At 41.9% G+C, this 241,213-nt stretch overlaps 6 protein-coding genes across 26 annotated transcripts; 3 read left to right on the top strand and 3 right to left on the bottom strand.

The window, feature by feature from the left end:
• Window positions 1-12,316: 12,316 nt before the first annotated feature.
• On the bottom strand, window positions 12,317-25,524 carry arsj (arylsulfatase family, member J). Its single transcript, XM_035148228.2, has 2 exons — window positions 24,703-25,524; window positions 12,317-14,321 (listed from the first exon to the last, which is right to left on the bottom strand). The coding sequence occupies exons 1-2, from the start codon at window positions 25,011-25,013 to the stop codon at window positions 12,926-12,928; spliced, it is 1,707 nt and encodes a 568-aa protein (XP_035004119.1). The 5' UTR covers window positions 25,014-25,524; the 3' UTR covers window positions 12,317-12,925.
• Window positions 25,525-53,147: 27,623 nt separating this feature from the next.
• On the top strand, window positions 53,148-55,832 carry mad2l1 (MAD2 mitotic arrest deficient-like 1 (yeast)). The gene is made up of 5 exons (XM_035148295.1): window positions 53,148-53,323; window positions 54,160-54,306; window positions 54,745-54,865; window positions 55,114-55,217; window positions 55,348-55,832. The coding sequence occupies exons 1-5, from the start codon at window positions 53,260-53,262 to the stop codon at window positions 55,518-55,520; spliced, it is 609 nt and encodes a 202-aa protein (XP_035004186.1). The 5' UTR covers window positions 53,148-53,259; the 3' UTR covers window positions 55,521-55,832.
• Window positions 55,833-55,956: 124 nt separating this feature from the next.
• Window positions 55,957-138,938, bottom strand: pde5ab (phosphodiesterase 5A, cGMP-specific, b). 3 transcript variants are annotated; one of them, XM_035148191.2, is made up of 22 exons: window positions 138,832-138,938; window positions 112,700-113,213; window positions 111,126-111,299; window positions 103,598-103,687; window positions 102,625-102,696; window positions 102,236-102,325; window positions 101,087-101,224; window positions 89,231-89,298; window positions 81,129-81,237; window positions 80,959-81,043; window positions 78,610-78,785; window positions 75,964-76,023; window positions 72,656-72,802; window positions 70,026-70,151; window positions 69,251-69,345; window positions 69,041-69,128; window positions 65,181-65,281; window positions 64,511-64,588; window positions 63,867-63,930; window positions 60,409-60,483; window positions 60,167-60,250; window positions 55,957-59,977 (listed from the first exon to the last, which is right to left on the bottom strand). In XM_035148191.2, exons 1-22 carry the CDS (start codon window positions 138,834-138,836, stop codon window positions 59,858-59,860), a joined length of 2,559 nt encoding a protein of 852 aa, XP_035004082.1. In that variant the 5' UTR covers window positions 138,837-138,938; the 3' UTR covers window positions 55,957-59,857. The 3 variants fall into 3 exon arrangements, with proteins under 3 accessions (XP_035004082.1, XP_035004080.1, XP_035004081.1); XM_035148189.2 differs by lacking the exon at window positions 138,832-138,938 and adding an exon at window positions 116,785-117,040; XM_035148190.2 differs by lacking the exon at window positions 138,832-138,938 and adding an exon at window positions 116,785-117,040 and having other exon boundaries at window positions 75,973-76,023.
• Window positions 138,939-147,725: 8,787 nt separating this feature from the next.
• zcchc4 (zinc finger, CCHC domain containing 4) lies at window positions 147,726-158,577 on the bottom strand. The gene is made up of 13 exons (XM_035148231.2): window positions 158,379-158,577; window positions 157,239-157,357; window positions 157,075-157,157; window positions 155,884-156,156; window positions 154,954-155,034; window positions 150,848-150,920; window positions 150,620-150,770; window positions 149,607-149,707; window positions 149,139-149,260; window positions 148,509-148,584; window positions 148,373-148,424; window positions 148,079-148,226; window positions 147,726-147,997 (listed from the first exon to the last, which is right to left on the bottom strand). Exons 1-13 carry the CDS (start codon window positions 158,476-158,478, stop codon window positions 147,862-147,864), a joined length of 1,515 nt encoding a protein of 504 aa, XP_035004122.1. The 5' UTR covers window positions 158,479-158,577; the 3' UTR covers window positions 147,726-147,861.
• On the top strand, window positions 151,079-155,850 carry si:dkey-219e21.4 (nuclear factor 7, brain). The gene is made up of 7 exons (XM_047338917.1): window positions 151,079-151,150; window positions 151,433-151,647; window positions 152,661-152,756; window positions 152,842-153,075; window positions 153,176-153,195; window positions 153,315-153,445; window positions 153,612-155,850. Exons 2-7 carry the CDS (start codon window positions 151,435-151,437, stop codon window positions 154,208-154,210), a joined length of 1,293 nt encoding a protein of 430 aa, XP_047194873.1. The 5' UTR covers window positions 151,079-151,150; window positions 151,433-151,434; the 3' UTR covers window positions 154,211-155,850.
• Window positions 158,578-160,792: 2,215 nt separating the features above from the next.
• Window positions 160,793-241,002, top strand: ablim2 (actin binding LIM protein family, member 2). 19 transcript variants are annotated; one of them, XM_035148199.2, is made up of 24 exons: window positions 160,793-161,107; window positions 189,386-189,550; window positions 200,612-200,795; window positions 203,610-203,722; window positions 204,022-204,148; window positions 204,922-205,015; window positions 212,467-212,554; window positions 213,291-213,349; window positions 214,284-214,325; window positions 215,633-215,710; window positions 215,904-216,047; window positions 217,342-217,374; window positions 218,268-218,385; window positions 218,900-219,187; window positions 219,824-219,895; window positions 223,300-223,407; window positions 225,748-225,801; window positions 229,306-229,343; window positions 229,554-229,662; window positions 229,743-229,801; window positions 232,072-232,132; window positions 233,898-233,905; window positions 234,025-234,105; window positions 238,910-241,002. In XM_035148199.2, exons 1-24 carry the CDS (start codon window positions 161,095-161,097, stop codon window positions 239,021-239,023), a joined length of 2,250 nt encoding a protein of 749 aa, XP_035004090.1. In that variant the 5' UTR covers window positions 160,793-161,094; the 3' UTR covers window positions 239,024-241,002. The 19 variants fall into 19 exon arrangements, with proteins under 19 accessions (XP_035004090.1, XP_035004091.1, XP_035004093.1 ...); XM_035148200.2 differs by lacking the exon at window positions 160,793-161,107 and adding an exon at window positions 177,805-178,078 and having other exon boundaries at window positions 214,287-214,325; XM_035148201.2 differs by lacking the exon at window positions 160,793-161,107 and adding an exon at window positions 177,806-178,078 and having other exon boundaries at window positions 214,290-214,325.
• Window positions 241,003-241,213: the final 211 nt, after the last annotated feature.

The following is a 241,213-nucleotide window of genomic DNA, read 5'->3' as shown; positions in this document are numbered from 1 at the left end:
TGCTCATAGATCCTATTAAGTCCTTCACACTGGACCTTTAATGAAGTCGAGGCAGAGCTCATGTTATACAGTACCATAGGTTTTAAACTGACTGTATATTTTACATTTAAAACCATGACCTGAAAAGTAACTAGTAACTGTTAGATAAATGTAGCAGAGTAAAAAGTACAATATTTCCCACAGAAATGTGGTGGAGTAGGAGTATAAAATAAAATATTGTGGTAACATACCGCATGTGCCTTAAAACTGGACTTAAGTAAAGTAATTGAGTAAATGCACTCAGTTATTTTATACCCTCTGGTGTCAGGAGTGAATGTTGTTGATCAGACGAACCAGTTTCTGGGAGCTAACCTTATTGTAATGTGCTGGGTCAGTCATTAGCAGGAAGCTCCAGGCTAATCAAAGTAATTAGGTCATGAAATCTTCACACATCTTTTTTTTTGGGACAAATACACTAACGACTCTCAACTGAGCAAATACACATCTAAGGAGAAAAAGTCATCACTCAATCCCATGTGTTCTGAGCACAGATAGAACCAGGTCATAACATCTTCCATGTGCAAGGTGATCAGATTCACCCTCCTCGCGAGCTGGATCTTCATTAATCCCCATTTAGCCTCCGATAATCTGATCTAATCCACCTGGGAGGAAGTGGTGTTGTGAAGCAAACCGCGTGCGTGTGTGTGTGTGTGTGTGCATGTTTGTGTGTGTGTGTGATGAACACCTAGACGGCTGTGTGTTGTTACATAATATAAACAAAGATGTCTGTATCTGTCTGCATCAGCACCATCACCATGACAACGAGCTATTTTTAGAGCCTGCTTCCCCTCTGCTGCCCTCTGGTGACCAGACATCATCACTGACACCCACTGGTCCTTTCCTCCTGACTGGTTATGGTGGGAAGGGGCTTTTCCTGTCAGATCAGGGGCCCTGGTTCAGTTCCAGGGCTTCACACATGAAAACGTTTATCCCATGTGTGACTTGGAGCTGAGCTGCAGAGCTGTTTAAACTGAGTGAGGCGAGATAGATGCTGTATGACTGATTCTCTTATCGCTCCAATGCTGTTTGTTGAATTCTCCACACGAGGCTGGATTAAAAAGCTGCCCATGGGCTTCAGGGGTCCCACAGGCCCCACATTCCTTATCTTTCAATAGGTTTGTGTTGATTAGATTAAAATCTCTTTTCTAAAATTGATAACACCCCTTAATATTGATCTCTGAATGAATATTGATTTGTTTTTCGTCATGAACAACCGTCCCCTCATGACCTGATCCGCTATGAATGATTATTTCACTCATAATATGTCTAACATCATATTTTTAAAAAACATCAAATACCCTTTGTCTTCAATTTGTAAATCAATGACTTGCTTTTCACTGCAAATATTTGTATATGTGATTCGTTTAGATTGATAAATCCCAAAGTGCATAATTTGAATTTATTACATTTTTAAAAAGCCACTGTCATTTCATCAATTCAACAATCTGGACAAACATTAACGTATTGAACTATTTTAGCAGAATATTTTTGTATTTAAGGTGAAAAAAGTTTTTGCAGGGACTTGATGCTCCTCCTTTAAATGATATTATATAAAAATATGACATTGACAATAATACTGGAGTTACTACTAAAGGTGAGTGTATGGTGAATCACATATGGACAGACCGTCATGAAAGTAGAATGGCCCACTGCTTAGTAAGGGAATGTCCTTTGTCCTTTCCTCTACTGTGTATTGTAGTGTTGGTGTACTTCTGGTGTCTGTACTTCTCTTTTTTGTTTCTTACCTGCCTAGGTAGAGCGGATGTAAATTAGCATTCTTGATGACTCCAGCATATTTGCATTTTGTATTCTATGCTAATCTTCATCATATAAACATACAAATAAACAATTCTTTTTAAAAATTGACAGTTTTGATTATTAAATTGCTTTCACAATGTGGAAGTTTACAGGATCTAACATTAATTGAAAAAGGGAAACAAATCTCAAAAATATGAGACAATGACACACATGTGCACATCCACTGAGCCCAGGTGTGTACTACATGTGACCTGAAATAATTGCTGCAAATATGCACCATGTGATCAAATGCCCACTTGATAATGACACTTCTACTGATTAAGTGGGAAGGTTAAAATAGTGATATATTCATTAAGATCAAGTCTAGAAATGTGCTGGTTTGTTTGTTTAATGATGCAAAGCAGGAAGGGGGCGCTGTTTCTCCAGGTCAGGTTCAGTACCTCTGTTCATGGCAGATGATCAATGCAGAGACATCCTGGTGGGAAAAAAGGTAATTCAAATATGGTAATTTTGCTTAGTCCAGGAAAAGCTAAATATTCCAAAAATGTGTTGAAATCAAGGTCAAGCATTCTTGGACCACTGAAGTGTCGAGTCAAATATTCCACAATCCAAACTTTGAGGACCAAAAAAATAGTTCCCTGAACGATTCACATAGAATGAACAGGTGGTCTCCGGTTGCACGGCGTCATTGAGCACACGGTGGAGACTGATATTTGAACATACAGAACACTGGCACATATTTTCCCTCTCGGTCTTGGCGAGAGCTGCAGACGACATGTGGAGTTCATATAAAGAGAGGATCCAGCGTTCCCATCTGGTGGTGGGAGCGGCATGGAGAGGAGGTCAATGTGAAGACCCTGGAGGCTGCCGGAAGAGAGAGAGCTGTTACTGCGCCAGTAAATGCTCTCTCTCTCACACACACTTTGTAGTCGTAAAAGACTCGGCTAAAGTTTGACACATATGAGTTTTTAAAGGGCCAATCGTGTGTGTGTGTGTGTGTGTGTGTGTGTGTGTGTGTGTGTGTGTGTGTGTGTGTGTGTCACTACAAATGTATGCATCTGTACCATAGACTGTATATAAAGATGGAGGACATGGCAGATCTTGAAAGTGAGGCCAACACATCTGGATCACCCCCTGGTGGCTGGCTCCAGTATAGGTCATAAACAACACCTCCTCCCTGTTAGCAGATGGGACATGGACCAAACTTATAAGTACACAGTCAATACATTTTTCTCGAAGGTGGCTCCTCTCGTTTCAGGTAGTTCTTGTCACGCTAATATTCAAATGTTCATGTTTCTGACAGGTTTTGTTTTAATTGGGTTTAACTACATCACCAGCACAATATGGCAGTGCATGTATCCAGGATATTTTGGCTTCATTTTGTACGATGGGAGGAAGAAGAGACGCGTCATCCATCTTTGTTTAAAAGTCTGTGATCACTAGTCACGATAATGTGCAAGCTGTGACAATTAAAAGCGCTTTACAGTATGAGCAACTCATTCATCACTTCACACAACCCATTCACACACTGCCGAGTTTTGCTTAAGACACTTCAACATGTGGACCAGATGAAGTGGGGATCAAACCACTGATGACCCGCTCTCCCTCTGGAGATACAGCCACATGTTTTCTGTTACACACGCAGGAGCGTAATTGGTTTTGAAAGATGCTCTGCGTATAATTCAGCTTCTGACAATCGACAGTTCACTCATTCCCTGTCAACTGTTTTTCATTCTCCTGAAATGCTTTGTCCATGTTAATTATACAACAGCTTAGAAATGGTTAAAACCATTTTATTGGAGGTAAAATATAACTTTTGATTTTGCTGTAATTTGAAAAAGGAAATTCAACTATGGATTGAGAACCAAATTCTCCAAAGCTGAGAGGCATGGTATCTGCAATCCAGATAAACAAGGAGGAACAGCTTAGAAAATAAAGTGTTGTTAGAAAAGTGACTTGCTACTGTTTCCTTTGAGCAATGGAACAATACATTAAACTTTATATTCAAGTATACATGTGGAGTAAACTTCGGTTCTTGGGATGGATGTATAGTGGAACACTAGAAACATGTCAGAACTACAAAAAAGTGGCAACTCCGTTTCTCATATTTGTGTGGAACCCGATGGTGTCATTCAAATACCATCATCAGAGAAGCAGGGATTAATTCAACAGTCACACGCTGAATCAAACAGCTTTGTGAAAGCAGTAATGGGCTCATCCTGACCGCACACACTCACTCACTCACAGACACACACACACCCACATTCCCCCAAGAGGAAATAGACGGAAAGGTTATCCTGACGCTTGAGTCATGATATCATGAAACTGTAGTCCAGCATTGTCCAACCTTCCATTGCCTCTGATTTCCTTCACACACCCTGGCATGTGACAGGAGGTTTAAAGTCTGGTAGCTGAAATGTATCCAGTCTTTTTTCTCCATTACTGGCAGAGAAGAAGAAAGAGAATAGCAAGGAGGAGGAGGAGGAGGAGGAGGACCTGAGTTCCTGCCAGTACAGTGAACAGCTGAGCGGGCCGCCGTGACGCCAGATGGGAAAAAATCAGGAGGAGATTCCTCTTTCCTTATCCTGCCTCGCACCTCCCTGCACTTACAGTGAGGATGTCTGGAGGGCGGCCATGTCCTTTTCCCACCCGATCATCATACTTCATACTGTCTGTTTAAAAAATACTTTTGTTCTATCTTTTTTCCTACTATTTTTAAGCTCGTTTTCCCTTGGCTTAAATTTGGTCAGACATGTTAAAGATTGTGCTTTTTGCTTCAAGCTTTACGATCAGCATTTTAATTAGGCACTAGCAATGAAATACATTCACATTGATTTTTGCATTTAACACAGACTGTGTCAATACATGCGTACAATAGCAGAGTACAAGCAGATTACAGTAATATTAACTAAGCAAGCAGCAAAAGAATGAAATGAATCAAGTTTGATTATTCATCATCTGTAAATGTAACGGTCTGATATTTTTCCCCGTTGCAGAATTTCTCAAACTCAAAAATGAAGATATTGAAAAATGTTATTGTACTTAGTGGTTAGTCTTTTTACCGACGTTAGTTTCCCCCCATAATGATGACCCATCATTGTGAGTCATAAAGGTGTCAGCACTACTTCTTCAGGGCAGACTGGACACAACAGTGATTCACTGGCAGAAGGTGATGAGACGGGTGGGCCAACTGGTCAGCATGCTAACCAGTAGGAGCAGAGACATGAGAGAAATAGAGGCAAAACAAAAGCTAACATTGAGATCGCTCTTGGTGAGTAAAGGTCAAGATGAAGTTTGGGGCTAAAATCGCAACATCTATGCTAAATTGGTGAATGAACAGCTATTAATGTTAATATTGGGTATGTAGTAATAGCAAATACATGGCCAGGAGCATTTCAAGGAACTTTGGGGGCCCCAGGCAAAGGGGACCTAGGGGACCCTACATTGAATCAGACCAAACAGATTCTAGTCTTCATGCAACCCTCAGAAATTGCGAAGGTTTTGGCAAAAAGCTAGTGGCATGAGGCCCTGTAAGGTTTTTTTTGTACCATTGGGTCTTTGCAGTCTACTTGTACATAGCTGATCCCAGAAACTAATGGGATTTTTGTCATTGTTGCGTAATCAGCTGACGTAATCAGCAATTGCCTTCTTTTCCTACCCTGTTCCAACGCCCCTGGATATAGTTGGAAACTTGCTTGTACATAAACAAAACTATAATAAAGTTGATATGATGAACATGGTAGCTAACACTTGCTGATTTAGAAGGAACTGTTTGTGGAGTTGCAACCTGACTAATGTCATAATTATTCACTTGCCATTTACTTGATTTGGTATCCACCAACGGAAATATTTAAATGCATTTGAATACTTGCAGTGCTCCACATGTTCACCAGCTGGCTGTTTGTCCCTGGATAGTGTGCAGAGGGTTTATTGGGGGCTTTCTCGCTGAAAACAGCCACTGCTGGAAACAGTTTTATGAGAGTTGTGAGAGCAAACTCATGAAGAACTGTAAAGATTTAGGCTGTAAAATATAAACAATAAGCAAAAAGAGGCTAAAACGCTCTGCAGAGTTGTGGGGAAATGTAGGGTTGGTTAAATTCCTCTGTAGGTTTTGATACAAATACATATACTTCAGATCTTTAATTAATAGAAAATAGAAAAAACATGCCTAATTCAGTTAAGATTTAAGACACAATCAGATGTTTGAATTTGAATTTATGAGTAGAAGGATGGATGCTAAGAATTAAAGCCCGTCCTCCCTCCCCCATGACTTCAGTGAGTCGGCCTGGGGGGGACTCGGAGGCCCGTGTGTCAGATCCAGTTGGAGTTGACATACCACAGCTGGACCTTCACCTCCTCTTCAACCTGGTTCACATCGTGGGCCGTGTCAGTGGAGCGTGATTGATCGATGCATAAACTGTAATGCTTTTTCGAGCCACACAAAAGCAATCAATGAATAACTCAGATAAAGTGAACCCATAGATGTGGATATCCATTACAATCTGGTAAAACTTAATTTATTGAGCAGGTTGTCTATAAATCAAACTTTGGGAGATGCTTTTTAGATGCATAGAGAAATGTGTTAAGTATGAAGCTTTAAGTAGAGGATATCAAAGACAAGAAAGACACATCACAAGAATGAATATGTTATGAAACTTTAGAGGTATCGGTAGGCATATTTCATAAATAATTAACTTTATGCTAAGCTACGGTAACAGCTTCTATATGAGTATGATCCTCCTATAACCAGTAGAAAAATGTGGGCATAAGACCCAAGTTGCGAAAAGCCAAATCTATTTTTATATCATTAAAAATAATAATTGGCTTTTATGCATAACTATGATTTAAAATGATATAGGCAGTCATACATATATAATCTGAAAGCCACAGCTGGCTCAAACACATCTGTGAGGCCTCCGGTTCAGGTGACCGATGGACAGTGAGCAGGCGAGGAACAGATCAATCTGCAAATCACAGAGAAAAAAACTGAGACAGTCATTTCAAACAACTGATGACATCAGCTCCTCATTAATGCCAGTCGTACTCAACACCTCGTTTGGAGCGCACCACTCATCAAATCCCAGAAACAAAGCAAAACCGCAAGTTTGGACATTCAATACAATGCAGTCCGCTCAGCTAGGTGGCGTGTGACCTCATGTTTCCGCCTTCATGCTCAGTGTATAAACACCAATCAAATAAAGATGGGATTGTGTGTGTTTGAATAATGGGGGAAGAGATGAGCCGAGCATTACATCAGTGGTCCATTAGGGAAGAAAACAGTGTTCCCTCAGCATGTGGGGAACTCATCTGGTTTCTGATACGACTGGTGTCCCTCGTTGTCATAGATGTTGCCGTAATCCTGATTGTATTAATGCAGGAGTGTAGGACATGCTCAGCCATTGTTTACACCCGGGACTCAAAAAGTCCAGTTAATCCAATAACCTAGTTATTGTTTCATGCTTTTTTGTTTTGACACAGAAAAACAGCACCTTAATCATATAATTTTATCTTTACAATATAAAGTCATATTTTTACATTAACATTGGATCAAATTACTAAGTCTAATGTGAAAGGAGTTGCTAGGTAGTGTCAAACAATCCGAGAATCATCACCAACTCTGCAGTTCCCCTCAGCTCTGAAGCCTTTGAGCACTTTTTAGTTCATTGTTTCGGGTTTCCTGCCCCGGTACCAAATTTTCTGTTTTGGATCATTCTCTACGGCGACCGAGACAACACACACAAGCACATTAATAGGAACACGAATGCAAAAGTCATAACACAACCGCGAAGGCCACAGCACAAGTGACAACACAAGCACAAAAGCCACAACACAACTACAAAAGTCTCACAACACAAACACAATCACAGTGGAAGTGGGCGACAATGGATGTTGACAATGAAACGAGCAGAGTTACTTTCTGTGGTCAAACCAGCTGCCAGCAGAGCTAATCTGAAGTGGTAGAAATACAGTATTTATTCTGTATTAAATTCAAGTACTGAATATATTATCATATTACTTTCCAGTTAAATCTCACACAAGAAAGACTCACTCTTTGGCTGCCGGACTTATCACGGAATGTGGGATATAGTGAGGGATTCATGTTCTTTGATGAGCCGCCTCTATCTGTTAGCGCTAGCTTTACAGGTCTCGCAGCTAAGCTGCTATCCTCTTCTATCAAGATTGTACTAAAAGCTTGAAAAACATGAAATAACAATAATAGCTAAATGATAAAATATTGGTTTAACTCATAGACTGTATTTAAGGTGGATGTTTTGATTCCTGGATAGAGTTGCTGCTATCTTGCACTATTTACGTTAATTGAAGCCAGATTCTGTGCAGCAAAGATCGGGGAGTGGTGGTTGTGGTATTGAGTTTTGGACGATACACGCACTTAATCAATCACATATCATAAAAACGAGCACTTGAACATCTTTGGAAAAAACTTATTTAATATGCACTTTGAATTTTTGGTTTGGCCCCTTGTCTCATCTGTTCACGTGGAAGAGGCTGAGTTTATGACCTATAATGCAGAAAGCCACAAGGGGGTGATCAAGAGATTTTGGCTTTACTTTTGGGAGCTGTCATGTCATCCATCTTTATACACAGTCTATGGTTTCACTTAACAGGCCACATTTAGTAGGATATATACATACAGCATTTATGTACATCACAAAGGTGGCTTACATAAATTACATTAAAATGTCAATATGCATGGCTTTAGTAACGTTTAACCCAAGAAAAGGCCACACTCCTGTTCCGAACTTGTCAGTGTCACAGAGTTACAATTTGGCTGCAGTACAGCACCAATTATTCCCTGCAGATCTGAGAGTGGGAGGAAAACTGTCTCGACACGCCTTGAGGGAGAGTTCAGGAGAAAGAGTGACGGATGGCAGATGAGTTTTTCGGAGGTGGAGGTGGCGGCAAGTGGACGGCAGGCCCGGGGGGCTGAATACCATGGAGAGATGGACAACACTGTGTTTGCATGAAAGATCCCGGCCTTCTTCACAACACAGCTGGTTCACCAACCAAACCCCACAGGTCCGGACTTGAGTAAACCATTGGAGGACCTTCGCCGAGCAAAGCAGGGGACAGAAGAGAGAGAGAAAGGATGAAAAGAGCATGAATAAAGCTGTATGAGAATGAGAGGGAAAAAAAGGAGAAACGCAAAAAGTCTGAATGGCTGCAATGGAAAGGAGAAAAGAGAACAAATAAAGGAAAATAAGTAACAAGATTAATGAGGATGAAGAAGAAATATTAAGATATAAAGGGAGTGGTCCCTGGGAAGAGCGGAATGGGGCCAAAAGTCATAAACTGGATAAAGAGGGAGTGTTAGACCTCTCCTGAAGGCCAGGAGAAGTTCCAGTTGTGCATGGATGAAATTGCTCATTACAGGAAATCCCCATTTCTGGAGAGAGACTATCAGCCAAGCTGTCCGTCAAGCTGCTCTGTCTTCTCTCAGACACCTCAAGTCTTCTCATAGATTTCACCAAGTGTCAAAGCTGCTTTAACTCACATAATCGGACCTGTAATCACAATAGAACACTCTGTATTTCCCTGCAGTGACTGGCAGCACTGTGTACGCGTGAATGCTTGTGATCCCTACAGGAAAAGGGACGCACCGCCTTTCTACTTTTGGCACGTTTTTGCAGACATTTTCAGACACTTCCTAGGCAGGACTTCCTATGATGTCATTAAAACATGACAGCAGCTGTTTCACATGCTTGTACATCATTCAAAAAAAAAAAAATCAAAATAAATCCCGACTACCTCTCACGAACGGAATGTCCCACTTCTGCCAAGTTGCTGGAGTGCACAGCCCTGCAGAGTGTAATCCTGTGAGGGGATGCATTGCAAGCGTTAAATGTGTTCTGGCATTTTGGGGCGGTGTTCACAGGATCATTTCACGGATTCTATATGATTTTTTTATTCTTTTGGACAACAGCTGCTTGATGTTTGTCTTGTTTTTCATCACTTGACTTTGGGGAGAGAAACTTTAGAGCTCGAGCCCAGTTGAGTCATGGTCTTTCAAACGGAACGCTTGGCAATGACGCGGTCGGCTCTTTCCAGTTGGCTACACATAATTGGGCTAATTTGCGCCTTGATCAAGCAAGTACATAAACTATACAATTCACATGGTGCCACAGCTGAAAGAAAACCTACAAAATTGTATTCGCACACTTCACATCGATCAAAGCTTTCTTGCTCTGCCATCTATCAGGTTTATTTTCTCCTATCATTCCCAATGAGCACTAATGGGTGTTCTTAACGTGAGGCGGCAGCATGAGGGAACTTGATGTATTGCCTTACAGCTCAGTTACAGAGAAAAAAAAATGCCTTTGGTTTTTCCCATAAGAGGGATGCTAATGCACATAACTGAAAGCAACTGTGGATTCCCAGAGAATCCAGGGGTTTAACTGTTCCTATGGTCCATGGGAGGGGAAATTCAGACCGACGCAATGAAATAAGAATCTGATCTTCTATAATTCTCAGCTGCAGCTCATAATACATGAAGCGCATCACTTGTGTTTTATTGTCAAGGGTAAAGCTGAGCTTAAAGTCTGGGTAAAATCTGGTTTGTACACACAAATCATGTGTGGGTGGGAGCTGAAGAAAACCAGTTTGATTAAACAACCAGACCTCACCTGTTTGGATTTACAGGGGCTAAGGATAGAAAGACCCATCGTCACATCAGCATAAACTGTGAACACAAAATCCAACCGTGAAAGTCAAGTCAATGCCTGAATGGACTGAGTTCATAACCTGGCTAAGTACAGTACTGAGGCAGGGGGGGGGGGGATTAAAGTTAATGTGGATGGGAGGGATGTGCAGCCTGGCACTCCTTCCATGGGAAAGCCCCCTCTCTCTGGAGCTCCTGTTGTTTCATGTGTTCGTAACAAATGTTTGAGCTTTCAGATTGTTTGGGAGCCACAGATTCACTTTGCTCTTAAAGGGGCGGCTTAGTTAGCCAATTAAAAATAGACAAATCGTCGAGCTGGAGAACAAAACAGAAAGTGTTCTATTTTTAGGCAACTATAAATGTTTTCCTCTACAGTACATTTAGAAGTGATTTAGTGTCATTAAAATATCTAATTGGCCTGTAAAGTAAAACAAACCTTTTACTAGCAAAATTCAAGTCAGTGAAAAGTCAGTGAGTTTGGGGGCAGTTTACACGGATGCCAAGCAACAGACACATGAAAAATAGTTTTAAAAAGGGGCGATTCCAGTGCAGAATGACTCTGCCAATCTGCCAAACACTGATTATCCCAAATATACACTTACAGCTATGAGTGGATCAAAGACTCACAACATCATACCAACCATACACATAATTTCATGTCCATCCATGGTAACAGAAAGGGTAGCCTATTATCGTGAAGCTTAAACGTTTCTTGTAACTGAATATTCAAAGCCAAAAAAGTGGTCGCAGTTTATTGCCAAATCAGTCATGACATTTACCTGGTTATAGGCAGCACTATAGGATTTCGGACATTTATGGTATATGTGCTCCGAATGTCTAATATCCTTATTTAGGCCGCGTATATTTTGAAACTACTGTAATTATCGTGATTTGTGAATAGCAACCGCAATATCAAATAGCATCATACAGGTCCTTAGCGTGGTCTCTCATTAACAGATTACAAATGGAAACAGATAACAGAAGAATAAGGCTGTAAGCAGCAGTAAATGAATACCCTAACCCAGCCACACTGTATAGATGAGTTTGAAGTTTATTTAGACACATCTGCACAGGACCCTTTATACCAAGGGGAGGTCGTCAGGCACTTTTTGATCTTGTGAGCCAAAGGGTTGGGACAGCTTGAGATGGAAAGGCTAATTTTGCCTGAAGTCTCTATGAGGACTTTGCTGCTTTGTTGCTGCTCCATGATCTGCCTTATTTGCAGAATTAGCAAACACAAGTAGAATGAAGTTGCGCAGCCGCAGCTCGAGGCACCCAAGCACAGCTGTACAAACAGACACGATACAGCAGACCTACGCAATTTCAATCGCCATAATTCCGTCATTCCACTTTGTGTCTGGGCCTTTTTTTTTTGCACTTAGCAAGAGTTCCCACTCACCACTCATAGTAAATGCCAAATCAAAATTCAACTAAAGATGCAAAATATGAAACTGAAGATAGAGTGCACGCTTTTGAACCCCTGTTGAACTTGACTCTGGTTTCACATATTGTAAGTCGCGTTCACTTAGTGTGAATAGTTCCATGTCTCTTTTGTGTGTCCCTTGACCACTAAATCTTGTACAGTACACCATGAGCCAGGCCCTTTTAAAGACTGCAAGAAGCAGTTAGGTCTTAATCCCAGGTCAGATTCCACTTTAGTGTATTTTCCATGACTAAAAGTTAGTGGCTGTATCTCAGCTTCTAAAGATGAGAAAAATGTTACATCTTTTCCAGTTACAAGAGTGCTCACTGTCACCAGAATAAAGGAAATCTGTCTGGAATAAAATGAGAACCAGACAAGAGTTTGAGAAAGAGCTTGAAAGATTGGAAAAGAAAACGAGCTTTGTGTCTGGGGCTTTTATTTTGGGAGTTTGTCTTACATTCAGGTTGGCCTGGTGCCAGACCAGACATCATCTAAATGGGGAACAAAATCTATTATTCTTAAGTTCAGACAGACTGTGCTTATAAAACCAACGTACAACAACTCACACATCACATAAATCCTACATTTGTTTCCACGATACTGTATCTCTGCAATCAACAACATAACAGAGCTACGTCTTTATTTCTCTGTCACCATGATTTATGGCAACTGTCTATGAAGAATTATTTTCTACTTTTAGTGAGACATGAATATACAAAGGAATTCAAAAGGTGACAACAGTTCAAGCATGCAACACAATCTAGAAAAATAAACATTCGTTCAATGCCCCTAACAATAACATGAGGTCTTAGCTGTGTCTGGGCATGACAGTAGTGTTTGAATGAGTGGAGCTTTTCCTAATTCTAATGAGGCATTTCAACAGGTCTATCTGCATTGTTTTCCATACAGTATAAACTGGAGTCAAGTTAAAACTAACCGGAGTTCGAGAGTCTGAAGAAGACAATCCTGAATCAGGAAGTGTCTATCCCTGAGAAAAGGCAACTGAAGTCTTTCACAAATGGGGCAAGCTATTCTTCTACCTTCCTTTTCAGCTTTCTGTTTGACTTCTTTTTCCACCTTCTTTTTCCAAGATGGTTGTTTAACAAATTATTGTTTCTCTCATCCTCCTCCTGCTTGTCCCTCTCTTCTTTGTACCAGGGTCCCCATACGCCCCCATTGTACTGAGGGTTAGAACGCAGGTCTTTAGATGGGTAGCGTACTGCTACTGCCGTCTTGTTGTAATGTGCTAATCGCATTAGCATCTTTTTCACTATGTGTGGGTAGCGCTGAGACAAGTCCACTCTCTCGTAAGGGTCGGCTGTGATGTTGAAAAGCCAGATGGATTTACCTCGGTCCCAACGGACGCGCTCATTGTGCCAGCGATTTGTTAGCCGCTGGTTGGAGAATGTTTGTGGGGGTACCCAGTCACTGTAACCCGGAACACCCGTGAGGAGCTTCCAGTGGCCCACCCGGAGCGCAGCCTGGACAGCGGTGTTCCATAAGCCATACCCAGCCTTCCACGAACCGTTCTTGGCTTTAATGTAGATTGGGTCGATGTTATGAAGAATGTCCTGTCGAGGCGACGGCCGGCCTTCACTTATTGCCTCCCAGACATCGTACCCATCCAGATTGAGATCTTCATCTATCGTTCCTTCACCCAAGGTCACCAGTGTGGGGAACCAGTCAGTGATGTGGACCAAAGATCGACATTTTGTCCCTTTGTTCACCAACAGGGGACTGTGAACAAAGCCCACTGCCCTGATGCCCCCCTCCCAGTACGTGGCCTTACTCCCTCTCAGGGGCCAGTTGCTTCCACCAGCTAATGGCTGGCCTCCATTATCTGAGGAGTATATTATAACTGTATTGTCATAATAACCGTAGCGTTTTAGTGCTAATGTGAGGTTATGGATGGCTTCGTCCAGGCAAGACACCATGGCGGCATATTTACGCCGATGCAAGTTTGGAATGCCCTTGTAGCGCTCGAGGTAGCGGGCAGGAACCTGCAGTGGGGAATGAACAGCTTGGAAGGCTAAGTAGAGAAACAACGGTTGACTGCGAGGGTTATGATTGGCTAAGATACTGATAGCCTTTCGAGCAAACATCACAGTAGAGTACATGCCACGGTCCTGCTCCCAAGCTGCCTCTTCCCCTTCGTACAAGTCATAACCACACATACCAGGCCCTTCACATTTATAGTGACTGTAGTAGTCCCCGCTGCCTAGCAGGGAGCCAAAGAAAGAGTCGAAGCCTCGCTGGGTGGGCAGGCAGCCACGCTTGTAGAAGCCCAGGTGCCACTTGCCCACCATGTGAGTGGAGTATCCTGCTTCCTTGAGCTTCTGGGGCAGGGTGACATTGTCCAGGGGCAGGCAGTTGGGCTGGGTAGCTCGGATGATCGAGTGTTGAAGGCCCGTGTGGATTTGATACCTACAAAATAAAAACAGATATGGGACATGATTATTTTTCAAGACAACTTTCATGTATGCAGGTCATCAATAATAAATGTCAAGAGAAAAAAATTACTCCAGGGACAGTTTCCATCGAAACCTATATGTCTCTCAACACTGAAAAAGCTACTGCACAAGAAATTAATAATTGTTGCTGCAATAAGCTCTTAAACATGATGATTCTTTCTGCTAAGACACAGCTGGTGGTATTGTGCCATTATTTTTCTTTCTTCCACAGAACGACATTTACAACTTGGCTACATTCCAGAAATGCTGAAAAGCCTTCTTCTGTGTTCTTTGCTCAAATTCTCATAAGTTTGAACCACCAGCTCAAAAACTGGTTCAGATAGGATCATAGGGCGCCATGAGTTTATTTATAAAATGCTCACATGCTACCGTATGACATTTCAACTAAAATAATCAAAACACTGAAAACACTGCTTAGGTAAGTTTATAAAACTGAAGACAACATTTTTCTTCCTGCAAGAGAGGATCTTTGTTTTGGAAATTACACACTGAAACTTTATTCAACCCAATTCTAATTACAATGGACCCCATCCAAAGCAAACATATCGGAGCTGACCGAAGAGTGCCTAAAGAGGATCGACACAAGCACAGAGTGTTCAGCTGACGACAGTGAGAGGTGGATGTCTCATGGTGGATGGAGGGGGGGAGGCCCAGAGCCAAAACAGAAAACCTGTCACTCAAGGCCAGACAGGAAGCAGACTTGTGACCTGGAGCTAATGATGCTGTGCCAGCCACCTTAGCAGCAAGCTAACACAGAACTGTTGATACAGTAAGTGAGGGATCAGCTCTACACTTTGTATCAAGGAACTTTTTGAAGAATTTTTGAAGTAAGTGCAAATGTAAACTTGTAAGTGCTTTTGGCAGCAAAGGAAGGATTAGGTCAGCTCACATTCTGGGGTAATTTAATTGACTTTAATTTACAATTAGCCCATAATGACAATAAATCAGCAAGCGTTTAATTGAATTGTTGATGAATTATGACTCCCCACCCATTGGATTCCCCTATTCCCAAACCAGCACATCATCAATTACTCAGCGATTGAGAATATAACCAATCACGAGGTTTGGAAGAAATTTCCCCAAATAATGTAAAATCTTCTTTGATAAGCCTGACAGAAGAAAATGTAAAACAATCCTGAGTACTATTTATTTTAAATTAGTACATAAGAAGTAGATATTTCTGCCAGATTGATACTTAAATTATGTCAAATTCCATCTGTCTCTGATTATTTTCTCAATGACCTCAATACCTTCAGTGCAATGACCAAAATGTAGTAATCACAATGTAAGTGTCAAGTATCAAGAGTTGGCTTTGAATGCTATTCCTGAATGAAAAAAAGATTCAAACAAGTTTACATTCTCTAGAATGAGCTATCAAAAAAGGTCAAGCCCGACATATTAATTGACTGGCTAACATATCGGCTGGAATCAGTATATTTAGGCCGATGAGCAGCAGGGAAATCAAACACTGTCAAAAAGAATTTGCAGTGATTTTGAAAATGATGCTACATGTTGTAGTTTGGTTTGACATTTTGGATTATTTGGTTTCTTCCCAACAGTTAGATAATATGATTGATACTCTCATTGCTGTGCCGAGTTTGGACCACAACGACTGCAGGTCTGAAATGACTATTTTTGGTTATGTGCTGAACTCATTGTTTGGTTGGTATTTTGTATTATATAATAATATTAAAGTAATACACAAATGTGACATCAATGTAATGCTAACAGGGGGATTTAGTTACTTTCAGACAGAGCTCTTTCACCCTGCTTTAAGTCTTTAGACACAGCTAAGCTAGCTATTGCCCAGGATGTTGAAGTATTTCTTTTAAGTCTGACAGGGTCTGGGTTTGGTTCTGTTCTATTGCTATGCTATGGGTTTCAGTCAGTATATTTAAATCCCAAGTAGGTCCAAGCTCTCAGCTCTGATGATGTGGTACATCAGAATCATCAGAGGCAAAGTGTGAACTGTGAAGGGCATGGGAAATTCTATTTGCAACCCTTTGTGAATGTGGATGGTACATAATTGGTGGTCTATAAACCTACTGCCAGAGTTGGTGTTCTACCGCATTTAGGATCAGATCTAATTATACCCAGGAATATTTGGATCAGGTCTGAGTCTCCCGCAATCAAAACTATGAGCTGAGGGATTAGTGGTCTGACTATAAAGCAGCGACTGTGACTAACTATGTTTTTGTTTCACAGTGAGGCAGCTCAGCTGGAACTTAAGAAGCAACTCTCAGTAGAGAAACACAATGAGCGGTGGATGTCGGGACTCCCCACGTCTGCTTTGAGTAAAAGAAAGACACCCAGGAGATATGGAGCTGATGCAACCAGATGCCTCTTCACCTTCTCTCCTCTTTTGCCGCTCCCTCTTTCTCTCCTGTGGTTAGTGGTGTGCAGTCAAGCTGTCACCGGGGAAAGGGAGTGAAAATAAGTGTCTGGTTTAGGTTTCCAGAGAGGAGGATTCATTTGGCAGAGAAGCACAAGGTTGGTCGGGTCTAGCGAGCCTCTACTCCCCACGGAGAATGCAAACGACCTTCAAGTTTTACACCACAATATAGCGTGTGCAGCAATAACTCACTCATTTAGTACTCAGGTCCTTCACTCAACAAAAACAATACACTGAGGACACTTGCCTATGATATCACAGACTGCGACTGCAAACAAACACACACTCCTTTGCATGTAGCACAGCTGGCCAGACCATCATCTTTTATTTGAGCTAATTTACTGGAGCTTCCGTTTCAGTTTGGAGAGGTTTACTTAACCTTAGCGTGATTTATGGAGATCTGTGATAAAATAATCACCAGCAATAAGTCAGAAAGCAAGTCTTCTGTCTTGTGTGTTGTCCAACTTAGCTCACAAACATTACATTTTTCATTTGACCTCCATAAGGTTAAACACATTTATTATTGTAACTATGACAAAGGTCCAACACTCATATGAATGGCATGGGGTATCTGAGCGAAGTGACAAACAACCCATATGGTCTGTGTAGACTACACTCCTATGAGAGCTTCCATTAAGAAATGTGATGCTGATAATGGTGGTTTAGCTATAGTTGTTTTGCAATTAAATACTTTGAATTGGTGCACGCCTATTTAATGATTGCACTTCATTCAACAAGTTATTAAAAAGCCAATGTACTGACTCTACAGATGTTTGTCTGTAGAGCTTGGTAGTTATTTAGTTTGTGGAGTGTTTCCGTGTGTGACACTACCACTGACCAATTTACCAGGGAAATCCCTGACCACTGACCCTCCTCGTCACCAGTGTGTTCGAATGACAGCTGCAGTTGGTAGAGGCTTTTTTGACAAACCTAGGGGCAGAGCTGTTTGTTCACTGGTGAGAAATAAAAAAAAAACCTGCACAATGCTTTACTGAAACAAAGACCATCTGGGTTTGATGCCTCCAAAACATTGGTTGGGAAATTGTGTTGTTTATCACAAAAGGGATTTGCATGGACTCAAATCTGGTTCCCAGGACCTTTAAAATGTTAAACTCCCCGGGATAATAACATGGCACAATTCTGAATTTGATACCTCTATTTGTTGCAAGTCTTTGAGGTCAGGTCAGTGAATACAAAATGAGACCACACTGGCCCTGGTGGGAGCCAAGAGAGAGTCTTGGTTTCATGTGGCAATGAGAAGAACTTCTTGTCACTTGGTGGTCTAGGCGGGCAGATCTGAAACTCAATTACAAACATGCACACTGGGGGGTGGAGGATGTACTGTTGGTCTGTTATAAGGCGATGAGAAAGGGATTGAGGGATTGGAATATAGAGAAGTAAAGCCAACTGTGTGGGTACGACAACAACAGCAACATCAAGAACTCAACCCAGCCTGTTACTGGAGGGTTGTTTCTGTAGAAAAAATATATATAGAAGTCTGTTTACTCCATTCTTTTGTTGAAGAAAGAAACTCCACACAAGACATAATTACCTCCAACAAGAGTAAGCACTTGTAAAACCTTGTTTCCCATCATCTCTCCAAAGTTCCCCATGCAAAGTACATAATAAATTTAGTGTTGTTACTTGCTCATAAATGTCTATAAAATGACTTTTGAATGTTGTGTTCTCCATTACCTTCAATCTCTGTGTCAATTCATTCTATCCACACACAGGATCATTTTTCCAATTCTGTCCTTCGACTTCTTTATTTATATTTGTCAAGCACTTTTGCATCGATGCCAGGACGGCAATAGGATGGAGAGAAAGAGGCAGTGTATGATTTAAAAGTGAAAAGAAAGAAGGAACATTTTTGAACAGATACCTGTGCAAATGTATTACGACGTGTCTGCATATTTCAGGTCTGACCTCTCATGAGCCCCAACCCCTGCTCTCACAGCTCCTGCAGGTTCGGTGGTGTTCACATACCGAAAGGTTACAGGCGTGTAATGAGAATGTCATGCTAAGAGCAGCCTGTGACTCCTCCACCAATCACTCAAACCAGCCAGAGGTTTTGACGGAGAATGGCACAAAGTGGAGTGCGAGGACTTTCAAAGTATCCCTGTGTTGTTACTCTTTCACGTTTGAGGGGGTGCAGAGGGAAACTAGCTCTTGACTTTACAGGTTTTGGGGCATGTGAGGGACAGTTATTAGGTAAGCCTCAGAATAATGACTGCAGTAAATACTGCCCCTAGATATCTTACATCCTTTAGTGCAGTCCCTCCACATTTTTATAGGTTCTTTTAAAGAACAAGCAGGGCATTAATGTGCAGCCCCAGGGGCCACCGATCTGGTGTCAGGCATTTCTGCATCATTTGTCCAACGTGGATTCAAAGCCCCACTACAGGCAGGGAAACACTTCGAACTAGATAGTGGCTCATTTCCATATCTCATCATGCCAAGGGTGCTGTTGCATTCCTCCAGTAAAAGAGTTATGGTCTTAAATACAACAGTTATCGCGCTATCTCTCTGGCTTATTTCCACAACCGCTGAGCCACAAGGCCAACAAATCACACACACCATAAAACTCAAAACGCAACGGCCACCGCTCCAGCCACTGAGGTTGTAGAGGTTCCGAAGCCGACCTGATGCCCATGCCGGAGCCTTCTCATGTATTTCTGCTCCACGTCTTCTTCACATATGGTTCAAATAAGCAGCCTCAACCCCAGCTCTCTGGATTTAATCGAAGACAGCCCAGGAGTCGTTCATCTTACTTAGCTCTTCCTTTCAACAAGCTCTTCGTATGCTTCTTTGCTATCTTTAAATATCTCCCTTCAGTTTGGCCCCTTTCTTGGCCTTTGTGCTCTTATTTTCTCAGTTTTACAGAATCTTAAAGATGATGAACAAATTGTCCCCTGTCAAGACTTCCATTTCCACGAATTCAAACAGAAACTTCTCCAAGAACTTTGCTTATTCATCACCTCTAGCACCCAGTTTGGTTTGTTATTGCACAACTCAATTCAGAGCTCCAAGACAAGCTAGTGTGGGGTGAAGGGGGAGAAGTGAACGAGTGACAGGTGATTGAAAGATCAAGAACAGGGCGACTGAGAGGCTGGGACACGTTTAAGATGAGTGTGGACAGTTGGGAAGAGTGTGAATGAGTAGGAGAAGGAGTCGTAGTGGCTGAGAAGCAGAGGGAAAGAGAGCTGCTTTAAGAAAACAAGCAACCCAACTCGCCTGGTGGTATAGACCAGACTCAGATCCAGAGGTCTGTGATATAAGAGTGCAGTGTTCAAGGATGGTGGAAGAGCTTTTTGGAACTCAGCCACTATACTTGCTAGAGATCTGCTCCTCATTGCCCTGGGACCCCAGGCTGCATTCTTCATCTTTTGTTTGTTGATGGATGGCGTTTCGTTCAGATGTAGAAGAACGATAATGAAATTTAACTTAATCATTTTTTGTCTTTGCTTAACAAGAGTGACTGTGAGTTGTAGCACATGAAAAAGATAAGTGGGGGATGACTAATGAAGACATTTGTTCATGCATATACCATTGTCCAATATGTAAATGAAAACAACAAAATTACTGAAGTTACCTAAAGTTACTGATTTTGGATTTGTTTATGATGTATCAAACTTTCCAGATAGTCCATCTGTAGTGTTTGTTCAGACTCACACGTTCTAAAAGATTAATCTTTGACACACCATAATCATGTTTAGTTAATAACATACTATCCCAAATGAGAGAAAAGGTTACAAGTATGTGTCTGCCATCTGCTGTCATGTGTGTCATGTGTCCTCAAATGTGTCTAACATTAAAAATGTTTAGGGGCTACCTGAGGAGCTACGTCTGCTATCCATCTCTCTTGATCAGGAGAGATCAGAAGGAAGGTCATGGGGCTGAAGACCACAGCAATTCTGTAGTTGAGGGAAAGCTCTGACTTTAAGCCTCTAATCTCATCAGTGCCGCCTAAAGAAAACCAGACAGGTTGAAATGTTTCTGATGCCACGAGCAAAAACCTGGAAATCTTTCTCAAGCTCCTGTTACTTGAAAATTAAGAGTTCTTTGTTACAGTTTTCAACAGCAGCTGTACAAAACTTCTGCCAGGGCTTTTTTATCATTACTCTCTTGTTTTTTGTGAGCACATCAACATGTGGAGGTCATATGTTTTCCAAAAACTAAAGAAACTCTAGCCATTTTGAACATGGACCTTTTCTACCCATGTGGTTTACTTCTGACCAAGATCTTGTCAACTCACTATGGGGTACATTCTGTACCAAGTCCTGCTGCAGTCACAGCTAGTGAACCCTTGGTGCCGCTCAGCTCCACCATGCTACTGTAAGAAAAAGTCAAAGTTAGAGTCTTTGTCATAGATCAGTTATAAATCCCTACCATACTAATGTCTTTCCTGCCAGGCAGCTAACACCCGTCAGCAGAACATTGAGCGTACACAGTTGCAAGTAGCACTGCCCTGCCTCGCATGGTCTGTTGCTGTGCATTTTGTTTCCACCATTGAGTGAACAGTATCTACTTCCATCACTGCTGGCTTAGTGGTTGGGCCTTTTTAAGGTTTTTTAAAAATGTATGATTCACACTAGCAACCCTGTTTTTTCCTGTATTTGTCCAAGGGCTGTAAAGCAGCTAAAGAGATGCAGTGAATCGCCTCAAAAACTGCAACTGAGGCATTGAGTCATTGACTTCCAGGGGACACCCCCCAACAAACGTCACTGCAAAACCTCAGTAGTGAGGCAAAATATTGTGTAATTATATCTCTGCCTGTGACTGACTGGTGATCTGCCTCGAAGCCAAGTCAGGGTTTTCCACAAGTGTCAACCAAAGTGGACCTCCTGCTGGGCCTAAGCTTTGGGGAATTTTGGCAGCGCGGGTGGAAACATAGATATAATGGTTGGAAACGTCACCACTTTTCTATGTTGGTTAAAATATGAATGTACTGTAAGAAACCAGCAGATCTGACATCATTGTTTTTTGCTGTCATTGTGCCGATAGTGACAATGCTTAAAAAACCCCAGCTAGCTATTTATGTCTTTAGTGATATTTAGTGGAAAAGATCAACGATGAAAATTAAACCTAAAGAACCTTAGACAGTACTTTTCAAACTGTCAAATAGTGGAAATGATGGCAATGAGGAGCATTCTGGGATAGAATGTATAGTTAATCTGTTGTATAGCCACTATAGTTCTGTGTGCCATTGATGGGTTGTATCAAACATACCATAATAGCAAGGTCAAACATCTCATGAAGAAAATCTGGATCTGGATAAATCCCGGTTGGCGACAGTCGAGAATAACACACAGTAAGTGGATCAGCAAGTTATAATGAAATCTGATGATATACAGGGAGCACGTAGCTACGTGGGTTCAGAGGCAGGTGGTTGCCATGGTAACCAGCATAAACAGCCTGTAAAAGCTTAATCAGGCTCTTATCAAGCGCTTATGTTTTGGACTCAGTCCTCCACCAAGTCTATATACAGTATGTGCCTTGACAAGTCTCTGCAAGTGTTCCAAAAAGACTCAAAGTCTGTTCTCAGAGCTTCTGTAAAGCCGTTTTCAGGCATGACAAAAAATCTGAAGAATTGGCTACAGAGTTTACCCGCAGTTTGTCTTTCACACATGCATAACGCAGCCGGATGTGCACAGAGACAACGGTGTCGGCTCTTATCGCCAGAAACTCCATTGACATCTTCGTCAGTGTGTTCTACTTGTATGACATCGCTATTTCAGGAAAGAAGGGGAGTTATTTTTGTATTTTTCATCTGTCTCGTGTTAGAAGCCAGGCAGATAAAGTCAGCAGATACTGTGGAGCCTCTCACTCTGCATTCACACATGGTTCCTCCTCCTCCGGGGGAAAATACGGAGGAACCGCGGCGTTCAGCGCATGTCTGAAAGCAGCTTAAGTGTCCAGATGACACTGACGGCTGACGATTTGATGTGAACACACGGATGGATGGTGCTCTTTCACTCAGTCAACCATACTCCTCTGCAACCATCCGCTCAGGAACACAAGCCTGGAAACATAATTGAATCTACACCTACGTTTTCATGTGGATGTTATCTGGGTTGGTTTCTGAGTCTGTCAGAGATCAGAGAAGCTCACGGAGGGAAGAGGAACGAGGAGGTGGCTGCACTTTTCTCATTATTTTCTCGGACGCCTGCCAAAAAAACGTCGGTGCCCAGCAAGCCTTCTCCTTTTTTTTTTTTGCTAAGGAGCAGAACAGATGGTGGAGGCAGCGGAGGAGAGAAGCCCTGCAGAGCTAAATGTACAAAGAGGGAAACTGCTGATGTGAAACATTCTATGAGCAAACTACAAAACCAGAGCACAACTGACCCCCCGTGATACTGTACACATACACTGTAAAGCCGCCTCGCCCTCGAATATCTCCTCACAGCTTCCTGCCGCCCACAAAAACACTAACTGGCTGCTAAGGTAACACTGCTGCTCCCTAATTTGGAAAGGCTTACAAATTTGTTTGAGAAAAACTCAAGGTTCACTTACAAACTTTTTCTGGAACAGGGGTATTCCAGAGTATGGCATTAGGGGGCCCTGCTCGGAGAGAAGCATCCCATAATCATGTATCCTATAATGAATTGTGCGTCACGGCCTCTGCTGCGGCTTCAGCTACTGATCGTGCTGGAGAACACGTTAAATCAACAACCAAACCACAATAACTGACGTCTGTTGTTTTAAGAACACCAGCAGGCACCTGTCTTTTTGTGTCACAGGTTATTCAGCTTCTGTTCACAGTGGGACATTAACATTGACATTTTCATCTTCCCCAGGACACGGGGTGTTAAGTGTCCTGAATACTGGTTTTGAGTGCTTTGTTTATCTTTGGTTAATACAGCTGCATGAGTGACTGGTCTGGAGCTTTTGATCACCTCACATGGTCATCATCAGCAGGTGGACTTGGAGCTGCTCAGTGGGATTGTAAAATGGGAAAACGTCTGTGTTGGCTTGAGAACTGAAGATCTGATCTGCTGGTGAAGACCAGGTGGATCTGGCGAAAGCTCCACGACAGCTGCTAAATGGACCTTGAGGTGAGACTGGTTCCACAGCTACTGTTACAAAGGGTTGAGACCGGACCTCTTTCAGGTTCAGACACTGTAAGTAAATGCAGTCTGCTGACAAACCCTCCTGTTAGGGGGTCATTTCACAGACACTGTTAAAGGATCACTGTAGTGCATAAAAACTGGGCTTTTATTTTGTTGGTTCTGGAGAACTATCGGTTTAACCTTGCTCTCTTGGGTTATGAAAATATTGTGTTCATCAAAGTTATTGCTACAAACATAATATAAAGAGCACCTTCACTACTGTCAAAAGGCTTTTAAAAAAGAGATAGCAGGTTTCACCTCTACTTACACGTTTTCTGGAGCAAACCTTGCTTTGATTTACGTTATCATAACCTTTAGAATCCATAGCCTGAGCTACCAAAATAAAATCCAGTGCATAATAAAATCACAACTTTCCTTTAACATTGTCTATGAAATGGAGCGCAGTGGCTGGAGCTGCTATCCATGCTCCGTAGAAAGGAGACATCTGCAACTTTGCTGTGCTCAATAAAAACTTATGTGCTCCTGATAACAGCTTTATTCGCCACAAGATGATTCCCCCTCAGTTTCAGTTTTTTGTTTGTTTTTAATTAAGCTTAGGGCCCCACAAAAGGCTAGAGCCGGCTCTGCACTATCAGTGAAGTGAAGCCTAAAGGTTTGAGTAGTTCAATTCCCAGTAACTGTTTTCATTGATTTGCATCCAGCTGATGAGCTCATCCTTCTGACACTGAACAGTTTTCAGCAACTTTACTCTTTGCAGAAATGACGATGAAGAGGATAAGAGGGTTTGACTCATCGTGATGATGAGCCGGCTCCATGGAGCTGTGGTGCGGGCAGGTGAGGGGGTGTGTGTGTGGGGGGGGCATGGTGCTCTGTACCTGCCGGTCATGAGTTGGCTCCTGGAGGGGCTGCACAGCGGCTGCACGTAGTAGTTCTCCAGCTTGACTCCCTCGGCGGCCAGTCGGTCCAGTGTCGGGGTTTTGATCTCGGAGCCGTGGTACCCAACATCCCGGAAGCCCTGGTCATCCACCAGGATGAACACGATGTGCGGCTGCGAGCTCGGCTTGTCGAACTCGTTCCCCCGGTTGCGCAGCTCGGAGTCCCAGTTCTCCCAGGACATCTGCACGCTCCACGTCTGGGAGATGATGAGGCCGAGGAACAAGCTCACCGGGACCCACAGGAGGAACATGGTTCGGGCGGATTCTGGAGCTCAGTGGCGGTCGGCGGCGCGGCGCACATGTTTTGGGGGAACAGCAACGCTTGGGAATCGGGTTCGCATCGTGTCCTACACAGTCCTCTGACACTGCAGGGAAATCGCGGGCGCCGACGGATCCACGTGGAGACAAAGCTCCGGAGCAGCTAAAACACGTTGTGTCCACAAACCCGCACGGAGGCTCTGGCTGTGCGCACTCGTCCAATCCGCTCCTTGGTCAAAAGACGCGCAGAAGCTCCGGAGTCCACACGCACGCTGGAGCAGCTGGAGCAGAGTGTCCGCAGCTGACGTCCTCCATCCCGTCAGGCTGTCTTGTCCGTCCGAGCCGAGAGCGCTGTGGACAAATACTGTCTGTCTCCTCCATGTGCACGTCCTCCTCTCCCCGCAGCTCCCAGCGCACTACACCGTGCCACTACTGCGCGTTCACGATCAGCTCCGGAGCTTTGGGTCGGCAGCGTGGAGGGAGGTGGGTGGGGAGGCGGCTCCCAGCTGTCAGTAGATCCCTGTGCAGTGTGTGGCTGCTCTTGATTAGCAGCTTTATTCTTTCTTTTTTAATTTACATCACAAGTTACATTTGTTTGTAATATATATCTGATGAGAAGGGGACATAACTTGTCTTTTTTAAATATTGTTTTACCACTGCCCTCTGTCTGTTACTTACAACAGAGCCTTGGGGCCCTTTTGAAGAAAAGAAAATTAAAGTTTACGAGAACAGTCATATTTTAGATTTCGTATCATTTTACGTGGGGAATATGAGACGATAAGTCTGGGTTTTGAGCTTCTTGTTAAGTTTTGCTTCACAAATACTTTGCAAATATTGTAATACCGGATTTTCTGACACATCAGCACCACGTTAGGCTTAAGATTCAGGACTTGTGTAAGAAAGTCCTGTGTCTTAAGCTTGTGTGGGGCAAGATTGTGCAAGAAAGACCCACGCAGACTTTGAGTAGAAGGGAATGAAGTGGACGCCTGCAAAGTTATGGTTGGTTATATCTCCACGATATTCAAAAGGGTTTCATAGTTTCACAATGGGTTTGAAGTGAAACTCTGTCAACGGGTTCTTCTTCTTATTTGTTCTACTTTACTCTGGCTAATATTACTAAGATTTACCTCAACGTGGCCGTAATGCTCTGCCGTAGCAACTGCATGATTTGGTGGAAGTGTTAAGGGGAAAAATAAAGTTCTGGCGGATGTCTAGCGTCTGTCTGTCCCCCCCCCCAAAAAAAAGTTTGCAAGTGGCGAAACTACCTGTCAAAATCAATATTACCACACACTGTAGCTCGAGCAACCGAGCGGAGCAGCACAGTCTGTGGAAATAGTAGCTTTTACATGTTGGTTTTGGTCCAGGTGAAGATTTCCCTCATCCAGACAGAGGACGAGACTGGATTACAGGTGAGAGTATAGATTCTTTTTTTATTTCCTTCAAGGTTCCACAGGCAGTGACATGAGCCGATGTATGTCAAGATTCCAAGTGAAATAACTGTCATAGACTGTTTGCACAATGTCCCCCCTCTCAGCACCCTGCAACTTTACCTCCTCCACAGCTGTTCACTTTTTCCTTGGAAGCGCAGTATTGTTTTGGCTGGAATTCATTCATTTATTCACTTTGAAGAATGTGGGATTTGTAACCATAGTGAGAGTGCAGCAGCACGATGAACACACGGGTGAAAAGTGGAGAGGTAGTCGTAAATTTGGAAATATTTGAAAGTCAAGAGTCCAGTTCGACCCCAACGCACCCCTCCCAGCTCTTTATTCTTAGAGTTCAGCTAATTTGCTCAATAAACATTGAGTAGAAAAAAGAGCGTAGCTGGAACGGCACTCAGCAGAGCACATGACTCCACCATGTCCCAACAGTTGACTTGAATTCCACACCGAATCCATCATGTTCAATTGGACATAGTTCTAAAGCTATTGAAGACACATAAGCTGTTGATTCCCTGCTAAATTTGCATTATCCCAGCTATACATTGGTGGTGGTTACAGGTTTGTAGCCCAATTTCTTATTATACTGCGGCTGAAAAAAACCTACCCCCCTATGAAACTACCATTAAATCTACACGATTCAGATTTTTATTTGGATCTGCACCAAATTGCACACGCTCATAGATTTGACACCTGATTGTTATTGTTTTTTTCAAGTAGAGCCATGAATTATTTCCCGGTGAAAACTGAAAAAGCCAACAATCTATATGATTGACGGTAAAGAAAGTGACAAAACATTCCTGGATCCGCCCCTTTGTCCAGATCCAAGCGAAAAATTGAATGGGTTTGTTTTGGCCTCTTTCCTATTCTGCCAAGTTTCTTGTAGTTTTGTCACATTCCTGCTTACAATCAAACAACCAACAAACGGACCAGGATGAAAACAACCTCTTTGTTGGAGGTAAAAATACTGTAATCAGGCCTCAAAGTATTTACTCTGCTGCCAATGTCCAAGAAAAGATATGGATTTTACAGAATTCCTTTATGCTATTTTTGATCCCTGCACCAAACTACAAGTTGCAGGTTGATGATGCTATACTCACAACTATTGCTGCTACATCCGGTCACAGAAAATCTCTAGATTATTAATGTGTAATCAAGATGTGCAGCAGCAGATCATTAGTCTGGTAATTCCTATGTCAATGATCAACGGTGTCAGTGCTCTTCCATCTTAAAAACTGGATGTGTCAGCAGTGATTACACTGAAACCCATGGCGGCCGTCTTGCCACAGAATTGATCTGTTTTCATTGTGGTTCCTCTGTGAGTAATACAATTTGTTTTTCTTATCTGGATTTACACTCCTGGAACCGGGCATCTGATTTATGCATTGACCCTGGAGAGAAGGTACATAAATTACAAAAACAGAGCTGGAGAGATACATTTCACATCCTCCTCGTTGAAATGTAAGTACATACAGTATAGGGGATGAGTGACACGTTAAGCTGGTTGCATGGAGAATCAAGATGTGTTCTTTGGTTGTTCATATACGAAAAGCTGTAGTTAACAGACATTTGAAAAAAACTAGTGTGTAGGATTTAGTGGAATCTAGTGGTGATGTTGCAGATTGCCACCAAATGAATACCCCTCACTTCAGCCTCCTCTACAAAGCATGCAGACCTTCATGTAACATCAAAGCACAATAGGTTTAATGTTCGGTTTATCTGTTCTGAGGATAGAGTCGATAGAGTCCCCAAAATCCTACACACTGGACCTTTGAGGGGAGTATGGGCTGGACTGTTTGCACACACGTAACAGGCTGCACGGTTCTGTCTTTGTGTGTCACGAACCGAAACCGTGGACGTTTGGACCGCGATTTCGGTTCGGGAATCGTTATAAGACATGCATAAGGAATACAGATGAAATTTGTTGCTTCCTAACATCAATCCGAGGAAGATGAGGTGGGTCAGGTATCCTGAGGAAGCCTTGCTGTGGAATATTCCAGGCATGTCCAACAGGGACACAACCCCTTTGACAAACCCAGAACAAGCTTGTGTTTACAGGTATGCAGGTATAATATGAATTTTTATGAAGGTAAATTCATGAACAGCCCTACAGTATGCACATAAATATTGTGTTGTTGACTCACAGTTGATGCAGCACCACTAGCTTCTACCTGGCGCTGCTCTCTAACCAACCGTAGAAGCATGATCCCATTGCTATATAAAGAGGCCTGCTGTGAGCCAATGAATTGGGCAGGAGGTGTTTGGGGGTGGGGGCCTGTACGGTGCGCCTGTGAAAGACCCTCACATGCTACAACTCCAAAAGGTCCTGGAATAGCATGCACGCACGATACGTGCACAAACACACCCAGAAACCCTGTGGTAGTGAAACATGAATATATTTTCTGGGTGAGAAGCAAAGTTGACAGGTCGGAGCGTCCAGAGCAAACACCGAGCAGGAGAGTGTCTCCAGCATGTCTACGCATGTTTTCCAGAATGAGCAAACGTGTGAATCATTACAGTGCATGCTAGAATGAAATGAATTCTGTCCTCCCGCTTGTGTGGGACAATAATTGAGTCTAATCCAATTCACAAAAAAAGAGCAGCATTTGTTGGGGAGGTAGAAGTCCTGAGTCATGCTCTTTACAAAGCGGCCGGATATGACTCTCAAACTCCTTGACATCCTTAAGGAGCCGTGTGACCTCATCCTAAGTCATTGCGCACCACCCCAGCCCACTGTTACAATGCACTGACACAGGATATGAAGATCTAAAACAGGGATTGTAAGCCACAGAGCATAAAAAACCCAAAGGCACTCACTCCCAATGCACGCCAGCCCCCACCCCCCTTTCCAGGAAAGTCTTTGTTTTTTTGGACGGTTGGGTAAAACAGCAGGGAAGCATGCCACACAGGTTGCTGCCAAACCCCCACTTCACCCGTCTACCCACGCTCAGCTCAGCACACATGAAAACAGGCAAGACACACGGTGAGAGGTAATAGTCTGGCCTCTGCATACCCGAGATCTGTATCCTCCACAGTAAACGCTTTGTTGTTGGAAAGTATGTAAGTTGATGAGCGGTGGCGGACACTCAGGCTGCGTATGGATAGCCAAATTAAATTCCACACAATTGCTTGAATGGAAACTTTTTAATGTAATTGAGAAACTGTCTTATACCTCATTTAAAAGGCTTTCGCAATCATAAGTCCTTTTTCAGACATGACCTGTGGATCCAGACTACCTTTCACACATGCACAACGCAGCGGTAGGTCCTCTGCACAGTCGCGTTCAGAGGTGGTTCAGCCGGGTGCAGCAGGCAGAGAGAGCAGGATGCGGAGATCACGTGATTCTCTTGACAACACACAGACGGCTCTTATCGCCACAAAATCTCTAGACATCTTGATCTGTGTCTTTTCCGCTTTTTCATCGGGAGATATTTGTTTTGTTTTTGTTTTTGTCATTTTTGCTTGCTGTGAATCCAGTGGGGGAACTCCTGCTGTGTTCTTTCTGCAGACTTTATTCTAGGGGGCCGAGTGGAGGAAGTCAGCAGATAATCCGAAGGGTCTCACTGTGACTTTTGTGTTCACACATGGAGAAAGTGTGGAGAATCTCCGGAGTTCAGTGCATGTCTGAAAGCAGCTGGATCGAATGAGTGAAGTACGGTAAATAAATGCAGTGGGGATGGATTGTAACCTGATTGACCAAACTGTCTTTATAGCTGGTCAGGGACGCTTTGACCACATTGAACAGAAGTGTTAATGCAAGTGCACTGTCAAGATGTATATACAACATGGGTGGAAAAACTAATCGCATGTGACTGTTACAAACCAATGAGCGAGTAGCAGCTAGGAAGCTAGCAGTCCTCTCCTAAGTCCTAATGTTGTTCAAGACACCTATGGAGGGAGTGAAGACAAGAAACCTGTAGCACAGCTTTCACAGATGGCCACCATTGTCTTCTATTCCCTGTTTTTTGGGGTCCACGCAAACATGAGAGGAGCTGTGAGGTCTCAAATCTAAAGATATCAAGTTTATTACCATATATTACAAAGGAAAGTAACTTATATTAAGAAGCTAGAATCAGGTACAATGTTTACTGGAAAATGGCTGACCTTGTATTTGTCGCAAGTTAAATCAGAGGGTATGTTTTCACCCAAATAATCGGAGGGAAGATGACGGCAAAAAATGCGCAGCTCTCATCTATAAGAGTAGGTGGTTTAAATTGTGCGTAATAGCCACATATGAAATTGTTGAAACAAAAGACCATAAGTCAGAAGATCATCACACAACTTAGAAACACCAACTCTCTGTCTTCAACCAACTGCTACCCTAGGAAACACTGGCCCTGAATCTAGACACTAGTGGTGTTAGCTACATCTACAAACAAATGTTTCACAATGTCAGAACAAGCTGACTTCACTGAAATACTGATGTCATGGACAGAATGTGTATTTATCAATTGCCTTCGGGATTTATAAGGTTATATTGTTAAAAGCTTACAGACAGAAACATGAACCTGCAACAGACTGAACAAACGGTGGGATTCATAACCGACACTTCTGCTAAACACCTTTTCCACAGATGGGTCCAAAAATGTTTTAATCCTCTTTTGGAAAATGGAAAAATTGTGCAAATTATCTATGTTTTAGTTCCATTTTAACATTGTATCGTGTTTCGTCTTTCGTCGAGACCTCCTTCTGTTTGTGTGCTGCAGCCCCGTGTGCCAAGCATGAGCTGTGGCAACATTTCCACTCGTACAAAAAAACTTCCTGCCAGTGTACAAGCTGTATGTCAACATTTCCATGCTCTCCTGGAGTCACAACCAAATGCAGTGGAATGACCCCAGAGTGGAAGAAGCGTCAGTGGTTTGAGTGTTGACATGGAGATTATAGATTACCCTCATGATGTGTAGCACTCGGCCGGGCTCTGTTATTGTGTCGAGCATTCCACAGTGAGTTAATGGTGGGGCAGGTGGAGCCTGTGTAGCTGCAGTACAGTACTCAGTCTCTCAGTGTAGATAACCCCTGATCAGCAGATAGAAAGGGAATGCTAGCTATGTTGAGATTTGATTGATGAGATGCATCCCCCACCCCCCATTTAATAATATGGTAGGCATTGTACCCTGTTAAAAAGATAAGATAGAAATGATTAAAAATACCAACGTTTCTTTTATCAGTCTCTCCAGGAATTTGTTATATGTGAGGTCTTTGTAGATTTTATTAATGATAATTTTTTGCATTAAATATAACATTTCAGAACCACATTTACGAGTTCAAGTCAAATACAAATCTCCCTACAAAAATGTACCAAGATTCAACCACCGCTAATCTAATACAGAAGAAATTTGGTTTGTGAAGGTAGCGCACAAACCAGGTAGCACAACACAGCATTAATCATTTAAGACTAGCACTGAACTCCGCAGTTCCTGTGAATTTTCTCTGGAGGTGTATGAGTGACTCCGTAGTTTCTGCGGAGTTTCTCCACCTGACTTCACTCTGCATCATAAACCGTGTATAAAAAGCTCTGCACACAACGTCCTGGACGCAAAATAAAAAGTGACAGTAGAACTGTTTTAAGAGGAGTAAATAATGAGAAGGAATAGTTATTAAGAGCTTTAACACAGGCAAGTTTAGAACGGGCGCTGCACTAGTTGTTTACAGTATAAACTATGTTCCTGAGAATGCTCAGTATTCTTCCTTATAGGCTCTCCTCGCTATCAGTCTGTAGATCTGTTTCTGGATAATGCAGTGTGGCTCCTTGATGTGTTTTTAACTATGGAGCTCTTCGAAACAGAGGAGTGAGCTGAATCTGGTTTTGGATACACACAATATACATTATAAGCAAGACTTGTTTGTTATGGTTTTTTAAAAACAATGATCAGATTATAAAACAATGCTGATCTTATCCCTTATCTGTAGCTAGAAATCTGTTTCCTTCTGCAAATGAACTCATACTGGGTGGCAATGATATCAAAAAACCACTGTGGTTCTTTCCCACAGCAATTAGAGAAAGACAGCAATGAATGCTGCCGAGTCCAGATTCCTCTGCATCAAAAACTGTGACGACAGATTCATCAGTTCCTGCTCCAGCAGAGCAACAGAATTATATTTTGTAACATTTAATGCATCTCAGTAAGACAAGATGGAATCAGTCATGACACAGTTAAGTCTTTGCATTTGTTTCTGTTTCTTCTTTGTTCTGTAACCAGTCGTCCTGAAGCACATCCAGTCGAGCTGAACATCTGGAAACGAGTCACTCGCCCCCATTATATTAATCTCGTGAGTCAGCTGGTCTCCCCAACTGGAGGCAGTGTGATCCTTTGACCTTCCAGCAGATCCACTCCAAATAAAATGTCTGCTGGGTGTTAAAAACGCCTAATGAGCAGCAGGCTCTCCCAGTGCGGCGAGATTAGGGAAAACAACAGCGGAGAGCTTCACAAAAAATTAGCAGTCAAGCTCCAGCTCCAGGTTTTATGGGCCTTACTGGGCAGAAACAAGCTGTTTCGCTAACATTTCATGTTTACCAGTCGTTTTGCTGCAATAATAACTCGCACACTTTCAGACAAAGGAAATCATTGTTGAGAGGATTACGTATCGCAGCAGGTCTTGGACAATATTTTTATGAACAGATCAGACACTGGCAAGACACTGAGAGGTAATCAGAGGCTGATGCTTGATGTGGACGCTTGTAACGTGATCTTTAAAATGATATTCGCGTTATCGTCTTCCATCGCTGGCCCGCAACCCTAACCGACGGCTTTGTCTACATGTCAGACAGGCCCCAGCGCAGAAACCTCGCCGGGCTGACAAAACAGGCCCTGTTTGTTCCTGCTCGGCTGAGTTCAAGCGCGCTATTCTCTCCAGATAGAATCACTGTCTGTTTGGCTTCGACTGTGCAGCTGAGGTGAACAGGAACAAGCATTCTCACCTGTCACCACATAGTTGGTGTTTAACAAAAAGGGGTTTGGACAGTTTCAGTGTGTGCAGACACGGTGCAAAGGCGTTTTTTTTTTCCACAGCAGACATTTTGTCATGTCAAAGCAGGAAAAGCACAGGTGTAACTAAAGGCATTTATGATGGCGGGGCTCCATTCAGTTGAGCCAGATTCACTCTTAAAGGGATAGTTCACCCAAAAAGGAAAATTCACTCATTATCTAGTCACCACTATGCCGATGGAGGGGTGGGTCAAGTGTTTGAGTCCACAAAACACTTGTGGAGTTCCAGGGGTAAACAGCGTTGCAGCCAAATCCACTACAATTGAAGTGACTGGCAACCACTACTTAAAAAAAAAAAAAAACTCATTGCGATACTCACAAGCTCTAGCGAGAACTGCAGCAGTAGCTATGGGGAGGATAACAGCAGATATTTTGGGTAAAAACATGGTGTAAATGACACCGTTTTCAAGTTTCTTTTCTGTTGTTTTTTTAACGTTTTTTTCACACTATATATCTGTTGCCTTGACAACCGTCACCCACACATTGAAAGCAGTGATGGGTTTAACACCCCAAGTGAGCGCAGAGGACGGGTCAACGAGGGCAAAGTGTTGAGAAAAGCAACAGTCCTCTGTTCGACCCGGTCGCCGCCTCAGGCAGCAAGTGCTGAAGCTAAGGTATTCGTGCTAAGTGGAGACCCTTGTTTCATCCTTGACTTGCCGATACACAACACAACCTGAAACACGGGCCACTGAGGCCAAAAGGCGGAGCAGACAAAACAGATTGCGAGGTAGATAGAGGGTAAAGAGGCAGAGCTGAGGTTCCTCCAAACATGGGACTCTACACGATCTGAGGGTTGGGTTCTGGGCTTCTTCCACATGTGAAAAGAAAAGGCTGCTATGGGTGCATGAGGTCTAAGAAGAGACAAATAAAGATGGAGGGTGTTTAAGATCTAGACTTCAGACTTTTTATTGACTTACGACCATGATAATTATAAAGTATTATAATTTTCCCAGGTACATTGAGCTGTTGTTGACTACCCGTGCATTCTTACATTCCAACTAAATCCGATGCTCGTCTTCTCGACAGTTATCATCAAAAAGACTGCAGAGCCTCTGGTTACTATCCAGGCTTTGATATCCTCATGTATAGGGATTCTATAATGTGTGTTTTTGAGATAATGTAGATAAACTCAACATAAAGAATACTGGTCAAACACGGGAACAGTTCATTTCAGAATATGTCGTCACTTTTTTGTGTGAGCCAGAGATAAGACTAAGACCGATATCTGCCCAACATGTACAATCATTGTATATAAACCGCAGATATACAAGTGAAGCAAATAGTCCTGAATTTGCACAAATGACTTCCATATGCAGTGATCCTGTATTGTTGTGTCACCTGTAGAGTTCTTGTTGTTAATATTGTATTTGTGATGGTTTGTATGCACGTTTTAATGCCTGGCTGTAATCCAATTTCTGTGGATGGGACAATACATTGGATTTGACTTGATTGTGGGTATCTGTCCCGCTCTATATTGTCATTTAACTTAGGGGTTAACTTAAAAAAGCATTAATGCCATAGCATCCCTCAATAATGAGCTATGCAGCTTGAACTGGTTTCGCCAACCTTTTATTTATAACGGATCGGATGACACAGGCTACTGGGCCATAGTCTACGCCAAAGCAATAAAACACAAGTAGTAACTCTGTGCTCTCTGTACCAACAGACTCTAAACTTCGACTCTACTCCCGCACTCAAGGAACAATAAAACAGATCTTTTCCTCTCCTTTAGCCCAATGCCGATTCTCTCTTTGACTCAGATCCCTCTCGTTGGTAGCTGACTGACGTGCTTCACAGTCTCCGCCCTTTTCTTAAACTAACTCTACATTCTAACACTGTGATCCTGGACACATCACAACAGTTAGCCCAGTCACTTACAATGCATTCATTCTGCATGGAGTTCTCACAGTGAGTGACACCTTTAATGTTATATAACCCCCGTATACACCTAACTTAAAGGGTTGTTATAATCCAACCCTGGCTCTGTATTTGGGAAACAAAGAAAGCTGAATAATGCAACGCAGTCAAAACCAATCAGCGAACAGTATATGCCAACGTTATGCTAATCCTCTTTCTTGGAGCAATTTAGAAATATGGGAAAATGTGGAAATCATCACTTGTTACACCTCAAGTGGGAGGGTGGAGCTTCTGAAGGACCATTGAAGGGAGGGGTGTGTTGTTTTGGTTTTCAGGTCAAATATCAACAGGCATTCCCCAGAAATTACCCCACCGTTTAAATAGGATAAATCATTAGAGAAGCTTTCAGACGTCCCAATAGTAGCTTTTCCATTACATCATCTCTTTCAAACATCTCTCAGTGTGTCAATCTCCGGAAAATGATCTTCCAGTAAATCAAATCATAACAAGTGCAATTGACAGCATCTTGTCTTTCCAGATACAGTGTCCTAATTACGGGATAATCCAAAGACCACACTGACAGTTTTTCCTTATTAAAAGGTAATGAAAACTCTTCACAGTGAGGTCGCTGGATTAACCAAGGGAAATGGGACCAATTGCCACCTAATTCTTTAAATTTCAGTTTTCTGCGCACACACACACACACACACACACACACCCTTTACCTCGGCAGAAAACTCAAAACCTGGACAGATTAAACCAAATTTAACTGTGTGCCTCGACATGGCGAGAAACGAGATATTCTAGAATTACGTGAGCTGACTGTCTGACATAAATGAGAGTAAATGCGTGATGAGCACAATAAGGACAGATATCAAGATGCAGAACCTTGTGAGGGACGCGTAAACAGGAGTCTGATTCTGGAACCCAACCTAAATCTGACCTTTGACCCTGATACGTCTGGCCAGCCGTGCACACAGAATAGTCCTCTTGTGTCAAAGAAAAACACAGGTGAGCCAACACTGGTACCAAGCACCTTTTCATGGCGACATTATGTCATAACCGAGCAGCTGCAACTCAACACCAGTCTGAACCAGTGACCGAGTAGGATTTCAACTAGGATGACTGGGTAATGAATAAGTTAGTGCCTCTGTCAGGTAAATCACTTCCACCGAGGCAATGTAATATCTATTAGTGTGCACTTCTCTTGTTATTCCGCTGTGGTTTCAGTCGGCCACGTGCACAGCTGGCCCCCAGTGCAGCCCCAGCTAGCGTAGCTGCTGCTTAATGTGTTATCCAGTTGGCTCAGGTGACTGTATCAACAAGACCTGTTTTCGCTTGGCGCACTTTCAGTAAGTGTGACCCCCACCACACCTCCCTCTTTCACCGAAGCAGGTCCCTCCAGCACACGGGAAAGTCATCGGAGTGGGTCCCAGAGTCAGGAGCCAAAGTGCACCCCTGTGAATAGCAGATGTCCTTGAGGCATTATAACGTCCACCTCCAGAATCGAACCGTGAACTGTCAGGCGAATTGTTCACTCATGAGGCCTAAGTGATGATTCTGGCATCAGGTCGGTGTTTTTCTTTGGCATAAAAGCCAGGTTTCTGATGGCCTCTTCATAACATCGTAAAACGTACTCTTTGTTTTTTATGCCCATCTCCCCGAAGGAATCCGCGAGAGAAAACACGAGACTAAATGGCCGCGAGGGGACAAAACAGAAGCAGGATACAGGTCCGAGTTTAACTACTACAGTTCTGTGTGTGTGCCTGTCTGAGAGAGTACATATGTTGTAAAAACTATCACTCAAAGAATAACTTTCTTTTGATTAAATTGCAATTCAGTTAAATTTGATTTGTGTAGCACATGTCAAGATGAAAAAGAGGCGACATACACGTAGAAGACACAGATGAAGACATCAACTTGGAAAGACCGGAGGATTTGAGAGCTTTTAACAAAAATGACCGATGTCAGTGCCCATGTGCTGTAAACAAATATACTATATGATCCCCATAGCGGAACTTATATGTTATGTCCTAGATTTTTCTGTCGTGAACGTATCTGACCGAGAAGAAAGAGAGAGAGAGAAGAAACCTCCAACAGAACCAGACTCAGTGTGGGCGGCCACACACTCACTGTCTGCTTCACTGCATTCACGTGGATTATATTTGAATGTCACTTCTGAGCTTTCACAGGGACATTTTGCGCACATGTCATCTGTGTGCACCAAAGTGAATCACTGGGTTTCTGCCCAATCTTTATTTACCTTCTATATGCTTCCATTAGGAAACATTATCAGGAAACACCAAGGCCAGAAGCGTCCCCACCAACACATTGATCTCATTTCCCGCATATGAGGCAGAAAGAAGTGTGTGTGGAGGGGATCCAAGGCCAGAACACAGAGTTTGGCGCTTCCTATCAGTCATTAAATCCATTACAGCACAAATGATCTGTATGATTTTCAGCTCCGTGTGTTGCGGTGCTGCCTGACCACAATGTAAACCATCCCTCATGCAGAACACACAGGGGAGAGGCTCTGCAAGCATTCAGCCGACAAACCAAATATCATCAGACATCAAACAAGCAACTGTGTAGTTCGGTATTTGAATTTGACATTTTCAAGATGTGTTTTGGCGTCATGAGCTAAATTACATTAAAAAGTGCATCAACTGATAATTTTTCAAACTATATGGGAGCTAAAATCGTTCCTTGGGGAACACCACAAGTTAATTTGGTATTTGGAAAAAATGATCACTTTCCATGACAAAGCAGTCTGATAGAAAGACAAAAAGGAAAACCAGCTAAACCCGGGTCCAAGGGGAGAGTGAGAATGGTGTGCAAATGTTGTTAAGTACATACAAAATAAAATACATACAAGGGAGCCAAGGAGAAACTAATGATTTATCATTTTGAATAACATTACTGTTATATTGATCATATCATTTATCATCATGCTACTCTACCTCCTCTGTTTGTTTGATTGTTAGCAGGATTATGCAATATTTAAATGACTGATTTTAATGAAACTTGACGAAAGGGTGGGGTATGAAAGCGGAAGGAACCCATCAACTATTGGAGAGGATTTGATTTAGAATTTTTTTTTTACTTTCTTTTATGTTGTGAGATTTTGTCAATTTCTGAAGGAGAAATGCAGAGATATAAATAAAATCAGGCATGTTTAGAGTGCTAATATTGATGAGCAGGTGAAAATGGGTGCGGATCTGAATAAGGATCTGAATGTATCTGATCTCAGGACATGTTTATGCAATGTGGTGATAAAGTGGCCAATCAGCCTTAGCGGAGGTGAGCACCCTTCTAGTTGTTTTGGCTTCTCTTGATGGAGAGGAAAAACGTCTAAAGTTCTATGACCCTTGAGTTTTTGCACAACCAATGAATACATTTTTGTCCCCAAGAAATGTTTGCACCCAACCTTGCAGAAACAGAGGTCCACTGCTGTTGGTTTGTGTAAACGCTGTTACCACATTATACATTTTGATCATTCCTGTGGCCCAGCATGAAGCTGCTAAGCTGTGCAGCCCCACTGTGTTGCATGGCTGCAAACGGTAATTTCAGGCTGTCATCAGATGTCACTCTGGTTGACAGTGTTGAGATGTGGGGCCTGTGTAGGAAAAAGTCTTCTTTTAGTTTTTTACACGCCTCCTTTTCCACCTTTTCTCTGAGATTTCGCCCAGTGCAGTTTCTTACTGAGTCCTTTGGGCAATCTAGCTGATGTTATAATGTCCGTTTAAAAAAAATTGTCTTCCTGTTTTTTGAGGCTCAATAACACAGATTGCCACATTTGAGTTGTATAGTTTCCACCACTCACTCCACATTGCCGACCTCTACCCACTTCCTGTCAGTGACCCGTGGTGCCCTATGCAGGTCAAAGGTTACGCCCCTGGACAGATGTCGATCAGTGAGCCTGTGGCACAAACGAATTCTTTCGGCACCAGGTTCCCCAGTGGTCACTGAGCCTAAACATAAACCTGCTCTGGGTCGCACAGCAGGGGACTGGATCAGGCTGCAGATGGTAAACAAGGGTGGAAGAAAGAAGTCAAAAGAGTCCATGCTACTGTTTGCTCGAACAAGAATACGGTCCTGGGATAATCACAGTATAGACATATACCCATACAGCAAAGCTCCTGTAGCTTAGCTTCCCTTCAGTATCATATTTTATCAACCACAATGTTGAATAAACCTCACACGCTGCTACTGTTGGGAAAATATTGCTTTACTTGCTCAATCTACTTGGAGCTAAAATATTTACCCATGAAAATACAGTTTGTCAACCACAGTTAGAACAACAGATTGCAGCATAAACATTGTGGGGGTTCACTCTGACATGTTCAAACTCTAAATATTGTTTTTGTTCATATGTCAGGTTATACAGTTACAAAACACTGCCGACCACAAGGTGAGCGAGAACCGGCGGCTATGAAATGCCTTTGGCTGAGTTGGTGAGACCTTTTGTGCTTGTGGATTCTATACACTAGTTTATTTTCTTATTCAGTTAACTGTGACAAGAAGAATGCACCAGCACAATGATTGAAAAGACTTATGTTGTACCATTACACTTGGACGTTAACTTTTGTATCACTAACAGTGTGTGTTTGGTTTGCCTGTTCCGGGTTACTGTGGCAACATGGCGGTGCAACATGGTGGATTCCAAGAAGAAGGACCTGCTCCTGATGCAGATTTGAAAAGCTCATTCCCACTAATTCCTACACTGGACCTTTAGAAATTACCAAAATTGGAACACATGACCAACCACCAATTTACAAGAAAGGTTTAATGACACAATTTGAATCTATTCTGTGAAGACCTACAGTGTTCAGGGCATATGTCCAACCAGTCTTACTGCCCCTAGAAGGAGCGGTTGTCTCAGTGACCATATAATACAATGCATCTCTTTGAAATAAAACTATGTCCTGCTTTGTGAAGTGTAAAGCATCTCCATTTTTTACATCAGCTGATTTGATATTAGAACTGTCTTCCCTGATGTGTATACCATGATTGATGCTGTTGTTTTTGCCAATGTAGGCTGAACCACACGGACATGTCATGTTACATCTAATCACAGCTTGGATTTAGGGTGCGGGAGTATTTGAATATCGTGTAGCGATGAGTGTTTATACAATTACACTATATTAAGCAATGAAACCACAGAGTAGGGAGAGTTCCATTCTTCCACTGTGTCTTTTTTTCACCCTGTATGAATCACTGTAATTATCCATTTACTTGAACAATATCTGTCTTTAGAGGCTCTAAAAAATGTAATACAGTCCAACCTAAAGAGAGGAACGACTGGCCAGTGGAGGACTGTGTAGGGAGCTCAAACGTTGGCCGGTCAGAGATTCTAAATATAAAATTCATAATTTTCTATAATTATTAAATCCTGAAAAAGTCCCGTTTCACAGCCTGACACAATGTGATGGTAACGCTTTCAGCACATTCATCAAAGTGAGGACATGAGGGACAGAATAATGACACGAGGAGAGGTGAAGAGGACGAGAGACAGGATATTAAAATGTGTTGACAAGAAAGGAGCGGAGAAAAGAAGAGGAAGGAGAAGAGAGCTGGGTGTCTGCAGCAGATGTAGGATAATAGCATATTAATCTATTTTACGTCTCAATTTTATATTTTCCTCCTTCAGTGGATGATATTTCTAGAGATAAAGTAAATGAGTGGAGCTGAGAGCGTGAGATAAGTTATGAAGGAGGAAAGGAGATCAGAGTGGAGAAGTAAATTCTAAAATCATAATGTATGTCCAGGTTGTTTACCCTATAGTGCTGTTCCCTAAAGAAATCTTATATAACTTCAGTAAATATTCTTCTGTTGATCTAATATTTGATTCAGAGTATTGAAGACCAGATTTACCGTGGCCTTGTTGGAAATCCTTGATTTACAAATAGAGCAGCCCAGACTATCATGGCATGGATCCAGATATTAGAAGGGCATGAGTCAGATGTTTATAATGGCATGAATCCAGATGTTATAACGGCATAGAACCGGGCTCATGGTTGAGCAGGCTTTGGTTGCACATGATTGTTAAAGGAACCGAAATGTCATCTGGCCCTAAAACCCTGGCAAAAAGTATATTTTAAATTATAGTTAAAATAAACTAGTCGTAGTGTAAACAGTGTACGGCGAACTGAAGACAAAGTTTGGGCCCGGACATCCACCGTCTATAACGGAAGACCCAAATTATTCGCCGTAGCCCCCAGAGGATTATTCGTTGTCAGACAAAAGCCAATGGGCTGCGAGATTGGAGAATAATTAGATACAACACAGGCTGGGAAACATCACTTTCTGTTATCTCGACTGGCTTCAAAAAATGGTGTGTATACTATAGTTGCTGTGAATGGAAAATGTCTCCCTGGGTCAGCATGCCCTCAGCCAATGTTTACGGCTGGCTCCACCTCTGATTACAGACACAGCACAAAGTCAAATTTCATTAAACTTTATTTATACAAATGTGACCACAGCAGTGTTTCTACAGAACGTGTTAATGAGCCGCAAACCGTCAGTGGATGAATTCTTCGAGCGTCACTGCAGATGAGGGTTAGGGGATAGGTCAGCGTGTGTGTGTGTGTGTGTGTGTGTGTGTGTGTGTGTGTGTGTGTGTGTGTGTGTGTGTGTGTGTTGTGTGTGTGTGTGTGTGCGCACAGAAAACTGAAATTTAACACAGCTCTCACTCAGCTCTTTCACTCTTTTTCCAAGCAAAGTGCAATGACTCAGAATATCTGCAATGCTTGACTTAGAGCTTGCAACTATTTCGTGCCAAAGCTTAAACATTCTGAGTCCAAATAGATGCTTCTTTGCCATGAGCAAATTTGCATGTGGGGTTTTTTTTCAGTTTCGAATTTCTGAATTCCTCGAAATGCTGAAAGGGTTATTTCTGCCTTGAAATTAAGACTTGGATCGTTTCTGTTATTTACAATATCTTAAATACCATAAATACCAAGACTGTTGCAGTTTGTGTAATCATGCAAATGACCATTTGCAACGATATTATCTCACTGAACTGCTCTGCCAACAGATTAGAGAGGTTTTAATGTTCGAGCTTATCGTGATCACGTGCACCCTGCAGCATGTGACGCAGAAAACTCTATCAAGCGCCTCATTCACTTCTGCCTGGTGAATCTCACCACTTGACATTAGAGATGGTGGTGTCCACAGCAGCAGCTCGGCCCCTTGGGAAGCATCCGTTTTCACCACCTCGGCTCAGACCCCGAGCTGCACAGAGACGCCGTTGTGTCGCACCAAAACAAGGCCTGCAGCTGCAGCTCCAGCCATGGAGAGAGGCGAGAGCAGAGACATATACAGAGAGCTGAATTTGGGTAAACAGATAACAGTAGAGATCAGTCTACTGTTAATGCAAATTAAATTCTGTGGCTTATTGAGGTTACCAAAACACAGCTTTACACACATACAGTATGTATGTAAAACTGACTTTATTACTCTTCTCCACTCCTTCTCTTACACTTCATTGAAAGGTTTCAAAGTTTTACGGCATGGAAATGGAAACTGTAAAAAGTCCTTACCATACACCGACCTTTTCTGCAGAGTCAACTGCAAAAAAAACGAGGGCACAAAAGCTAGACTTTGTCTCGACTCCGTATGTCCTCCTCAATCAATATGCTGTTACAACAATGATAGCATGTGTTCAGTCATAGTCTGTGGTGGAGGAAGTCCTCAAACATTTTACATAAAAGTACAAAGAAAAAGACAAAATGTAAAGTACTATAACTTTTCTAAAAGTCCGTAAGTACTTGCTTATTGATACACTTAAAGTAATACAAGTAGAAGTACTTGCAGAGTGTAGCCTATTCAGAGTCCATTTCATTCTGCCACCACAACGTGCTCACAGTGAGGGATCTGTGACGTCCACCCCAGTTTCTTTTTAGCCCCATAAGCTCTTTAAAAGACATTTAATGCGGAAATGTCAGTTTATAGAAGATGAGAGTTGGTCAAGGTGAAGCTCTATTGTATACTCACTGTACTTTATATCAATTGTTTTTGTAGAAATAAAAAAAAAAGAGGGTTTAGGGAATAAAATTGCACGTATGTGTCACACTTGAGACAGGGAAGGACCCAGATGTTGATGCACAGGAGGACTTTATCAAACAAAGTGCATCCATGAAAGAAAAGGGGACAAAATAAACAGAATAAAAACACAAGGAGCAAACAACAGAGATACAAATCTGATTGGCCCCTTACCAACAATACTAACAGTAGATATGGCATTGTGATAAGAATTGTTATTTTCTCATTTTTTGGAAGAATACAATGTGCTTGAACAAGGAACAATATAACAAATATATCCAATGATATGTGGCTTTGCTCAAAGCTATAGACTTAACGGTAAACAAGCAGTGACTTAAATGTACACCTAACTGAATCAGGAATTTATAAAATCCTAGATCCACCATTACAAGAACCCCAAAAAAGTCCATTACTGGAAATATCCAGAAGGATAAATCATAAATCTTTCAAAAGTCCATAACAATATGGACAGTATTTTCACACAGTGAAAAGAAGTGGGTCAGTAAAGCCCTGGTGGTGCAGCCCAGAGTCTGACTGACAGTTTGGGGGTGAGGGTGCAGGGCTGAGGGGTAATTACACCTCCCCTCTTTTTAATAACGTCCCTACTAACTACACAAAGGAAGCCCAGAGTGGAACCCCGAGCTATTTTTAGCCACCCCAACTCGTGCTGGTCCTAGTTGGAGGTGTGTGAGGTGGGCTTGGGGCTGCAGGCAGTGTGTGTGTGTGCGTGTGTATGTGTGTATGTGTCAGCCAGGTTGCTCTGACACAAATAAATGAGCAGTGTTTCTGTATGGCACACTGACTTTCTTTCACCATACATGAACTCTGTTGAAAAGAGCTTTTTCACTGCTGGGCTCTCGCTCTCATTGGATACACAACACCGCAATGATAACATGACTGTGTGTGTGTGTGTGTGTGTGTGTGTGTGTGTGTGTGTGTGTGTGTGTGTGTGTGTGTGTGTGTGTGTGTGTGTGTGTGTGTGTGTGTGTGTGTGTGTGTGTGTGTGTGTGTAGACAAACACATGGGGCATAAACACATGTTTTGGTTGGCATTCATTTTAGGTAAACTTAGGTAAGCCTGTACTTGATTTGGTCCAACATTAGGTTTGTTTAATGTCTATTTTAAAATGTTTAACGTCCTGAATTTCTGTGAAGAGGTTTAGCTACTTATAAACATGTTATTTGCTGAGAAGAAACTACTGAGAAAAACGTTCTCTGAATACAATGTCACTTTTGGCTGTTTGAATCTCTAAATTATTAATTTTTGGTTATCAGTTCCGTACAGATATCGTAGATCCTTTTTTTGTCTGTGAATTTTTGTAACATGCTGTCATATGTTGCGACATAGAAAGACATGTATTTGCACATTCTAGTACGAGCCAAATATCGCTGCCTTCAAACAGGGTTGTGTGTAGCATGTTCACAGGGAGAGTTCATATAATCTCCCTCCTCTTGAGATATTCACAAGTGTCTGAATTTTCTTAAAGTTCACAAATTTTGGGAAATAAAACATTATTAGAATTGTTATTGTAATTTAAGTTAGGGTTTTCAGAACTTTATGAAACCTCTGTGGTAAATGTTGGTATTTTTACTTCAGCCTCATCAACATCAGCCTTTTGCTTTTACATTTCCTGCATTATGTTACCAGATGTGAGCAGCAGCATTCTGCACTAGCTAAAGCAGACATACATACAGACAAAGTTATTTAACGTTACTTGCCAGTGGACCAATAATTGGTTATAGTTTGCCTGCTAGGTGGTCATGGCTAAAGATTAGTACCATTTTGTAATAGCCATGACACACTCTATTAAATTTCTCAGATGGCCGAACATTATCTGGTTTAAAAGTGCATTTCATCTGCATAACAGTGATAGGAGACTCCAACTGACTAATAATGTTTCCTTAAGGAACCTTATAAAGGGAAAACAAAGTTGGGCCCAGAACAGAACCCTGTAGTACCCCACACTAGAGTGGAGATCATGATGAAATATGATCACATTGATTTATTTTATTGAGAAGAATGTTATGATTGACCGCGCCAAAAGCCGCAGCAGTAACATAAATCAATAACAAGCGTAAACACTCGTCTGTTATTAAAGATTTTAGTTCACTATGAAACTGTGATGAGACAAATTAAACTATGGCGAGCTGCCACAGTCTAAGTTATTAATGGGAAACACTACTTACAGCATGTCTCGAGATTAACTTGGTGGTTTAAGCGTGTCAGCAGTCAAATCCTTTTTTTTTGGGCAGCTAATGGTAAAATTGTGTGTAGTAGTGGGACCAGATGTTTTACATTATGTCCTGTGATGTCGTGGTGAAAACTGGCAGAAGGTTTGTTTGTGATCATCTTTATCACACTGTCGAAACCTCAAATAACAAGCAAAATCTAACAAGCAATTCATTTCACTTACAATGTTGTTTTGTTTAAGTTTCATACTTTGTAAAAAAAAGATTATGGATTCATTGTTTGACTTTTACAAGCCTTGGAAAACAGCATCCAGCAAATGGCACACATTAAGCTATTAAAGAATTTTCTTCGGAGCATGATTTCCTTGGTTGCTGTTACTGGCCACTTTTGGCTGTTTGAAGCTCGGCCACATGAACATCCCTCCATGTTGCACCAAAGCTGCTATTAAATAATGGCAGCACAATGGGAGATCCAGTAATCCACATGCAGGCAGCGGAGCTAAACAGAGCCAGCTGACTGAGCTTTTCGTGAGTGTGTGTTTGTGTGCCCACACGATTGCATCAGCGCTGCAGGGACAGAAGAAGGGCAGATGTGCCAGAAGAGCTGAGAAACCCTGATTGTCCAAAGTCCCGAGCTCTGCCTCTTCACAAACCGCACCCCCTCCTCCCTTTCCATCCCTCTTTTTGCCCATGCATTCATCCTCTGCCTGTCCTTCCATGCTCTCAGTGCTCAACAGATGTGTATGTCCTTTGTCTGGGTCGTCAACAACCGAAAGGCTGCATGTATAAATCACTTATGTTAGCCCCCGGAAGCGCAGATATAAAAGTAGGAGCATGCATGGGAAATATGATTACCAGGGCTCGTGGAAAAGCCTTCAGTAACCAAGCTGTAGAACTGAGGAGCCCCATTCGGATAGGGAGAAAAAGAGGCGAGGAGAAGACAATATCCAAGCAGTTGCCTTTGCAAATTAAGACAAAATGGGAAAAAGATATTTGGGAGACGTTGTAAAAAAGAAAATAAGTGAAATATCTTCAGAGCAGTACTCCACACAGCCCTTGATAATACACCTTGGAAACTGGAGAGTATATAATTGCAGGTCTGTTGGCTCAAAGACAAATCATCTCAGTTGCAGAGGACACTACTGCACTGCCTGTTGTAGGAACATGCACACAAAGACTCACACTTTAATCCTGGTATATTTGCGGGAACAGTCGTTGACTTTGGCCTAACTACAACACTACAATTACTCTGCAATTACTTACACTGTGTGCCTGATTTGTTTCTGAGGATAAACACTAAACGTCTTGGACTTTCCTTTCCCGAAAAGGTACAAACACTTCTGCCTGCTACTTATAGACGTGGTCAGATGACATCAGCGCAAATAGTTTTTAAGCAACGTGGACCCCTAACCCCGAACCCTGACCCTTACTGCCAAATACCTAACCTTAACCTTTAACCCTTATCTAAATCTAATGCTGTTACTAATCGTAACTCAGAGAACTAAATATTTCCTTGTCATAGTAACATTATAGTTCTGTCTTTGTTTGGACACATCACAAGCTTTAAAATTGCAGAGAAGGATCCCAGAACCTGCTTTTTAAATCCTCCCTATTTTGGAGCTTCTCATTTTTCAACTCTTATGAGCACATTTAGTCCATATAATGAAGAGCACACACACGTTTGTACTTCTGTCAAAGTGAGGACACTCATTACCATTACTCATTAACCTTAACCATCACAACTAAATGCCTTACCCTAAACCTAACTCCAACCCTAAAACCGAGTCTCAACCCTCAAACAAGCCGAAATGTCCTCGCTTTCCAAAAATGTCCTCGTTCCGGAAGGTCTAGGCTCAAGATGGTCCCCACAAATATATAAGCACAACTACACACACACACTTTCGTTCATATAGAATGAAAGACAGCTGCTGCCTGATGGATCTGCATGAACTTGGCTTCCCCGTTGCCAAGAGGGAAGAGCGCAGGCGGACAGAAAAGGCGAGGTCAAGACACGACGTGGCTGAGGATGAGGCTGGCTGGAACCTTGCAGCAGAGGGATCATGTTGCAGAGGGGTTGAGACGGCTAAGCAGAACGTGGGGGGAGAAAGTGGGGATGGGTGGACAGAGAAGACTTTATGCATGTGTTGGATAAACGATTCGGAAAAAAAGCTGCATCCTACGCCGACAGTATGATCAAAATGCAGCCTCTTCGGATACCTACATTCCTTTTTTTCTTTCCACCTCATCAAACTCTCCATTTTCGGCGTCCAGCTCACTTCCTTACCTCTCCACACCTGCACCAGTGATTGTTCCAGAAATAACCAAACTACATAAATTTGTGCAAATCAAAAGAACATTTTTGGCCTGAGTGGCCCCTGCATGCACAGATTTGCTGAGCTCCCATGTTGAGGAATCTCTTATCAAATATTCTATCGCTTTTCTCCTCAGAGTAATGTAAAAAACCTTCAGGCACCAGCCTCTCATTTTTGACTTTAGCTTAAGCCAGTTAAAGACACAACTGTTGCCAGCAGCAGGTCACGTCTGCCGTTTCTAATTCATGTTCATTCGTTAACGTAACTTGATGATGTGTCAGAATTTAATTCAGCAGGCTTCAGGTATGTGTGCTCTCTCTCTGCTGAACCGAAGAGGATTTGTGGGGGCAGGACACTTCACTCTGTGACATACTAGTTGTTTCCAAATTCAGGGACTGCATCCTTCGAAAGGACGCGGCCTGTGTGGGCCAGGTGGACGCAGAAGGCTGAACCAAAATGAGACGATCTGTTCTACTGAGGATTTCCGTGATCTAACCAGCTCGTCGTGCCCTTATTATGTTACCTAGCAACAGAGCTGCAGTTGTACCATCAGCTGTTCAGTTGAGTTGAAGCCTGATACTCAAGCATTGGTCTTCTCGTCGCTTGTCGGCGCCATTATCTCTTTGAAAAACAGATGCATTTGGAGGAGCCTTCGAAACCATTTGCAATCGGTGAACAAATACAGCAGCCCCTGAATTGAGACACAGCTACTGTATAATCAAAACCAATCAAGTTCCCACACCAAGTGATATCTTCACTATAAAAGTGATCAAGCTGATCGCTGAGTCATGTCAGTTTCAGGAGGTGTGTTGTCCAAGTTGTCAGTTCTGAGTCTGGACCTCCAGTATTTGGAGAAAGGCTTTTGTTCAAATTAAAATGTCAAATGTCAATAAGGTACTTTTACTTCAAAAGTGCCAGATACACATAAAATCACTTGATATCTTGAAGATTTATTTTTACTATGTTTCTCAGTTGGCTGGACTCTGAGGCAGAAAGCCCAGACTCAAGACATGAACACGGTTTTAAAGTTCATTTTTTAAAGAAGTGATCAGTGAAGTTCAAACTGGCTGGAGAGCAGAGTCTGAAAGTGAGGGGAGCAGGCTGAGCTCTTTGTGTAGGAGACTGGATCAAGAAAAGACTTTTCCAAATTGTTCCTCCCAATGAGACAAAGACTCGGCTGGAACGTGGCAGGTTACCGTCTGGGAGAGGCAGTCATTCCTGAAGCCCGGGAAAACTGTTATAAAACAATGTGAACAGATGCACTGGAAAAACATCCAACCAGAGGTTAGGGTTAGAGCCTCACTAGTGATCGGGGACCGGCTGCAGCAGCTGCTGCTATAGTGCTGGCATGAAACTTTACTGTACTTTCTTTTCAGTTTGAAGTTATTACATTTTTTCTCTTAAGCACTTTTCAGCTTTTTTTCAGATTGCTATGAATTGCTTATGAAGATGAACTCGTCACAAGCAAGGCAAAGCAATGGAGCCACAATTCAGTATTGCTTTTGCATGACATCCGCCCACCCGTCACCTTATGTAGAGGTGTGGGCTGGTGCACAATCACAGTGTCATCTGTGGGCTGCTTGAACACAAAAAAGAATGCACACTGCAATCCAAGAGTTACAGGAAGAGTATTGTGGATGTCAGACATGTTTGGATGACACCAGCTAGATTATTTAAAGGGTACTAATGCATAGTGGAGCTTTAAGACTGCATCAGTGTCATTGTGGAAGGCAGTAAAACCCCCTCCCCTCCTCCCCAGCTGGTGCGTGTGCTGTTTGTTAATGTTCCGGCTCGCAGACATTTCTGGACTCCAACAGTTCCTCGGGGGAGATCTGTACATTTGCAGGGAGGAGCCGCTGTGTGTGGATGTGGTGCAGGTGGCTTGACAATGACTGAGTAACTGTAGGCACTCTCATCCCACCCACCATCAATTACACCTTGTTTACTCTGGAGGGCGATCCGTCCGAGGATGGGGCCTCCATGTTTGGATAGTGTCTAATGGGGCCGTGGGCCGTCATATAAACTCTGTGGCGAAAGGAAGAAACTTTATGTCTTTATAAGACAAACACAAGCCGGAACTTTACAAGGAAACACTTTTAAAAAGGTTTAAACTGGTGAACTGGGCCGTGGCCTCACTTCACTTAGTGAAAGACGTGTAAGGATTTGCTCATCATGATGACACAAAGGCTGCAGATGGACAAGAAACCCACTTACACACAGAGAAATGGATTTATCTTGAACAATAACATCCTCCATACAGTTTGTGTGTGTATACAATGTGCCCACATTTGGTTTGTGCGTCTGCAGGAATGTGTGTGTGTGTGTTTGCGTGTGAATGGGACATGAAAAGTAATTTGCAGAGCTCCAGCTGTTGCGTGCAGGGAGCCAAGGAACACGAGGCACGGCTCCAGCCAGCGGAGCGATGCACGCCCATCGCTGCAGTCAGTCAGCTCCAAGTGGGACAAACCCTTCACCTTCAGGACAGGAATGTGCAGCAAACACCTCATTACAATGCACAGGGACGGCACTTCATCATATTCTGTGCGGTCAGCATGTGATCATTGACGCCGCGGACACGCCCCCCCCTCCCAGCCTGTGCGTGAGGACTGAGAGTGTTTTGCACGTTCTAGTGTGAGTTGAGCCAAATAAGCACACGAGGCAAATGTCAGTCGGTGAAACTGCTGGAGCAGCTGACAAGTTTGAATGAATTAAACCCACTGGCATATTAACAAAGGCCAACCTCAGCCCAGTTTCACTGTTCTACTGTGAGAGGTGGAGGAGGACCTAAGGGAACAGCCGATCGTGTCAGAGCTTAAATATCAGACATGCTTGATATTTACGATAATTTGCTCAGATGTCTATATCTACCTCTTATCTTGTAATTAAAAAAATACTTAATTATATTGGATTCATCAGTGTGTATCTGATTTTGCCTCTTTATTTCTTTCATGTTATTTCATGGCTGTCATATTTTGTATTTCCCATGTGGTGATTCCTAAAGGAGAAAAACAGTTATCTCTGCTTATTTCTCCCCAAAGAGGGGGTGATGGATTCCATCTCCTGACAGTTACGAGTCTCTGTAACTATACACTAAAGTTGAAATTTCTTCCAGAAATTGTTTTTGTGCTTTGTGCGTGGGGATTTCCAAAGCATTCATTTCATCTGCATCCAAAAAGCAAATGCAGCGAGATCGGCCGTTGTTTTTCGTCTCACTGAAAATAAGAGAAGTACAAAGTGTCCGACTTGATGGATGTATTGTTTAGACTCTACCTTTAAACTCTAGCCCTGCAGCAGGCGGCAGATCAAGTCCTTCACCAACCCACCTACTGGCTCAGCAAATGTCACACACACAAAAGCACTCCCAACCGATAGGCCACCATTTAGTGTGAAGGTGAGCTCGTCTGAGGGTGTTGATGCACGGTGACACACACCTGAATCCATCAGTGGCTAACCCTCGCACTAAATCCAATCAGCATGAGTGAGGAGGTGAATCAAACCTCTGCTTCGACCCGTGATATTTGCTTCACCTTTGCGCGTGCTACAGTTAAAAGAAAGGTCGGTATCATTTGGTTTCTCTGCCACATTCTTCACCTCTCCTGTGCAGCATTGAGGTTTAAAAAAGAAACTTCACCGAATAATTTACAAGCAGAGCGTATATCACTTTCATGATGCCAGACAGATAGAGAGGCTTTTCTGTGAGCGGGGCCCGATGCCAGCGCCCACAGTCTCTGTTATGAAGCACGACTGTGGCGGTGCTGAGGTCTGTCGATATAAAGCGGAGTGGAGCTGCTAGTTCAGACCAGCAGAGACTTGTCAAAGTGACACTGGGATCAGAGTCAGTGTCGTAAACGCTCGGCTCTCCATCCCACAGCCAGGCCTGCGGTTGAGAGTGACCACAAACCAACCGACGACTCTTCCAGGGGTTTGACTTTGCACGACCCTCTGTTGAGTAAGTTGTGTTCGCCGCTGTGTGTTACCCGGCTTGTATGATTCAAAACACACTAACTTAAATCTCACGCATCGAAAGAATATGAACTGCGAAGTTTTCCCCAAAGCACGCGGAATGATGGGATTTAGATTTATTACTCATATTACAACGTTTATCTCTTTGAACAACCAAAGGTCTCCACCCAAATGCGGCAGATTGAAACCAGTTACTAAAACCTTGTCATGTAAACTGTATTTGTGTGTTTTGGAAGTAGACAGCACCTCCCCTGTTAATATAGAAGGGTGTTGGATGCTTTATAACTGAGGTTGTTTGAACGTCCTCGGCGTAACTCAGCTCTGTGCCTCCTGGAGTCCCACGTGGGGGGGCTTGGCCGTTTCCCTTTATGTTGGTGTTCATGGGGCTTTTTGAGGGGGCCAGTGATGAATGGCAGCGTGCCTGTGGTAAAGGAAAAATAAACTGTCAAAGAGCGAGAGGAAGGCTGTGAAAGATGTTCTGTACGATGACTTCACTGCACTGGGGTTTTACAGTCACCGCTTCCCTCAGCTGGTGGGGAGGCAGCGGGGTTTCCAGCTTTATAGCACACGCAGGTGACGGATACACGGACAAATGGGGATTTATGTGTGAGGCGGAACTAAAATATTATTCTAAGTGTTTTTAAAAGACAATTTTTCACATTTTTGGTGTGTGTCATTAATGGGAAATTGAAACCTTGTTTTTTTACTGTTATTGAGCAAAATGTATTTCTCTATCCAAAACAGATATGAAGGAGTGGTGTGTGTCTTCGTTGTTTGAAATAGATAGATAGATAGATAGATAGATAGATAGATAGATAGATAGATAGAAAAACAAGGACAACAATTTTGAGTATTTAAGGTGTTTCAAAGCACTACCTTCATTTAAAGATGCTCTAATGTCAGTATCGTGAGGTCAGGAAGGTCGTGCATCGCAGCACAGTCTTCATAGCTTTCATAGAGTTCTCTGAGTATTTGACCATATCCATATTCACTGAGGTGATTCTTAAACATAAGAAAAATGAAAGTGTTTTATTTTTGGATTTGGTGTCTAGCAAGTACAAAATAAAAGGTTAATTTTAAAGTACTTAAAAATCAACATACCATATAGAGAGATAGTAGATAGAACGACTAAAACAGTACATTAAAAGTACTTCCATTGCCAGCGTCTGCTAAATGTAATTGATGTGCACATGGCAATAAAGTCTTGAATCTTGAATCTTGAATCTTGAAGAAGAGGGTGGTATGACTTTGACTTATACTGCCCTCTAGTGCCAAATACTTGTAAGCGCAGCTAATTACGTCATCAACCATGCGCCGGAACCCTGTACGCATGCGCAGCGTCGGTCAGCTGACAGAATTCAAACTGGGCGGCGGGTAGTTGAAGGAGAGACTGGAAAAAAACACAGCAAGAGCTTCATTGTGCAGAGTTCCAGCAGAAGCGTGAGGAAACATGACGAGCACGTTGAAAGGCATCACTCTGAAGGGAAGCGCCGAGCTGGTGGCCGAGTTCTTCTGTGAGTATGCACGGGTTTGGTGTCTGGGATTTAAGCGACGGTTCGTGGTGAAGCCGCGGACACGCAGCCAGTCGGAGCTAATGCTACATGTAGCTTCAGGCGGAGCTCCACTGAACACCGAGGAGAAAACACGGAGCCTCCATCTTCTGCTACTCTCTTTATATTCATACTCTTTATATTCATACTCTGTATTTCCACACTCTGTATTTTCACTCTCTTTATTGCAGCTCACAACCAACCACAGTCGGTTTGCGTTAGTTCACATTTAAACTGTCACCGTCGTGTGCACCGCCCACCGGGGAGCTCACTCGTGAAGAATGAAACACCATTCCGAGTATCATTAACCAACATTAACGATTCACTGTCTCGTTCAGAAAAGCTAGAATGCTTCATGTGACATATAGTTAAACAAAATAATAAATAAGGATAAACTTCATTTGTATAGCACCTCTGAGAACACAGCTATACGGTGCTCTGCAAGACAACAATGCAAACATGAGGAAACATTAAAAGGAAACAATTTAAATGCAGTTTGAAGATCACACAGCAAATAAGCACAGATAGAGGAATAAAAGAAAAAGCTACACATGAGAAAAGAGTAGAAACGAGATCAAATAAATCCTCGTAAAATGATTAATTAGTCTGTAAGATAAGAACTAGGAGAAAACTCAACTCAAAAATGTGTCTTTAAAAGAGGATAAGGAGTTTGACACTTTAAATAAGGAGGCGAAGGGACGCCTCTTATCGACCACAATGACCCTTGCCCTATTTGTAACTGTCTCTGTTTATGTATTCCGTCATGTTAATCCCCCGTTGATTCGTTCTTTCCACCACAGCTTTCGGCATCAACAGCATCCTGTACCAGCGAGGCATCTATCCAGCCGAGACATTCACCAGAGTCACCCATTACGACATGAGCCTTCAGCTCACCACTGACCACAAACTGAAGGACTACCTGACCAACGTGGTGTCTCAGCTCAAAGGTAACGTCAGAGTCAGGGCTTTTCTTTTGGCTTGATTTTCAAAAGCCCCATTATTATTATTATTTATCAATTTTTCCCCAGAGGAATTTCATTGTAAGGGCCAAGAACAAAAACATGAGAGAAACTGAGTTCAGTCACTTTGAGTTGAAGTTAATTATGCTATGGGGGATCTTATGAAAGAGAATAAGGAGTTATACATAATTCCTATAGTGAAATCAAATGTGTAGTTACCCAATAAAGGTTGAAACTATGGCTTCATTTAACAATGTTTGAATAAAGTTTATTATTTAATATTAATCCCCTCTATAAGATGTCATAGTAGGGGGAAAAAGTAAACTTCGGAAACGAATGTGTATCTTTGACTGTTTTTATCTGGGACAGTTCTCCATTAGATGCCATTGAGAGTGTTCAGTGATTGTGTGTCTCTCTGTGTCGCAGACTGGCTGTTTGAGTGCACGGTGCAGAAGCTGGTGTTGGTGATCACGTGCCTGGAAACCAACGAGGTGCTGGAGAGATGGCAGTTTGACATCGAGTGCGACAAGTCAGCCAAGGAGAGCAGGTCAGCTCCTCTACGGTTTCAGGCGCTGTGGTTTAACTAACAGCCTCCTCTAAACGGATGGAACAGAATTTTAGTCTTCTCTTGAGTTTATATGACAAATAATCATAAATTAATATGGATTTGTAACATTTAAAAGCATAATTACTCTGAATTTCTTAATGAACACAGTCTGACAGGCCCATGTGTTCATGGTGGCCACAGTTCCTCAGATAATGTTTTTTAAACCGAGCTCCCCCTGTGTTTCCCAGTGCTCCCAGAGAGAAGTCCATTAAGACCATTCATGACGAGATCCGCTCCATCATCAGACAGATAACAGCCACCGTTTCTTTCTTGCCGCTGCTGGAGACGCCATGTGAGTAACCCTGTGGTTATCTACCAACAGATGTTTTCACCTTATTGATTCCTCTAATTTTAGATTGTGGGCATGTAAATATCAATGGACTAATCCTTTTCACCCTCTGGCCCTCGACCTCCTCTCCCAGGTGCGTTTGACCTCCTGGTCTACACGGACAAAGACCTGGTGGTGCCGGACATGTGGGAGGAGTCGGGACCTCACATAATCGACCAATCGGAGGAAGTGCGCTTACGTTCCTTCACCACCTCCATCCACAAAGTGAATAGCATGGTAGCTTACAAGAGGAGCGAGGCCGTTTAAACGTCCGCCATGAAGCTGCGTGAAGCACCAACCAGTGTCCTTTATAGAAAACAGTAGATTTTTTTTACATTGCCCTGTCCTATCTCACTGTCGTCTCCTGCTTCCTCTCTCGGAACTTCACCTCGTCTCCTTCGTGACAGGAACGTGTAGACGAGCTCCTCAGTCTTTTCTGATGTAAATATTACCCTAAAAAGTGGTTTGTCTGATTTCTCCAATGTTGTTTCCTCTTACTCTCAACTTGTCAAGCTCTATTTTAGAAGCTAGTGATTTCTATGTACAACTTTTATAAAATGTAATAAAAAATCCATATGATTTGGGTCTATCGTCCAGGTTCTTCATGGTATTATAGCTTTTGACCACAAGGTGGCAGTGCAACACAAACAGTCCGGAGTTGTGTCTTCGTAGTGTGCTGAGTTACACAACAATACACAGAGAATAAGCATTATTCTTTAATGGGACAAACCATTTACTTGGCTCACAGTGTTCAGTGGTGTCGACAGTTGCAGATGTGGAACACCTCCTTCATCACAGTACCATATCAGCATATTAGATTCTCTCACCTGCAGTAGACAACTCAAGTCTTTGTCTTTTATTTAAAAAAAACCTCTCTGGTGTAATGCCCTCTCGTGTACATGCAACAAAACAAGGAGGGAAGCAAACTTCTCTGAAACAAGCCAGAGACTGAAGCAGTGAGGAAATCTTCACGTACGAGCTCAGAGGTCAGGTGACAGGCACATGTACCCCACTCCTGCAGACTAAGTACAAAACAACCACAGATACAAACAAGCTTTCTGAGCATGTGCGTCTACAAAAGTGCTTTAGTGAAAACCAGGCTGTAGGGCCTGTTTGTTGCTGTTAGTAAAAATGCACATGGGTGGCACCTGTTGTGCGTACAGAGCAGTAAAGTGATGGACTGATGACAGACGTCTCCTCCATTATGAAACCTCATTCCCTTTCTATGCAGAACAAAAAATGGTAATGAAAAAAAAATTCAACTCAGGATCTACGTTTCAAAACAGAAGGTGAAATCCTGTGTTTGAGTGGTTAGAGCTCTGCTGACACGCTGTTATCCACTGGTACATATCCAGCAGAAACCCTGTGCTGCTTATCACCGAGCAGAAACACAGGGGGGGGGGGGCATTTTTGATGCAGGTTGTTCAGTGAAGTCCCTTCCAGATGGGCAGAACTCTGCTGCTTGCACTATTCTCCTTCTCTGTGTGGCAGTGGCTCCCAACCTTTTTCATCTGCGGCCCCTTCAAATGAAACAAGCTCACCACAGGTTGGTGAGTGTGGACTTCAGCAGATCCTAGAAACGCAACGTATCAAATGGTTTATGTCTCGTTGGAAAACTATTAAATACACAAAGTTGAAATTGAGTAGCTGATTAGTCTTGTTAAATTATAATTATAATGATTTAACGATTTGGATTTTTTCAACTGATACAGAACACCAATAATTCTCTGCTTCTCATGGGTGACACTGATAACCGATAGGAACTTTGGATTGATGGATAGATAGATGATATAACCGATTTTGTCGTGGACTGCTTTAGCCTTTCCACTGTCTCTAGTAAACCTCTTGCAGTTTTCAAATGCCTGTTGAATGGACAAATCCGTGGTCCGTTTCTTCTTTTACAGCTGCTTTGTGTTTCTTCCATACAGCTGAGCTGACATGACGACCTTTCAGGTGACATAAGATTTGTTGTATTAAAACTTGCAATCTTTTTTCCCTGACATAGAAACATCATTGGAATTATTTGCTTAAATCTTTCTCCCTCTATCAGCCCCGATAATATCATGCACCCCTAAATTATTCCCAATTTAAATATTTCTTCAAAGCTCTTAAATGCCACATATGAGAACTTTGGCTTCTTTTGTTACGATGAAAATGGGTTTGCTGAAAAACAGGTTTGTTTTTGTTTGTACCAAAAAGCTCTCAGTCCACGTGTGGACATTCAAGACAGCTGTTCCACCAAGGAGTGATTTTTTTTTCTTCTACAAATATGGGTGAATTTGAAGGATTTGTTGAAACACGTATTTCACACGACAAAGGCAAAAAATCGGAGAAAAATGTTCTGCTTTAGACAACAATTGTTTTTCTATTCCATCCATCTTTGCCCTCGTATTAATCGTGGGACCCCTGGGGGTGGGGTGGTGGTGGGAGGGTCCTGATCATTAGGTTGGGAACCACTGCACAGATCGGTAATATAGCAGAACCATCAGACAGCAGTGGTTTCTGCTGCACATGACCGAGTGGGATTTCTAGCGTGTCAGCATAAACTGTAGCCCCGATACATTCAGAAATATTCGATGTGCGTGAACGTCCTATCAAATTCAAGAGAAACCTTATGAGCCAGTCTGTTTAACCTTCAGTGAAACTCTTGTACCCTAATTGAATCAAATGAATTTAAAGATTAATAATGTAATAATGTCTTTGTAAATTGATGTCACTGTGTGTTTGCCGAACAGCGAGTCGGATTTTCTGCAAATAGGAATTATGACACCTCTGTGCTGTTTGTTGGTTTTTTTTAAAGTTCACTCAATGTTTCCCCGCTGGCTCAAATGCAAGTGTCATCAAAGTACTGAATTACAACTGTCCTCCATCTGAACGATGCTCCATCATTCAGTTATAAAAACAGGACGTAAAAAACATCCTTTTTTTTTTCAGGGAAAGGCATTAATGGAATCAGAGAGATGTGGACAAATAAAATATATATACTTTTTTTTTTGAAATTGTGAATTGGTCCTATTTTATCACAACAAGGCAGTGGAAGAATCTAGACCAATTTCCATTTGAAATTGCGGGCCTAGTCTTTGGCTATTTTACATTAAAAAAAAAAGAAGTAGAAATCAAATAACACAGTACAGTACATTTCAAAATGTCATCTGCAAAGAGTTGTTCCTAAGAAAGATCCTTCAAAAAAGCAGAGATGGGATTTTTAAGTATGAAAACTACATTTCTTATATAAAGAATCGTGTGCTCTTGACAAATGGATGACCTTACAATATAGAAACTCTAATAAATATATAAAACAAAAATAAATATGCAATAGTTAAGACAATGAGTGAAAAAAAAAAACGATACAAAAGACTCAAACCCTTGTAGTGTGTCTGCTGTGATTAAAGACATAATGGAACAAGCTTATCAGAATATTGTGACACTCTGTAAAGTATATAGTAAATATCTGTAGCCCACTGGAATGGTGCTGATCCCTGAGGATCTATGTCTCACCATTCAGTGCGCCGCTAAGGTTCACTACCCGTGAGAGATAGTGTGTGTGAGACTTCAAGATGAAAGCCACTCTGTGCAAAAATAAAAATGGCTATTGTAATAAATATAGCTTAGTGCTGACTCTGTTATTGTCTCTGGTGAGTGAATAGTGACGACAAGAAGAGGGGTCTCACAAAGCTTGAGGAAATGAAGCATGTCATTCTCACACACTCATTGTCGTGAGAGTTTAACAACTGCAGGAATTTGTTAGAGGTATTAAACAAGGGGTATTACAGCCTGGCTCTTATTTTCATAGGTCGGACCATTTCTTATATGCACTCAGTAAAGTTGAGATCTGGGAAGAAAACATGGGCCATCTGCAGTCAGGCTCTATGGACAACAATGTCTGTCTCCTCGTGTAGCAATACAGTAATTGATGTCTAAATGCTCGCAAAAATTTTGGGAATATGACCAAAATGTTCCCACACTTCTGATTTGAAAAAATGTGCGTGATGCTGTGTTGTGACGTCAAAGATCGGAAATGGAGGACAAACACGTTGTCGCCACGTGTACACCTGGAGTTGTGCGATTCAACTTCTATACAGACAGAACATAAAACAGAGATGTCTCGGAGAAGTGAGAAACGGTATCACTACCAGGTAAGTTCTGAATGTATATTGGTTCTATATTTCCTAATGAAGCAAGTTAGCACCAGTGCTAGCTGCCTTCCCCAGTTAGTATGTTGTATTCCCAGATCCGAATGAGGAACTTGGTGAGTGAAACCTCATTATTGCAAAATGGAAGGATGGACCTACCTATGAAAATAACTAAGTAGACAGAAAAAAGTCTTATCGAACCCTTCGACACAACTTGGGACCTGAAGCTGCTCCAAGATTTCGAAAGTTGAATGCAGGTGAATCTGCCCTTTCATTATCAAAATCTAGAGTTTTCTTTCCCCACAACATAATCTAAAAAATGTAATGGTCACTTTCCATTCACAAAGGATATTTGATCTTTCATGTGTATATATGTATATCATGCTAATTTCATGAAACTTTGTGAGACCAGGTTGAACAGGGAAAGCCCTGGAAATTAGTGTAGGTTGAAAAGCCAAACTGGCTTCGGGATCACACCAAGCCGTTGACCAGTTCCTTCTCGCAATCCTCAGCCAAATGCTTCCAGTGCTGCCGGTTCTTCTGGCATCCTTCCAACAAGGGGGAGCAACACTCGGACATGCCAGCCAAAGTCTGTGACAGTGACAAATACAATTCATTTGAAACAGGAAGATAAATGAGGGTTGTTTTTCAATACAATGGAATTAATTTAACTTCTCGATTCACATTTCTTCCCAATGAAAGACCTACTGACAGTGTCTTTCTAACTCGAGAATGATAAAAAGGTGAACGTCCACCATTTCTTTTTGCTTTTCCAATTACCTCATATAGTTGAGTGCAAATGGCATCAATGAAGGACACTTGCATGCTGGGTATCTTATCTCTCTTCTCACGATTCATCAGGTCCTAAAGTGAAGGGGTGGAAACAAAACACGTAAAGAGTTAAAGACAAGAGGACTCAAAACAGATCCCTGAGGCACACCACAGCATATGTTGTACTGTTTAGAAGAGATTCCGTCCCATATCACACAAAATACAGTATCTCCTGAAGTGACAATACTTACAATCGGTTCAATGTTTAGCTCTTGTCTCTCCTTATCCCCCTGTTCAAAGAACTCAGTGGCCACCAGCTCTGCAATCTGCATTACGGGGAAGAGAAAGACAAGTTATATAAAGAATCTTTAACCTAAAACAGATGTGTTCTTTCAGGTGGGGGGAAAAGATCATGACAAAAAGCAAAATACATGAATATACTTGTATAAAAAAATCCCTTTTGTTTCCAATCACATTTTAGTACAAGAAATTGGCAAGGATTTCTTTTTACATCTTTATGTGAGCCCAACTATTGATGTTAAACTATTGAGGTTAAACACAAAGTCTATCGAGGCTTTACTTTTCAAACCAAGCTTTCAGTTTTCTCTGTCATCGTCTGTATCAAATCCCCAGTTTGATTTGGATGTAAGTCCAAGACATTTTAGCTTTGCAAATCAAAGCTCTGCTCTGTCTTTGTACTTAACCTCAGAAACTCTGGCATATTTGTGGCAGTTTAAATTTCAGTGGATGTATTTTAATGAACTCCTCACAAGGCTGAGCTTGGGAATACAGTTGGGACATCACGCCATGGAGACAACAAAATACGTCTGCTGCTGCCAGAATCAACAGTGTCAACCTTTAATATTCTGAAATGTCTGGAAAAGACTAAACATATACTGTATTTTCAAAGGCAGGTAAGATTGAAAGGCAACAGATTGAGTAAACAAGCAAAAACAACAGGATGTAGGAAACAGCAAGAAAGGAGGACTGTAATTGAAGGTACAAGTCAGTATATTAAGCGTGAAGTACAAACCAAAGAGAAAGCGGGAGAGGTCTGGCAGTGGCAGCCCCACTAAGTTAATGCTCTCCGTGTGTGTGCAGAGAGGTAAATGAGGTCTGACTGCAGCCTCAGGCTCCAATCAGTATCACTTTGTGTGTACGTGTGTGTTGAAGCAATGTGCAGCTCATTGATTGAGACTGCAATCAAGGCTCAGCACTAAGGACGTGCAGGGGGCGGGGGGACTCAGGCAGAGAGCGAGCTTATTATAGCTGACTAAACCCATCACGAGGCAAACGTTAACAGGCGAGGCTAAGTAACTTTGTCTTTATTTACTTAACCTCATGTCATTCAAAATACCAACGTTTTTTATGTGCACATAGCGGAGTAGGTCAGCTCCGTGTGAAAATAACTTGGCCAGATATTGTTTGATAAGACTTCCAGCAACAGCCAGACAGACAAACTGGATTCCTGAACGTTTATCTGTTGATTTTGGATGGTGCCTGTTCATGATCAGTCTGGTCAAGCACTGTTTGGCTCATTGGTCATCGAAAGGAATCTAAATCAAGACAAGAATCTCGAGAGAATAGTCCAGTATTCCATTTCTCTTAAGAGCTATAAATTAGGATATATTTGCAGGAGGAATGATGCTTGTTGCCAGATCTACGACAACTACTTGGTGGGTAAAAAAATATACTCTAACTAATTAACTTTGAACTGAGACTATAGGTTTGGTGTGATATCAAAACGTGGAGTCAACATTTCCACAATTTCATCCATTTTTAAAGAAAAGGACAGAATTATATAAAATATACAAGTAAAATATAAAAGATATAAAGCCAATTACTAACATGTCATATGAAAGGGATTATAATTTGATGACATTGTACAAGTTACAATTTCAGAATATGATGACTATCTGCTAAAGAAACTAATAAGAAAACTGGGACAAAGCAATTAAAAAGATCGAAATTGAAAAAAATGGTTAACTTTAAAAGTTAGTATTTCTATGCATAACACATTGCTTATGTAATTTAGTCATTCATCAGCTATCCACATTAAAAAACAAATCCATGGCAGTTGCCACAGAAACAATGGAGTGTTTATGCAGCAGCTGATGCCTCCTCATTCTAATTCCTGAGAAGCAGACAAAGCTCCAGAAAGTGAAGGACTTGAGAGAGCACACGGATCCTTACACCGAGCCGTCTTATCTCAAGACCGAGTCAAATCCTATTCAAACTGAAAGTCAAACGAAGTATAGAAAAACCTTCGAAACAAGCACAACCATGGGATTTATTAACACAAGACACAAACTCAATGCACAATTAAAAAAAATGCCAGGTTGATTTCACAGAAAAACTTTCTCCTGATCCCGAGCTTTTAAAGGACCTCAACCCCCAGGCCAGGTGAACCACATTGACAGCGGATTGGTTCAATCAGGGCGGGGCTACAGGACAGTCAAAAGCTGTTTGCAGGATGTGCGCGATGAGGTAATGTATCTTTTTGTTGCTGTATGATTTGTATGTGTAATATGAGAATGTTATATCTTTGTTTGGTAAGGTTCCTACACTAACCCTAACCCTGTTGTAAATCGCTTCGTCCGACCCGACCACAGACATCAAAAATAGTTTTTAGAAAAAGTCAGTTTTCTACCCGATTGTCTCCTTCTGCTGTTGTAGGTCACAAAGACACAGCAATAATAAAATGAGACCGTCTCAAAACCAGTAAAAAAAATCCTTATAGTACGTTTAATGAGATCCAGATGAGATGCTTGTGTAAGTGTGTTTAAGTGAGGACCTATTTGCATGTGTGCGCACGTTTACAGCTGTGAATGTTTTTAGAGGTGTCATCTGAGGACGGCTCTCATTAATGAGCGCTCACTTGCCAATGAACACAACCGCACATACACACACATGTACAGCTGAAGCACTCTCCACCGTGCACGGGGCTCATAATGAGGTGCAGACTAACGAAGGTCACCCGGGAGATGAGGCGATGGGGACACAGCTCCACGACGGGTGAGGAGAACAATGAGTGTGTGTGTGTGTGTGAGCAAGCAGAGAGCTGTAATAGCAGGGAGTTAAGAAGTAAACTCAAATAGTACTCAGTAGAGTCCACACCTCTGCCAAGGCTCAACAGTCCCCTGAGGAAACCACAATCACTAGATACAGAGTCTTATTTAGATTTGCACCAAATCGCACACACCCAACTATTTTTCATAAAGATCCAAAAGTTATTCTCTGAGAAATCAAGGAAACTGTTGAAAAACGACATATTTCAGAATATTAAAGAAAGTGAAAAAAAAAATCCCTGGAGCTTGAATAAGTTTAACATCGCACATAACATTTAAAAAAAATGAATTTATGATGTATGTATAAATTATAACTCAAGTTGACAACAATAACTGATGTGACAATATGCAGCCCAGTCATAAAGAGAGAGCAGATGTATGAATGCCTCATACATGCGATGCTTTAAGGCCACTGATTATCTCATTGTTTTCTATTGTGTATGAGGAGGAACTGCATTGTATGACTTCTGATCAAGGAGAAAGAGAAGCTGTTAGAAAGTAGCTACAGAAATCAGAGGAAAACACAAAGAGAGAAAAATTGTAAATTGGCCAAAAAGCTGCAGGGAAAAGGCACAAACGCCCACATGCACGCACACGCACGCACACACACACAGTCTGTAAAGAGATCTGGTTTTCTTTACCCTCTTCTGCACCGGCCAGGGCTTGGTGATGGCCGAGATGTCACATGCAGTCATCAGCATTGACCTGAAGGGGGAGACACATTGACACATGCTGATCTTCACAGACCCACAACAAGGGGATCAGTTAACATGTTTGGCAGCTTTTAAAAGTCACCAACCGAGAACTTTTCAAACAATTCAAGGAGTCTACATGTGTGAATTTAGTCCAGCACCTAAAGACTATTCAACAACCCTCATAAAAAATATTTAGAAAGCTGCGGCAGATTAAGATGCATCTTGACAATAGCAAGTGGCTAATAAAGTAGTTACAGTCAGTTAAGTTTAGCTTGATTTATAGTTTAAAACAATATTTACATGCTGATTGTCATGTCAATAATATGCCAAAATTTGCTTCCGACGCAACCTAGCAACTTTTGGAGCAGGGTTTAGCTGCTTTCTGTAAATATTTGGCAACACTAGTTTCGTCTTGGAACTTTTTATGGAAGAACAACAGCCAAGTGCTGCTTCTCGACATACAGCTCCCACAGCTTATATGGAGCTTAGTTTATGAACTCCACGCGAAGCCATGCTGCGGATTAGCAGCGTACCAGGAAGTTATTGTTTTATTTGCATTTGCGTATGTGTGACCAGGTCCTCATACTCACCTCAGTAAATCTCTGTGATGTTCGTCCTCCCAAACAAACTGGCTGTTCTTGGTGAGCTCAAAGAACTCCCCTCGCCTCCTGACAACACACACATATACACACATATGAGACACAACACGTTCTTGAAAGGATAACGTAAACTCTGAAATTTGAAAAATAATCAAATTGCCGGCAGAATTAATTAATTAAATTAACTGTAATTTAGCAAATGTAATTTTTATTAAAGCCCACATTAAAAGTCTGAGGTAGACAATAAGCCTAAAATCTCTTTGGGATTTTACTAAGAGTTAGCTTAAAGTTTTGAAGATTTTGAAGTTACTGACAACATTGCAGTGTATGTTTTTGTTTAATTTCTCCCTTTCTTACTCCAAAAATACAGCCAACAAAATATCCACAAAATGACACCTGAATATAACCCATTAATTACTTTTTCCAGAATAGCAAAAACACTTGAAATCAGTCTAAGAGACATCAATGACTTTCAACGCCCTACAATGACAAGATGAGTCTGCTTTGCTTTACTTTTCTGAACTACCCCCTGTTGGAAATACTAGTCGATAACCTCCCTAATCTTCCCCTGCGCTGCCTAAATTGACTTTTCCTCTTCAACCCCCCCCTCTCCATCCCTCTCCAGTCAGATTTCCATCTGGGCTTGACATTTGGTACCTACTTCATGTACAGGGCCAAGTCGGTGGCCAGAATAGCCCTCTCGATCATCTTCAGAGTGGCCTTGTACTCGTCCAGGGAGAGACCGCTTAGGATCTGGTTTCCCTGGAGAGACAGAGAGAAAGAAGCAGAGAAAAATCTGTGAGCTCAGAAACGGCCCTGCGTGTTATTCAATGATTTACACTCATACAGAGTACACACGTGAAAGTTCCCCAGTGTTTGTGTAATAAAGTATGGAGAGTGAGATGGCTACCCTCTGAGGAGTAAATGCTATGCGCTTGACCGCAGTATGCACTGTGATAGACGACCATGGGTTGCTATGACAACGCCAGACAGAAGTTTCTCGCACGCCAAAATCAATCTAACAACCGAATCCAGTCCACATGTCTTGAGTGGTCATATGCATGCGTGTTGACACATCATTTCACGTACCGTCCATTTCAAGTGCTTTTCAGAGTGTGTGATTATCACCCTGCCTGCGACAAGGTCTGCGACAAGGTGTGTGTGTGTGTGTCTGTGTGTTAAAAGTGTCCAGCACCAGTGAGGTTAAGTGGTGCTGTGGAGTCGGGAGTGTGTGTAGTTTGTTTTGAGGCCATAAAGATCAGAGCAGGCTGTAAGTAACTGTGTTTTATTGGGCGACCAGAGTGTTCCGTGGTAGGCTCGGGCTAGCAGCTGGAAAATGAGCAGAAGGGGCATAATAAATCTGCAGCAAGCAGGCAACAGCATTAGGGCCCCGTCAACAGCCAATATCAAGCTATTGCTTTCCTGTGGAGAGAGCGCTGACTACCTGAGGTTGAACTGATTTGAACTGTGACCCACTTTGAAGATGTTGTTTCTGCCAGATTAGTTTTATGTGACACACACATCACAGATAACATTGTTTACGTAACGGCCTACACTGTAAATCCACTGTTGTACAGCACTTTCAAGATTAAAGCATTAGGTCTGTAAACCGGTAAATAAGCGGTAAATAACTGGACTATATACGTTTTTCTAGTTTATTCAAGAAATTCTATGCTATATCATAAAGTAAAGATAAACAACACGTCTTCGCTTCTTCCTATAAAATAAAAATCTCATTTTGCACTAGCAACGTAATTTGAACCCAGAGTCTATGCAGTAGTCTTGTGCTCCTGGAGTGGAACCACAGTATCGAGGTCCCGTAGATTCAACCAATCGCTAGTCACTGTCAGCTGTCAATCTTCACACTTGAACATACATCAGTGATAAGAACTACCTAAAATGACCAGAACCATTTTTTTGACAAATGTATCTTTTGTGCAATTTAACTTTTTAGTTTGACACTTGACATGTCCCATCAGCTAGCATGGAGGGGGCGGGGTTTATGACCTATCCTGCACCCAGCCACCAGGGGGGCGTTCCAGATGTTTTGTCTTCACTTTTGGGAGCCAACATGTCATCTATCTTCATACAGAGTCTACGGTATGAACTGACCCTTTTAGGCCCCACATACATGTTCAAAAGCTTTCAAGCTGTTTTGTTATTAATTCAAATGATATTAACACAATGACGTGTAGTTTAAGTTACTGTGTTACTTTTGTAAAATGTTATTTTAAATCTCTAAGTCAAAAGAAGTTTGTGAGGTGCTAAATCTAGTTGTGCGTAGATCTCCACTTAGTAGAGACTGAAGTTAACACAAACCAAAACGTTTGGTTCCACTGACAGCTGGGTTCAGTTCCCTGGCAGAAGGGCCTTGCAGCTTGGCCAGGCTTTGCGAGCCTCACTGTTGGCAGGTGGGAAGCCAGTGAGGGATGTAATTTGGAGACTTGATGACTTGGCACTGACAGGTTCCCGATGCATAAAAGGCTTCAGTGAGGATAAACATAATACTTATTAAATTACACGAAAGTTATTGCTTTAAATGCTCAACATTTTTATTGCATTAGAGGAAGGCTATTATATTACCAGTTTTGATTACTTTCCACATTACATTATAGGCAGTTATTAAATTATCAGTTTCTACAGTGGTATTTTGGAATTGGCAATGGATTGACTTCCGCATCAGAGAAACCATGACGGGCCTTAAACTCAAATCTTTACCATTAGGCTAGAACATGGACAATTGCTGGTGTAGGACGGTTGCAGATCTGAGACCTACAGTGTTGTGTGTCGTTCCTGAGGCTGGCTGGGAGTCAGTTAGGACACCATGAGGAGAGGGAGCCTCTTGAATGCGTCTGCCAGGAGCTCAGCTGCTACTCACTGAATCCGCTGCAGCTGTGAAAGCGCAACTCATGTCCTGCGTTGCATAACTGTGATGAGGAGCAACTCTTGAGTGTGAGGAGACAATCTGCCGGATGTTTTTTTGGGGTTTGTAGCTTCTGTCTTCCTGCCACTATGCTCACATCCACAATGATGGTGCCAACTCCTCCTTTGATGTGTAACTTTCTTAGGGGGGCAGCTGGTCAGTCAGGACAGAAGCACTACATGAGCACGTGCGGCACCTCTGATCATATTTGTGTTTATCAGATCGTTTTGCGGCAAACAGCTGCCGGTGGGGTTGACGAGTGCATCTCAGGCCGATACCGTAAATGGGCTATAAAGCCAAAACAATGCACAAGAGGAACGCTTAGCAGGGCTGCAGAGTCGGGTAATAATTGTCTATGATACAGTGATGATGACACTGCACCTTTCGCATTACAGAGTCACGTGGTTCAGTGTGGACATCCAAAAAACTGTCTAAATCAATGTTCCTATGTTAAAAATGAATCCAATGTAAAACTGTAGTCCCCCTCTCAGCTAAGCAGAGCCCTGTAGCATCTCTTAGCTCAATGCTTTGATTTGCTGAATCACAATTGTGCTGGTTTGCTTTTGTTACTGCTCTCATTGACCTCGTTCTCAGCCTCTGCAGGGAGCAATGCACTGATAAACCCACTGAACTCGGACAGATGACGTCGGAGCATTCAGCAGCTGAAGGGCCAGATATATATTTCTAAGGAGTTGGTGGAGACCATAAAGGAGCTAAAAGGAGAGTTGATATTGGGTTGTTTCACTGCCTTGAAGTTAAAGGTACAGTGTGTAGAATTTAGTGACATCTAGTGGAGAAGTTGCATGTTGCAGCTGAATACCCCTCACCTCACCCTCCCGTTCCAAACATGACAGAGAACCTTTGGAAACCTTCAGTTGTCATAAAAACCTCAAAAGGAGATTAGTTTGACCATTCTGGGCTACTGTAAAAAACATGGCGGCCTCCGTAGAGAGGACCTGCTCCCGATGTAAATATAAAGTATTTAAATATAAAAGGCCCATTCTAATTCTGCCAATAGATCCCTTTCACCTAAATCTTACACACTGAACCTTTAAGGCTGTGTGTTGACGAGACTGTAGCGATATGATAAATATAATGATACAGGGATTACAATTCAATACATTGCAATATATTGTGATACTGTAAACAATATAATGTAATTTTATTGTTTATCTAATTTTAGGAAAACTGTCATCGCATTCAGAATACAGCACCATGTGTATTAAAATACTTTAAGCGGGAGAGTCAAATGGCTTATGATGGATAACAACACTGCTATAGAAGGTTTAAACAACACAAAGTGAACCACAAATCCTTAAATGAAAGCTATATCAATATAGTGATTTGTACACATATATTGGGATACTCAAAAAATATATATATATATATATATATATATAAGGTGTAGAGGAACAACAATGAAATCCATTTCTGTTCATATCACAGTCATCATGAAGCACCTCATGAAATGTACAGCTTGTTAGAAAAAGTGAGAAACCATCTAGGTCTGATTTCGTCTAATTGGAGCATTGAGAAGAATGATGAGTGGACTGAAAGGCTTCCTACACCAGTGTGAGTGTGGGAGTGGGTGCACCTACAGGGCTGTTGAGGATCATGAGGCACTGGTCGAAGTGGTGGTGCTCCATGGTGGAGTGGCAGTAGAGCTGGGCCAGTGGGTGGTCGCTCCTGGACGCCACACACACAAACACACACACACACAGGAAGTAAGAAACCCACAGAGTGGTTACACTTGCCTCCCACACACGCATATCCATGTACTTATGACTTATATTTGACTCAAGCTGCACCTCTGTATGTAGGAGTTGTTGACTCCTCTGTGGTCCAGGTCGTGGCTGAGAGTCGCAATCATCAGAGCCAAGACCTCCAGATCACTCAGGTTATTCTGTCAGGAGGTGGATGAAGAGAGGGGAGCAAAACAGGAAGTATAGAACAGAGGTAAAAAAAAAAAACATTTAGCCAACCAATACAGGTCTTGTATCATTTACCTAATAAGCTGTTAATCATGTATATACAACATATTCCAAAACACACCATCAACTGGCATCATTTTTTTTTCTCGTTGTTTCACGATAGTACCATAGACTGTATACAAAGATGGACCTGCTCCCCCTATGCAGAGATAAAGCCAAAATATGCCATATTGCACATTTGGAGCCAGAGTCTGTGCAGTAGCATTCGGGGGATGCAGCCGCGGTATCAAGGTCCCACTCGTACATGTGGTCCACAAATTGTGACTCAGTTTAAGCTGTCAATCATTAGGTTTCAGCCCATTTTCATAAAATCAAATAACTAACCAAAGTTATTGGAAATTTTTGCACTTGAATGTACATCGGTATGATAAGGACTACCTTAAATGGCTTACTCCAGCCAGCCTCACTTTTGGGGAACCATCATGTTGTCCATCTTTATATTCTGTCAATGGGTCGTGCAGATGGAAGCAGCGCAAAGATAATAATGGAACAAATTGCCTGTCTGTCAGAATTCGATCCATTCGATTACCTTCTCCATTAAAAGAGAAGTTAGTGAATCAGCTCAGCCTAAGCCTCGAGTGGCTGCACTGACCTGTAGGCGTCCTGACTTGAGGAGGGCGAACATGCACTGGGCCGTGTTGAAGGCGTGCCTCCAGTTGTGATAGGCCACATTCTTCCTGTAGTTCTTCTTCACACTCAGGACCCACTGGCATATACTCTGCAGAGGAGACAACATGCACAAAGACCTATTTAACCATTGCAAGCCATTTTCATCTTCATCTCCCAGATAGAGAAACATTGTCATTCATTTGTGGTTGTTTTTGTGCACAACGATAAGGCCCATTTTCTTTCTCATTGAGCTCTGTTTTCTTCTCCAACAACTGCTAAAGAACTTAGCTGCTAAATACTCCACCATGTTCACCAGCTGGTCTCTAACTGTGTGTGTGTTTACTGTTGGAAATAAATACGACCTCAGATTGTGACAATCCTGTTTATACACCGACTCCGAAACTGTCTTCCATCATTAGAACAGGTTTCTCGATTTGTTTTGCGTCTTTCGCATCTGTCAAAGATATTCCAGAGAACTGTTTGGGCTCAATTGGATCACAGGTGTAAATCCAGAACAATGAGCTGAAAGAGGCTAAAAAGTTTTTACAGATTTGAGTTATGATTTTTTGATAAGTCAGTATATATTGAACTTGCACATTACACACGCAGTTAATTAATTTACCACAAACAAGCTAAACATACAGTGAACCTGGAAGGTCTGGAGCTCCGGCACAGTTACACCATTCCCTTACATCTCTGTATCTATTGATACATGCTGCATAAAGACAAATGAAAGTCATAAATAAGATGTGTTTATTGATTTCTGTTTAGCGGAGTGACATGTATTCCATACAAAGGAAAGGAAAAAGGAAACGTGATGAGCAAAGAGTCCGGAAGTTTGTCCCCTCTGAAAGTGAAGACTCAGCACACTCTCAGCAAATCAATGCTCTGTGCTTGGTTGGTCTGTGCTGCTACACACTACATGTTCAGTAAAGCTCCTCGAACAAACCATCGTTCAGCTAATCAAGCAAGCAATTCGTTTTCAGTTAATCTTCTCCACAGGGATGATTACACACTGACCTAAGATCATAATATGACGATACAACAATGAATAGGTGATGAAATAATTGGGATGTGATACTCCAGGGTGGTCGGCGTGTCAGTTCCCAGTGTGAGCGTCAAACTGACAGGCTGCGCTGCTGGAGGGAACCTAATCACCTCCAATCAAAGCCTCTCTTTATGAGGCCCCTCTCCGCAGGCACTCCGGAGGTCAGCCACCAACATACAAGGACCTCTTCACATGGAGAGTGCGCTGCGGACGTGAGCCAAAACCCACCAGCAAATTGGGCGGTGCTGGCGCCGAGCGGGACTCTGATGAGCAGAGCGGTGGGTCTGACAGACAGTGGTAATGGAGGGAAGAGTGTGTGTGTGTGTGTGTGTGTGTGTGTGTGTGTGTGTCAAATACACAGATGTTAACACAGTAGTAAATGCAGTCACATTCATATTACACACACTCACTCACAGTTGCGTGGTAATGGTCTAATGCTGCCGACAATGCGGAGCAGATTGTTTTCTGGCATCAATACGATGAGAATCTGCTCTTGCCTTTTTCCATGACGTACTAAGAACCACAACAAGTTCATGTCAGTGTGTTGAGCTGTTCTTGTCTGTTGTGATGTTGCCGTTATAAACCGTAATAACAAAGCCTTGAGGACTGTGGTATAATGTCATGCAGGTTTGGTAACGAGAATCAACCTGTGCTCATCTTTGGATTTCAGATTTTCATATTTAATGACCCTGATGCTTCTGTGTATGGTGATTTGGCAGATATACTTGTTTTTGTTAACATATGAAGTCATGTTGTCATTTGTTTCAAAGAAATGCTTTTACCACCACCACCAATAACAGTAATTAAATATTAAGAGTGGACACGTAGCTATAGATTGTTTTTCCCTTAAGCCCAGTTCGTATCTGAATGTATTTTCCTATTCATAAAACAAGCTATTTTACTATAATTTTTCTTCCCCCTTCTCTTGTGCTGATGCATGGCGATGTGCAAGATCCCCTCAAAGCCCCTATGTGAGCAATTTAGGCAACTTTGGCCATTCCAGTGTACACAAATACTATTGTAGACCAATTATTGTTATCATACTATTATTACCATTACAAATATGCCTACAACTTCAATAGTGTGGCCCCCAGTGGCTACAAAGTTGATTACACCCAACAGGGCCATTTCACTGGGTGGATAATCAACAAATTGATAATAATGCTCCTCTTACCCGCTGACAAACACTTGTTTGTAGTGCAGGCTGCTGTTAGAGAAAAGTCATTATATGAAGTGTTTATTCACTACGGAGAATGGATACACTCGGTCACTGTTACTGTAACCTGTTTATTAAACTATGACATATCAATTTCTAGTTTATCTCGTGCACAAGTGGAAATCTTGGCCCAGGGGAAGTGTCATGTCATATCCTCAAAACGTCCCACACATCCTCTGCAGAGAAATTCCATGAAAATATGTCCTGGTATTTTGTGATTTAATATATCATTCTGTGTCACTTAGTGTGGACGGATGAACAGAAACAATGTGAAGATGAGTTTTACTGTCAAGTGCTTCAGTAGGGTCAACTATAATCTACTTTACTATCACCCGAGGCCTGTTCTTACCGTGTACTTCATCTGGAAGTTCTGGACCAGGTTGAGGTCAACGAACATGCGGATGGTGCCCAACGTGGTTTCAGTGTCCGACAAGTCGAAGTCGCTGAAGCTGAAGTCCATGAGACGCAGCGACTGGGCAGACGGTATTGTGGCTACCTTTAAAACACACACAACACACATTTATGAAGTTTGGGAAATGCAGAGAGGCTGCAGATACAGTGACATACACACACATGAATATCAAAGTGTATCATCTGCATCAGTTTTCATCTTCATGGATGCGCAAAGAACACATGGCAAAAGACACACCATGATTTAGCGGGTGAAAAGCCAGTAAGGGTCCTTTATCACATCACCTGTTAGAATTTGTTTTTTTTACCCTGTTGTACGATGTAATCTTTTTAGAAAATAACAAAACCAACGAATGAATAAAGCAACAGGTAAGGTGTAATGTATTGACAAGATAAGATAATACACTGTCAATAACGAGAGACGTTGGGTCTCCACTTTCTCTCACTGTACAAAAATCAATCCAAAATATCTTGCTTATGGGCGTGGCCATCTTGCCCTGGTGATGTAATTTGGAGCCAGTCTGCACAGTGGTCGTGATCGTGGTGTGGAGCCTCATTGTCAAGGTCCAAGGCTGTCAATCATGACATTTCACCCTAACTAAAACCAAACTTAACAGAGACATGAAGACTTGAACAAACGTGTGATACGAACTAAAATAACAGACTATTTTTGGTCCGTGTCCTATCTGAGAACATGGATGAGGCAGGGTTCATGACCTATATTACAGCCAGCCACCAGGGGGCAATCAAGATATATTGGTCTGAGCATGACAAATCACCATCACTCATTCAGATTAAATACTAGTAATCACACGGTTATCATTTTCTAAATTCTGAATTTTCTATATTACAAAAGTGACATCTAATCCTTTAACTGCCAAATAAACAGGGTTTTTGGTCCACAGTGTATCACTCATACTGTACGTCGCGGTCTCTTGGGCAGAATATACCCCCCCCCAAAAAAAAAAATCAAGCCTGTGTCCTAGATACCAAGTGACGCGTCTTCCCAGTTGCACCCGAGGGAGGCCACTTAATCAGGTTAGGCTGTTAGTTCAGCCACTTCTCCACAGGAGGAGAACAGAGCACGACCTGTGGAGAGGGTCACATGGTGTCTTCTTGAGGAAGCTGGGCCGCTCCGATTGGCTCGTATTTGGAGAGCTGCCTCAGTGAGCAGTCAGCAAATCGGTGACATACATGCAAATGAGCGAATTAACTAAATCATCACCCAGACCGGCAGCGGGGAGGTACTTTAGTGTTTCGCATGTTTTTGTGTAGAAAGCCACTGGAGCCATATTCTACATGGGAGTTTCGTAAAAAAGGATCTGGGCTTTCCCATAAATATAACTAATGTCAAATAAAGCTCTATATATACATATATATATATATATATATACACACAAATATATATACACAAAAGCTGCATCTCACACACACACACACACAAGTGAGCGTGTGTGTTGATAATGATTCCATCATACCTCCTGCACATTATACCCAGGTGTCATCCTTCTCCGACACCAAAGAGAGGTGTGAACATGTCTCACATGTTCACTCTCCTGTCGTGAGCTGCATGTGTGAAATGGAAAATGTCCCAACCCTATTCTCTGGGCACTGTCCAGGGTTCATGTGTGAAAACTGATTAAAAGACAAACATTCTGGAGCCTCTACCTTCATCTCTGAACAATCCTTGTACAAGTAAATACAGCTGAAATCCCAGCGGCGCCATTGTCTTTAACTTATGTGTCTGGTGATTTTGTCAGACGAAGTCATGGCGGTAAAAAGAAGGTGTTATCAGAGCACAGCATCAGCGTGGAAATGGCTTTAAAGTGACTGCTCCAGAGCATGTCCTCTTAATGGACCACATTTCTGTCACTGTCTCATACTTGTTCCATTGTCCAACAACAGAAACAGAGAGTCATCTAACTCAGTGGTTCGATTTCCTGGCTCCTCTACTCTGCATGTTGAAGTGTCCTTGGGCCAGACATCGGCTCCGAAAAGGATCAAACACACTGAATCCTGACACTTTAGCGTCAGACGTCGCACTTCTCTAGTCTTGATGACTGAGTTTTTGTCATTCACACACATTCATACAGTGCATCTATGTGCAGCACTTTCTCTATGAGAGCGGCACAGTCTCCAGGGGCCATCTGGGGTTTAGAACTAAGGACCTATAGAGGACGACCCACTCTAACTTTAAGTGCGGAGGAGTCAAACCTGTAGAGATGTCTGAACAGCAATTATATGATGAATCATTCGAAGAGCTAAAATAAACCTACATTATTAACTATTTCTCTGCTCGGCAGCCGCAGCATCACGGGGCTACTGCCACTGTGTTATTATCACGATCTCTCCACGGTCATTCTGCTGCCGAGCCTCTGCCAGCTGCACCTCCTTCTATAACTACACAGCAAAGTGTTTTTGCCTGAAGAGGCTTTGAAAGTGAAACAAAACAACGCCTACGACAGGTGGCCTCTAAACCCGGAGCACAAATTCAGCATTGTCTGGTGTCTCTTTGAAACCCTGCACACATCATCGGTGAAATATGTCATGAGTGTCATTTTTATCTTCCACACAAACCGACACAGTGTTGCTTGATTTTTAAACTATGGCAACGGCAGCAAATTAAAATCTGGTCGCGCACTATCTTTGAAAAAAATCAACGTGACCTATGTCGGGTTTTCAGAAACACTTTTCTTTCTGAATTGTTACTGTGCTGTCTGACATTTCTTTTGTTTTGCTGCTTTATATTCTGAATATTTGTTAAAATCTGCATCTGCAAATCTGTTTTGTTATTTTGTTTCTGAAGTGTTGCACCACAAGTTTTTCACCTCTAATAGAATGTTCTAAAAGTTATTATGACAAGGACATATTTAAAAAAATCCAACATCTCACACTTTGTGGAATAATAAGTGACTCAACAACAAACATGGATAATTCAAGTCGACCACAGTCCATTGTAGAAGGTCATTATAGATTTTGACAGTGCATTATGTTCTATACAAGCTGACGATTTCCACTAAAAATGTGCTTGTCAAGGCCACAGACATATAGTGTTGCTATAATGATGCTGATTCAGCGGTGTGGTGTTCTGTTTCATGACTGCTTCCTCTGACCCTGAAGGACAACATCTGCCTGTGTGTGTGTGTGTGTGTGTGTGTGTGTGTGTGTGTGTGTGTGTGTGTGTGTGTGTGTGTCTTTATTCATGCACGTTGGTTTCTATTGTTTAATTAATGAATTTTTATTTACCGCTGTTACCTGCAGTTCCCGCGACTCTTCCTCTGTGGCGGAGGCGTGATACGACAGAACCTGCAACATAAACATATAAAAACAGATGAGGTCAGCAACTTACTGCAGACTTCTCTACAGATCAACTTTCGTCTTTGTGGTGACCTTCAGGTTGTACGACAGAGTACCACGGCCACTTAAATGGAAAAAAGTTGCAATATTACCAGAGTTAAGTCACAATAGTATGAGAATAAAGTCATTTATCTGTAAGTTAGCAGCATTGCACAATAACTACTGAATTCATTTCCATGAAATTGAATGGAAGGATGTTGTATGGACCGGAGAAGAACCCATAACATTTTGGTGCGGATCTGGATTCATTTTTTTTCACTTTCTTTAAAGGATCAGTGTGTAGAATTTAGTGACACCTAGTGGTGAAGTTGCATGTTGCAGCTGAATACCCCTCACCTCGCCCTCCCCTTCCAAACATGACAGGTGGATGCTGGGGGGGTGGAGGGGCAGCGTTACTGACACAGGGCAGCAGAGGCAATAACAAGCAAAGGGAGAGATGGGAAATCCTTGCAGCTTAAATAGTCCGCCAAATTGGTAGGGTGTGTATGATAGAGGATTGTGTTGTGACATGTGTGACACAACTACATCTATTCACTACGTCTACAACATATACAGTTAGAATTGTAAAATAATGTATCCTCAAAGGATATGCGGTATAGATAATGGGTGCATGGATGGATACAGTTTCTAAAACAACTTGTTGTGATGGGGAATGTTCTCCATTTCGCACACTAGTAGTAATGATGCATAAATACCCATATAGCATGATTTCTCACTGCCTGTCATTTAAATAGGCTTTCATAACTATCCACGCGGAGGCTGCTGTGTGATCAAAGACTCCCCACAGTGGCAGTGATCTCGGTTTCTCAGCTTTGGTCTAAAAAGCACATTTTGGCCCAGTTTCTTCAAAGCTACCTTTGTTGCTATTTTCGATGTCTTGTGACGAGAACGTATATTCTATGGTGGGTGTTTCTCTGATCATTTATTAGCTTCTCTTTGGAAGCGTGAGCAAAGTGATCATTAAAAGCTGTTTTTGAAGCACTGAAGCAATCCTCTGTATTTTAACTGGTAAGCACGGAGCTGCCGATTCAGATGCACTGTCCAACTGTTCATCTGTCCAGCTGTGTAGGCGACTTTCTCTCATTAAAGTCAGGATGAAGAGTTACAGTACAACGCCTCTGACCAGTGCGAGCGAATTGAACTGGGAAAAGCGGCGGAGGAGGCGGGTGTCAGCTGCAGCCGAGAGGAGACGTCCCCACCGACACCCTGAAGCTGACAGCTCCGACATGGAGACCACATACTGGGAACAGGGACAGTGTATGGTGTGTATGCATTTACATGACTGAGAGGGAGGGCGCATGCAAAATGGGCACAGGGGGTGCTAATAGTGGATGGTGATCTTGTGTGTGTGTGTGGGCTCGGTCATAATGAATTTGTGGCCGTCACACACAGTGAGACAAGGAAGTGTCAAGGAGCAGCTAAAAAAAAATCTGTCTGCCTCACCTCATCACTGTCACTCACACGCCCACAAATAGCTCCATCAGAGATACTAACACACACACACGCTATATTTTTCTATTCTTGTCAGGACCCTCATTACATCACTTGGGGACATCTACATGTCTAATCCCCCACTTTGCCTTAATTATAATACAACATGTATAATAACCCTGACCATGAAGCCCAGTCTGAAAAAGGTTCTCACTGTCGTGGTCTCAAATTCAAACTGGTTCCACACAAAGATAGAAATTCAACAACAGCATAAACATGAAATATTTTTGGATTCAGTCTCTCTAAGTTCATATTCAATTGCAAGACTACAACTATCTCAATACAGTATTTTATTACTTGTTATCTTTGACTTACTACCTTTCTGTCTACATTAGACTTCACTCATAAACAGACTCTGAGGAGACACTGTGCTTATGTAGGAACAATCAAATGAAAATCTATTTGATGTAAACTGCAAAATACAAGATACAAAATACTATGTGTTTTATTTATGGACAAAATGTTGCTGAGAACTGAACATTAAAACTTAATAAGATGAAAATGTGCTCATACTGAAAAATACAATACATTGCAGACTTTTTGTTCAATCATAGGAAACAAAATTTGAGGTTAGCTCTTTGTGGATTTGTCCAAGTCTTTCATAACATTTTGTTAAGTAAGTTGATTAACTTTCCATTCTGCTTACAGCTGATTTCAACTTGTCTGAACAAGGACAGTTTGGTTGGAGAAGAGGCTCCTTTCATCCAAATGCACCTCTCACCTCCTCAGACTGTAAAACTGTGATTACACAAGAAATCGGCAAATGCTTCCCTTAATAGGACATGACATGATATCATGAAATAGGATACGCTCTAATCCATTTATAAAACAAGGGTGATTTGAACCTCTGTAATAATGGCCTGTGTCCGGCCTGGCCTCAGTTGAGGTAAATAAAGACTCTCTAGTCTCTATTTGAGAATGGAGGATTTTAGTGAAACAACCTCAGCAAAGCCATATGTGCAGTTCACTGTATGATGATTTTTGGAAGTAATGTATAGTGTGTGTGTGTGTGTGTGTGTGCGCGCGCGCGAGAGTGATGCTGACCTCCAGTGTGACCTCCTGCTTTGCCATGGCTCTCTCCACGGTCTCGTACATCTGTGTGTTCTGGATGCCGAGACCACAGAAGATGGCGAATGCCTCCAGGAACTGCTCGTCGTTCCTGTTGAAGGCCTTCACGCTGCCCGACGCCTCATCCATCTTGTTCGCCAACTGACATACGCCTACACGGACACAGAAGAACATGCGTCAGTCCCTCTAGTTGACCTGTCTTGATCCACTATTCATAGGTTCCGTGGGACCGGAGATCCCAATAAAACCAATGGTATGTAAATCTGGAGCCATGTAGTATTTTTAGCTGTAAGCTGTACACATTGCCAAGAAGGTGGAAAGAGTCTTTCCATGACATGAATGGATGTAAATGTTTAAAAATGTGCCAGATTTGGGCAAACATCCAGAGCACTAGGAATCTGTTTCAGAGAGGCAGAGGCTGAGGGGAAATAAAAGCAATAATCTAAGTTTATGGTGAGTTCCGGGCTCTGTCTGGGGCTGCGCTAGACACAAACACACAGTACACGGCTGGCTAGCTTGCAGCTACGGTAAAGTTGGTACATTGCAGGATGTTCTAGGGGCAGAGTTAAAAAAAAAAGAAAAGAAACTAGTGATACCGCATTGTGGTTGTAGTTACCAGTGAATGTGTTTTCCATGACCTTCACCTTTCACCACTGAAATCTAATCAGTTCATCTTTGAGTCCAAGTGAATGTTTGTGCCAAATTTAAAAGAGTTCCTTTCAGGTGTTCCTGAGATATTACATTCAAAAGGCAAAACATGTGTGTAGAGCTCACAGTGAACTTGGCCTTTAAACAACAAATTGTGATCAGGTCATTGATGAGTCCAAGTGAATTGTGCCAGACGTAATGACATTTTCTCATGTTAGCACGAACAGCAGAACATTTAATTAGAACTTTGCATTCTATTAAAAGTGAAAACTTTTAACATTCAACAAACAGTTGAATAATGAGCTGCCTGAGCTGATGTGAGCTGAAGGTTTGCAGTTTCAATTAGATACAATTACCACTCTTTCTTTGACCTGGACTCAAACCTGCGCCAAATAAGGACATGGAAGAGAATATTGCCTCTCTAATGCAAGTAATGTATTCACAAAGCAAAACATTAGCGAATCTGAATTAATGTGTTGGGGGTGAAAGACCAGGGACATTTCATTGTAATAAAGATGTTTTGATCTTGCTCGTCAACTGGGACTCTTCAGGGCTGGAGGAGAGGCTACGAGGACCTGCTTTGTCTGATCACCGAGGGACATCCGCGGTCATTAGTCATCTTCGTAGCCAACTAATGGAGTTAATTATGCAGACGATAATTACTGTGATGGATGGAGTGGCAGGACCATTCATGAACAGATAATGAAAGTGGTAATGCCGTGTTGGCTTAAAGTGTTCGCAGGCCTAGGATTTAAGACGGTTAATAATCAATGCATTAAAAAGTAAATGCGGAACCACAAAGACAGTCTGAGGACACAGATCTGGGATCAGTGATTGACAGGGCTCAGTTCTCTCTGTTGGATACAGCTTGTGTTTTTAAGTGAGGCTGTATGTATTTTTACAATGTAAAAAATAATGTGATCTCATTTCATTGTCCTGGGTGTTGACCTTGTGGCTAACCGTAAGCTAAAAAGTACAAGTGTTCCTTTAGGACCAGGTGCAACATATGCATGTATGTCCCTTTAAGTCTGCGTGCAACAACATACGTGTGCTTCTTCCTTTAGAGCTGCATGTGACGATGTTATATGATGTTGTCCAGGCACATGACCAATAAGATGCATTGCGATTTGCTCAAATTCATGTGGGGAAGGTGAAACAAATGAGTTCAGACAACAGCTGACGACCTGAGTGAGGGGAACGACACTGGGGCAAAGTTGGAGCAGCTAATCGGATAAAATGATCATGCCAGCGTAGCCCACACGCTAAATCCATGTCTGCGTTTCAAGGATGAAGAAGAAGATTTCTGCGATGAAGGGCCTCTACAGGGTCACTAAATCCATCATTTCTCAGCCTCTGAAGCAGATAGAAACGTGGAATATAAACCGTCTGACAGATGAAACCTTTGGCTTTTATTGTAAACCACCTCATTCTTAGTGGTTGAGAAATCAAGGTTATAGTGAATGTTTTTTTCAGAAAACCCTCAGTTTTTTAATGAGTGGTTAGGTTTTGGATTGCTTTCAGTCTTCGTTAATTTATCTTGAGGACCAAGCTAAGCTACTGTCATGGACGGATACAAATATATGTGAGTGAAGCCCAGGTTTAGCATTTTGAAAGGTGCTCCACTAGAGAGCGAGAGAGAGAGAGAGAGAGCGAGAGAGAGAGAGAAATATCTCGTACCTATGACTTTGTCCTTCTTGGCATTCCTGATGGGAGTGCAGAGCAAACTCTTTATCTGGTTGCTGTTGTGATCTGGATTTTCACTCTGTCAGAGGACAAGAGGGATAATTACGCACCGTGGGAAAAGAAGAAACAAAGAAATGAAATGTAAAAAAGGAGAGAGTACTGACTGTCCAGGGGAAGCGTTGGTCCTTGGTGACGTCTACGATGTTGAGTGGCTGCATTGTGTTTTTGACGTACTGGGCGTACATGTAGTTGATCTGACTGACATCACAGTCCCTGAGGAGAAACACATAGAACACAAACAGCTTCTCTCACTAACCATGAATAATGAAGAGAAAACACCATGGTCACCTGGATTCATCTCTTCAACCCTGCAGGACACATGTTGGCTCCTCATGTTTCGACATCCCACTCAGAACCAAAGCTGCTGATCAAGAATAAAACTCAGGACGACCCACTCTACCCCCTAAATTCCTGTTATATCTAGTCTCATTCTAAATGATGAAATTATACATGATCTGATTAAATTCTTAAGTGTAAAATTGGTATAAGTGCCAGTGATTCTAAACGATTTACTTAGAGACACTTGGAAGATTGATGTTGACTATTCCTTAATAAAACTTTACCCAGCTGCTCTTTGGCTTCAATGTCTCAACCCTAGAACAGCTTTTTCCTTCAGCTCCGGACAAACAAAAATCTGCTGGTAAATGAGAGAACTGCAGCCTGCAAGGCGTAGCCGTGTCCCCCCCCTCAGGTCTGAAAGCTGCAGCCGTCAGTCAAGTCTGTCAGCGCTTAATAAGCCTGTTTATTATCTTTAGCTGCTCCAAGTGCAGCCACAGAGTCGGCTGTAATACTGCATGATAAACGATAGAAAATGGATATGTAAACATCATATGAGGTTATGGCAAACGCCAGTGGATTTTGGCTGGAGCGCTGCGGTGGGAAGGGGCGTGTGAGTGTGTGTGGGTGTGTGTGTGAGAGAGGGAGAGAGAAGGAGGGAATATGGGTGTGTTAATAGATAACAGAAAGAATGATAGATAGGAAACATGTGTTAAAGGGGGGGAGTATCAGTAACCTAATACTTGAGTATTGTTACTAAATACATGTAATCTCTGCATTGATCTGCCAGCTGTAGTTCCATATGAGGAACTTACAATCTGATGCAGTGTGTCATTATATTAAGTAACAGCACAATGACCAAATACCACATTAAGATGGCAGATGATACTGCTGTACTTTTACATTTTCAGTGCAGGACTTTTACTTACGTCTGCTTTTACTTTTACTTATGTCTGCTTTTACTTTCTTTGCTCCTATTTACTTTTTCAACTTCCAGCCTGTGAGCAGGAGTTTCATTTTGGATGACTTTAGGGCTTCAGGCTAATTATAACAATGTGTTCTGTCCAGACTTGCCTCCACTTACGCACACGCACACGCACACACACGTGTTTCAGATGGAAACGCTGCACAGTTTGTGCACTTGTGCTCGAGCTTAATCACCCAAACACACTAAACTCCACATTTCCTCTCCCGCTCTCTGTGATTGACCTAAATTAGGCCACAGAGCAGCTGCCGGCATCGCCACGACATCATCACGACAGCTCTACGCTAGCTTTCAATTCACTACAATCAAACTCGGAATCCATAAAAAACATAATTGCCCCACTTTGTTAGGGTTAAAAAAAAAAAAACCTGTCTGCTCCTGCGAGCCGGATCCACATCGGTTCAGCTCGACTGAATTTCCTGCTTCGGTGAAACAGACGCTGTGTCGTTGGGAATCCGCAGCCTCGGGTTAATGTCACTATAAAAAGCCTCCTGCGGTTCCAGCCGGGTCAAAGCTAACATCCTGCAGGGCCCCTCCCCTCTTGTGTTGGCCCAGTTGGAGCTGCCTGGTTTTACAGTATCACAGCCCTCCCAGAGCAGATCCAGCACATACACACACACACACAGTGGTATTTAAAGAGTTATTAGATCTAAACAGGGGAGACGCAGCCATGAGAGAAGGCTGTAAAAAATTACACACTATAGAGGACGAGACAAGATAGGACATCTGGGTTGTGTCACCCCTGACAGTGCTGGGATTTTCACAACTGCCTATTTTCCCTTTTTCTTGGTCCCTTGGTCCCACACACACACACACACACACACACACACACACACACACACACACACACACACACACACACACACACACACACACACACACACACACACACACACACACACACACCTAACAGCTTTAATGTGGAGAAAATCCACTCACTGTGTTTCAATACTGTTTAGTCCTTGGAAAACTCTGTCGAGTCTCCTTTTCAAAGCAGAAACCTCACGAGATCTGACAGCTCCATCTGTTTCTCCAGTAAAAAGAGGGTCACAAACTGGGCTTTCTATCAGCCGCTATTGACTTTATGTCTCTTAGCTGTATCTCTGCCCGGAGAAGGTATTAGTGAAAAAAAGAGCCAATAAAAGCTGATAGAAAGCATGGTTTGTGACCCTCTCCTCTGTACAGTGTGTAAGACAGAGAAAAGATCAGTATTCCCTGTGAGTTTTTCTGGCTTTAAAGGCCTGACAGACTTTTCCCTTTTTGACTTTAAAGGATTAGTTCCTTACTATCAACAACTTCCATGAATGTGTAAATGTGCCTCTCAAGACTTTTGGGTTTGCCCACCTTGTCTGTGGCTCTCAATCAGGCTGAGTTGTTCCGAGTAAAGATGTCAATCTCTAATGGTTCACACGTTTATTGTCTCATCTACAACAGCTACGCACAGTAGCTTTTAACATGTGTTCGCTTTAACACACTGGACCAACAGTAGCTTTCCATCCACAGACCTCTCTGCCAGTACTCATGAAGAAATGTGGGTTTGTTTTAACAGCAGCTTCTCTACTCTACTCAAACAAACATGTGTCCATCACAACAACACACACACTTCCTGATCTCTGATCTGTTTTTTTTTTTATTTTAAGAAAAGTACAGCATGAAACACAACTCGTCTTTACTTTCTGTTTCTCGTTGTTGTGCTTCCTTGAATTTAAGAGTTTGAGCCCAGGACCTCCTGCTGCGTTCTTCACGTGTGAAAGACGATCACCAGAGAAAGTCCAGTCCCAAGTCTTCTTCTCCTTCTTTATTCGGTTTATTGGCAGGTGACAACCAACGTCAAGGTGCATTACCGCCCTCTACTGTGTGTGTCAATATCCTACTTCCTCTTCTTCCCCATTCGGTAGCGTATCTCTTATTACCCTTGATATTTGATAGCTTCTCCTTCGTTCAGTTGAGTGGCGGGTGACAACCTCCTGTGTTGGAGTGTATATCAGAGTTATCTAGCTCATATTAAATCAGTTTGTCCAATCCTGTCTCCCTCAGCTAATGGAACATACTCCCTATTCCAAAGGTAACTACTATTTCCAAGCTTAGTTCTTCCTCTCTGCTTTGCACTTTTCCTCTTGAGCTTTTCTCGTTCTCGATCACACTTATTAAAGTGAAGCATTACATGCTCCACTGACTCTTCTATAAAATATTTTGTGCGGGGGGGTTCAACACACAGTGGAAGGCGGTAATGCACCTTGACGTTGGTTGCTACCCGCCAATAAACCAAACAGAGAAGAAGAAGAGGCTCGGACATCCTCCGCAATTCATGACTGAAAACGCCCTTAAAATAACAATGTCTTTGAACAAGAGGCCGGGCTTTCTATTAGAGTCACAATCTTTTTGTGGCTTTGATCTTCAACATTATTTGAGATCTTTAAAATTGTCTTTGGTTCTTTATCATGTCTTTGATGTGTCTATATGACTTATGGAAGAAGATACCCTTCATGTTCCATATCAAGGGCTTTGTTTTGTACTACCTTGGTCAGCAGCGCTAAGTGGAAAGAAACGGATCAAATAGACCTAAACCTAGATATGGAGGAGACTGCAATACAGACATTCACCATGGATACATCTAATGCATTGGAGCTTCCCAGCATGACAGTTGAAACTATTCGCATGCAGATTGAGGATCTTTATACCAAGTTGACTACGGAGCAGTGGGAACTGTTAAAATCAGAAACACCAGACAACGTCACAAGGTTTCTGTTGGCAGAACTTCTTCTGAACATGACTTTGTCTGTGTCCTCAGACCTGATCACAGCACATGGACACAACGACTTTCCCTTTACTGCGGAGAGTATCCAGTCCAGTCTGGGAGACGCTCTCCGTCAGAGTTTAGCACCGGGCAGCTTAAAAAAGTCTGTGAGTTTGGATCAACTCACTGAGTTGGTTGCAGAGGAGATGACAGAGAGGGTCAATTCCCGCCGGTCTGAGCGCTCCACCAGCGGATGCTCCACCAGCGGATGCTCCACCAGCGGATGCTCCACCAGCGGATGCTCCACCAGCGGATGCTCCACCAGACTGCCACAGTGTCACCAGACCACAGCCAACAAACTTGAGAAAATGGTCAATTGTGTTTGCAAAGTGTTGAAGAAATCTGCCGGCGACATCGAGGGCTCGTTCAAGCCGAAACTACGCAGTCAAAAGACATTTGAGCTGATAAACGAGTTCCCTAGGGGGAAACCAACCTCTTCACGCACTGACTCTTCATCACGCAGTTCTCGCTCTGACAGACGAACATCCTCAGAATCATCAGTCCGCAGCAGTGACTATAGGACAAGTGAGGCCGTCCAGGAAATCATCGGGAAGGAGGTGAGCGACATCATCGAGCCCCTTTTGGACGAAATGTCAGAATCTGACCTGAGTGGGCTGATATCTGAATCTTCTCTGGAGTTTAAAGCTGCTGCAGATGAAATCTATCAGATAATTAGTGAAGAGGAGAGCGTCAGATCATCTGATTCGAGTAGAGGCTCCAAATCCTCAAAGAGCCACAAGAAGCTTTGGAACGGAGTGGGGAAGAGGATCAAGAAGCTTTTTGCAAAGTTTTTGGTGACAGCATCGATGCTCAAGATGGGGACACAAGTCAGGAAGAAGTTCCGTAAGGAGACCCAAGTCCCAAGCAGTGAGTCAGTCAAGTCTCTGATGGATAGTGTGGAGTCTCTGCTTCTGACAGAGACCAAGGACAGAGTTTCACCTGCAAACGCCCCCGTCCTTACCGATGTCCTCTATACGTACATCGCAACTGACATTTTAGTGGCGAGTCCAGCTGAAGTGACGAAAGTGTCTGTTCCTAAGTCCCACAGAAAGATGTACGCGGACATAAAGGAGAGAGTGACCAATTTCCTGCCATTGATGAACTGGTGGTTCTCAAAGGAGGCCGGTGACTACACCAAGAGGGTGACCTCCGCTTTAATGGAGATTGAGCCCATCGTAGGATCTCCGGTCTCAGAGATCAACAGTGCACGGGCAGGCAGAGCCCCGCAAAAGATGTATGTCAATCTCGTCATTGACCAGTTCGTCACTCGAGTGTATGCAAAGTCCAAAGTGAACTTGTGTGACGAATCAATACACCTCACTCAATACCTGTTTGAAAAAACATGGGCCGAAGTCCAAGACATTGACTTAGACATGTCCCCAGATATAATCAATGTCCTCCACAAGGCCGTGTTCAAGGACCTGTGTAAGATGTGGGACTGTCCAGAAACGCTGCTGCTTTCCATTTATCGTAAAGAACCAGAGGTCGAGAAAAGAATCGCCGCCTCTATGGAAAGCCACATGTCCAAAAAACCCGGCAGAATGTCCAGATTCTTCTCCTCTTTGAGCAGATTCTTTAAGTGGTAGAAATGCTATCGCTCTAAATGAGGACGTGCATATACGTGTCTTCTACTGAAGGGGTGTGGATTCACTCTGGGAGCTCCAGTTTACCACATCCAAACCAAAAAAAAAGTCTGCATGAAATGTTTTCTGTAACCATTTTCTGTCACAACTGTTAAAAAATAATAAAAAAGAAGAAGATGAGTCGCAGAGGTTGTCCTCTTGGTGTGAAAGCAGCCAGTGTGTGAGGAGGACCATGCAGGAAAGAGGGGGGGAGAAGGGGGAGCACAGGGGGGGGGAGGTGGGGTCTGCTTCATTAGAACCGAGCTTTGGTCCCATGAGCTCTTTTCACATCTCATAGCATGAAGTCGTGTGTGTGTGTGTGTGTGTGTGTGAGTGCATGTGGCAAGCACACCCTCTGCCCAGTGGTCGTAGCTGTTACCTTTAAATTCCTGAACCTTGATTTCAGAGTGCAGATACAAACTGAAAGTGTTTTGACGTGGAGCCTGAATACTGAACTTTCACATACACAACAACCAGGAGTAGATGGTGCAATCCTTGGAACTACATGCATTTTCATTAATACATGTTTGGTGCACTAGTGACTGTTCATGGTCAGTGTCTGTGCTGCTAAGTGTCACGAATACGTCATTATAAAATGTTATTTTTACAGTATAAGAAAAGTGAGCATTACAGTATAATATATATATTTTCTACATTTTTTCCCCGTTAATAGGTATTTTTTTGGTAGTTGATTTTTTTTATCTCGCAGGGTTAAGGACAGAGGATGTTGCACCTTGTTGAGCCCTATGAGACAAATTGTGATTGTGAATATGGGCTATACAAATAAAATTTGATTGATTTATTGATAATCGATAACTCTTCAATAACTGTGTTATCTGTTCAAATCTGTTCAGGTGGACCACAGTAAAAATATGTAGTTTCCATGTAAGGATAGGTTCATACGAGCACAAATACAGTATGTGGCAAACACACAAATAGAAATGCACACTGTCACACACAAACACGTGTACACACACACACACACACACACCAATGATCCAATTCTGTTGCTTGGGTTGAGATTGAATTTTAGTGGCCGCATAGCAACTGGGGAGGCAAGCCCACCCGTCTCTAGGGTGGGGAGGGTGGGGATTTCTATCTCATTGCGTCTTAAATCAGATTACTGCTTATTCACTACTCCTGGCTGGAGCATGGGTTGATGTCAGGAAGCTGTAGCCTCCCCCCCGATCCTTTTCTCTCATCCAGACATTCTACTCATCCAGCCTGTAAATCCTCAAGTCACTCAGTTTCCTCTGCCACTTGATCTTCACCTCTCCTCGGTTTCTTAATGTCAGCTCTCTCCTCTCCAAACAACTATATCATATCTATATCATGTCGGGAGAAATTCAAATGACCCACAGCTTCTTGTGCTCCATTTCCCCAGTAAATTCAGTTTGATGAACCGAGCACTCGCATCCGCTAGCCTCAGCAGCATTAGCAGACAGTTTGGAACTTCCTCACTAACATGCCAGTCATCTTCTGTTTTTGAACTGGAACCACGGTTTGACTGTTGCCTGCAAGTCGGAGGGAGCAAGCGGAAAAAGCTTTTGGAGGACATCTCAGTCTAGAGGGTGACAGATGTTTAGCTGAGTGCTGTAATCTGTCTTCAAGGTAGCCGGCAGCCAAAGGAAAAGTGCAATGGGGTATTATAGAGGATGAATAGTACCTCCTGACTGAACGTTGAGTGCAAAGATCTTTGTAAGGCTGAGGTGGAGCCACATAGTGAAGCCCATTAGAGGGCCTGGCAAATAAAAAAACTGAAAAGACAACACATACAAAGACAGGTAATATGAAACAGACTTTCTAGTTTTAACAGACTGGACATCTCAATTCGGTGTAGTAAAAATGTTTCACCACAGGCAAATTATACAGCTGTCACAATGCAATAAGTGTGCATGTTGACCTCTAACCTACTTTGTATGCCTGAGGGACAATTGTTAGACCATCTTGGAAAGGTCCTGGACCGCCTCAAAGATAATAAAAGGCCCCACTTCATCGTGATAAATAGATTGTGATAAAGGAGCTGTCAAATTGACCCAAAATGTGGCTTGTATCAAGCCTAAAGTGTCCAGCTAATGAAAACAAGAGCTCGGATCTGAAAGCCAGGATCAAATGTCTGGGAATTTGGCAGGTGAATGAGGCGGATTACCTCAAAAAGATCCTGAAGGGCTGCAAATCAGCTCAGCAAACATATGAGCATTGGACTGAGCTGCTCAGTCTTGTCTTTTTTCTTTCAATTCAAAGTGACTGAATGGGTCCAATAAGACTTCCATTGCTGCCACAACATTGCCTTACATCTCTTTTTTTTCCTGTTTCTCCTTCTATGTGATGATAATGAATCCTTGTGCGAGTGCCCATTTCACAAACGTCATCTGAGGGGCTCTGGGGGAGAGGAAAAGGGTAGTCTGCATATTCAAGGAAACATTAGCACTAATAGCCGGTGGAAATAGTTGGGAGTACGCCTCAAGTTAAACCTACAGGACTTTTAATTCAATAACGGGGTTCAGTTGAGGGGGATCACCTTACCTTTTGGGAGCATCTAGGACTTCGCCCAGCTCCTCGTACTCCATGTGAAAGACCCTAGAGAAGGAGTTCTGCAAAAAGAATAAAAGTACGTTTTTTTTATGTTTGCCTACGATATTACAGACACAGATGTGGGTAGAACTTGATGGGGGTGCTTACTAATTGTCATTTGGAACATGAATACATCAAGACATAGTGTCCAGACTTCTGTCTAGTTTTGTCTCCGGGAAAGTTCTTCCATGCTTTACTTTAGGCCCACCCTGTGTGTCTCCTGGTTATATCAACGTCCCCCATTCCCTTCAATTAAGCTGTTACAACTTAATACAACATTCATGTATCCTAGGTTAAGCAGTGATACTGTGCACAATGCCTAAAATACATCTCCCTGCATGAAAAAAGGGATGCTGATCTATTACTGATCAAGCCTTCCCAGAAGGAGAGTTTATTTCGACATTCCAATGCTCCTTTCGCCTTTTCCCCCCTTATAGGGATTTGTTTTCTCTCAACCTGCACTTCCAAGCCCTCACAAAGGATCCTTTTTCCATTTTTAAGAGGTGGGGACAGGATGTTAAAGATAGACAAGGCTTTTTCGTTTTGGAAAAATTTGCCCCCCCTACCCTTTGCGTTCACATACACACTGTCATTCTGTGGCATCAGTTCACCCTGATCTATCTAGGTGGGGGTAATAAAGCTGTTTTAAACAGAAAAAGGACCCGGCAATGTTATGACATTTATTGGGGTCTCTGGCGACGTGGAAGGTTTATAACAGGATGACACGGGATAATGGATTTTTTTTTTCCTGTCTGAAGGAATATTGAAATAAACCAAACCTGACTTCTTAAATTCTTTGGACGGATCAGTCAAAGCTTTACTTCCTTTCACTGGGTTTTGATGTCCAGTTATCAGAGACCACCCCTTCTACTGTCTGCTCGTGTTATGGTGGGATTTATGTGTTGAATGGTGAAATGGTAAATGCTCCGTATTTGTATAGCGCTTTTAGAGCCTTGACGACCACTCAAAGCACTTTGCAGTAGGCCTCCATTCAAATACATTCATACAGTGCATCTATGTGCAGCACTTTCTCTAATACACCTCATTCATACAGTGCCGGCACAGCTCTCAGGGGCAATTTGGGGTTCAGTATCTTGCCCAAAGCCACTGCCAAACCTTCTGGTGAGACAGAAGACAACCCGCACTACCTCTGAGCATTGGACAAAGAAAACAAAAACGCAAGAAATCTCAGAAAACTGTATTTTTTGTTCAAATGCTTTTACCTCAAAGTGACTTCTTACAGTCATATTGGTAAGTGCAGTAAGTAGCATGACATTGTTACACCATTACAGATAGATTTTAACCATGACAGCAATCTTTTCTTAATGTTGACCAAGTAGTTTCAAGGGAAGATATGAGGTTGTAAGGATTACAATGTTGGCAAGTTGCTCAGTAGGTCCACTATTTTGCTCCAGTCTAAAATACCTCAGCAAATATTTGATTGACCCGCTTGGGACATCCTCTGGCGACCATGAAGTTCATCAAAGGATGGGGAACTGGCATAAAATTGAGACATCCAGAAACTAAATCATGCTAACTTTGATGGTGCCTTGACTAGTGTTACTAAAAGGGTGACATTTGTGGTTTGGAGCGAAATGTCTCGACATATGGGTTCACACAAAATTTGGTACAGAGTCATGTTTCCAGAAGGATGAGTTGTACTCTACAATAATCATTAGGTCAAAATTTATATTTGTCCAGGAATTTGGTTTACGACCAAATACTTGAGGAAGTGGCCAAGTGGAAATAAGTTGGTCTCACAATAAAGTTGTTCTCGTTCATACACGTCGCTGGAGTTTTGACTCTGTGAAGCATCTGAACATTCATATTTTGTGGTAAGCATGTAATATGCTAAAATTAGCTTCTATCTCAAAGCAAACTATAACCTCATAGAGTTGCTAGCATTTTAGCGTTTTAACCATGACCTGTTTTTTTGTATCTTCCCCCTAAACCTACCCAACCTTTCAGTTTTCTGAATGTAACCAAACAGATGTGGCAGATTAGGCAAGGAAACCAGAAACATCAGATCAGTCATATGGGTGGTTTTGGAAGGCAGTGAAAAAGTGCCTGTGTTGTAGTTTAGGCAGGATGACTTGTGGGAAAGACAGGAAGAAATAAAAGGGAGAATTGAAAACTGCAGGTAGTTTAAAATCTGTAGAGATTGGTACAACATGCACACACACTCAAACACACTCTCATACACACACAGCCTAATATGTTTCAGGAGACCTGTAGCCAAGTCCAGATTTATTTCTGCTGGGGTGAGTTAAACAACACAGAAGAACAAAACACTCCTAGCGGGGCCAGATGTCAGACCCCATCACATATCATTCACACACATAAACACACATTGCCATGCACGCACACCGTACAAATGCAAATGCTACCACAGTCAAACATAGTGTATTATGCACATATGCAAACACAATGTGTTCACACAAGCATTCATAAAGAATATGCTAATAACATCACACAGAAATGCAAGTGTGCTACACACACACCATACACATGATTGCACAAGCAAAACACACACATGCACCACACTATGTCTAAACAGATGCCACACACTGCAGTAAAATGAAGTGAGCCAGCGCAGGCCAACATCTTAAAAACTCCTGTGTTATTGTTGGTACAGACGATGCTAAAGACAAGCACGGCCATTTACTACATTTCCTACAGGAAAGCTGCTTTCCCAGAGGAAAGGTTACTTTCAAATCCACAGACCTGTGGGTCTGACTTGAGAAGCTACAGACATTTAATACTGACACTTGTATACAAAGGACCGTCTTGTAGATAAGACCAGTAAAAGTCCTAAATCTCAGAGTAAATGTTTAGTAAGGACAGAGAGAGAGAAAGAGAGTGTGGCATAAAAGAACGGGAGACAGCTTGTCTCCTAACAAAAGTCATAAGTGGGACACAAATACACACACTTGTTACGTATGACTTATGTATAAAGTGGGTTGCAGCTTATAACATGCATAGAATACAGCATTTTCATTCATAACAGAGTCAAAGTATTTTCTCACTGCAGCGCAGCAACGCAGTTTATAAATTCTACTTGTTTTGATGAATCCAAATCTGTCACAATTCTGCCTCTGTCATATTGTGAAGGGGGTGAATTAAGTTGAATTGAAATTAATTTCAGGAGTCACAGTGTTGAGAAATTACAGTTTGAGGTTGAAAACAATCCTGGATCTGCCATAGCTATACACCAAAAAGTAATGTTTGTTTTCTTTAGTTATTAACATGCTAATACTAATCATCACTCACACAAAGTATATTCCACAATAGAACCCCAAATATCAAAATCACTGTGGTGCTTAAGTGAGGGAATCACCACAGTCAGTGGGATTCATCCGCTGGGAACGTTTGTCTGAACCAATTTCATTTCAGTCCTTTCAAGGCAATCATCCAATAGCTGTTGAGATACCGTATTTCAGTCTGGACCAAGTCAGTGGACCGATCAATTGATAAAAAGGCTAACATTACAATCCCAAGAGCCGCTACCATGGCAACAATTATAGGTACTAAAAGCTTGATTTTGACACAAGGAGCCTCTATAAGACATGGGGCTAGTTAGTAACCCTAACCCTAACTCCTCGAGGGCATCTGTCTCCTTTGCCTACTTGGTAATCCAGTTTTCTGTAGACAGTTTTTCAATGTAAACTCTTCTCAGTCAAGTCTGTGGATTATTAAGACTAATCTGAAAAGAGTTTCTGGAAAGGAACATTGCTGATCCAACGTTTGTCTCCATTGTATTTGGGAATGAGGCTAAAATGTGCAACTCAAAACATGGACGTCTGAAACCAAAGCCATCTGTGTGGGCATTTGAGTATCGTCTCAGTTGTTAAAACCTTGTTGTGTAACTTTTATGAAGGCTGTTTTCATAGCCTGGACAATGTTTACAGCAAGAGCCTACATCTCAATTGGGCTAACCCACTAATAATACAAAACAGGGGAAGTCAAAGCCCACTGTTTTGTAACCTAAAACAAACCACTTCAATGGCATTGCACTCCACCATCCAGTTACCCCAGACCATAATACAAATACTGAAAGGTATATTTGCCAAGCAGTTGATACTTTGCGAAACCAATATTTACAATAACGTGTAATCAGCGCAGTGGAATGAATTCTAAAACCGAGCTCTTGTTGGAATTGGTGGCCAGGCTGGAAATGCCAAAGCCAAGTTCAATGTAGGTAAGTGCAGATAAATTTGATCCTGTTTATCGGAAAATATAACTTGTGCCAGAGAGGAAAAGAAATGCTGCATGTTTGGTTCTCTGCTGAAGAAAGGCCTCTATCAAAAAAGAGTTTGTCCCTGAACATTAAACCAGTCTGACCACAAATCAGTGGCTGCCCAGCACCCACACATCAGCTGCTAAATGGGCAATAATGTGCAATGTGGTTGTCATTTTATGGCATCAGTGCTGATAATAACATACCATTGACTACCAGTGTTTATAATGACTTGACAGCAAGAACACCAGAGAAGTCAGATGCATCATGTTTTTGTTGAAAGGTTAATGGTTGCGGGTAATAAATGTGCTGAAGTGTTAGTGAAACTTTTGCAAAGAATGGCTTGCTGTTATGTTCAAACATGGTGTGTGTGTGCGCGTGCGTGCGTTCGTGCGTGCGTGCGTGCAGAACCTGGTACACTCAGAGAAACAAAGGCTCTTCAGAGGTTCTTTGGTTGGATCACTGGTTCTTTGTACATTCACCATGTTTTCCCATTCATTCTCATAGCTTAACATTGTTATTTGACAAAAGAGCATATAGAATATTGATCACACTAGTGCTTCAGTATTCCATGCGAGTTTTCTCTGACTTTTACCAACAACTGACAACTGTCTGCATGAATAAAAAACTATTTCACAGACAAATGGTAAATGGTCTATAATGAAATAGCACCTTTCTATTCTTTATGGCCTCTCAAAGCGCTTTACAGTTCAGTATAAGCTTTTATGCCATGTACACACACATTCACACAGTGCATCTATGGGCAGCACTTTTTGTATGTCAGGGAAATTTGGGGTTCAGTATCTTGCTCGAGGGTGCTTCGGCATGGAGAATGTGGTAAACTGCGATCTAACTGCAGACCTCGTGATTAGTGGACACTCCGCTCTACTCCTGAGCCACAGCCGCCCCGACAATATTTCTGTTTTCCTACATTAATACATGAAACCTGGGCCTACACAAGGCGATGCTGGGCATTACCCTGTACATTTCACCAGTCACTTCAAAGCTACTCAGTTAAATGAGAGGTGTACCTGTGGGGGGTTAGGGTTAGGGTTAACCGAATCTAATCACTTCATCTTTGAGTCCAAGTCACAATTGGAAATTCCCTAAAGGTTGTGTTGAGATATCATGTTCAAGAGGCCAATAACAGGTTTTGTGAGGCCACTGTGACCTTGAACTTTGACCTCCAAATGCTAATCAGGTCATCCTTGAGTTCAGATGTAACGAGATTCCCTATGGATGTTTCTGATATATTCATAAGTACATGAGGTCAATGTGACCTTGACCTTTGGCCACAAATTGAATCACTTCATCTTTGAGTCCAAGTGAACATTTGTACCAAATTTGAGGTATTCCTGTTGATATCGATTCACAAGAATAGGACAGACAACCCGAAAGCTGTCATAAGCACGGAGGCATAATTGCCAGCAAATTTTTATAGATTTAGAGTCATTACATTTCATCAATGACTTTCATGTTTCAATTACTCCCATGCAAATCTAAACCATATAAAACCTATTAGGATAATACAGCGGTTTGAGTGAAATACTCAATTAGACTTCTCCTTTGCCACGCAAGTATATTTTGTTTTGATTATAATTCATTAAATCAGAACCTTATTATACCATCTGTAAAATGTTTGTGTTAATACGCTCCTAAGGCGCTCAGTGACGTTGTTAAACCTTAATGGGTTTCTTTTTTCTTAATTAACCAGATGTCGGGTTCATTGAGCAGCTGCTTCTTCTTTGTTCGGGCGTTTTTTCTCTTCGGGAGGTGAAACATTTCTGACGCACACATCTCTGGCCTCATCATAACTGAGACCAACTGAGAAGAAGTAAACAACCGAGACAGTTTCCCCTGAAGCGACTGTGCAAAGACCAGGGGCTGCACGGCCAAGAAAAGTCAAAGAGAATGTAACAAAAAAAAGTGTCGGCTATGGTTGTCTACAACAAAGTCAGGGGGTTCTTTGATTACCCGCTCTAACCACGAACACCTAGTGGAACCCTCTGTTCTCTGGGAGGACAGTCTCGTTGCATGTGCTGCATTAGCGCTGTCATTTTCTCCACCCCCAAAATTGCCCCTGAATCACCACCTTCCTTCTAAAGAGCTGCTGTTTGTGGTCCAAAATTACGGCACAGCTCTTAACTTGCTGCCGTCATCCTGACCGCCATGCACTCCCACTCCACTCGCTCCACAAATACAGCAAGCACCGGCAAAGGATGGGCAGGGAGAGGCTTTCCTCCCTTCCGACCCACGCTTTGATAAAGTGGGACTCTTGTTTGATTTTAATCACTAAAATAATGTTAAAATGTATCAATTTAAAACACATTTTTATGTCAGTATTACATTTTACAAGTCTGGGACAATAAAAACCATTACTAATAACAAAAGAATCCTAATTCACTTGCATTTACCACTTTCCCAAGCAATTAAGCCGACCATAATTTCATTGGTGAGTTGACATCATCCACTGATAAAGTCTGTTGGATGTAGATTAAATAAATATAGTCCATTTACTGGTTATTAACATGGACCACTTGGACAACTGAGCCGATTCAAGGTCAGTCAGGTCGCCATCATTTGTTGATGAAATCTGAGAGAGGTGTTTGAAAGCTCTTGAGAAAAGAGAGAGCGTAGATCAGTAGTATTGTCAGACTACTGTTGCCAAGCTCTAATAAAAGCATGTTCTCAAAGAGCTTGGCGATGGTTTTTATTTCCTTTTTTGAAATTTGACTTAAATAAGGCCTAGCATAAGCTGTCGAGTTGTCGTCCAAACTCTTCCACAGACTAACATCAAGTCCAATATACCTTTTTCCATTTCTTTCCATTACTCACTTACTTTGTTAACATTGACATCAATATTCTGATATTAACCCAATGAAGCCAATAGTTTGAATAACACGCTGCCACGTAAACAGTGTTGTCTGGTTATCTTAATTACTGTCATACTCTGAATAAGCAATAATCAAATAAAGACCTCTGGAATATTCTGTGCCTAGTGCCATTATGTCGACATATATACTAATTAATCCCAATTTAATGGCCTAGAGGGAGATTTCACAGCATTCTGCAACATCAACATACAGCAGTTACCAACTGCTTGATGACACATGCCCTGGGTGAACAAGATGGAAAAATAAAAAGGAGTAGAATCTCTTTTGCAAAATTAGAAAGAAAAATGTAATATACAGGTGTAATATTCCGATCTTAGCTGCATTATGTACACAGGCATAGATCCTAATTGAAGGGGAATGTGAATGGAATATTCTATTAGCAGCTATGGTACACACCAATTAAAATAATGTCTAGTTCAGAATAAGGTCAATAGACGGAATGTTGCTGTCCATGTAAACACTGTTGTTGCATTATCCATTAATCATACAAGACACTGGTATACAGACCGGAACATAGAGGGCGTCCACCGAGACAGAACCGAACAGCTGGAGGCACAAATGGTCAAATGACCCAACACAGACTTCCAGGAAAGGGAGGGAGGAGTTCCTGGATGCTAAAACTTGCAAGCTTCCCTTAAATTACTGTACAAACATAATTTAGGACAAAATCTAAATGCACCACCTATACTCACTCATGTGGAAAAGCACAGAGCACTGTAACGCAGAAGAAGCCCTTTCATTCATTCCCTGATGTTTACAACGTGTAGATAAAAATAATGGTAAAGCGAGCTTCACAATGAGTTTCTGTGCAGCTGGGAGTTGATATTTAGATGCCTCACACCTCCAGAGAACGTGGGAGTACGATAACCATGCTCGTATATCAATCTCCCTCAGTGTGTGACAGTTAATTTGCTCCATTCTTCCAGTGTGCTTGTTTTCTGTGCATGCGAGTGTGATGTGTCAGTGTGCGTTTTTCAGCCAATGGATGCCCCTGAGGAGGACAAGCCAAAACAAATGTCAATGCCCAAAGAGGACGAATGCTGTGTGTGTGTGTCAGAAGTATAAACTGCATTTACAGTCAGCGACGGTTCCCTCTGCTTTGTTTATAAGACTTCTTGATTTCCAGAAGAGAAACTCTGCATTTCCACTCGTCCTCACAAGTGTCAGACGTCCCTCTGAGATAACTCATCGTGTTGGCAGAAGCTGCTTTTCATTTCCTGCCGTTGAACTTTTCACCCAGTGAAACAAAACAGCTGCACGTTGTCATACTCGTCTGCAGCGAAGATATTTGAACAGCTGTTATTTTGAATCAGCTGTTCTTTAGCCCCCTTAATGACTCATCAAATGATCAGCTGCAAAATACAGCGGAGTCTGGTACAAAATATTTGGGCTGTTCTCAACTCATTTTGACAATTTGTCATTATATTGTGAAAATCTTTGTTGCATTACTTTTCTTGCAAACTGACTTTAAGATTAAATGTGTCACTTTTCTACATTCAAATGTCTAAAAAGCTGCGTGCTTCCCAACTGTTTCCAATCATTTTCAAACTTAGAGTAAAACTTCATTTTAATCTCGGTAACTAAATCATTTCATTTGGTCACCGGCATATGCTGAAGATGATCAATGACTATATATAAAAAAATATATAAATATAATACAGATGGACAACAAGTCTCCACTTCCTCACAGTGTACAAAAATGAAGCAAAAATAAATCCCTAATACAGGTGCTGCAATCTTGCGTTTTTTAGTTTTATTTTCATTTGGAGCGAGAGTCCGCGCAGAAGTGATTGTGGTGTGGAGCCGCAGTATCTAGGTCCCACCAGGCACACACTCGACCAATCACGAGTCAATCTCAGCTGTCAATCACAACACTTTACCCAAATCTATAGCATCAAATAGCTAATTAAATCTAAACTTACAGGAAACGTTACAGTGAAAGCACTAGGACATACATCAGCCCTTTACATCAGTCAGCCACAAGGGGGTACTCCAGACATTTTGGCTTCACTTTCAGGAGCCGTCATGTCGTCCATCTTTATATACAGACTATGGTAGGGATGTATTGACCTGCACTCATATACACATACACATCTTTTTAATGTGGAAAAGTATCACAGAGGTTACCGTCGTTATTGGCCCTTTAAAAACCCATATGTGTCAAACTCGAGCTTAGTCTTATATAACTACAGTATGAGAGAGGGAGAAAGAGAGAGAGAGAGAGAGAGAGAGAAAGAGAGACTGCTGCAGTAAAAGCTCACTCCCCCTTCAGCCTCCAGGGTCTTCACCTGTCAGTGGCTGTTTTTAATTCAGCTTTAAGCCACATTTTTCTATTATATTTTCATTTGAAACAGATGAAGGATTTGAGTCATCAGACATCTGGATCCGAAGTGATCACAGAAACAAGCTGAGCAAACATTCGCGGCAGCCAGCTCCCAGCCCCTCAGAGACGCCCTGTGTCAGTCACACAGCGTCAGAGTCAGCGTGTTTGTAACGTGATGCACCTTTAATGAGTGTTTTCACTGGGTTTAATCAGCATGTCTGCTTGGTTTGGAGAGGAGAAGATACAAACTTCCTGAATGATGAATGCTGCGGGGACAACAACCCCAATGATCCCACGCTACCTCAAAACCTCCCTAATCTCTGTCTTTTGGTATTGTTTTGATTGAGAGACCCCTAGCAGCAGAAAAGTACAGACTTTGCCTTTAAATAGGCTTGTTGAAATGTTTTCATCTTCATTTCCAAAGTATGGGAGAATATTTTTTTTACACAATGTGTCAAATATTGTTGTCCACTAACCAGAGGTGGTTTGATACCAACTCCTGCATTGTGAAGTGACCTTGGGCAAGATACTGAACCCCCTGATGGCTGTGATGGCATTGTATGAGTGATGTATGATAGAGAAACTGCTGCACATAGATGCACTGTATTAATGTGTGTGTGTGTGTGTGTGTGTGTGTGTGAGAGAGAATGGGACAGAACTGTAAGCTATTTATACATAAGCTATTTTGGTGACAGATGAGAAAACGTTGTCGACACCAATGGTGGCGTCATTTCTACGTGACTTGACACGGGAGGACGCACGCACAAGAAAGTGAAATGTGTATTTTCCAGTCAAGCAGCCAGTGGACCCTGAGCCTTTAAAGACCATCTGTAAATGACTGATATACAGTTTATTGATCTACAGTGACAAATTGTATGATAGTGTACCCACAATGTATGCAAATTCCTACACAAGCAAACAAAGACACACCCTGTGTAGTAAAAACCCGATGGGACTGTTTTGTTTACGTTCCTTCACATCATCATCATTCACTTCCTTCACACGCTCTCATTTCAAGTCACACCAGTCAGTGCATTTGTCATTTTTCCATTTTGGTCTTGACAACTGATTCTCTCGTGGCTCTGGGCAGAGTGTACGCACACGAGGAGTGTTCATCACTTTGTCTTAGTTCCTGCTACTGAATCATCAATTATTCAACATTTTATATAAACATACGGGCTTATAATCAGTTCATATTTTCTCTAAAATCCTGTCCTGCTTATTATATAGTTCACTACCATACATTTGGCCTCCACCAGGGTCCAGATACAGAAAGATCAGTTTGTCTTTTGCCCTCAGACAATAAAAACGTCAATAGCGCACTCATGACCTTTTTTTATTTTAACAATAGCCATTCATCTTGATTGCATTCTCAAACTGCCTCATTGCACAGTAGTTTACTACTACAGGCCTGTAAAAAAAACTCCCACACAGTCAAGATGTGTTTACTGCCCCCGCTGGTCAAAACATATATCCTCTGTATTTGTGACATACTTGCAGTTACCAGCAGCAACCACAAATGTCACAAATGAACTTGGCCTACATATATAATTAAGGGTCTGTTTAAAGGAATTGAGTTTTCATTCTGTGGCTGGACTAAATCGATGAGGCCAGTACATAATCTGCAGTATCTGTAGGCGAGGGATAAGATTTGGGGGCTGAAAGATTCTGGTTTCACTTCCTAGTTTGACCAATCACGTTTGAGCAGATTTTGGTTGCCCACAGGTAAACAGTCTGTGTGCTGTTAGTATTGTTATTAAGTGAGTTTTTTGTTTTTAAAGACTACTGAAAGGACAGAGGCACTTCAGGGGGCAATCACATTTCAGCTGGGGCCAGTGCCCCCCCTGGCTCTGGATCCACCCCTGTTCTAAGGATGATTTAATGAAGATGTTGAACATGGGTAATTATTGACAGCTCTACAATCACTTGAATCATTTGAACCGGATCATCCAGACGACAGGAGCTCAAGCACTGTTGAGCATGTCCACGGTCACAGGTTGTTGTCACATAAGCCATCACATAACATCTAATAGATACCAGAAATAAACTCCACTGTTTGCTCCTGTGACAATCATTAACACAAGCTATGTATAAGAAGTGGATGTCATATGATTATAAACTCAGCATTGACCGGGAGCACTGTTTGCAAGTCATCCATCAAATGTTGAATTCAAACTCATGAACTCAGGTATCATGGAACCACTTGTGTTTGCATTTATGCGTTAAAAACAAATCAACATAATAAAAGCACAGAATTTATCATTTGGATATTGGTATTATATCTGTGTGTGCGTGTGTTTGCATGTGCGTGCATGTGGGTGCATGTGAGTGAGTGTGTGGGTGTGTGTACTGACCATCGAGTCTTCGTCCGCAGTGAAGACGGTACAGGCATGTGCCTGCATGAAGGACAGGATGGTTCCTGCGATCTTCTTCAGTAAGACCTCAAGACACTGCTGCTCCTCAAAGATCAGACTGGCCAACTCCAACAGCACCTGTACGAATACATCATGTAGATATTTGTGTCCGTGCATACACATGTCTTCAGAAATAGGGCTGTGCGATACAAGTTGGGAAACTTTAAAATGGAAAAAATAGCCACATGGCTCAGGAACAGGAAGGAGATTTAAATAAGGGCAACAAAGAGAGAATGTGGGAAGAGAGGGACACTAAGCCAGCAAAGACAAAACAAGGAGCTAGTATCTAAGAACGGCTACTACTGTCACATGTACATGGTTTGGGAATGAAAAGTCTACTATGGACCAGAAAGCCTTACTTATGCCACAGGACTGTCCCTGATAAAGTCGAGTGTTCAAAACCAACGTCACAGTCGGACATGTCATGAGGCTTTAGGGCACGGTCACACATACTTGAATGTAGAAGAGGTGAACCCGCAGTTGTGTCTCAATTCAGGGGCTGCGTCCTTCGGAGGATGTGGTCTTCCCGGCCCACAAAGACCGCCTTGGGTAGACCACCAAGGCAGACCGGAAATAAGACGGCTTTCCGTCATCTGAGTCACCAGCTCGTCCCGCCCCTTATTGCTGTTAGCTGTTCGGTTGAGGTGAAGCCTGATCCTTTTCGGGGATTGAAGGAGTCTAGTCGCACTGCTGTGACACAATAGGTCTCCAAAGGATGCATCCCCTGAATTGTGACACAGCTTTCGCCTCCTGTTCACTTCCAGTCTGTGCAATGACATATTTGCTTCCTGTGGCAAATCATCAGCCGGCGTCATGTGGAGTTCAACTTTGAACTTTGACCCACAACATTCGTCTGCATTTGTGTACATGTGACCGTGCCCTGAGCCTGCAGCACAACACGGCCAATTGAAAGTTTGACTACAGTTTTTAAGTAAAGGGAAAAATCTCAAGTACCTTTTTGTATTTGTTGAGTATATAATTCAAATTATAATTAAAGACAAGCTTTTTCTTCATGTTCTGTAAACCTTTATTGAATGTGCAGAAAACTGTGCTACATACAGTTACCTGGAGATAAACCATCACACCCACCTGATTGCGTCGGTTTTCCAGCTGCGACGTCTCGTAGAGCTGAGCGTTGTGCAGGACGATGCCTGAAAAGGCCAAATAGGCTGAGAAGTCCTGTGAGGGAGGAAGAGAACAACGTGTGAGCACCATGTAGAAAGACGGGGAGAAGAGTGCACTACAGGGAGAAAACGAAGAGGAGAGGAAAGAGGGAAGAAGTGAGGACGGAGAAATGGCAGATAATATAAGGAACAAGGAAGATAGACAGTTTTCTCTGTATGTACGAATAGAGTACTATTACAGTACTAATACAGTATTAATACAGTACTGTCCCAACACATACTGTATCTCCCCTGGAGACTTTTATACATGAACCAAACGTCGTCCTTGTGAGTGAAACGCTGAGTTTTACCAACCTTTTCATCCTGTTCAGTGAAGGCACCATCCTCCCCACTCTTCTTATTGATAGCCTGAGCCACGCCGACGACCTGCGATCAAAGGGACAATTTGTTTCTCTACACAGATCTGATATGGAAAAAAAGGAGCTGGAGCACAGTCCACGCTGCTTCACAAGTCTGTGTGCCAAAAGCACGGCTTGACATCAGCCTGGGAAAAGTGGGCAAACACCCTGAGTACTGCAGAAAACAAGGGGCCTTACAAGATTCTGGGTCTCAGTGCATCTTACTGATGTTGTAAGTCTCAACACATTATGACATCACTGGACATTGTAGTGATAATGTGTAGTGTATGTGCTCCAGTATGCTTTTAATAATGTGCTTGTCAGATCATTTAACAGTATCACGATAACAGTATAATCCCCCCCCCCTTCGTCAAGAAAGCCATAGTCTTTCACATCATTATTTGTGAGACCTATGTTGAAGTATAACTTAACAAGATGCTCCATATCACTCATTTTCATGCAGGTGACAGGCTTTATTCTTTTATTCTTGTAATATAATGACATTATTCTCATAAACTTCTGACTTTATTCTTGTAAATTTACAACTTTATTCTTGTAAATTTACAACTTTATACTTGTAAATTTACAACATTATGCCCATAAATGTATTACTTCTCGTACATATATACATTTTCTCATAATACGTTGTATTATGACTTTATTCTAGTAATATAATGACTTTATTGTCAAAATCCCAGATTTCTTTCCTTTTTAGTGACCCTAATACTCAAAACAATACATTACGATGAAATATATTTGAGAAAATGACAATTTAATTACTGACATGAGCCTTCACTTTCCTACACGACATTTAAAGCACAAATATTCTTGCGTTCTTTTTATTCAGGATTCAACAAGTGAAACCCTCGTGCTCGCAGTTGAGGGTAACACCTGTAACTGCCTGACAGGATGAAGCTGTGTTGTCTCACCTCGGCTCTGTGGTTCTTGATGGGCAGACACAGGATACTGTGGGTTTTGTAACCTGTGATCAGGTCGACCTCAGCGTTGAACCTCGGGTCCTGGGGAAATAAAACACAGACACACACATTTCAGGTTTGGACTGTTCTCATCATGCCTGGTGCTCATTGCCATTCACCACTGAAAGGGACCAAACATTTGAACAAAGTACGAGCCACTGGCAGCTTCAGCCCTCATCCGTATTCAGACGCTCATGCATGCAAACAACCTCCTCCTCCACCACCTACACTCAGGACAACCGCAGGTCCGATTTACATAATAAAAACTGTTGCTCTGTAGTAGCGGCACACATGCAGCTGTTAGCATTATGCAACCAATTCTGCTCTTCTCCAAAAAACCACAGCCTCACACCTACGTACTGTAGTTTTGATGGCACTCGTAATGAGTCACAAGGAGGCGAGCGTCTTCTCTGGTGTGTGAATGTTGAGTTTAAAAGGGAGAGGGGGCTTCTGACGACATGATAAGGACCCGCCGATGGAGAGATGTTTTGCTCAGGCGGGTTGTTTCTCCTGCTGCTGCCACCCACCGGCTGACCTTTAAAACACTGGTTTCCTCTCTGTCCATTCCCATTATCTGCTGGACTCAAGGGGAGCTGTTTGTGTGTATAAAACCACGATGAGAAGAGGAACAAGACAAACCACACTCCAAACAAAACTGGTTGGATGTGGTGAGATAACTCGGCTCCTCAGGTTTGTATCACAGCAGTGTTTTTGTGCGTCTCACAGGGTTCTCAGTGTGACCATGTCCGCCCTGGCCCAGGAGTACGGGATTGTGCATCACCAGTGTGAGCTGGGTCCTTTTTGTTTCTTTGGCTGATGTCGGTCCAGCTTCTGGTTCACCCCCTGACCCGTGTAGGAGGGGCCGGCCCATTGTGGGTTGATCCCTCCAGACTTGAAAAATCATGACACAACCACTGTTCCCCAAGGGCACAGCTCCTGCACCAGGACATGGACAGGTGTAGAACCACCTGCAGCTCCATGCTGGGTTTGGGATTGGTCATTATCGGCAGTTGCTGATTGAAGTTGTTGACCCAATTTCAACAAATCAACAAGAAGGATAAAAATAGCTTCAGAAACAAACTTTATTACTTAACAAGACCTCAAAAGTATCAAAGATTATCAACAACCCACATGATGTCCTCCATCAATACTTAACCTGTTACCAACAAGAAAGTCTGGTTTTATTCCAGACCTCAACCTCCACAGTACAAAAGGAGGTCAGTTTACATTGTGTATTGACTTTTGTTTCAGCTTTTTAGTGTTTGGACATTGGACACCAACAATGTATCCCTGTATTGCTTTTATGGCTGAGGATGAAGTGTCTGAGAGATTTTGTTTGCAGAGAGTCTTCTCTCAAATTGCCCTGTGTGTGTGTGTGTGTGTGTGTGTGTGTGTGTGTGTGTGTGTGTGTGTGTGTGTGTGTGTGTGTGTGTGTGTGTGTGTGTGTGTGTGTGTGTGTGTGTGTGTGTGTGTGTGTGTGTGTGTTTTGACCTATTGTCACCCCTATACAGCTCTGCACCTGAACATGCTCAGACACGACCGACATGTCTGAAATGTCAACTGACGCGCATTAATTGAAGCAATGCTCAGTTACGCTGCCATTGTGAGTTGCCCTCATGTGATATTTGGAACAACATATCCTTGATGTCTGACTGTGGAGGACAAAGAAATAAACATCTTGAAATTTTAAACTTTCTTTTTATGGGTGTGATTCTCCTCTCCAGGGTTTTCAGGAGCCGATGTTCCACGGTGACTCACTGTGACACAAGCCACAGCATCTGTTCACCACCAGAAAGCTTTCCAAGTTTACACACACACGCACACATGCAAACACACACATTCATTTTTCAAAAATCCAAGAAATATGGGATCAAGTGAAATCAAAACCAAACTCAGCGAATGATACGATAAATCCTGCAAGATTATTTTTCACCCCCCCTCAAGATTGCATTTTGGAAGCAGCACAGTGAAGGCATTGATAAGAACACCCCGGCCAGCAGAGGGCTGTAGCAATGTAAACAGGCCGAGGGGGGGGTGGTTTCACTACGCTGCTGAAATCAATGTAATCCTGAGCAGACTAATGGAAAGCTAAAGATACAATCAGAGAGCCTGGGAGTCCCTCAGATGACGCAGATGGACTTCCTGGAAGCAGTATCAGGTTCCGCCGTAGTACGCGCACACACACACACACACACACACACACACACATACACACACACACAAACACTTGCACAAATGCACTCTGCAGCATACACACTAAGATTATTGTGCATTATTTGAGTCAGTTAGTGCACAGCATGATGCACACGCCCTAATATTGATTTACACTCGCATTGTTTTATGTGCATTTTATGACTGTGTACAACACTGATTGTATATGCACACAAATGTATGCACACACACACACACACACACAAACACACACAAACAACACACTATAAACCTGTGTCTCATCTGAAAAATCGAACATCATAAACACATGGAGACACACACTTGCCATTTCATTTTGTATATTCATAAACTTATACAAGCAATAATTACAAACAAGTTGGCACAGAAAATTGTCTTACTTTGCTTGTGAGGACGCTTCTCGTCATTATGCATTCCTTAGCTCCTCACCCTCACCATGACAACTGAATGCCTAACCCTAACTCCTAACCCTAACCCTAAACTAAACTAACCTCACCTAATTCTAACCTGAACCCTAAAACCAGGTCATAACCGTCAAACTGAAGTTGTGAGGACCTCACAATGACAGTTTTGAGCCAAAATGTGTCCACACATCCACAGATATATACACACCAGCAACCACACGCACTCAAACACACATGAGTGCACTCAGTTGCTACGGAGTTTCAAGAGTTTCTCGTCATAAATGCTGATGCTGGTGTGGATGTGCTGTAAAAGACAAAAACATGTGATTTCCACAGCAGAATGTATAAGTCATGTCCTGCCTCCTGCATGCTCAACCAACGTGCCGCCCCTCACCTGAACGCAAGAGATGTTCCTGTTGCAAACGCATCATATGTTAAACGCAAGGTAATGTCCAGATCCAGAAATGTCATGGCTTTAGAAGATGAGTGCACACACACACATCATCCCATCAGCCACTCTTGTTCTCTTTGTTTTTCTTTGTCTATCTCTCTCTCCCTCTTTCTCAGTCACATCATCACCATTGTCTTGTGTTCAGCAGGAAACCTGATGAGAGAGCTAACACACACACACACACACACACACACACACACACACACACACACACACACACACACACACACACACACACACACACACACACACACACACACACACACACACACACACGATTCTGCCGGTTTGTGGTCCCTGAAGTATAAAAGCACAGTTTCATAACCAGCCTTGAATCTTGAATGGAAGATATTTCCATGGAAGCAGTGAAGCAGGAACTACAACCTTGTTTCAAACAATAGGTCTGATTTCAGTGAAATGTCGCACATAGAAGCACAGTCAAGAGTGCACGTAGCTGAGGCGGAAGAAATGTCGGGTGATTGTAAGGCTGGAGTCGTGCTGTCTGGTTAAACAAATTCAGATTGAAGGCCCCTGTACGCACTGGGATTTCAACAAGGGCTGACGATCATGGGAGAAATGTGGTGTCAGTTCACATGGTGGTCACTTCCTACAGTGAGACACATCCAGCGATGGTCATTTTAATGGTTTGGAAACTTTGAAGAGACCTATTAAAGCCTATTAAATGTGATGCTGAACAATGCCTACAGTGTGATTTCCGCTACATTCATGACTTAATAAATAAGAACAGCATAAGTATCAATTCTTCCACTCACGTGACAGCACTGTGCGTCGCTAATATATATTCTTTTCTATTGACTTCTGCATACATCAAACTTCAATTTATACCTAAAATGATTCGGTCCATCCACTCATACGTCTGCTGAAACCTCACGACCAGTAGGCACAAAGAGTCAAACTGAAGTATATTTGAAGGCTCTGAAACGTGATCCAGTAAACGGTAATTTCAATATTGGATTCTGCAAGAGGTAGACATCTTGCAATAAAACTACATCATTTTAATGCATGGCTCTCTTGAGGACATAAGGCGTCATATTTACTTTGTCCTTCACAATAAAGCTCAGCCTCGCGCAAAATAACTGCTGCCAAATGTAGGAAAGAGTGCTATATTGTTTCCAATATAACTTCACAGAGCTGCTGCCAACAACTTGAAACAGAACAGAACATCAGCAATAAAACGCTCAAAAAATGAAAGAGAAAAGTGGGAAATTCCACTGTCCAAGGTCTTGGACGGTTTGAAGGTCGTAAAGATTTTAACCCTTTATATAAATAAAGCTTTAGATCTGCGAGTCTGTATTGTCGTCAATATTCTCTGCTGGACAAAAACACGACTTTCAAACTGAAATTCACTGTAGACAAAGATATTTTTGGCAGTTCAGATGAGGTCAGCCCAGCACGAACACACACACACACAAAAACACACACTTTAGTTAGACTGACATGACCACAAACAAAACACATGCATTCAATTATGGCCACATACAGCACTCGCTCCCTCTCCCTAATCCTAACATCCTTTGTCTCTCTCTCTCCCTGTCTCTTTCAGTCAAAGACAAACATCTCTCTCACATCTGCTTCTTTTTTAGGACATAATTCTTCCAGAGGGTGGTTGCACTCACAACACACACACGCACACGCACACACACACACGATCTTAGAGTAGTGGCAAAGCTACATCCACATCCATTCTGTTAGCTGTCTTTAATCAGTTACTAGTAGTAACCAGGGATCACCGATGCTAATTTTTCGGAGGCAGCTGGGGGGGGGGGGTTTATGGTCAAAGCCTTGATCTCCTGAAATCCAATCTGGAGCTAAATATTCAAAACAAGGTCGTTTCTCCAGCTTATTGATGTCAATTTAATCCTACTACATATATAACATGAACAAACCTTTATCATTATTTATTAGCTTTTTATAATGAAGCTGTGTGAGAACAGTCTTCTTTAAAATAGCAAAAGTATTGCCATTATTTTATGAATTAGCTTTTATCTTATTGAAGCTTTTATTCAAAGTGCTAATATGTGTTTATTTTACTTTAACAGCATTTCATACAAACCCTGATGCAGAGAGAATATTCGATATTTGTTTATTTAAGATGAAGAAATTCACAAGGTTTATTTTTATGTTTTACTTTTCCATATTTAAAGGAAGATTTTGTTTTGTTTATTTGTTTTCTTATTTGATTTTTTTCCTTTTCGCTTTTCCAGATCAATTTCAATCTCTGTTGATTCAATTCAAATTTGTTCATAATAGATCCAAATCCATAAATGATCTGAAGGCACTTTGCACAAGGCAATATTACATGAAAAGCATCAATCTTACAATGTTCAAATCACAAATCAAAAATCACCTTTTCAGAGCTGCTTTTAATGTGTGATGCATGTTGTGGGCTATATGTTTTTTAGCGTGGAGCTTTTTATGTTAATTTTAACGTTTGTAAAGTGTCTTTGAGTACTTTGAAAAGCACTCTATAAATAAAATGTATTATTATTATTATTATCAAGGGATATATATACCCTGTGAGTGTGTTATATATACTATATTTGTAGTATGTATATTCACTATACACAGAATTGGTCCCACCATTGTTTAATGACACAAACATTTTAACACAACATAGAACACTGAGCTCATCTGCAGCAAGTCTATTAGAGGTTAATTATCAGAGAAACTAGTTCAGTAAATGTCTTTACAAACAAAACTTAAAACATTTCTCTTTACCTCAGCATTTAAGTAGATCTTGCACTTGCCAACACTCCTGCGCTTTTATAATTCTTATCACTTTCTTTCTTTTCTGTTTTTATGCATTTATTTTATTTCATTTTATTTTAAATGTCATTTTAACATGTTCTAATGTCACTTAAAATCTGTTCTCTTTTATGAATTCCATTGTAACATGTCTTTATGATATACACATGTTTTAAACACTTTTTAAAATATATATTGTATATAGAGCTACATTTCTTGTATATGAAAGGTGCTATACAAATAAAGTTTATTATTATTATAGATCTCCAACTTAGTGTTTTGCACCGTTGCTTCATTGAAGAACTGTTTGCAGCACTCTGTGCCTCACTGTCACTCTCTCACTGTCACTCTCTCACTGTCACTCTCTCACTGTCACTCTCTCACTGTCACTCTCTCACTGTCACTCTCTCACACACACACACGCACGCGCACACACGCACACAGTCTGTCGCTGTCAGACTGACCATCTGCAGCACCGGGAGGAAATTTGTAACATCCTCTGCAGGTAGGGAGAATTCAGAATAAACTCTATAGATATCACTTTCACAGCTCATACAGCTCTCAGCAGGCAGAACTCAGATCAACACCCTGGCGATATCCCCCCCGATATCAGGTGGAAATGTGCCCGCATTGTTATTTTGTACTTACACACACACACACACACACACACACACACACACACACACACACACACACACACACACACACACACACACACACACACACACACACACACACACACACACACACACACACACACACACACACGAATAAAAACAAACTATTCCTGGCTATGCCTGTGATCTGGGTAACTATTAGCAGCTTAACATAAGGACAGGAAGCAGAGGGGAATCAGACAACCTGGCTTTGTCCAAAGTAAAAGAACACACCTACCAATGCCACTGAAGGTTCTTAAGTCCCTTGACAAACAAAAAACTTAAAAGACCAGTTTGTGATCTTGTGGGAGTCCCATGGTGGAACATTTTCCACACTTCTGTGCTGAATCTCCAGCTAATTCCATTTTGGCTTTTGTTTCTATTTACAATGGACTCGGGGAAGCTGCCTGTCCCTGTTTTTCCTAAAATAACTAATTGTCCTGGGTGGTCGTTTATATTTCTGTTCATTCAAAGTGAACAAAAATACAAATGTTTAACTTTGAACAGAGCAAAGCTACAGTAGCTGTTTCAGTTTAAATGGTGTATGTGTTTCAGAATCATTCCTTTTAAATTGCAATCTTGCTTCTTTCTGTTCCATTGCAGAACATAAACCATATTACTGGCGACAGATTTTAAAGTCAGGCTGGTTTGATCATTGATTGAATTGTGAGAGAGGCGTGGTGTCGAAACCTGATCATCCCCAAGGTCAACACACTCAAACTGTCTGGGGTCAAAATGAAAGAGAAGAATAAGGAGTGCGTGTGTGTGTTGGGGGGGTGAAGATGAACCCTCCAGAGAAGCACTTTGACCTACTTGTCCTTCTTTCATCCCCCTCATGCTCCCACCTGCTCTGTCAGCAACATGCATCAAAAACACCCCAAAGCAAACACAAGCCTGTTTCAACACACACACACACAAATGTGCACAGATGCACACACAGAAAAAACCACCTTGTGAGAAGCACGTGTCTGGAAACGTGAAGGCAAGGAGACAAAACGGTGTCAAATGCTCACCTCGTACGCGTTCTTGATGTTGAGTGGCTGACCCGTTGCGGCGACGTGTCCCACGATGCCCTTGTTCCACTCCAGCTTGATGCAACTACTGGAGGATTCCTCCAGTGTGGTTCCCTCGGCCACGTCGAACAGCCGGCTGACCAGGAACTTTCTGTTGGAGCTGTCCTCACCCACCTGGGATAACACACGGGGTCACACAGCTGCTTTAAAACTCCTTACTGTTCGTCTACACTACAATCACTAAGTGGACAAGAAGAATTTCATCTCAGGGAAACAGACGAGTTGATGATCCAGGAAGAGCAATATTTGCCCCAATAGATCTAATTAAACTAAAAGGGGAGGTGTTTAGTTTTCCTTTGTAAAGGAAAAAGACTTTTTACTGCAGTCTAACGAAACAGAGAAAAATAATACAAAGAAAATCAAAGCTGCACTGATCAATATTTTTAATTAACAACCAATTGATTCTGTAATGTGAAGCCATATTTCACATGTGATATGAATAAACTCTCCGGTTACCTCAGCTTTGCAAAGCTTTTGAGCCTCTTATAGCTCAATTGTTTGGATTTTCCAGCCCACTCACTGCTGCAGTAAGTGTTTGCAGTTGTGGGCAGCTGTTTAAGTTTGAAAGGCATAAAAAAAACTAACAGTCAAATGTGCATTTTTTGTGAATTAAATGTGAACATACTGTAATGTTTCCAGAAAAATACTTTAAAGCTGCGACAGTCAATATATATTTTTATAAAAAAATAGACCAAAGGACATCTGTTATGTGGAGGTTTTCACTGCAAATGATGAACCAACATCAAATCATAACCAAACTCTGCAGTTCTCCACAACTTCCTACCTCTTTTAGAGGATTGTTTTGTAATGACAATGACAGGCAGCAGTCTAACATATTGTTTTCAGCAGCAGCAGCAGGTAAATATCGGGTTAAAGCCACAGGGCTTCACACAGTTAGTGACTATCTGCGGAACATAGCGGAGAATTTAGCAGCTTAAGAGCATGTTGGTGGAGTTACTACCTTTTTTTTGGAATGGGAGACATTTGAATTTGCTTAGGTTTCAGAGTCCTGGTGTTGGTGGTATACAAACTCACTGTCATGTCTTACTGGGGCACTTGAACGGACTGGAGCCATCATTAATGTTGCTAGCAATAGCTCTACTTTTCCTACTTGCCCTAGAACCAAACATGTGCTGTGATAAAGGCCTATTGGGCTTCCATTCATCACATGTCTGCTGGATGTGTGAGTTAGCAGCTGTTTGCTCACAGTATGTTTATAAGGTGGCTGTTCAACTTAATGTTGCTTTGAGGAGAAAAATATATAACATTTTCAGCCGAGCTTATCCCCAATCCGGTTTAATATTACAAAGACATGTTGCACGTAGAAAAATATGCTATACAAAGGCAGAAATCTATCCAGGACAGACTGATAAGTCGGCAAAAACTGTCTGGAGCTTGTCACATCAGCAGCATACAGATTTCCTCTAGTGACCTACATCTCACTGGTCTGGCTGATCAAAGTGCTCCAGAATTACAGTTTGACCCCCTCCCAGCCCCTTGCCCTTCATTCCTACCAGGAACAGCGAGTAGCGGTCTGCAGCGATCAGCTCGTTGATGTGGAGGAAGATCTTGTGGCAGAGTGCTGTCACGTCCAGATGACTCGACACGTCCTTCACCAGCTCCAGCAGCCTGGCGCAGCGGTCACCCCCGCTGCCTGCCCCCCTGCACCCGCTTCCGTTACCCACAACAACACCACCCTCACCCATCACCGGACCTCGGAGAGGGACAGTCTCACGGTCAGCGTCGCTCAGAAACGTCAGAGAGCCCTCGGAGTCCTTAACCACGATGGGTCTGAGCGGGCGGTCGAACTCTGATGCTGAGATTTTGCGGGTCGGGGTGCCGGGGGCCGTGGCCGGGGAAGGGCAGCGATTGTCCAAGAGGCTGAGCGTGGGTGGGAGGATGGTGGAGGCAGAGGGGGGACCAGGGTCTGTGGACGACTGGTTGGGCCGCTGCTGAGCAGGATTTTCTTTGGAGGCGGATGGCTGGATGGTGTGGACGCGCTCAGCGAACCAGGCATTCACCATCTCCCTGTCCAAGTGGAGAAGAAACAGTGTGAGAAGCTTTGACGACCAGCATCAGGAGATACTGTATTTCTACCACAGATTCTACAAACTGAACAAATGAGTAGATACACAAGACTACAACTAGAGTTGTCTCACAAATTGCCCCCCAAAATCACACATAAACGCAAATTATCATCTGTACCTGTACCAAAACCAAAACAGACATCCACCTGAAAGCTTTTTTCTGCACTTTGCACTGAAAAGGGAATGAAATTTGGATGAAATGGTTGATCGAAACATGGGCAATGAGGGCAGAGCGTTGACTCTCAAATGGATCATCAAAATAATGCGCACGTAATGTTTCTGGCTCACACATCTGACGTCAACGGCACAAATTGTGGTTGGAAAAGAACTGTAATGATAATGACAGGCAGCAACGGGTTTGATTTTATCATCATATACAGATTTTTTTCTTATAGGATTATAAGAGTCAACTCATTGTCAAGCCACACAATAAGCAGATAACAGGCGTAATATTTACTGAACAGATGTCCTGCTGTAATCTCTGTTGCTGCGGATGTTTGTACTGTCCACACTCACAATCTGTGTCAGATTCAGACTCCAACATGGAATTATGAGTTCGAGAAGTTCCTGTTTCCAATCAATTGGTTTTTTTTAAACTTAGTTTTACAGTTTCAGTTTTCTTTCAGAACCTCTACACCTGAATCAGAAGAAAATGGGTTTTTAAGGAGTCCTCTTAAAAAAAGTATCAGTGGCGAACCTTCGCTTCTCGATCACTTCCAATTTTTGCGAGAGAGGGAGCGAATAGAACATTTGCTTCCTGTCGCGAAGCAAATCTGCAGCATGGCTTTGTGTGGAGTTCAATGTTGGTGAAATTTGACCCCTAATATCCGCTTCTTATTCATGTGTGTATGACCCTGCCCTGAAGTTCAACTGAGGGGCTGCAGTTTGAGATCAAAAACAAGGACTTTTTAGAAACTATAATTCATGAAAAGAATTGAAACCGTAGAGCCAGAAATGAGCATAAATCAACAGTTGACCACCTTGGAATAATGCATGAACACTCCTTATGCCAACATAAGCGTATTCGAGGAGTAAAGGTTACAGCACAAGAGGGAAGCTGTGATGGTTTAGAAAACGGACCCTGGTTCCTGGAGATACAGGTAAATATATCCATCCGTCTGCCACTTGCTAGTCAAATATTCTTCAATGAATCCTCTCCTGTTGGAGAGGCAGAACTCTCTTTTGCCTAATTGCCTCTGCACATTATTGGCGTTATTTGAAAAAAATTCTACTTAGCTACAAGAGTGCTGTCTGCTCCAAGCTAAAATGTACTGTTGTGTTTGTGAAATTGCAAATGCAAATAACCACAGCTTTTGGCATTATCACAAGAAAACAAGCAAATGCAGGCATTAACATAATGCAACTGAGAATTTCCCGACTGGTAATTAGAAGGGAAAAAAAAAATCTATATACATCTATTTATTCATCCACCCATCTCCTGAAATTATTCCGGAGAATGTGAGAATGCAAATGCCTGAGGCAGAGGCTCACTGACAATCTCCAAGTTTTTCCTGCCTGACCCTAACCCCTAGTAAAAGTTCCAGAGAGTGCCGAATGAGATGTTTGTATTATTTTTGTTTTTTCAGTTTTGCGTCCGTTGGGTGTGAACTTTGAAAAACAACGAGATTTGAGAGTTTTCGGTGATATGTTGATGTGCTGTAAACAAAAACATGTGATCTTCGCATTGGAATTTATATATTTTGCCCTCCTGCATCCTCTACCCAGGCTCCAACCCTCCCCTGAACCCTCTGGAGATTTTCCTGCAGCATTCTTCATATGTGAAAGGTAAACTCCACTATTTGCAGAGTTCATGTCTGAAAACAGCTTCAGGCTAAGCTGAGACACCCTACAGAGGAAACTCATTTCGGCAAGTGGGATTTGTGATCTCATTCTTTCGCGCACACTAACCGAAGCTCCTGACCACAGGTGAGGGTGCGAGTGTGCACAGACAGGTAAAATCAAATATATGTGAGCATGGGTAACAAAGTCTCCTCATCTGTTTTCAGGCAGCCAGTGTGTGTGTGTCTAACGTGGATATTTACTGGAACAGATCTAAGGAGAGTGTGTTTGTGTGTTAACGCTAAATTGGACGTGATCACGGTGAGGCTCCCTAATCAGCCAACGCAGTCTGCTCAACCCCAACGACCCAGTCACACATTTCAAGCACACTCGTCTCTGCTTCGTGAAGGTCACATGGCTTGTTACGGGTTGTTTTCATGCCAGTCGAAGGCTCTGTTCACCTGAGCCGAGGGCTAAAAACCTGGAGAGGACGGTACAAGGCGCTGGCCATGAAGTAAACAAGGGTATCAGGCAAATACACTTATGAGAGCCGCAGAAAATGGGCTGTTATCTGACTGCAGTGTGTCAGAACCAGTCAGGTTGAGTCCTCCTTACCCCATCTCCCACTGAGCTGCACTGCCTCCCTACAGAGCCGACCCTAATGTATCAGGGGGAGGTGTGGCTGAATCAATACCTCTCTAAGAAAAATGCCTCTCAACCAGAATGGCAGCCTGGCTGATGTGAGCGACCCTCTCCTGATGCGCCAATCTACTTTTTTACACTTTCGGGAACCCAGCAGGAGAAGAAGACACGTGTCCTCCGACAACGCTTTTTATGGAAAACTTCTCAGGACGGAGATGCGATTGAAATAGACTGTTTCTGCCGTTGCTTGATACAAAGAAAACTGATTGAAGTTGCCATGGAGGCTTAAGTGGATAATGGGGTCTGAAGGGGTTTGTCACTAAAACAAACAGACCTGGAGTGTCCTGATGAAGTGCTGCCGGGCTGATGAAAAGCCCAGATATGCCTCCTGCGACAAAAATCACCTTATATAGCTGCCCCTGCCCGAGGAAAAGTCTGATGTGGAAATGAAATTGCACATTTCCCGAGGTCTTGAAACGAAGGAGGCCGCGACAGGAGAAAAAGCCATTCCATTTATGGCACAGGCACCTATGCGTGGAGGGGTGGGCTTGTATAATTATCACCAAGGACCTATCCGACGGAAAGCTGCAAATTAAACGGCAGTAAAAGTTAATGTTTAAAGGGGCCCGGTGCAACTCGCAGGGCTGTTACTGATTGTGAAGTGGATGGTGAAATTGAACGAGAGCCGAGCGGTGAGGACGGGACAGGAGAAGGGGTGCTTATGGGGAGTGGGCCGCAGCCCACCTGAGCTGGGACAGGAGCTTTCTCCAGGTCATCATGGACCTGACAGACATCCCCCAATCTCCACTGCACAGGCTGTTAGATGTGATCAGTGCAGGGGTTGCACACACTTCCTGAGGCAAAGTGATACCTATAACACAGACAATCCAACACTAACAGAGGGAAATGAACCTGCTCCTGATTGGCGGCTGGGCTGCACACAAAAGCAAACTGAGTTTTTGTTTGTATTTGCAGAGGAAGCCCCCCCCTGCTCAGGAAAGTACACACTCGCATTCACCGGGCTGCAGATAAACACAGCCATTTCAGGTTTGACTGTGCAGCCACCCTCCCACCTCCACCTCCGCTTTTACCTTGACGCCTTCCTGATGAAGTAGGAGTGGGTGAACTCCAAGTGGTCGTCCAGCCACGCTTCCATCCTCTCGCTTTCTGGGGAGCAGCAGTCCTCCATGGCGCAAAGGAAGCCGACGACAAGTCTCCCACCGTGCGCTCCGGTTCCCGACTACATGTAGCCCCCCCCACACACACCCCCCGGTGCGCGCGCGCGTAAAACCCCGGTGCCAGGAGAGTGTGTGCGGAGAAAGAGAGAGAGAGGAGGAGAGAGAGGGAGAGAGAGAGAGAGAGAGAGAGAGCTGCTGGTGCTGGCGGGCTGCTCGGTCGGTGCACGCGGATCATAAAGCGGTGACTGTGCGCTTCCTCTTTGGTGAAGCGACTGTTGTGAGGAGTAGAGGGAGAGAGAGAGAGAGAGAGAGAGAGAGAGAGAGAGAGAGAGAGAGAGAGGAGAGAGGATCACCCCCCCCTCTGTCACACTGTTTTGATAAAGGACGCCACAAACGTACACAACATCCATTCGTTTACAACTCGGGGCATCCATAAAGTATTATTCTTATTATAGAACACTGGACGTTCCTGGAAACTTAAAACAAACAAAAATTGGTACGGCCCAAGTGGGAATATGGGCCTGGTGATATTTAAAGACTGAAGGAGCAGCGGGAAGTATTTTGGAATCTTTTTTTGGGGCTTTTGTTGGCCGGACATAGAAATAGATTTGTGTAGCTCGATTAGTAAAAGGAACACAGTGCATGGACCAGTGGATTCCTGGTGATTAAAAAGGAAATGTGGAAAAGTGGAAATGGGATTTTGCATAGTCTATTAAAGTGTGTTTCCAGGTGTTGGGGAGTGAGGCTACATTGGATAAAGGTGGATGGCATACGGATGTGGGCCACCGTCGGGAATGATGTGGCATATCTGGCCGTCTTGGGGCCCAGCAAAACGGATGTGAGCCCAAAGTTGCCCACTTATAAAATAGCAAATGTCCCAAAACATACACCTGGAAGAAACTCAACACGTTAGCATAGAAACTCTACGGCCACTAGCGTTTCGGCGGTTTAATTGCAGAGTGACACACACACACACACACCTGAGCACAACTATGAATGCTCACAACAACCCGGGCCCCATGTGTAGGCTACGTGTGTTCCTACGGCGTAGTTTCAACGCAGACCCATGAGTTGGCCTTAATCTGGACGTGACCCTAAAGTGACCCATGTGGTGACATAGATACATTACATTGTCAGGGTAGGTTTTACACTTGACAGAGCTTTTTCACATCAGGGTGACCAGTTCTGCTCATATCCAAGCGTGAAATGAAATGTGTGAAATTGATGGAGTGCACATTCAAAGTGAATATCTTGTGATGCATTGTGCACCTTCACAATGGTACATATACATTTGTGTCAGAATCTCAGTTTGATACATTAGTCCAAATAGATGTGACTTTCAAGACTGGTCGGAGGTTGACAGCTTCTGTCTGAACTGTCTCTCTCTCCACCCTTGTCTCCACTGAAGAGCCACAAATATAAAGCCTCCACAAAACAAATATGAAGAACCTCACAGGGAAATGTCCTGGGAAGGTTCAGAAGATGTTCCCATCTGGTTACAAAGTTACATTCCCCAAGGGCACGTGTTGTGGTTTAAGATATACAGTAGTTTGTAGAGTTACTCAAAGCAGATGAGTAACTCCACAAACTAAAAACATCAGCAGAGGTGTTTCAGTTTCAATTAGTTGCCTGACAATGTTTACATGACCTCGAATGATGGGTATGTTGGGGCCTTCTGGGAATTCTACAGGAACTCAATTTCTGGAACAATCTTTGAAGGTTGTAAGAAAAATTTGGGGGATTTTTCCATCAGCTTAAAACTGAGACCCAAACCAGAAGAGCTTGTACCCAAGATTTTGAAAACCCCCACCCTGCTGAACCCTGCTGATTTGAGGATCCTCAGGGTTCAGGGCAGGTAGCAGAACTCAAGTTTAGGGTACCTGCAGAGAAAGACCACAACATGAACCCAATTGATGCCGGCAGTATCAAGGTTATAGTATTACACTGAAGCCCCAACTGAGATCTTCGACTAAGTAAAAATTGAAGGATCTCATGCAAATACCCTACGTAGCAAACAGCAGGGGAATAGAGTAGATAACTATACAGATCCTAAATTAAACACTCGTTGAGTTTGTGTACAATGACTTCCCTTTGCTGTATGATGCACATTTATCATCTCCAGAGAGGTTTTTTCATTCATTTCTATTTAGATATTTGGTTTATACTAAACTGATTCATAGCAGCTGCAAAGTAGACCTTTTAGCCTTGGCATCTGCAGTAATAACTTCCCCAGAAAGATGCAGATGGCTTCTCACACTCTAATAAGTAGTAGACACAAACAAGGCAAATATTAACCGTGAGAAATTGGTCTTTTTTTTTTAAACGCGGGCATGTATTTAGAGAAACACAGAACAGTTTTCCGACGCCGAAACATTTCATGAATTTAAAATATAAGCACAAATGATCATCTCTGTCAGCTTCCAACAGCTGACACTGGTTGAAATTTCATTATATATAATTGGAGGAAATTGAAGGGATTCTTTTGAGAGGGCAGATTCTCCCACGCAAATCATCCATTCATTCATCTCTTTTGACCTTAGCCTGCATACTGTAATTAAACAGCTAATTCCAAATAAAAATCCACAACAAACCCCTAGCGGTAATTAACTCTTCAATTTTCTGTGAATCACATATCGCAGGAGTGGCTCAGGAGCTTTTTATTGATGAAGTCTAATGGCTTTCAGCCTCTGTGTCTGCTGCTGGTCTCCAGTGTCCTCCCAGCTGGACACGCTGTGCCGCCGGTGGTGTTACCTTACCGGCAGATGGTGGCTGGTCGTCCCCGGGGGTAGCCCACCAGCAGCACCCCCAACCCCCTCCGAGCCTTCCATCACTCCCAACAGCACAAAGAGCCAATCAGAGACAAGAGAGCCTCCCGTCAGTCCAACGGTGAGACTGAGAAGGGAAACGCATCTTTCTATCTATCTATCTATCTATCTATCTATCTATCTATGTTCATGATAAACGTCTCCATTTGATTTGTCCATGCAGGAGGACGTGATCACGCTGATCACTAACCCAGTGCAGCTCCAGACACTTTGGAATTCTGCTTAGATTGAGAGGCTGATCGACGGGTTGGCGAGCCCTGATCTAGCAGATGTTCAGATAACTCAGTGCATAAGTGAGAAATTTGACCCGTTGGTGGCGCTAAAGGAAAAGTCAGGTTTACCAAAGTCAGTAGGAGTCATCCTCTGGGGAGTGTGAATGTGCCAAATACCATAGCAATCAGCATACTAGTTTAATCTATTCTTGACCAAAGTGAGTGACTTACAGTAATTTTAGGTTGTGTTCACAAGATTGAAATTGCTTAATTCATGTATATCATAGGTGTACAGTATAAAAACGTTACACAGGAATAGTGTGATTGGCTTTTGTAAACATCTATTTCCAATAATCTATAGATTATCAGTTTTAAATAAGTTTGAATGATGTTGCGCAATCTCCGAATTCACCAGATGCTTTGTGTCTGCTTTAGAATGTGAAGCACAAGTTCTCTTCCACAAATAAAATCTTCAGGTATTTGTACTCCCCACCACACACACACACACACACACACACACACACACACACACACACACACACACACACAGAGTCCCTCAGGCTCTCTGACTCTTGAAGTTCTAAATGTGTTTCAGAGCTGCGCTGGTCAAGACTTGTCTGTACCACTCACATTATCCCTCTGTAACCGTGCACCTCCACTTCTGTCAACACACTGACCACAAAGGATAAAACCCTTTACAGTTCTGCTATACTCCACCTATAAATGTGGTAATGGTATAGAACTGGGTTCTGCCTGCAAAGAGGCAGAGCGTGGCATCTAACACATTACACACACACACACACACACCTCCTCGTCTCTCTATTCATCCCCTGTGGTCAGATCAGAGCTGACATAATTGAAAAGCTTTTGTCTGATGGACTGGCCAGATACGATTTGTATGGTGTGTTTGTGCATATGTGTTGGTGTGTATGTGTGTGTGTGGGTGTGTGCGAGAAATAAACGAAAAACGTGAATAGAAGAGCCTCAACATGAATGGAAAAATGACAACACAACTGCAGTGACAACTGATGTTGTCAATAAAAGAAGCAGTAACTTGGAGCACCGTACCGAACCACCTTTGTGAAAAAAAAACTTAAACATGTACTTTGTCTTGATCGGTCCACGCCTCATCTGCTAACATAAAGGAGGCAGCGTTTATGACCTATAAAGCCACCAGGGGGCGATTTGAGGCTTTGGCTTCACTTTTGTGAGCCATCATCCATCTTTACATGCAATCTTTGGTTTTAATGTATATTCCCCAAAGGGTTTCAAACAGCGGGTCAGACACTGACGGGAGCACCAACCTGCGTATTAGATGTGACTGATCCATTTTACCAGTGGCTAATTTTGTTCAGTTGTGTTTCTGCTCGTATGTTTCATGGCTGCCGTCACACAACCCATAGCGTGTTTAATCGACACATAATTGAGAACACGAAAGGAAAGGGGAGGGGTGGCCATTTAGATGAGAAATGTTTTGGTCCCAGAAGCTGGTGAAAATGCGACACCTATTGGCAGTGAATATCGATATCGATAGAGAAAACCTTTATGACACGCTAAGTATATTTTAGACGTCCTACTGGTAACAGCTGCTGGACTGAAGAATATTGTTTGTACAGGGTTGATAGCAAAGCTGTAGAATAACGGCTCAGTTTATTACATTTCTACAGATGCACTCACTTTAAGATTCACGCCTCATAAAGAGTTTTATGAATAGGCATCCACTCACATTGTCATTTCAATCCCAAGAAATACTCCAATGAAACAGAAAATAGTACCAACAAAAAACTACATAGGAGGAGCAACCGTAGATGTGCTTATGTGCAACATGACTAAGGTGTATATAAAGTATATCAAATAAACGCACATATACTGTATACATATAAATGCATCCACACACACTGTGCATATTCATACAGTACATGTCGGTGCTCACGTGATATTCAAATCACAAAATACTGTATCAAACGCATATACACACACATCGCACACACTCATGCATTATGTAACACATTAATGTGCCTGGGGTAGTGTATCAACTACAAACAGGCATGCACACACATCTGAATCCGGAGCACACATACACTCGCTTTCTGTCACACACACACACACACACACACACACACACAAACACGGAGAGAGATATAGAGTGGGCACATTTCTGCTCATTCTTCACTGTGTGTCAGTGGACTTTGCCCTCGAGCCTGTCCGTCTGGAGCCGCTCAGTAAACAAGTCTGAAACATAAGGGAAGGAAATAAAAACCAGAGCAGGACATCGGCTGTACTTGAACCACACACGGCTCACGTCAGCTCACTTGGATGGGATATATGTGGTCAAAGGAAACAGTTACAAATGTAAAACTTCGCTCCTTTTTTGGGCTGATAAAAGAAACCACCACCTTTTTCCCGATGAAACCAAAATCATCACATTCAGTCTACACATTGGCACTTGGAGCCGGAGCTGAACGGCTTTAAGTTTTGACAACTCAGCAGCACAATCCAGCGTTAAGTCGGCCCTGCCAGAGGCATTATGCTGAGAAAAAAATTCAGTCGAGGAGATAAAAGCCTTCTTTTCAGCATCACCTCGGATCCTGAAAACAGGGCTGCTTGCGAGCAGAGCTGCGTTTAATGGCTTCCCTTCATCCAGCAAATGTTTGAGGAAACACAGACATGTGTCTGCACAGCGTCAGTACAGAGCGGGGACAACAGGAATAAATCTCACAAGAGGAGAGCGAGAGCGACGGAGCTGCTCGCTTTCAGCTACAAAGGCAGCGTTGCTATGAAATGGCCACAAGCAAAGTGACAGTGGTTTGCGAGAAAAGTGACATAATCTGTCCTTAAAGTCTTCAACTGTTTGCACCGATCTACTGACTGGAACACATAACTTTCTGTGCCGGCAATGTGTTCATACAGAAATATAAAATCCCATTTTAGGGCTTTTCATGGCAAAGAGCAAAAAACTGATGGAAATCCTAACGGCACCGAAACCGGTAGACTTTTTAAAAAAGCTGTTGCAATTTGGATAATAGTTCTTACTTGGATGTTCCAGCGGCTTTAGGTGTGCAAATAAATCTAGAAATTGCTTTATAGTGGTGTTGATGTTAATCTGTGTAACTATCTAGAGAGAAAAATAAATTGGTGCATGGAAAGTTGGACTGGCGCTGGCTCGGATGCCTCTCATGTGATGAGTACGACTAATTTAGCTGATTTCCAATCTCGCGTATCCCAGTGCATGCTGGGATACGCCGGGGAGACACATTGCCGCAATCTGCAAGGCGAGTGTGACACTACGTTGGATTCCGTGTTCAACCATTAAAACCTCAATACCCAGTTTAAATATAGTCAGTATATGTTCACGTACACATTCACATCTGAACTGAACTTTCCTCTTCACAGTCAGAGTTTTGGAGTGATGCAGTAATTGATTGCCTCTCCACCCCCACAGAGGATGAATGGTGCATGATAACAGGCACCCAGCTGAAACATTATCACCCATTTGCATGGCCTCTTAGCTTCTTGATGAGCGTTATGCAGATGAACCTGGAGTCAAAGTTGTTTTGATGAGGAGAAGATTTGCCATCCCAGCCGTAACGCCCCCACGTTCATATACTTAGATTGACATGTGTCATCTACACTAGTACATCTCCCCGAGGGGGGTGGAGATGTCAGAGGTCAACTGGGACGTGAGCACTTATTGCTAAGGGAGCTGACACCGCTAAGTAATTATTACACTTATCTAGAAAATGATGGACACCTCCTGTTGTGAGCGTCGGCATGCCGACAAACTCAAGATACCGAAGAGAAAAGCAAGAGCCAGATGAGGAAAACCCTCAGTCTGGAAAATCACACAAGTAAAAGGTTTGTATTTATAAAGAGCTTTTCTAGTCTCTTAAAGTGCTTTACAGTACAGTTTTGTTATTCACCCATTCACACACACACATTCAGTGCACCAATGTGCAGCACTTTCTCCATCATACATCACTCATAACCACTGCCAGCACCGCAGTGGGGTTCAGGGGTTCAGTCTCGCCCAAGTACGCCGAAGCGTACTTGGGCGAGGGGGAGCCGGGGAGACGGGGATCGAAGCCGCCGGCATTCAGGTAAGTGGACGACCCGCCCTAACAATCCCAGCCGCCCCACAAGGCAATGGAAAATAAAATAAAAGAACAAGAACAAATTCAGAGCTCCAGCTGGAAAGAAAGTTTGCTTCACCTTGAAAACGTTAAATGGTAGATGTGAGGTTTCAGCTCAGGGAACATAGAGAGAACTTTTATTATGAATTCAGGCAAAAGGGTGGGAGGGTTTGTAGAGCAAACCAGAGGACATTTTGATCATCTCGAGTGGAACCTTGGAGAGTTCAGCTTTGTAGAGGTAGTTTGTCTTGTGAACTTGCAATTTCCATTTTTATGAAACCTTTGAGTTTTAACGCCAAACCTTATGAAATTTATGTTCACTACAACACAATTTCCCCCAAAATCTGCAGATTCCGCTTGGGTTCGAACCACAAATAATACATATCTGAGTTTAATGCCCTCTTTCCTATCACTGTTACCCCAGAGGACTTTGGCTTTTTGCTTCATGCCTGGGAATCCTTTCACTTCCCCGTTCATCTATCTCGCATGAAAGATGTTTGTCCTGATCTCAATTACTGTCCAGATTTATGGCCGTCTCTGCAGTCATAACAGCTCCCATAACTCAGCAGAAAATAGACGTACAGTAGACGTTGCCATCTGGAAGGCATCTATCAGTTTGCATATAGATTTATCCTTGGATTTTACTGCATTGTTTGCCAGCGACCTTATTCCGAACTCTGAGTTTGGTTAGGTAATGGCCCAGAGGAGCTGTCACACTGATTCCTGCCCTAGTTCGCCTGGAAGAGGGTTGAGTGACGATTTGTTTTCTGAGAAGAACATAGCCGTGCAGTGAGAGACGAGGGAAGGAACCAAGACTCAAGATTTACAATGGCAAATGTGGTTATTAGAGCGAGGATTTACTGGAGGTGTACCACTAAGAGATTTCGGTACAGCTGTAGTCCTTTGAAATGTACTTACATGAGCACGCACACACACACAGACACGCACACTCACACGCACACAGACACTCACACGCACACTCACCAAAATAAAGTAATAATGACATGCAGAACTGTAAAAGTGAATTGTCAGTCAAAGTTAGAGTGATTATCTCAAACCAGTGTTTTCAAACCTGATGCTATCAATTTTTTGTATTATTATTTCTTTTTTGTACTTTTTATTCGCAAAGAGCAAAGTAGGAAACATTTAGGTCACACACTCATTCTTCATCCTACACTGAGCACCACTATCACCACTTAAAATGACGAGAATCGCCAGCAGCAGAATAAAATAAATAGCTGGAGTTTGCACTCGGCCAAAGAATGTTCATGAAGGTTAAGAAGCTGAGAAAACCCAAATGTATCAATGATTTAAACACATCAAACTCATAATCTATTGTTATTTCAGTGTGTTCAATATGTTTATTTTGCTCAATTCTGAAAATGTTTGATCAGTTTTTTTTTATGTAGCTGTACACATTATCTATTAAAATGCAGCGATGATACATTGGCTCCATGTTTGATTTAAGATTGATATTAAAATTGTATAGATTACCTTTAAGGCTCTTCGTGTCTCTGATCTTTTATTTACCTCTGCGCAGCCTACGATCTTTGGTCTGCTGTCACTTCCTGAATCTATAGGCCGAAAACTGGGGGTTTGCAGTCGGGGCCCCAAGGCTCTGGAATGAATTTCCAGTGGAAATACAGTCTTTGAAATCTCTACCTCTTAGGGCATGTACCTGAATATATTTGGGGTGTCACCAGTAATTATTGTTCTTTCATCTCTATTATTATCATTATAGCCATCATTGTTTATGTACTTTCGTCTGTATTTGTAACCACTTGTTGTTAAATCATTAAATAAAGTTATTGTCATTATTATCAAATTTGTAAATGAGTGACAATGGCTGCACATCTTCACCAAGCCACTACGGGGCGTTGTGGCTACAGTACCTGTTGAGAGCGCGCAAGCAGCGAACATGAACACATTAGGAAGAAGAAGACTTGTTGCCTGCTAACAACATTATCTTATCTAAATTGATCGTAAATTGGCTGCTGTTGTCCACGGGGTCTACGAACCTGGTTAATTCCGTTTTCTTCCACAAAGAAGCAAAAAAAAAAACAACTTTGGACAATAATTCACCTGCTAGCATGACAGCTAGCATTAGCTTTGCTCCTCCGGAGGATGCTAGCTCTGCTCCCCGAGCTGATGCTACTGGCTGGGGGATCACGTCACAACACACGTGACCACACGTTCACTTGCCAGCCAACCAGGAGCCTCCACTGCATCGGAGCGCATGGACCTAAATGGACCTTTTATCGACAAGTTCGTCCAATTCTTGGTTAAAGAATCATTTTGTCTGCGCAAAGGTAAGAGGGAGGCTTTTGCTTTTCATTAAGTGTCAAGTGGTGTGCTGTCATTTTGTTGTGTTTCACATTTCAGTCAAACCAGTGCAGTAATTGAGCTGTGGCACGTAAAGTAGTTACACCCATAATAGCAACAATTGGGTTGTTTAATTGAGTTTTTATCAGTGAGGTTCTGTGCTGGGTCAAATGAATCGGCAATCAAAAGTCAATGTTTCTACTTCTCTGTCACTTCGTATCATTCACTGCACTGCAGAGATATTTCTTTTTCCTGCTACAAAATGTTCAGCCTGTAAAAATGGTAAATGGTCTGTATTTGTATGGAGCTTTTCTAGTCTTGATGACCACTCAAAGCACTTTACAATACAGTTCATTGCCATTCATTTGTATGCAGGCGCACCCCCGCCAGTGGGCGCACATTGTCTGTCCTTCTGGGGGCAACTACTTTGGCACGACACTGGCTACAGGACCCAGCCTGAAGCCGCGCCACCGCTGCTGCACAGACAGCTGTTCACCTATTTATTCACAGTTCAGTGAAGCTCAACTCACTACGCAGAACCCTGAACTGGAGAATCAGTCGTCGTTGCTGCTGTCGTGAACAGATGATGAGTTTGTTTATTCAAAGTTAATCAATGTTAAACGCATCATGTTTAACATTGTCCAAATCGCACCAAATGATTGATTGCTGCGATTCCCTGGGTCCTGAAAAGCACACACGCCAAGTGTGCAGCTGATACGATGGACGGTTCTCGAGATATGTGAGCCACAGACAGTGGGGCAGACATTCTAGAATTAGGAAATAGAAAATAATTGTTGTTGCAATATACTTGATACAATTTTTGCAAGTAGTGAACTCTTCTGTGTGTGTGGAATCTATCCATCTATCTATCTATCTATCTATCTATCTATCTATCTATCTATCTATCTATCTTTTCTTACTTTTTTCGTTGCTAAATCACATTTAATTTAGTAATTGATAGAAAGGTTTGAACTCCAATATTAGATTACATTTTTTGACTAAATGCTTTTGAACACTGTTTATGGCATAACTGGCATTTCATGCAGATGGTGGCCTCATTTTTCGGTTTCCTCTGCGGTCCAGAACTGTGCCTTGTTATCCTTTCAATTATCCTAATAACATACACCAAGTTTTTTTTTTTCAATTATCGTTGGGAAAATTTATCATATTCCATGGAAACTAGTTAAATGTGCCACTTATTCTGCCCAGTTTCCTCGTCTGCCAGTGTCAAACTAGAGTAAGACATTTTCAAGTTCACCGCAAAGTGTCCCCAAAAAAAAGGTTATAAAATAAGTGGGCTATTTCCTGTGAAGTAGAGAACTTTTCCCAAGAAAGGCAGATTCCTCAAATGGGTACAAAAGTACACAGAATACAGTCAGTTATACATCGTGTTTAAGTTGTTGGTCTTTCAATTCAAAACATTTCTTCTAGACAATTAGGAGCTCTGTGAGGCTGTAGTGAGGCATTGCTGTGCCTGAGTGTAAATGCTCAAATTAGCATGCTAACATACCAATGTGTTGGCACTCTGATGCTTGCCAAGTTCACCATCTTAATTTGGCATAACTGTTTAGCATATTTAACATGTTATCATTTGCTAATTTACACAAAAGCTAAGTTTTGAACAAAATAAAAACTTTGAACTGATGACAGCGCGATGGAAACTCGGAAGATCACCAAAGTGCATATGTGTGTGAACCACATTGCGTCACAGTTTTTCTAGTAGTTACCAAGGTAGTTCACTAAAAGCCAAAAATGTCAACCTTATGGTGCCAGTATAAAAAGTCGGAGCATCATGCCATGCAGCTACAAAAAGAAAAACAAACCTCAACTCAAAGTTCTGGAGCTTTTTTGACCCTCTTCACCAGCAGACACTGTTTGCTCAGTTGTCATGGAACTGTAATTCTAAGTACTTTTATGACTTGTTGTCCACATTTCCTCAGAAGGATTTGAAAAACACACAGTCACCGAACAGATATTCAGATTGTGTGTGAGTCTGAAAATCCCAGACTTTTGCACTAACTGGTCAGACAGCGCAGCAGTTTGCCAGTTGTCTGGGTGTGGGAGCGTCCAGGTGCACAGCAAGTAAAAGTAGAAACCAGGAGATCAAGCGGTGGAAAGATTTGTCACAGTAAACTGACCTAACAGAAATCCTTATTCAGCATAGTCCTCACCACAGTCTGAGCCCGAACCTGAGTCACCAAAAATAAAAAAATAAAGCTAATGCAGAGCGAAAGCTACTTGGCCAACGACTTCAGAGAAGCTGGCCTACTTCAGAATGAACCACCTGCACGAGAGAGCCATATATCTCCAGACAAAGCACCTGTGTGTGACAAATTTCTGACTAAAAAACAGTAAATTGGGGGTAAAAGCTGTCTGCTCAATTGGAAAAAGGCTAACCTTTGGGTGTGTGTGTTTTATAGTTTAAAAATTGTATATTGTGTTCCAGTTACTATAAAATATAGATATACGACATATTTAAGATATGTTCTATACTTGTCTTTTACATCTACCTGTCTATTCCAGGTGTGTGTGTGTGTGTGTGTGTGTGTGTGTGTGTGTGTGTGTGTGTGTGTGTGTGTGTGTGTGTGTGTGTGTGTGTGTGTGTGTGTGTGTGTGTGTGTGTGTGTGTGTGTGTGTGTGTGTGTGGAAGGAAAATCACCCCATGGAAACACTGTAGGGGGGAAAAATCAGTGTTGAGTGGAAACACACTCATTAACGCTGTTTGTGCAGGAGTGTGTGTTGTGTGATGCCCCAGGGTTGTGCTCAGATGTTGTTTGGTTACTAGCCTACACACACACATGTATACTGCACGCACACTGTGTCCCATGATGCACTTGTGTCCACACAGGCCTGATCAGTACAAACTGCTCATCCACATGCTCCCTGGTCAATAATTACAGCACATGAGTTATGCTGTGATCATAACATTTCTTAAACTGAAATGATTAAAGCCACTATTTGTACATCAGTAAATGATAAATATATGTTTTTAAAACCAAAGTAAAATTTCTTTGAAGCTAAACTATGTAGCTTCTGCTGAACAATGTACATACTACATTGTGGCAAGTACAGGATACTGGTAAATGTAATGTAAGAGAAGAGTCATAAAGTCAGTGGGATGATGTAATGTCAGTTTCACAGCCAATGCCTATCTAAAGTTTAACTTTTGACACCATACGATACTGAACTAGTCTTACCAGACCAAATAAGGATGTAGCAGCAAAACCCTGAGTGCACTGACAAGAGCAAGGGTCCAATTGACTTTTGTAAGAGAATCAATTGGTAGTCCTTCTGTTGAAAATTAAGTGTATAGAGTATATAGAATTTAACTTTGCAATGCATTCCACATGTGAAATAAAACCCTACCTATACACAGACCACAGGGATATACAGCTATCCTGATCATGTACATTCAAGCTAATCCTTTTGGTCAAGTGTGTCAGAACATTTCTGGAATCGAGTTACTCTTCTATTATTGTATGTTTTAGTGGAAATAAAGTGACCTGCGGGGACTTTTAAACGGAGCTCCTCGGGTTTCTGAGGACCTGCCGCCCTTCTAAGAAGATTTTTGCAGACTGAAGGGTGTTGAAGTGGGAAATACATAACACAATATGACCACTCGCTGTTCCACTAACCACAATACAGTCGTGTCTAGGCTGCAAAATATATCAAGTCAGCTAATCCTGCCTTAGGCTTTAAAATCTGTTATTTCAGTGTCGTCAGGTTGTTGTTTGCCATTAAATGGAGAACATATTTACTTATAAAGCCCCCTCAGGGGTAGTCCAAGCTGTAATGGGACATGTCGCATCCGGTCTTAAGAAGCTTCTGACCTTCCTTTAAGAATTCTATTAGTGTTTGTGTCTCATCATGGAGTAAAAGCTGCTTTTAGAGGATGTTAACCCCCTGAAGAGTAGAACACATTTCCCTGTTTCAAGGCTGTTGCCTTTTTATTTAGAATGGTGTTGTTGTTAAACACTACAAAGTACTTACAGGTGCTAGTGGGCAAATGTTCTTCATTTGCATGTAGCCGTAATCAGATGAATGCCTCTGCTGACACTATGTATAAATGATCATCCTACTATATGGAACACATATTCTTCTGGCAGTCACACATGTTTACACCCACACATTAAAAGGCAAACATACTTCAGTGATGTAGCACTGTTCTTTCATTGAGATAGGAATGGTCATAAAAAAACAGTACAGGCTTTTACTCCCTAGTATAGGCTAAACTCTAACAACACTCAATCCCCCAAATCCCATAATGCATCTCATAAGTGTCTTTTGTAAGTCTTGCCGTGCCTCATATATGGTCAGATGTTTAGTGGTCTTTCATAGTCCATTTCAAGATCATCAGCTAAAATAACCCTTATTATTTAAGACTTGCTACAAATAATCCCAATGAAATCACCCGGGCTAAAGACTACTATACACATGGTGAAGTGCCCCTTTAAATTGAGGCTAAGTGACTTCAAGTTGTAAAATTGTTAAGGTGACCAGACTCCTGGTTTTAAGCTGGGTGTACCAAGACTATGATGCTGGTGGCTCTGTCTTATAAAACCAGTCATTATGCTAACTTTTTTTTTTATCTGGCTGTCTAAAGCCAGGAGGCAAAATCAGGCTTTTTATAAGATACCAGCATGTTCAGGTCCATGGGTTGAAGGGCACAGTAGATGTACTAAGCCCTAACCCATTTGATAAACACCTGTGGTGGTTATGCAAATACAAATGCATGTGCATGCATGTGCAGTGTAGTTAAGGGTCTCATTCTGAAAATTGATATAACAATATTCAGTAACATCTGAAAGAAGATATTTTACAGTCGACATCATTCCCCCTAATTCCAACTGATGTCCATAGCCCTAGATGAAAAGCTTACCTTTTTGTATTTGTTGGTGTACTGGCCTGCATGGTTTTCTGCTTTGTCCTGGCTGTATTGATGCTGCTTGTCTAATCTTTAGCAGGTTTGTAAATGGCTTTAGTAACGTTTTCTCTAACTTTAAGGTTGAATTACTCGCAGAGAGGTAACGCCACTGAAATCCAATATCATAAGCTACTTCCTGTTAGTCTAAACAGGTTGAGCAGCAAAAACAACTTTTGAGGAGGACATATACAAAACACGTCAAGCAAATTTTCATATTACTCATAAAGTCTTGCCCACAAGTTATTTGACATTTAAATCCGGAGCGTAGAGGTGTTCATCGCACCTGGAGTCTTATACAGGGAGATGTAAACTTGCCTCATCTGTGTTCTGACACCCTGACTGTTTATAGAGGAAAGGTATAGGTTCTGTGGTTCAGCATGCTCCATGTCAACTGCGTGAACAAGTGTCAGTCATGCAAGGAACTAAAGAACACTAACTTTCAATGTAATAGAGGGAGAGAGACGTGCAACGTGAAAAGGGACAGGCCAATGTCAGAGTTCTAAATAAACTGAAGGAATTCATTTATCATAGTTTGGCTGCTGGTTTGGCCTGCTTAGGTTCTCCTCCTTAGAGTCATAACACAGTAAAATGTGATATTTAAGACTAAAAACCAGTGCATCTTATACATTCCTTTAATGTCATGACCACTGATGTGCCTTGAAAATATATGCCCATAAAACTGCTTCGAAATCATAGAAAAAGGTTTCACCTTTTATTCAGCATGTAAACAAATATAGGCAAAAGTCGCTCCCTGTTAACTGACTCCATGGCAACATTACACTCCACTTAAATTATTGGAGCTGTGCAATTGTCATAGTGTCAGACTTTGAAACCTATTTCTAAAAAGAAACATAATTAAGAATAAGGATTTTTTGTTATTTGCATAATTATAAATGTCACTGTGTTTTTTTTACTTAGCGTTTTCTTCAGCTGCAACAGAAGCCAGAAGTTCCCTCTGTGCTCACATTACTAACTAAGGAAGTATAATTAACTAAGATGTTAGTAGATCAAAGTCGGTAAAACATCAGTTAAGAATCAGTTAGTAGAATGATAAAGCAACTGTTGGCTACAGATTCCCACCTGGAATATCTACACATCATAGAGTACAGTAAACATTAACTAATATTGATCACTCTCTTCAGCGTGTGTACTGTAACTGTGGTACTATCATAGTTTTTACAATCATAGCTTGTACATCCAGTTCCTAATGATAGTCTGAATGTCAAGTCCATCCTGTCTGTGGCAATTATCAATTTTATCTGCTAATAAGTGCTGAAACAAGCAGATCATTTGTCAGGCCAGTCTGTGAGGAAGTGGACTTCAGTCAGTAAAGCAGAGAGCAAGAACACACCTCTGAGATGGGCCACAAATTAATAATGTGCTGTTTCAGTCAACTCATACTCTTTTCTTTATCATTAAGAATATAGCAAACGTCTTCTGCAACTAGACATAACATTCACTGTGAAGAAACCGTATGTCCACCTCCTCACCCATTTATCTCATCATTGGTCATAATCCAGTTTCCTGCAGAATGTATTCAACCTATAGTGATAACTAGTGTGCACATGCACGCGCACAAAGGTCACTCTCACTTGCAACAGATTCAGAGGGACAGGTACACAGACTGAAGAGTGAAAGATAAGTTCTCGTATGAGAGAAGGAACTGCAATGCATTCCACTAACTATGCCACAAACTATGAGGTCTGACTGTCTGCGTGCACGGTCAAAACGTTATGGACCATAGCACAAGGATGCGGCACTTCGCAGTAGCGTTAACACGCAGCTGAAGGTGCAACAATACCTGATTCAGAGGTCCTGACACTAAGAAGCATAAAAAGACAGTATCAATAATAAATCTTTTACATTTATAAGAAATATTGCACTTAATAATTACTAATGTTGCTCCATATCTGCCGGATGACATGGACAATTGTTTGCAAGCCAGAGGGCCATATGACATGAAGTGTGTGCCACTGTTAAGTTGTGGAGTTTTGCCTCCAGCTAGTAAAACTCTGTCGTGATTACTGCTTGTTCTGCTGCCCCCAACTGGACAAAAATGTCCATACTAGATTTAGATTGAAACCCTAGCTTGGAAATAAGTGATTTATAAGATGTTTTTTATATTTTATATAATATCACAGCAGGCATATGTCAATGGCATTTTAATCGGTGAAAAGCACAGTACAGTACAGCCATACACTCTTTTCGCTCCACGTCTGCTCAGTTAACTGGATTACTCCCAGTGTGGCTGCGAGCTGATGAATAGCCAGCGGTAGGTGTTAGGTAACATGTTGGGGGAGAGCGAGTTCTGGGCATCCATCATAATCATCGCCGCCCGGGGAGGTCTGTTCTGGATGCTGATGCTGAGTTGGGTGGCATTCAGCTGTGGAGCGGAGGGCTGGCAGAAACAAACCTTGTGGAGAGGCAAAGTCAACCACCTGTTCTACTCATAAGTTTTGGGGGGGAAAACCTCAAATGGAATTGAGTTTTTGTTCCGAAACGCAATCACTGGCGTTGACTGACAAATCCATCGACCTTCATGCATACAGTATTTTTCCAGGGGAGAGCAGTAAATCATGGATACAAGAAATACCTTCTGTGACAAACTATTTAAGGTTTAATCTATGATCCCAAAGTGGAGGACTAGCTATTTTACAAACTTTTAGAGGGTATTAAAATTACCTTATGGTATTTTGTCGTGATGAGAGTTGTTAGTTTGGGGTCACAAATTGGGGTCTAAATGAGCATTGACTGATCCGTCAATCACCATCCTCTTCACCCTCATTCACCAGACAAGTACATCAAAATAAAATGAGTATGAGCATGTATCCAATAATATTTTACTTTTGTTGATACAAAAAGGACGCACTACTTTCTACACCATTGGATGCAAATGATGAGTTACAAATTAATGCAACTTATTGGTTTGGGTCAGTCTTGTTGTTCATATCAATCTGGTTTAGAGCAAAAGCAGGGAGGTATTTTTTCACTTAGGAGTTCTGATAAATCCCCTGTACACTGCATGCTCAGCCACGGAAAAGAGCTGACTCATGCTCATTTAGTCTTGCGGATGGGTCTGGCCTCCCCTCCTATTCAGAATGATTTTAATTTGCCCTAACACTGGTCGGAACAATCGCAGGTTTGCTAGACGAGCCCCTGATGGGAGCACTGTTGTAGCAATTTGTGTAAGAGCCAAGATTGCTGCCTCCGATGTGGAGAAGTCTTTTTGAATAATTTCCTTCATCGTGAAGTCGGTGTGTTCATGTGTTTTGAAGTCAGACTGCAGAAAAAACATTGTCAGGATGACACAGACAAATGCGTAATGTTGTTCTGTATCTTTTGGATATGTGTAAACTGGCAACAATTAATTTATAAAAGTATTTTATCTTTAGTTTGCTGTGGAGCCGAAAGATGATGAATTAATGCAAATTTTGTTGAAATGAACTCGTTGTACTGACATACTCTCAGGCAACAGATTGAATTAGAGAGTAATCTGATGTACCATTAATTAAACCATTATTTCAGCCATAAAGGCATGTAAATAAATGTTATCCTAGAAATGAAACTGTGCAAAAAACTAACATCAGACTAACAATGGACATGAACGATGACACTGTAAGAACATACCAAAATGGAGTAGCTTATATAATATGTGTTACCTTTTGAACTTCTTAGCGCACGTCTGGAGCTTAGTTATTATTAGTGATAAGGTGAAGCTGTAAATCTTTGTCTCCAACCTCATGTCATGGCCATAATAAGCTATCAAATTATTCACCTTCCTCCCGCAGCCCCGACAATGTGTCCGTTCTCGCCCATTCCCAGATTTATTAAATCAGATTCCCGGTTCACGTAAAGGCGTCGTCTGGCTAATACCTCACCTCTGCAGCGGAAACATGTCCTGGATTCTACACATTAGCCAGCTGGCTCTGTCCCGCTATAATAGCTCCTGATAGATACCATGGAGAATGTGGTCTGCTCAGTGTAAGTCATATTTTAGACACAGTGATCTGTCAAGGCTTTCCCGGAGTTGATGTCAAAACTTGCCAGAGGTGTTTAAGTGTGAAGCAGAGGCAAGAAAACTCTAGAACTGTCCTCCTGAGTATTGACCTGAAGACGTGAATGAAAACGTATACTTTCTGAGAAGTTTCTAATAAAGGCTGCCACCTTTAGCAGGTATCTAGATTAGCTAAATGAAGCATACAGCAGCTTTTCCACATCTGTTCGCTTCATTCCACTTCTTCCCCTCTCTCCCCGGGTTACCGTTTTCTTCTACATCTCATCTCATTTTTGAGGTTTATTTTTAACCAACTATGGCTTGGAATAGCTTGCATCCTGAAATGGAAATTTGGGATGAACACAATGGGAACTTGGCTGCTTAACTGTCACCCTCAGAGGGAATAAGTGACTCATGTAACTTCAATAGAAATGACTGCTGCCACACCAACAGAAGAGAGGAAGAAAGAAAGCAAGAAAAAAAGCCAGAAGAAAATGTGAACCAACCAACAAAAACACAGATTTATACTGACACTTGTCCCCATCCAAAACAGCTCACACTCTTTGTACATCTTTGATCCTGCTTTCTTCTTTCTTTTTTCATTATGCAATTGTCGTTCCTAGAGTGACGAAAAGCACATGGCCTTTGCTTACATGTTCCCATTATAAAGTAATAACTTCCAAGCGTGGATTGCAGGCCTAATCCAAATTTAGTCAAAGAGCAGGGCTATTAATCAAACGTTACACCCAAAAGGGTTTTTATATAGCTGCAGAAAGAGAAAATATACCCTATTATAAACACACCACTGTCCACAGTGTTTATATCCAGTCAGGGCTTAGAAATGTAGCATGGCCTCAGTCAAAGGAGAAACAGGTCAGTGTATTTGCAATGGATTAGTGTTTGAAAGGTAACTTTTTTTTAACAGTAACAGAAAAAAACAGCTGCCAGTTTGAAGCTACGTTAATTTTGGCCACTAGGGGACAAGGAAAGATGTTGGAGAAAAAAAGGCAATGTTAAATCACTGTTTTAAATTGTTATGGACACTGAGAACACTGCATGTTCAGGATATTTTTCTGGAATGCTGAAAAATGGAAAATTCTTTAAATTCTGTAAGTAAACACTTTTTATAGACAGGTTACAGTTATTTCGGACTTAATTTATTTAAGGTCGGCTACTATAAGGCCGACAAAAAATATTAAATCAATCAACGGATGTAGTAGTTCTCCACTGCACTTTAATCATGGCTGTGTGGAGACATTTTTTTGAAGAAAATGCAGAAAATATTGTTTCCCAGAGCAGGTATAGCTCTTCTTATTAATATTGTTGTTTCAAAAATGGATAAAACGGGTGAAAGGAGCTTTTCAGCATTGTGTGTTGGTTTTATGGCCCAAAACTTAACTGTTTCAGTTCAGTCTCATGGCTTTTATCAGTGTGACTTATGTTAGAACAGCAGAGGGTGAGTGACTACCTGGTAAATATGGTGGAATATTTTGCAGCTGCAGAGCCAGATATTTCTCACAGTATAGTTGATGGAGCACAAAAAAGAAGTGAAAAAGGAGAGTGGATATTGGACGTTTATTGTTCACTATAGGTGGCGGAAAGACAAATGATATTGTTAATCATTGTGTTTCTTATAAACTATAAGGTGGTAATATGTCCGTGTTGTGTTGTGGCCCAAAAACGATATAAATAAACTTTCTTTCTGGTGTCTGGAATGGTATGTTCAGCGCACATGAACTTGCTGCAGTCTTGTTTCTGGCCTTCAATATCTGTCTGTTTATCCATTCCACTTTCTACACAGACTTTACTGTGATGAGGATTGCCGCTAACCTGGTAGTGTAACATGGGTTCAGTTGTCTGCTGCGTCTGGAAGTGAAGCTGAGTACAGCAGTTTGTGGATTGCAAAAGAATGAGCTAAAAGAAGCTGCAAAGTTCAGTGAGAGTGTGAAAACCTGCAGAGTTGAGTGACATAGTCATTTGATTCACTATCGATACAAAATATTGATTAGTGCAGCTTTAAAGCAGAGGCAGAAAGCTGCAGTGTGGTTTTGTCACTCTAAGCAAAAGCTTTTATTCAACCAAAAAAACGAAGCACAATTCCAAGTAAGCTCTCAATCTTTTGATGTTCCAATGTGGATGCTAATAATACCTCACTGAGGTTTAGCTGCAAAGACACTTTCCACTTTGCCTCATTTCCCACCAAACATATAATTCCTCCAACATGCACACAAGGCTCAGCGCTAAAGCAGCCCTAAGTGCTACATCCCGTCCACATCCCACATTTCAAAAGAACTCTGCGGATAAACATTTCTGATCCTATGTGGTGAAAACAAAGCAAAGGGTCCCCTGTAGGTATTTCCACTGTTAAGCAGACCAGATTGAAAAATGAGGAGCAGATCCAGAGGAGAGGACACAGGGGCCTTATATAGTCAGAACAAACTCATCCTCAGGCTCAGGTAGCCAACAACTCAGGGATTTTAAGCATCCAGAGCTGATGAGCGGTTTCTGAAGATAAGAGGAAAAATGTCAATAATCCTGGGAATAAACTGAACAACCCTGATGTTTATGTGTACAAAGTTGTGTTAGAGAGAAAGATAATGATCTTTGAAGAGTGAAAAAGAAATCACAAGCACAGGAGACAGAGATTAGTGAAAACAAAAATAAACATAATCCAAAAAGACAAACTGACCAGACCACAAGCCAGAATCAACTCTCCCCATGGCTGAACCCGGCCAATCACGATAGTCCACTCTCAAAAAGGGGGGTCAAAGCTTTAGCTGTCAGGCTCCATCCACCAGTTCCTGGACCTGGTTCAGCTTCAGTCCACGACTCCTTCAACCCTGTTGGGACTGTTGGTGCAGCACAATGCCGGACTGTGGGATCCGCGCCGACTTTTTTTGTTCTTAATGATGGCATGTGTTTATTTATGTTAGCCTTTTGTGGGCGGCAACGACGACATGTGAAAAATCATCTGAGAGGAGGGGTTGTTAAAGTGTGAGAGTTGACACACTCACCCTGGCACTCGTTTTAATAAAGCTGTGCTACTGGAAGATAAATAGTTCGGACAGATGGAGGGAAAACAAGGCTTGGATCTTTGTGCCAAGGCTTAACATTCCCCCTTGCGGCAGTGAAACAGTTGTGTTTTATAAAATGCCAGCACCACTTTTCTTTCAACGCAGTGTGAAAGACTCACTCAGAAGAAATTACACTCAGATTGTTACATTATAGTCAATTATAGTAACAGGCTTGCTTGAGTAACACACACATGCACACACACACACACACACACACACACACACACACACACACACACACACACACACACACACACACACACACACACACACAAACACTTTACAGTCCATTGGTACCACACACAAACTCTCCCTTCCTCTTAAACAAGCACAAAACTCTCCTCACTACATCACACTCTGTCAGACAGGAAACTTCAACACACACACACACACACACATTGGCAAATTCTCTCACTGATAAATGTGGTTGTGGTTGTTTAAACCAGCAGCCCCCGTCCTTGCTCGAGTACAGTACTCACCCCATGGCGATGGAAAGAAGTCCTTCTGGCAATGCTGAGCGACCTCTGCAGCCTGAGCACACACTCCCATGCACATGCACTGATGGATTCTACCAAGGGGGTTTCCTCTCTCCTGGTTTGTCCAGTTTTTACCCCCCACCCTTCTTTCCCTGGCTTCAGCGGTATCCTTTTATGGAGCTAGAGTGGAAAGAGACAATTTTAAAAAGAGTGTTAGAAAGGGAAGAAGAGACGTGATCATAATAATTGCTCCCCATGCCCCACGCCAGGGACCTTACCAGCCTCCAGTGATACACCACTCTCACCTCCAATCATCCATCTCTTCCACTCCCTCCTTCTCCTCCCTGTCAGTGACAAGATTTTGTGTTCTTACAAGTAAATGTTCTCTCTTGGCTATTTTTTCTCAAGGTTAAGAATGATATGACGGTGTCGATTTGTCAAACCTCCAGGATCACTAGTCACTGCACTCAGCTCACATCCCAGGTGTATAACAGTCTCAGATCAGATGATTAGTCTGCAAACAAGCAGGACCCTGGTGGCCACCTCTCAGGGCCAGGAAAACAAAATGGTTCAATTGGTTATTGGAACAGTTATCTCAAAGTTTCCCTAAGCTTTCCGAGTGAATAAGATCTCTCAAACCATAGACCCCACTACGTTTTGAAAATAAATGTATTCCCCCTCGATAAGTATTGGCTTTCAGGTTATGATGGCCATGCCTTTCAGTGGTTTGTCTCGTGCATCCAAGAAAGAAAAGCTTTTATTAGAAGTGATTACCCATCTGCTGCCTCTTCCTACATTATTCTTCTTATGTTACTGTAGATATTTCCTCTGGGCTCAATTTGTAGAAAATGTGACATCTCCTATAACTGTTATGTCTCAATCATTAGCTTTTTCCACCTTACATCTACTCTTACATTGAAGTTGTCCCTGTTGTTGAATGACTTGAAACCTGCTTTTTTTTATATCTTCCTCACAGTAAGTTTGGATTGGCTAAACCACAAGACGATATTTCAATCCTGCCAACACTTAAACTTCACTCAGCTTGGATCCCTAACCGTCTGACATCTACAAATCATAGCTGACTAGTCTGAAAACGAGTGAAACTCTGGGGGGTAACCCAGTGGGCCAAAAATTAGATCTGTGTGGGGATATGTATCTAAAGGTCTTAAGTTTTCTCTCTAAATTAGATTTTTCAGTTGTTTATCATGAAGATTTCCTCCAGTGGTTTCTCTTTCACATTCAAAAGACAAAAGCCTTTGTTAGAATTTACTATACTGTATCTCGTGGAGGTCCCCTCTTAGGTCCAGTTCTGTTTCCTCTGTGGAACGGCTAGCAAAGTTAGCAAGCACATTAGCTCAGTTGCTAAAGGGATGATGAGCTGACCAGATATATTTGTACAGTGCCTTCAAATCCTGCCTGCACACTTTTTCTCTTATGTGAAGCATTTTATATTAAAATAAAGAAGGTCAATTAAAGCTATAATCTGTTCTCTCAAAGCTCAGCATGTAGTGCATATTTTCATTGCCCTTGCGAGAGAGTCCACCAATGGTGGTAATTCTATTGAAATTAACTAGTTTCACTTTTAAATTTCAGTATGTTGTATACTGGTGAGACCAGGCCTTTATGCTGATGATGCTCAACCATACCATCTCATGAAACATGTTGACCCACGCTGCTGCACGTCCCTCCTGAACTGTATTGAGGGTGTTAAATCTTGGATGGTTAAAAACTTACCAAACGTGTTGCATGTTACTGGAGTATTCCACAAGACGGCACCACAAGGAACAACACAGAGCTCCGAACTTCTGGATTGGCATTCTGTAAATAAAAAAACATGACAACACTGGAGGAACCTGTGGTTGCTTCTGAGGTCATAGCAGAAAATGTCATCGCAGCACCATTGTAGAAAGTGAGACCCTCAAGTCAACAATGTTGTGACAATGGGGACTATCTGCCCCTACACTGCCCAACCATTTGATCCGTGAGGCAGCCATGGTGCATAACATACTGCATTAAAAGTAAAGTAAATCTCAGGCCTTAATGTGTATACACAGAAAGTGGTTACTTTTAGTGATGAACCCACATACCACTCAACTCTGCAGTTCCCTTTTGCTCTGCTGAGACTTTAAGCATCCTTTATTGTTTATTGTTCTGGTTTTGTGGTGCAGAGCTTCACTATTTGGTGTCAGTGTCAGCAGGTCAACTTCATTTCCAACCAGGAAGTGATCAGCGAAAAGGCTCTGAAACCCTCGCTGTATAGCCACAGCATTTAACTGCTGAGACCAAAATGGAGCTAAAAGGAGAGTAACAATGAACTTGTACTCATTTGGTGGACAAAAACACGACTTCAAATGAAAGTTAGTGTAGCTTAGTGTCTGCTGGACGTGTCTGCAACTTACCATGTTTGCCATTACAACTTTATACATAGAAATATTTAAATGTTGTGATTACAGCTTGTTCTGCTGAAAATGCAGGTTTGAATTTGATCAAAGCAACAGTATTTCTACTTAACTAGGACATTTGGTAGCTTCAATCAAGTTTATATTTAAGTTGCCCTTCAGACTGCAGTAATATTCCTTGTGTCAGGGTTATCTGTTTTCTTTCAGTGTTTCCTGTTTTATTTGGTAGTTCTGATCTCCCTCGTGTGTGTCTCAGTTCAATTTACTTCCTGCCTTTGTGTTTACCTCCAGAATTGATTGTTTGTCCCGCATTGATTTGGTTCATCTGCTCGGTCTGTGCCTCCTGTTTATTTTGTCATTAGTTACGTTTTTTTATATAGGTCAACTCCTCAGTTCTGTCTTTGTCGAGTCCTGATCCTGCCTTGTTTTCGTGAACAGTTCGAGTTTCATCTGTTTATTTTCTGCTGTGCGTGCCCCTGACTTTATTTTACTTATTTTCAAGAAATTCTGTCTTTTGGATGGAATCCAGTCTGCTCTTTTATTTGCAGGTGTTACCTTTGCAGGGACCAGGCTCTAAATTGATTGTCAGTTTGTGTGAAGAGCGAGAGACAAATAAAGACACAGTCCTGCAGACGGAAGTTCTTCTCCCAGAAGGGGGTAGTTTTAATACAAAAGTAAAGTAACCTTTGTGGTGGAGCTTAAAGTGCGATCAGATGCCTCATTGGTCGAGTACTCCAGCGTGCGTGCGTGCGTGCGTGCGTGTGCGTGTGTGGCCACCTGCTCTGTGATGGGTGGGTACACTATGTTTGTTCTCAGCAGATAAAGGCTATTGGGGGGGAGAGGAAGCCCTTTGCTTTAAAGGTCATTGAAGGCTCGAACAGGAAACGCTTTCAGACGAGATGGCAATCGAACCATCAACCACCTCTTTCAGCTCGCCTCCTTTCAGCTTTTAGCTACAAACACTGCTGTGTATCAGTGGGGATAGAACACCTGGTCGCCTTGACCCATTTTAATGCAAAAGCAGAGATGTGCTATTTGAAGTGTCCCTCTCATTTCTCTATCCTCTCATCATCATTTCTGATTATCTTAACATCTTCCCTTTATTATAACATAACATTTTATTAGATGTACAAATTATAAAAAATACTAAGATTATATATAGACTACAGAAAATGCATTATCTACTTACAAAATTTGGTGTTCTGTCCTTCATGTAAGAGAAAGTCCTACAAATTGCACAACGGAAATATGTACATGCACTCCGCAGCGACCCATGTGTTTACTGAACTGCCCCTATCTCCCAGTGGAAATCATTTGTCTGTGCCAGTTACGTTTGGGAATGATCATGGTTTGTTTAAAAAAAAAAAAAACTTTTCAAGTCTGGAGGAGCTGCAGAAATGAAGACAAATGTCTGAATGGAGTGAACTGGAAATAAAACGGCTCCATAACACAAGGCCTGTAATGTCCAACTGAGCAGATGTGATATGATGCAAGGATGTCATGAATATCTAAATTAGCATATTGCGATCAATAGTGTGCTCAATATCTTGGCCATACCAATACCAAGCCAGCCATATACCAGGTTTTGGCGTAGTCCTGTTTCTGTTTGTCTCTTTTCTTGGTTGTCTTCTATACATATTTTGAACCTTTGTATCCTGTTCATTTCTGTATATGGTATGTATTTATATATGTTTAGTCTGTACTCTTTTTACCGTCGTCAAAAACTACATCCATGCATAACAAACACTTTATCCCTGCAGCACGCAGAGCATCCCCTGACGGCATTGTTTACCCAACATGCTGATGACCATGCCGCATGAGAACATAATTTCCCGTTAAGGGATTTGGAATTCTCAGAGAAGCTCCGCCAGTCCAAACACCAGAGTTTACTCTGACTTACGAAGCACAGTGGGAGACCGTGCTATCAGTGGGACCAGAATGCAGGATGCAGTTCCATGGAAGCTGAGCTGTGGTTCATCCTGACCACAAGAGATTAGATTTGCTTGAATCTACATTTGGAATGTGACAGGAAATGAGATATACTGGCAAAAAATGAAAAAAACAGTCCCTGAAAAGCAGGAAATCAGATGCATTTTTCTTACAATAAAAAAATGGAACATGCTTGCAGTTTTAATTTAGAATCTGAATCCTTCCTAATGCCAGTTTGGCTCACTACAGATAGCAAGATAACAGATTCCTTCTCAAATAAAAGAGAGGGGTGTCCAAGTCTTTTACTTCCCATCTTGTAAAAATGTCATCTAACATAAACATCTGTCTGTCTTTCTGTCTGTATCTGGAAAGCATATTTCTCGAACCATTTATCTTCTCTGCCTCACACTGGGCATGTGTATTGTTATTGGCCTGGGGGAGTGCAGTGTCAAACTTGTTTTGATTTGGACATGCGATACTTTCAATCTTAATACAATTTGAATAAACAGGTGACCAGTGCTCTGTAGCAGACAGTGGGGTCGTGGCAGTTTGCCTTCAGTCTGCGGACCGTGTTTGAACACGTCTTTTTCTACATCCTCTGATAAACTACAGCAGCAGTCAGCAACTGGCGGCCTGCAGCCAATAATATCTGTCCTGCCAGATCATTCTGATAATCAGATTATTTTTATTTCACCATATTGGATTGACACAGTCATTCATGGGTGTAGGGGGTGCTAACCTGGGGACAATATTTATATAATCGCCTCTTTTTTAGCAATTTGTCTGGAAAGTAAAAGTACATTTGCTTTGTTGCTGTAATGCTTTATATTGACCCTTTTATTTTGAAAAGTTGTAAACTTGGGTCTGAAATAGTGTGAAATAATACATGCAGTGTATTACAAAATACCAGTCAAGTCAATCCTTTAAACTTATGTATTAACCAAAAATGTATAATAAAGGAAATCTGGTTATTTTTATGAAAAACATGACAATAAACCAGGTAGGATGAACACAAAGTTTTTTAACTTCACTGAAACCACTGTTTATACAAAGTTCTGCACACAACATCCAGCACACAAACAATACAAAGTAACACAATGTTATAGAACTGTTTGAGGAGGACTCACTAATGACAGGGAATAATTAAGTTATAATAATAAAGTAGCTCCAGAGCATTAATACAGTTCAAGAAAACTCAACTTTCCAAACACGCAGATTTACAATAGGCACAGCAATAGTATAACTAATAGTGATTGACACACATCACATGTTTGTTTATATCATACATGAATTAACAACTCTTGTTAAGGATATCTGCTATTGTCTTTCGTGGTATAAACACATTTAAGAACTTAATTCTGTAGTTGTAACATAATGTGGCTGGAATCTGTAGTGTTTCCTTGCTTTATTAAATAATATCTAAGATCTTCTCAAAATTATCTGAGATATTTTTTCTGGGTACCACACAAGCATATGGTTTCTTCGGGGTGATTCCTGACGTCTCTTTGAAATCTCTTAATTTGACAGTTTCCTCATTATCAGCATCAACAAAGCACAATGAGAAAAATAACTCACTGACTGTTTATTTCAATAATGCAGCTGCAGGAGAATTTGTAGTGTGTGTGGTGTTGAGTGTATATGGGTCCACACCTCTGACTTCTTTCATCTGTATAAACATCACTCCTGTCCTGCCCTTTCTCTCATATACTCTACCTGCATTATATCCTTCCACTTTGCCCTTCTGTTTTGATGTGTAAATGTAAAATATGTTGGCGCAGAGAAAAATGAGCTCCATTCTTCCACATTTATCCACATCTAACCCCCCGGTTTTCCCTCTTTCTGTGCTCATTTCCATTTCATAGGGAGGAAGGCTGACAGATACAGATCTTTCTCTGCCTGCTTAGCATTTGAATCAAACATCAATGTACAGCTTCTTTAAATGCTCCTTTGGCCTCTCATCGACCCTCTCTGTCTGAATCTCCTGCTTTTGTTTCACTCAAAGTAGATCTCACAATTGTCGACTTAAACCTGCATTGAGGAACCTTTGTCTCCCCCTTCTGGCAGAGAGAGTATTTACACAGACATTGAGTGATCAAGCGACGTATGTGTCTTCTCTCGTTTCTTTCTCTTCTTTCTGCTGTTTCTGATGAGGACAATCACAGATGGGAATCTGTGTTTGCCCCCACCATTGTCATGAGACAGTAATCCTTTCTCTGTTCACAGAATATTTGGAACTTTGCTCTGAAACTTCCTATGTTGTTCCACCATAGGCTCTGCCATGCCCCTAGTTTTGCTGTAGCCTAATCCATCTCAGTCACTCAGCTCTAGCAAACATGCCAGTTTACATAAAGTGCATTTGCTACCGAATGGCAGCACAGTAATGTCAACACAAACACCAAATTTAAATCTCTGCAAAAGACAAATTGACCTGCTGCTTAATTAGCATTGTGTGGAATCCCTATGGTAGTGTTACATTACTGATGTTTAAGCTGCATCAGTAGAATTTTGGCCACTAGGGGACAGCAGATCACGCTGTAAACACAACATCTGGCATACAGTGTTTGTACTTAAGAAAGTAAATTTGGATTGGCTGCCTCTGTGCTTTTGAAGGGGAGGTTAGGCTTTGGTTGTGGTGATGGGTGTTCTTTAATAAATATAAATTGAGAAAAAAGAATAGAATGCTAAGAAAAAGACAATTATATACAGATTAAAATTAAGGTATTAAAGGGAAAACAATTATGTGTAAGTGAAAGTAAATTACTAGTGTAAGTAAATAAGTAATTCAATAATTGTTTAAAAAAATAAAATAGATAAAGCTCTAGAGTTTGCAATAAGAAATATCCATATTCTCTGCTATGCTCAGGTCTTCAGTGAAGCTGCTCCACAGCAATAAAAAGACACCTGTACTGATGGCAGTTGTCAGAGTAGTTTGAATAAAGAGGCATTACAGGGAGAGGAGAGCAGGGATATGGCCGGGAAAACAACGACATGACCAAGTTCACGGCTCTCCACCTAAATCAGTGCTCTTCAAAATATAAGTGTAAATCAGTCACTTTATATATTCACAGAGAGAAGGAAGTGTTCCTGTGTCTGGTTGTCCTCAGGTTTCAGACTGGATAAACATCACTGCAAGCATGTGTGTGTGGGTGTGGGTGTGTGTGTGCGTTCATGTGTGTATGTGTGTTTGTGTGTGTGTGTTACTCATTATGAATTTGTCTTTTAACCATCATCACTGTGAATGTATGCATCACATGGTTCTGGCTGGATTAACTCTATATCTATACACATTATAAGACAATGTACCAGTATAATACATTGTGCGTGTGTGTGTGTGTGTGTGTGTGTGCAGGCTCTCACACTTGCAGGAAATGAATGTCTAGTACACTTAAATGTTGTAATATCAACACAACCTGTTCTGCCATGTTCACTTGACACATAACCACTAAACAGGTTCTTTGGCAAACTAAGAATTATGGGAGATAATGAGGCAGCAGAGTAAACCTTCACAATACTGCCATCTAGTGGCCATAAATGAAAACATTTACATTTGTCATGAAGCAACACCATGAGCAACATTCGCCGCTTTTGTTTTCCACTTTTTAAAAATGAAAGAATCTTTAAAAAAGTTTGAAAGGCATCTGGAATTCAACTGATCCCTTAGAAAACTAAGTAACAGACAAATCTGTCACAGCCGCCTTCAATCTGAGAAGAGCCAGATCAAATATTAATGTCTTTGAAACTGTATTTAGAAAATTATAGACAATCACCTACCTAATTAGAGAAGTTCTTAAGACTCGTATACACAGTATACTGATATTAATGAGGATTAAACAGAGACCTGTGGACTTATGTGGAAAAATTTAAAAGTACTACTTATTTTGGTTTGTGAGCTTTCATAAAGGCAAAATTACTACATCATCTTCACAAAGTTAGTTTGTGACCATTTGTCATTGTGGCATTCCTGCACTGGTTACCAGTTAAATACAGAAGTCATTCCAACATTGTTCCGTTTGTCTCTAAAACTCCCAGATCTTGTCCCACTATCAGTCATTTTAAATCTAATTTAAAGTCACTTCCTTGTAAGTCTGCCTCATGATTCTGTTAATCTGTTATTTTATCCCATTTACTTTTCTTATCTTTTGCTTTGTCTTGATTCCATCATTGCACTACTCACTTTTTATTGCCTTTGCCTCAACTCCCCTTTTTTTGAGGTGCTATAGAAATATATGTAGCACTCTTTGCCAGGTATTGATCAGCAGGTTTATCAAAGATTTTTCATGAGGTTGATATGAGACATGAAACTGAACCAGTGACAGTGGATTCAAGACTTTGACATAGGTAGACACAATTTGACCCATTAATGGTAATGTTGCTGCCTGCATTAATAGGTTACTGTTTTTTTTCATATACCTACGTGTAGTGGTTATATATGACATAAGGCCAAATAATATATGCAGCTTTAAGTGGTTATTTTTTACTTAAATCCAACAATGCGACAAGTAGAGTATCATGTTACAGACCATCAGTTCCTCTTCTGATTAATAAAAAAGCCACCAGATAAAAGCAAGCTCTGTTTTCAATTACTTTTATTGAACTTTTATATAACTTTTTATTTTTTATTATTCTACTACAGTTGTTTAAGGTAAAAAAAAAAAATTGCACAGCTTCTGATCTCACAGCTGACAAGACTGCATGAATGCTGAGGTCACACAGACTGAGCAGCCATCTTCTTAGCTCTGCGAGAAGCTCCAGACTTCCTCTTCCCTTTAGACTTGCTGAGGGGTGGTTGTGGTTGCTTCTTGCCTCCTTTCTTGCCTCCTTTCTTTGTGTTAGAACGATGACTAGCAGGAGGAAACACAGACACAGGTTAGGACTTGCAAATATTTCATGCTTTTGGGAGAGTGATGCACAGGAACCCTCACCTCCTGATCCTTGACATGTCTCTGCGAGGGCAGGCTTTGCGCCTGTGCTGCAGGCTGCCGCAGATGAAGCAGCCCTCCTTTCCTTCGCTCTGGCCACACGGGTGGTCTGGGAGGGCACAGTGACCACACGACTGACAGTGTTTCCATGCTTTGAGAAAACAAACAATGACATACACACGTTAATATGAGACAGAAGGTAGTGACATGAAGACTCCTGCTTGTTTTGATCCGCAGTGCCTCTGTATAAAAGTGCATTTTACATTATCTGATGTGATTATGTAGAGATTTACATACATGGTTTTACACATTTCTCACAGGCTGAGCAGTGCTTCCATTCACGACCATCCTGCAGACACAGAGAGGAAAGTTTAATGGACTGCTTTTATTTGAGTTAGCAACATATAATGTATGCAAAGTGCTGGTTTTGTACCTTGGATGGACAGACGTTGCATTTGGCACAGTGTTTGTTGAGGGACCAGACGTATCTCTCACACACAGCGCAAAATCTAATAGGAGGAAGGAGGGATGCATGTTTTAAACATAGAAAATATATGAGCTGCACAATCTCAGGGCTGCGTACTGAACCTCGAGACTTGAATGTTGCATTTATTCCAGTGATATCCTCTGTGGTGGACAAACTATGCAGCAGTGCCACCATTTCTGTTACCGTAAACATATTTCTTCTATTTGTGTACCGACATTTCCTTGTTTTTTTATTTGGCATATACACTGATCAGCTGATGCATCAGGTTACAACCACACTGATATGTTTTCATTTTCAACATCACTTTTGCTTAGTCTACAAGACTTTTGGAAATGCTGCTGGCCACGTTTTAGTCTGAAAACTCTATTAAAACCTGTTAACTTTGTTAATTTCATTCCCACTGAAAAATCATTATGGTATTAATACCAGCAAAATCCCCGTCGTTCAAACATTATTGAGCAACCCTGCCAGCCACTTCTGCTTCTTTTTCTTCTTCTATTGGTTAATGCTTTCTCAACCTCCTACAATTGGTCCAAAACTCTTAACTATCCAACATCTAACAAAGTGTTTTGATACCTGTAGCCCTCCTCTTTGGGCAGGACAACATCTTTGGGACAGATGTTGGTGAACAATCTAACAGGAGACTGCTTCCGGCCTGTCTTCCCATGTTTGTACAGAGGATGATTGTCGTAGTCCACCTGTTTAGAAACAAAAAACATTGTTCATAGTTCACAGAGACAAAACCTGAACAACCTGTTGAAGAAGGTTTGCACCTTATATAATAATATTACTTATATCAGAACATTTCTTAGAAAATAGTTAAAGATCTTTCCATAAACAATCTACAGTAACGCAAGAGAGATCCAGCGACTGAGTATTTGGTTATTTCACTTATTATAAGACTACACAGTATCCAACACTGCAGATGTGATATCAAAATAAAACCCAAATTGACCCATGCTTTCTGGGTCAATCTGAAGCTGTTTTAATCAGTCTGCTGATCCCCTGTACCAGTCATTAAAACCTGATTTCCCGTCAGTGTACCTGGTAGTCCAGCATGGTGAGAGAGGGGATGCACTCTCGGATGCGAGGCTCAAAGAAATATGGGAAGATCCACGTCATCGGCATGTCAGCATTACTGCTCTCTGCACAGACAAACACACATGTTAGTAGAAACACTGGATTTGAGTTAAATTGCATGTAAAATAGAATCAATAGGTGAAACTATTTAGTATACTTCACTGAGATGTGACAGACACTGAATATGTTAGAAAGGGATCTAAAGACTTTACTGCAGAGGGTAAATGTTTTTTTCATGTCAATAGGAAGTTGAATCTGAAAGAAACAGATTTAACCTTGTTGTGAGTTAGATGGAATCTGACCCTTCACCAAGCCCGTCCCATTTAGTTACAGTTGCTATGCAAATATGGATCTGTCCCCCTGGCTTAATGGTGGCAGATTTATTTTAAATTTCTTCATTGGAGCTTAATTTCAAATGTAGACAAGAGCAGCTTTTCACCTCTGGCGTTGCCGCTTAAACTGTTACAAGTAGATTTTATCAGCTGTAGCATGCCAGCTAACCAACAATATCAGCAAGTGCTCTACTGAGTGCCTAACAATGGATTAGCCTCTGGGGGCAACAGCCACTATTTTGGGGCTTCCGGTATAGGCAGCAGATATCTGGGCCAGACTCCATCCTCCATATGTCGTAGACGGTTTGACTAGTTTCTTTTATCAAACAGGTAAAATATTTCTCCTCACAAAACACAAACAGTGACACTTTTTGTAGTGGTTTTTGGTCCAGACGACATTTGGGCTAATCTCTATTAACAGCTTCCTGCATGAGGATACAGATAAATTTAACAAAGCAGATAGACGATGCATGTCGGTCATGTGTTCAGCCTCTTTTGCTCTCCACACAGATTGTGTATCTGCAGGCGACCAAAGCCTGCTATAGAAACGGAAACCAGAGGCTTCTCTCCCCAAAGTCTTGTCCCTCGCCAGATTCTGCATATTCACATGCAGACTATGTTTATAGAGACTGAAGAAACACTGACCAGAGCTCTGCAGCTTCTTCCATGTCTGTGAGATCAGAGAGAAGCTATTGGCCAGAGGCTTCACCAGACCACCGAATGGAGGGTCAGCCACCATCACCACTTTCTCCTTGTCACACTCGTTGAGGAAGGCCTGCAGAACTGCACTGGAGGCCTGATAAGAGACAAAACTTTAATTCACAGGACTGGGAATGGAAATAACATGGGAAATAAAAGTGTTTGAACCTTTACCTCTCCGCCAAAGAAGTGATGGTTGAACATGTTGTAGTGACAGAACTCATCCTGGCTGTAGAACTGGGCATATCTGAAACAGATGTGGATGAAATATTTTGTCAGAATTACATATATTTCCTAATGTTGCCGTGTCCAAAAACATGCACACTCCAGGATCCTGAAGTGTGTATCCTGGTAACAAAAAGGTGTGGGAGTGCAACCTGCAGGCTGAAGCTTGCGACCCAGGGACACACCCTCTTTGCACTTCTACTGTGCACATTCTTTACAGAAACAGACGAGAGACGGACAAGAAGATCTCAGGTAAGAAAAGCTGAAAGAAGCACGTACAAATGTGTAGAATTTAGTCTGCGGGATGGATATAGTACTTTTACAGCATAAAGGAACTCTAAAGTTTATTCTGCAGTAAACAACACACTATGTGACCGAACAACTGTTTTTCACAGACTTTTCCAAAACCTGAAGGACTGGGTTTCTCTGCAAACAGTCAAAGGAAAACTACAGAAAACTGCTGAAATAAAGTGCAAAATGCCCAAAAACTTCAGCTTGGTTTAATGTGCGTTTGTTGTTTTGCTCTGCTCTCAGAAATGTCAGAAAAAGAGTCGCTATCAGTCGGTAATGGACAGGCAACAACGGCTCAGTTGAGTGGTGTCACAGCGCCCCCTGCAGGCACCCGCAGTGTACTGGAGGACGGACTGAGCCTCACTCCACTGGACTCCAACAGTGACAGGCTAGTTCAGCCGTTCCCACGCTCACCAAAACTACAAAGGAACAAAGGCAAAGCTGGAAAGCCCACCCAGGTAAACAAGAGAGTGGTGGGGCTGGAAGATTTTTACAGCTTAATTTAGAAAGTTTCTGCATGGACCCAACATCAGAAATGATTCCAAGAATTTCATGTAAGGATGTGAAAAAAAACATCTGTGTGATGAGGTTCACATTATCTGAGCAAGAGCACAAACCAGGCTGAGCCCTTTTCTGCAGCATAGTCAGTGTATAGCACGTTGAGAGAAATGAAAAGGACTGAGACAAATGAGAAGGTCTGTGTCCCAACATGCACAGCTTTGGGTTCAGTAGGCGTCTCCCTGGAAGCTTACGTTGTGTTCTATACAACTTGCAGTGTATTTGCCTGTGTATTCTTAGGTTGCAGTACATTGTTACCTCCGCCAATGAGGTTATGTTTTTGTGTACATCTGTCTGTATGTTAGCAGGAATATGCAAAGGAATACTACGGAATTTAGTAAAACTCAGCATTTAGGAAGCAGGGATGTTCTAATGAAAGACGTGACTGAGCTACATTATGTATGTGGGACACCTTGTTGTAGGACCTTGACTCATACAAAAGACTAAGTCAGAACCAGTGACTCCAGAGATGGACGACATGACAGCTCCCAAAAGTGAAGCCCCCTGGTGGCTGGCTGCCGTATAGATCATAAACTCCGCCCCTTCCATGTTAGCACATGGACAAAACTAAAAAGTCAAAGTAGCGTTTTGTCTTTTTCCAAAGAAAAACAAGAACTAATTTACTTTCAAAGCAAATCCATTTGGGGGGGGGGGATGTTTTCACTACAAGATAGGGCATTAACCTAGCTTGGTTAAATTAGTATGATGCTATAAAAACTGGTTGTGACATGATTGACAGCTGAGACTGACTCTCTGAGGGTGCATCAACGGGACCTCGATAGTCAATGACCAATCAATGATTACCAATGCAAAGACTCTGGCCACCGAATGACATTGACGAGTTCACATTTAACCTTGTTAATGAAGGTGATGCACGTTCATGCTCAGTGTACAGGAACTCTGCTCTCTACAGGAGCAGCTGTCCAGACATTTGGAGGAGCTACAGGCAGAGAGATCCAAGACTGAAGCCCACATCCAATCTCTGAAAAAACGAAACACAGATCTCTCTGTAAGTATAGATCCAGACGCCGACAATACATCAAATAATTTACTAAAACACATCAAAGTGCAGATAATAACTTATATCTCTGTAGAGGAGCACAGAGACGATGAAGCAGCAGGTCCGTGAGCGCTTTGAGAAAATTCTGGCTGTCCTGAAGCAGGATGAGCAGGCCGTATTGGACTCTCTGGAGCTGGACCTGAGACAGACTAGAAGTAGACTGGACCAGGTTCTGAAGACGTGGAAGCAGCACCAGGACCAGGTGACCAAGATCATGGGCAGCACCCAGAGAGCACTGAGCAAGAGTGCTGCAGCAGAGGAAGATGAGGTCTGACTCATGTCTCTCAATACCACAGTTTAAAAACATTGTAACTTAAGGTATTTCCCTGCCTTTTTAATTAGTGTTTCTCTTTATTTTTCCTCTCAAGGGTCAATCTGAGAATGTGAGGTAAAACACTGCACCATCAGATGAATCGTTTTCAGCTCTATCTACTTCAGAGCTCTGCCGTAGATGTCTCTGACTCAGTTTCTCACCTAGTCTTCACTTTTCTTTGATCACTCTTCCAGTCCTAAGAAGCCAGACGCCTCTGAAAAGGAAATCCGACTGAATGACGAGAGATTCTTCAGGCTTCGTAAAACTTTATACTCCATTTCCAAAAACCTGAAAGCCCAGCTGCAGAGGAAGACTCTGCTGTTAGGTACTGAGCTGATTATATTCTTCATCTACTCATTTTGGGCTAGTCAGTCAAGGAGTGGCATAAACACGTGCAAGGAGTTGTTTTAGATTTGGCTCGGAGCCACAAAAATGTCTTTCCTCCTTTATCCTCATTGGACAATAATATTGTTTTTCTGTTTGAGTTACAGATTCATGCCCTGTGGTGATTGACAGACAGACGTGCCATAGCCTGATCACAGTGAACTCAGACGGGCGAGCGTTGTTCTTGTCAGACTCTGGCCACTCAGCTCCGGAGCATCCTCTCCAGTTTGACAAAGTGTGCTGTGCACTGGGTTCGTCTCCCGTCACAGTGGGTCAGAATTACTGGGAGGTCGACGTACGCTGCAGCTCCGCCTGGGCTGTGGGCGTAGCCTACACGAGCCTGCAGAGGAAGGGCCGAGACAAGGGAACCAAACTGGGCCGGAACAGGAACTCGTGGTGCGTAGAGCTCCGGAACCGCAGTCTGTCTGCTTGGCACAACGACCGGCATGTGGCGTGTCAGGGGGTCGGGCAAACACAGATCGGAAAGGTGGGCGTGTGGGTCAATTATGACAAGGGTCAGCTGATGTTTTATGACGCAGACACCATGGTTGTCCTGCAGAAGTTCTCCGCAGCCATGACGCCGGTGTTCGACAGGGCTCATCACCAGTTCACCGAGCCCCTGTACCCCGCTATACGCTTCCTGAGAACACCACAGAACCAGATGTGGCCAAACCACCTGGACATCTGTCCCCTCAACAACCCGTGATGTTCTGAGGATACTTCAGGGAAGGGGCAAAATGGACAGTGATGTGGACTTAACTTGCCAATGATAATGTGCGCTGTCTTTTCGATCAAAGGCATGCCATGTTTAACCAATCATCCTTTAGCTAAATCACTACCACACCATCCTTTCAGGGTTGTTACAATCAGACCTATGTGTAATTTAGGCCTTGCTCAGACCTGACAACCAGTGTTCAACCTTGTCTGACAGCGTGCAAGGTCAGACAACACTTGTTCAAATTAGATTAGACTAGTGTAAGTTGTCTGACTAAGGTGGAAGAGTCGGATTGTGTTGTTGAGCAGCTTTTAATGAGTCATATAGCACAGAAAGCTTCAATATTAACCATGGAACATAATAATCAAGCCTTTTTAAGTCTGTAATTTTTGTGTAAATCATTCATATTTCTTTATCACTGAAAGTATGTTGGGAAAGGAAAATACAGGATTCTGCATCATCACTAGAGTTTGATATTGTCTGCCACAGTGATTATTTGTAGATGTTTTTCCTGTTATGGCACATTGTGTTAACTCTAACCCCTGTTAAGTCAGTAGGGAGGGGAGAGAGGTGAGGTTGGGAGGTTTCCAGCACAGGAAAGACTGGCAGCATAAAGTCAAGACAGGACAGGCCCTGGATTAAGGAGAAATTAGCTCCGAATACTGTCATGAAACCACTGAGACAGAGCAGCTGTTTGTAGCAACAAGAGAAAATAAGAGATATGACAAACTGACCTGAAATCAATATCCAGCAGCAGACTCTTCATTGGCTCATGTTTCTGCTCCAGGTTGCGCAGCTTGATCAGCTCCTGGAGTCTGACACAAACAACAACAATCATGGGTAAAACGGATTTCAGTGTTTAAAATCTTTTTTTACCACATTTTAAAACCAGTCCTGCAACTGTATTGTATGGTTACTTGCAGAAGTTGAAATTAGTGACAATAATAAGTATTTCAGTGTTTCCTTGTCTCCAATAAGGAGGTGAGACTGGGTTCATTTAATAGCTCTGAAACTGACATTATTGTCTATCACAGTACTGTCTCTACGATCAGTTCAGTATATTAGTGAGTGTGATTCGAGCATTGTGCATGAAATTCTAATGGTTGACATCTACTAGTTCTGTGTCAAAGCATAATTTATCACCTTCACTACAAGTGAACCAACAACCTACCAACCCACAGTATATATAATATAAAGAATATCAGCCGATATATCTACATCATTTCATTATTCCATACCATGTCTTTTCTCATCAGTGTTGTAAATATTGTTAGTTTGTGCTCTGTCACGCTTCTGTCCATCCTGGGAGAGGGATCCCTCACATGTGACTCTCTAAGAGTTCTATGTTTTTTCCCTGTCAAGAGTTTTTGTAGTTGTTCCTCACTCTACTCGAAGGTTTAGAACAGAGGATTTTGCACCTTGTTAAGATCTATAGGACAAATTGTGATTTGTGAATATGGACTATACTAATACAATTTGATTAATTGACTTCAGAATTTTTTACTCTACTTAGTTTGAATTGGTTGTATCGGTTTCTCTACTGTCATACTGTTACTTTACTACAGAGGAGATGTGTTTTTGTGATTTGGCTGAACATTAAAAACAGGCTGAGCCACCATAACTGAAACAGACATCAGTATGTTCTAAGTGAATGTCCCCCTCACCTGGGTGTGCCCATACACACGACCTTCGTGTAGCCCAGACCAGCTAAGGTGTCCAGCAGAAAGTGTGCGCTGCGGTCGGTGAACAGGTACTGGGCGTTGCTCTTCTTGTTGTTCAGAGGACGCAGCAGCACGCTGGGCCTCTTCAGCTGGGCTTCGGTGACACCTGTGAATCGGTGAGAGGAGTGGGCCTCGCGCTCTCCTGCCGGGAGCAGAGTCTGACAGTCCTGGCAGAACTTCTTCTCATCCGGTCGGAGGGAGGAAAACTTCCTGAACCTGAGGGACGATTTAAGAGTTGGGGCAAAAAAACTTAGTTAAAATGTTCAATTCTGAATTTGGTCAAATTAATTTGACTTTACAACCATCTGCATTTTTTTACCACGTCAGCCTATATCAAGCTGATGATGTCTTGTGTCCATAAAGTAAATGATTTGTGTAACATTTAAAAGTCAACAAGTAAATATGTGTATTATAGTTTCCAGTCACAGATGGCATCACTGAGTCCTCTGCTTTAGGTTTCTATTGACTGCAATGAAAGTGTTCAAACCTGACATTAAAATGTTGAGTGTCTCATGTGACCAGATCTCACTTCCTCTCTCTATATGAATATTATCACAATTATTTGTGTTTGTAAAGACAAAATTATTTTTTTCACCCAGATGTTTCTAATGACAATGTTTGTGTGTCGCCACGGGCGAAACAGAGGGTGGAGTTGGGAGGAACTGAATAAACATAAAGATTTTACCAATTTAGAAAAAGTATCAATCATGAGATAGTGTTGATATTGTGGCCACAAACAAATCATGTATTTTTACCGAGAAGTGTAGAAATACGTTTAATCCGTAGCGAGTCTGAGGCGTCAGCTGAGTAATCGGTCCTTCCAATGTGGCCCAGGACGGATTTGCCTTCACATAGCAAAAAGAATGTAGCCACACGAATTCCCTGACCACCTCCAAATGTGTTTTTTGTGATCGGATCTCCGAACGCATTTGGGCGTGTTCAGACCTTAACTTGGAGCTGAACACTTGTGATCCGATCACTAAGGACAAGTGTTAATACCAGATCTGGTGAAAGACAACTTTATCTATAAGGTGTAGTTTTTCCCAGCACATCTGCGTCTAAGCAAGCGTCGTAAAGGGCTACTACAAACAGACCTCTACTTCCTTGGAGACCATGCCATGCTGTAGCTCTCACCTGGTACAGTACTCCTGGTGGCTGACCGGCGGTCTCTTTGACTTGTTCTCTGCTTCTCTGGCCAACAGCCTGGCCTCCGACACCTTCAGAACAAATAAGACTCATGAATAAATGTCCACTGGTTCAGTCAGGGTTTCAGATGTGTTGATATCAGCGACTTGTACCTTGTCCTCCTCCCATTGGAAAAAACTGCATTCTTTTCTGTCTCTACAGGCTGAGCAGGCGTAGAATCTCCGGCCGGTCTCTTCTCCTTTGCTGACCTTCTCGAACAGCAAGGTAGGACCTGACAAAACACACGTGGCATTTATTTGGACGTTACTCTGCCTGGAGCAACCCTAGTAAACCAGTAGGCTGTGGATGGAGAGAGAGGTGGACTGAACTGATTTTACAGTTAAGAAGCAGCATGTACTTAGATAATAGAATATGACTTGAATATGAAGAAAAAATATATATAGAGGAAAGTGAACATGAGTATTCCAGTACTGTACAAAGCAAAGGACACTTCATAATTTGTGTTCTTCACTTATTCCTACATAAATTGGTTATTGCACTGAGGTGTGGGGCAACACACTATATATAAAACTAATATTAGACCCTTAAGCCTTACAGACTGTTTAACTAGTCACACATCAAACTTAAATATTAAGTTGACTAATATGGAAAATATTATTCGTTACGTGTAAAGAAACACTTACTTCCTATAAACGCACAACATTAAACCAGATGTGTGTTTCTGTGTATGGAGTGAAACTGTGGAATTCTCTGGACAAGTGTTTCAAATGTTGCACAGATATTATTCAAGAAAGGTTTTAAAGAAAAATAATGAAACAGTATGGACATAATGAAACATGTGTCTTATGATGATGGATATTAGTTAATATGTAATTGATTTATGAAAATTAAGGAAATCAAAAAGGGGATGGCCATCTGTTTGTTATATTATTTATATAACAGTATTATTACTATATTTTCCTTCATGGAATATGCATGTGTGTGGTTTTGTTTTTAGACAGCTCTGAGAAGAACGACATTAACTAAACTGAAACAAATATTAGACACGTGTTTATCTTTTTTTCTGCCACCGTGTTAGCTTGTGTGAGGTAGTTTTAAAGTTAAGCCCCCATTACTATAAAAGCTGTTTAGCGCAGTGTTAACGAGCCGAATTGACTAAAACACGTCGTTTGTCCGTAGCATGTCACGAATAACACTATTCAGAGCGTGAAAAGGTATATTAAGATGCATGAAAACTTTAAAACGTCGGATTTTCTGAAGCGCTTCGGTGTGTTTTTAACTCCTGTACTTACCATGCGGGCAACATGGCGCAGTTGTACCCCCTTCTGGAAGAATCACCTCTATCCCGAGGCTGTCGTCGTGGTTCTCCGCCATGTCTTTAATATCTTTCATGTTCCAGAGCTGGTGAGATTTCGTTTACAGTCTCTAACACGAGAGATCAGCCATGCTGCTTCGAGTCGCGCACTAATGACGTATTCAAGTTTCCGTCGCAATAAAAGCTGATTGGCTGGAAACCAAAACCGCAGCATTTGTTCTGTGATCATTCGATAATTTATTCTCAATATTATTTATTGTCAATAACACTAGACATTTTCCTGAGTTTGGGGTTCAAAAGTTCTATTTTCTTGAGTTTTCATTTTTATTTTATTTGAGGTCAAAAAATATTATTTTCCCATTAAAAACATTCATTTTAGAATTAGTCCTTTTGTGAACTTACAATTAGAATTGAATATTATTGTTTCTTTATTCCGCTTTTTTAAATTTGTTATTATCTTAAATGATGTTGGCCTGCATACATTTTACTACAAAAAAAGATATTGTTGGGAAGTTGTGATCAGTTGGTGCAAATGCAGGATATCAAACCAAACGTCATTCCTTGAACTAATGGAACAGGATCAACCACTTCAGACCAAGTGAAATAACAGTGACTCAACTCCGTATTTTATTCATGCTCTGCATTTGACTGAAAACTGTTCAGAGAAGGTGTTTGAACTGATCCTCATCACCCACTGCCTCCTAATCAGTTGTTCCTAAGATAAGATAAGACGCAACTTTATTGATCCCACATTTTGAAAATTCACTTGTTACAGCAGCAGACAGTCAATATGACGTAGACAAGAGAATTAGAGAACGGCAAAAGATAAAAAATCAAATTAAAAAATCAATATTAAAATATAGAATATGTATATAACACTGCACTTGAGCAAAGTGCAGTGGCACGGGATGATAGCATGAGGATGTAAACTGTATTTGTACACTAGTATAATGAGATATTGAAATAGACATGTCACTATTTATGCATGTATAGACTGTTTATGCTTATATAGGCAGGTATGGTATTCAAAAATAATCTGAATATAGAATGGTATGTAAATGTGTGTGTGTGTGTGTGTGTGTGTTTACGGTTATGAATTCACCATAGTACACTAAGTATATTTGCATATAGTACAAAAATACCAAGATGACTCATATTTAAATGTATTGCAACACACAAACAAGAACTACGCACACAAATTAATTAAACATGAAATCTAAACTATTAATAAATACACTTCTGTTAGTGTCACAGTCACAGTGCCCTTTGTTTACACTGAGTTCAGCTGTAGTCCCAGATCAGCAGCACGCTGCTCGTTAGGACGGTTGTTTTCTTTCTGTAAGACTACAACTCCCATGTATCCCTGTCAGTCCGAGCACTGCGTTCATGCTGTGCAGCAGCAGTCTGCAATATGCACGCTGTTATCTAACATGAGGCAGGAAGCTGTGGGGTTTGACCCTTCAAAATAAAAGTATGTCGCCTCCAAAACACATTGATCTCATTCGGTACACTGCTCTGGCCCCTGTACATATATATATATATATATATATATATATATATGTAACTCTATTAATTTAACTTCATGGGGCTTTAAAACACAATTGCAATGATGATCACATTTTGATTCACATTACAGGTGCTATACATAAATAGAGTTTTATTTTTCGGGAAATCAGTATGTCTGGTTGTGTTTTGGCAATTTGATTTGCTGAAAATTTGTGCGAGAATGTCATTAACTGATGTTGAATTCAAGCAGGATTTTGCAGTGATTAGCAACGTCCCCTCACAGCGAAGAAGCTCCGACCAGTCAGCCAGCTGAGGCCTTTCTGTGAAGTGTTTGCTTTTAACTATGAATTTACATTTTCACATGAATTAGATCAAATTAGTACAAACAAACTCAAATACTGTTTATTTTGTAAGTTAGAATTAATTTAATTTAGATTTGTTATTCAGCTCAAAAAATCTTATACATGATGTTTATTTATACTACATAGGATATTTGCGTTGGGTTATATTTCATAATGTCCAGCCAAGCACTAGACTTATCCTGATAGTTTTGGATTATGGGTGCTGCTGCATCATACCAGACATGGAGTAAAAGTAAAAACATTAAATACAACATTCACCCTTACTCTTGTTGAGGGTTAAGGTTGTTGTGGATGTCACACCTTGCTAAGCTCTATGAGACAAATTGTGATTTGTAAATATGGGCTGTACAAAACACATTTCAGATCGTAAATGTATAATGTATCAGTTAAACTGTTCCACATTTTGCTGTCTCACTATCAAACCCCTCCTGGGTGCGCTTTAATGAAGTCTTTTATTTTGAAATACCACACCAGGATCCCTGTAACTCCTCCATCTGGCTTGACGCACGTCTCGTTTCTCCACGGTGCGCCCACACCCACCCTGCACTGGCTGCTGTTCGAGGCGGTGCAGCCTCTGCAGTGTCTGCGGGACATTGTCTCCACGGTGCGGCTGTTTCCCAGAACACCTCTGCGGCCTCAGCGGTTCCGAGCACAGCCGGCCTCCCTGCACCACTCCCCCCGCGCCAACGCTCCATTCATCCCGCTGCCTGGCACTGAGGCGTGTGCGCTCTGCGGCTGCTGGCATCACCATCCATGTCCTGTCAATGAGGATAGAGGCTTATTTACTGAGCATCATCTGAGCCGAGCGGACGTGTGACTGGCACCATGAGCAGCACTGGTAAGAACATGTCTCTTACACACTTCCTCTCCCCTGCAGTTGTTTTTGATTCCAGCATAAAGAGCAATTCCTATAATATAGTAAAATCTATTCAGGGCTTCTAGCTGTGATGCTCACTCATTGCTTTGTCCTATTATTACACAACCTGCAGTAGCATCACTATGTGTAAACTATACACTATGCATTTAAAATGTAGAGTCTAATTACCCTTTATCGCCCAGAGATCATCAGCATCAGTTTGCCCCCCTGAAATTTCAAATGTGTCCCTTTAAAAAAAATGAATGTCATGTGCATGGGGTGTAACGCCCACAGTGGGTTCGGTGGCCCTTTGCATCATGTTGCCCTGCAGTCCCTCCTGGTTTGAAGGGGCATGGCCGCTGTCCACAGCAGGCCTGACTCCTGGTGGTCTGCTGTCACGGCCGGCTCCGTCTCCGAGGGAAGACTCAACCAATGCAACACGAGGGCTGGTCCTCATTTGAATCCTGTGTGTGCTGTGGAGTCCCGCAGCAACACTGCACTGTTTGTTTTGCAAATGGAAATGAATGCACACACTTTGTGCCAGAAGTAGCACATCATAACTTCTGCAGCTGCTTCATATCAGAGACTATCTGCGAGTAGGGTGTGGCTGTGAATAAATTGTCAAAGGAGAGAATCTAAATTCTACATCAAAGTGAAAGTCATGGTTTGAATATTTGCCTTACTGCTTGGGAATAACTATAATCTTCTTCTCTTTCTTATCTATGAATGAAGATACTTAATGCTTACGTGACATCAGCTGACATTTAGCTAAGGAGCCCCCTTAAAAAAAATGAAATTCACTCATTATCTACTCACCACTATGCCGATGGATGGGTGTGAGTCCACAAAACCCTTCTGGAGTTTCAGGGGTAAACAGCGTTGCAGCTCAATCCAATACAGTTGAAGTAACTGGTCTCTTCAAACATAAAAAAACACAAACCACACAAGCTCCGCAAGAGACGCAAGACAAGATCAGCAAGAACTTGCAATAGCTGCAGAGGTCGTTACGAGTCGAATTTGAATGTCGTAGATAATAGACAATGAGTGAATTTTCATTTACGGGTGAACTATCCCTTTAAGGAATTCCACATTGGAAAATAGGTGAAGACAGGATGCTTTCAGGAAATGTCCCCAAGTCTGAAATTCTCATTTTGCACATGATGATATTGAAAAGGTTGTCCTTTCAAAACTAAGCTCAGATATTTCCGTCCCTGAGCTGGAATCAACAGGACGGCAAAGTTATCTAACATGCATTTCCTCTTGTGCTTCTCATGCTCACTGAACTCATTTGGTATTCATAACAGCGAAACCACAAAAGTGAAAAAAATACCTCTTCACGTCAACCTTTGTCAATATGAAGTTACATTAACTCTAATTCAGTTTTTTTTTAGCTATTTAAAAGTAAGGTATATTGTTTATTGGGTCCTATTTTGCATCTAAACCTCGAATTAGGTTTTCTGCTGAGTAGAAAGCTAACAGTCTGACCATTAGCTCGCTCTTATTGTTGCTATTCAGAACAGGCCACATTTTTTTGTAGGCATATAAGTGAAAAGCTGTTCACACCAGCCTCCAGTTTAGGGACGGCTGCAGTATGTCTGCCGAAAAGACTGTCAACAGAGGGTCTCAACAAATTGGTGGCAAATAGCTGCACTTTCTTGTGACCGCTGTTCATAATTACAAAGTAAAATAAGATAGTAGGATAATGCTAATTCAGTTGAGTCAGGTGAATAAAAGGGGCAATGTATATTTTTCCAGTTTCACTTGAATCATAGAAGTAATGATAAGTTATTTCTTTTTTTATCTTAGCATTTGTAGCATATTCTGTGAGTGCAAGGCTAACAAGGGGTGTTGGAGTAAAGTCCACCAAGTTGAAACAATGACATCTCTACCTCTAACACTCTGTCAATGCAGCATTAACATTGGCTTTATATGAAAGAAATTCTCCCGGACATTCGTATCTTTTAGAAATCATGCATGACTCTCCGTTTTAATAAGAAGGCCCGCTGATGCTCTGCAGAGCTACTGGTGCTGCTAATGAGTTCGTCTCGAGAGGGTAAATATTCATTAGCAGACCGCTGTGAGACAAATGGCAAACTTGTCTGTAACTTTGTCTCCCGTCTTTGTGATGCCATTGTAGAAGTTTGACGTTTGACTCCACGCGAGCAGAAAAATGAATGTCAGATCTCTACCTGTTTGTGATGACAGCTGGTCACCACATGTTCGGTGAGGTGGCTCCTGATAAGCAATATCCGCGTGTTGGGTGTGTCTGCGTGAGAGTGAGTGAGATCCAGGTGGATTTGAATATATCTGTCTCGCTAAAATAAAATTTTCATGCGGGCATCAGCCTCTATAGAGGGAGTGGCTGATAAAAAGTGGAGTAACTTTGTTGTTTCACTGTACGTGCTTTTCTTTGCTGCAAAGCACAGTGGCGGTTTAGCAATGGCTTTGGTTGGATCGATCCACACGTTAGATTTGCGAAATTGTGTTTTGGAATTGTTTCCTTTTACTTACATTGGGGGTTAAGCATCTTGCCGAAGGACACTTCTGCATGCAGATGGGGAAGACTGGGATCGACCAGCGGACCTTCTGGTGGGACGACGACCGCTCTACCCCTCAGCCACAGCTGCCCCATCTTTTATATAATAAAAGATACGACAGTAGCCTTCCATCCAATGAAATTGCCCCATCTCAACCTGAAAAGGTTACTACTGTGTCAAGATAAAACATCAATCAGTCACAAACTGCAAACAGTATATGAGAGTGATCCTGCAGTTTGTACTTCTGGCAGGGTTATATTGGTTTCTCCATTGTCAAACACAATGTGTCTCTATTACAGTATTTCTAAAGGCCAACAATTCAAATGAGCAGGTCTCAGTTGAATAAAGTTAAGTTTCAGATCAAGAGTCAGTTGAGTAATTTGAAGTAAAGGGCTGATGGATTGAGGACTTGCCGACTAATGCCAGTGTGACTGCATTTTAAGTCTATTTGGCAAACCCTCTAGTGACTAGTATGCCAGTCTTCTGGTTTCTCAACTACTTCCAGAATCATGTGGCATTCCATGGGATTCCTGATCAAATGGAAGGCCTATCGGTACTTTAGATTATCCATCCATCCATTACGTATACCTTTAAAGGTCTCGGAGCTGCAGCCAATCACAGCTGACATGTTGCGAGAGGCGGGGTGAACTCTGGACAGATCATCGTGCCACCCTAGTTTGCAATGTTTCTTCAAATCTCATCATATAATTCTTGGGGCTGCGATCTTCCTGAATCATTCGATCCTGACAAGGAAATGATTTGGATGGCATCCTACCAGGTTCCTGTGTGACGCCAAATGATTCTTGGATCCCCTTTCTTCGAGAGAAAGGGGATCTGTATTTACAGATTTCTAAGTCTACTCGCTTGGTGCCACCTTTGTTTGACAGTGTATACCTGGTCAACCCACAGGAGTGGTGCACTCGAGTTTGAGTAAATCTCTCAGAACAGGCTTGGCACGATGTACACGCCCGAGGGAAAGCTGAGCAGTATAATCAATCTGCAGGCCAGTCTGCATTCTTTCAAATCCAGGAAAAAAATATATAATGCACTTTATCTTTAGTTGATCACATCTGCGCAGCAGCAGTATGTTAAAAGTTACATCAGAATGGATTACTAACAGGCCTTATGTTTAGTTCCTCGCTGTCCTTCACTGAGACTGGCAGCGATGAGCCCCTTCCCCACAAGGAATACTTATCAGTGACTAATAAGGATGGATGACCAGAGGATAGCCTGTTAATTCCAGCTCAGATTACATCCACAGGTCACACAAGGAGATGCCTGATCAATACTGCTTCTCAAGCAGTTTTTTTCCTGTTGTGTACATCTAATGAAATAGTACGAAACCTACTGACCCTGGGATCAATATAACTTTCATTCAGTCTATCAGTGAAGCCTTATGTCTCTGTAAAACACAGTGTGGTGCAAAGAGGGATGACAACTGTCACCTAAAATTTAAAATTATATTTTCACAAGTGTATAATCATAAGAAGAATCAATGTGTTTTTGTTTCCTCACAATGATCCCTTCATATTTACATCAGGAGAGGGTCCTCCTTTATGGAGTTCACCATGTTGCACCACCATGTTTCTACAGTCCTTTCTACAAGTCCTGTCCTTTGACCAAACCAAACACTGGCTCTAGAGAGGGCCTTTACATTTGTATGTTACCTGTAGGTTCTCCTGCACACTTGGAAAGGCCGGGGTATTAAACTGGTTGCAATCTGCAACCTCACCACAAGACGCTACCAAATCCTACACACTGGTCCTTTAACTCTCTGTTAAGTCACTGTTTAACATTCCAGCATCTTCAACGCAGATAATACCTTGCATAAGAGCTAACTATGATGCAGTAAATCCTGGTTAAGTACTAGCTAGTGAGAAATTACAGCCACACAAACACACACACGTACACACTATATGATTATCTTTCAGCATTTAGGACAGGGTTGCACTAATGCTGGTTCCCTCTGGCTCTGTGTCGTTAAATACTGTCACAAGTCCTGAGGCGCAGCAGGAGGTATGTGCCGAAAGCCACGTGCACTCAGTGTGTGTGTGTGTCTCCTTGTATGTAAAGAATGATGATGTCCACACGTGCTGTTTGCACTCAACATTGTTTGTACAGGAGACGATTGTCTGAGAAGAGACAGAAAAGACTGGTACATCCACATGAATGATAGTGTGTGTGTGTGTGTGTGTGTGTGTGTGTGTGTGTGTGTGTGTGTGTGTGTGTGTGTGTGTGTGTGTGTGTGTGTGTGTGTGTGTGTGTGTGTGTGTGTGTGTGTGTGTGTGTGGCAGGGCAATCAGCAAAATTATGCAACTTTTTATTAGATGGAAGAGAAGCACAAAATCTGTGAAATTGATGTGAAACCGAAACCGACCAGTGTTTGATATTTTCGCACATGGACACGGTTTAAATAAATAATCAAATCACTTCAATCTTAATGATAATTAGTAGTTGTTGGTACCATGATCCCTTAAATGTATTTACAGAGGCTTTTCTACAGTTTATATTCCAGTCTTAATAATAAACAAGAGAGGTGGTTGAAAACTACAGACTTTTTTTTGTATTTAGACCAATCTTTAAGCTCAATTTCAAAATGAATTTTAATGGTGTGTGAATGCTGCAGCGCTGAAAGTGTCATGTTAGCTTGAGTTTCAGTTCAGTGAAAAATTTGCGCCCATGCTGAGGATCAATGAGGCACACGAAATCGTTCAGTAAATGAAAGTGTCTGTTTATAAAGACGGACAAAGACGGATAAAGTGCTGCTGAATGGACCAACAGTGGACACAACTGGTGGGTAGATCCAGACTGGAGTCAGGCCGACACCACGCTACTTCTTCCTGGGATAAATACTGGCTGACCTCTCTGGTGCTAAGCCCCCCCCCCCCCTCCCTGCGTGCAAACACACACGTATAGGCTACACACACATGCACACACACAGCAGTAATCAAGCCTGAAATGTGGAGTGGGCTTGTGACATTTCCCTGCAGCCTGCGGTTTTGACATGGGCCTTTGATGAAGGCAGGGATGGCACGTTGTTTATCCTGCGTGACTCCATGGACTGAAAAGTTCATCGCAGTATATTCTACTGCCAGTATTGAGTATTTTTATTCTTTTGAGATTGGAAAAGTCAGCACAAAGTGAAGGGACTCCATCAATGGACACACCAAAGGTTTTTCTTAGAGTTACACAGCTTATTCCAGAGTTTACCCCAGAGTCAGATTCTTATAGTACAAAGATATAAGTGTGTTTAGTTTAAAGAATTGATTAAAAGTGAATGACGGCATCAAACTGCAACCGAAATGTAAACTTTATTCAAAAGGAAATGAGAAACCTTGCGTCGCAAATCCTCCGAACATTTCACCTCCACCGGCTCAAAAACTTTCTTCATTCCAGTGTGCAGCGTGCATGGAGCTTCCTATTTAATTGAGTCATTTGTGTTGAACATGCCGAGTGTGTGACATTTAGCTGTGGCAGCAGTCGTCGAGGTCGGCCGTGCATTTTACTGCGAGCTGTACGGAGCGCTGCACAGGGTTGTGTTACAGGCTGTGTTCAAGCAGCTGTAGCATGTTGATTAAAGCTGCGGCTGAGCTGATAATATAAGGAAACTGTTCATGTGATTCTTTAGCGTAGGACAAGGGGGTTACAACTGATACACACACACACAGACACACACACAGACACACAAATGCAGTGTCATAGTGGTGCGTGAGTGTTGGAGCTCAGTTGTACAGCTTGAGTTATTTTATTGTTGTTACTGTAGATGGGTGTGTGTGTTTGTGATGTGATTTGTCACGGTTTTGTCTCTGCATCCATGTCCTCAAGGGAAAACTCTCCAAAGAATCTCTATGACCAAATGCTGGGTGTGTTGAAACTGCTGCATTACGGCCACTAGGTGGATGTTTTATGTTCTGGTGAAGTCATTTGACCTTCAGCTGGAACAAACTGCCCCCTACTTTTTGTGAATGTTTGCTCATGTGGGTTTGACAACAGTACGATAAAATGACTAGCACTGTGTGAATGACACAGTCTTTTGAAATAAAAGTTAAAATTGTTCTTAAATGACTTCACAAATTATTGTTTCACAGATATTTCCACAATCTATTCCTATTGAATTCTAACTGATCCTATATTCATTTATTTGTCGTTTATTATTGAATTCTAACTGATCCTATATTAATTTAAGTTTACACTGGTACAGTTGTTTGCACTCTGTGTACAAAGACGTGCAGATTGTGGTCAGTGTAATTTGAGAATCTAAATTGCCCTTAGATATGAATGTGAGCTTTGATGTTATACCTCACCTCTCACCCATTATCAGCTTGGATTGACTCCAGGCCCCGGCAACCCTCAAAGGATAAGCAGTAGCTAATGGATGGATTGCTGAAATCTTAAAGTCTGTCGTCTTCCCAATCATCATGACCACAGTTAAGGGTTAAAATCTAGAGCAACTGGTCAATTGAGGAATTTGCATCTGGACTCAACACCCTCTTCATCCGTCCAGCCTTGTCCGGTAAAACACCTGCATGACTCCAGATGTCAAACTAATCCACATTAAGCTTGTGCTCCATCTTACCCTCAACCAGGAAGAAGATTCTGAAATACTTGACCTCCAGCTTATTGAACCGCTTCCAGTTTTCAAACTGGAAAAACCTTGTGGCTTGTCTGGAAATGTCAACATAGTGATTATTTGAGTTTAACTTAGCAGGAGTGGATAACACATGTGGAGACACAGACTGGGGGAAGCGTATGTTTCCCACATGAATGCACTGTGTGGTATGGAGAGGCAATATTTTGAAAATAATGACTTGACTGGAATGGATCTCTCTATTATCTGGTTAGTGGTTGAACCAGTCAGCCAGCTTGGAACGCCATAATGAATGAGTCTGCTTTGACTGTCCAGGTTAGCAATACTCACTATTGTCAATCCAGTTGCTCAACCTGAAAGACTTTGTAGTTTGTTTGTCCTAGCGTCACGTGAAATAGCACTCCTACAGCGGCAGGCGCACTTGACCTTCATTTTCACCGTCATCCTTCAAAACACACAGTATTGCTGATGGAAGAATCTGCCTTTTGCTTAGGTTTCGGTAAAGATCAGAATATGGTTTAAAGTAAGTACACTTCCTTGAGGTTAGAGGACCTTTTTTGTCATGGTTACAATAATAAACAAAGTTGTAGAATGGTCAGTTCACACAGGAAACAGCTGTCTCGTCACCTGGCTTCCTCCTTTTATCCCGTCATAATTACTATGGCCACTAGAGGTCAACATATAATTATCGTGACTATGAGTCATAAGAAGCTGCAGGGTTTTCTTTTCTTTTGGGGGGGCAGGGCAGTGTCTGTTGTTTAAGTCCTTACAATAACGCAAATACTATTTTAAGGTGATAAATTCAAGCTATGTGACGGGTCTGTCGGCTGGAAGAAGGACATGTTGTCCTTTGTGTTGTTGAAATGCATCATGGGAACGTGTGCAGCTACCCTGAGAGCTAACGCTGCACTTTAAACCTGGGTCAAATTACTGCTACGTGGTGAGAGGGAGAGAGACACAAAGATCAATGAGCGTCAGTGAATTATTCATCGGTTCACTTTCTCCTGAGTGTGTGTGTGTGTTTTTTGTGCGGATGTGTGTGTTCTTATGCTGTGATTGATCAGTTGTGGAGACTGGATGTGGATTTAATATACCTGTGCCCATAGTTGGTATAGTTTCCTTTTCCTTTCCTTTCCTCTCCTTTTTTTCTTTTCCTTTACTTACCTTACCTTTCCTTACCTTGTCTTGATTTCATTCCCATCCCTTTCTTAGCTTTGATTTCCTTTCCTTTCCTTCCTTTTCATTTCTTACGTTGCCTTTTATTCTTTCCTATCTCCCATCTCTTTTCCTTTCCTTGCCTTGTTTTGCTTTGCCTCTCGTTTCCTTGCCCTGCCTTTCCGTTTTTCCGTTTTACCTCCCATCTCTCCTCCCTTCCTTTCTTTCAACAGCTTCCCAGTAAATGAACCAATTAGCCAGACTAATGCTTCCAAATCACGCTGCGTGCCGTGTTTTTCAGGCGAGCTTCAAAGTAGGAACCTTAATGTGGGTCAGAGTAGTGTGCTTTTTGTGGTGTTAATTCTCTGCTTAAGAGCAGAAGAAAAAACGCTGTGAAGACAGATTTACTTCATGTTGCGCTTCCCTGGCGATCGCTAATCCTGAACATCAGCTTAAGTGTGCGGCACCATTTCTCAGTGTGTGTTGTGTGGGTTTCTATACTCGTGAGGTTCAAACACGGATTGGAAAAAATGCTAGTTTACAGTAAAGATTGGACTTGGAAAGTTTTTCGATCTGGAAAAAAAATACTTGATTATTCCGCCTGCAGCTCAGCAGATTGAAATAAAAGTCGACACTTCCTGTATTTTACCCTAAAAGCCTTTGGTTCAAACGCCATAATCCATCTTTTTCTTCATAGGCACATCTGCAGGAAGTGGGGGAATTAGTCAATGAGAACATTGTGTCAGTTAAAAAGGAGAAACTCAAAGCCACAGAGTTGAGACTGTGACATCATACTGATGGAATTATTGTTGTGTGAATGTACATTACACAGAATTTTCCTCCGCCTTTATCGAGAACTTGCCATTGTACGTTATATGATGTTGTAGGCGGCCACAGTCACAGCTATTATTCATTGATTTTGTGCAGGGGGGGGGTAATGAGAGAATGAAGGAAAAGAGGAGGAAGAGGAAAGAGTTAAAGAGGAGAAAGAGAGGACGGAGAACGTCATCTTAGGTCACACAGCAGTTACTGTAGAGACCCCTCCTGTTCTCGCACTCCTCCCATACGTCCTTGAACTCGTTGCCACTGGATACAGCCTCATCCAGCCTCCTCCTCGCTTCAGTAAAAATCTAGTGCTGTGGGTGTGTGGGGGTGTTTGGGTGTTTGGGTGGTTTCTCTATAGCATTTCTGTCAGATATTTAATCTCCATGGTGTTCCCCCATGTTTACATCCATAAATACACCTCAGCCAACACTCGGCCTCCACACAACACCAGCCCCTCACCACCGCGCAGTTTAAGATTTGCGGTATCTACTGCGCTCTGTATTTCATGTCAGGGAGGGGGTGGATTTGCAGAACTAAACAACAAAAAACATGCAGTTGCACCCACTTTCTGCCGCCTGTTCATATGAGCAGTGCACACAAATCCACCTGCACACCCACATGTAGACGAGTGAGCCTCCCTCTGGCTGCAGCGAGCATAATCCTGGAAATAGGGGCAGCAAGTCTCCGTGGCTCAGTTTCCTGACCTCTATTTTCAGTCTCTGCTCATCCATTCGGTTAACAGACCTCGACCGCAGACCTACAAATTACATTAGTGTGTTTGTGCAAAGAAATGGGACCCGACAGCGCTGGGGTATGTCGTGAACCATTTCCACCACAGGAAATTATGCTGCGGATGTTTTTGCAAAGTGAGGGCATGTTTGATAGCCTTATGAACAACCGCTAAAGAGTAACTTTCAAAAGTTTTGTCTATATTTAGTGCTTCTCCCCGCCGAGGTCTTTCAGAATTGTCAGATCCTCATGCATTTGCAGGTGATACAAAATTATCTGTGTTGCAGCTAATTTCTCAAAAATGTGTATATTAGTGTAAATCATGGCAAAAAAGAAAACTCTCTCTGACTTAAAGGTACGGATGGAGCTTTGTAAAATGTGGCAAATAGTGTCACATAAAACAACAATAGTACTACTGCTACTATCATACTACTACTATAAAACAACTACTACAGCTACTACTACTACTACTACTACTACTATACTACTACTGTACTACTGCTTCTTTACTACTTATACTACTTCTATACAACAACAACAACAACTGCTAATACTACTACTACTATGCTACTACTACTACTACAAGTAATAATACTAATAATGATAACAATAATAATGTCATGGTGATGTAATCAGGGTTACCTGAGTAACAAACTACAGGTGTGATGGTCAGAGTGATAAAAATGCTTTGTTGCATCATGGGAAATAATGTGTTTTTGGGGGCTAGTGACTAAAAGTCGGGATATTTTGTCTCTTGTACTCTTGCGTCCTCCAACTTCATAGTAGTGCCTTCAAAGCAAGTACAACAGCTGTGGTATAATTTGTCAGTTAAGGTGCAAAAGGAATTTCGTTATATCAAGGTTTTGATCAGTTATGATGAAGACGTCCGAGGTTATACTTATATATTCATCTGGAACTCAAGCAGCATTCAGCCTCTGTGATCAACATTACAGCCTGGACATGTGGAGCGACAGAACTTTGAGGAGAAATGAAACATGAATTTATCCCAGACCTGTAGTATATTGTAATGAACCAGACATTTTTTCTTCTCACTTTGACGGAGACCTATAGTTACGTCAGTATAGAATCGGTTCAATGTAGATCTACCAGTTCAAAATATACACTTTTCATTGAAAAAAATACCATTTAATTTCAAACCGTGTCACATCCTCCAACCAACCTGGCCAGAGGCTATTTTTTTATTTTCCTCTCCAGTTACTGGCAAACCGGTGTATCCCTGCTTTCCATCACACTGTGGATGTGACCTGTATGACCTGTATGACCCTTTCTGCCCTCACTCCTGCAGTGAAAGGAAATAAGTCATTTCTTAAAAAATGTCATATTGCTCCTTTTGGATATCTAAATGTTAGCTGCCTTTTCCTCAGTAATAGCAGCTTATATTGTGCTGCTTCAAACTCCGCTTTATGATCTGCAGTTGGACTTGGGATTGGGGGCGATGGTGCATTGCAGAGGCTCACACACACATGTACGCACACACACTGCGAGAGAGAGAGAGAGAGAGAGAGAGAGAGAGAGAGAGAGAGAGAGAGAGAGAGAGAAGACCCACATCCCATTCTTTGAGCCCTCTGTGTGCTTTTGGGGCTCACGCCTCATTCGCTGATCCTTTATCCAAGCTGCCAGTATTCCAGTATCCCAGTATTGCCAGTAGGGATATGGTCATCTGGACCTTTTGAAGTGCAGCTTTTTCACGATGGTCTGGTTCACTTCAGTGCGGCAGGATAAATCCTGTATTAACCTGCCATAAAATGATCCAGTGGTTTCCTTTTGGAGTTAGAGCAGAGCGAGGTGTACTTGATGAAGTCTAGAAAGCTTGTGCCTGCGTGAGAGGAATGTCAATGACTGTAGAGTAATACTGGGAGAGGTGAGAGATATGGATACGATCATATTGGTGTTGTTTTGTTATAGTATAAAAAACTTTCCATTCAATCACCAGACGTGTTTTTACTACATTTCCATAATGCAGCAGTGACTTTGCTGAGAACTCTGCCAGCATAGAAAGAAGAATGAAACTAAAATAATCCATTAGTCAGTCAGTTCCCTTTTCATTTACACTGACAACCCTCTCAAAACTCAGAAACAGAAGCAGATTCTTTGAGTTTACTGAATTCAAGGCAATGCTTTGGGGTTTTACCATGGCATCTTGTAAATATGGGTGCTACATATTAGATTGAATGGGTTGCTTTATCTTAGAAGTTATGAAATCAGGCCATTTGTTGATTTGAATCCCTGCACTGAAAGGAAACATGGGAGGGGGGGGGTGCCAAGATGCCAGATCCAGATAATAAATCACCCGAAGCGTCCAGCTAATCAGGCGGGCCCTCTCTGGATGTCTCTTTCTCTCCTTCCTTGTCTTTTTTGGGGGAAGTTAATAAAGCAGGTTCAGGATGACAGATTCTGCTTTAACTGTGATTTCTGCAGCCTTCACAAATCTGCCCGAACCTCTGCAAAGTACTCTGCACCCGAGGGAAGAGAGAGGAAAGTAAAGGGGTTCTGTTCGTTCTGTGACTGCGGAGATGTTTTCATGCTGAATTGAAGCCTGTGCAGATACAGTATCTGTCTTAGTGCGGATCAACATTTGTTCCAGTGCCACATAAGACAGGTTCCTTACGGGAACATTGCAGAAAGTTGTTGAGAAGCTAAACCCAGATTGTCATTGATCGCAGTCAGAGGGGAAAAAAGCAGCTGAGTCATTGTTTTTCAGTCAGAACCTTTCACTAGAAGGGTGAATTGTTTTTAATTTCCCAAATAACCCAGCATGGATTCCTATGACAGAAGTTCAAAGGGGCATTTTATCATCACACTTGGCATTTTCAGCCTCATAAATGTCATCGTGGGGCTGTAAATCGTGTTGTGGTTTCATTATCTTGGCTCGACTGGAAGTGGCAGCGCTCTGTTTTGGTCCCGCGTTTGGATTTGTTGTAGACGCCCCTTGGCAGCTCTGGTGCTGGATGATTTGCAATTCAGATCCTGTGCCTTTTTCTTTCACTCACACCCGCACACACACACACACACACACACACACACACACACACACACACACACACACACACACACACACACACACACACACGAGATGTCCATGCGGCTGAGTCACACGGCAGCGTCCACCATGCACGCTGTTTTCCCCTTAAGCTTCCTCCTGTTTACTGAGCACTTCCTTTCGTTTATGTTCCACTGACGATCCGTCCCAGCTTCAGATGACAGGGAGAGAAAGGAAAGAGGAGAGGAGGACGTGTGAGAAAGGAGGGGATGGAGTCAGAGATGAAATGAGGCCATGCGCAGTGCTCAGTCCCACTGGCAAGTGTCCGCTCGCTGACAATCAGCTCAGCTCTCATGCTCCTCTCTGGTACATCCTGTCTGTTCTTTTTGGTACTTTTCTTTATTAACCTCCTCAACGGGCTCCTGCTGGGTCTGGCTTGGCGGAGTCGATACTCATTCACCTGCAGTGTCACAGCTTTGAATGCAGCCATGCTGTGTCTGTCCTCTATTCTACCAGTGTTCAAGTGACATCCTTTGTTTCTAGGCCAGTCCTGAAATATTCCAAAGCTGAAATATAGTGGTCGGGATGGTGACACAGTATAGAGATGCAGCCATATTTCACTGGGTAAATGAAACCACTGGTCTGCTGCTGGCACTGAAGAGTCAGATAGAGTAACCAAAGTGATTTTGGATGATTGCAGCACTCTAAACCGCACATATCGACCTTATGATGGCGCTACAGGAAAATTCACGGTATCACTGAGGTGGTGAGGACACACCCCCTGGGAACCATGAATGTCTGTATAAAAAAATAGCGTGGTTGTCAAAAGGAGATCATGTAGACTAGCCCGTATGTGATTTGGTTAAAAAGTCCAGAGACATAGTTGTAAAGTGTATGTGTGGACCTTTTATCTATTTTAACATTTGACTGTGTTTGCCCATTTGCTGAGTGTCTATGGGATCAGTTGCTGACTTCTAAAACCCCTGCACTAAACAAGTGAAAACTTGATTCATCATCTGAGAACCACGAATGCCTTTACAAAACACGGATCAAATTTTTATGGCAGATGTTTCACCGGATAAATGAGACCTGCTGATGGAGCTAGAAGAAAAGTCAGATGATTGTGAATCAGAAGGCTCCGTCCTCTAGGGACCAAGAATCTCTGCACAAAATAGTCTGTCCAGTAGATTGCTCTCAGACGTGCATTGAACTCTGGAGGACCTCCGGACATTCTCCACAGGGGCTGTATGTGTGAATGCAACGTATTAGTGTGAGCCTCTGGAATTTCTCTGGAGTTTCTGTGGCCAGCCCCTGAGTAAAGAGTCCACAGAAAGTCTGGAGGAGCAGATGTGAGATCATAGCAGGAAACCCTTCTCAGGATTCACAGCGAGCGTGTGATAGTGACAGACAGAAAAATGAAAAGAATATCTTAGGATGAAGAAGTGGAGCCATACACGTAGGCTTCAGTCTGAACCAGAGTGACATGCAGTGGCCAAATGACATCACCGTCCCCAGATCCTTGCTGCTAGCATGACATGACTAAGTGACATCCAGGCTGATTGTTCACTTGTTCCTTATGGCAGAATATTCCCTCTCAGTCAATCGGGTTCAGTCATGTTCTGAATGCTTGGCGCTGCGCCTAATGAGTCTGCCTAGTTACTGCAACATGGCAGTATCCATTGTTTTACTGGGGCCCAGAAGGTGGAGACCATCCAACACTTAGGGTTCCTAAGGTGACCCTGCACCAGCTGAATGAAGAAGGACCTCATTGTTTCCCTACCCTGTGCCTACCGGGTTTTCAGTCACATCACGCAACCATTTATTTTATGCTTTGGTCCTAGAAATCAGCAGAGATTATTTTCTGTTGATTTGTGAGTAAAGTCACGCTACATTGATGCCGTCATAAAGACTCAATTTAAAATATCTCTACAGAAAACATAAACATGACAAAAACGGTGACAGCACATTTTGTCCAGCCCCCCCCTTCTTGTACAATATGTCAACTCTGTCCTTAACTCTGTGTGTAGAAAGCTGGTTTGATTACAGTAGCAGCGATGACTCCCTATGGCTAAGTGTTGCCTCTCCCTGGATATTGATTAGATATCAGCTCCGATCAATGGAGATAGTTAAAGCCAGTCTCCCAAGTACCAACACACACACAGCGGCTCAATATGAAGTCACCTTGAACATAAATCCGATATCTGAGCAAGCCGCAGTAGAACTGCACACGGCTGTAATGTAGATATGTGTGTAATGACTGTAGAGTAACTGTCGGCTTTCCACTACGTTCATTTTGCAGCGGCGGCCCGGGAACCCTGTGTTTTGCCGTATTACCCTGCCGCATGTCCTCGCTCCCCCGCCGACTTGCGCTCACTTTACACGTTAACATTAAACACCAACACTAATCAGAACTTATCATGATCTGAACAGTACGGAAGTTTACTTTGTGTTTGTTTGATTTGCTGTAGAGTTTATGACACACGTGTTTAATCACATTGAAAACAAGTCGACAGTAGTTCTGATCAGAGACACCAGGACATACTGTATGTAGCCATTTCTCATTATTGACTTCTTGTCCTGCTCAAGAAAGAATCTTATCTTTATAATCCTTGATGTTCTTGGTTGATGTCCTTGTTGTGAACTTCGTACTTAACGTGAACAACTTTGAACCATGACAAGGAATCTGAAAAAAAATGATCTTTATTGCCCCATTTGCTGTGGATATATTCCTCAGCAACAACAAGAGCTGTGTGTCCTCTGGTCCACATCTTAGCTAGCTGCACTTCTCTTAAGGACAGCTGTATTAGGTACGGTATATGCAGATTGTTGTGACACAACATACCATCATAGAGCGACTAATGACCCTGACCTTTGCCAGTCAGCAGAAGAGTGTAAATGAAAGTTTATGTCATTGGTGGAAAGTTATTCTTGCCCCTGAATGTGAGATGTCGTGACACATCATTATTCACATTCCGCAATACCTATTATTATCCCATCACTTTTCAGAAGTGACCTTCAGAATTTGAGCTGGAAGTGTGCAGAGCCACACACACACTGTCAGCCCCCATTAAAATAGTAACCCCTGTCTGCTGGAGGTGATCACAGGAAGCAGTTATAATACACACATCAAAAGAGCATATTCATGTCTCCAATTAAATAACTCAATTTTACATCTGCCATTATCCAATGAAATCATTTACCTTGGAGAAATAATCTGTACTATGCTATTTTCACATTTTAATACTATTTTGGCAAATGAGCAGGCCAAGGGGCTACAAGCAAACATGTGAGTAAATAATTGCCTAGTTACATGTTAGGCGACATGAAGCAACATTACATTTTGAGTCATGTTTGTATCTGTGTCATAAATGTAACAATAATATTTGCCTGCCTTTTAAGTTGTGTTTTACTTTTTAAAAACGCGGGTAAAACCCTTTTCCTACCTCGGAATTCTTTTTTATTTCTTCAAAATTTCAGTTTGCTTAATCTCTAACAGAGCGGAGTTCACAGTCTTAAACGGGCACAAGGTTTGCCAATACTGGAATTTCTCTTTAATAAAAATATCCTCTAGAATAAATAATTTCTGAGCTGCATCATCCAACTGTAACAGTGACTCTCACATAAAATGAAAAACAAAGTCCAGATTTATGAACTACACCATATTCCCTGAAGAAATAACCGGGGGGAGAGTTTTCTGTCAAACAAGTTTAAAACATATCAAACACATTTAGTGTGGACAGGGAGGACTGGGACACGCCCAGTGACAGATTACCAGGAGGAGGTGTCATTCTCTGTGTGCTGCACATGCTTCTATTTATACCAGATAGCTGCAATAACTCAGAGAGGTAGGAGAGAGAGAGAGAGAGAGTGTGAGAGAGAGACATGGGGAGTCATATGACCTGCCGCTCATTCCAGAGATAGTGACAGACAGAGTGCTCACTCCGTGCTCCAATCTAATAAAACACCAGAGCTGCGGAGCGTGTGGAGGATGTGTCGCAACACCATCAGAGGACTCTGAAAAGATTTGTTTTCGGATATAGACTGAAAGTATTATCACCAAAGGACATAACAACTGATCACATCTGATCACAGCTGAGTGACAATGCCGGAGGAAAAAGGTAATGAAGAACCTTTAATTACCTTTGATCATCTGTGGTGTGTTCACCTGCCAAGAGAGGGAAGAGGGATTGAGAGCCGATCGGTGTCTAATGTGTGAGCAGATGTTTGCTGAGCTTTAAAGACAATAAGTCAGAATGATAAATTGTATTTATTCTAAAACTTTGACAAATTAAATCATTGAAAAGCTGTACAGGTCATATCAGTGTGTTGTTTACTTTACCCACGGCTAAACAGGCCTCCTATTATGTGGCATCACTCAGAAGCATGTAGTACTTTCTGTTTGAATGTGTTTGTGTGAGTGTGAATGACAACAACACGCCTGGCTGAATGCTTGTGCTGCAGGTTGAAATCCAGCCTGCCTGCAACAAGCCTGGCAGCAACACTGTTGTCTTGGTCCCCTGCCTGGATCTCTGACCCTGGGAGCTCAGCCATTTGGTCTGCTTACAGACGGGCAGGGGCCGGTTTACGAAGAACAAATCATGATGTCCTTAAAGCGATTAACGGATTGTCCTCTCAATTACAAATTTATTTTATTGTGTCCTTTTTAAGACTTAATTATTTCATTTGTTCTGCTCCTATTATTCCAAGAAGAACTTCTTGTTTCCACAAATATGCCAATAGTATTCCCATGACTTGTAGTTTGCAGTGAAAATCGTATTGCTCTTAATGAATGGGATTTAAAAAGAACAAAATACCAGTATCCAATTTGGCTAATAGACCGTACCACTGGTGATCGCACAAATAAAAATCTTTAAAATGTTTGCTTCTAAAATAAAACATTAGTATGAGCATCACAATGTACCTAACTGTCAAAGGTAAAGGTTCTCATTAAGTAGAATGGCTCCTTTCAAAGTGTCCGGTATTTTCATAGTACTGGAATTTTATTGAAAAGTGAAATGGTGGCGATCGTAAAAGAAAACACATGCTGCACGCGAGTAGCTTTTATGGGAGCTAGCTTTGGATATGCAAAGCACAATAGGTTCTGATAGCGGTACCTGTGGAAGATATAGATGTATCTTAGAACAAGCTTGGTCAACCCCAGAAACATGTTTCACTTTATCCCAAAGACCAATGAAAAAAACCTTAAATTACATGTAGCTTTGACTTACAGAAGCTAGTGGCTATAGCGTCAGGACTTTGGCCCTCTTCCTAATTTAGTAAGGTGAAATTTGACAACTGAGATAAAGTTATTAGGTGACAATATTTTTTATGTATGCGTACAAAAAGTTTTGGTCAAAATATTCCTGTCGTATAAGGCTAAGAAGTAGCAACTAGCAGTAATAATGGCTATGGATGTAGCATATTAAAAGGTAGAATATCTTTATATAGAAATACAAAGTAGCATAAAATGGAGAGAAGTCCAAGTATACTGGATGACTAAGCTTTCTAATTGAGTAAATATGTTTCCCACTCCTGACCCCCAACCCAGTTGGCTGTAAAAAGAAGCCCCTCTGTTTGTCCCCGTAAACACGCCACACATATTTCCTCTTCTCTCACAGTGTCCTGTCCTCAACAGCCTTGTTAAAGCTCATCCAGATTTAACCCCTTGTCTGTGCACAGGTTTCTCAATGCGGGGCTGTGACTGTGTAGAGCAGGAGGCATGTGTGCCGAAAGTTGTAGAGTTTGGTCGGAAGCAGGCACATGCGACACACCCACACAGAAACACATAGGCCATGTGCTTAGACACACGCAAAGCTTTACATGTTGTACATGTACACATGGATGCATACACACTGGAAGTTATGTATAGACACTGAGGAAATAGCCAAGTTCATACAGTCATGCACACACACACACACAAATACAGACACACACACGCCACTCTAGGCTGCGTCTCAGTTCTAGCCAAGGACAGTGTATCTTGGGTGTGTGATGTAATGCATGGCTGCTTGTCAGCAGTCCGAGCGACGCCTGACATTATTTCAGACCTGCCAGTAAACAAACCATCAGTTTCCCCTGCTGACATATTGAATTTCTCAGTCAACAAATCTCTCAAATCTTTAAAAAATGAGTCACAACCATATCATTAAGGCTTAAAATAACTGTTATTGTTATATGTCATTATAATGTGACTCCTAAATGAGGAAAACACTGCATTTGTTAGGGACTATTTTCAGCTATTATTCTATTATTCTACTATTAATACCACATTCAGTTCTCTAGGGAGTATTTAGGATGGTGTGTGTTTGTGTGCAGTTCAGTTCAACAGTGTGGCTCATGTGTTTTTAATAGTTTTGGACAACAATGGAACTCTATGAGCACATAGGAAGAGATATATCAGGCTTTGAATGCTCTATTCTTTGGAATAAGAAGTGTAAAGCTTATTCTTTGAAGCTGTGACAGAATCTGGAGTTTTGTTAGTATACTAGGGAATGTGATGCACAACATACTGTAAAGTGTTTTCTTTCACTAATTAGCATTGGGATACTTGAATAATTTGGTTCAAGACTTATTTCTAAAAATCAATTCCAATATATTTTAGCCAGACATGGATTTATTCACTCCTCACACATATGTCAGGACATTGTGAGCGCAATATTTAATTAAAAAAGAAAAAACATGCAGCAGATACTTCATATATTCAGATATTCATCCATCCTTTTCCCTCTAGAAAAAGGTTTTTAGTGCAGCTTTGAAGTATTAAATAGCTGAATGAATAAATAATGCACTTTTATTGCATTAACTTGCTACTATTACTCAAGTAGCTGTGAAATTACCCAGAAGTCTGAGGGTCACTCTGCTCACTTCATGACTGCATCATGTACCTTTGTATAATTCAAGGTGGCGTAATCCTGTGGATGTTGATGATTGCCCGTGTGTTTGAGTCCAACTGCAGTTGCACTGGCCTTTCTCCCTTAGGTGCTAAACCTGCTTGGCATATGCCAGTGTTTTTTCACCAGCTCTGCTCAAACAGCTGACACAATGCTTTCTACAGAGAGCCTGGAGTCATGAGTCACGCTGCTTCTTTTCGGGTTGAAATAAATGGCCTGCAGACACACACAGATCCAAATCCCTCGCTGACTTTAAACTCTTTGACTCACGTTTCACACCAATCAGCTTCCCTGCTGAACATGTCATCGGATTATCGAAGAATCCTTCACGCACACAATTTGCAGTATATCCAGACGCACCGTAACATGCTGAGCTGTGCTGTGATTTTCTGCTGCATCATTGTCCGTACTCCAGTCACCTGATCCCTGCTATTATACAGCACTTTCACCAACGCTGGCAAATGAGGCAAGCATCATATCACCTTTCTCTCTTTTTTTTTGTCTCTATTCTGAGATGTTTTGCCGTCTCGTTGTCTGAGTCCAAAAATGACTCTAGTCCCCAGGCTCATGACTGTGTTACCTGTTTTTCCTCTTTTTCCTCCTGTTTCTGTGTCTTTCTCTCTTTTGAAAGTGAAAGCTAAAAACAGCTTGGCACTCAACTCTCAGTATTCAATTTAATTGTATTTGTATGGCACCAAATCACAACATACATTATCTCAAAGCACTTTACGTAGTAAGATGGAGGCTGTACAATATTATAAAGAAACCCATCTGGCGGGGGAAAAAAATCCTTTGAACTGGAAGAAACCTCTCGACCCAGACTCAGTGTGTGCGGCCGTCTGCTTGGACCGATTCGCGTGAGAGGAGCAAAATGTGACGAAATGGAAAAGTGACTGAAAATCCCGAAATGTTGTAATTGATAAATCATTTATTTAATTTTTAAATCACAAACTACCCTGAAGCCAGAGAAAATTTGGGAGGATTCTTCAATTTTAACATAGGTAAAATCTTCCTTACTTTTTACAGGATCTGTGAATTGCAGAAGTACTGTTTTTGGAGAGGAGGTCATTCAATAAAAAGGTCATTGACAGGACATACACTCCTTGTAGGTTTGTACTATGAGACGGGCAAAGAAATTGATTGGTATAAATTTAGGTAACTATTGAAAAATATCATTGACAGATTAACCAATAATAAAAAGATGATTTTCAGATGCTGTCCTACTTGAATACTGTCTCTTTGCCATCAAACTACCATTACTTACACTACAAGAAGTATGGGTCAGGCCCAAAGATCACATCCATATTTGTTATTTCCATATTACATATTCATCCCATAGATGTTGAATGCAGCTGCGGTCAGGGCTCTGTGCCGGTCAGCCAAGTTCTTCCTTTATGAACTTGGCTTTGAGCACGGATATGTTGCCACACTCATACAGAAACGAGTCTTGACAACTACCCGAAGCATTCGCTATATATGCATACACGTGGTTAGGATCTTGTCGGAGGTTGAACATAGCAAAGAGGTATAATTTCACACTGTTTGACCTTAATTGCGTTTTTGTCTTGAGGAGGCAACTACATTCCAGTAGAGGCAGTCGCAGTAACACGTGGGATCATATCTGTTGTTGGTGATTGTCGTCCACGTGGAAGAAGTGTTTACTGACTCATCTGTCACAGGAAAAGGCAAGAGTCATGTTTTATTTTCACACAAAGATCATATTCATAAGACGGCACACTAGTTGCCCTTTCCTGGTTTGCTCTGGGCTACTATTGAGATTTATGGCAGTTTTTTAATGATGCTCTGGTTTCTATTCTGGTTGCCTTTATTATAAATAGCATTACTACAATAAGAAATTGTTTTGGTAGGTGCAGCAATGTCGAAACATGGTTCATTGCACCTCTCTGTTTATATGACATGCTCTTGTCTTTAAAAGGGCCGAGCCAACAAGGTTGCCCCGGTTTCGTTGGCCGGGGGGGTCGGAGGTCAGCTTTCTGTCGTGTTTGACCGCAGGTTAGAGATCAAATGCTGCTCAGGTCAGGTTGCAGGCGTGACTGCACAGGTGCACGTCAGGCCTTTGAGGAGCGCAGGACAAAAACTGAACTCATAATGTCTAGTCTGTATGTATTTGTAGTCATATGTATAGCTATAGTCAGAAACTTACATTCATTTGAGCTACTAGCTGTTTCTCTGCTCCTGTCTGTACCGTAGGAGTTGTAGTCGGGGAACTTGGCCTATAGGCTCGCTTCTTGTCTTTTTCTTGGCTTCTAACAAGAGAGTTAGTTTTCTGTTGGGATGACGGACAGGAAACTCCTAGGCAGTGAAGTAATGGCTATGTAGAAGGTAGGCCATGTGTCAGCAGGCGCTTATTAATCACATTATCTGAACTCAAGGCTGTAGAACGAGGCCTGAATGCAGTCAATGAACATGTTCAGAAGACTAGTGTTTTGTCTAGTAGGTCTGAAAAACTTTTATTCTCGGTTCTTGTAGTTTTAAAGGTTCATATGTATTTCATTTGCCACTTTGCATGAATTGACACAATGTAAGTTACCAGTTAGCAGAAACCATGTGGTTGCTAATCTTTCAAATACATATTTAACTTCTTAAATGGAAATTTTCTGACAGAGGATGAAGATATTTGATTTTGATTTTACAATTGAAAAATCTACCCCCTCTCAATGCTCAAAGTAAACACAAGTAAGCTTAAAAATGGCTGTTTGTCACTGGCATTAGCAACAAGCCCATCTGGAACCGTCAAGGTGCAACAGTATTTCATGCATCAACTTTCTGACGAGCTTATGATCCATACAACATCTCGGCTTTTGCAATTTGGCTTATCTTTACACCAGCCTATGCCAAAGTGATTATACTATCCTCACGCCTAATCCAAGGTAACATTGGTTTGGAAGTCGTGTTACAGCTGCCTCATTTAACAATTTACAATCAACAATTAACAATTATTTATCAGTCATTTAAAAAATGATTTCCTTAATGGTACTGTCAGGAACTCATTCAGATAGACAGGTAGGTTATCTTAACCAAGCAGGTATATGCCTAACTTCTGTGACCATATATCATCCTTTTTAAAATAAAAACAGGGGCATTTGTATAGAACAATTCTCTTATCCATAGAGCTCATGAAGGAGCCTGTGTATTTCCACTATGTTCTACATTTACATTTTTGGAGTATGCTCATGTGTTTACTCGCAAGACAGTGAAAGTCCCCAAGGTCAATAGCTCGGCCACCACAAAGTACTCGTGCTGTGGTAATGCGAGTATTTTGATCCCCCGCCGCCTCTGCAGATGGTTCGCACCAGGAATGCTGCAGAGCACCATGGGATCCCCGTGAGTTGAGGGAACACTCTATTTTTAGGAGGTGCAGGAGCACGGCTTCTTGAAAAGGCATTTCAGATAAAGTTGCCTGTGTGGTCCGTATCACATGTGTGTTTATCCTAAAAGCCTTTTCATGTTGCATCATTGACTCAGTTGTAGCTGGAGACATTGGAATTCTGTTGCTCCACTGTTGCTGGGGTCTTCGCTGAATTCCAGCAGCAATAACGATTTCAGTTTTAGTGTCTTTGAGCAAGACAATGAATGTGTACATTCTAATTTACTGTTAGCGACTATGCATGAGAAGTGATGGGATAGCTGTGTGAGTTCTCCTCCACGATGCATCAGAGACAGATGCTCTACATCCATGTTTTGTAGCCATATGCCTATGTTTGGGCTGTTGTATGGGGCATGTGTGCAGGCGGTAGGCTGCAAACGTCCATTGGTGGTCAGCGCGTGTTCCCAGAGGCTTCCAGTGGTGTGAGTGTATGCGTTACAGACATGTAGTGTTGAATTGCTCAGATAGCTGCCTGCCTGGCTGCGACCTCTGGGACATCAGTAGTGGCCGTCAGCCAGAGAACATACACCAGAGAGGCTGATTGATGATATGGACAACTGTGACTGGAGGAGACAGGGCACTGGCGGCAGTGGGGGGGCTCAGGACTCTTAAAGCTGCTATGCACAACAGCACAAAACAGTCACTCGCTGTCCTTATCATAGAAAAACACAATTTCCACTGCTCTTAAATTGCCCATTTTTCTCACTTATTTGCCCTGACTGCACATTTCCCCCAAACCTATCTTCAAATTTATGAGCACAGAAACGTTAATGCATTGAGGTCCTCAACCTTTGACCAACTTACTGTTTGTTGCTTGAGTCAACAGCAATTCATCGGTGCAAAGTATGGCCCTGATAAGTAGGTGTAAACCTTTGTATCTACAGGTGACTTGTGATTGAAGTGTACTCTGAGGGACACATTTGTACCCTGGCATGAACCCTAACAAGGACACAAGAGGAACAATTTGGCAATAGATTGAACTTAGCACTCATTCATTTTGCAAGCTAAACATATCAACTACAAACTTCTCACCACTCCCTCACTGACAGCTTATTGGAGCCTAATCACAGACCACTGGCAGTCTGACTGTCTGGAGCTACTTGCTGGATACTACATCTGGCCCCAAGGATCATCTCCTGTCTCTTCCTCACCCCCGCCCTCCTCTTCTATTTGCTGTTTGTAGAGGAAGTAAAGACACAGGATCCCCCCAACAGGTGCAAGGGTGCAGCATTGCATGCTGGGTCAGATGAGAAGGCAGAACCCCTCCCGGCTCCCCGTGACTACCAATCCCTGCTGCCTAGCCCCCTTTCTCACATTTTGGACTGTTGTCTTTTCCAGATGGATGCAATCAACCCAGTCTCAGACCCTTTTTTTACGAGGGCGCAAGACTTTCCCCTCTTAAATTCTTGTCTTTATTGGTTAGCATGCCCACATGTACGCTCAACACGGTAGCTTCAATAAAGCCCCCCCGCCCTCCAACATACTCTAAAATCCCTGTTCTTGTTTTGATTCAATTTGGGAGTCAGCACATTTTTCGAGTCAGAGCTCAGATTGTAAGCGAGACATATGGACTGAATGAAAGCACCTCTGTGGATTTAAGCGTCATCCAAAGAAAACTCCACAAAGAATTTCCTTTCTCTATATTTTTATTATATTTGCTGACCCTACAAATGTTCAGTATCACCAAGACCATTTTTTCAATTTCTATTTAAATAAAAATCTGATTTTGCGGATTGCACTGTTGACGCTCTGGAATGAGGCCCAGATAAATAGAATAAAAGCAGGTTATCGTTGTAAAGAGATCTAAGAAGGTTTGGGAGGCTGTGTTTGTCTTGGAGTCACAGTCGCAAACTCTGCAAAGATGAAAAATGGCTTTGTTCCCCCACTGTAGGTGAGAGGGCCTTGTAAAACCTGCTGAGGAATGTGTTGCTCCTGTAGGTCTGCGTAGTGTGGTGGCTGTTTCTTCTCTCCTGTCAAGTATCCCCGAGCCAAACAGGTCGCAAATAGGAAAATACGTCTTTGTATGAAAGGGAGAAAAGAGACATGAACATATATGATTTTATTCAAACTAGAATTACCACCTCATGGTCGTGTGCCCTCACCAGCCACTCCAGTTTACATCCATGTTTGTCCACGGAAAGTTATTCAGAGTCTTTTTTGGTGAGATGGAACGTATCACTGTAGTTCATCCTTGAGTTCAAGTGATTGTTTGCACCAAATTGGAAGAAGTTCCCTTAAGGTGGTCTTGAGTTCATAAGGCCAAAAATATGTGGTCACAGTGACCTTGGCATTTGACTTCTGACCAATAAAATCTCATCAGTTCATCTTTGATTCCAAGTGAAAGCTTGTGCGAGATTTAAAGGGTTTTCCCTCAAGGTGTTCCTGAATTATTGCAAGCAGCCGAATGGGACGGATGGACGGCCCCGAAAACACAAGGCCTCTAGCCACAGCTGCTCCTGGCATGGAGGCACATCAAGGTGCAGCCTCTGATATACGGACAGATGCCTTTTAACTTAATTTCCACTGCGCTCCCTTTTATCTTTGGCCAGAGACAGGTTCGGCTGTAGCCACCTGCCTCCAGTGCTAAGCCCCACTAACCATGTACCTCTGTATTAAATACAGAGCTGCATTTGTATTTAATGCACAGACATGACACTGATGTTTGTTTTTCAGAAACCATGTAAATACATTTCCAGAGATATTGTATCAAGACTTTGAAAGTTATTTACTATATTGTTAAATGTGTCAAATCCAACTTAAATGCAAAGCCCTTTATCATTGTCATTATTTCATCATTATTACTTCTGATTGGTGAAAGTGGTCAGTCTGAGAAACAAGGAAGTTACTTATTGTTATGTGTTTAAAGTCACTTAAACAGATACTTTTACAAATACCTTCCAAAGTGCAGGTTTTAGTGCAGAAACTCTGGTTTCAGTGTATCCAGATTTTTAGGCGAATCTTGGATCAGTTCCGGGTCGTTTGTTCAGAATTTGATCAAACTCATGGATCATCAGTTTCCTCCTCAGGAAGTCTCACAAGAAAAGATTCAGCTGCTGATGTTTATTTAAAGACTCTTATTTTGTTTATGTAAAATGGAAAGTTTGGGAAACAATAACATCACAGTTTACTTCATGCCTGCCCACTGTCACTTTGTGTAATGAGCATAGAAACAACAAGAAATAATGGCGGCTAGGTGCAATTACAAGGTAGCAGCTAAACTTAACATTACTGCACCATATTACCATCATTCACAGGCGTCTGCCTCGCCCATTATTACATGGACCAAAGCGCCCTTTCCTGGTATTTGACAGATTGTTGATGTAGACTTTATCGCCACCTAATGGCCTGGCATTTTTGAGCGGGTTCTCATCTGGATGGGTTTATTTAAAAAAAACAAAGGTCGTGTGGATGATGATTTTCCTAAATATCCGTCAAAAAATATCCACAGTAGTGTAGAGACGGCCTAAGTAACAATCAGCCTTAGTCCTCTGAATTCACTTCCAAAGGAGAGAAGTATCTGGGTGGGTAAATTTGTTTTTAATTTTTCTGCATCGGGAGCAGAAAAAAAACAGAGGCACTTTGTAGCTTTTACTAAATCTTAGTCAAAACATTGTGCCAATAAAACACCCAATAAACCTCCACTGAATTCAGCAAACCTGAAAGCAGGATAATGCCCACCATAAACAGGCTCTTGGTGAGTCTCCCAAAAGCAGCTCTGTTTGGCCCACAGCTATTATCCCTACGCGTCCCTCTCTCTCTGCCTCTTTTTCTAAATCAATTCATTTGACGAACTCCCCTTCCCGAGCCCAATTACCGGTAACCATGGCGGCACGATGAAACCGGTCTGATGACACAAATGTTTCCTGAGGACACAAAGGGGACTTTTATTCAGCCGATGCCCCGGTCAGGACTGAAAGGCTGATCAGTGTGTGAGAATATTCTGCCGTGGATATGATGAAAGGGTAAGGTGTACTAATGATACTGTTAGGACGGAGATGTCAGCCTCTTGCATGGTGGGTTTGGCCTCTTGTGCCATTGCAGGTGCTTTGTAGATGTTGAATGTTTTTCGTGCCTCCTTCCTGTTTGGGAAAACGATTGGGATCCTGACGGAAGTTATGACGTTTATCCAGTGTCAGACTTTCTACTATGCGTTTGACATTGTGGGGACTCGGTCACATTGTTGGGATTTCCTTCCTTTCGTGACCAGAGGATTATTCCTGCAACATACAGTAAATATTTAGATTTTGGGCCAATGTTAGGGTCTAGGTCAGTGTTTGGGGTTACGGTGCGGCTTTTTGTGATTAGCGTAAATATAGAAAACAATTGGATTTTAGTGTGTAAACTGGTTTCATATCCTTGTGTGATGTGACAATCTAAATGGCGACTGGGATATTTTGGGATTAAAGGCACGTGTAATTACAATGACGACACATGACACAGTAAAAGGCTGGATGTGGAAGCTTGAAGGATCAAAAAGGTTTTGCTGAATTGATGCAGATATTTTGGGATTAAAGCTGTTCATAAGCAGTTGTTTTTTTAAACTTTATGTACTGTATATTTTTGCGCCAAACAGAAATGTGACCTCCTTTCTGGCTGGAATATCCTTCAGATCCTGCATATCTCCTGCATGTGTCAAATGTACCATCTACCCTGTACCTTAGTTTTAATAGCTTCAGTTCAGGGCACATAGCTAATTTCCAGTCTTATCGATATGCAGCGCTTTTTCTATAATGCGATATATATATATATATATATATGTATACGTATATTCACACACTGTCTGAACTGCAGTTTTGGTGTCAGGATCTTGTCGAAGGTCACTTTGAAATTCAGGCAGAGCTGGAGATCGAACCGCTGACCTTCTGGTTAGTGGACAACCCTCTCTACTCAGCCTGAGCCACAGTCACCCACTTGTCTTTATATGGCCCTCCAAACACAGAAGGGGGCCAGAATAGCAATGGTTGTGGCACAGTTAAACAGGACTCCATGACTCGTACACCCCATCAAAACCACAAATTATGACTGTGTCTGTTATTCCTCTTGTACCATATCTGTACACATCATTGTGGGTCTGCACACTCTATACACTTTCAACTATATACTGGAATAAAGTCTAAACTGGTTATCTCCCTGTCTGTCTCCCGCAGTGTTTCAGCAGCAGGCTGTCCACAGCCCTCTGGAGAAGAAGAAGCAGAAGCAGGGCGGAGGAGGAGGGGGACCGATCCCCTGTCAGAACTGTGGGAAGCCCTGCAAAGGGGAGGCACTGCGAGTTCAGAACAAACACTTCCACATCAAGTGCTTCGCCTGTAAAGGTATTTAATCTCACCCTCCACCTACTGCACCCCTACAACCTGCAGAAACACACCCTCTGAGGTTAATCTTTTTAAGGATGCGCTGGACATAGAAACGCAACGACAACCTTTTTTGAATGTCCAACAGGAAATGTACCGAAATATATTCCTTTTTATAGATTAGTCAACTGGCTTTTGTCCCGTACTTGTGGTCTGTCGGAAATAAATAGTCCCTATAATGGACCTTTTAGGGAAATAACATTAAAAAGTCGACTTTATCGACTTTATGCTCTCTAACAGCGTTGGAAGAAAAAGTTTATGATGGATAAATGTGGACAAAAAAAAATTGAAAAAAGTAAGCAAGAGATTAGAGCTGACCTTTACTATAAAAGAGAATGTACTATTATGTAGTAGACAAGGCAATAGTTTAATGCTCTTTGTAGAAGATACTGTTATGGGCTTTTTAAAGGATAAAAGACATTACTAAGGCTTTTCTGTGGCACCAATGATTATCTCTTCTCCGTGAAGAAATACTGCAAAGCTAATAGTATGGTGTAGGAAGTCTTGATTTTCTAATATGATCCTGTAGAAGGTCATCCAGACTAGAAAAGCCCTATATAAATATAGACCATTTACCATTAAACATACATTTTGACCAATGGGGAGTTCCCCTGATTATAAAGTCATTAGTAATTAGATTATTATTAAGAGGAAAGTCAGTATTGATGGTTGGGTCAGGTTGAAGCAATCACAGAGATAGATGGGTGTGTGTGTGTGTGGGCGTCAGATACTTGATGTATGATGTATGTTCTATGTGTGAGTGGGTGTGGGTGTACCTTTTTTTTTTTTTGCATGTGACTGTACTTTACACGAGTGTGCGTCTGCGCCCCTCCCAGCCCGGACTCTCCGCACGAGCCTTGTGTCAGACCGCTGTTGTTGTCAACACACAGTCCGGTTGCTAGGCTACCGGCGGGGTCGCTACGGTGTCGGCAGCTTCCAGGAGTTTATCGCCTTTGAATCTTACACTGACCAGCAGACTCCCTGTCTGTGCATTCAGCAACCCCCCCCACCCCCTCCTCCATCTATGACTCCATGAATGTGGGTGTGAGCAGGCCCCTGATGAGTTAGTGGTGATTAGGCAGCTGCTAATAATGATCATCTTATTTGAGAATTTGAATTTACTGGATCTTGTTTTCATAGTTTTGACCATTACTCAGAGAAGTAATAACATCAATGTGCTCATAGTATAATCATGAAGATGTGGGAAGATGGTGACATCAAGATTACTCGTACTGTTATAATGACAGTATGAAAAGCACACTGGGTCAGAAAGCAACACACAACACTACTGCTTTTTTTTTTTTTAAACAACAATTAATGTTTTACAATGACACAGCATTTACCGCTTAATTGAAGAAAAAATGATTTGAGGATGGTTTGGTTTAATAATGTGCAGATATGTAGCAATGAGACTATTATTAATTAAGCTGAGTGTTTTGCTACATTAGCTGCTTTTTTTGTTCAAAGGGAACAAGCAAATATGAATGATTAAACGCCTCGGGTCTCTCTCTCACACACACACACACACACACACACACACACACACACACACACACACACACACACACACACACACGTTCATCAGATGTTATTACTTGAAAGTCATTATTTTGCCATTACTGGAGGTCATGATTAAAGGCACAGAGATCATGTTCTCTCCACTTGGAGGAAACGGATTTGGTTTGCTTTCAAAAGTGCTTGATTAGGAAGAGTGGGCCCCGCTAATTTATTGTCAGGCCTTTTGGAGGTGTATTAATTCCACGTAGACACAACACACACAAGAGCGATGTTGGGGCCCTGCTCACTCCACACAGTTCAGACAGAAAACGCCTGGCCATGCCTCCAATTCAAAAATCCACAGCATGACACCATGAATTGAATTTCCAACTGATTTGGGCTAATATATTTGCAGATTATCTCAGAATTGCAATGGTCGGGTGGAGATTTGGTTTGGGTGGTTTGCTGCTACAACCTCCAGATGTGGACTGAGAGGGATCTGAAAGTCATGGGTGATAAAATAAACTGAAGCAGGTTGAGTGGGGATCAGTTAGCTTCTTCTTCAGTTTTAACCTGAACCTCAAAGAGGAGAGAAGACGTTGGACTCTATATAGCACTATTCTTTAAAGATAATATAATCAGGTGAAAATCTCCCTCTTGAAGTGTTTGATTTATAGACCATAAACACACTCTATGGAGAGCGACCTCACCTCTGAGCAGCGATCCCTCAAAAGATATCGCAGTTAACCTGGAATAGAATCTAGACCATGACCCCTGACTCTGCTGCTGTATTAGCGCCAATTACAAGCAGCCTGGGTGTTAGCCAGTAGGCTAACGGCGCCAGGCCTGAAGTGAGGAACCATCAGCCATGTGTAATTAACACCGAGCAGAGAGGAGGACTGGATTAATATGAGTCAATGTTAGCCTATTTAGCGCTGGCTTCATATCAGGGTAGCTCTGGGTTGCTAATAGTAAACACAGCCCCAGTGTTTGTGGCTTCAACATGTACAGCCAACTGTGCAGTTTCAGCACGGCTGGATTAACATGCTTGAGGGCCCGGGGCAAAAACAAGAAGATGAGCCCCCCCTGCTTTGCTTAATGGAGGAAAAATGGAGGACCTAAGTTGAACAATGAAATGGCACAGTTTATCAATACTGACCTGTAGTCAGATACAAAATGTGTCTTCTGGCTGCGGCCCACAAGCTAACGTTCAGGTTTAACTTCGTATGATGGGCAGGGTTGGGGTTAGGTTGAATGGTGACCCCGAATTGTCAGGAGGTGTAAATGTCAGTGCAAATAGTTCATTGTCTCTATATGTTTGCTCTGTGATTCGCTGGCGACCTGTTCACCTCTCGACCAATGTCAGCCGGGATGGGCTCCGGCGACCCTCGAAGGATAAGCGGTAAAGATAACGGGTGGATGATGGATGATACATTTGTCGTACCAAGAGATAGTCCTAATAATAATCAATACTTTTTAAGTTAATACGAGGATTTAGTTGTGTACATTACCATCAGATTACCACAAATATAATTCAGTGCACCTAGCAAGCTATTTAGCCTAAAAATTGCATATAAGACATAACTTTATAATAAATCTTAAATACACGTTTTTCGCACTAAATCGCTACCATTTTCCCCTTAGGCAGAGTTTCAAAGTTGTTTACAGACATTATTGATAGTTAGTACTACTTATTACTAAAGAAGTGATACAATTATTTAAGACTTTACTTACTTACTTTTAATTGAAGTTGCGTTATTAGAAAATGTAAATTTGAGCAGACAAACGAGTCAGATGAATCAAACTGTCAAAATTATATGCAATTCTTTTTTTTTATCTGGTTAACCGGTTTGTAGCTCAGGAAGGTTAGATCCTTATTTGTCTTGTTTTTAAAAAGTGTAATTCATTTATGTTCAACTTTATTATACGGCTAACATGTTATATACAAAAACAACCCCCCCCCACTGCAGCTGTAAGCGCTGCAGAAGGTGATGAGCACTAATTGCTGTTTTCGTGGTAGCTGGCGTCAACACCAAGCAGCGCGGTTTGGGAAGTGTGTTTTATTTAGGTACCAACTGTGCCCGTCTCTATATATCCTGTTATGTCTGCGTCTCACACCCTTCTATCCCAATCAGTCGAGGAGAGGAAAACATCTCCGACAGACCTTAATCCCGAATCTGTTTCTGCTTTCATGAAGCGCCATCACATCATCCAGAAAGCATCTGAATCCAGCAGGGAGTACTCAAGAGTGAAAATATGCTGTCACGCCCTAATGTCACAGAGCCTGCATGAAAAAATGAATGTGGATCTGCATTGGTGAAAGATTCCTGATGTCGGACACTCGCTCCTTAGTCATTCACACACCACATTCACGAGCATTTCAGCACACAACGCACACTCCCAAACACAGGAGTGGTGTTTTTTACTGCCCTCCACTCGCCTCTGTAAAGCTAAGAACAGATTTATTTGTGCAGTAGGTGTAGTGCGCCGAGCAAGAATGCTTCTCAATGCAACAGGCACATAATTTGGAAGAAACAACACACACACACCAAACGCCCTTTTTGTTTTTCTTACCGACACCTACACCAGACCAGAACAAGCATAAAGACATGATTCTTGGATATCATTATGTAATGGCTTGTTCTTAAAAGTGCATTACTCATTGTTTGTCAAGTGCAAGTTTTCAGCTGTCTATTATATCACATGGACTTCATCAATCCCTGCGTTTGTGTTTCGCATTACTCTCAGACCCACTCAAACGCTCAGAACAATACCAGCGTTAAACATCTATGGATCGCATTCATTAGCCGATGAAAACAATGCGATGGGATTGAAAGCGTGTCCTGAGTTGGAATCGTTTTGACAACTGCTATTTCCAAGACCATAAAAGAACCATGAAACCAAACAGAATATTGTTACTGGCCTATAAGAAAACCTAAGAAGAATGTAACACATGTTTACTGTGCGTTGTGTACATTACAGCTTCGGCTCCGTCGGTGTCACGCAGTCCTCCTTAGGTTCTGGCAGATTTATGGATTGCATTGTTTTTGTCCGACTGCCCCGGGCCCGATTGTGTTTCTTCCTGGAAGTTGGCTCGGTAAATAGACGCTGCCTGCCACATGTTGACGTCCTGATGGTCGGTCGGACCGGTGGTGTTATAATAGCAGATGGTTGTGATGTTCTCAGCAGGGTGTTGGCTATTGGATCGCCTCCTTCTTGGAAGCGGGCTGAGCAGAACAGAGCCAGGTGGGGAGTGTGTTCGTTCATCGCTCGGTTGTTGACCTTACACACAGACAGACCCACACACACACGCACACATGTGGAAGGGCGGGGAGACTGCATACAACACACATTTGAAAGGAGTTCAAAGGCAATCTTTAGATACAGCACATATCATGACGCAGTCCATACACTAGTTTAGGGAGTTATGACTGGTGATGCTTATATTTTGGGATTATCGTCTGTAGCGTTGTCAGATCCTCATTGATATTCACTTCTCTCTGAAAATCATCAGTTGATCTCAGCGACAAGAACGTTATAAGACTAAGCGTAGTCCTGTGAATTAGACAATAGACAGAGCGCCCCTGCCTATTACCTTATTAAATTACTGCTTACAGTTTAGAGCAGCGTAGCGGGAGTGTGGATCACTGTGGATCAATTTGACTTGACACACGGATCAACCTTGATTTCTTTCTTTCAAGTGCAGCCCCACATCAATGCCAGCAGGCTTATAACTGTACAGCAGAGGTCACAGATCAGAGTAGGGAGTGACAATGGCCTCACCTCACACACACACACACACACGTAAGGATGGTGAGTCATCGTAAAACATGAGGTGCAGTCAAGGTCACACATTCATGGCTGAAAGCTCACAGCGCATGTATATTTAACCCTGCGCACTCACACACAAGCTCACGCACAGGACGAGTTAACGTGAAACATATAGAGTCAAGGTCACACTCATGTAAGGACAAAGCACTTAAACTGTGTGTGTTGTGTCACTATTTTATGTCTGTGTGGGTCGTAGTGTGTTGGACACATTTGGTTAGTCTGTCTGTCCACACACACACACACAAACACACACACACACACTGGACAGGCCTCCTCACATGTGTGTTCTCCAAAGCAGGCTCAGGGCTGCTGAATTGGATTAGGCTAAATTACATTTATCTTACATGACAAACCAATTTCATTTCATTTGTAGACTCCTGTATCCTATATTCTCCTCAGTGCAGGACTGGATTTAGCAGTCCACACACACACACACACACGCATACATGCATGCAATCACACACATGCACACAGACAAGAAAACAAGTAAAATATATATTAAAATTTTTGGACAACCCTTTTAGTTGGTTCAGTCCAATCCATTGACAGTGCAGTGACAGACCGACAGAAAAAAAAAGACAAAGATTGAAAAAGACAAAGATTTCAGGAATTATGAGCAGGCTACCTTTCTTAAATCTTGTTTTTCCTGGCATCCACAATCTAATTAATCTAGACTTGTTGTGGTGGCTGTTTCTTGACTTAATCCAGGGTCTGGTGGTGAAAAAAAACGCAGCATATTTGTTTAAAATTTCTTCTATACCTCCCACTTATCTATGTTTCCAGATTTTAAGATTTTACAATGTAACCAGGCACCCATTGTTGAAAGACACACTTTTAGTTTTGTTACCAAAGTCCCTGGCTTCACGTAGATTTCTTGTATCATTTTCAAACCACTGACTCCATTTCCTCTTTAGACCTTGTTTGCAACCGAGTTAAACAGCCGCACCATATTTTATTTACACATCACAACAGGGCGACTCCGTTGAACGGCCATTCAAGCATGGAAACCTCCTCACTCACTCTACATGTTGAATTCAGGGAATCGCAGAATGCATCCTCCATTGTGGACGGAGCAGATTCCAACGAAAGGCTCTATGAGTACACGCATATTATGTAAGTGGCTTCATAGTGCATGAGATAAGCCCTTAGAGATGGAAGCAATCGGTTTCCTGTGAAGCAATCTGCCTTCCAGCCTTGGAAAGTGTTGCAATCGTGGTCCCACTGCTGAAGTGGGGGAAACCTGGGAGGCACCATTGCCTGTAGTTATGATGGAGTGGCATTGACATGATTCATTGCTTTTCTAGACCTTCCTGGTGCTGAGAGTTACATTGAAAACCTGCTGTGTCATGTTGTTGCTGAAAATCACAAGATATTACTGCCCTCAAAGAACCGCCAACCAACTAAAAACTGAAATTGATTTATACGCACACACAAATGCCGCCCGGCCAGACTGCATGAGGTTAAACCCTCTTGTGGTTTAAGGTTTGTTCTCGCTGCAGGCGCGTAGCCCGACACATTCTGTTCTCGGAGTCTCGGGACAAAACGACTAATTAGCTGCATCATGATCTCATCTGCCGAGGCCCGAGTGCGGGGTGTTCACAAACATCCACTGTTGTCATGGAGACGGAATGGTTTCAAAATGATGAAATTGCTGCTTGGAATGTAACTCTGCAGTTGTGCTTGGAATTGGGTTTAATACTGAGTAATATAAAGTATTTAAATATGAAGGGCACATTCTAGGGTAAATAAAACAACAATTCATACAATTTAGATGTTTACACACTAGTGAAAGCATCACTGGGATTATTTTATATTCAATTTCTGCCAATAGATCCCTTTCACCTAAATCTAACACAATGAACCTTTAAAAGGAAGCTAGTTAGTCTACTTAGTCTTTTGCTGGTTAATTTTAAAACTTTCATTTCCATTTTCACTCAGTGCTGTGTTATCTGCACATTATAGAAAGGAGAGGATGTAGCTAGTTTTTGCTAAATTTCTTCTTTTTGGAAAAACTTTATTTCAGTAGAAGAAGCTATGATACACTACAGAGAGCTGAATATAAATATTTGATATATAAGTAAATAATAGTCTTAGTCATTCTGATGTTGAACTTGTTTCTGTAAGAGCTCTTGTTTCTGTTAGAGTATATTTGACAGTGAACTTAACTCTCTCGATTAAACTCAATTTTATTTGCCTCCATCCGGCTCTGCTCCATTTCTGCATTCCTCCAACCTCTCCACTCCTTTTCCCACATGAACGAGGGATTAGGGGATGAGAGGAAGACCAATTTGACGGTTTCCATTAGTGATGAAGGACAAGATGAAAAGAGCAGCCCCTGTCTTCCTCTCACTTATGTAATGCACTCAGACACGCACACTCCCTGATCGGCATTAGATGCTAGTTTGCCAGTACTACTGTACTGCACATGAAAAGAATAATGTAAAATGTTTAGGTTTAAACGTAGGTAATGCATTCTGGTGGTCCATAAATGATAGCTCCAACTTTAGCGCATGTGGATCCACTACTTAGCTGCTTAAGGAACTATAACTTATAATACAGTAAGCAGAGGAGTATATGAGCCAACTGGCAGCGCATGTATAAATATACAGGGCCTGAAAGACGAGCTGATGGGAACCGGCACTCAGGACTCCGGGTGAGGATTTCTGGCTCCATATCTTCCTGTCCTTTATTTATCTCTGCCACAGCGTATTAATTCTTTTGGGACGAGTCTCACATAAAGTTGAGAGCTTGTCAGAGTAAGCCCCGGCGGTGTCAAGTCATCTGAACCAAGTCATGTCTGGAAGAACTCGTCCAAAGTCATATGAGTCAATTATAAGTCTTTTCTTAAGTCATTCAGAGGAAGTTCAGGTCAATTCATGTAAATATAGTCTCAGGTCTGTCAGGGTATTTTCTAAATTCGAGGCTTTAGTCATTCATGACACGTCTTCAGTATAATTTCCAGGTTTTGCATGTAAGACCACATTAAGTCTCCGGTGTCAAGTCATTTAAGGCAATTTCAAGTCAGAGCAAGACTCAAGTCAGTGGGACAACTCAATGTCAGCTCTAAAATCAAGTTGGAATAAGTTTCATGTCTTAGTTTCTTTAACTCAAGCCTCATGTCGGCCATATTCTCGGATTTTATCCAGTCAACACTTGTTGCTGTGTTTCTCAACTGTTTAATCCCAAAAACAATTCAATACTCTAGTCAGCCACAGTGTTTTGCAGGGCTCGATGTCGTGAAAAAAAAATTGCTTCTTTACAGTTATTTGGCTCATAATTTTAAAAGCGTTTTTTGGGTTCTCTAAAGGTCTTTGCTCAACTGGATCCTCGTTCAAAGTCAATAATCTTCCTGAAATTGATCCCTTTATTCTTTAGTTTAACTTTTTATTTTGAATCCTCTATTTTGAGTTTATCTCAGCCATCCATCCCCCTCTCCGTCCGTCTATCCACTCAGCTTTTAAATCTGCTCATGATTATGCCATCGTGCCCGGAGCATGATCTCATTCGAGACAGGTTGCCAAAACATCTGAACCGGATGTAAGGGTACCAGTAGCAACCACTGGAAAGTATGTCGCCCACCTCCTGAGAAAACATTCCTGCTTGCATTGTTGTGGTTGTTTTATTAACGTGCCGTAACCCCTGGGAGGGGTTGAGAAAAGAAAAAAAGTGAAGTGGTGCCCAACCAGGGACAAAGGTTATCCAACATATCGGTCAAAGTTTTCACAAGTTGATGAAAGGGTGGGAGAGTTGGACTGTTATGCAACCAGTAGGATAAAGGGAAATGCTGAAATTTCAGTTTAGTGTAGGGGAATTTAGGCCAAAGAAGAGCATCACAGATGAATTGTGAACCTTGCATTTAATATGCCGGTGGACATCTTTTGTCACTTTTGAATTCCCTGTAATCTCTGCAGGCATGAGCTTTATCCCACACTGTGCATTCAGTAGATGTGCTGTGTCTCAGCAGGAAATTGCTGGTGGAAATGAAAAGCTACGAAACCCACACAATTTAGGCCCAACTTCAGGATTTGTCCTTAATCCCCATCAAAGTAAAGGCACAGATTTATCACAATCAATATATCTTTTTAATGGTGACCAATGGTGAACCCTATTACATTCGTGAATTGCGCATGATGATAAAAATAAAAAAGGAAGTGGCTGTGACTCTTCAGACGAGCCTCTCAGAGCAGCTATAGCTTGGCTGTGGAGAAGTGTATGTGATATATATAGAAGTTGGGTTGCTATTTGTGTGGCTCAGTATCACTAACATTGATATCTTGTCTTGTCTTATTTGCTATTTGCCTGGTTACTGTAGGGGCTGTACACATGCTGGATTGGTCTCTCATTGGTTTCAGTGGATTGAAATAAGGCATGGGTTGTGGTTTGCTGGTTTAGGTCTAATTATACATTTAATATACAATTATACATTTATTACCTTCAGGCCTTAATGAGAACGGGGAAACCCACAGGCACTGCAGCAGGTGTGTTGGGGTGTGTCCGAGCCCACACGGCACACTGTGTGTTATGTCATTCACATTTTGTCACCTCATACCTTCTCACATTCTAGTAAGGATGTACAGTATGTGTCCTTTAAAGCACATGTGGTATGTGTGTGTGTGTGTGTGATCTCATCCACATGTCGCATATCTGTCTTATCTCATACTTTCACACATCCTTCTCAGTTCGAGACAGAGTGTGTGTGTGTGTGTGTGTGTGTGTGTGTGTGTGTGTGTGTGTGTGTGTGTGTGTGTGTGTGTGTGTTAAAAGTTCACTGAGCAGTCCTGGGGACGTGCGCAAACATCTCTCATTTATCTTTCCCGTCGTTTTTTTTTTTTTCGTTTCCAGGAGAGAAAGAATGGAGGGGGAAAGAAAGGAGGGGTGTTGTTTTTGCTAAAGGAGTGGAAAAACAGAGAACGAGGTTTCCACAGAGGGCGTGGCCCGCTGTGTGATGTCATGCAGTTGCCATGGTTTTACGGCGTGTGATCATTGTGTGTTCACGAGAGGGAGTTCCTGTCCCACATTGTCAAAGCTGGACAAACTGCATACGGACACACATGCTAATAATTCTCTGTGTGATGGGATTGGCTGTTAGGGCAGCGTGAGGAAAACAAAGCCCCCCCGCTCCTTTTTACTTCTAAATGAACGACTATGTGCAGGTTCTGTACTGTTCTGATGTGGTTGACAGATGAGTGGATCATAATAGTAACAGCAGACTATTTAATAAGCAGTTAATATGACTATAATAGGCTGTTAAAAGTAAGATATTGCTTATTCTCAGAAACAACAATTTATGAAATTCATAAATTTACAAATACAGTATTATCGTAAGAAAAGATCGACATTATGGAAAATATGCTTATTTGTTTTCTTTGCCAAGAATCAAATTTGTTGAACTATATAAGAAACATAAAGACAAAAACGTACCCACACAAATATATGACACAGCCATGCATGTTTTGGGGATATTAAGGTTAAGATCTCATACATGCATCTCACAACAGGCAAAAGCTGAATTAAAAAGAAACATAACTAAGATGAAGGAAATAGGAAAGCTGTTGTCTGTCCTTTTCATTTTTTGCTGCATTTTATACAATGAAATGTATAGATATTTTTGATATTGAGTGTGATCTAATTTTTTGCCTCTGTCTCTTCTTGTCTCCCTCCTCTCTGCACCCTTTCACCCATCTGACCACCCAGTGTGTGGATGTGAGCTGGCCCAGGGGGGCTTCTTCGTGCGGCAGGGCGAATACATCTGTACCCTGGACTACCAGCGACTGTACGGGACCCGCTGCTTCGGCTGCCAGGACTTCATCGAGGGGGAAGTGGTGTCCGCCCTGGGCAAGACCTACCACCCCCGCTGCTTTGTCTGCGCCTCCTGCAAGTAAGAAGCCTGAACTTTGGATGTGACTCCTTCCAGTAAATTGACAAGTCACCAATGTGTCATCCACCTCTCTGCTCTACGTTACTGAACATTTGAATTCTCCCTCCAGATGTTTTTATTTCCTCCAAAACTTCTCAGAAAACAGACAAAGTACCACCATTTGTTTCCAGTTGTGCTGTTATCAAGATAAAACAAATTCCATATCAGTTGATATCAATTCTTATCTCGATAAATGTCACTTATGATTTTAATAATAGTTATTGTGGTTCTAAAATCCTCTTTATGAGTAGAGATGACAAACACTTGATAATCAGCACAGTATTCAATAAATCTGACGTAGATCATTAAGACCAATTATATCTAATATCTCCTCAATGTGCTTGCACTATGCACCAGCAATATACTGATATCTATTGAACTTTATGATTTTTATTGTTTCATAGTTCTTTATATAACGCTGTATAACAATTAAATGAGAAATACAAATATTAATATGATTTTAAGGGAAGTAAAAGGTGATCTTGATTGAGTACTTGAGTTTCATTCAATTGGAGGACTTACAGAATTTTACATTATATCAAAGTCAGGTTAAGTTTTATATTTTATATGTAGTTTATTACTTCCACAAAGGAGGTTACGTTTTCACCCCGGTCCGTTTGTTTGTTGGAAAAATCAAAATGAATCAGACCCATTTGGGAACCCATATCTCTAAATTTATGAAATTTGGTGCTGCTTGATTGAATTCAAGGGGACTGCTGGACTTTAGCAATGCACCCTACACACCTGCCATTCTCATTCAATGGTGTGTTGGTGCTTTGTAGAAGCATCAATGTGTTTCCAAAGTGCTTGTTGGAATGTCTGAAACTCGGATTCTGACAAGGTAACACTCTTCATTATTCATGCAGAGCTCTTTTTTCATAGATTAATCGAGACTTCAGGGCTTTACAGGTCTCACAACACATTTAAATGCTACATGTCATGTACAATAGAAACAGCAAGACACAAGTGAATAGACTAACTGTTCTCAAAACTCATGCATCTTCATCAGCTGGTTGCCTGGCACCTCCCTGTGCTTTTCCCAGGACAAAAAAAACTCAGATACTCAGAAACATATTTTCAGAGGGAAATAATGGCACCAGAATTAAATTGGTTTTTTAATGTACGTTATTGGCAGCACAGCAGCATGTATAGGGGTCATTTACAAGTACATAGAGCTATATTGCACATACATGTTTAAATATAGTGAAGCTCATGGAGGCGCGTGTCAGTAAAAGTCACCTGTTTCTATCCATGTGCATGCTTCTACTGACTGTGCTCTGTGTGTGTGCGTGTACTAGAAAGGTAATGGGAGCCTCTCTCAGGCAAGAATTTCAAGTGTGTGGTCATTCAGAGCGGCCCATTTCCATAGCAAGTGTTTTGTGTGTGTGTTTGCGCGTGTGTGTGTGTGTGTGTGTGTGGGGGGTTCGTCCTATCATGCCGCGGTGATCCCCGTGCTGAACCTGAGATCAGAATGTTCCAGTGCGGCGTTTGAGGTTTGCAATGTGATCGTCAAACTCCTGAACACCTCCTTAAAACAAACACGGCTTTTGTGACGGCCCAAACACTCAGGTTTATTGTGAGGAATATACAGTCGGGGCAGAGAGAGAGGAAATGCTGCTGGAGATGGGACATCAGAGGAGACTCCAGCTATGAGAGTGTGTGTCTCACAGTCCCAGTGTTGAGGGGATCATCAATAATTCCATCAAATCTGTCTGTTTTTTCACCATCAGTCTGGGTTTCCTTGTGTGTTTCAGTCTGGGTGTGTGTGTTTCTTTTGATTTTGGATTTTTCGTCATGAGTGTACTATGAAAAAATGTGTGAAAAAGCATATAACACATATATCCCATTGAATTCCAATACGGGTCACGTGGCTGTTCAGACTGAGGTCGCATTTCAAAAAATCTGATTTAGAACCACATATGAAAGTGGCCCAAATCTGATTTGAAGAGATCAGATTCTATGTGATTTGTACTGTTCACACTGTCATTAAACAATCAGATCTGGGTCACATTGGGGGGGTCCTCTCTGCTACCACAGACCAGGCCTTCTCCAGGTGTGTCAAGAACTTAAAGCTTGTTCTAAACTTAGATGTAAGGTTAGATAACTGCAAAAAAACAATAAACTGTTTTCTTTCATAGAAACAAGAGTTGTATCTCCTCAAAAAAATTTAAACATTACCCAACTAACTACCCGGTGATGGAGATTTATGTCTGCTGGTGCAAATTGATGGGGACGCTACATACAGGCCAAGCTGTGCAATTAAGACTCAACATATCAACCCTAAAAAAATAACTGTTTATGCATGAGTAACCTATAATCTTGCCCCCTCTCAGTTTGCCTGGATGCATTCCTCCCGCAGTAGCTGGCTGTGACAGTGTGGCCGCAGCTCTGATATCACATTTCCGAGCTGTAGGAAGTCGCAGGTGGCAGCCAGTTAAGAGTCTCGCTCTGCCAGGGACTCATTACTCCGTCTGTACTCAACTCTGAGTTTGAGCAGAGTGCCCAGCCAGGAAACATTAACATTTTCTCAATGGGTGTGTAATGCCTCTTAAGCGTTATAATGGTATTTGTCTCTGAAGGGTGTTTGGTTAGTAATTAACTAAAAGAAAACACCTTACCCAGTTTGATATGACTTTTGAGGGAGCTTTTAATGTTGCGTGAGTCTTGTTTCAGAGGCTCAGAATAAGACTTTTGGGAAAACTGAACCCTTTGGACAAACCAAATCATTCAGAGACCTGATCTGATGTTCTCTCCGTTTTCTTTTCTTTTTTGCAGACAGCCATTCCCGGCCGGCGACCGAGTGACATTTAACGGGAAGGAGTGTATCTGCCAAAAGTGTACCGAGCCTCTGCCTGCCAACAGCCCTGCACCCATACAGGCTGTCCACAGTCAGTACTCTGTTTATGTCCCTGTCTGTTCCCTGTTTAGTCTTTTTTCAAACAGATACCAGGCCAAGTAAACTTTCTATCCTTGCAACCTGTGTTTTTCAATGCGAGTTTTGTAATTCTCTGTTCCATCCCTTAAATTCGCCCCTTTTCTTTCTCAGGATGCTAAAACATGCAATGGTCTTTTGATTCTTGTACTCATTTATATCAAAGTACCGTTGAGGAAACCAATCGGTGAAAATCATCTTCAGTATCATTTCTTATCGCATCTCGTCTCCTTCATCTCTCTGCCCCGTGTGCAGATTGCTGCGGCTGTGGGAAGGAGTTTAAGAACGAACAGTCTCTCGTGGCTCTGGAGAAGCACTGGCACCTGGGCTGCTTCAAGTGTAAAGTCTGCAACAAGGTGCTCAATGCGGAGTACATCAGCAAGTAAGTCAGCCTTGCAAATGAGTCCAGTTTATTTCTACAGCACATTCCATACGACAAGCATAAGCTACTTTCAGACGTGCCCCTAAACTCCAGAGGATCGGTAAGTGTGAACGCAGATGTCCCAAGTGAGAGTCTGCACAGTTTCTCCACCCAGTCCCTTCGTAAAAAGTCTGGAGGAGCCGATGTGAGAACTGAGCCGGGAATCCTCCACGGGATTCATCGCGAGCGTGTGGGTGTGGTTACATTTCTAACACGTGACAGACGCCAACAAATTTAAATAAAGGAAATAACTCTGAATAAAATTGCGTTGCCATACGCGTAGAGGACACTGTCAAAGCTATGAAGAGAGTCGATAAGCTGGTGTCGATTTGCTTCGTTATGTCCTACCTGTGTCTGCTGCACCACGTGTAAACGCATCCTGCTGCGTTGTGCATGTGTGAAAGTCTGGACCCAACTCTCCGGAGTTCCTCTGGAGGTCATGTCTGAGAACAGCTATAGACTCAATGTGCTTCAAGATAAAAAGCAAAGATACACAATAAATACATGAAATAAACAATATAAGAAACCAATGGACAAAATCTTGTTCACTGAAGATCTGGTCAATATTTTGTCAAAATGCATTGATATTTTTCTCAAGACTTTTAAGCAGGTGCCTGAAATAGAAAATCATGGCACAAACCAGAAGCTGTAGCTTTATTCTGTATTTGGTGTAAAACGGCCCCAGTCTAAGTGCTTTCTCTGATCTGTGTCTCACCCTTGGCTCGTCCTTTCAGGGATGGCATCCCCTACTGTGAGATGGACTACCACGCCATGTTCGGCATCCAGTGCGAGAGCTGCAAGAATTACATCACCGGAAAAGTCCTGGAGGTAACTGCACTGAAGAAATTGTACTTGCCTATAGCTGTTAGCATGTTAGCATGGTGGGCCTCAAACGCATCCAGGACGGACGAGCAGATGGACGAGCAGATGTGGTGTGGAATTAGAGCGTAGGAAACAAGTGAATGAATAGAGTAATGATAGATTGATGGATATTATATATTATATCATGGAAAGTGCAGGATCCAGCTAATTCTTTTACCAACAGATTCCAGTGTTGACTCCATTTGACCAAAGCTGTCTTTAAAATGTCATCAGGTCTTATGTCCTGCTAATGCAGATACATGAACACCTCTATGCACAAATCTGAGACCAGTTCCTTTTCATGTGTAACTGTAGATTTTTTTAAAAACACTGACATCATCCACAAGGAAAGTTTCCCATGAGTGTGAAAGGCGAGAGAGCACAGGGCGGCTTCCTGTCCTGCGTCAGTCCCTCTACAGTGTGTGGGTCCACCGGACAGAACCACTTTCCTTCTTTCTTTGCTCTGCATTTGACCTCACTCTGTACTTCACACACACTGCACCGGGCCATCCTTTCATTGTCGCTCACGCTTAGGTACCCGTCTGCCTTTGCAGTTCTGTCCCTGCCGTAAAACAGCAAAGACCCACAGGCTGCTGCCCCAGAGATTAAAGACATGTAACACACCTCCTCCCCTTGAAACAACATCGGTGTCCAGTGTTGTACCTACGGGGAAAGAAACGTGCCATTATGGAGGTGATATCATACAGTTATATGGAGGTTTTAGAAAGAACAAGACACGTCACCCCCAGGTTGTGCCTGTCGTTAGGTCATGTGTGTGCATGTATGACCTGATTCGGTGTGTGTGTGCCTTTGAGCAGCGTATGGAAGAGAGAGAGGGAGCTTCACTAGAAATGCACCTTGTAAGAAGGCGTATGGGAAAGCAAACAGTAGAGTGAAAAGTCATGCTGGTAGCTGCAGGGAGCAACATCATTTAATCCAGCAGACTGCACAATGGGGCCAAACACATGACTTTGGGGTGAGATTATTCCACTATTTGATGCTTAGTTTGAACTCATCCTAGGAATTATATACAATTTCAATATTTTTTGAGAAAGAGCTCTTGGCAATGCCGTGTTTAGATTTATTTCGATGAATTCAATAACTCAAGGACGATGGTATATAATGACAAACGAGAAAGAGAAGTGTGTTATCCGATGTGTTCACTATAGGGCCTCATATAATGAAGTCACTCACCTACTGCTGTGGATTTGTTTCATTGTTTTACTACATATTGATGGTGTGGAGTGGTACAACACAATTCCGGCTGCCTTCATGAAAAATTGTTTGGCATGATTGATTATAAATGTCACATTTCGAAGGCTTGTTATTTTTGATGCAATGGGATTTTTCCCATTTAAAGATGATGGACAGTGGTTCCTCAGCTTCCTCTCAGCAGGAGTGTGTCTGGACACAGCTTGAATTTAGCAGATGTAACTTTATAGAGGTTTTTATCGTATCAGTGGCTGAGATAGACACTGAAAAAAGTCCAAAAGGAAAAAACAAATATAATTCAAGTGTTGATTTCAAATGGAACAAATGCATTTCTCTCCAGTTCCATGGTTCATTTGTGGTGAAGCTATTATGTATTGGTATCTGTGCAGTTAATAAATCTTATTGAAGAGAATCATTGACTAGATTAAAACTTAAATAAACAATGTCCTGGTTATATAGACTATGATTAATAATCAGATCACCAAAAATATGCCATATAATCAGAATTAAAGGTACAATTTTCCTAATAATGAATATCAGTTCATTATTCTTGGGGGGGGGGACCATACAGCCTGATGATGTCATCCGTGGTCTGTTGGTCTTGAGGTGTAAACATTTACAAGGCAGGAAGAGATGCATTGAAGTTGGAAAACGTTGGAATCAGTGTTTTTTGGTGTGTGAGCTATACAGAAACTAACATACAGGAATATCAAACCCTATCGATAATGCTGCTGCATCGAATTGGACCATTTCTTGTTAGATCCATTTATCATGTCCTCAAACTTTATGAAAGTTGAATGCTGAATTACTGGACTAACCGTCTAAACAAAACCAACAAAAGCTAGACTCAACTTAAAGACAACCTGAAAGTGGTCTTTTGAGTGTAGTCAAAATATTAGAAAACCCAACGCAAACCAGAAGCACCAGAAACTAAATCCTCCAAAGTGGTCAGTCTGATATTACAGCAGGAAGGAGGCAGAGAGATTGACATCGGAGTGTCGGATGAGACTGAGTGAGGCAGGTGAAGCAGCCTGTTGTTCTGCAGGGATGGAAGGAGCTGACATGGGATACGCTCCTTGGGGCGGAGCAAAGGATGAGAGGAGGAGGAGGAGGAGGAGAGGAAGAAAGCTTTTAGATGAAGGAGGGGGGTAGCTCTCGCCGTGACCTGGGAACAACGGGGCAGCCTTAAAGGGACAAACAACAATCTGTCTCTCTCACTTCCTCCCTTTTCCTTCATCACACGACGGACTCTCACATTCCCTCCTTTCATAAACACCTATCGGGTTCCAGTGTCTGGAGAGCGGCAGAAACAGAAGAAATGGAAGGAGAGCATGTTTCATTCGTGTGTGTGTGTGTCAGTGTGTGTCTGAGAATGACATCATCCACATCCATAACCTATCGTGTTAATTTCTGTGCCTGTAAACAAGAAAAGATCTAGAAGTATGGAATACAGGTGTTATTAGGCCAGTGTGACAGTTTACACAATGACAATCAAGCCAGTTACAACATGCTCTGTAGATGGAGGACAGAAGCTTTACCAGCTCAGCATCACCCCAAGGGAACGGGATATTTCAAATTCTAAAAGTAAAACCGTTGAATCATCGTTTCTGTTGTGCAGCTCCGCCGAGAGACTCTGAGGCTCTCTGGCATCCCGTGTGATTGGCGTTGCACCCAGTTGTCTCTGCGCATTGGCTTTAGAGGCCATTTTCAGCCACTCTACCTGCGCCTCAGTGCACTTTGAAACATCGACTGAGAGACCGAGCGTTCAAAATGTCGTGACATTTGGATGGGTTCAAAGAGTCTCCTCTGCGGGGACATATCGAGTCAATAGCTGGATCTGGCGGGCAGCGGCAGAGGCAGAGGCGGGCGAATCGAAGCGTTCTTTTATTGTTTCCGTCTGCGTCTCTGTTGCTCGGCTTCTCGTTGCTGTGGCCTTTCTTCACTGCTCTTCGCAGAAATCACCTCTCAGTCAGATAGTGTGAGTCGGTGCTGCGATGCCCCTTTACTTGGATTTGTTTTCAGCACATGGCAGAGGCCGCGTGTAAAATGGGTGTGGCTCAGCTATAGGTAACACGTAAGTTTAATATAAATTAATTCAGGGTAGTCCGGTGTTCACACTGTCTCACAGCAAGAAAGTTCCCAGTTCAAATCCCGGTATGGCTTGGTTCCTTCGGGGTCTCTGTTCTCCCTGTGGGCCCTTTGGCCTCCGCCCACAGTCTGAAGACATGCAGATTGGGGTCAGGGGAGACTCTAAATTGAACACCCAATGAGATTTGCACCAGCTCCCCCAGAGACCCTCAAAAGATAAGCTGTATAGATAACGGTGGAAGGATTGGGATATGAAACGGTCGGAACTCGGTGGATGAAGTAAGGATGGATGAATGGGCAGCTGTGGCTGAGGTGGTAGAGGTTGGCAGTTCGATCCCAGTCTTCCCCATCCTTCATGGTAAGATACTGAAATTGCCCCTTCTCATAGAGAAAGTGCTGCACATTACATCCACCATATAAATGTTTGAATGACAAAAACTGTCATAATTAACATCTTATCATCCATTGGAAAAGAGGATAAATTGAATTTGTTACCCTGCATACCGTAAATTCATCAATTACATTAAAATGTGAAAACTTTACCAAAATACTTTATATTTGTTGATGGAAAGGAGGAGAAGAAATATTAGTCTTTTCAACAACAAGCTAGCTGATGCATACTGAGGCCGTGGGTGTGAGCGTGCGTAAGAGGACAATGTGCTTTTAAAGATTGAACAGAATGGATTGGACTTCTGCTGCGATGCAGAGAGAGTAGAGGAACAGACGGATTTAAAATTAGAAAATGAGGTTGATGACCGTGAAAAGAATCCCAGATTTCCTGTGTGTGTGTGTGTGTGCGCGTGTGCGCGTCGTGCGTGCGTGCGTGCGTGCGTGCGTGCGTGTGCGTGCGTGCGTGCGTGCGTGCGCTCACCAAAATGTATTCCAATCTTCTAAATGGATCACCTCCCGTGCCTGACTGGTCCCTGCAATTGCGAGATGAGGGGATGGACAGAGCATTAGATATGACGTCTGCTTCAAATTCCTCAAAATCCACAGTTTCAACTATAAACATTGAACCTGGCTGACCCAGCTTTACCCCCATTTTTAAGAAACAGCCAATCAGCAGCTTTCTCCAATCCATCCTCAACCCCTTCTCTTCCTTGACTTATCAGTCCTGCAGGACGTTGAATATGATAATGTTCCCCCTCATGCAACCTGTCAAAGGAAGGATTTGATTGCACTACTATCTCCTTTCCGGCACTCTCATGCTTTCCATGTTGGAATTTCAATCCAGTTCCAACCTTTTTATCTCCTGGCCTCAGTGTTTCTAAGTCAACTTCCTCTCTTCTGTTCAGTCTCTGTCCATTTATCTGTTTCGGTTCGGTTCAAATATGAGCTTTTGGCATGGCTTCCACAACATGCTGCCAGTTTATCAAGCACCTGACCCTCTTTTTTTTCTCCCTATAATACCGGGATCTAGAGTCTCAATTCTGGTCAGTGCATGTCTCTGGTTGCCTCTTCTTTCCATCTGCTGTCCATTTGGTCCAGATAACAATTAAGCAGGGTGTCATCCAAGAAACAGGGTGTCGACATCCTGTTTTTTCTGGTATCGTTCTGGGCTGAAATGACGCAGCAAAGTGCAGGGCCCCGCAGACGGATTGTGCGTATTCAGGCTGCGGTCGAAGCCAGATGTTGTGCCCTTGGGAGCTGGAGATCAGCGGACATCAGATGATTGTTTTGCAAAGAGAGAGAGAAAGAATGATTTCATCCTGAAAAGCTCCCATCTTGAGTAGTTTAACCTTGAGTCCATTAATCAGACATGTTTTAAAACAAAGAAAATATGCCAACAGTGAGATAATTCCACTTATCTAATAGGGTTTGTGTTGCCATAACACAAAACAAGACAGAATAAGGCGATAATGCTGAGAAAATCCCTCCTGAGTGAGTGCAGTGGTATTTAGATTACCCAACAGACTGGAAGACTTGTGGGAATGGGGATGTTTATCAGGTTTTGGGCCAATAGTTTGTTAATCTCTATAAAATGATTCATGTGAATATATATAATCTGTAGGCGAGGGACAAGAATTTGGGGCCGGACGCCGTTAAACAGTCCGTGTGGAAAGCAGAAGAGGTGGAACACATTGACCGAAATGTTTAAATATATCTGCGTTCATATGCAGCTAGCTGTTAAGAGATTAGTCAAAATGTCTTCTGGAGCTAAAACACCTACAAAGATTATCACTGTGTTTTTGTGTAGAGAGAAAGAGTCTTGGCCCGGATATCTGCTGTCTGCACTGGAAGCCCCATAATATTGGCTGCTGCCCCAGAGGCTCATTTGTCATCAGACGATAGCCAATGGGCTCTGAGATTAATAGTTTGTTAGTTTCAATATCCCTGAACCCACTTGGAAAATCTTGTCAGGAAAAGAAATAACTCACCACAACCACTTCTTCTTCTCAAGTGCCCTTGAGCAAAGCAAATGCTTCCAGTAGTCCAACATTTCAATCAACTCAACTCAATCAGAAATTGACGGTGAGGAAAAAAGACCCTAAAGTCCACGTGCACAGTAGTAAGTAAGTACAGACACCTTATCCTGAGGAACCCCATGGACATTAAATATACCAGAAGATCCTGGTTTGTGGTCGCCTCTAACAAGAGGGTCGCGGTTCTATCGCAGGATTTAAGTGGTCATCAAGACTTGAAATGCTTGATATAAATACAGACCATTTACCATTTACATTGGAGGCCCAGCTCATCTTAGGTCGTGGATTAGGTCTCAGTTACGAGGAACTAAGTGGATCCCTCAAGACCTCCGTATCCCAGTGCCCTGTGGTTCAACAAGTCCAAAAGCAATCAACACCATAACCGTAATACAATATAAGAGGCACATCTGTTCTTACTGTGACAAGCCCCACCCCTCGCAGAGCCTTGTGGATTCCTCTCCAAGCTCCGGAGATAACATGTGACCCCCCCCATTAGCCTCTAAATGTCAAGCCAAGTGGTGGCAACTCCGTCTTGATCAATGGTTCAAACACCGCAGACTTTTCTACTGTTTCAGTTTATTGTTAAAGGACGATTTCACTACTGATGCTAAATCATTGATGAATGAGGATCAGTTAAGTGTTTAAGTCTTTTTTGTTTTTTTTAAGTCAAGTTGTTTAATTCTCATTGTAATCTTTCGCCTCTCTGCACTGAATGCAGCCGCACTGCTTCTTACTCAAAACAAGTGCTCCACCTTATGGCTAAATAATAAAACAGCTTTTCTTTGTCATCCTTTGTAGCTGGTGGCACAGAATCTGAATTACTTTGAGCCTATTAATGCTTCATCAGCTATTTTAAAGAGATAAATATGACATTTAAAGTGATTTGGAGATAACATGCTCATATTTTTCATACGCTAACACTAATGTCTGGATCATTTTGTGGTTTAGACGATAGATGTTAGGTGTGCGAGCGAGATAATAGAATATTTTCAATACCATGATGCATTCGGACTGATGACACAGAGCGTATGGCTACATGTTGGGCACTGAGCTGTGAAATCAATCACCAGTGTTCTCTTGTATCTCTGTTATCCACTGGACTGTAATGTAATCCATGTTGTATCAATGTTTTCATTATTACCTCTGTACACAAGCCCAATCATAACCTCATACTATATTATGCTTCATTTTCCAACAACTGCCAAGGTAGTAGATGGGCAAATACAGTGTATCCATCCTGCATGTATGCATGGCCTGCTAAAAGGAAAAACTATGAATATTCAAAATAATATATAATGTATGAAATCTGATAAATCATAAGACAATGCCAGATCTAAATCTATTTTAAAGTAAAGATTCACAGTTAAATTATATTTTTTCAAATAAAACTTGTGTTCTTAAATACTTTAATAAAACTCTTGAAATAGTAAGACTAGATAAGTAGATACTAAATTAACACTAAAGTACATTAAATAAGGAGTCAATGTTTTTATTTTGCATCATATATTTTTAATAGTGTGTTAGGATAATATGCTTTCAATTTGCATTATTTAGATACCTCTCTTGCAAGGCCCTGAACTTTGAGCAAGGGAAACACTGAATATCTTCAGTAGCCCTTTGATAATTCCTGTGAAGAGCTCACACCAACAACATATCCTGCACTGTTCTAACCTTGTCTGATTTCTTGCTGGACAGGCTGGAGAGAAGCATTACCACCCCTCATGCGCCCGCTGTGCCCGCTGCGAGCAGATGTTTGCAGAGGGAGAAGAAATGTACCTGCAAGGTAAACAGTTTCGGATTCAAGGTTCTTCACTGTAGCTCTTAACGTTCTGAGTAGGTGGTGCAACTGCTTCAGCCCAACCACAAAGCAATCGGCCCTAAAACACACGAGTGTCTATTCTTAGACGATAAGAAGCTCGGGAGCTAATGGCGGAGTGATGACAGACTTTCTTGGTTCACTTTATCTTTCCTCTCTTATTCCAGTCTCTCTAAAGCCCCGGCACCTGTCTGCGGTCTCTGTTTCCTCTCACTCACCATCACTCGAATGTCAGCATTAACCCACTGCGATATGGGTCTTCTTGATCCTAATGAACTGGGTTAGCAGCTTAGTGAATGAATCATAGCAGCACAGTCACAGAGATGTCGGTAGCTGCGGCTGTGATCCTGACACAAAGTAGCAGCTGGTGCAGTTTCCTCGGGTGGTGGACTTTCTTCAACTCCTATCGCTCTACTATGACATGACTTTATAATATATTCGTTTAGTTGTGTAAATAACTTGTCTGACTAACTTCCTTTGAAGTTTAGTCAAAGGTTTCCGTAATATAAATGATCAGTAGCATCATTTGTAAAAGACAGAGTCACAGCCATGTACTCTGAAGCCAATGGAAAGGCCATTACTTACACATCAACCAACCACCATGGCCACCGTCCCTCAAGTATACACTACTACAATATGAAGGGACAAGTGAAATGCTGCTGATGTTCTATGACGGTTTGTGTCTTTGTCTCTGTGTCCTCAGGATCGGCTATCTGGCATCCCCCATGCAGACAAGCAGCCAAGCTGGATGAGAAGAGTAAGGTGGGTGGGAAAAACTACAGAGTCACATTTGTACACTTGTCCAAACTGATAAGATGCTTGTCTTATCTCTGTGAGCCCAAAATAGATCCACACGAGACAACAGAGCCCCGATTCTTAAAATGTTTAACTTAAGGGTTGCACGGGAAGATTTGAGGGTTTGGGATTGTTTTCTTTGAACTCCCCTGATAAACCATGAAACCGATGACATTTTTAATATTTTATACTTTATGTAACTGCTGCTCTAGACCTATTTGGCTTTTTTTGCCAAGTAAAGAGCAAAAGATGAATGTCTGCTTAAGTTTGAAGGCTGTAAAATACAGTTGTATCTAATAGTGATCAGGCATGGAAGTGGGCTTTGTCCCGATTCACACTTGATACTATATTTTATAGTAGGCCCTATACAGCTTTAACAGACTGGAAAACAACTGGAAAAACGTTGCATATCAACTTAACTATAACAAACTTTTACTATTAAAAAAAAGTGTAGCTTCTTCATTTCATTTGAAGGGCTTTAATGGATAGAGTTATTTATTGTCCATACTGACTTGGATGTTTACCTCATTTTGTTGTTTTTCCAGTGTGAACACAGACTCAAAAGCTCGTCTGACAGTGGGATACAGTGAGAAGGGTCGAAAGCAATATTGATATTCTTTTATTGATCGATCAGGTGGTAAGCATTGCCAGTGGAATATTCAGTCTGCTTCAGCAAAGCAGTGAAATTTGCCTCATCTCATTGTGAATTTCAGACAATTGGCCGTGTAGCACAGTACACAGGCTGCACTAAATTCCCATGACATAAACATAACCCACTTTGACTCAGTTCGGGACAACCTACCATTATTTTTTCGATATGACATCATCAGCCTTGCATCGAGTATCTGCCCTTCCCCCATCTCCCATCCTCATTCCTCATCATAACCCTTCTCCTTCCCAGAAGCAGGTGCGGATACAGCTCAATGACGTCCCTGAGCAACAGGTCGGTGCTCCTGTGCGTCCCTGCACCCACACCCCACCCCCACCCCCACCCCCACTCAACCCCCCTCCTTTCCCCAACCACAAACATCTGCTGCATGGGTTGATCCTAACTGTTGACACCGAGTGCTACATTCATACACACTCATGGGCCATGAATACTAAAGACACCACATGTTTCAGTCCACTTCTCATGTGAGGCGGAGCAGACAGACGTGATTGGTGATGATGCTTTATGCGGGTGCGCATGTACAGGGACGGTTTGATGAATGATCAGTGATGACTGATGTGACAATATACCTGCATCTTCAGGATACATCGTCTGTATCTGTAGAGGGTGACGCACAACTTGAACAGAGAGAGTGGACATATCTGACTTGTGTAAGGAGGACCTCTCTTATTTTCTGTCCTATTCCTGTTCCCAACATTTTCGACCAGAGTTAGCGTTTGTGTTTCCCGATAGCAGATGTTTTCCATCTCAGTCTACAATTTTGCAGATTTCTTACATGTACAGTTATTAACAGGGGAAACATTTTTATATATGGATTGTGACAGAGGCAAAATGGAGCTGCTGAATAAGAGGCAGTTGGAGATTTGTTTTGTTGTTTTGTTTAATCAAAGCTACTTTACTGAAATTCCTGAATACAAACATATAGAGCTGGAAAAGAGCAGAAAGAAGTAGGTCTCCTTTAAGGATGAAACTTTTATCATAAACTGTATTTTTACTTTTCAAATTTTAACATTTAATCTACCTTTTTCTCGACAGTTGAGAGCACACAAAGTAGGTTCGTCCCTGTTGAGGCCGATGATGTTCCTTGTTATTCAGCCCCATCTGCACATTCATATTTGTGACTTCCTATGTGAACGTACAGTACAGTGCACCGGGCTGAGGCTATTAGGATACTTATTTCTCAGAGTTTTTAAAAGGCTGATCATTTTCAAAGACTACATCCTGAGTCTGGTTTCCAGTTAGTAGCACGTTGACTGAAGCCTGAAGCCTAAAATTTTACATGAAGTTGCATGGATTTGTCAAAAATACTAATTTATCATATGAAAAATGAAAAAATGCACTTTTACAAACAGCAGTGCTCCTCACCACCCTTTTGAGAATGGGTTGTAAGTTGAATATTTGTGGTTTGAGTGTTGGTGAGATGAAACAAGCAATCTCGTAACAGGTTTGAGTTCAAAGTCCGAACTAAATGTCTGTTCACACAAAGCATGAGCTTGGGTGGATGAGCGATAAACAAACACAATATTATTCTCTGTCGTCTCCATCAACCTGGGATTAAAAAGTAGTCGTGTGTGTTACAGGTGACCCGGACTTCATCTGAGAGCATCACCTCAGTCCCAGCATCCAGCGCCTCGGGCTCTCCCAGCAGAGTCATATATGTAAGACTTCACCAGCAGGGGGCAGCAGCTGCATATAACTTAGTTTTGTGCCATAGCTCAGTACTTCAGAGCATCATATGTTTTTCAAAACCATCTGAAGAATTTGTTTCATACATCTTTTTAAAAGAGGTGTAAATGCTCTGAAATACCAGTGAGTGGTTATACTTGAGTGTTTTTATCTTTCTCCTCCCAGGCTAAACTAGGAGAGGAGACGCTGGACTACAAGGACCTGGCTGCTCTTCCAAAGACCAAGGCCATTTATAACATAGACAGGCCTGACATGCTGTCCTACTCTCCATATGTCAGCTACCCATCTGAGGAGAGGCACTACGGAGAGGTAGACCAGCTTCTCACCCTTCCCTGTGTTGTTTTTCTTTTCACTTGCCTCTCTATTCCAGTAATGACTAGAATGGCACCCAGTAGAGTGCATAACTCCGCCAACATCCAACAGTCCCCTTAAACTAATCAAGCTGCAAATCAGCTCAATATGATTATTCCAATTAGTAGCACTACATAAATATGATTATTTTTTTATTCCATGAATCATTCCCTGGCAAATCAATTAAAATGTCCCAAAACGCCCTATCCCAGTAAATTCAAGAAAGTGATAGAAAATTCCTGGATCTGCCTCCGGATTTGTATCAGCACCAACATTTTATGGGTTCCTCCCTGACTCATACCACAAAGTTTCATGGTTGATCAATTTAATAGTTTTTGTGTAAACTTTATTACAATCAAACCAACCAACACACGCAAATGGACATGAGTAGGGATAGCAGTACACAGTACAATTAGCCATCAGTGATGCTAGCTGCGGTTACTCTTTAAATATAGTTTAGTATTTTAAATATCAGACCTTGAAATGGAGCCCTTTTACATTATGGTTAAGTATGTTTACTTCAGTTAAGAATACTACTCCACTCTCTTCTTTCCTTGAAGAAGAGAGTCCCTATAATTATGATTATATTATTTTTACTTCAATATCAACTGCTGTTGGTGAATTGGAAATTGAAAGATGTATAAATGCAGAATGAATTGTTTATCAGTTAGCTTCAGCGAAGACACTGAGAAGTTAATGACCCTTTATTGACTGGCTGTTTTCATAACAGTGGTTCTTATCAATTGTGTTGTCCATAATAATGTCATTGAATTTTAATGTGTATTACTAAATGATTTGTTCACCAGTTATACATTTACATTAATCTAAAATTTATAGTTACCTTTCGAGAGGTGATTTATTTTTTGAATGAAGTAAAAACAAAAATTGGAAACATAAACACTGCTGTAGTTTTGCGTAAATTTCCTTTTCCTGCCTCTGTGTTACCTTTTCATTTTTCACTCTGCTATCCCTCCATCGTCCTCCCTCACTCATTCATCCACGCCATGCTCCATTCTCTCTCCCCTCACACAACCACTCCTGTGCAGTGCAGTCACAGCCCTGAGCATGTAAAGCCAACAGTGGATGTTGGACCCACTTCATTCATTTCATCCATGCATCAGGAATGTCCTCACACTGGATGTGATTACTCACTGGCATTGAATGATCACTCTCATGGTTGGATGGTTAACTCATATAACCTCACATATGAGTTCGTCCTAATCATTGGCTCTCTCCCCCTCTTCATTTGCAGTCCCCCCAGCTACTTTCTCCTACTCCTACTGAGGTAATATAATGTATCCCTGTGCATGACACAACCTCGAATCAGTGTGACGTGTGTGTGTATGCGTGTGTACAGTGGAGTTTTATTACTATACTTGGGAAGTATTTTGTTTACTAGAAATTTACCAGTGTAAACACAATATAGGGCCGAATGAATGAAGGGAAACAAAACAGTGTGTAAGTCAGTTGTAAACAGACTTCAGCAATTAACTCGAACACACTGTTTGTTAAAATGAGGATTAATGTTTTAAACAAGTAACGCAAACTTCAGTTTACAATCAAAAGGAATTATCCTTAATGTTTCAGCATTTTGAAGCAAATTTACAATATCCTAGAATTTATTTTCTATGAATTTCATGTTAAACTAATACACCAAGAAAGAAACAGCAGTCGTTGGTCTATTGTAATTCCTCCCAAGTATAGAAATAAAACTATGTCACTAATGTGCATCTTTTTCACAACAAAGACGTTGAAAAATAAAGGGATGAAATGAAGAAGTGACTTCAGTGGTCAGTTTGCTCAGCTGACTGTTCTGTTATGTATGTCACTGATACTGATCGCCCTTAGGAACATTCACATTTTTGAACCTTATTTGTAGCTTTGCAGATGCTTTTAGATGAATTTATCTTCAAAAACATTTTTAAATCTGTCTAATCTAATCTGCCCTTGAACTTAACAATAACAATGTTTCCATTGACAACTGTGTTACCGGGAGGTTACCACGGTGACCAGGTTTCCATGATCTTTTGTGTGCTTTGTTCGATATGATAGATCCATTTCATTAAAAATGTATCAGTGATGCAGTCTTGCCCCTATTTCCTGTCTGATAGTGGGATGAAGGAGTGAGTGTGTTTCTCAGTAGAATACACTAACTTCTTACTGTTTTCGTGCATGTAGGGCGATGGGGAGAAGTCCCCCCGTCAGAGGAGGCCCTCCAGCCCCAGCTCCACCAGCTCCCTGGGAGGCTACGGACGTTACACCCCATCCCGTTCCCCCCAAAATTACAGCCGACCAGGTATCAACCCCATACACATGTATGACATCAACACCATAACCCCATATTATGCTGTTGTCTTATGAAAACATCCAATTTACAGTATACATTTCATTACTTTTATCTTAGGATACTTAATTGATTGATTCATTAACAAGCCAGAAATTTAATGACGTGCTCCATTCTGGGTTGAATAAAATCTGCAACCCCTTTATATTTTATCATCTAAAAGTGTTGCCTTTGTATTTCCTGATTTTAAAAAGTCACCTTGCAGATGTTTGTTATACAAACAAGACCAGACGTATTTGGACTGTTACACATTTTTGGTTTCTCAGTGACTGAGCTTGAGCACATCCAAAAAATGTCCTCAAGTATGAGTGTTACTTTTAAAATATATATCAACTAGAACAGCATTTCTGTCTTAAATGCAAGTTGTTGTTGTTGTTGTTTTTTTAATGACTATTAAGGAAATGTTCACTTTCACAAATTGATCTTGTAACTCAACATGTTTCCTGTAATCTGATTGGACACTCAGGGCCAGAGTTATACCTTGCCGGTAAATACAGCAACCAGGCCCGTGACTCCAGTTCTCTTCCTTTGCCCCCAAACCACATGGGTGGCATTAAGTACCCTTCCACTTTGGCCAGGGACTCATCCCCCCTCCCTGTGTACTATTCTGGTGGGGCGGAAGGGAGTGGAGGTGGTGGTGGTGGTGGCCAGTACTCACCCACACCAGCAGGTGGCATTGCAGGCTTGTCTTTACACCTAAACCCCACCACCCTGGCCATGCTACAGCAGCACAACTTCATCCCGTTCTTCAGAGGTATAAAAGTACACAGAGACCAAGACCTGGTCCAATACAGACAATGGTTGTTGAAATCCTTGCTGCTGTTGGACAGAAATTAAAACTTTAAATCTTGTAAATGTTGTAAAAAAGCTAATAATTGAAAGGGGATTTAAAGTGCTCCAAAAGTGAGGATTCCGAGGTTGAATGATTGTCACAGCCCTTGGATTTAGGAACAGCAGCAAGGTCTTTTCTGTATTTGACTGAGATCAGAGGTCCTTAAGAATGGAGTGCTGTGATTCAACCAATGAATTGAGTTGAGTTGGCATGAATTGTGGTTAAGCACCAAAATGACCATGTTATCTAAACTCTCCCTCTGGGTCTTTAGGTCTCTTGGTTCACCTTAGACGAGTTAGTCATCATGGGAAAGAGAATATCTGACCTGGCGTGTGCTGCATTTGGATCTGTAACCTATGTTTGAACGCTCATGAAGGTTTATTTTCTTTAAACTGAAGCCATGAACCTGCTAATACTATTCACGATACCACACATCACTGAAATCAACATCACAAACCAGTGCTGTGCACATCCCCCTTGCACGCTGTTACCCCTGCGTATCCAACCTCCTCCCTTTGCTTTATCTTCTCCCCATACCCTGATCTCGCTCATCCCCAGGGTTCAAACAGGACCCCGTACCTGACCCTAAACCTAGGACAGCCATGCATCTCAGTTTACCTCCTCCCAACGGTAAAAACACCAGTAGTCTTTCTCTTCTTTGTGTCTCCCCTCCCCTGGTGGAATGGTTAGCAGGTTTTGTGATGTTGTCCGGTATCGTGGTGTTGTCAGGTTTCATGGAGTGCATCAAGGTACATTCGTAGGCCCACACAGTTTTATCATTCTGCTTGCCCTGTTCACTTGTGTGTGTGTGGACGTGGTTGTTGTCGTGCATGGTTAACTTGATGTAGACCCGAGTGCCACCCTGATGCATTTGGCATTATCGCTTGGAGGAATATTAAGGGTGATTTTTGTTGTTGTGTATCTGTGTTCAGATTGTTGTCCCGATTGTTTGCCTGATCTGTCGTTTTGCTTTTCATGAATGGTCCCTTGTTCATTGTCACGTGTCAGACTTTATCCCTTTGATGTTACTTGCTTTTGTCCCAGATCTGAATTCTGAAGAAAGTGCTGTTGTATTGTGTTTTAAGGATTGATACAAGGCACATTGAGGTTTGCAGGCAGGGTCACAAGTATCCAAACCAAAGCATCGTGCAGCACAAACATTTGAACTGCAAGTCAAGGAGATACAGGGATTTGTCAGCAAGACTACAGTTTGGTACGACTTGGGATTAATCTTCATAACTCCAGCCATCATTTCAGAGTCATCATTGTATTTGTCAAATGAAAAGCTGAGACCTCAGAATATGGAAACCTCACCAAAACACAATGTAAACACAAGGTGATCATAGAAAAAGTGGAGGAAGCCTGATTTCTGTTTCAGCATTGACCTAATTACACTGGTTTGGTGCTCACTGCTTTCATCTGCAGTGACGGATTATTATATATATGGTATCGTTATGGGTTTGCTTTTATTGTTTGTTTGTGGTAGCTATCTGGCTAAATTCATGGTGTTCAGACTTCTCATCGGTTTAGAAAAGCTGTGTTGGATTGTGTTTTCAAGAGCAGATCGATTTTAGCGTAGAATATAAAGACACGAGCAAACAAAGGTGTATAATGTGTTTGTCCAGATATTAAATTGTTTCCACAGCAAGGCCTCATTTTCACTTATAGGGAACCTTTGCCTGAAAAAGGATGACGTTTTTACCCAGAATCCTTTGAATCACATTCTGACATAGCGTGCATGGACTTTGAAATAGCCTGATTTAAAAGGAGGAGGTCGAGAGCTTCCACTGAAACATTTTTGCACAGAAAATCACAAACACGCGGTCCAGGGTTTCGGCGGTTTTTCCATGACAGGGTGGAGAGGCTGGGAGGGGAGTGCTCCGACGGGGAAGATGAAAGAGAGGAGGGGGAACGGAGGAATGAAAGAGCCCGAGCGGGCCGAGCTGTAATTTGGGGTCCGGTTGCCAGTTGCAGTGGCATGCAACACAGCGCTCCGTTGGCCTCGATCAGGCCCTAGCGGTTCTTAACATGCCGTGAAAGAGGGCCATTTGTTTTCATGCAACAGGCTCGTGTTTTAATGCGCAGGCTCCCTCATAGAAGTCAGTGTGGGAGAAAGACTTTAGCAACACAATGGAGAATGAAGCAGAGCTGAGGAAAGGACCTTGCAAGGATGAATAATGCATGATTTTGTTTTGATCACTTAATGACCCCAAAACCATTGTTGATATCTTGTTACTTTGGAATTTGGTTTCTGATTAATGATTGGATTCTTTTGGTCAAATGTATAATCTGTTCAGATAAATCTGCATCGCCTTCCAAACTCCCTTAACTCCAGATGTTTGTATGCAGGATCTGCCCCACAATCAGACCTGCACTAACAGTACTCCGGCGTGTATGTGTGTTTGTGTTTACAGGCATGTGTGTGATTGTGTGTATTTGAAGGAGATCACTCGGACAAGCTCGAACAGCGCTGCCATGTGTGTCAGTGATCTCATCCACTTGCATCCAGATCTCTGTCTATGGTTCCTCTCTGCCTGAGGGTAGAAGAGCGTGTGTTCAATCTGCTAAAACTCTCCCTGACACACACGCACACACACACACACACAGACACACACAGAAAATCTCTCTCCCTCTGTTTCCTCCCCAAAGCTCTGGATGTACAGTGTTTATGGTTTTGGCCTCAAAGTTGTCAAAGGTGACTCCATCACCCAGCCTGCTTATGACAACACACTGGGGTTGTCCCTGGTTGTGATCTCAGATACACAACACGCACACAATCATTCAAATATTTATGTGTGTTACAAAAAATATACAATATACCAACCGGTTATGAAAAATTCATTATGTGTCGCTGTCAGTGCAGTCCTTATTTGGCAACTACAAATCGACTTGGACTGTAACAACTCACACTTTCGAAGGTGATTTTCTATTGATAACTGTTAAGCGATCAGAACAAAAAGTCACTCAGATCCCTTCCCTTCACGTGCATCATTGCTCTCGTGCTAACGCTAACAGGTTTAGTGCAATCAGACCTAGCCTTTCTCTTCACAGTGAAGTGGGTAGTAGCTGCTCAGTAGCATTTTTTGGGACTGAGAGCTGTTTTAGGATTAAAAATATAATATGCAACAATTGGATTAAAATGCCAAAAACCGACCAGACCTATTTTATATATTTTGATGACTTGTGTACTGACATTATCCAAAATGATTCCGACAACTTTCAAATCCCCAGTTTAATTCAAGGCAACTGTTGTTTCATTTCGGTTGGATTTTAATTGCGTCATATCCACTTTACTTGTGGCTCTGCTGTAACTTCTGGGGCGAACAACGTATGACTGTTTTTAATGAGCTCAACTGCGTCGTTCCAGAAGTAAAACTCCTATTTTTCTCTGAATAGAGATTTTGATTATGACCCAAACTATCCAAGGTTAAAATCACCACAAGCAAGATTGTTAAACAATGTTATGTGCTCCTGCATAAGCCACAAGTCTGTATAGGATATCCACTTCATTTGAGGAATTTTATTAGCGTTCTGAACTTTGCACCTTCTACTGCAGCTGTGCCCAGGTGTTAAGACAGGCTCGGTTTCAAGAAGTGGTAGTGACAGGATTAAATCAGATAGATGAAGACAAACCTTTGAATAACTTTTGGCCAAGGATTCAAGGAGTTTCTGGATGACGTTGCTGGTAAAAACGTGAATTGGGCTGAGGGACTGTATGCTAAAGTGGTCGCACAAAACGTCTACAGGATGATTTTAGTCTCATTACTTAACAGTTCAGTCGGGATTCACTGCCAGAAATTCACTGACGACAGTACAGTTAATCTAAACAGACAGTAAATGGCTGGGTTATCAAGTCACCTGCATCACTGTATTAACTACAGCTTCTTGTTTGAGCTTTATCAGTCTGCTTACCTTAATGCTGCCTTTTTGCCCCCCGACGTCCTTTGTTTCCTCCCAAACCCTTCCCCTTCCCCTTCCCCTTCCCCTTCTGCCTTCCATATCCAATGCCCACCCACCTTCATCCCCAACTGGAGGTAGTGAAAGTGGTCGGAGTACCCCCAGCTTATCCACCTATTCTGATGGCAAATCTCCCTCATCCACTTCTACATACATGGCTGCTCCCCGGCATTTCCACATACCAGGTAGGCCATAACCGCAGCGCTTGGCTCGCAACTCAACCTTAAACTTTTCCTACATCTACACACGTTCAATGGAGTAGACCGCCATTAGTGACGTACAAGTGGATTTCAAGGTAAGCTACGAATATCCGAAATTACTGGCTTTGTTACTGCTACTACCACTGATACCAAGGTTGGTTTACAAACTAATACTTCTACACTGTTCCACGGACGTCCTGTGGTTGAAAGTTCAAATTCTGTTGTACCTCTGATCCACTCATTAGTGTTGCTACATGTGCCAACAACACTACACTTCTAGATCACTGCAGCAAGGTTAGAACTTCAACCACTGGAGATCAGCTCATTAAAAGTGTACAGCTGGTATTAAGCTACAGATTTTTGTTTACTTTTTTTAGATTTTCATTTTTCAGTCAATTGGAACTATGGTTATCCTGGTACACGCAGATACATATAAGAAGTCGTGGAACATTCTCCTTCATTTTTTGTGTAGAACTTGTTAGTCCTGCTGTCAGTAGACAAAACATAACATTGACAACATGTAGCAGTGTCAGTGTTTGTACTTCAGATCAAGAAAATCCTCTGTAGACCAGATCGTCCACAAGCACCCTCGAATTTGGACACAGCTCGTGAATAATCAAAAAATTCTTGGGGAAATAATTAAAAAACAATTATTTAATGAGTTAAACTTCTCACCAATAAATTCGTGGTGATGAGATAAACCGGTGGTAAACCTCTTTCATCCAGCAACGTCATCATCTGCCTGGTCAAGATCAAAAGCTGGGAATCTAAATGTAAATCCGACATTCCCACAAACTGAATTAATGTCCCAGTGAGGAAGAGCAGAGCAGAGAAATACTGTCTTGAGATATTTGGGCTGGAAGCGAATATTTTATAAGTTTGGGCAGATAGAAGGCATCTGTGAGATCACAGGCCCAACTCGCCACCAGAGAATGGATGAAAGAAAGCATGTTTTCTACTTTTTCCCCTTCATATTTGAAAAGGGAGTTCCTTGGAGCTAAATTCTCCATCATCTGGTTCTTTGATGGTAATACATTTGCACAAAGGATGTCAACACTATTCACACGATAATTTCTCACATTGTTGTGCATTTTATTTGTGCTGGTTTAATGCAAAAAGTCAGCCAAACGGGTGTTTATCCCACTTGGGAGAACATTTGACTCTCTGTACTCTACATGACTTGTATGACAGGTTTAGACTTCTGCCAAAAATGAAGTTCTATTATGAATGCCATCATTTCCCTGTTTGTATTAGTAGAGCTTGCATGAGGCCCAGCATCTTTACCTTGTACTTTGAAGAGTTGATTTCCTCCTTGGCTTAAGGATTGTACTCTGTATATCTCTATGACTTGTTCAATCCCACAAAGCCATTTCCTGTGTGACGCAGCTAAGATCTGGCACGAGATCTAATCCTGTACGATTAATGTTCTAATATGTTCGGATAGGAGTTGATGCTCAACAGTCTATCTTTTATCGCTTTTAAATCTCTCGCAGAGGAAAATCCATTTGATCCAACATATTGTTCCCATTCAACGTTACACTGTCAGTCATGCACAGGAAACAAAAAACCTCCCAAGTTGGAAGCAAGTTAAGTGGAAAAAACAGCCAAACGATTATCCACTTAATGGCTTTCATAGTCATCGTCCTTATTGCTTTTTTTATGGATAATGTTTCAGATGCTGGCAGGCACTGGAACAAGCCAGAGAAATGACCCATATGTGCTGTTTTATTGTGAGTCATGTTTCTGTCGCGGCTTAATGTGTGACAGTTGTTACTTAGCATCTCTGTTAGAGGCCTGTCTGGATCCTCTGATACTAAGATGGATTCGATTGGCCTCAGAGAAACATACTTTCTCCATTATCCTCCAGAGGCACTTCACCTAACAACGTACAGTTACAGTTTCGATTATTAATTTAGGTAAATGGTTTAATTTGAAATTCTAGAAAAGACCACTAATGCCTATAGACTCTCTGATGCATGGGGACCATGTGTGGTCTCTGATATTATTATTTGAATATCTTTGAATTGTTCTGTATCAAATAACCTCAGACTCCCCCCCTCTGACAAAGACCAATCCATTGATATATTTTAAATATATTGCATGAATAATTATTAAAAGTGGTGATTTTTCTGATGTGCAATAATACAAATGACAAATATGTTAAATCGAGCTCTTTTGCACCCTCCTTTTGCCTCTTCAAAATATCTCATCCCTCAATAACTGATAACTCATGCTTCTTTTTCTCCATTCTCTCTTCCTTTCTCTCCCTCCCTCCCATGTTGGCTTCTTCCATTTTCTTTCCTCTGCATCTGATCCCATCTTCAGAGACTATGGTCAAAGATAATATCTATAGAAAACCCCCCATCTACAAACAGCATGGTACAGTCGACTTCCTCTTTAACACTCCTCTGGTCTGGTCTCTGCACGATGTGTTGCACGTCGCCTGTCATTCATCTCGTCACCTGTTTATCCCAGTTCTCCTCCCTTTTTCTCTAAGGCTCATCCTCGTCTAGTAGACTCCACGGATCTACATGCATAGGGCTGGTGTAAGAGTGATCCACCCATTCCACGTTACAAAATCAACTCAATATATAAATGCACAATCTATCAAGATCAACCATTTAGATGGGGGGGCAATGTGATTAGAAAACAGATGAAACAACCTTTGAATTTTGCCTCCTGGAGGTTTTGAAGAAAGAAATCCATGATGGTACCTAAGACCCTGTTTTGTACGACAAAGTATTAGTGCCATATTGAAGAAAAAAAAACATCTTTCAACATTAGAGTCATAATATTACGAGAATAAAGTCATAATTGAGAAAAAGTCATAATATTACGTACAATTTAATTCACAATTTAATGAGAATTGAGAAAAATCCTTTTTAGTAAATAAGTAGCAAGGAGAAGACGTGTTATCTGGAGATAGGCAGTCTGATATTTCACCTCTAAAATGACACCCAGCCTAAAATCTGTTGTAAATTACGACTTTATTTGGATAAATTTACAACTTTTTTCTCGTAAAATTACAAGAATAAACAACATTTATATGACTTAATTTTTATAATTACAATGACATTTTTTTACCCAAGGTGTCTCTAATACCACAGGTAGCAACGCTCCAAATAACTGAGACTGTTCAGACCATATGAGGAATTGTGCCAAATATCACTGAAGGGTCAGATTTGGTGCAGGCTTGTTAGTCCAAAAAAGTCTGTTTGAATGATACAACTAAATTTAAATGTGCTCCAGACACAGAAACACAACACAATCCGTCCAGTGTCCTTAGGAATTAACAGTCATCCCGTGCATACTATTTGTGTCCTTTAAAAGTAAGTAAGGGTGTAGCACATTCAACTTTCATGATGGAGACTGCTATTTGTGTTCCATTAGAATTAAACATTTTATCCTGTAACCACAAACTTCCCTGAATTTAAATTGTCCAAAGGCACCAATATGCTTCAAATGAAGTGCTTGTTGGGTCATCAAACGACACATGATACCCCCTCCTGCACACATTTGCAATACCAGACCTGGGGGGACCACCCAACAATTTCTGTAATCTCAGAAACAGACAATCCCACAAACAGTCTTACTTTATGCAGATCAGTAAAGGTAAGAATGTAAGAGTTTAGTTTAGTTTTGGACACTTTTCTACTGTCAGGGTAAACAAGTTCCAAGATATGATGATAACACCTTGCTCTCCCAGTTTCTCTCAGCTGAAACAGAGAGTCCCCCTGTATCTTTTATCTGATCAGTGTCATACTTAAACAAATTAGAAAGATTTGAAGCCAAAAAGTCTGCTGTGCCGCTCACTACAGGTTGAAATATTTAAAATACCCTAAAAGGTGATTTCACAGGAGGTTTCACACATTGGGGTTCAAATGCAAGACATCACCTGTGACAAAGCTGATTGGGATGTACGCCACACACTGAACATGATGTTAAATGCTATTCAACCCCTAGGGGGCAGTGCAGCAGCAGTTGTCGATATTAAAATCCGCTACAGGGAAGTGAAAGTTCGTGGCTCGGGGTCTAGAGGTAACATCATGTTGAGGAGACTGACGTTGATATTACAAATGAATTGGGTTTCACCCGTAATATAAACGTTGCCCTAGTTTTCACTGTTAATTTGGACATTGCAACACAGTTACACACTGATTATCCAACTCATTTGGGACTGAAGCTGATTGTCAGTGGGGCCCTTGGGTGTTAATTTGCTCAACCTCGTTCTTGCATGTCTGCATTCATCTCACCAGCTCATTTGTTGTTTTAAGTGGTGATGCTGTGACTGTGTGTTCACTGTGAACAGTCGGGTATGTGAATCACTTTGTATGGTGGCATTAGTGTTGTACCAATCACCGATTCAATCACTGTGTCTCACCCCTAACCATTGTTTGTGTGTCTCAATTATGGTGTATGTGTTTTTTTTAACTACAGTTCCCTTCTAGCTATATGTGCACATCACGCAGAGCACACACACTGTAGGAGTCCGAGAAGCCTGTTTGCACCTCCATCACAAAAGGAGATATTCACCTTGATCAAAAATGACGTGTACATCAGCTGCATATGGCATAGTCCTACAGATTTATGAGCTGAGTGTCTGCGTCTTGATTATATTCATTGAGGCAGACGTGAAGTCAATGACAAGGCCTTTGACATCAGACAAGAAAATCTATACCTCCATTCTGTCAAAGATTTCTGTAAAATGGCTGTGTAAAGTGACAATACGTTTAGGCTATGTATACTCTGAGGGAATTTGGCCTATTGCTCATGTTATCTGATACAAGAGTTGTCATTTAAGTTACTTGAAAACCTTTGTCTAGTGTAGTACCAGTGGTTAAGTACGCAGTCTATTAAGCAGTCGTATGTGTTTGGCATACACTTAGAGAAAGGAAATGCAGTAATGTGTGAGCACAGATGACTAAATGACAGTTACCTCATTTCTGCCCTTGGGTTATTATTACATGCACATAAATTACCATAACATACTTGACATAAACAATAGCTTAGACATATTAATAACCCCAACCCTATATACTGTAGAGGGATTGGGGTCCGAAACAAAAATGCATTAAATCCTCGACATTGTAAAAACACACAGTCTTCATTTTAGACTGTTTTAGGCTATGTGACTGATAGCAGGTAGCCTTAAATTGTTTGTGAGCTGCTGGCTCTTGGGTTTAATGCCGTTGTTTGTATCCCTGACATTAAACCACAATTAAGTAGAGTGAGGAGTTGAACATTTTAATTGTGTACATGATTTATTGATATCGCAGGACATTTAATTGATTGCGCCACTAAGCATGCACAGCATAGCACAGACTAGACTCCATAGCAGAATGTGAAGAGCTACACGACATTTAACAAAAAGGATGAGAGTGGAAGTTGTGGGCAGATGGTGCGTTTATGTAAAAAAAAAAATGGAAACACAAAAAAATAAGGGTTTATCCTCAGGGGATCATGATTATTCACTGGAAATGTATTTGAAATTTGGTATTTGTCACTGCTTTTTACTTATTTATCATTATATGTTTGACTAGGCCCAGGTTTAAATATTTTTGCAGTCATGGGACCATGAACAACCTAAGCAAACTTTATCGTGATCATTGCTGTATCTGTTGACATTTTGCTCTGATGTCCAATGGGCCAAACTCCCAAAATGTAAACAAAAACATTGTTCAAACAAATGTTAGTGATTTCTATCCAACCCTGTTTTAAAGTAAACTTACACAGAGAGCTCCCTGTAGATGCCGTCTGCAACTGATGATGTCACAGGGATGGTTTACACTGTGTAGAGTGCGTAGAGAAGTGGAGTGGAGCTGAGGGGCAGATGATCTCCAGCACGTTAACTGTGACACCCTGTAACATGTGACTGTTTTACAGCTTCTAGAACATCCTGGCAGGATGGGGAGGATGGCAAGGTGGGTCCGTGTGAATGCGTGTCCTTATCCGTCTGTCCATATCTGTCTCCTTTCAAGTCATTTTCTCAAACTTTACAAATGCTGTACATCCATTTACTAATTCACTAACTCACACTTTGCCATCACCCATCACTTCTTTTCCATCTTTCTGTCTCTCTCTCTCTCTCTCTCTCTCTCTCTCTCTCTCTGGATCTCTCTCGCTCCCTGTAGAGGACCAGCTGGATGATCCTGAAGAGTGAGGGTGATGGACACATGGGTCCAGAAGACCTGGACCCCAGCAAGTCCACCTGCAGCCTGCCCACTGACACCTCCCAGCCAAGTGAGTAGCCAATCACAAGCTCAGCCTGGCGTGGCCGATATGATACTGAACAGTATAAACAGAGATTTGTTTCTTTACAGATTTCCCCTACAATAAGTCTGCATCTTTACCCGGATATGGAAGGAACGGCATCTACAAGGTGAGCTACCTATTTGGTGAAGCAAGGACAATGCATCTCTGGAAGTGAACAGTAACCAGTGAAATCAGTGAGAGATTTCAAACAGTGTATGGATATATTGCAGACCATGAAAAATATCCAACACGTCAAAAAATTTTACAAATAATATAAGAAAATGATTTCTGACAGAAAATTAGATCAAAGATTTGCTGGAAAAGGTGAAGTTGTAATCAAGCCAACAAGTTACCTGAACTTGACCATTTTATATGGAGGTAAAACCTAAAGAGAGCAGTTAACAACTACGGTAAGCTTGTTGGGTCAAACCTGAACCAGAACCGGGTTTGACTTTGAGGGATGTTTACAATGGACAGTTATGGTTAATAATTTTACTGTTCAAATTTGACCTGATTCTAATTGTAACTTAAACTCTTGACTGTCCCACCTGGCACAAAGAAATCTATTTTTCAAGCTAACATCACACAAAAACATATGTGGAGTCTACTTGTCGACAAACCAAGTGCACCTGGAGATTAGAGGACCTTTAATCCTGCTCTCAGGTTTTCGCTGCTTCAAATCTGGCTCAGGTGTTGGGGGGGATCTAACAGCTTTTGCCTTTCGTACCACTGGGTGGTGCTGTTTCTTTTCTAACCTTGCAGTGTCACAGTACTCAAAGAAAACTCCATCCTTACATCAAGATTTGTATCAAATCAGCACCTCCACATTACCACCCACTCTCTGCTATCAACACTGGAGTCCTCGGTGTAGCATTCAAGAACGGTTTAAAAGTTTCCCTCTGTTGTTAGAAATCAACGTCCCCTCGAGCCCCTCTCTCACAGCTTTGGTATCAGATTACACAGAGGTCAATCTGTACCACTCACTCCACACAGGCAGGGCCCAGTTTATTATGAGGACGTTGGGGATATTTAGTCTATCATCCCCTGGTGTGATATTGCTGCTCTCCCACTGTGATTGTTGATGGATCGTAGACAGGCAGACAAAACAGAACCGAGGAGGAAATGAAAGCTCGGGAGCCGCGACGGATTCATGGCCCAAAGTATTCTTCATTATTTTTCACTTGCTGACATTACTGCTTAGTGTCGTTGACATGGTGGATTTAGTGTGTTGGAAGTAGATTTTTCTTCTATTTAATAAGTACACTATGTACTACTATCCTGATGTTACAATGATAAGCATTTTCTGTAATTACACACTCCTACACAATGAAATTGTGTTCAGTCTCCATTCATATTTGAAGAGAAATTGAATTGCACTTACTTTTTTCTGCTACAGCAAACGCACAATAATTATAAATTACAGCCGTGTTAGCAGCTTTGTGGTGCAGAGTGGTGCTTTGAGCTAAATGCTATCGTCAACATGCCATAGTACTCACAGTGTCATCCTTAGACTGCAGATAAATATGGACGACGTGTCTCCACTTCCTCCCAGTATCCAGAAATGAAGCCAAATTATTTGTAGTGATCAAGGGATGGAACCTCTGTAGCGAGGTCCGGCCTTTACACGTGCTCGACCAATCGCATTAGTCTCAGCTGTCAATCGTGTTGTTTCACCAAATTTATACAGCATCAAATTAGTCATCAAAACCAAACTTACCAGAAACGCGAACACTTGAATAAACATCAGTGTGATTAAAACTACCTGATATGGTTTATCTCTGAAAAAGGTTTTCTAGCAGGAGCATGTCTTGTGTCACACTTTGGACTTTTTGAATGAACTACGGGAAACGCTAAGCTGATGTTACATTGCAGGCAAAAACCTACACTACATATGTAAAGATTGAATGATTTAGATGCTAAATGGTGTGAGTCATTACTGTGTAACACCACTGCTGACAAAACATCTTCCATAGCTTCTACTGCTACAGTTAGCAGTGAACTTTGTTTAAATTGTATCTGGATGCCCCTAATCAAAGACAGCAGCAGCCCACACACTTAGCGACTAAAGGAGAAAATGGGATTTTAGTTGGCCTCCTTGACTAAAAGTTCAAAGCTGTTGTCAATAACTCTTTTGAAGTTTTTTTTTAATAGTCACCCTCGATTAGCTCTATAAGTGGCCAAACAAAGGTTGTTCTCACGTGATTGCCTCCCTCTCCCCTTAGCTGCCTTTAAGTCGCTCCAAACTGATGTCAGCTCGCCATCATCAATGCATCACACTCACTTCATAATGGTCACCATGAAAGAATGTGTGCAAATCAAGGGCAGAGGCGGTGGCTGAAAGGCCTCAGATCGACCCTAGACCCTGTGATAAAGACCAGCCATGTTCTCTCCCTGCAGGCTGCTGAGATGGTGGAGGATGAAGTGGACCCGGACTCCCACAGCTGGGGAGGCATGAGAGGTAAGACTGAAAATCTACTTTAAGCCATATATCTTCAGCTCTTCTTTGCTCTGGCTAATGTTCTTGGTTTACAGGCTTTTTTTTTTTAGTGCTGTAGTGTTCAATTTCACATTTCATGTTTCAGAGTCATATTGGGTTAACAGTGTATGCCTTGTAGCCCTTTTATTTGATAATGAATTGATTTTAAACATAAGGCAACCTGGGGCAAACAGCTGAAACCACTCAACCCTGACTGCAAAAGGCTGCAGCCATATGTTGAATATGATTGAAGTTTAGTCCAATCTATAATATTATGTCAAGTTGTTCATTTCTATGCCCTAAAATTAGATGCTCCTGTATAAGACACATAAACAGTGATGTATTCAACTGTCAGTTGGAACAAAAAAGGAAATTGCAATTCACGTTTTGCAGGTCAAATATTATTACAATTATTTGTTCCGAATCTAGACAATTAAGCAATGATGAAGGAAGTTGCAGTCCAAGTGTGAAGACTTAAAATAAAATTGAACTCACCATTTAAACTACAGCCAGAGAATTGTAAAGTTTCTATTTCTGGAAGTATTTTTCCATCCAAATACCAATTTGATACCAGTTTCACTTCAGACCGCATCATTGCATAGAGATTGCACTGATAATAAAGTTAAACGGCGTTTATCTGGAAAACTAATTCAGGGAAAACATCAGCACTATATGGCAGCCCGTGACCATAAAATAAACCTCGGCAGTTTGGAAAACCCTAGTACAACCCTCTGATGTTTTAGATCTTATTTTGAAGTCAGAGGCTAGGCTGTTGTGATTGATCTTGACCACCATGACCTGTGGAGTACCCCAGGGTCTCATTCTAGGTCCCCTACAGTGTTATTCAATTTGTTGTGTTCCCTCTGGGCTCAATCTAAGAAGACAATACGGCTTCACCATTGTGACTGGGAAACAAGCATCATAGTTGCTTAATTCAAATTCAGATTTAAACTGTTTTGTCTTTAGCTTCCTCTTATCATTTCAAATGCAACCTGCAGAAGTTAACTTCTCCTGTCTGGTTTCCATTTGCAGTCATTTTACTTTTAAATGAAAGAACCAGAAATCTAAGCTTCAGACGTGCTCACATGTGACATCTGTCTATGCAGAAAATCAACAGGATTTCTCAAACCCTGGGCTCTGAACAACCTGATCTCACTTTGCAGTCAAAATGAACTCTCTCTTCAGAAAATAGCATCAGCTACAATCTTGATGTATAAAAATGTGAAAAAGCCCCTATCATCTTTTCTCTGAAAGCTGATCTGAGGTCAGTTTATAATCCCTGACCATGAATGCAGAGCCCTGCCGCTCTGGCTCCAGATCAGTGGCAGGAGGTTACAGGGTAGATAGGTGACGTCATTTTTCCAGCTGCAGAATTATTGCTGTGTGTTTACAAGTGTGTGTTCGTACAGTCCTGGCTGTATCTGAGGCTGTAGTGAAGAGGGAGTTGACAGGATGCCAAGATCATTATTGTGTGTGTGTGTGTGTGTGTGTGTGTGTGTGTGTGTGTGTGTGTGTGTGTGTGTGTGTGTGTGTGTGTGTGTGTGTGTGTGTGTGTGTGTGTGTGTGTTTGTGTGTGCGCCTACTTTTGACGCCTTTGAAACCCAATATTATTGAGAGGATTTGGGTCCAGAGTCAGGCTCTATTATGGTAGTTTTCATAATAGGTCTACAATTCAAATAAAAACTCATTGTTCCACCAGATTAATTCTCTGTTTTCTCTCTCTCTCTCTCTCTCTGTTCCCTTGCAGAGTACAAGGTAAGACTTTGTTTATACTTAACAAATATACCTTAATATTCTTGGCATCTGCTTTGGACACTGGATTAAAATCGTATCCTTCAGTAAATCTCCCACAATGCTTACTTTGTGTGTGCCAGGTCTACCCTTATGAAATCCTGGCAGTGACGCATAGAGTGAAAGTGAAGCTTCCCAGAGATGTAGATCGCACCAGACTGGAGGTGAGCTCTAATCTTCCTCTCCCTGCTCTGTCATTTCCCCTCCTCTAACCACAGCTCATTGAGAAGCCCGAGAGAACCTGACACTGTGGCCAGTTGAGCCATTTGGGACAAATGTAACAGCCAAAGCTTAAAGTCGTGCCAGCTCCAATTTTTGTAAAGGTAGATAAATGCTAACAAGTGTTCAGCTTTTCTTTCATATACTTTCAATATTTGGAGGGAAGTGTGTTCTCTGGTCGTCTGATCTCTGACTTTACTCAACGACTTCACAGATAAGCGTCTTGAAATATGAAATAACAACACAAAACAAGCGGAGCGGTGCAGAGAAAGTTGACGACTAAGCATAGAAGTCGACCCCAAATGTCTGAGAGTCAGAGCAAAACATCAGTTTGTTAAACGCAAGCAATTTGGTGAAAGTCGATGCAAGCAGCTGTTTGCTCTTGCCACAGCACTAGCAGACCATTCTGTTACAATACCAATCAAAACACCACTCCAGCGAAGCGAGATGCTGCAGCATTAAATTATTTTGTAGACCACAGTGGTCTCCCTACTTTTTGTCCGAGGTGGGAAGTAACGAAGTACAAATAATTCGCTACTGTACTTAAGTCGATTTTTCAGGTATCTGAACTTTACTTGAGTATTTATTTCCCTGACGACTTTTTACTTTCACTCCCTACATCTGAACACAAATATCTGTACTTTCTACTCCTTACATTCTCAAAACTGGCTCGTTGCTTGAGCAGCGGAGGTTGGCGCACCTCTCGCTTGCCCCCTGCCTCGGGAGATCCAAAAATCCAGTGGGGAGACTGAAACTATATATACCTGTGTCCACATACATTTGGCCACATTGTTTTGTTTGCTTTAAGAAAAAATCTTTGAAGTTGAAGCTGTGAAATGCAACATCAATTCAGTGAACTGTGAGATTGCATTGAGAAATGTGAGTATAATTGGTGGTAGCATTATTTCTTCCACCCTGGGTCACAGCAAGTTTAGCCCACAAGCATGTCTTATAATAAAAAATTAAGCATAATTGGACTTAATGTCGCAAAATAACTGATTTCCTGCTGCTGTTATTTCAACACTACCCATTTAAAGATTCCGAACTTTCATTAACTTTGTGCAGTGGAAAACAGGAAATGTTTAAGGCTCAAAATAACCTATTAAAAAACAAAAAAAAACAAATTTGTGGTCCTTTTGCACTCAGAAGAAGTTTCATGAACCTTTTTTCCCCCAAAACAACCTTTTAAAAATATTTAAACCTTCAGTAACCCGAAGAGAACTCTGTGAGCCTTCGGCTTAATTGGATATATTCTCCCAAGAGGAGTCGGACCATCGGAGTAGGGATTTGACACCGACTCAAGATGTCCGTCTGTGGTTGGGAACATTAGTTTGAAGTCGTACTGTCATTAGTGTGAATGCGCGTATGTTGGACAGAAATACCCCAACCTCTCTGTTACCCATCACTTTTCCTGATCCTTGACCCCAAACTGCTGCTGGTTTACCCAAAGTAATCAGCAGCTACAGTCAAAACTCAAACCAAGAGCCAAGATGGACACAGTTTCCCATGAGGTAATGCAAGCAAATACGATGTTTTGACCTGCGACTAACTGTGTGTGTGTGTTTATGAGAGGAGTTTGTAGTTAAGCATCAGCCAGCGAGGTTTTTATGTGCTGAGAGTGAGATGAGGAGATTGATATCTCATATCTCCATGTTACAGGGCTGGAGTCAGGACATGGTTAGCCTAGCATGAAGACTAGAAATCTTTATTACCTGAGAGGGTAGTGTTTTCATTGCCATTTGTCTGTTTGTCTGTAGGACTGCACAAAAACTACTTAGTCAATATCCTTGAAACGTAGTGGAAGGGTAGGGGATGGGCTAAGCAAGAACCCATTCGATTTTGGAGTGGATCTGGATAAAAGGCATATTCAGGGAACTGATTAGGGTTGCGCGATGTGTTAAAGTTGTCCAATCAGCCATCAGCAGATGCAACCAGCAAGCTGAAGGTCTTATGTGTTCCTGGCAAACGTGTAGCGCGGCAAAAGATTCCAACACGACAAATCTCCCCACTCTTTATACTGATAATCATCACTGTCATTTGTGTTCAAGAGGACCAAATTGTTTGTAGCCCAGTATTGAGCAGTGTTTTCTTGACACCAGCACTTAGACAGTGTTTTTATTGGAGCTCGGACAGAAAAATGCTGCTATATAAAACACTTGTTTATGGGATGTGTGGCCCAATCCTTGCTTATGGTCTGAATAAGCTGCGTAAGCTGTAGAATGTTAGAACTGCAGATTTCATCCTGGGGGAAGAAACTATGGCCAAGGAGCTAAAACTATATCCAGATCTCTGCAGCTGACATGCAAGTTCCAAGGTTCAGTCTTCATGGATGTATGTTGGGAAATGGTAATGTTCTTTAAGCTAGTTTTACATGCAGTATGTGTGCCGTTGTTGGCTGAAACCACACTAAATAACTCAAGTGCTACTGTTCAGGTCCAGTCATTGGATCCAAACTCCTGCATGTTGCACATCTGGCCATTCCCTGTAGTCAGTGATGTCACAGCAGGTGATTTACTACTGACAACAAACTAAGAAAGCAGAATCTGGGACATCCCTGATTGGTGTGTTTCTCCAGATGTGTCACAGTGTTGAGGCTCTGGAGGAAGAACGGTATTGTTGATCTACCCTTTGAAGAACTGAGGTAGAAAGTTACATCTTCCAATGAAAATGATCAAATTGGTGATAATAGAGATTCTACTCTCTCAATGTACTCATCATGATTCATGTCCCGACAGCATGAAAAGAAAAGGGTGTGGATGTTTTTGCTTCTGGGTGAAAACCGACCCCTCCCTTTGCTGGCTGGTATGGCGACCAGGTGATTGGCGATCACGCAGCAGCCGCCTGCCTCTAATTTACTTTCACTGTCATCGCCGAAAAACGCACGTTGGCTGAGCAGAGTGCAGCCAAAGTTTTACAATAAAGCAGCGTGTACTTTTTTTTTTGTTCTGGGTCTAAATCAGAACCACGCGTGTTTTCGTTCCATGCTATATTTCTGACGTTTACAGAGGAGGTGGTGAGTGTTCGCAGCGAGAGCCAAAGCTGGGGTTTGGATGGCAGCTCAGTCTGGATCAACTTCAGACGCACAGAATTGAATTTGTTGTGTTAAACCTCAATACAGAAGGCAATGTAACGCTTGCTTATGTGGTGAGCACAAATACGGTTTTAGGGCTGCATCAAAGTCTTATATGTGAGTCCAGTGCGAGAGTATAAAGCTGCTACTGATTTGCCGAACAGCAGAGGGGGCCTGGAGGCAGAACTCATGTTGTTGGTTCAGGTAAAAGTTTTGACGAATTGGGCCAAAGAACAACGTGTTTTTCTGACTCCGTAGAACATCTGGTTCATCATGAAGCGTCAAGGCTACGTGCATTCTGCTGGTAGTGTATGAGTTACATTTAGCTGAAGCTTATGTGGTTTACAAAAGGTTTGCAATAAATTCTCCATTCAAGAGTTGTTGTTGAAACAGTTTCATTACATTGCACCATAGACTATAAAGTATATAAAGTTGGACGATATGACAGCTTCTAAAAGCTGAAGCCAAAGTGTCTTGATCGCACCCTAGTGGCTAGCTGCAGTATAGGTCATAATCCTGTCTCCTCTAGGTTAGTGGATGGGTTATGAGCCAATCTAACCAAAGAGATTAAGTCATTTTTTCTTAAAGATGGTTGCTGTCATTTTAGGTGTATCTTGTAACACTGATGTTTGTTAATTTTTCAGATGAGAGGTTTAAAAATGGGGTGAAACGTCATGGTTGACCGTTGAGACCGACTCGCAATTAGTCAAGCATGTGTGTCTATCACCAGTGATACCGCAGCTCCGTCCCTCAATAGCTACTGCGCAGACATTTAATTTCTGCACAGTGGGAGGAAGTGGGAGCAGGACCCTCCTGGACCCGTTCACGTTTGACCTCACACATTCAACTCACATGCTACTCACTGGCGTATTTTGTGTTTATGTGAGCCACGTTGATGTCATAGCTTGTTCGCTGTCAGCAGTGACAGTAATTTGAGGTGAAGGGGTCAAAGGGAGAGTCGCAGGCTTTCACAATAAAACAAATACCGAGCAATCATTTGATTCCACGCCAACTGGGCTCAGGTTCAGTTCATTGTTACACGTATCCATGAATTTATATAAATAAACCTGTTACACAACTAGTCTGTGGCTTATCCATTAGGTAACTGACCCAGTGCAGGTCTCTAATGTAAACTCAGACTCAAATGTAAACTCTGACTGATCCACCATGGAGACTTTCCTCTACCGCTATCATAGAAACTTGATGGTCATCATTGGCATTGACTCCTAGAGACTCAGAATCTTGGCTAAAGCAGCACTGAGGCCGTCTTGGAGGATTGGCGTGGAAAAGCACCTCACTATGATGCTTTACATTGGTTTTAACTTCAAGTGGTTTGCTTTTGAGCTGTTGATAACATTGCTGAACTTCTCCATGTATCATAGTGGTCTACTAAGTAAGCATATTTGAGGTTCGGATATTATGCATCTTTTTAAATGGAATGAGCTGCAATCTGTCCTTCAACTGCATTTCTGCATTCCACTTGGTGATTTTAAATCTTTGTTATCTCTATTGTCATGATTGTTTTAATCAATGCTTTGTTGTGTTGTATTTATTTGCTGATGTCTCCTGTTCTCAGGTCTTTCTGGAAAAAGAGATTATAAATCTTAATGGGACTGTCTGCTTGAATAAAGATTAAATAAATGAATACAAATATCTTCCTCTGTGTTTCTCCTCTCCAGAGACACCTTTCTCCGGAGGACTTCCGGCAGGTTTTCGGTATGACCCTGGATCAGTTCGACCGCCTGGCCCTGTGGAAGAAGAACGACCTCAAGAAGAGGGCGCGCCTTTTTTAGACAGACACACATGTAAAAAAAGAAAAGGAAAAAAAAAAACCGCCAAGCAACATCTCAACAGCCAACCGTCCTGTCTGGAAGGAAGCAGCAAAAGGAAAAAAACCCAACCCCATTTGAAATATCTATATATGCACCGCCATGATGCTCCGACTGTCCACCTGTAAAACCCCATGCCATCTGCCTGTGACGCCACGGAGAGGCTCGTCTTACATTGAGGCAGCGTCTATAGCTTTTTGTATGCGATGTGGTCTGAATGTTTGACTGACAGCCCCGCGGACGAGGACGAGGAGCTGCGTTTGCATGGCCTGTGTTGATGCTCCTCGCCTCCCATGTGGTTTCTGCATCCCCACCCCCACCCCCTCCTGGCGATCCCGATGCTTTCATACACCCTGGCAAAAATAACAGCTTTTTCTAATTCTTGTGCAGACCTTCCTCCAGGTTTCCGTGGTTCTGACTGTTTTATGTGCGCCTTCTTCTGACTCTGTCGGTCTTGACTTATCTCCCTGTTTTCATCTGGAGTTTTTCCTCCACAGCGAGTTTGTTTTCCCGATGTGAGGGTTTATCATCTTGTCTGTGTGTGTATCTTCTGCCTTCTCTCTCTCTCGCTGTCTCTCCATCATTTTAAGTTGTTATCCCTGCACTGACTGACTGTTACCTTGTCGAGCAAGTTCATTTCTACACCCTCGCCATCACTTCAGGACAATGAGGACTGACAGACTTGTGCACGCTCACTATTTGAGCATGTCAAGGCCAAAGACCGGGATAAGAAACAACTTTGGCTTCTCTTTCTGTTTTTATCTTATCATCAGCTTTTGTTTTTCAATTTCCCTTCATGTTGCATTCAGTCAGAGAAGTTGGGAAAGCCTGGTCGGGTAGTTTTGATATGTGTGCCCTGATCCGTTTGAATGCGGCCCCATATCTTACGTAAGCCTCTCGTAAATCAGCGCAGATAGCGAGAGCCAGGGCTGGAGCGGGGCCACAACATGGCAGTAAATCACAGATGGAAGGGGGCGGGAGTGAAAAGAGGAGGAGAAAACTACAGTATAGGAAGATTCAGGCGATACAAAGGTGTCAAACATGCAGCATCGCCAGAGTGGCATGCACTCACATAAAAGACAAAAAGAAATTATTTTTATAAGCTATTTTTGACTTCTGGAAAGGATCATGAGATACAGCTGAGAGAAATCATGATTTTGTTACAAGGAAACAAAAGACAAAAAAGAAAAAGGCCACGCTGACTTTGTTAAGCTTCACCGACCTGCAGCAGCACTTACGCAAAACAAGTGAGGTCTTGCTTGAATTAAAACTCAATATTATAACTGTGTTATATCTCCTCAGATAGAGAGCTAACTCTTTATATGTTTGTCGTTTGAAAGCATTGTTGCGTACAGTAAAAAAAACGCTACACATGTAGAAGCTGAAGTCTGTCGGCTTTGCTTGATTTTTCTGGACCATAAATCGATCGATTTGCCAACTGACATACTGTAAAATGTATGTGAACATGTACTGGACATATACCAGATATATTTGTCTGTATACAATCCATGGTGTATAACTCTTCAAGGCATGCATGAGGATGCGGAAAATGGGGGTTTTGTCCGCTGACCTCAGATTAGAAACGTGTGAAAACATTATCATCAATGTGGTTTGAGTGATTGATTATTTTCTGGTTAAACTACGTCAAATGAAATGCCTGGGTCAGTTGCTTACATTAGCTCGTGTTATAGGTATTTATTTAATTGCCATTTTTAAGGAAGGGATTTTATTTTTTAAACCGTAAGAGTGTAGTGTCGAATGAGTAGCATCACCGAGGAGAACGCTTTCGAAGAGAAACATATCAGATTATGAGTTTCATTTTAAAAGAGTGTCAAATCACATTTTATTTTGCTCCTGTAAGTAACACACTAACTTGTTGTCATAAAGCATCATGTCCTCTTTCTAATATTCATCTGCTATTAAAGTGCTTTATCCAAAAGTCACCCGTGGACTGGAGTGTCTGAGTTTGTTCAGTGATTGTCAAAAATCAACTAAACTGTGATATACATGGACAGTATATGAATTTGTGGATGTTTTTCAGGGACAATGTCCAACTTCAGCTTTGGTGTCGTAACTCACGATGTAACTTTAACCGAGCCTGGCTCCTAAACTTATATTCACATATGAATGACACATATAAAGATGCACAACAGC

Source organism: Hippoglossus stenolepis, chromosome 23, assembly GCF_022539355.2.
Source record: "Hippoglossus stenolepis isolate QCI-W04-F060 chromosome 23, HSTE1.2, whole genome shotgun sequence".
Taxonomy (NCBI): domain Eukaryota; kingdom Metazoa; phylum Chordata; class Actinopteri; order Pleuronectiformes; family Pleuronectidae; genus Hippoglossus; species Hippoglossus stenolepis.
The sequence above is the reverse complement of the archived record's forward strand: the minus strand, read 5'-3'. Positions and strand labels throughout refer to the sequence as shown.

Coding starts and splice junctions, on each gene's coding strand:
- mad2l1 (XM_035148295.1), top strand. CDS start 53,260: ATGACGAGCACGTTGAAAGGCATCACTCTGAAGGGAAGCGCCGAGCTG. Junction 53,324..54,159: donor GCTGGTGGCCGAGTTCTTCT/GTGAGTATGCAC, acceptor TTTCCACCACAG/CTTTCGGCATCAACAGCATC. Junction 54,866..55,113: donor AAGTCAGCCAAGGAGAGCAG/GTCAGCTCCTCT, acceptor TGTGTTTCCCAG/TGCTCCCAGAGAGAAGTCCA.
- arsj (XM_035148228.2), bottom strand. CDS start 25,013: ATGTTCCTCCTGTGGGTCCCGGTGAGCTTGTTCCTCGGCCTCATCATC. Junction 14,322..24,702: donor AGCCAACTCATGACCGGCAG/GTACAGAGCACC, acceptor TTTATTTTGTAG/GTATCAAATCCACACGGGCC.
- si:dkey-219e21.4 (XM_047338917.1), top strand. CDS start 151,435: ATGTCAGAAAAAGAGTCGCTATCAGTCGGTAATGGACAGGCAACAACG. Junction 152,757..152,841: donor AACGAAACACAGATCTCTCT/GTAAGTATAGAT, acceptor ATATCTCTGTAG/AGGAGCACAGAGACGATGAA. Junction 153,196..153,314: donor GGTCAATCTGAGAATGTGAG/GTAAAACACTGC, acceptor TCACTCTTCCAG/TCCTAAGAAGCCAGACGCCT.
- pde5ab (XM_035148189.2), bottom strand. CDS start 116,882: ATGGAGGACTGCTGCTCCCCAGAAAGCGAGAGGATGGAAGCGTGGCTG. Junction 102,697..103,597: donor TCAAGAACCACAGAGCCGAG/GTGAGACAACAC, acceptor CTTTGATCGCAG/GTCGTCGGCGTGGCTCAGGC. Junction 70,152..72,655: donor ACTTCCAGATGAAGTACACG/GTAAGAACAGGC, acceptor TCTCCTCTGCAG/AGTATATGCCAGTGGGTCCT.
- ablim2 (XM_035148198.2), top strand. Junction 219,188..219,823: donor CTTCATCCCGTTCTTCAGAG/GTATAAAAGTAC, acceptor GCTCATCCCCAG/GGTTCAAACAGGACCCCGTA. Junction 219,896..223,299: donor CAGTTTACCTCCTCCCAACG/GTAAAAACACCA, acceptor CCCCAACTGGAG/GTAGTGAAAGTGGTCGGAGT.
- zcchc4 (XM_035148231.2), bottom strand. CDS start 158,478: ATGAAAGATATTAAAGACATGGCGGAGAACCACGACGACAGCCTCGGG. Junction 156,157..157,074: donor CACCAGGAGTACTGTACCAG/GTGAGAGCTACA, acceptor ATCGTCCCTCAG/GTTCAGGAAGTTTTCCTCCC. Junction 150,921..154,953: donor CTGCTGGATATTGATTTCAG/GTCAGTTTGTCA, acceptor CATCTGTTTCAG/ATATGCCCAGTTCTACAGCC.